The 288358-nt window shown below is 41.8% G+C and overlaps 8 protein-coding genes, 2 long non-coding RNA genes, 1 other non-coding gene and 1 pseudogene across 108 annotated transcripts in view; 7 read left to right on the top strand and 5 right to left on the bottom strand.

Annotated features, from left to right (window-relative positions):
* Cflar (CASP8 and FADD-like apoptosis regulator) overlaps positions 1 to 33068 on the bottom strand; it is a 70818-nt gene extending 37750 nt beyond the window's left edge. For 31 of the 51 annotated variants that reach the window (XR_015628384.1, XR_015628386.1, XR_015628385.1 and 28 more), the window contains exons 1-8: positions 32951 to 33050; positions 30823 to 30912; positions 14187 to 14613; positions 11843 to 11948; positions 10072 to 10207; positions 8822 to 8904; positions 5513 to 5567; positions 213 to 262 (exon numbers count right to left, since the gene is read on the bottom strand). Coding sequence is in view for 4 of the 51 variants with exons in the window: in NM_001033864.5 (NP_001029036.1) it covers positions 213 to 262; positions 5513 to 5567; positions 8822 to 8904; positions 10072 to 10207; positions 11843 to 11948; positions 14187 to 14482 (726 nt within the window). In the remaining 47 variants the exon portion in view is untranslated. 51 annotated transcript variants of the gene reach the window in all.
* Positions 20642 to 22494, top strand: LOC100909946 (uncharacterized). The gene is made up of 2 exons (XR_015629582.1): positions 20642 to 20762; positions 21835 to 22494. It is a non-coding gene; the product is annotated as an uncharacterized LOC100909946 (long non-coding RNA).
* Positions 33069 to 79957: 46889 nt separating the features above from the next.
* On the bottom strand, positions 79958 to 90308 carry Ndufb3 (NADH:ubiquinone oxidoreductase subunit B3). 2 transcript variants are annotated; one of them, NM_001106912.1, is made up of 3 exons: positions 90043 to 90308; positions 84635 to 84782; positions 79958 to 80260 (listed from the first exon to the last, which is right to left on the bottom strand). In NM_001106912.1, the coding sequence occupies exons 2-3, from the start codon at positions 84778 to 84780 to the stop codon at positions 80107 to 80109; spliced, it is 300 nt and encodes a 99-aa protein (NP_001100382.1). In that variant the 5' UTR covers positions 84781 to 84782; positions 90043 to 90308; the 3' UTR covers positions 79958 to 80106. The 2 variants fall into 2 exon arrangements, with proteins under 2 accessions (NP_001100382.1, XP_087421413.1); XM_087565287.1 differs by having other exon boundaries at positions 79991 to 80260; positions 84635 to 84901; positions 90043 to 90114.
* A 119-nt stretch (positions 90309 to 90427) lies between these two features.
* On the top strand, positions 90428 to 162665 carry Hycc2 (hyccin PI4KA lipid kinase complex subunit 2). 32 transcript variants are annotated; one of them, XR_015628661.1, is made up of 15 exons: positions 90437 to 90489; positions 115973 to 116070; positions 121857 to 121890; positions 126530 to 126610; positions 127221 to 127322; positions 132178 to 132357; positions 135952 to 136032; positions 137752 to 137867; positions 140120 to 140215; positions 144978 to 145094; positions 145574 to 145661; positions 149638 to 149797; positions 155297 to 155662; positions 158726 to 158876; positions 162326 to 162660. XR_015628661.1 is itself a non-coding variant. In XM_087566149.1 (15 exons), the coding sequence occupies exons 9-15, from the start codon at positions 137770 to 137772 to the stop codon at positions 155893 to 155895; spliced, it is 1326 nt and encodes a 441-aa protein (XP_087422275.1). In that variant the 5' UTR covers positions 90437 to 90489; positions 115973 to 116070; positions 121857 to 121890; positions 126530 to 126610; positions 127221 to 127322; positions 128032 to 128087; positions 132178 to 132357; positions 135952 to 136032; positions 137752 to 137769; the 3' UTR covers positions 155896 to 157556.
* On the bottom strand, positions 119247 to 119509 carry Banf1-ps3 (BAF nuclear assembly factor 1, pseudogene 3; annotated as a pseudogene).
* An 18708-nt stretch (positions 162666 to 181373) lies between the features above and the next one.
* Orc2 (origin recognition complex, subunit 2) lies at positions 181374 to 217661 on the top strand. 10 transcript variants are annotated; one of them, XM_087565289.1, is made up of 18 exons: positions 181374 to 181566; positions 187106 to 187148; positions 187584 to 187687; positions 188472 to 188615; positions 192084 to 192173; positions 195522 to 195611; positions 196199 to 196227; positions 201953 to 202013; positions 203726 to 203919; positions 204441 to 204539; positions 207097 to 207206; positions 208596 to 208728; positions 210497 to 210593; positions 211202 to 211348; positions 212342 to 212513; positions 214096 to 214157; positions 215224 to 215342; positions 216815 to 217661. In XM_087565289.1, exons 3-18 carry the CDS (start codon positions 187594 to 187596, stop codon positions 216902 to 216904), a joined length of 1731 nt encoding a protein of 576 aa, XP_087421415.1. In that variant the 5' UTR covers positions 181374 to 181566; positions 187106 to 187148; positions 187584 to 187593; the 3' UTR covers positions 216905 to 217661. The 10 variants fall into 10 exon arrangements, with proteins under 10 accessions (XP_087421415.1, XP_087421414.1, XP_087421416.1 ...); XM_087565288.1 differs by having other exon boundaries at positions 187100 to 187148; XM_087565290.1 differs by having other exon boundaries at positions 183624 to 187148.
* A 1746-nt stretch (positions 217662 to 219407) lies between these two features.
* Nif3l1 (NGG1 interacting factor 3 like 1) lies at positions 219408 to 239936 on the bottom strand. 2 transcript variants are annotated; one of them, NM_001024763.2, is given in 9 exon segments: positions 219408 to 219987; positions 225956 to 226039; positions 227561 to 227643; positions 228682 to 228820; positions 232207 to 232333; positions 234679 to 234841; positions 237292 to 237747; positions 238136 to 238262; positions 239883 to 239936. In NM_001024763.2, coding segments are annotated over 6 exon segments (1008 nt in total). In that variant the 5' UTR covers positions 237725 to 237747; positions 238136 to 238262; positions 239883 to 239936; the 3' UTR covers positions 219408 to 219987; positions 225956 to 225976.
* On the top strand, positions 233635 to 233822 carry LOC120094958 (U2 spliceosomal RNA). The gene has a single exon (XR_015629998.1). It is a non-coding gene; the product is annotated as a U2 spliceosomal RNA (small nuclear RNA).
* On the top strand, positions 236697 to 239371 carry LOC148003741 (uncharacterized). Its single transcript, XR_015629581.1, has 2 exons — positions 236697 to 236842; positions 236974 to 239371. It is a non-coding gene; the product is annotated as an uncharacterized LOC148003741 (long non-coding RNA).
* A 96-nt stretch (positions 239937 to 240032) lies between the features above and the next one.
* Positions 240033 to 253739, top strand: Ppil3 (peptidylprolyl isomerase like 3). 4 transcript variants are annotated; one of them, XM_087565297.1, is made up of 7 exons: positions 240033 to 240393; positions 240840 to 240890; positions 242236 to 242310; positions 243947 to 244040; positions 246299 to 246366; positions 250456 to 250574; positions 253389 to 253739. In XM_087565297.1, exons 2-7 carry the CDS (start codon positions 240888 to 240890, stop codon positions 253513 to 253515), a joined length of 486 nt encoding a protein of 161 aa, XP_087421423.1. In that variant the 5' UTR covers positions 240033 to 240393; positions 240840 to 240887; the 3' UTR covers positions 253516 to 253739. The 4 variants fall into 4 exon arrangements, with proteins under 4 accessions (XP_087421423.1, XP_087421424.1, XP_087421425.1 ...); XM_087565298.1 differs by lacking the exon at positions 253389 to 253739 and adding an exon at positions 252040 to 252167 and having other exon boundaries at positions 240033 to 240326; XM_087565299.1 differs by lacking the exon at positions 253389 to 253739 and adding an exon at positions 252040 to 252167.
* A 7762-nt stretch (positions 253740 to 261501) lies between these two features.
* Positions 261502 to 272927, top strand: Clk1 (CDC-like kinase 1). 2 transcript variants are annotated; one of them, NM_001106913.2, is given in 13 exon segments: positions 261502 to 261634; positions 263503 to 263663; positions 264026 to 264251; positions 265121 to 265211; positions 265602 to 265668; positions 267389 to 267505; positions 267592 to 267758; positions 270172 to 270266; positions 270356 to 270485; positions 271508 to 271590; positions 271920 to 271999; positions 272129 to 272219; positions 272594 to 272927. In NM_001106913.2, coding segments are annotated over 12 exon segments (1452 nt in total). In that variant the 5' UTR covers positions 261502 to 261634; the 3' UTR covers positions 272738 to 272927.
* Positions 272928 to 276233: 3306 nt separating this feature from the next.
* Bzw1 (basic leucine zipper and W2 domains 1) overlaps positions 276234 to 288358 on the bottom strand; it is a 13798-nt gene continuing 1673 nt past the window's right edge. Inside the window, exons 3-11 of one of the 2 annotated variants that reach the window (XM_087566674.1) lie at positions 285332 to 285508; positions 284022 to 284116; positions 282765 to 282830; positions 282063 to 282198; positions 281501 to 281781; positions 280647 to 280793; positions 279732 to 279870; positions 279148 to 279270; positions 276234 to 278505 (exon numbers count right to left, since the gene is read on the bottom strand). In XM_087566674.1, the coding sequence (XP_087422800.1) occupies positions 278474 to 278505; positions 279148 to 279270; positions 279732 to 279870; positions 280647 to 280793; positions 281501 to 281781; positions 282063 to 282198; positions 282765 to 282830; positions 284022 to 284116; positions 285332 to 285508 (1196 nt within the window). In that variant the 3' untranslated portion in view covers positions 276234 to 278473. The remainder of the gene's footprint in view (positions 278506 to 279147; positions 279271 to 279731; positions 279871 to 280646; positions 280794 to 281500; positions 281782 to 282062; positions 282199 to 282764; positions 282831 to 284021; positions 284117 to 285331; positions 285509 to 288358) is intronic. The other variant, NM_198789.2, reaches the window with a different exon arrangement.

The raw sequence follows: 288358 nt of genomic DNA, 5'->3' as shown, positions 1-288358 counted from the left end.
CAAGCCTTCCACTTGAACATAATTGTTCTTTGCTATATTTAAGGTTCCTGTTCACTGAGTTCTCAGGAGAATTATGCACAAGCACCCAGTTGTCACAAAGAACTTTAAAGAACAGTTTTGTCTGTATTTTTGTTTGTTTGTTTGTTAAGACGTCAGTGTTCTAGTACATATACCCTTGCACGCAATACCAAGTCAGAGAATTTATTCTTTACCGGAGGCAGAAAAATTCCTGATTCCTGAATGGATGTCTTCACCGGTTTTCCTGGGGGAGAAGAGAATCGTTTACAAAGTAGAACTAAGCCTACACCCAGGCTGGCTGAATTCTTTCTATCATGACTGTTTTGTTTGTCCGTTTCTTTAACTGCCTATTCTTTCTCCAGCCCAAAGTTCCAACCTCACACGGAATGGCCTGACCCAAAGGAAAACTCAAGAGCCCTGTTATTCCAGGACTGTGTAGGAAAAACCAAGACATGCAAGTGAAAGTAGTGGGCCTCCAAGTGACCACTGGGTGGCTGGCAAGCTTTTTACCTGATAAGGAGAATTCAAAAATGTCACTTCTCTATGGCTTTCCTACATGGGCCAAAACTCTGGACAACGTCTGAAAGGAAGAGTGTTGGCGTGTGCAGGAGAGGGAAGCTTATGTATGTGTGCTCTAAACAGAACAGATGGCCAATGTTTTCATAGTTCAATGATCCTGGGAGATGATAAAGTAAAATGTCAGCAGCAAGACAGAGCTCAGTAAGCCTGAAAAGTGCAGGGCCCACAGCAAACTGCGCTCCCTCCCTGCCTTCCTGCCTCCCTCCCAACAATGACTCACTTTACTGCACAAGTGGGGGAAGCACTAGGTTCTGAAGCCACCAAACGGCTGGCTCACACCTCAGCGCTCAAGAGCTGTCATCTCATTAGCTCATTCAGTCTCTGGCCAAGACTGCTGCCAAGTGAGAAATGGTGTCTAAAGATAGAGGGGAGAGGGGTGTCTTACCAGCATCTGAAAGATTGGGGAAATGAACTGGGTTGTTTGTTTTTGTTTTGTTTGTTTTCGTCATTGTTTTCTTTTGAGTTTGGCTTTGTTTCAGACATGGGCTCTTGATATATAGCCCAGGCTGGCCTCAGACTTGTTTTCCTGCTTTGGCTAAGGAGTGCTAGGGGCCTGTGCTACCACACTCAGCTCTGAACCAATCCCTTCCCCCCACACCGCACCCCCTCCCTCGTCCTTCTCCTGGTCCCTCTGCATCTCCCTCTCTGTGCATTTGTGTATACACAGTGCTTGTATGCTGGTGCAAAGTAGCCCTGCTTTCACTTGTGGAGGCCAGAGGTTGATGTCAAACATCTTTCTTAATCGCTTTTCTTTCCTTTCCTTTTCTTTTTTTAACAGAATCTCTTACTGAACCCAAAGCTTAATTTATATAGGCTGCCAGTAAGGCCCAGGGATCCCCCTGTTTCTGTCTCCCCAGAGCTGGGATTACGGGCACACACCACCATATCTGATTTTTATGTGGGTGCCGGAGAGTGAACTCAGGTCCTTGTGCTTGTGTAGACAGCACTTCACCAACTGAGCCATTGCCTCCCTGGCCCTGAGATGAGCTTTCTAATGACAACTAGAAAATCCTTTAAGATAAATTGTGCTTTTAGAAGTTTGTCTGGGGGGTTGGGGATTTAGCTCAGTGGTAGAGCACTTGCCTAGGAAGTGCAAGGCCCTGGGTTCGGTCCCCAGCTCCGAAAAAAAGAACCAAAAAAAAAAAAAAAAAAAAAAAAGAAGTTTGTCTGGTTGATTGGTTGGTTTTGCTTTTGCTTTGGGTTTTGGGGGTTGCGTTTTGTTTTGTTTTGTCTTTCCAAGACAGGGTTTCTCTGTGTAGCCCTGACTGTTCTGGAACTCACTCTGCAAAACAGGCTGGCCTCCAACTCAGAAATCCAACTCTGCCTCCCACATGCTGGGACCACCCAGCACTTTTTAGAAGTTTTAAGGAAATAAATCATAAATTTAGAAAAATGTATTTCAAAGACATCTATTGACTAAATCCTTACACTGGCCCAGGCTAGGAAAAACCCAAAAGTCACAAACATAAAATTGATTACATCGATAATGATACATGTGATTTCATACTTTACGATGTTTAAAAGTAATTGTTATGCATTTGACACATCCATGCAACACATGTATTTTAAAGTGGATGATTAAATAACATGCACTCAATACAGAATAACATGTATAGACATTTTCTTGTCATTGTCCACTAAAGAATAAAGCATAAAAGCTATAGCATGTCCATTGTGTGAAGCCATGTACATAACCTAGAGATGGCTTAAGTGTAGGAGTGCATGTGGACAGGTTATATGCAAATGCTATACCCTGCTGTATAGGAGATCTGAGCATCTGCAAGTTGTGGTAGCCACAGGGCATCCTGGAATAAACCACCTACAGACACTAAGGGACAAATGTGTAGTGTGTATGTACACTTCGGGTTAAAGATGAAGAGGTTTAAATCAACCACTGAGGGATCAATGGGTGAGCACTTGACTAGCATACATAAGGTTCTAGGTTGAATCCCCAACAGCATAATGAAAATAAAAGCATGTAAGTCAAACTAGCTGGGCATGCTGGCCTACATTTGCAATCCCAGCCGTTTAGAAGAGGACGGTTGTTAAAGACCCACCTATGTAACAAGACCCTTTCTAATAAACATTAACAATGGGATAAAATAAGTCAAATATTAACTGTGGCTATCTCTGATGTATGAAATTAGGAGGAGGGAACTTTGCTTGATCTTTCTTCTGCTATAACAATTGATGTTTATTGTAACGGAAAAGAAAGCAGTGAGATGAATGGCAGACTGTACTCTGACTGCACAGCACAGCCTGCGGTCACACGAGTGTGAGTCACACGTATGACATGGCACCTCGGCTGAAGACTTAGAAGGAGCGTGATAACGGGGTCGTCACTACCACCACCATCATGACCTTTCAGTAGGAGCCTTTTGCAAGTCCAAACTGACCTGAATACATGGCTTGATTATCTTAAGCCTCTTAGTTTAAGGCAAACTTGAGCAAATGCATTTCCTTTTATTAGTGAGTCAAGTCCAGGTCAAAGCAGATAGATGGCTCTCTTTACAGTGTCATCAGGGGTCAGGAGCCTCAAGTACTCATCCGGACCACGTAATAGGATCGCAGTGGAAAGAACACGTTTGTTTTACATTCCTAAGCAAGCCTGCCCGGTCTTCCGGTTTTTCCACTTTAAACAGCATTCAGAGTGCTGCTAACGCTTCCACCTAAGCAGTGTTTTAAGAAACAGGCTGTCGCTTCAGAAACGAATTCTGTTCTCAACAGTTTTCTCTGGGGAGAAGAACGGTAGGTAGGGAGCGGCAGGCGTGAGCGGCACCATCTGGCTAGCCAGGGTGAAATGGTTCTCAGTTTCCAGGAGCACACGCAGCCTGCATGCTACACAAGCTTCACCCACAAGGCTTCCATCAGGGCGCCGCCCCACGCAAAATGTTCGTGATGCCCCACACTGTCCGTGCTCCTCTACTGCATACACAACACACTTAAAGGCTCTTGGGTAGCACTGCCCTCCATCGAGACATAGAGCCCTTGCTGGTTTGCAACACAAGCTACCTCACCAGTGCAAAGTTGAGTCTTGACTCTCAATTTAGAAAGGCCTCGGTACAGCAAAGAGATGCTTTTTTAAAATGATGGTCTGGGCTGGAGAGATGGCTCAGAGGTTGGGAGCACTGGTTGCTCTTCCAAAGGTCCTAAGTTCAATTCCCTGCAGCCACATGGTGGCTCCCATCTGTAATGGGATCTTCTGGTGTGTCTGAAGACAGCTACAGTATACTCATAAGTAAAATAAATAAATATTTTTTTAAAATGATGTTCTAAGCCAGGCATGGTGGGACATCACAATAGTTCAAGCCCTCAGAAGACTGAAGCAGGAAGATTGTTGTGAGTTTGAGGTTAACCTAAGCTACATCATAAATACCAGCCCAGCCAGGGCTGCATAGCAAGGTTCTATCTCCACCCCCACATGTAAAAATAAATAAATCCACAAATAATAGACTAATAAAGACTTTGAGAATGCCACGGCTAACGTGCTATAACGTTTTAAGAAGGAGCCATGTAGGTTAAAATGAACAGACTTTTAGTTGCATTTCTTTTCTTTTTATGGAAGAGACTGTCCTCTCGGGAGTTTCCAAATTAGCCTTTCTTCTTCCTGCAGCTAGATGTTTGGTTTCCTGAGTTGTGGTTTGCCCTGGAGTTATCTGTATTTTGATGCTAATTCCATTACCCCAAGGATAGCTGCCTAGTCACATACTCAGGACTCAGGTGACTTCACCAGAACCTTCTCCCCATTTAATTTGTAAAATACAGGTGAGGGCAGGTTCAGGGTAGAAGAAGGCCTGTCATTGAATGAGAAGGAAGGATGGGAGGGAGAAAAATCTGAAGGAAGAGGAGACTGGAAAGGAAAGAGGAGAGACAGGAGGGACAGACAGGGTAGTCACTGCAGAGAGAACACGGAGGCTGACATTAACATTCCACTCTGTGTATTTACAGGTTGTTATTAATGTTCTTAAGGGATGGATGTGTACTGGGCTTTGTATGTTTAGGTGGGCAATTATATCTTATCAATTGGGTCAAAGGTTATTGTGTTGTGTGTTCTTTTATGTGACGGTTTGAATGTAGGAAAGTGTGTGGTGGCAGGAGTCACTGGGCCGCTGCAGAGTTGGGATGTGTGTTTCTGGCATGGAAACCTGCCTTGGGAACTAGATAGGGAGAGAGATTGCTACCAGGCTCAAAGAAAGAGGCCTTCGGCAGTGTGATATGGGATGGAGCAAAGCGGGTGAGAGGCTTTGCTGACTGAGAATTAAGATGTCTAGCAGATATCTTGGGGCACCGTGGTGCGGACCTAGTGGGGATAAAAGATAACCCCCCTTTTTTTTATATTTTTACAACAACATTCATGAGCCTGATTATCATGGTTGGATGACTGTTTAACATGGTCTGGTTATAGCTCTACTTCAGAAGCACACATGCCATCACTCCCAGATACGGCCCAGGCGATCCACGTATCTGATGATCAGTCAGTGCTGTTAGATTCTAATGAGCTAAGTCAGAGAGTAACGGGGAGTACAAAGCAGGAGGGCGTCTCAGGAGCGCCTACTGCTCTTTCAGAGCTTAATTAGAACATGTGACTAAAAGAAGTAGCCAGCTCTAAAATGGAACTTTTCCTTCTTCCTTTTCTTTCTTTTTCTCTTTTGCAGATGCTAGGGTCTCACTATTTGGCTAAGGAGGCTGGTCTTGAACTCCTAGGCACAAGAGAAGTTTCTACTTCAACGCTAGCGGCCAGGTCAATAACCATGGACACCACACACCACGATGTGTAATTTTTTTTTGCCAGGATAAAACCCAGGGCTTCACTCATGCTAGGCAAGTGCTCTATGACTTAACTATATACCCCAGCTCCTTTTACTTAAATTATTAAGCACTTATAAAGAACAGATAAAAGAAATTGGTGGCTTACTCTGAATGCCATGGTGTTCCACAAATCTTGGCTCTTTGCTTCGCCCATTCTGGAGCTTCAAATATAAAAAAGAAGGTCACACTGTGTTAGTTTCTTCAGAGGCTCACTATATTACACCTCTTTAAATAGCTTGATATTTTTACACAGGGGAGAAAATAAAAATATCACCTTCGCGGTTACCTAAAAATGAACTGCAGGGACTGTTAATTCCATAAATTCCACACCATACTGTCAAGGATCAAATCAAGTCTCTCAATAAGAAATGAAAACATTAGGAATACATAGGATATCACTTCAAAATAGTTCTAAGCCAGCTGTTACATGTGTGTTGCAAGGTCCCACCTTAGAAGACGCTGGGACCCGAGACTACCATCTATTCCTTTAACATGGGGCAGAGCACAGCTTGACTGCAGGCATGAGTGAGTTTTAGACCCTAAACCTCTGTCTATGAATCCCAAGTCAGCCAGTTCATTCCTTTGTAGTCCTTAACCTCTCTAGCTGCCCCTTGGGTGCAAAAGTGAGGGTAAGAACAGAATGGTACCTATCATAAAGATGTGAGGTTTGTTTTAATGTAGATGAGTGGTTCTGCATGCATCTACATGCCTCTGTGTGTGCCTGGTGACCATGGAGATGGGAAGAGGCATTAGATCCTTTGGAATTAGACTTACAGACAGTTGTGAGACGTCACACATGTGGGTGCTGAGAATCAAGCCTGCGGTCTCACCAGCTTCAGCTGACAAGGGTATTGATGGTGTTTAAATATTCACAGACTCCCAGCTTAGTCTAGCATGTGTGGAAGTGCTTCATAAATGTCTGTACCCAGAGCCCTGGGCACAACTGGCAGCACCACAAACTAAATAAATAAAGTCCAATTACGGCTTTCGAAAAAGAGATTTTCCGAGCCACAAAACCAGCGATGTGTGTATGATTCATGACAGCAAGAACTGAACCACTCCTGAAAGACTGAAATAACCCTTCTCTCTTCTCAGAAGGTGGGACTTCCGTAAGATGACGTCACTTCCTGTCGCCATCTGATCAACAGCAGCTTACCTAACCAAAGAAGTGCATTATCCACTAAGCTGTGTCTGAGAGTACATCTGTGTAAACTGAAGAGAGGCATGCAAGCTATGGTTCCCCCATCCCTGGAATAATCCACGACTTAATCAGAACCTGACCATTGCCACCCCACCACGAACAGATGCACGCCGACTTTCATGTGCCATTGAAAAAGGGATCAAATCAAAGCTAGACTTTAAAAGCGTTGCAGTGCGGTCATATAACTTCTTTTGGTTTTTGCACATTCTTGTGTCAAGTAATGTTACTACTGTAATTTCTGAAGCACTTATGTAGCCTTAGATGAGTCAAAACATAACCCAGTTATATATGCAGTTCCTAAAGCTTATGAGAAAGTTACCAGATTCCTGTCCTAGAGCCTGCTTACTAAATGAGAGAGCAGGTCACTTGGTAGATTCAGCACAGGTAAAGAGAAAGGAAGCACAAAGCTGGATTCCGAGCAGGCTACACGGTGAAGACGCTGTGCTTGCAGAACAGGAGCATAATGGTGAAGACAGGAAGGATTTTAACTAAGAATGACAGCATGTGTTATAATAGTCTCCCAGGAGGTGGGAGAAAAAGCTCAGAAAATCCCAAAGTTATCAGAGGCTAGAGGACAAATTAAAGCTGTCCCTAAGCAATGGGATGACTGTAGTTGACAGATCTGGTGGGAAAGAGTAGAATAGGCACAGGGCTGGGCTGGCCTGCAGGAGGTCGGTGTGGACTGACTGTGCTTTAGCCATATGTGTCTTTATGTGGGTGAGTGAGGGGTGGGACAGTACCCTCCTTAACGGCCGGTTAGCTTTGCAAGTCTATTGCTCAGTGCTACCTACCACTGGTGTTCTCTGAGAAGCTGCTCATAAGTCAGGAGAATGTTTTCATGATACACATTTATAGAATAGGTTTATAATTCAACCAGTCTAGTCTAAGCCCACCTCAAAGTCCACATAGCTTTAAAGGGGTAAGGTTAATATTATACCACTCTTCTTCTCGCAAGAAAAGATTGACCAAGGAGCAAGCACAAGAGGAGTTGTCCTCCTCAGAACATAACTATAAACAACCATAGGACATTTATGATCATTAACCAGAAAAAGAAATCTGTTATGTCACTCAGTTAAAAAAAGAAAAGTTTGCCAAATTAAAATGACACTCAGGAAAAAGCCAAATGGAAGACTGGAGAGATGGCTCAGAGGTTAAGAGCGCTGCCTGCTCTTTCAGATGACCTGGGTTCAATTCCCAGCAACCACCTGGCGAGTCACAACCACCTAGAATTCAGTCCTAGATGATGTGGTATCTACTTCTGACCTCAATGGGCTCCTGACCACATAAGTTCACGCAGGCATGCATGCATACACATAAATTAAAATAAGTAAGTAGAATATTTTCTAAATATTCTTTTTAAAAGCAAATGCACAGAGAGAGATAAGAATCAGAAATTTTATTTAGCAGCATCGTTTCCAGGAACAAAGGAAAGGAAGCAATGTACATATCAGCAAGAAAGAACTGAATACATTTTAGTACATGCAGAAAATAGAAGCCATGAGCCCTCCTGGCAGGACATGCCTATGTCAGCACTTGGGAGGCTGAAGCAAGAGAAGACTCATTGAAATTCAAGGCTGGCCTAGGTTACATAATGGATTTTAGGCCAGGCTGGGTTACAGGTAAGTTCTTGTCACAAAAGAAAATAAAGGGGTGGGGGTGTCATTCCAAATAGTACAAATAACGATTAAATAAAAACAATCTCATATTAACCATATAGAACAATGTCTAAGACTTCTCTGTTCAGAGGAGCAGACATGATATGCTACCACGTGTACAAAAGTAGACACTTTAAGTAGGCAGGCTCTGTGCTTGGTTATCGGAGAAACTAGTCAAGGATAGTCTCCTTAATGGAAAGGAAGTGGGACATGGGTTCTACGAGGTGGGAGTGAACAACTTTAAAATCTCTTTAGGGACATTTACCTTTTTCTTTCTATATTTACATTCGGAACGAGACTGAAAGAAAGCATTCCACAGTAGTCATGCCTAGGTAATGGGTATATATATTATTTTCTTACTATGTATTTAATAACTTTCCCCAAATATATTTTTGAACATTACTAAGGTTTAATCATAAGAAGTCACACACATTCTTTACCAAACACACGCCTATCAGAATTTGTTTAGCTATAACAACATATGACATGCGGTGTATATTTTTATTACATCTCTGGAACTGGTTCATGCTGATATTCCACACACTGGCTCCAGACTCACCCTTGAGTTATATAAATGTTCCTTGATACTCAATTTTGGGAGAGAAGCCTGGAGAGCATTCATATTTGATCTTGCTTCTTGGCCTGCGAAGACAGAGAAAGGGGCTAAGTTTCATAAATTATCAAGTAAGTCTTCATTGATGCTTCTTCAGTTCCAGACAACCATCATCTTTCAAAATACCTTCAACCTGCACCTGCCTGAATTTGAAACACAATTAGACTACTCTTCTGCAGTTGGTTAGGATGACTGAAAGGGCTGGTGGGCTGACTCCAAAGGTAAAAGCACTTGCCACCAAGTCTGGTGACCTAAGTTCAAACCCCAGGATCCATATGGTGAAAGGAAAGAAACAACTCACACATGGGGCTCATGAGCAGGTTAGTGCACACACATATGCATGTGTACATGTGTGGGGTCACACACACAATATATTATATATGTATTATATTTTATACTATTTTATAAATAAGATATGTAATAGATTACATATTTTATATAATATAAATACATTATATGTGTATATATTTTTTTTAATTAAAGAGAAAACTAAGTACCATTCCTCTTTCTGATTCTTTATCAGAGGGCAGGTTGCCATGCAGATTAGCAAGTCTTCGTCATGATCTTTAGACCGTGACCCTATAGAGACAGTGACTTTCCATAGAGAAGGCAAGCTGATGCTGTTACAAGGTGGTGTAAGGGAGAAGGCTGACCCCCTTTACTAAAGAAATCAAAAGTGGGGGTTGGGGATTTAGCTCAGTGGTTAGAGCGCTTGCCTAGCGAGCGCAAGGCCCTGGGTTCGGTCCCCAGCTCCGAAAAAAAGAAAAAAAAAAGAAATCAAAAGTGACCTTTTCCATGAGGTTTAATGAAACAGCACAAATATAGGACAGTAATCAGATCCAGTGACACCACCAAGAGTTAAATGGTGGTCATCAGGTTCAACATGGAGCTGGGTAACAGGATTCACCCTACAAAGTCCTGAATGTTCACAGCCTCTCTGCCCTTTAAAAGCCGAGCTACAGACATCTTTAAAGCCCAGAATGATAAGGACTGCTTGGTGACAATTTTCAGCAGGAGATTTGCCAGCAGAGTTGGGATACTGGGAAATGAAGGCTAAAAAGGGAATGTGGTCTCTTGGCAGCCTAGAGGGGCTGGGACTCTCTCAGCCACGCATCCAACAGATCAATCTTCATAGACCACGGCTACCATGCACAGAGTAAAGTACAAAAGACCACTGAGAAGCCAAAATGTCTTACTGGACTGCGTGTACTTCTGGATTTTTGTCTTCAAGTCTATTCTGTGGATGCTCTTCAGGCATTTTTCTAATAAATTCAACTGATCGGAACCAATCAAATTCAGTTTCTCCAGTTCAATCACCAGGTCCAAGAAACTCTAAAAAAGCCAACAACAAGAAACACATGTGAGTGGAGCTGACATGTCCCCAGTGCAAACTCTAGACCATTGGGACAGAACAGGAGAAGGTGACAGGATGAGACCTTGGGGTGACTCGTTATCCCAATCTAGACAGCTCTATCCAGAACAAAGAACCCTTCTGAATCTGACTCAAAGAGATGGGGGCTGGAGCTCGAGCTCTGGTGTAGAGTGCTTGCCTAGCTCTTGTGCATGCTGCCTTCGACTTCCCCAGCACCAGACGTGGTGGAGAATGTCTGTAATCCTAGCGCTCAGGAGACAGAGGCAGGAAGACCAGACGTTTCAAGGCCATCCTCTACTACACAGTGAGGCCAGCCTGGACTACATGAGAATCTGTCTGTTTGTTATGCGAACTCCTTTGGTCATAAACATGTTCTCATGTTTGGGACAGGTAGATACAAGGGCTGTCTCACATCAACATGGAGTCAGGAACAATCAGGCCCAAGAAGGGACTTGTCCTGAGATAATATTCTTACAAAAATCCAGGCCGGCATTATAGTAAACACTACAAGGGATTCCCAGAGTGGGGTGTGTGCGTGTGTGCGTGTGTGTGTGCGTGTGTCTGAAAAGAGACTGTAGCTAAGGAAAAGACTGATAAAAGGAATCCTCATAAGGCCACTTGAGAGTTCTAAAACTATTCTCACCAATGCTCAGTGTTTCGGATCATCCTGACCCACAGGGAGGCTGTGTGAAGGAATGGGGCTCTCTCACTCACTCACTCAACTTCAACCACCAGGATCATGAAAGAACCATATTTCAAAAGCTTGGATTTTATTCTGCTCACATGATTAACATTTGGTTACTTAACTGTTCTCGTTATTTTACAAGGACAATAAGCGTAATCGATCCTATGTAAGTGGAAGGAGTTGGTCAGCAATTCCCCCCACCACCAAGATTCCTGTTTTCATTTTCTTCTTCACTCTACATTTGATGTGGGAATGCGTTGCTCTCCCATATTCCTATATCTATGAGGGAGCCTGAGGAAATTCTTAGAAGTAGGGTAGCTACCAGGAAGACCTGTTGTCACCACCAGAGATGTAGGTTTTTCTTGGCTTACCCAGAGCTTAGGCAAAAGGGTGAAGTCAGCAGCAATTGGAACAGTCTTCCAACAATCCCAACAGTTCTAATCCTACACTAGCCACTTCCCAGATAGATGAGTCAGAAGGACCTACACGCCAGCCCCTTTACACCAAACCACCTCCACAGGCTGTCCAGGGAAATAAACATTGGTGGGCAGGCATGAAGAGAGAGGATCAGCAAGTCCTCCAGATCTCTACTCCACATAAGCAGCTAGGTTGCCCAACCCAGAAGAGAGCTGTCAAATCAGAAAATTGATATAAGCCAGGTCTGTCAATTTTATAGAAATCAGGATCAAATCTAAGCATAAAAACACCCAAGACCACATGAGGAGATAATACAAACCTATTCTTAATTAAAAACCAATTCTCTTGCTACCAGTATTATGAAAAATCACTTCAGACGTCTGAATCCTGGAAGCACGGCAGCAGGCTACCCACTCCCCTGTCTTCATACCACAAGGAGCCTGCCCGACTTCTGGTGGCTTCTGAAACGGGCGCCAAGAAAAAGGCAACTCACCTTGTCCTTGGCTACCTTGCCTCGGCCTGTGTAATCCTTTGTAAGGAAAATTAAGGAGGATACATCAGATTGATTCAAATTCTCCCCAATCTCCATCAGCAGCACCCTGTAAACCACAAAAGTTTTTTTAGTAAACCTGGACAAGAATCCAAGAGCCCATACCTCACTTAAGGCAACAGTTAGACTAATACCTGCCCCATGGACTATGTTCCAAATCTATAAAACAGAAAACCTTGATATTCTCCAAGAGACTATAAGAAAATTCAAATAGAAAACTCATCTTCCTCTATCTGTTTACTTGTCTGGTTGGTTGGTTGGTTGGTTTGGTTTTTAGAAACAGGCTCTTGCTATGTGGCTCTGGCTAGCTTAGCATTCACTGTATAGACAGATGAGCCTGGAATCTGCCCAATCCACCTGCCTCTGCCTTCTAGGTGCTGGGACTACACGAGTGCGCCACCACACACGTCCCTTAGAAAGGGACACGGTACTTCCCTTTCTAACAGCTCTGAAAACTACTGGGGAAAGCAGAGGCTCCCCTAGAAAAAACCCCTAGATCCCCAGAAGTAATAGTGAAATGAAACGTATGAGTAACAAGAAAGATACAGACTACTCTCTGTCTGATGAACCGCATCTGAAGTCTGGGATCCTGAAGCAAAGAAACATCTCCAATATCTTGGCCCACATTTTAATTTAAAGAGTAAAAGACATCCACCATGGGGCTCACAACCACAAATGTTTAGTCTGAAAAGCCCCTCTTGATGCAGTCACTTCTGTTCTAGCTGGAGCAGCCATTACTTTATTGGGACGCCCAGGATACGTTGTGGTACTGTGTGGAAGGATGTTTTTCCAGGTAGACTCTACCATTCTTAGGGAAGTGAGAGTCTTCAATTCCTTTTTTTGCCCTTAGCCAGCTCCCTGGCTTGTGCTCATGGGAAGGCAGCTGAACAGATGGCTGGATAGGTCAATTGCTTCACCCCAATTGCTAGCCTCCGACAGAGGGCCTGACACCCCATTCCCACTCACTGCACCTGAACCTAGTCTCTAAGACCCAGCTAATGTCCCCCAGCTGTGTGAGGTGACATGGCTGGACATGTACCAAGAATAACAACAATCCCAGGCATCCTGCATACAAAGCCACTTGGTACACCATCCAACTGGTGTAGTTCTGTTCATGGTGCTGAGATTCGACCTAAGCCAGTGCCAACCAACCACTGAGCCCCAGCCCCAAACATCCTCCCACCCGCTCTGCCTTCTCAGAGCTTTTTTATGTTACTTGGACCCACAATCTTCCTGCCTCGGTCTCCAGAGAAGCTGGGATTGCCCATCTTTGTCACCCATTGTAGCTAGTTGAGCTGTCTACTCTTTCTTTTGTAAGGCTAGTTGACTGGCTCAGCCTGTGTAGGGTCTGGGGTTTAACACAGACATTCCAACAATAACTCTCCACACTTTCCAAAGCCCATGCTGCCTTCGCTCTCTTCAGTAGTTTGGACGACAGACGCCATCTCTAAATACGTATTACACAACCAAGTGATGAAGAGGAAGCAATTTAGAGGAACGAGGTCTCTTTGTTGCTCAGAAAACTCAGTCCTTCCTCAGACTCCTGCATCAGGGGAAAGGAGCAGCTAGGAGGCTCTTGTACTTAAGGGATTTCGATAACTGGTCCAGCTTTAACCACAAGGGGGCTAAAAGGTAGTTCATTGAAGAAATGTCCAACTTGGGCTCCTTAGAGCCAGGAAGGAACAGTACAAGAAGACCCCGCCCTGCTACACTTCCTTGGCAGGCCAGGCCAGGGTCAGAGGAAAGTTTAAAAAGACGCAGTTCTATGACAGCAGGAAGATTACTCAGATTTGGTATTTCCTTTCTCAGTACCAGAAATTTCCAAAGCATTGCAGCTCCCACACCATCAGGGGCTGGCAAGAGAGAGTGACTCTATGCTGTTTCTTCTTTCTTCCTTTCTTGTCAATCTGTCCTTCTGGCAAGCACACACCATCTGTCCTGTCCACTTCCATTTTGATCTTTTACTCAGTTGCTTACCTGTTAAACAACCATTTTGTTTTTAATTCAAACAAGCTATGATTCCACCTGAGGCAAGGAGATCGCTATGAATTGGAGGCCCAGCCTGGGCTACACAGTAAGTTCCAAGCTAGCCTGGGCTATAATAGGCTACCCCCCAAAAAACACAAAACAAACAAACCAACAGAATCCAGAAGTTCCACACTATAAAGCAGTGTCATAGGAAGTTTGATCAGAGAGAAGAGGAAACGAGAGGTCTTCTCACTGCCCTCCCACCTAGACCACCTCTCCCCCTCCCCCAGGGCGGCTCGGGTCAGAGCTGACGAGTTACCTATAATCGGAAACAAGGTGAGGGCTTCTGCACAGATGGTCCTCCACGGCTGCTTTATCTGTCTTCAAAATCCTCTTGAGCAGGTCAAACCGCCGCACCCTGTACAGCAGCTCAGCTAAGGCAGCGAAGGAGAGCTGGCCTCTCTCACTTAAACAATCCAGGAGGTCCCTGACGTTGGGTGGAGCCAGGTTCTCAGTCACATCTCTACACAAGAAGAGCATCATCTCCTTCTCATCCTCATCAAGAGACTCCTCCACCTGGTGAATGACCTCAGCAGACACAGTGCTCAGGGCCATGTTCAGAACCGCAGAAGTCAGGCTCTGGGCCAGCCTCCATCCGTTCAGCAGGGCTCCGGGAACCACGAGAAGTCAGCATCATTGCTAAGGGCTCTCTTCATCTCTTTCAGAGTTCTTGCAATAGAGACACTCTGTGGTGAGAAACAATCCTCTTATCAAAACACGTAGGCTTGAGAGTCAAAGCCCAGGCCCTCCCTTTCCGACAGGTCTCCCTAATAAGTCATCAGAGATCCTCAGTAGACAGAGTCAAAGACTGAACCAAAAGCCCAAAGACACAGAGGAAAACCCAGACACTCAAGGAAATGAAATTAAAGACGAAATTGTGTCCCAAAAATCCCACATGGTTTAATCAGAATGTAAAGTAGGGTAAGGGGAAATCACTGCTGTGGCGCTAATATGACTAAGTTGCTATGAGAGAACTCGGTGATGGGACGAGGGTGGGGGCGGGGAACGGGGGCGGGGAAAAAGTCCAATGAGTAAGCAGCTGATTTGACAGAGGTCACCGCCCACTCTCCTTAGCCCTACACAGGTATCCTGAACAAATGCAGGTTTCGCAAAGGGGACCCTGAAGGGAAGTTGTGAGTAAGAAGAGGTTTCCGCCCTCCCCTGTCTACCCTCCCCCATCCCCTTCTCCAGTTGCCTTCCCACTTCCCACTTCCCACCTCATATCTGCTACAGCCTGCCACCCTCGCCCACAACTCCATCACGAACTCCCACAGGACCTTCCAGCAGGGCTTTGTGGATTCTGATTAGGTCCTAGGACCTTGAGCTCGAGAAATGTGCCAGGTCCCCCAACCTCAGTATACCACTCCATGGCAGCAATGGCCATCAAAACTCTCTTTGGCATCAGGGGACGTGGCCAGAAGATTTGGGAGGACTGAACTTCTAGACGATGCCCAGCTGAAGGCATGGCTGAGTACTGTCAATTTCTTCTATAACAACTGAGCAGTTTTAAAATTTAGGCTATAAATAATCAGCACTGTCTATTCTTTTGGTCTTAACTTTAAAATATATTTATTCATTTACTTATTTTATTTATTATATTTGCAGGGAGGGGACTTGTGGGCATGCCACATGCAGGTGAAGGTCAAAGGACAACTTTCAGGAGTCATTTCTCTCCTTTTACATGAACTCAGGTCATCAGATTTGGCAGCAAGCACCTTTACCCACTGAGCCATCTTGCCAGCCCTTACACATGAGACCTTGTCTCTGAGAAAATGTACAAACAAACAAGCAAACCACTCTGATCTCAAAGGGAAAAAATAGAAGCATAACCCAACTGTTAGTTATAGTGGTTTCATGTATTTTGTATAACATTTAAATATGTATATTTATTGGTGTGCCTATGCCAGTCTGAACACCCACTATTCCAAATTTAAATAGGACTACTTATAACTAAAGGGATGAAATTTAATGGCATCTCCAAACACAGCAAAAGCAGTGCTCAGAATACTTTTTAAAAAAAAAGTCTCAATATTAATTTATGAGTCTCAGATGTCAATAGCCTGCATAGCGTTCCCAGAACAGTGCTTTAACCTAACCGCCAGTGTTTGCCACACTCCTTTTTTTAAACTTTATTCCTTTGAAGCTGTAATGTTCTTAGTAGATGCTATTATGCATTGATCTCTAAAAATATTCACATGTACAATGAGAAATAAATAAGGGAAAAATAAATGAGATTATTAAACGTAAGAACAAGAAAAAGTATCTGAACTCTCCAGTCATACTTGCAAAAGAACTGAGCAAAACTAGTAAAAACAAACGGCCTAGTTCTGCTCGCAAAGGCAGTCATCTAACTTGTGTGCTTCATCGCCTTTTGAGAGTTAACATGGAGCAGCTCCTGCTCAGGCTGTCTCCTCCCGTCAGACCTACTGTGCCTTCTGCCGGTCATGAAAACTCAGCAGGAGCATGGGAAGGGCATGCTCATGGGAAGGGTATTTTTGCAGCTGAATCCCAATTACTCGGGGGGAGCATCTGGTAGGGTGAGAAAATGTTGGAAGGAAAACACAGACCCCCAGACAGAGCCACGCAGCAAACCTCCCTGCCTGAAAGCTGACACGCAGCGCGGTCAGTTCTCTGTGGCTCTGCGTTCTGGGCACTTGGCAGAGAAAAGCACAGAAATAAGAGGCTTAGCTGGAATCAAAATAGTCAGTTTTGGGGCTGGGGATTTAGCTCAATGGTAGAGCGCTTACCTAGGAAGCGCAAGGCCCTGGGTTCGGTCCCTAGCTCCAAAAAAAAAGAACCAAAAAAAAAAAAATAGTCAGTTTTGTTGGATTTTCTGTTATGACCAGGCCAACAAATTGTCATAAAAACTTTCCCAAGGCTAGGGAAGTCAGCAAGACCTTCAGAAGCAAATGCAGAATCCCCCCAGAAACCTGAAACCCACTATAAAAGCTCAGGCTAGCCCCAAGCTCATGTCAGTCGTCCTCTCGGCCTCTGGAGTACTGAGAATAGATCTGTACCGTCGTATCCAGCTAGAGAAGAACTGATCTTACGCTGGACAGAAACTCATCCATCAGTTAGCCCCAGCAAAATTAAAATCACTGGGTTGCAGAGAAGGCTCCTTCTACCAGAAGCCTGTGGTTTGGCTCCCAGCACTCAACAGCCTTCCATCACTCCAGTTCCCAAGGAATCTAGTGCCCTCTGACTTCTTTGGTCACCCCATGCATGCGGTACCCATATATAATACGCAGGGCAAAACACTCGTTCACATAAATAGAAATAAACAAACCTTCTAAAATTAACATTGCCACAACAGACAAAACAAACAGAATACATTCTCGCAGCCTGCCTCTGAAGGTTTACGTGAGTGTGTTTAGAAACATAAGGAGCCTTTCTGCAGCCCATAGTTCAGATCAACAGCACGTATGCATGGCAAGTTTGCTCCCCAAGGGTCATCTGAGAGCTGGTTTTGGCCATCATCCCCTGGTGCTAGCTCTGGGATCCGGTCAGAGACTGTGGATCCTGCCTTTGCACTCTGTGGGGATGCACACTTGGAATCCCAGTGCTGAGGATACAGAGGCAGGGGCATGCCTAGGCTCACTGGACAGCCAGTCTAGCCTGTTTAGAGAGTTCCAGACCAGTGTGAAACCATCCGTGTCTCAAATAAAGTGCTGATTAATGGGAAAACAAACAAACATCTAGTTGTAGTGCACAGAGATGCAGCATAAAACACAGAAGCACCTGCTCCAATATGCAGCTGGTAAAAGAAATTAAAAGGCTATCTATCTATATCTCTATATCTATTCATATATATATACATACATATATATATATAGAGAGAGAGAGAGTCAAAAAGAAAGCAGTTTAAAACCTACTGTGCTAATCACTTAAAAGTTTACCACATATTATCACAGATAATATGTACAATGATCCAAACAAAAGCTACGCAAGACCTTAATGGAAAAAACATGAATTATTAAAAAGACATTACTAAAGGCCCAGGTAAATGGAGAGCCATACTTTATTCATAAGTAAGAAGATTCAGTATAATAAAAATATTAGGTGCTGGGGCTGGAGAGAGGGCTTGGAGGTTAAGAGCACTGTTTGCTCTGCCATGGGGCCTGAGTTGGATTCCTGGCACCCATGTGGTGGCTCATAATCCCAGGAAACTCCAATGACAGGGGATCTAAAGGATCTGATCCACAACTCTGGCCTCCTCAGGCCCTAGACTGCACACACACATATACAGGCAAAACACCCATATGCCTGAAAAAAAAAAAAAAAAAACAGTTCCCTCCAAAACACCACTGAGTAGATTAAAGTAAAACCCTCATCTTCCCAGGCAGCAATAGGATCAGATTAGGAAGGGCACCACCGCACACTGTGCTTTCTGGTGACGGGCTAGAAGCGGCCCCTTCAAATTCAGGCTCGAGCCTGAAGACAAACATTGTATTAGACAGTTTACTGAAGGGCAAAGCCAGGGCAGTGAGACCATAAGAAATAGAACATAATCAAACAAATAACTGTAATTACTCGTGGACAATAAGATTTCCCATGGAGGAAAAGCCAAGTCTCCCGACAAGCCAACCATTAGACTAAGGAGAAGGCAGTGGGCTGGGGATTTAGCTCAGTGGTAGAGCGCTTACCTAGGAAGCGCAAGGCCCTGGGTTCGGTCCCCAGCTCCGAAAAAAAGAACCAAAAAAAAAAAAAAAAAAAAAAAAAGGAGAAGGCAAAGTTTTGAAATCTGTGATAAATAAAAACTAGTCAACTGTAAGTCTATAAACTAGCAACAATCATGAAAAATGTAAATTTCAAAAAGATGCCATCTAAAATAACAACGACACTTCACTGTTAGTAATAAGACATTTAAAGGGAAATCACGAACATCACTAAAGCGTTAAGCAGATGGTTATATATATACCATGAGATAGCCGTGTGTGTGTGTGTGTGTGTGTGTGTGTGTGTGTACTGGTACACACGCATGTGTGTGTGTGCACAAGTGTGTGGAGACCAGAGAACAGCCTCAGGTGTCACCCTCAAGCATCAGCTGCCATGATTTTTTTTTTTTTTTTTGAGGCAAAGATAGTTTCTCACTGGCCTGGAATTCTCTAAACAGGCTAGGCTGGCTGTCCAGTGAGCCCAGGCCTGCCCCTGTCTCTGTCTCCCCAGCACTGGGATTCCAAGTGTGCATCCCCACAGAATGCAAAGGCAGGATCAGCATACTCCACCTCACAGTCTCTGCCCATGTGCGATTAAGTTGGAAATCACTAATGAGTCACAAAAACTCTTAGTGAGTTTGGGAAGTGGAATTTTAGTTTCTGTATCTTCTGGACAGAGCCTCTACCAGGTACAAGTGCTAAAGAAAAGAAAAACGGGTGGGGGTGGGGGTGGGGGTGGGGGTAGGGGAGAGGGAGACAGTATAAAAATTGCACACCATGGGGAAACTTTCAGAATTTCCTTTCTATTTATGTAGATGGATAAACCTTAGAAGAATAGCTAAAGACTTCCCAAAAGTACCCACAAGGACAGGTCAGATTTTACTAGCTCAAATGATAAGAGTAGGCTTTGTGGAAGCTATAGGAGTTTTTGTTTGATTTCTTTTGAAACAAGAGGCTTATGTAGCCCAGGCTGGCCTTAACATTGCATTTTTCAAATTATGTTTTTAGTCCTCCTGAGTACTGAGATTACAGGGTCATGTCACTGTACCTGGGATATGGTTTGGTTTTGTTTGTTTGCTTTGGTATTTTTCTGAGACAGGGTCTCACTTTGTGACTCTGTCCTGGCTCTCACCATGAACGCTGGCCTTGATCTCACAAAGGTCTGCTTGCCTCTGCCTCACAAGTGCTGGGGCCCAGCACCAAACCTGCTTTTGCAGTGTAGTGACTGAACTCAGGCTTGCTAGGTTAGCCCTCTCCCCAAGGATACACGGAGGGATGATCTCTTGTGCGCTGAGTGGAAGAACCAGCTGTCAGTAAGAAGCTGAGTGGCCAACGAGCTGAGGCCGGATTAAAAGGTGGGACATACACTAGAGAGATTGGGATTCTGGGGGTAAAGTCAGAGGCACAGAGATTCACCCCTAAACAATGAGGAAGATGGTCACTTGTAATGAAGGACGTTGGCATGTGTCTATTTAGAGTAAAATAAACGGGCAATTAAATTCTGAGCTAGTCAGGGAACAAGCCAAGGCTATCATTTAACTACCCCTCTGTTTCAAACAGTACTGCTTCTATAGCCAGACAGAACTGGCATCTGGCCTTTTCTAGATTCTACAGGAATTCCCCCTTTCTTCTGATGAAATTTTTTCATTGTCTCCCCTGTTTTTCCACACCCACATAGTTCCCCATTCGGTACACAGTGTCTTTAACCTTAACAACCAGAGCACTGAAAACCTAAAGCCAGTCTCAGTTTCATTTCTGGAGCAAGTCATGAGATCATCAAAGTACCTGCTTAAAATAGCAACGGTTTCAGAAAAGGAGACCGGTCTAGAGACAGAATCACTTTAGGCCTTTCGGTGGTAACACACTTGATATCTGTATTTCCAAAATGGCTGAAAGTGCTAAAGAGGCTCTAAGGTCCTGGGGCTCCACAGGTCTCCTTGCCTAGATTGCAGCAGAGGCAACTTGGTGGTCAAACACTGTTTAGACATGAGTGTGTGACTCAGAACTGGCACTAGAATGCAAAAGGGATGGATGAATAAGTTACACATAACAGTGCCAGGAAATGATCTCACCACCACCCCTCCTGGAAGACTGGGTTTCTCTTCCTGAAGCCCTGGAACTTACTCTGTAGACCATGTTGGCCTCAAACTCCGAGATCTACCTGCCTCCACCCCCTAAAGGTATGTACTGCCACCACCCGGCTTCACTTTATTTTCTCTATACTGAACCCGAAACCAAATTCTCTGGCCAGAATCTTACATTCCTTTACTTTTTTCCTCCTGACATCCACCCTTGTAACACCTCAGATAGGCAAACAAGACAAACACACCCAGAACTTTCCAGCTTTAGTATCAAAATTCTTATATCACAGGAAATATTCTGTCCTGGGCTAACTGGAATGGCTAGTCACCCTGTACCCTATTTTCAGATCCAGAGTCTCTTCCACTCACATCTAGAGTAGCAAAAATCAGGGGCTGGGGGTAACCAATACCAAGATATAGGAAGAAAACGCATGGAACCTACTATTTTGAAATCTAATTAAAATACACAATTTTTAAAGAGTTTCAACAGATCCTCAGAAGAATAATTCTTTTCTCAGATGCTGGAGGTTAATGTATATATTATAAAATATGTAAGTAACACATGAGAGGTAGGGGAGGTGGAGATGTTCAGTGGGTAAAGGTGCCTGCCACCAAGCCTGAGAACCTGAGTGCCATCCCGAAGACCCACACCCTCTGGGGACTGGGGACTGACCCCTCCAGGTTTTCCTGACCTCCATAAATGTACCTTTAATACATGTATGAGTGTATTACATGTATGTGCATGTGTGCGCACACACTCATTAAAAACGGAACAGTCGGGGTTGGGGATTTAGCTCAGCGGTAGAGCGCTTGCCTAGCGACGGCAAGGCCCTGGGTTCGGTCCCCAGCTCCGGAAAAAAAAACAAAAAACAAAAAAAAAAAACACAGAACAGTCAGAGGCTGAGGAAGGAAGACCACACCGCACAGAGGGTAGCACTACTTCCTGTGTCCTCAGCATCTGCTGGGCAGTCTGTTTGTTAGATTCTCTTTGCCTTCTTTTCCCTCCCCCAGGGGAAGGCTCCTCCGGCCTTCACAGTTCTCCCCAGTCCCACCCCAGCCTCACCTCAGACACATGGCCAAGGCCCTTCCGTCTTAAACAAGTGACTATCACAAAACCCCTGAGCCTGAGTCCCTTAAACCAACAAGCACCTCACTTTATCTCCTTCCACAGGGCTAGCACCCCATGAAGAAACGACCTGCACTCAGTGTTGAGTTCCCTTCACTCTGACCCACTCCTTGGCATGATTCCTAATGGATCCCCGTCCCCACAATGCATGCGCAAGTGCGTGCATGCGTGCGTGGACGACTGAATATTACTCGGCTTCAAGAAAGAGAAGACTCTGCCACTTGCTACATGGATAAAATGAAAGGAAATTATGTGAAATGAAAGATGAAAAATATAGGAAAATTTTTGCATGATCTCATTTATACGCAGACTTTTTTTTAAAGGTTCTATACCGAGGCAGGGAATCAACAGTGGTTTCCTGGGCCCAGGGTGAGACAGGAAATGGGCAGGTCAAAGGATATAAAGCAACAGTTAGGCTGGGTGAGTGAAAGACTAAACCACATCAGAGAACTATAGTTGGCTAATTGTTCTCCCGACTTTTTGCTCTACGTGTTTTGTGCTGGAAATTTTTGCTGAAATTGAGTTGTATTTAGGATTTCTGTTCTAAGAGTAGATTTAGAACTACTCTTGCCACAGAGGGGAAAATGGGTAGCTAAGTGGGACAACTGACCTGTTCATCTGTCCTACCGCAGAAGCAACTATCTTAACAGATTCTGTACTTTAAATATGCACCAGAACATTTAAATAAAAAGAGGTCTTTGTAAACCTGCTTTGCTCCACCAGATACTGTTAATTTCCTTAGAACCCTTCCCCTGGCTGACCTCTCTCCACCATTTCTACCCAGGCCTTCTCTGATCATCATACCCATCCTAGAACCCTCTCTGTGCTTGCTCCCTAAATGGCTTATTCAACCCCCCGGCCTCTAAGCTGCCCGAGTCTATATTCAATCAAAATGAACTTGCCCTTCAGTGACAGTCCTTCTCCCACTACAGGTCCCAAGACTGCACAAGGCCAATCATGATCTGGTCCTGCCTGCATCTCATCAATACACACACTGCACGTTTGGCTTCAATTAAACCTCAACAAGTCATTTTCCATAAGCCTCTACCTGGATTATACTGTTTCCACCCATCTGCACAGCAAAACCCTTAACTTGCAGGCCCACCTACTTTGTAAGGCTCTCCTGAAAGTGTCCACACAGGCGTGATCAGTAACTCCTTTGTATCATCCCCTCTGGCATCTAGCATTCGCTAGGATCATTAACAGTACAGTGTGGCAACTTTGGTCAGCCTTCTCAAACTGTTTCACTAAAGTCAGGTGCCTCCCAGTCACCTGACGTTCAAATTGCAAAATAATCCAGTCAGCCACACGGCAGCCAGTACAATGACTGGTTAGCTTCTTTAAGACACAGTTAATCTCAGTATTTTCAGCTTTTATATTCCACAGTACAGTCATAAAGAGCTACGTGTAACGTAACGGTTTAAGCAACTGCCCAACCGTGTCTGTGTCTGGTGACAAAGGTTTGAATTGGGTTAGAGGACTGGGTTCCAGATTTGCGTCTAGGGAGGCAGAGTGTAGTTCTCCGTGTATTTCTACCGTGCCTCGGCATTTACTTGGGTCCTGTATATGTATTTAAATGTTTGAAGTGCCTTAGACTCTTGCCATATTTTCAAAATAAAAATTTCATTAAGCTCAAAAAAAAAAAAAGACACAGTTAATCTGTTGTTTGCCTTGCTTTTCATCTGAAGCAAGGAGAGGGCATAGCAATGACAGCAACGTTACCTCCATGAAGGCAGTGTGAAAACAAATATGTTTCAGCAACCGCACAACTTGGGCAGTCACATGTTAAGTTTGTCTTGCCAGAGGCCAAATTGGAACTTCCCAGTACCCAGGAAGTGAGATAAGAACATGAGGTACTTGGCTCATCCAGAAGTTTCCAGAAGCCAGACAGAGTTGCACGATTCTGAAGAGTACAATGTGAGCATCTCACCCAGCTCTGTGCACCTACCTGGAATGTCAGAGTTCATCCTTCCCTTCCACAGGACCCAGAGACAAGCAGAACAGCTAATACAATACACTTACCTTTGCCCCCAAGCCGTGGGCATTTCTAATGTAAGGTATATACCTCGAATGCCAATTCCCACCCCCTCTCAAGTCAGTCAAAGGAGGACATGCAATAATCATCTTGTGGTTCCTGGCTTGTGGTGCTGCAGACCTGCACTAAAACATGGCCTAAGAGACCATTGGCTGGGGCAAAATAATAATTTGAAATGTTTTCAGTGCAAGCAACACATTTCACACAAATAATGTTCCCCACAGAGGATAAATGGTCCCGATTATAAATTGACACAAAAGTAGGTGCCTTTTATACAGCCCTTGCATGAAACTCCTTTTCTTTGCCTGTGTCCCTTCCAAGCTTTCCAGACTTCCAAGGGAAGAGAGCTGGTAAGTGGGGGCTTTAAAGCCAGGCTGGGCGACGCATGATCCCAGCTACGCAGGAGGTTAAGGCAGAGGAAGTGAAGGCTCCAGACCTGACTGGACTCAGTGAGTTCAAGGCCAGCCTGGGCAACTTAGTGAAACCATCTCAAAGGGTAGAAAGAGAGCTAGGGGTGTGCCCTCGGTGACGGAGAACTCGCTCAGCATGTGCAAGGCCCTAAGTTCAGTCTTAATGCATAAACAAAAAGCAGAGTGGGGGCTTTATAAAGGGACTGCCGCCAGGCATGGCAGCACAAACCTGGAGGAAGAAGTTAAACTTCTAGTTGGACCCAGAAGCATGGAGCAGAGTCACCAGGAGCAATGAAACGGAATCCAGCTGATAGAGTGGCCTGACCCACCTTGGAGTTAAACTCTTGCTGGGACAGACATTTCCTACATAGCTCAAGCACGAAGAATATCCTTCCATTTCTGTGCATTACCCATAATCCAATTCGAAATATTTCCATGTTCACCAACATAGGTTTTGTTTTTACCTCTTCACAGTTGCCTCCACTGAGAAAGCTCCCCCACCCCACTCAGCACCATGTTGAAATTCTGTATTTCAAGCTCTCTTCCACAGCTTGCCCTGGTTCCCAAACGGGCTCATCTTGCCCTCCTTCACAGCAGTTTGTACTGTCTTCAGGCATTTCTTTCATGCTGTGCCTGAGTTAGACCGTGATGAGAGACAGACTCTCCCCTTCAGTCAGCTATGTGTGGTAGGCCCTAGGTATCCTGCCAGGCTCGGGCCTCAGAGCTCTTGAACAGATGACACAGGACTACCCAGTTGCAGCAGATAGGCACATATACAATGTCCATTTGTCCCTTTGCAACCTACACTGAAGCAAGCTGGAACTGGCAGCACGAGAGGGTATCACACTTGGAGCCTGGACACGGAGCTTGACTGTTCTACACTGAATGAACTAATGACAGCACTGACTAAAGGGATTATGGTTATAAGAGGCTGGGTATTATAGGATGATGTCATATAGGTGAAGGCAGGTACAAGGCAGAATGAGGCCTGTCATTGGATGAGAAGAAAGGATGGGCAGGAGAAAAGTTTTAGAGAGAGGAGGAGACTGGAACAAGAAAGGGGGAGGAAGCATCAGAAAGAACATGGAGGCTGATGTTAAGATTCCTCTCTGCACATTTACAGGTTGTTATGAATATTCTTAAGGGATGGATGTGTACAGGGCTTTGTATGTCTAGGTGGGCAATTATATCTTATCAACTGGATCAGAGGTTATTGTGTTGTGTGTTCTTTCATGTGGTGAATTAAGTTCAAGAGAGTATGTGGTGGTGGAGACACTAGGCCACCATGGAACTGGGATGTATATTTCTGGCATAGTGGCAGCCTGCCTTGGGAACTGGATGGGTAGAGAGATAGTTGCCAAGCCCAGAGAGAAGCCATCAGCAGTGTGATATGGGATGGAGCAAAACAGGTGAGACGCTTTGCTGACTGAGGTGAAGACGTCCACCAGATATCTCGGGGCACTACGGTGCCAGACCTAGTGAGAATAAAAGATAACTTTTTTTTTAGAATTTTATAGCAACAGGTGTCCAACATGGTGGACAAAAATCCACTAGTAAGCCTAAGAGAAAATTTAAGTAAGAGGAGGCCAGTGCCATGTTGAGTCACATGATGGTCCAAGCAGGGGACCCTTAAACAAGGAAACAGCCTAGTAGATCCCCTGCTGAGATAAGTAGTGGCAGCTAGAGAGATGGAGATTAAAGCTGCATTTTAAAGAAAGTTGTCTAGAAAGTCGTTCAAGATACTCATATTCCTTCTAATGTGGGCTCCACGGGACTTTTTGGGTTAAAATCCTAGTTAGACAAGCTGCTTCTTAACGACTGGTACTATTAGAAAGTGATTAAGTTTGTTTTTAAGAAGAAGAGAGTAGAGAGATTACCCGAATCAAGTGGGGATTTTTTACCAATCGTTTGGAACGAAAGGAAAATTAGTCACTGACTCCAAGTAGAGCGATGTGATAAGTCTGTAACACCAGGCAGAGTGAATGCAGATATATATTATAGAAGTTATTAGTAAATAAAACTCTGAGGCTCTGGGTAGAGAGCTTGACAGATCGATTTTATTTTAGGTTAAAGTCCTGGTTTGGTAAGTTGCTTATTGGTAATATAATTGATAGAAGATGTTTAATTTGGTTTATGAACTACCCTGCTGGCTAGCGAGGGTTTGCGGTTATTTTTTTTTTCCTTTTTTTTTTTTTTTTCGGAGCTGGGGACCGAACCCAGGGCCTTGTGCTCGCTAGGCAAGTGCTCTAGTGGTTATTTTTTATATTTTCTACAACAGGAAGCTCAGATTCTCTTAACGTGGTCTGCACAGGAATTTTGGGTTCATTTCCTGATATGACAGATTAAAAAAGTTGGACAGGCTCATGCACTACTGTTTAGATTCCTTCCTTCTTTAAAATTGTTTAATCTTCATAATGGGTGTGACTTTGAAATTTATGGTTATATTTACTCTGGGAGAGAGTGCAAGATACAAGCTTTTCTGGTTACAGACTAAGGAACACAGAATTTTGGGAGAAAGGTTTTGGCTTTGTGTTTTTAAAAACGGTGACTAGCCTCCTGTGAGCTGATAAGAACTCATCTTAAATGGGAAGACAGTGTCTCCAGCCAAACTCTAGCCTTTCAGTAAAAGGGCCAACTAATTCTCAACACGTTTTGATAAAAACGTATCCTCTGCACTAACTCTTAATAAGCGGTCATTTCTTAAACTCTTAAGATGTATATGATAGAGCATTCGTTCACCAACCTCAAACCCAATTTTCGACATGTGTGATTGTTTCAGGACAGATTCAGAAGTGCCTAAAAAAAGGTGTTGTTGTTGTTGCTGTTGTTGTTGTTTTGAGACAGAGTCTCTCTACATAGTCCTCGCTGTCCTGGAACTCATTGTGTTAGCCAGGGTGGCCTCGAACTCTCAGAGCATCTGCCTTCTTCTGCTTCCCGAATGCTGGGATTGGAGGCATAATTCAACATGCCCAGCAAAATGTGCCTAAAACTTAAAAGTAATTTCCCCCAGACAAGACAACAGTCTAACATCCTCAGAACTACTATCTTATATGGGATGGTGTCAGTTAAAAATACAAACACGAATGAACTTTTGCAGTACTCACTCAATTTGTTCCAAAAAACCATGGGGCAAGATTTGCTGCATTCATAAATTACAGAGTTTTTATTTCCTTAGCAGAAAACAAAAACAAAAACAAAAACAACAACAAAAAAAAAAAAAAACCAGGCCAAACTGCTTGGTTTAAGTGAGACTTTAGATTTTAATGCTTTGGCAAACCCTGAGTCCAGAGATCAAACCTCTTTTCTAAGTTGTACAGTGAAGAGATGGCTGAGTCTTGTCTTTTGTTATCATTGTTCTGTAAGCATCTAAGCCATCTGATGTGGAGCGTAGGGAACTGGGGGTATATTTTCGTCTAACAGCAGTCAGGAAAACCACATTCTTTCTCAAAGTCTGGTAATATAGACATGTAAATCCAGCACTTGCAAGGCTGAGGCAGAGGAGCAAATTCAAGGCCATCTTGGGCTGGGCTATGTACTGATCCTGTCTTTGAAAAAGAAAATAAATGCCGAGAGCTGGTGGTGTGCCTTCAATTCCAGTGCGCAGAGGCAGAGGCAGGTGGGTTCTCTGAGTTTGAGGACAACCTGGTCTACAGAGTGAGTTCTAGGACAGCCAGGGCTAATAGAGAAACCCTGTCTGGAAAAGAAAGCAAAATAAATCAAAGGTGAGCCGAGAAACAACACTAAATGCCTAAGAGAACACAGCTTAGCATTTACCACATTTGAAGTTTGGCTTGGCTTGAGTTAAAATTTCAACCAGGCAAATACATTTGACCAGTTACCCAAAAGCTCAGTTCAAAAACCAAAGTTGTACATATGGCCACAAGATGAAGCTTCGAAAAATTCCTTTCGATATAGAAGTTTTTCTAATTATAAGAAGTTCTCTTTGTTTTAAGAAACTCTGGAGCAAGCTAGGAAGCAGCACTTGTCTGTGGTCCCTGCGTCAGCTCCTGCCTCAGGTTCCTGCTCTCCTTGGGTTCCTGTTCAGCCCTTGATGCTTACGATGATAAAGTTACATGGAACTGGGGTGGGGGTGTGGGTGTCAGGGGACTCAAAATGGACGAATAGAGAAAATAAAGTAAAAAGTGTCCATCTGCTTCATCTGCTCCATCACCCTTGGTAGCCCTAACTTCCCACCTATCTGTTTTTTTTTAAGATTCTTTGACATTCCCTGTAAACAATCATGCTTAACGAGACTTGTTCCACATTAAGGCTGAGTGATGGCCAGCTTGTTTATGGAGAACCTGGGCAGAGAGTAATTGCATCATTTCTCCAGGGCACAGTTTTGTGCTATATATACAACCCCCCAGATCCCACCACAACATTTAATAGGTTCCCTAGGCCTTTAAGCACAGCTCTAACTATCTGTCAGATTAAAATAGCATGGCCTTGGAGTTTAAGCAGGGCATAAGTCAGGCAAAAAAATTTTGTTCAGGTTTCAGTAGTCACCCAGACATGGTTCTGCATGTAACTTGTACAACTTTTGTGTTTCCTAATTAAAGGGGGAATGGGGTGTCAGTCAGCAGAGAAAGATGTATGCATACGCTTTCATTTCTAACAGGGGCCATGATGGACCCCCTCTGTAACACCTAGAGGTGTTTGAGCAAGAGATCTGTCAAGTGCCTACCTTTTAAAACAAAGATCTAACTTTTAAAAAATGCTTTTCAGTCAAGTATGGCAATGCACACCTGTAACTATGGCAACAGAGAGGACCAGGAGTTCAAGGAGGCCCAGGCTCCAGGAGACTCAATCTCAAACAAAACCAAAAACTAAAGCTACAAGAGAAAAAAGTATTTTTTTAAAGGATTTCAGATGCCTAAGGCAGAGGGGAGGTTAACATCTGGAACAAGTCACAGGTCCACGAAGCTCTGGTTCCCACTGGTAAAACAAGATCTTTGAAGCAAGTCACTCACTTCAAAGCACACTAAACCTTGGAAGCAGTAAAAGCAGCAGGAGTTTTCAATCACACTGAAACACTGAGGTATCAGGTAGAGGTCGAACACTGTGCTGGACCTGGGTGTGGGGGTTCACGTCAGCAATCTTAGCTGGGAAGCTGAGGAGGATCTGGAGAATTCAAGGCCAAGCTGTGCTACATGCTGAGTTTCAGTCCAGCCTGAGCTACAGTGAGACGCTGTCTCAAAAATCAAGATACTACATTCTTCCTCAACTGGAGAGCTCACTGCAGAACACAGTCTCGCATATGTTGTAAATCTGACACCAAGTTGGGAGAACTTAATTCTTTCAATGGGCTCAACCAAAGAAAACCCAGAAAGAGGAAAATAATGAAGCTAAGATTTGTTGTTATTTTCTGGTATTAAATGACCAAATAAAGAAAAAGTGTCTGAGAGTTCAGATCATGAAATGAGCATAAATATAGAATAAGGTACAAAGAGCAGGAAAAAAAGAGTTCAATTTCACCTAGAAAGACAAGATTCAAGGACACAGACAGACAGACAGACAGACACACACACACACACACACACACACACACACACACACTCACACGCACACACGGTCTTTTTCTTACAAATGTGACACAAAGAAAGAAATTATTCCCCAAAGCTAAGAATTGAAGAGGGAGGAGGGGAAAAAAATCTGAGCCAATGAAACAAATCCAAGTGGCCACTGCACAAGATGGGAAAGGGGAAACTAGGGAGGGAAATGTAGAAGTAAGAACACCATGAATATCCGTTCTGAAAGACTGTTTGGAGACATACATACAAAAATAAGTGGGGATGGTTGGGAGGGAGGGAAAATTCCCAATCTTTAAAAGGTAATCAAAAGGCTCTATTTGGGCACACCAATGTATGAAACTAGCACCAGCAACCTTCGGCTATCTCTAGGGGATGGGCTTGTGGGAGGTGGGGGCGGTGTCTGTATTTACTTTGCAGGTACTAAACCCAGGTATACTTTACTTATAACTTGCCTGAAAGGTTTTGAATACTAATATACAATGCAAAATAAGAAGTAGAATCCTTGGTAAGGAGCAGGACAGCTGCCCCAGGTGGGATGTTCCCAGAGGTGAAGGTCAGCTGGGGCATCACAGCACAGGTAGTGGTTCTTGCTTCACAGATTTAAGAAAAACAAGGCTTTGAGTACAGAAGGCCCTGGGCCAAACCTTTACTGCCCCACACTTGGTCAGCAGGCTTCTTTCCAGGGCACGCTGTCCTTGAGCTTTGTCCCGGCGGCCTCCATGCTGAGGTTATAGAAATAAATAAACAAACCAAAGACAACCAAGTACCTTGTCCAGAACTTTACTCCATCCAGAGTCACTCACTAAATTAACAAGGAGGCATTTGATTCCAGAAACGAGTTTAATTTAATAAGTCTTTGGCTCTCTTCAAGAAAGACTTGGATTTAAATGTGCCACAAGTTTGGAGGTGCTGAGAGTGGATTCCCAAAAAGCACAGAAGGAACCAAAAGTGGAAGATAGGAAACAAACACTTTCCTACATTAATCAGGAGTCAGCTCTCCAACAGCCCAAGTCCCTGTAGGAACAGCAAGAATAGGAAGGGTTCTCAGATTACTCACACCGGGCGGTCGCTGGCCCATCTCACTCAACAGTGGCTTTGTCACTTGTTTTCGCCGGGAGACCTCCAGAAAACTGGATCGAACGAGACACTGGAAAGAACACAAATAGGAGCGGTCCCTTCAGTTGGCATCCTGGAAGGTTGGCTTGTGGAACTGGCCCAAGCTGTGAACCCGGTGACGCGCCCAGCCAGCCCAACAGGTTCAGGAAGGAGGTGCTATGATACTCTCCCAACGCTAGGACCGAGTAGAACCAAAGATGCGAAGGCTCCCACTCCACCAAGACTGCTGGGTTCCAAAATCCGAAGAGATCGGAGGAAAGTTACAGGAAGTCAGAAAGGAACCAACTTCCGCCTCTATGCGGAAACCCAAACCCAAACACACACACACACACACACACACACACACACACACACACACACACACACACCCTCACCTCCGGTTTCTCGAAACTTGGTAAACTGGTTTAGGTTAGCAAGTGGTGACTTGCTTGAGAAACAAATGTCATCAAAAACAATATACAACATAAAACTCCTAGAAAAAGTCATTTAAGTTGAGTGTGGTGGTGCAGGCCCAGCACTGGGGGCAGGCGGGGGCTGGGGGTGGGTGCTGAGGAGGGAAGATCAGGAATTGCAGGTCATCCTAAGCAACATAGTAAGACCAAGGCAAAAAAGAAAGGCCCGGTTTTTTAACCAGGTCATTCAGCAGAAAGACTACAAATAAAAGAATTGTTGACCAAAATGACAGTTTCTGAAAAGAAAGCTTTGAAAATTCGCTTACAGCTAAGTGCTGGTGGTGTGACGGGGCAGGACAAGTTTATTCTAGGAACCCGAGTTCAAGATGCCCCAGGTAGCTTAGCTTCTGTTATACTGCCTTCCTGTGCAGACCTCTCCCTCCAGCAAACTGCCTATCTTAGCTGTCAAACTGCTTGCTTACCCACACCTCCCCCAACCCCCGCAGCTGCCAAGGGAGGCGCTGGGACATGGCTTCTGCTTTCAAAAACTCTGTACTCTGGACAGTGGTCACTGAATACACCCAATACCTAAGTGTCGTCACCGCTGGCTGGACTTTCAATTGGTTATAAACTGTGTCGAAGTGGCTATCTCTGGTTGGTTCCCAGGAGCAATGACTAATAGCGGCAATCCTTTAATCCTAGCCATGCAATCAGGAGGCAGGTGCAGGTGGACCTCTGCAGTCTGGGCCAGCCTGGTCCACAGAGTGAGTTCAAGGACGGCCAGGGCTACATAGAGCCCTGCCTCTGAAAACCGAAGCATAAAATAAAAAGTAATTTGCATACAAACCAAGGTTGTTTGTGATAACAGAGAGCTGAGGCTTTTTTGTTTTGTTCAGAAACTTTTTTAAACTAGGGGTAGATCTTTTATCTAAAAATCTCTTTTTAGGGAGGTTTTAGATTTTAGATCATCCCTCTTGGTCAAGGCCTGACCCATGTAACTCCCTATTGGCCCCACCCTTTTAGTGTAAGAACAAATTTCAAAAGTTACCTGAACCCGAGGGATTTATTAGATGTCTTGAATTGACTTCCAGCTTTCCAGCCACTGTGAATACCAGTGGCCTTTCCTTTGTTAATGTCCAAGTGAACTTGTCCACCCAAATAGAGAATCAACTTTTTAAAAGAAAACTGGTAATTGGACAGTTCAACTCCAGGAAATGAGTAATTCTCAAGATGTTTTGTGCATGGCTAATTGTGGCTCGGCCAGCAAAAGTTAATCTTTTTAAAGTTCCGACTGAAACACAGGAATGCTCCCCCTGGGGTTTGTGGGTGCTCCCTCCTGTCCTCAGGATGCGCTCTCTACAGCTCCGGAGTACTCAAGGGTCATTAAGAGGCACTTCTCCGGGGGTCCCATGGCCTGAATATGACAAACTGCCTTAGACTGGGGGTTGTCCCCACCTGCGGTGGCCCTACGCCCTGACCGGTGCCCAGCCTGTGGAGGAGCTACAGTCCTCCGTGCCCTCCCCGGCTCCGCCCGCCGTCCCCTGCGCGCCGGCGCAAGGCTCTCTGAGACCTCCAGGGCCTACTAGAATGCGCCAGGCACAGCAGCCCGGGACTTAGGGTCCCAGGCTCGCGCTGCGCCGCTAGTAGCGCGCGGGTTACACCGCTCAAGTCACGTACCGGTCCGGCCCTAAGTGGCTTCTTGAGAGGCTCAGGTCTCAGACTTCACTGCGTGCCTTGGGGTCCACAAAATGGAGACGCCTAGAAACCGAAAGCAGACGTGGCAGCAGGCGCGGCTTCTCTGAGCTCTGAGTTACTGGGCTGGGCTTCAGTTACTACAAAAGTCTTCCGCAAGCATATGAGCAACAGTGTACTCATATACATAAAACAAACAAAGAAACCACACAGGGAAAACTTGTCTTGAAAACATAAACAAAAAAGAACTTTTAAATAATGTAAAGAGTTTCCCACAAACTATCTAGTGACATACTGTCCCCAGATTCATTTTATGAACCCATCAAAGATTTTACCGCCTCATAGATAATCTAAGATTCAAGCATACCAGGTTGTTATAAAAACAGGTCTACTTCTACCATGGGGTCACAGACTTAGAAAGTGCTATAGAAGTGTAGCCATGTCCCCTTATTCTTTTTTTTTTCTTTAAATATTATTACACTGTAGCTTCCTCAGACACACCAGAAGAGGGCATCAGATCCCATTGCAGATGGTTGTGAGCCACCATATGGCTGCTGGGATTTGAACTCAGGATCTCTGGAAGAGCAGTCAGAGCTCTTAACCACTGAGCCAACTCTCCAGGCCCCTGTCCCCATTATTCTTAACAAAGAAATGAAGTTAGTTGTGTACTTTGAGGATATTACTGTATTTTCTGTTGCTGTATGTCTCCCCAACCCACCCCCTTCTGAGACAGAATATTACTATGTAGCCCTAGCTGGCCCAGAACTTACAGTAGTCCTCCTGCCTCTGCCTCTCCGAATGCTGGAATTAGAGTTATGCATCATGTACCACCACACCTGGCAATCTCTATATATCTCTGCCTCTATCTGTGTATGTGTGTGTACATATACATACATACATACATACATACATACATACATACATACATACATACATATTATTTTGCTGTAAATGTGTGTCTGTATATGTGCACATATGGATATCCATGAAGGCCATATAACTTCTCTTGAAACTAGAATTACACTGGTTATAAAATATCTTGGTATTGGGTTGCCTGTATTTGTTTGTAGTCCAACCACCTCTCTAAGTGCTAGCCTAGAGGTATGCACTAGCTTCATGATGGCATTAAGAGAAGGTGTCTCTGTGCATGCATAGATGCATGTGGGTACCCATGAAAGCCCCGTCAGATCCCATGGAACTCAAGATACAGCTGATTGTGAAACATCTTGTGTGGTGTGGGTGCTGGGAACCAAACTCACGTCCTCTGGAAGAACAGCCAGCAATCCTAACGTCAGAAACATCCTTCCAGTCCCCCACCTTATATTTTCTAGGATCTTGAAAATCCTTTTCATCAATTTTTTAACTCTTCAACTCGCCACAGAGATGTTGCATTCTGACTTTAGGGTTTCCTCCTAGACATTTCAAGGCGGTTGGCATAAGGTATGGGTGTCACCAGTGTGACGCTGATTCTCTGCCTACTGAAGACTAACCCCATACTAGTGACGGCACACTCAACGGGGAGGTTGTCCACAGCAGCAACCATCACAAGCCCGATCAGGAATGGATCATTAACTACGTAGGTGTGACAAATTCCATGAGCCAGTGTAAAGTCAGATCTGTCCAGGGTGGCACAAGCTTAAAAATCAGTTCCTAAAATGTTTTTCAACTTGGGTGGCCAACTTTTCTCTGCATCCCACAAATGTGCATTATCTTTATTCCGAGGGCCTTTTCCATGTGGTCAGCTCCAAAAAGGCAGCCTTCGGTAAGCACAGGAGCATGCCTGGGTCGGCCTCTGTTTCCATAGAGACCTCATCTCCTAATGCATTTTAAATCACTATTGCACTTTAAGTTGCACTTTGAATACCCAGGTCTCATCCGTTTATTCCATAACAGCCAAAAATGCTTTCAGTGATTCTGATGCTGCCAAAAACTGACTATGAATGCTTATTGGAAGCTCCACAGTGTCCAGGAAACAGACGCTGGTGCTGTGTCTTAGTTAGGGTTATTAATGGCGAAACACCATGATCAGAAGCAGCTTGGGGGTGAAAGGGTTTGTTTGGCTTATAAATCCTGAGCCACAGTCAAACTGGGTGAGAATCTGGAGGCAGGAGCTGAAGCAGAGGCCATGAGGGATGCTGCTTACTGGCTTGCTCTGTGGCATTCAGGATCATCTGCCCAAGGGATGGCACCATTCACAATGGGGTGGGGGCCCTCCCCCATCAATCACTAATTGAGAAAATGCCCTACAGGCTTGCCTAGAGGCCCAGCTTATGGAGTTGATTACTCAGCTGAAATTCCCTTCTTTCTGATGACTATAGCTTATCTCAAGTTGACCTGAAACTAGCAAGCATCTGCCGGTTCTGAGGGTATTTAAGCTTAGAGTAAGATGTTCTCCACCAGAAGTATCTTCTGGTTTGAACTCAACATCACTGAGGTAGGTATCCACCCATAGACGTTTATCCCAACCACAGCTCCTATCTCTAGAATAAACCAGTGAGGGGAAGAGGGAGTGCCTGACACTCCAAAAGCCATCTTAAACTCCACAAAACTCATTAAACCAGAGCCTCCTGAATTTTCTGTTAGGCTGTTTGGTGGGTTCCATTTAATCTTGCTCACAGATGTCGGCCACATAGCAACCCTCCGTTCTTCAGCTGTACATCTCTGGGCAACAGTATTATGAAGTGGAAACTCCTCCCTGAGCCAATGAATCTTTCATAGGCTGTTTTCTTGGAGCACCTTGATGCCCTGAGAGCCTCAAGGAGCTTTCATCAGGATCTGAGCTCGAAAACAAAGCCGTGTAGCATATGCCATCGCCCATATACATTAATATTGATTTATAAGTTCATACTTCAATTTAATGGGTAAAAATCTGTGTCAATCAGTACTTGTTTGGTATTCAACTTAGCCTTATTTGGCCTAGAAAAAACCTTTCAAATTGACTTCATGCTCCTTTGGTTCTTTGAGCACTTTCTTGATAGCTATCTCTCCATGTTTCATGTGCAACGTGTTCTTCCCATGATCCAGTTCTGGAGCCAGTTGTTTCAAGCCAGGGGTCTTGATTCCCTTTAATTAAGCATTTAGTATTCAGAAGCCAAGATTCAGATACTATGTGTGCTCATTGTTATAGGCAGGTAAGTAAACTGCTCTAAGGCCCCTCAAAGGACAGTATCAAGCTCTGTGTGTGTGTGTGTGTGTGTGTGTGTGTGTGTGTGTGTGTTTGTATGTGTGTGTGCATGTGTCTGTGTATGTTTGTGTGTGTTTGTATGTGTGTATGTTTGTGCGTGCACACACATGGTTTTGTATATCTCTGTGTGTTTGGGTGTGTGTAAATTTTCCTTATCTACTACTTCTATACGTGCCTGTGTTTCTTGAAAACTACAGGTTGCAACAAGCATTTCTCATTCAAATACAGAAGCTCAGATTTATGATGTTTCTATTTTGCATTTTTCCAATTCCCCTTTCCAGTGAAATTTCAACTTAACTGAGTTAGCCTTGTGTAGTCAGTCTCCGGATGTCCCTTCTGTGTCTCCTGCATGACTCTTTTCTCAGCCTACTCGGGCACCAATGCTCCCCACCATGCAGCCACTCTGCCTCGTGTTCCCTTTGTTCCTTAATGACCTTAAGGTTCTGTGGTTATGAATGGAAACAGGAAAGGATGTAGGGGATAAGCTTCTAAACATTGTGAATGGAGCCTGGGGCTATAGCTTAAGGATGGAGCACTTGCCTGGCATGTGAGAGAGCCCTAGTACTATTAAAAATGAAAATAAATAATAATGCATGCACAAGGAAGATGAGGGGATAGAAAGAGGTTGCAAAATTAGAGTTGGATAAGAGGAGTAAGCTCTGACATTCCATGGCATAGTAGAAACACTACAATGGACAAGATTCTATTATGTATTTCAAGTAGCCAGATGTGCTGGATAGGTTTTTTCGTCAACTTGACCCAAGTCAGGGTCATCTGGGAAGGATGAACTTCAACTGAGGCAATGTCTCCACCAGATTGGCCTGTAGACAAATCTGTGGGGTATTTTCTTAACTAATGATGGATGTGAAGGGTCCAGCTTACTGTGCAACCCATGGGGTGGTAGTCGAGTGCAAGAAGGCAGGCTGGACAAACCAATAACCAGCATTACTCCCGTTTCACTACTCTGTGATTTGTTTCTGTTCCTACCAAATTCCTTCACTAAGTTCCTGACTTCCCCAGTGATGCACTGTGACCTGGGATTTGTAAGAGGAAATAAAGCCTTTCTTCTCTCAAGTCACTTCTGGCAATAGAAAGTGAGATAGACCACCAAAAGATAAGAACTTTGGCTGGAGAGATGGCTCAGCGGTTAAGAGCACTGACTGCTCTTCCAGAGGTCCTGAGTTCGATTCCCAGAAACCGCATGGTGGTTCACAACCATCTGCAATAGGATGCCCTCTTCTGGTGTGTCTGAAGACACCTACAGTGTACCCACATATAAATAAAATAAATAAAATCTTTAAAAAAAAAAAGATAAGAACTTTTATACTCTAGTAATGTTTAACGGTATCTGTCCAGGTGCAGCGGCTCACGTCTTTGATCCCAGCACTCAGGTAGACATAATTATAATTAGCATTATAATACATAGCAACAGATCAAACAGGACCCAACTTCTACATAAAAATAAATAAATAAATATATTGATTAATTAATTAATCAATTTAAAGGTAAATTTTAAGGTGATGGATTTTCTAATTATTCTTAATTGGTCATTACACACTATGAACATGTATTTCATAAATGAGCATAATTAATAGCATATTAATTAATTATATATTAGGGATTAATGGCATGTGTCACCATGCCTGGTTGGTTGACTGATGTTGTTTCCTGGGGCACCAAAAATGTCCTTTAGCCTCCACACATAGACCCTGTGTCCTTCTCTTTCTTGGTTTATTTGTTCAGAGAGATTCAAAAGTATCCTAGCAGCTTCCTGGGAACAGTGCCTGTGTCTGCCTGTGCCTTTATTTGGGTTTTTATGTGTTTACTTCCTCGTTGTCTTATTTAGGTGGGGTTCACTATGCTGCCCAGCCTGTCCTAATGGCAAGTTACCCTCCCTTGTCCTCCAGGTCTTTGCCATTCATTCTAAGTTGGAAACTTGCCCTTCCCCCACTGTCTCTCAGCCACGCACAGGGCTGCAGTTGAGTCATCCAAAGTCACTGTGATTCCATGTGTTCTGTTTGGTCTGTATGGGCTCACGCCACTCTTTTCTGGGAGGGCAGCATCCCTTTTAGTCTTTGGTCTTCTCAAACCTTGCTATGTATTCTTTAGCTCTAGAATCTGCCATCACCGAGATGAGGCGCTCAGGGCTTAATCTGAAATATATTTTCCTTATTTTTATTTTTATTTTATTTTGGCTATTTAGTTTGTGTTTATCTTTCCCATTTTTTCCCTGCGTGTTTAAAATTTCCTTTCCCCCTGTTGGGCCAGTGGGATGGCTCAGCAGATAAAGGCACTGAACCCAATATCTTGTGTTGTCACTGTGTATCTCTGGCTGGCTTGAAACTTGCTCTCAATACATTTGCAGAAGGACAGAACAGAGACCTGTAAGTTGTCCAAAGTTTTCTTCTGATCTGTACACACACACACACACACACACACACACACACACACACACACACACATGCCTATGGCCACACAAACACATATACATACACGATAGATAAATATAATGTTTTTTCTTCTGATTTTTGAATGTTGTGTTTTCTAAATTTGATTCTCCTCCCCCTCATACACCTCCCAAACTGGTTTCCTACTGTTTTATCTTCTTATTCTAATTTCCTGGAAATTTCTTTCTTTTTCCCATCTCCTTTTTAAAAGATTTATTTTTATTTCTATTTGTGTATGGGGTGGTACATGTGTGTGTGTGTGTGTGTGTGTGTGTGTGTGTGTGTGTGTGCATGTGTGGTATGTGGTATGTGTGAATATATGCCACATGTGTGCTGCTGTTGAAGGAGACCAGAAGAGGGCATCAGGTTCCCTGGAGTTACAGGAAGCTGTTAGCTTCATGATGAGGCTGGAGACTGAAATCTGGTCCTCTGGAAACAAGCACTCTTAACTGCTGAGCCAACTCTCAAACCCCTATTTTCTGTCTTTTCAATGGAAAGAACTGATTTTCAGTCTTAGAGTTAAAAATTATACTGAATTTTAATTTTCACTTTTAAAAGCCTAACTTTTTAAATCGTGAAACATAAATAATACTTATAAAAATGCTGGCACCGGGGCTGGGGATTTAGCTCAGTGGTAGAGCGCTTGCCTAGGAAGCGCAAGGCCCTGGGTTCGGTCCCCAGCTCCAAAAAAAAGAACCAAAAAAAAAAAAAATGCTGGCAACATGCCAGAAGTTGGAAAGAGCCCAGATGTCCATCATCTGTGGAATAGATAATAAAATCTGGTACATTTATACAATGGAATATTTTTTAACTGTTAGAAGAATGTAACTATAAAATTTACAGGTAAATTAATAGAGTTAGCAACAATTACTGAATAAGGCAACTCAGATGCCCAAAGATAAATTTTGCATGTTTTCTCTTCCAAATAAATGTTAGATTTAATCTTTAAACATGTGTGTTTTAGTCCAAGTAAGCTCAGTGGTTACATAGCCAGTAAGGGACTAGGGGCGAGCAGGGGAACTTTGAAGGAAGGAGAAATAGAGTGTAGTGATGTGGAGATGAAGGAGATTAGTGATGGAGAGATGGAGTGAGTGGGGAGGAGAGAAAGGGCAGGGTAAAGGAAGGAACGTGAAGGGAAAAGTAATCATCAATATTACCTGGCTCCACACCTTTCGACCTATACCACTCTGCCAGAAGCAATCTGCTTATAAGATACACTTGTCAAAGTGCAATTGTCGTCTCTGAGGCTTACTACCTCAGTCTGCTACTTAGGCCTAGTCCTGGAAGCTTTTAGTGTCTGCTCAATCTTATCCAGGCCTAGAATGTTTTCAGCTTCTGAGACTTCCTGCTGAGTAAGCTCGCCCTTTCCAGTTCTTTCTGAACTCTGGCTGGCTGGTTCAGCTCAGCTGTTGTGGCTCCCACTGCTGTCCAAGCTGACTGATTCGATCTGGCTTCTCTCTCCCAGCCTTTCCTAAATTGCTCTGCGTGGCCTCACACTAACTCTGGTAATCTGTTCTAATCTTCCGGCTCCTTCTTCTCTGTCTTGCAGTCTTCACCTGTGTCTAGCTGGTTCTCTGTCTGTAACCTGTCTCTCTAACTGTTTGAATAAAACTGCCCCTCTCCTCTCTCTCTCTGCACTGCTCTCTTTTAAGTAGTTTCCATTTCCTCTCTTGGGCATATCCTGTTCTGTCAAATCTCTCTCTGGTTCATCACTTTTTCTGCCACTCAATTCTATATCACTTTCTTTTTTTTATTTTTATTTATTTATTGAATATAAGTACACTGTAGCTGTCTTCAGACACACCAGAAGAGGGCATCAGATCCCATTACAGATGGTTGTGAGCCACCATGTGGTTGCTGGGAATTGAACTTAGGACCTCTGGAATAGCAGTCAGTGCTCTTAACCGCTGAGCCATCTCTCCAGCCCAGAGCAGTCAGCACTCTTAACCACTGAGCCATCTCTCTAGCCCCTCTATATCACTTTCAAACATGGGTGCTTCCTTCTACTAACTAACTTTACCTTCATTATTTGGGATTAAAGGTGTGTGCTACGACTGGAGCCACACTACAACTAGTAACAAGTTTTTTTTATTCAGTGAATAACAAACACAATCTCAGGTTTTCTTCAACAAATAACACAACCTTTGGGTTCACAGTGTGATCAAATATCCTACAATATATACTGGTATAATAAATAGTGGCGCAAATGTTATAGGAATAACTAATCAGTTTCCAAAAATTGGATTTAAGGCTCACTCCATGCGATGCAACCATGTATGATGCTGATAAAGTGGCCAAGAGCCTGAAACTAGATGGGTCACAGACCCTAGGGGAAATCTGTCACTATTATTCTACTAAAGGAACATAGCCATAAAATGACCCCTAGTGACATTGTTACGCCCACAGAACAGAGCACCACTCAGTCCTCTTCAGAGACTTCTTGCTGTAGATGGTGATTAACACAGAGACCCACAACTGGATATTAAGAAGGGGAAGTGAACACAAAGTCCTGCCCCCAACCAAGAAGCTATGTGCAATTGATACCTACTGGGAAAGGGAAAATCAGTTTTCCCCAGGGGACTGTGACTGTGTATATTAACCAGGCCCCATTACCAGGAGTTGTTGGCCGGTGAAAAACAAACTCCATGGTTTTTGTGTGTCTTTTTTCCTTTGGTCTTAATTTTTTTTTAAGTTTTTTTTTTCCCCATCTTTTAAGAGAAAGTGAGAGAACATTAAGTTGGGAAGGTGGAAAGATAGAAAGGATCTAGAAGGAGTTGGGGAGATAAAAGAATATGACTAATATTGTATAAAAAAACTTTTTAGGGGTTGGGGATTTAGCTCAGTGGTAGAGCGCTTGCCTAGCAAGTGCAAAGCCCTGGGTTCGGGCCTCAGCTCCGAAAAAAAAAAAAAAAACTTTTTAGCCAGGTGGTGGTGAGGCACATCTTTAATCCCACCACTTGGGAGACAGAGGGAGGTGGATCACTGAGTTTAAGTCCATTCTGGTCTACAGAGAAAGTTCCAGGACAGGCAGGGCTACACAGAGAAAGCTTGTCTTAAAAAAACAAAACAAGCGGGGTTGGGGATTTAGCTCAGTGGTAGAGCGCTTGCCTAGGAAGCGCAAGGCCCTGGGTTCGGTCCCCAGCTCCGAAAAAAAAAAGAAAAAAAAAAAAAAAAAACAAGCAAACTAAAAGCTTTTTTTTAACTAAAAAATTATTTGTAAACTCCAAAACTCAAATGTAAATTATATTTACAAAGATATATAAACATATGTTTAAATTTTTATCTATTCTTTTTTGAGACAGGCTTCATGTAGCCTAAGTTGGGTCCAACGTACCAAGTAGTCAAGACTGATTTTGAACTCCTGACCCTCCTTCCTTCACCTCTCAGTTGTATGTGCCATTATACCAGGGTAAAAAAAATATAAACACAAACTTTAGCAAACAATTTTAAAACCTAAATTAAGGAAGTCACTCAAATAAATGGTGGACAAAATGTTTGAGCGACCACCTTAATATAGCCATATGGTGCTTCTGTTTGGTTGGTTGGTTTGGCTTTTTGAGACCTGGGTTCTCTACATAGTCCTGGCTGTCCTAAAATTCACTCTGTAGACCAGGCTGGTCTCGAACTCACAGAGATCAGCTTGCCTCTGCCTCTCGAGTGCTGGTGAAGGACCCTAGTTCTTATTGAAGCACAAGAGCTTTTAGGAGGCTTGGCCTGGTAGGAAGTAGGTAGGTTATGAGGGCCCTAAGGACCTTCCCCAGCCTTTCACCCACCGCCTCAGATCAAGATTAGGCCAAGTACCAGCTTACTACCTCAGGTCAGGGTGAAGCCAAGTTCCATTCTCCACCCACAGTTCTTGGGAGGAGCAGGGACATTCTTGAAAATCCGAGAATGTACTGACTGAAAGTCACATGACCCTCTGGTCCCAGACGGAGCTCGAAGGCATGTCATATAAGTTTAAACTGTAACCTTGCTGATGTAACCTGTACCTCGAAAAGTATAAAAACTGTTTGCTATAGCCATTCAGGGTTGCCTTCCAGTCACTCGCCAGGAGGGGCTGATTGAAGGTCGACCCCAACACGCAGGAAATTAAACCTCTTGCGTTTGCATGAAACTCACTTCGAGCCTTACACTGGGAGTGTGCCACCACTGCCTGGCTGTGTAGCACCTTTATTTATTATAAGTTCAGAACAATAAAGTGATTTTACTTTTAAAAAAATATGTTGGGCTGGAGGGATGGCTCAGCGGTTAAGAGCACTGACTGCTCTTCCAGAGATCCTGAGTTCAATTCCCAGCAACCACATGGTGGCTCACAACCATCTGTAATGGATCCAATTCTCTCTTCTGGTGTGTCTGAAGACAGTGACAGTGTACTCACATAAAATAAATAAATAAATCTTTATAAAAATACGTTGTTGTATATGTAGGTGGTTGCTGTAAAATACTCTCCACTTTGTTGCAGTATTGAATTACAAGGTCTCAAGTAATGCAGTCTGGCCTTAAACTCATTATGTAGTTAAGACTGGTCTTGAACTTCTACTGCTTCAATTTACCAAGTGTTTGGATAAGAAATGTGTTTCAATGGTTTCTTAACCACCATTCACCATGATGGGGTATTTTGCACTAGAATGTTTGAGAAGAAAACATTGAGCTACGTAAAAGAATCCAAACACAAGAAATTTCACAGTGCATGGATTATTTATACAAAATCCTAGAGTAGACAAAACAAATCTGTTAATACATTAGACATGGGTTGTTTGGTGGCAAAGGAAGTGTCAATTCCAGATGGGCAGGAGGAAACTGGGGGTGTGTGATGGAAATATCCTACATTTTCCTCTGGATAGTCAGAATATGTTTGTCAGAAGTCACTGGGCCACACACTTAAAATGAGTTTGTATAAATTATATACTGACAAAGTTGATTTTTGCAAGAGGCAGATGAAGGCAGATTGGATGTGCTGACTTCCTAAGTGTATCTGATACATTTAGGCATCTCAGTGGAAGGTCAGACAAAGCTGTACCTTGCAAAACTTCCAGTGTCAGGGTATTGAGCCTTCCTTTTAAACTGACAGATCTAATAGACCTCCTCCTCTTCGTCGTTCCTCTCCCCTCTTACCCTTCCTCCTTCCCCTTCCTCCTACTACCCCCTCCTCCAAAAGGGTCTCGTGCCCCAGACTAGCCTGGAAATAGCTATGTAGTCAAGGGTAACCTTGAACTTCTGATCCTTCTGCCTCTACCTTCCAAGTACTAGGATTCCTGAATTTGCTTTATGCTGTGCTGGAGATTAAACCCAGGGCTCTGGGCTAGCACTCTACCAACTGAGTCATATCCCTATCCCAGCAGATGCAACTCTTGTAATTTTCTGCCTGCAGAAGGAAAGTGTGCCTGCTGGAGCCTCCCAATGTGGGGAGAGAAACGATTGGTGATGCTTCCTAGCCCTACAAGCATAGCTCACGGTAGCTTCTCTTTTCTTATTGGAATCCTTGATTGCTTCCCTGACCTTACTCTCTTCAGACAGGTGCTCCCTGTCACCTGGATTTTTCTTTTGAATTTCTCTATTTGACTTTTTTTTTTTTTTTTTGGTTCTTTTTTTTTCGGAGCTGGGGACCGAACCCAGGGCCTTGCGCTTCCTAGGTAAGCGCTCTACCACTGAGCTAAATCCCCAGCCCCTCTATTTGACTTTTAAGTGCTGGTTCTGCCCTAGATAGGTCTCATTTGTCAACCAAAATGTTATTCCTTTTTAATAACTTCTTACAAAAAAATAATGTATATGAATGAGTACTCCATAGTTGTTTTCAGACACACCAGAAGAGGGCATCAGATCCCATTACAGATGGTTGTGGGCCGCCATGTGGCTGCTGGGAATTGAACTCAGGACCCCTGGAAGAGCAGTCAGTGCTCTTAACTGCTGAGCCATCTCTCCAGCCCCCTCTCTTTTTTTATTTTTAAAATAGACTTGATTTAGAACCTTGTTTTATTTAAATGTATTCTTCATGATACCGTACAACCCTTCAGAGTCAATCAAATACACGATGTTAGTGCGTTTCCTCAAAACTTTTAAAAGCTCACAGCCAGGGTTCTAAACTTCTATAAGGCAGCTTCAGTATCCAAAAGAGCACATCACAGTAACAGTGGCATTAAAAATCATTTTCATACAAGTCGAAAGGAAAGCAAACAAAGAATGTGATCAAATGTCAGTGACATCACTATTTAGTGTGTGTTTCCAACTTTCTGTACTTACTGGGGAGTTTTAAAAACTATCAAAGCCTAGACTCCACCCCAGGCCTTTTAACTTCCCCAGGAATTTTATGATGGCCAGAGTTGGAATTCATTTCTCTAACGGAGTATCTAATTAAGCAAAAACATGATTAATTTAAAAGCATGGGAAATTGCAGGCATTTGGGAATAGATTTAGAAACCAAAAGGAAACAGTCTGCTTTTGAACAAGTTTTACCTCTTCCAAGGCTCAAATTCTTTCTATGTTTCCATAGCCACACATCTTTGGCTCTGTTCTCCCAGCTTCTACCCACAAAAGCTCTGCCATTTTCTGTGTTAAGGTCTTGTCTTCAGATGAACTAAAGGAGCACGACTGTGGAATTTGACAGAAAGAGGTCGTCAAGGTCAAAAGAGAGAAAAACATCAGAGCCTGACAGCCAGCAGCTGGTTCAGCCAACGTCAGGAGCTTGGAGGGAGATGCTGACACAGAACAAGGCGAAGTCTGAGCACAGTTAGAGCGTCTTTGCCTCAGCCTGCTTCGCCAGGCTCGGAATGACCTAGTTCCATCCTGCCATTCCCCTCTACTGCAGGAGAGTCCTTTCTGAACACAAAGTAAGCGCTTAGGCACCCTGTCTCCTTTCTTTTATTTAATATATGTAAAATAAATATATATATATATATATCACAAAATGCTTGGGAAGAAAATATAATGTGAAGAAAAAAAAAAAAAAAACAAAACACTAGACACAAAGGCACTATTTCAGTGCCTAGTACTGAAGTTAAAAATAGTGCTGTTTCCTCTCCAGTGCAGGCACAAACCCCAGAGGAGCAGCTCATGAACACATCCCCTCCTGGGACCTACAAAGCTACTTTGATTATAGGACCATTTGAAGGCAAGCACATGACACAGTGTAGCTGTTGAGTCGTAGGCTTATTGATATGTGCTAAATATACAATTATTCCATGTAATCCTCACAAAGAACCATTATATCTAGTTTGCTAATAACCTGAAGGTCAGACAGACTAAATAATCAAGCTGTTATAGCTTAATGTCAGGTGGGAAATAACGAGCAGCATTGCCTTCTTAGTTGACAGACTAATAAAGGAGGGTCTTTAACTCCCTGCCCCCTGTACCTTTCATATCTGTGTCTCCAGCAGTTGTCAGACATTGACTGTGTGCCCATCTGGAGACACTCCAGTTTGTAAGTCACCCTTCATCCCCATTCTTCCAGAAACAGGGACCCCTTAAGCTTGAAATACAGTCTGTCATTGAGTTATAGACCTGGGGAAGAGGTCAACAGCTCAAGGGTCTTTGATCACATAGCTGCAGTTCTTAGGTATCTAGTTCTAGAGGAGAGCTTTTGTGTGGAATGTCCCCTGGGTCTCACAGACTCCCCTCTCCGCTCACCAACTTGGGAGAAAGATACAACCCCAGGAAAAGCTGAAGAAAGCCCATTGAAATCAGGACCTAATAGCTTCTCCAAGTTCAAGGTTCTCTTTCTCCACAGATAATAGAGATAATACACAGATAATAGTGTGTTTTCAATGACTCTAACAATCATTGACCTTGACTGCACCTGGGGAGCTTTAGAAGTCGGGTGCCATCCAAGACTAAATAAATCCTAATCTCTGCCAGGAGGGTTCAAGAATCAGTAGTGTTTTAAAGCTGCCTGGGTTCATTCATTGTACATGCACTGGTGTGGGTAATTAAAAGAAAAAAAATAATGAAGTTCATGTCTATAGATTAGTCCTGCTTTGGCAGAAGCTTCTCTTTCCTGTGGGTAACAGTTACTACAGGATTCATAACTGGTCAAAATGCCAAGGATAAAGTGACTCTTGGATGCTCTTCCCTAGGTGGAACATCTACATCACCCACTCCAAGGTTCAAGGGCCACTGTGGCAGAGGAAGTAGAAAGAACAGAACAGTAGAGGAAGACGTGGATTGTGGTGCTCTTTGCACGGCATGATGGTTGTAGTCATGAACTCACAGGAGCCATGATGACCGACACAAGATCTTATGTGTCAACATTCTATCATAGTGGGGGAGGCTCTCACCAGGCCCCTCTGCTCCCTGGAGATCTTCAGAGTTAGTGGTTGCTGGAGAGAAATGTATTCTCTGGTGGTGTAGCCACTAGTAAGTTGCCCTGGCTTGTGACAGCAGCTCTTTACCTGCGAGCGACTCTAATAAGTCTTTGAATCAAGGAGCCTTGAAAGTAAAAAAGGAGTTATTTGGGATGAACATGACTAAACTGTGTTTGCAGACATGTATGGAAATGGTGTAATGAAACCCATTATTGAATATAATTGGTATATGCTCTTGAAAACTTATGTTTTGAAGCTAAGATCCAGGTATGATGGTACACACCTTTAATCCAAGCACTTGGGAGGTAGAAGCTGTCAGGTCTTTGTGAATTTGAGGCCAGCCTGGTCTACATTTGAGTCCCTAGGCAGCCAGGACTACATGGTGAGATCCTGCCTCAAAAATAATGAAATAAAACATAAAAAAAGGAAAAAGGAAAAGGTAAGCATGGTAGTGTGGTCTTGTAATCCCAGCACTGAAGAGGAGAGGTCAGGTAGATCCCTGGAGCTAAGTGGGTAGCTAATCTAGACACTGAAGAGAGCTCCAAACCAATGAGTGAACGTACCTTAAAAAACAAGGTGGACGGACCCCAGTGAAGACTTCCTGTCTTGCTTTCTCTTCCCGATCCTTCTAGAACATTAGCCTCTTCACAAGGATAAGCTAATGCCTAATACCAGGTTTCTGTACAAGAGAGCAACTTTAGACTTGAGCCACTGGGTGACACGAGATGCCGAAATCCGCAATTAAGCCATTTCCAGTGATTCACCCCAGCTTAGCTTGCATCGAGAGCTGTTTGAAATAGCTCTGGAACCAGGCCTTACTTTGGACCCAACTTTGTTCTTTTCTGGCTGTGTGACTCGAGTGAGTCTTGCCTTGTGATTTAGCTTTATCGTCTTTAAATAGGTAATGATAATAACCGTTCTAATCACACAGAGTTACTACAAGTATTAAACGGACCTTCAGAATGTATCAGGTACATAAAATTATCCTGTGTGGGCTAGCTTGATATCAACTTGATAAAAGCTGTTAGTCTCAACCTCAAAGTTGAGAAAAATGCCTCTGTAAGATTGGGCTGAGGTAAGCCTGTGGGGCATTTTCTTATTAGTGATTGGTTGAGGAGGAGTCCATTGTGGGTGGGGCCTTCCCTGGTCTGATGGTCTTGGATGCTATACTAAGGCGGCCATGAGGAGCACCCAGTAAGTAGCATGACTCCACCGCTCCTGCATCAGCTCCTCCCTCCAGGTTCCTGCCCTGTCCTGACTTTTTCATGATTAAAAGTGATCAAGAAGCATACGCCAAACAAACCCTTTGCTCCCTGAGGAAAGTGTTTTACCGTAGCAACAATAGCCCTAAGAAAGTGCCAAATAAATTAACTAGAAAACACCGTGTGCCTAGCAGTGATCTAGGCTCTCAAAAAATAGCGAGGAAAAGACAAATTGCCGAGAAAGCTGTACTAACCCTTTTCATTTCACCGCTACTCAAACTACCATAATTCAGTGCAAAATCATAGCCAAGCATAGTGGTGCACACCTGTAATCCCCGCGCTTCAGAGGCTGAGACAGGAGGACAAGAGATCTGGGCCAAGTAACCTTGCAGTGAGATACCACTCAAGAGCCAATAACAACAGAAAATACATAAAGAAAAGGGGACATATATGCACACTGAATTTTTAAAAGATTTGTTTTTATTTATTTATTTTTTCTCTTTTTTTATTAACTTGAGTATTTCTTATATACATTTCGAGTGTTATTCCCTTTCCCGGTATCCGGGCAAACATCCCCCTCCCCTCTCCCCTTCCTTATGGGTGTTCCCCTCCCAGTCCTCCCCCCATTGCCACCCTCCCCCCAACAGTCTAGTTCACTGGGGGTTCAGTCTTAGCAGGACCCAGGGCTTCCCCTTCCACTGGTGCTCTTACTAGGATATTCATTGCTACCTATGAGGTCAGAGTCCAGGGTCAGTCCATGTATAGTCTTTAGGTAGTGGCTTAGTCCCTGGAAGCTCTGGTTGCTTGGCATTGTTGTTCATAAGGGGTCTCGAGCCCCTTCAAGCTCTTCCAGTTCTTTCTCTGATTCCTTCAACGGGGGTCCTATTCTCGGTTCAGTGGTTTGCTGCTGGCATTCGCCTCTGTGTTTGCTGTATTCTGGCTGTGTCTCTCAGGAGCGATCTACATCCGGCTCCTGTCGGTCTGCACTTCTTTGCTTCATCCATCTTGTCTAATTGGGTGGCTGTATATGTATGGGCTACATGTGGGGCAGGCTCTGAATGGGTGTTCCTTCAGTCTCTGTTTTAATCTTTGCCTCTCTCTTCCCTGCCAAGAGTATTCTTGTTCCCCTTTTAAAGAAGGAGTGAAGCATTCACATTTTGATCATCCGTCTTGAGTTTCATTTGTTCTAGGCATCTAGGGTAATTCAAGCATTTGGGCTAATAGCCACTTATCAATGAGTGCATACCATGTATGTCTTTCTGTGATTGGGTTAGCTCACTCAGAATGATATTTTCCAGTTCCAACCATTTGCCTACGAATTTCATAAAGTCGTTGTTTTTGATAGCTGAGTAATATTCCATTGTGTAGATGTACCACATTTTCTGTATCCATTCTTCTGTTGAAGGGCATCTGGGTTCTTTCCAGCTTCTGGCTATTATAAATAAGGCTGCAATGAACATAGTGGAGCACGTGTCTTTTTTATATGTTGAGGCATCCTTTGGGTATATGCCCAAGAGAGGTATAGCTGGATCCTCAGGCAGTTCAATGTCCAATTTTCTGAGGATCCTCCAGACTGATTTCCAGAATGGTTGTACCAGTTTGCAATCCCACCAACAATGGAGGAGTGTTCCTCTTTCTCCACATCCTCGCCAGCATCTGTTGTCACCTGAGTTTTTGATCTTAGCCATTCTCACTGGTGTGAGGTGAAATCTCAGGGTTGTTTTGATTTGCATTTCCCTTATGACTAAAGATGTTGAACATTTCTTTAGGTGTTTCTCAGCCATTTGGCATTCCTCAGCTGTGAATTCTTTGTTTAGCTCTGAACCCCATTTTTTAATAGGGTTATTTGTCTCCCTGCGGTCTAACTTCTTGAGTTCTTTGTATATTTTGGATATAAGGCCTCTATCTGTTGTAGGATTGGTAAAGATCTTTTTTTTTTTTTTTTTTTTTTTTTTGGTTCTTTTTTTCGGAGCTGGGGACCGAACCCAGGGCCTTGCGCTTCCTAGGTAAGCGCTCTACCACTGAGCTAAATCCCCAGCCCCGGTAAAGATCTTTTCCCAATCTGTTGGTTGCCATTTTGTCCTAACCACAGTGTCCTTTGCCTTACAGAAGCTTTGCAGTTTTATGAGATCCCATTTGTCAATTCTTGATCTTAGAGCATAAGCCATTGGTGTTTTGTTTAGGAAATTTTTTCCAGTGCCCATGTGTTCCAGATGCTTCCCTAGTTTTTCTTCTATTAGTTTGAGTGTGTCTGGTTTGATGTGGAGGTCCTTGATCCACTTGGACTTAAGCTTTGTACAGGGTGATAAGCATGGATCGATCTGCATTCTTCTACATGTTGACCTCCAGTTGAACCAGCACCATTTGCTGAAAATGCTATCTTTTTTCCATTTGATGGTTTTGGCTCCTTTGTCAAAAATCAAGTGACCATAGGTGTGTGGGTTCATTATTTGTTTTTATTTTATGTTTATAACTTTTTCCTGCATGTGTGCACCTATACACTGCGTGTGCAGTGCTGGAGGAGACCAAAAGAGGGCACTGGATACCTGGAACTGGAGTAATACATACCTTGCAAGCCATCATGTGAGTGCTGGGAACTGAACCAGGGTCCTCCGAGAAGAGTGACAGGACTCAACCTCAGAGCCATCTCTCCAGTGCACACGATAGAAAGGGTTTGTGTGTTTGTTTTTTGGCCATTAATAATATTTGCAGGAAAACAAATGTAACCTGAAATAGTTAATTAAGCAAATGAAGACAATCTTTAAAAGACAAATATTATATGCCTTCTCTCGTATGTGGTTCCTATATTGTATACAAATGCATGAAAGTAGAAGCCACATTGTTCACAGAGGGAAAAAAGGGATAATGGCAGGCTGGGTGGGGGAGAAAAGAAGAGACAGAGAGATATAGGAAGAAAACTATTTTTCTCATAAGAAAGTGTCTTTATGTAACAGCATCATGCACATATACAATGAAAACATTTTTAAGAAAAAATAAAATCTAATCTAAAACTGTAAAAAGGGGGGAAAAAAAGAAATAACTAGAAAGAACCTTGAAAAATGTTTAGGCCACACCCACATTTTACCACCAAACACCAGAAGAGCACCATGGTCAGATAATCATCTGTGGCAACTCTCTTTCAGTTCTGCTTCCACTTTTTATAAATATTCAGCTTCCGGCTTCACTGTCACATTTCCTCACTGTCTGAAACCCTCCTTTTGAAGCTTAGAATTCAGGACCAACTTTTTTTTAAAAAAGATTTATTTATTTATTATACATAAGCACACTGTAGCTGTCTTCAGACACACCAGAAGAGGGCATCAGATCCCATTACAGATGGTTGTGAGCCACCATGTGGTTACTGGGAATTGAACTCAGGACCTCTGGAATAGCAGTCAGTGCTCTTAACCACTGAGCCATCTCTCCAGCCCCAGGATCACCTTTCTAATTATCCTTTTCACTGCCCTCAATCCTGTTCCATGTATCCCGCTGGGAAAACTGCAAACTCAAAAGAACCTAGTCATCTGCCATCTCCCACTGAGGCACACAATAAAGTCACTCAAGAGCATGGAGGTGGACGCCTAGCTCATTACACTTTTACTGTGGTCAGAGATTTCTATTCTCTTAATCAGCCAGACTGTCCTTCTACTGATAGCCTTGGACTTCTTATACGCCCAGGAGTCTTTGCCTTACTCCCCTTACCTTGTTAGAAAATACCCTAGCCTTCTGCATTACAGAAAAGGTAAAAGCCATCTGTGATGACTGTCCTGATAACAGGGCTTAGAACCACCAGGGAGACATGTGAGAGTGTTTGGGGAGTTTGTGAGAGTGTTTCCAGAGGTTTTAACTGAGGAAGAAAGACCCATCAAGGATGTGGGTGGTAACATCACTCCGTGGGCTGGGGCTCTGGACTGGATGCAAAGGAGAAATTTTTAAAATAAATAATAAATACATATGGAGAAGCAAATGCATTTTAAGAACTTGCTACTGTGCCAGGAACCTATACTATAAGACCTGTTAACTCGTTGAAAAAAACGTTGTTGAGCTCTCACTATATTTCAGGTTCTGTGTAAAGAAGCAATTCCGTCCTCAATGAATTCCTAAGGAAAACAAGTAGACATAAAATGTATTGACTGACGCATTATGCATGTGTCTGTATCCACTTATGCATAATGCATATTATTTTACTGACAATGCATGTGGGCTATAAATAGAACGCAATACCTTGTCAAGAAGTTATTTTTAGCAAACAGAAACAGGAAGAAAAAAGAGGCAGTGAAGTGTGCAAAAAAGGTACCATTACATTAATTCAGCTTATTTTTAAGATCCTTGGGGTCTAGTTATTTTTATCACAAATGCTAACAAGTTCTTTGGCTGATTTCCTAGATTATTAGGAGCTGTGAATTAAGGGGGTTGGGGGAGAGCTTCCGGAGCTGGATCAGGAGCAAGAGAGGCAGCTGGTTGCAGATGAGGCAAAAGAATATATGATGAATATGACAGAAAAAGCATCTGGAGTCATCTAGTATCCCGGCATCTCTGTGGCGTGGACCACTACAATAACAGATGCTTTCAGTCACCGCCTGAGTCAGACAAAGGTTAAAGAATGTTCTGTGTGTGCTATTTCAGGAGGGAGAGAAATGGTGAATACATTTCAAAAGGCTTTTTGTGCAAAATAATTCAAATGCGAAAGCAAGCTTAAGCTTTATGGAGTTGAGATATTTGGGGAATTCACTTAAACTGTGACATCAAACAACTGAAAAAAATATCACTTTTGCTTATTACCAACACATAATAACGCTAAATTCTTCAGCAAAAAAATAATATATAATAAAAAGTCTATTTATAAAGTAAAGGCAAGAACAAAAGAGGAAGTCAAGCTATAGTAACTGTAGGAGGAGGCTTGGGAACTTCTTGGGCAAAATCCTGGTTATGAGACTGTGAGGGGATGGTCTCAGTAAGTCAATTATTATTCCTGGCTGAAATGCAGCAGAGGGGCTGAGAAGATGGCTCAGGTGGCAAAGCGCATAGCACGGGAGCAATGAGGACCTGAACTTGGACCCCCTAGCACCCGTGTGAGAGTTGTGCGTGGTCGCATACATGTACAACTCAAGCACTGTGAGCAGCAGAGAAAGGCAGATCCTTGGACCACCCTAGCCAGTCAGTCCAGCCAATCAGAATACCGAGAAGACATGAACCATAGGTATTTGGAAAGGTATAACTCTGTGTTTCTGTTTCTTTTATTGTTTACTTTGTATCTTTATTGATTAATCTTTAATATTGGAAGGGCAGGGCTGTGGTATACCTCAGGGCTGGAGACTTGTCTAGCATGCATGTAAGGCCCTGGGTTTAATCCGGAGCAAGATTCACGGGCACAGAGACTAGGTCTCATGATCACTTCAGCACCTAGGACAGTGTCTGTCCTACAGAAGTTCTCTCTCTCTCTTTTTTTTCTTTATTTTTTTATTTATTTATTTATTTTTTTTTTTTTGGTTCTTTTTTTCGGAGCTGGGGACCGAACCCAGGGCTTTGCGCTTCCTAGGTAAGCGCTCTACCACTGAGCTAAATCCCCAGCCCCTCTTTTTTTTTTTTTCCTTTCTTTTTTTTTTTTTTTCTTTTCTTTTTTTTTTTTCAGAGCTGGGGACCGAACCCAGGGCCTTGCACTTGCCAGGCAAGCGCTCTACCACTGAGCTAAATCCCCAACCCCTCAGAAGTTCTCTTTTGACCTTCGTGTTCAGTCAACAAATGGGAAAAGCAAGAAGGAAGTATATACCTGCTTCTTGAAAGCTGTGTCTTTAAAACAACACAGTTTACCTCCACCTGCGTTTCACTGGTGAAAACTTGCCATTTGCTCACCATGCAGTCATAGTCAGGCCGGACATGCTTTATCTCTTGCTTGGTAGCTGCTTCTCAAAAAAACATTCCAGTACAGAAAGTGGAACAGATATTAGTGGGCAGTTAACTATCTCCGCCATCGGCCTTAAACACTTACCGTATGTGGATGAATGTATAGAGAGAGTCCCCATTACTTCCTAGTTCTTTATAAATGTAACAGCATGAAAATCTCAGGGCATAGAGCTTGAACAAAGTCCGCACAATCACTGGCTCTGTTTTTATTGTATCTTATGGTGCAACAAGCTGAACAGATGTGATCTCTGACAGCTTAGCCCCCTGAGGTCAAACAATGTTTGCTAGAGTCAGAATCCTTGTGTGGCAGTCCTGAGAGGCCACTGCATGATGTTGTGAGGGTGAAGCCTTAGTTGCAATAGAGGCTCCAGGATACTAGAGAGGTAAGAATGATTGGCTGTCCACCCAAGAAAGCTGTACACATGAAGTGGAGGCAGTCTAAGAGAGAGACCATGTGTATCAAAGAGGCAGCACTGAAGTGGAAGGGTTACCCACGCCTTTTGGAACAGAGATGAATCTGCTCTGAAAGTATGAGTCTCAGATTTTGTGTCTGCCTTGTCCTTCTTTGATCTGATCTTTCCTTGCTATGCCCCCCTCTTTTTTTTTTTAATGTGAAGGTGTACCCTGTGTATGTTGGAAGCATGCAGTTTGTTTGTTTGTTTGTTTGTTTGTTTGTTTTTAATTTTACAGGGTGTCACAGTTAAGAGGTTGCCTTGAGTTTTAGAAAAGACTTTGAATTTTTAAGTTTTGAACAGTGTTTGGACTTTGGAAATTAGACAAGATGCATTTTGCAACCAGAATGGCTACAAGCCATGGGGGTAAAGGGTGGAATGTTGTAGTTTGAATTTGAAATATCTCCATAGGCTCAGATATTTGAACCCTTTAAATTCAGCAGGTACTATATTTGGAGAGGTTGTGGCACCTTGAGGAGGTGGAGTCTTGCTGTAGAAGGTGTATGACCAGAAGCAGGCTTAGAGGCTATGAGCCCAGCTCCATTTCCTGTTCACCTTGGGCTTCCTCCATGTGGATGCAATGTGCCCAAAAAGCCTCTTGCTCCTGCTCCCATTCTTTCTTTCCCTATTGCCATGTTTTCCTTACTGTGATCAACTGTACCCCCTCTGGAATTGTAGCCAAATGAACTCCTTTCATCCCTAAGGTGTTTTTGGTCAGGTCGTTTTTTTCACAGCAACAGAAAATTTCCCAAATTACCTCCCTACCTGATGTAACTAAAATGCAGATCTATAAAGTCTACTTCACATTCTTAGGACACTGGACATCAGGCAATACAGGGCAGTGATCTTATCAGAGGCCCATAATCAGCCTAGCTTGTTGTCTTGAAAGAGTTTCTAGGGCATGTCAAGAAATAAGAACTAGAGCTGATTCTGGGTGTCTTCTTCATTGGAAGAAACAGGGTTCAGGGAGGCCAAGGTGACTAGAGTTTGTAGAGCAAAATACCAAAGGAGACAGCACTGTATAAAGAAATATCAGTAGGGATCTGCCAAGTGACCCTCACGAGTTCTGCTGAGTGCTAAGCAGTACCTATGGCTAAGAGAAGAACCACCTGCTGGGAGAGAAGCGCCAATTTCCAAAACTCGTAGAGAGACAGGAAGAGTCTATGTCTGTGCTGAGCAAAATGGAAAATTCTTACATTCACCGACCTCTTAGAAGTGGAGAAAACTTAGCCCCGGATCAAAGTGGATTCTGGTCCATTACAAGTCTAAACACATGAAAAAGATTCAACTGTTTATAAGTGATTTAACTGTATTTCAGAATAAGGCTAAAATATTTATAGAAATGCAGAAATCTACAGCACATAAGATAAATTTATAATGTCAAATGTTTGATTTAAAATTATGGAAGGATAAAGAGTAAGAAAAATATGATCTTAGAGATTCCACAGACAATAAGATTATTACATAAAAATATTAAACAGATGGGAGAGGGGCTCCTTAAGAATTTGGAAGAAGACAAATACAGAAGAGGGTACAAAGAGGATAAGGAGGAAGAGCAAGGTACAAATGACCTGATAGGGAACTGGGAAAGGGGGCTCCTTAGGGAAGGGGAGGGAGGTAAGTACAGGAGAAAGAGGGAAATGGATAAAATAATAATAAGGATGTCTGAAGAGGCTTCAGAGCTCATACTATTAACTAGAGGATTGTAATGCATGCAATTCAGTATTAAATATACATTTATAGTTTTAATGAACTTTTCCATCTGAGATGGCAGGGCTCCCTCTAAGAACCAAAGACCACCTAACCCTAACCCTAATAACAAACATGAGAAACCCCCTTTGGAGTTTCTGGCCAGTACAGAAGCATAAAGTCCCCAAGAATAAAGCCTATGACTGTTGCCATTGGTTACCTCCTAGAGGTAGAAGGTCAGTCGCCATTGTCAAAGTCAACATGCACTTTGGAAACAGGGCTGAGAGAACCCTGAGCTGGATCTGACCTGAATGACTCCTCCTCGAGGACTTTTGTGATATTAGAAAGTACCATGGTGGGTGGGGGGCTGGAGAGATGGCTCAGTGATTAGGAGCACTGACTGCTCTTCCAGAGGTCCTGAGTTCAAATCCCGGCAACCACGTGGTGGCTTACAACCATCTGTAATGAGATCTGATGCCCTTTTCTGGTGTGTGTGAAGATAAGTATACTCATATAAATAAAATAAATAAAATCTTTTAGAAAGTACCATGGGTGCTTCTAAAGGGAGGAAAACAATACTTCTCTTCAGCTAATATAGCTTTGAACCGTCAATGAGCAGCATGACACAATAATCCTGTGGGTGCAGTAATGGAACACACACCTTGTGGAAAGCAACAACTTCTTACTTGGACTTAAGGCATGCTCAACAAGAGTGATGCCATGACCAGTGACAGAAGCCTTGATAACTAATCAGTGCTAACAAAGTCATGGTCACTGGAGGAGAATTGACAATCACTAATATACTAAGCCACAATAATCCCCAACAACCATCTACAAGCATTTGTCCTTACACCCACAGATAAATGTAGTCTTCGCTGCTCATCAAGAAAACTTCTCTTGCAAACAGATGGAGACCTCTGCAGAAAACCACAACCAATCAGAATTCAGGGTTGTAGAACCCAGTCCCAGTGGATACATCTACAAAATACTCCTGCACCTAAGGCTGAGGGAACATAGCAGAAGAGGGGGTGGAAAGACTGTAAGATTCAGAGGGTCAGGCGTTTGCTGTGAAATCTTGTCTTCTAGTAGCATTAGAAACCGCATACACAAATCTTTGCAACAGGACTACCCAAACATGAGCTAAACAAAGAGGACACTAATGAACAGGAAACACTGGACAGAGAAAAGCCCATGAGGCCTCAACACTACACAAAGAACTGCAGGCAAAGGAGTGAAGCTGAGAATCAGGGAGGTTGTAGGGCAGTGGCTGTGAAAAGTATCCTCCTGATTCCTGGTCAAGATAGGTTGAATCCCCAGAAGATCCTAAGGGACAGCAAGCACATTCCCAGTTTCCTAGGAGATGAGGTCCCTATCATTTAACTACAGTTCCCCGGCCCCCAACTCCCTGTAGAAAGGTTTGAGACAGTCCAGTCACATAGGGCAATGGCCCAAGCCCCTCCTCCACAGGTGAGGAAGTGAACACAGGTCACAGAGGCTCAAGACAGATCAATCCTAGAAGCAGGACCACGCCCCCAAATGTGTAGATGAGGTCTTCCCAAGCTCTCAAGCCAAACCAATAGGAAGTACCTGCTGCCAGACCCTGCTCCATCCCAAAACTGTCCTTAAGAATTCTGATCAGGGGGTTGGGGATTTAGCTCAGTGGTAGAGCGCTTGCCTAGGAAGCGCAAGGCCCTGGGTTCAGTCCCCAGCTCCAGAAAAAAAAAAAAAGAAGAGAGTAAAAGAATTCTGATCAGAAGGATTAAAGGTGTGCAGGAATTATTCCATCCTCTGAGAGCTTCTATCATAAGAACCGTAACACCACCTCTTGAGGAAGAGATCTGCTCTTCTGAATTCACTGCCAGAAGCTCCCCTGCACCCCTCGCCAGCTAGTCAGTCTCCTGCCGGCTCAGCCCAGCCAAGCAACCAAAGCAGCAGCAGCAGAAAGGAGCAGCACCAGCAGTAGGGAAGTCAGAAGGAGTGCCCCCTTCCTGCCTGAGTTCTCTCCCCTTGCCCTAATCGACAGACCTTGCCAGGCCAGATATTTCCCTAGGGAGCCCCCAGCACACATAGCACCACAGGACCTAGTTGTCCAGTGACAAAGGATCAGCCCTATAAACACACATGCCAAGATCATTAACATTGGATTTTATTTAGCCATATATATGTACATACAAATACACATATGCATGTAATAACAATCAGTGGGAAAAGGTAGCCATGAATGTGAAGGGGAGCAGGGAGGAGTGTGAGGGAGGAAGGGGAAGGGAGAAATGGAAATAAAGTATAATATTAAATAAAAAAGAATTGCCACATGCAACACAGTTAGCATATAAAAATATTAAGAGATACTATGGGGTGCTGACCTGGTCCCACAGCTCTCTGTACCCAAATCCTGTGAGGGAGAGAGCTGGACTCTCAGAAGTGGGGACAATTCTGAGAGCATAGGGGAGACCACCCCATTCCTGCCCAAGAGGAACCCACCTGGAGCCCTCAGGACACAGGAACCCAGGAGCAGTCTGGGACAAGATCGTTCTGGTTTCTGCCTGCACCCAAAGCTGACCCTGTGACACAGCTCTCTCTACCCAGATCCCGCTGGGAGAAAGCTGGTCTCTAGGAGTGCTGAAATACAGGCTTACAGGAAGGTCAAGCCAGTGTCAGAGACAGCAAGACCAGCTAACACCAGAGACAACCAGATGGTGAGAGGCAAGCACAGGAACCTAAGAAACAGAAACCAAGACTATGTGGAATCATCAGAGTCCAGTTCTCGCACCAAAGCCAACACTGGATATCCCAACACACTGGAAAAACAAGTTTGGATTTAAAATCACATCTCATGATGATGATAGAGGACTTTAAGAAGGACATAAAAAATACTGGGCAACACAGGTAAGCAAGAAGAAGACCTTAAAGAGGAAACGCAAAAATCCCTTAAATAATTACAGGAAAACACAACCAAACAGGTGAAGGACTTGGACAAAACCATCCAGGATCTAAAAATGGAAATATAAACAATAAGGAAATCACAAAGGGAGACAACCCTGGAGATAGAAAACCTAGGAAAGAGATCAGGAGTCACAGACACAATCATCACCAACAGAATATAAGAGATAGAAGAGAGAATCTCAAGGGCAGAAGATGCCATAGAAAACATTGACACCATCAAAGATAGTGTAAAATGCAAAAAGTTCCTAAGCCAAAACATCCAGGAAATCCAGGACACAATGAGAAGATCAAATCTAATGATAATAGGTATAGAAGGGTGAGAAGATTCCCAAATTAAAGGGCCAGTAAATATCTTCTACAAAATTACAAAAGAAAACTTTTCTAAGCTAAAGAAAGAGATGCCCACAAATAAATAAGAAGCCTACAGAACTCCAAATAGATTGGAACAGAAAAGAAATTCCTCCTGTCACATAAGAGTCAAAACACCAAATACACAAAACAAACAAACAAAAAAAGAATATTAAAAGCAGTAAGGGAAAAAGGTCAAGTAACATATAAAGGTAGACCCATCAGAATTGTACCAGACTTCTCACCAGAGACTATGAAAGCCAGAAGTTCCTGGTCAGATGTCATACAGACCCTAAGAGAACACAAATGCCAGCCCAGGCTACTATATCTAGTAAAACCCTCAATTAACATAGATGGAGAAACCAAGATGTTGCATGAAAAAACCAAATTTATACAATATCTTTCCACAAATCCAGCCCTACAAAGGACAATAGATGGAAAACTCCAACACAAGGAGGGAAACTACACCATAGGAAAAACAAGAGAGTAATCTTGCAACAAATCCAAAAGAAGAGAGACACACAAACATAATTCCACCTCTAACAACAACAACAACAGGAAATGCAATCATTATTCCTTAATAGCTCTTAACATCAATGGAATCAATTCCTTAATAAAAGATACTAAAAGATACAATAAAAGACTGGATATGTAAAAAGGACCCAGCATTTTGCTGCTTACAGGAAACATACCTCAGTGACATAGACAGACACTACCTCAGAGTAAAAGGCTGGTGAAATTTTTCCAAGAAAATAGTCCCAAGAAACAATCTAGAGTAGCCATTCTAATATTGAATAAAATTGACTTTCAACCAAAAGTTATCAAAAAAGATAAGGAAGGACACTTCATATTCATCAAAGGGAATCCATCAAGATGAACTCTCAAATCCTGAATATCTATGTTCCAAATGCAAGGGCACCTATATTTATAAAAGAAACCTTACTAAAGCTCAAAGCACATATTGAACCTCACACAATAATAGTGGGAGACTTCAACACCCCATTCTCAGCAATGGACAGATCATGGAAACAGAAACTAAACAGAGAAACTAACAGAAGTTATTAACCATGTGGATTTAACAGATATCTATAGGACATTTCATCTTAAAACAAAAGAATATACCTGCTTCTCAGCACCTCATGGTACCTTCTCCAAAAATGACCATAAAATCCATCACAAAACAGGCCTCAACAGATACAAGAAGATTGAAATAATCCCATGCATCCTATCAGATCACCATGGACTAAGGCTGTTCTTCAATAGCAACAAAAATGACGGAAAGCCCATATACACATGGAAGTTGAACAACGCTCTACTCAATGATAACTTGCTCAAGGGAAAATGAAAGAAAGAAATTAAAGACTTTTAGAATTTAATGAAAATGAAGACACAATATACCCAAACTTATGGGACACAATGAAAGCAGTGCTAAGAGGAAAACTCATAGCTCTGAGTGCCTGCAGAAAGAAACAGGAGAGAACATATGTCAGCAGCTTGACAGCACACCTAAAAGCTCTAGAACAAAAAGAAGCAACTACACCCAAGAGGAGTAGAAGGCAGAAAATAATCAAACTCAGAGCTGAAATCAACCAAGTAGAAACAAAAAGGACTATACAAAGGTTCAACAAAATCGGGGCTGGTTCTTTGAGAAAATCAGCAAGCTAGATAAACCCTTAGCCAGTCTAACCAGAGGGCAAAGAGACAGTGTTAAAATTAACAAAATCATAAATGAAAAGGGACACATAACAACAGAACAGAATTTTTGAGGAAATTCAAAAGATCATCAGATCCTACTACAAAAGCCTATATTCAAAAAACTGGAAAATCTGGATGAAATGGACAGATACCAGCTACTAAAGTTAAATCAGGATCAGATAGATACACCATCTAAACTGTCCCAGAACTCCTAGAGAAATAGAAGCATACAGACCCTAAGAGTCTCCCAACCAAAAAAGGCCCAGGACCAGATGGGTTTAGTGTAGAATTCTATCAGACCTTCGTAGGAGACCTAATACCAACACTGTCCAAACTATGCCACAAAATAAAAACAAAAGGATCACTACCCAATTCCTTCTATGAAGCCACAATTACACTTATACATAAACCACACAAAGACACAACAAAGAAAGAGAACTTGAGACCAATTTCCTTATGAATATTGACACAAAATACTCAATAAAATACTTGCAAGAACACATCAAATCCAAGAACACATCAAAATGATCATCCATCATGATCAAGTAGGCTTCATTCCAGGCATGCAGGGATGGTTCATATATGGAAATCCATCAATGTAATCCACTATGTAAACAAACTCAAAGAAAAAAACCACATGATCATTTCATTAGATGCTGAGAAAGCATTTGACAACATCCAACACCCCTTCATGTTAAAAGTCTTGTAAAGATCAGGAATTCAAGGCCCATACCTAAACATAGTAAAAGTTCTACAGTAAACCATAGCCACCATCAAACTAAATGGAGAGAAACTTGAAGCAATCCCACTAAAATCAGGGACTAGACAAGGCTGCCCACTCTCTCCCTATTTATTCAATATAGTACTTGAAGTCCTAGCCAAAGCAATCAGACAACAAAGGTAGATCAAAGGGATACAGATTGGAAGGGAAGAAATCAAAATATCACTATTTGCAGATGATATGATAGTGTACTTAAGTGAACCCAAAAGTTCCACCAGAGAATTACTAAGCTTGGTAAACAACTTCAGCAAAGTGGCTTGATAAAAAAAAATAATTCAAACAAATCAGTAACCTTCTTCTACTCAAAGGATAAACAGGCTGAGAAAGAAATTAGGGAAACAATAATACCCTTCACAATAGTCACAAATAATATAAAATACCTCGGTGTGATTCTAATCAAGCAAGTAAAAGATCTGTATGACAAGAACTTCAAGTCTCTGAAGAAAGAAATTGAAGAAGATCTCAGAAGATGGAAAGATCTCCCATGCTCATGGATTGGCAGGATTAATATAGTAAAAATGGCCATCTTGCCAAAAGCAATCTACAGATTCAATGCAATCACCATCAAAACTCCAACTCAATTCTCCATAGAGTTAGAAAGTGCAGTTTGTAAATTCATTTGGAATAACAAAAAACTCAGGATAGCGAAAACTATCCTCAACAATAAAAGAACTTCTGGGGGAATCACCATCCCTGACCCCTAAGCTGTATTACAGAGCACTAGTGATAAAACAAAACAAAAACAAAAACAAAAAAAAACCCCCACCACTGTGTGGCATTGGTACAGAGACAAGCAGGTAGATCAATGTAATAGAATTGTAGACCCAGAAATGAACCTGTGCACCTATGGTCACTTGATCTTTAACAAAGGAGCTAAAACCATTCAGCGGAAAAAAGATAACATTTTCAACAAATTATGCTGATTGAACTGGAGGTCAGCATGTAGAAGAATGCAAATTGATCCATTGTACAAAGCTCAAGGACCTCCACATAAAACCAGATACATTCAAACTAATAGAAGAAAAAGTGGGGAAGAACCTCGAACACATGGGCACTGGGGAAAATTCCTAGTAGAACACCAATGGCTTTTGCTCTAAGATCAAGAATCAACAAATGGGATCTCATAAAATTACAAAGTCTCTGTAAGGTAAAGGACACTGTCATTAGGACAAAATGGCAACCAACTGATTGGGAGATGATCTTTACCTATCCTACATCCAATAGAGGGCTAATATCCAATATATACAAAGAACTGAAGAAGTTAGACTCCAGAGAATCAAATAACCCTATTCAAAATGGAGTACAGAGCTAATCAAAGAATTCTCAGCTGAGGAATACTGAATGGCTGAGTACTTAAAGAAATGTTCAACATCCTTAGTCATCAGGGAAATGCAAATCAAAACAATCCTGAGGTTCTATCTCACAACAGTTAGAATGGCTAACATCAAAAACTCAGGTGACAACAGATGCTGGAGAGGATGTGGGGAAAGAACAACACTCTTCCTCCATTGTTGGTGGGATTGCAAGCTGGTACAATCCCTCTGGAAATAAGTCTGGAGGTTCCTCAGAAAATTGGACCTAGTACTACCTGAGGTCCCAGCTATACTACTCCTGGGTATGTACCCAAAAGATGCTCCAATGTATAACAAGGACACATGCTCCACTATGTTCAGAGCACACTTATTTATAATAGCCAGAAGCTGGAGAGAATACATATGTCCTTCAGCAGAGGAATGGATACAGAAAATGTGGTACATCTATACAATGGAGTACTACTTAGCTATTAAAAACAATGACTTCATGAAATTTATAGGCAAATGGATAGAACTAGAAAATATCCTGAGTAAGGTAACCAAATCACAAAAAACACGTGGTATGCACTCACTGATAAGTGTATATTAGCTCAGAAGCTCGAATTTTACCAAAGATACAATCCACAGACCACATGAAGCTCATGAAAAGGATGACCAAAGTATGGATGCATCAGTCCTGGAAAAGGGGGAACAAAAATATTCATAGGAGGAGATATGAAAACTAGATTTTGAGGAGAGACTGAAGGAGTGGCCATTCAGAGCCTGCCCCACCTTGGGATCCAGCCCATAGACATACAGCCACCAAACCCAGACAATATTTCTGATGCTAAGAAGTGCATACTGACAGTCTGATATAACTGTCTCTTGAGAGGCTCTGCCAGAGCATGACAGATACAGAGACGGATGCTCACAGTCAAACGTTGAACTGAGAATGGGATCCCCATTGGAAGAGTTAGAGAAAGGATTGAAGGAGCTGAAGGGGCTTGCAACCCCATAAGAACAGTAATGCCAACCAATCAGAGCTCCCAGGGACTAATCAAAGAGTACACGTGGACAGACCCATGGCTCCAGCTGCATATGTAGCAGAGGATGGCCTTGTTGGGCATCAATGGGAGGAGAAAACGTTGGTCCTGCAAAGGCTGGACCCCCAGTGTAGGGGAATGTAGGGGGAGGAGGGAGGCGGGAAGGGATGGGTGAATGGGGAGGGGAACACCCTCACAGAAGAAGGGCAAGAGGTGGGATAGGAGGTTTAAGATGGGAAACCGGGAAAGGGGATAACATTTGAAATGCAAATAAGTAATATCCATTAAAAACAGAGATGCTATGACCTTATTTTACATATCTAAGGATATAGGAAAGGTGGATCACCTTAAGTAAAGACCTCAAAGATATCAAAAGAACTTAAGGTCTTAGGAGTTAAAATTCTTTTTAAAAATTTTTTGGTTTTGTTTTGTTTTTTGACAGGCTCTCTTTTGTTCTGTAGCTCTGGCTGTCCCGGTACTTACTGTGCAGACCAGCCTCTGTCTCTAGAGTGCTCGGATTAAAGGCACGAGTCACCATGTTAGGCCTATGTTAAAATTCTTGGTGTGGGTTGGAGATGTGGCACAGTCAGTTAAGTGCTTGCTGTGCAAGCATCATGGGCTGAGCATGGCAGCCCAGAACCCACATCAAATGCTGGTGGGCTGGGGCTTTCCTGTCACCTGAGCACTGGGGTGGCAGAGATGGGAGGGACCTTACAACTCACTGTCCAGCTAGGTTTGCCAAATCCAAGCTCCAGAGTCACTGAGAGACCCTGGTTTTTTTTTTTTTTTTTTTTGTTGTTGTTGTTGTTGTTGTTGTTTTGTTTTGTTTTTGTTTTTGTTTTTTTTTTTTGTTTTTGTTTTTTTTTCCCTCGGAGCTGGGGACCAAACCCAGGGCCTTGCGCTTGCTAGGCAATGCTCTACCACTGAGCTAAATCCCCAACCCCGAGAGACCCTGTTTTAAAAACACAAGGTGAGATCTGTGAGAAGGCTGAGCTAGAAAGGCACTTGCCATCAAGCCTGCCAAACCTGAGTCTGACCCTCTGGGATCCACATGGTGGAAAGAGAGAACCAGTCTCTGTAAGTTGGCTTCTGACCTTCACACACATTCCATGCCACACATGGTAACCCCATGTACACACACATATGTGCATGCATGCCATGCATGCACACACACACACTGTACACACATACATACATGCATGCATACATACATACATACACACATAAATAGACATATTTAAAAAGGAAAATGACACCAAAGAAAAATAAGGCAGATGGGTTGGGGATTTAGCTCAGTGGTAGAGCACTTGCCTAGCAAGCACAAGGCCCTGGGTTCGGTCCCCAGCTCCGAAAAAAAAAAAAAAAAAAAAGAGAAAAGAAAAAATAAGGCAGAGAGCAATCAAGAAAGACTCATGACATCAACCTCTGGTCTCTATTTGTATGCACATACATGTGCATGCATGTACATGCATACATATACACACAATATGATACAATTCTAGATGCAATTACTGTGCTCAAGATGGAATGCATTGCATGAACTTGACAGCAGGTAGAAGACTGAGGAAGAAAATGTTAGTGAACTGAATAGAGACCATTTAAAATGAAACCACGGGGTTGGGGATTTAGCTCAGTGGTAGAGCGCTCGCCTAGCGAGCGCAAGGCCCTGGGTTCGGTCCCCAGCTCCGGAAAAAAAAAGAAAAGAAAAAAAAAAAAGGAGTAAAATGAAACCACGAAAGAGACAGAAAGAACAAAATAAACAACACCAGAAAAGCTGCAGTATAGCCTCAGTGGACTAATGTCTATACAATTAAAATTCCTGGAGGAGGTGAAGGGACAAAATAAATACTTGAATAAATAGTGCTTGAAAATTTATGAATCTGTTGAAAATTGTAAACCCATAGATCAAAGAAGTCCAATGAATGCCCAGTACAAAAGTCAAAAATAAAAGTACACTAAAACCACAGTAACTAATTGCTTAATGGCAGTGATGTGTTGAGCAATCAAACACATTGATAATAAACTCTGAACCACCCACTGTGGTGATTTGAATATGTTTGTTCAAGGGAGTGGCACTGTTTGGAGGTGCTGCCTGTTGGAGTAGGTGTGGCCTTGTTGGAGGAAGTGTGTCACTGTGGGGGTGGGCTTTAAGACCCTCCTCCTAACCTGGTGGGAGTTAGTCTTCTTGCGCCTTCAGATGAAGATGTAGAATTCTCAACTTCTCCTGCACCATGCCTGCTTAGATGATGCCATGTTCCCACCTTGACGATAATAGAGTGAACCTCTGAACCTGTAAGCCAGTCCCAATTAAATGTTGTCCTTATAAGGATTGCCTTGGAAATGCAAATCAAAACAACCCTGAGATTCCACCTCACACCAGTGAGAATGACTAAGATCAAAAACTCAGGTGACAGCAGATGCTGGAGAGGATGTGGAGAAAGAGGAACACTCCTCCATTGTTGGTGGGATTGCAGACTGGTACAACCATTCTGGAAATCAGTCTGGAGGTTCCTCAGAAAATTGGACATTGAACTGCCTGAGGATCCAGCTATACCTCTCTTGGGCATATACCCAAAAGATGCCCCAACATATAAAAAAGACACGAGCTCCACTATGTTCATTGCAGCCTTATTTATAATAGCCAGAAGCTGGAAAGAACCCAGATGCCCTTCAACAGAGGAATGGATACAGAAAATGTGGTACATCTACACAATGGAATATTACTCAGCTGTCCGAAACAATGCCTTTATGAAATTCATAGGCAAATGGTTGGAACTGGAAAATATCATCCTGAGTGAGGAAACCCAATCACAGAAAAACACACATGGTATGCACTCATTGATAAGTGGCTATTAGCCCAAATGCTTGAATTACCCTAGATGCCTAGAACACATGAAACTCAAGACGGATGATCAAAATGTGAATGCTTCACTCCTTCTTTAAAAGGGGAACAAGAATACCCTTGGCAGGGATTAGAGAGGCAAAGATTAAAACAGAGACAGAAGGAACACCCATTCAGAGCCTGCCCCACAGGTGGCCCATACATATACAGCCACCCAATTAGACAAGATGGATGAAGCAAAGAAGTGCAGGCCGGATGTAGATCTCTCCTGAGAGACACAGCCAGAATACAGCAAATACAGAGGCGAATGCCAGCAGCAAACCACTGAACTGAGAACAGAACCCCTGTTGAAGGAATCAGAGAAAGAACTGGAAGAGCTTGAAGGGGCTCGAGACCCCATATGTACAACAATGCTAAGCAACCAGAGCTTCCAGGGACTAAGCCACTACCTAAAGACTATACATGGACTGACCCTGGACTCTGACCTCATAGGTAGCAATGAATAGCCTAGTAAGAGCACCAGTGGAAGGGGAAGCCCTGGGTCCTGCTAAGACTGAACCCCCAGTGAACGTGATTGTTGGGGGGAGGGCGGCAATGGGGGGAGGATGGGGAGGGGAATACCCATAAGGAAGGGGAGGGGGAGGGGTTAGGGGGATGTTGGACTGGAAACCGGGAAAGGGAATAACACTCAAAATGTAAATAAGAAATACTCAAGTTAATAAAAAAAAAAAATGGATTGCCTTGATCATGGTGTCTGTTTACAGCAGTAAAACCCTAACTAAAATACCCACAATATGTCCAGGTTGCATTAAAGAAAAATCAAAGCACTTCTCCTTGGAGCCATTTAACCAAGAGGAAGCAGATACTGAATTCTCTACCTCGTTTTCCCCATGTCTTCTATTTTTTCCTGTCGGACTCCTGTATGAGTCAGAATCTGTGCCTCCCTAAATGCTTGCTGCCTTATCAATCTGTTCTAGTCCTTGTGCCTGTCTATGTGAATACATCTGTGTGTATGTCTGTCCCTCACAGAGGACTCTGCTCTCTCTTTTTTGAACAGCACACGCAGCAGGAAGGAATGAGGGAGGGATGCTTCACAGAAACCTCTAACAGAATTTTTTGTAAAGGATTTAGTTTCTGGCCCCAGCTGACTAAGATATCAAACGGTATTAGAAAACCCATTGATTATGAAGCAATATCTCTATGGAGCTTTCGTCATTTAGTGGATGTTCATTTATAAGGCCACCTTCAGCCTCTTTGCTGTTTCCAGCAAGTGACAAAAGCCAACGGAAACGCCCATGCAGGCACACAGGCGTGCCTCTTGGCTCGGAAGCAGAGAAGAGTGGAGAGGTAGGTATGCTTTATCTTAGGCTGTGAACGGTTGATTTCCTGGGAAATCCAAAGTTGACTGTTACAGTGTTCTCTTAAAAGCAGAATAAACAAACAGGCTGAGCTCACAGTAGGAGAGCAGTCTTAAGTTTTAACTGACCTCAAGGTGTATAATTAACCCAGGAAATGTCAGTTCCAGAAAATGTTCCAGTCTCTTAGAATGTAAGAGATATTTGTATCATGTATTGCCACAATATGTCCCTGGACAAGACTGACCTGTCAATCAGTCTTATAATTTTCTCTTTGGCCAGAGCCTGACTGGATCTAAGGACGGGCTGAGGCTTTCGCCACACTGGAAGTTTCATGTCAACTTACATTTCAGACTCCTTAAGGCGACCCCTTCAATACTAATCTCTGGGTTCTAGCAATACGCTGCAGCCACCAGCACCGGCTTCCTGAAGATGGCCGGCCATTGGCTGTTCGTGGTTGTTTTCTTTGCCTGCTTGGCGCTGTGGTTGATCTCTTGTATCCTAACCCAGGCTCACGTCCTTGCACAACCTGCCTTTCACAATCCATTTGAACAGGATTTTCTGGCTTTGGCTCTCGGCATTTTCTCTTGACCGGATTTGACAAGAACCCTTTGTCCCAGACCTCTGCACTCATTTCCAACAGACTTTTACTATCCAGCTTTTCTACTAGATTGACTGTGGAATTTTTCCAGAGACAACTTAAAGATTGACTGCATATCCATATTTCAAAGAATGCCAGGAGGTCATTGGCTGCTATGGTTTATAAGCTAAAAGTTGAGAATTTCAATTGTTCTTGTTTTATAAATTAGAAGCCTGAGGAATATACTCTCACATCAAATGTGACTTACAAGAACTATAAATGCTTGTTGCCCCAGTCAACACTGAGCAGGAACAAATATTAACAGGGCATTTTTGTACAGGTTGAACAAAGTATTTTGGGGAGCCTTTTGTAGTTTTTAAATTTTTTCTTATGTACTGTTAATATAAATTAATCCTTTCACACACTCTGATTTCTGACTATTTTTCTCTTCATTAAATCACCTCAGATATATGTCAGCTACACACCATGCTTACACATCTGTCAAAAGTCCCTGCATGTGGCCTCAATGCATAATCCCAAAATGAGCCATCATGTCACTGCCTTAGTGACCACAAAGGAAGCTATAGTCGAAGAAATCCTAGAACGGAATGTTACTTGAACTTTGTGAGCATCATCACCTATGGAGAGTGGGAAAGGCAGGGGAAATAAACACAACACTCACTGTCTGGCCTTTTTAGCCTCAAGAGATTCACAGTCTACAGGCGAGAGAATAGTCAAGCCCTGCAAAAAGAGGACAAACTTTTAATTAAGTCTCAGCATCTCAATAAGGGCTTGAAGAGATGGGACTTTAACATTCGTGGCAGGAATTAGGTCCCTAAAAGTGAAGAGGGGAGGGGAGATAGCCTGGGGTTTCGACCAGTCACCAGATGTTGAGCTTTGGTGTTCTGTGGCGTTGTAGTTAAATCTATGTGGCCTCAGGCTTAGCAAGCAAGTGCCTCATTATTTCTTGTGGCCAATGGAGGCCGCAGGACCTTGAGCAAGGACAATACTGCCATAAATTTTGCATGAGCAGGACATGTCCAACCCATTTCGGTCAGCCATACATGTTCTCTGCATTTCCCAACAGTCTACATATATAGCTAATTGGTGTTAATGTGTTTTAGAATTATACATCTCATTATGTTCTTTATTGTTCTGATTAATAATAAATGGTTGACCTTAAAGAACAATCGAAGGGGAGAAAGAATGATATCAAAAGGAGAGGTAACCAAAAGATAAGTTAGATGTTATCTAGTTTGATCACATGAAGATTTCTAAACTCGTTGTGATAGACCAGGCCTGCAATCTTGCCAGCTAGGAGGCCAAGGAAGGGATGCTGAGGGGCAAGTTCAAATTCAACCTTGGCTGTTTTGTGACTTGCTGTCTGAAAAAAAAAAGATTTATGTGAATGGGATGGAAAGAGTATCATTGTATTTTGAAATTCAGATCCTGTTGCTGTCTGTTTTTCTTTCTCAGACTAATACTGGACCCTCAAGTATAAGAAGAATTTGCACTCCTGTAAAGACTGATTTGAAAATTAGAACAATAAAGTCATTTCAAACATTTCCAGTTCAAATCACTAAACTTTTAGGAAGAATTTTCTTTCCACAAAGTATTGGGAAAGTATCAGTGCAGCTGCACGTCAGCTCTGTCAGTGATAATTTGTACTCAGAAAACTCAAGAGCCTGTAACCGTGGCATTGGGGGTAGAGACAGGAAAACCACCACAAGCTCCAGGTCAGCCTGAATTACATGGTAAGACTGTCTCAAACAATTTATGATTAAAGTATTCATTAAGGAGTTAAATTACATCCACATTAGAAATCTGTTGATCATCTAACATGTGCAACGTAGTATGTAGATGATTGGAGGCTAAATAAAGTGAGGTTTTCAAGATTTATAATCTAGTAAAGAAAAATAGGACATCATGAAAATAGCTGAGCTATGAGACAAGGCAAGATATGTGTTCTTAGCATCGGACAAAGTTCTGTGCAACTTGTAAGACTGGATTATAGTCAAGAAACAAACCTCATAACCTGAGCTTAGTATCGATGCCTGTGATCCCAGCTCTTGGGATGGACGCGGGAGGCTCAGGCGTTTAGGATCATTCTGGACTACATATTGACCTGGAACCAGTTGGCCGAATGAAATGCTGTCTCACTCCTCCCCCCCTCCCCCCCAAACAATCAAACCTTGAAATCCAATCTATTTCTTGTGTCCATAATCCTAGAACTTGGGCAGCTGAGACCAGAGAGCTTGGACCAGCCTGGATTCTGTTTCTTTCTCTCACAAGAAGAGGGAAAGAAAAGGGAAAGGGAAGAAAAAAGAAAAGGAAGAATGGAGGGGAACTGAGAAGCATGGTGAAAAGAGGGAGGGGGAAGGACAAAGAGAAAGAATAATCAAATTTCCCCGATTCAAACCACAATTTCCAATTTGTTCCTGGGAAAGACTGGTTGATAAAATGTAGTTTGTATGAAAACATCCCAGCTATTACTATCAGAAAAAGAATGAGAGGGAGAGAAGGGAGAGGGAGGGAGGGAGGGAGGGAGGGAGGGAGGGAGAGCGCATGCGCAAACTTGTGCTGGAATGCAACTGTCCAGTGCCTCATTCACTGACCTGTCCCTAGTGCCCAAGCGCAGTAGAGAGTGCTGGCTGACATATATGAGGTGGCCAACAAACATTTGTGAAATTAGTGAACAGAGTCCAAGGAAACTGTGTGGAAATGTTCGCTTATGTTCTAGTTGTAATTCCAGGGAGTCTCCTTGATCCTGATGTTGGCCAAAGTTGGACACATATGGCCCATTATTTGCATGTGGGTTTCTGTTTCTTACAATTTTGACAAATCAAATAACAACAGGGCTAACAAGGTAACTCGGTAGTTGAGGACACTTCCTGCAAAGCCTGACAACCTGAGTTTCCTTTTCAGGACTCATTAGAGAAATGAGCCTCCAAAGTGAACCCCACACAAGATCTGTGACACACACACACACACACACACACACACACACACACACACACACACACACACACACAGAGAGAGAGAGAGAGAGAGAGAGAGAGAGAGAGAGAGAGAGAGAGAGAGATCTATTGACTGGACTTGGCATAAACTGTTCTAGACCCATGTTGGCCAGTATCTTTAGCATTAATAAACAGTGGGGGAAGGGGAGGTTATATAACATGTATCAATGTGTAGGTTCAATTCTAATGTTCTTGCCACTGGATTTCAAAAAAAATGCAGGGTGGGGTAGCACATGCCTTTAATTCCAGCAGTCAGGAGGCAGAGGCAGGTGAACAGTTATCTCTGAGTTCAAGGTCAGCCTGGTGTACAGAGCAAGTTCCAGGACATTCAGGGCTATGCAAAGAAACCTTGTCTTGAGACAAACAATCAAAAACAAAAATGCTTCCTGCCTCTGAAATCTCTGTCCAAGTTAACACTATAGGTTCTTTGTGATCTTACGCATACTCACTAGTTCCACAAATCCCCCGTTGTTAGATATTTTTATAGAATATTATATAGTATTTTAGGTTATATTTTAGTTTCTAATTATGTCTTGTCTGATTATAATATCCAATTTTAAGCCTTTACATCCATATCAGGCCCCCGTTCTGTGGTGTTCCGTTTCTATCACAGGGAGTCTCAAGTCCAGGTGACATCACTGCCTGCAACCCTGAAGCTTCCTTAGCAAGATGGTTCCGTCTGTACTGACAAAGGACCGTTTATTTTTAGGACTGTTATTGCTATGGTTACTAGGAACCACAGAGCTGGCCTTTAGGATTGCGTCCCTGAACGGTTAGTATTTGCCATGGAAATTTTGAAACAAGATAATATATGAAATTGAATATCTATGTATATGTTTAGTACAAGAGCTGGAATCATATATTCTCTCAAATGTATGAGTCAATTAAACATATAATTAAGAGTTTTTAACCTCTTTGTTACTCTAAAGAAAAATGCCTGACCAGTACCTTTAAAAAGGAAATTTTAAAAGATGTTTGATTGATTATCAAATCAGCAGAAAGCACCAGACGGTCTTATTTCCAAATTCAGTTGCAACCAACTACTTAAATGTAAAGTAAATGACACATTCGCAGTAAACAATAAACCCTTTCTTTATATTATGTTCTAAATTAATAATTGACAAAGAGTATAATGTATAAAATATTTATACAGAATATTTCTTTTTAGATATAATTTCTTTTGAGAATCTTGGCTTGGCCTATGACTAAGAATTACTCCTGTTTTAAAGCAAAAAATGACAATACATGATCTTACAAAGCACACAGACCCAGTTTACATCCTAAGTGTGCATAATGTTCCTGTTTTGCAATGTAAATCCCCGGAAATCCCAGTCTTTAGTAACAACTAAAATTCTTTCCAGTTAGTTTTGTAATTTGTGGGATATTTCAAAAGTATTGCTTTATTTTGTTGCATTTGAGATTAAACAGAAAAAAAATACTGATCTTGAAATATGGGGATTTCTTATTTCACTACTAAGGCCCTGTTTAAACATTGCTCATACATAGCAAAGGGAATTCATTCTAGTAGAGTCTAAAGCAACATTCTTTAAACGAGTTCGCATTTCGTATGCTAACATCATCATAAATGTTCATGACAACACATAAATGTAGAAACTAAAGGGAAGCTATAGATGAATTGAGCTAAGCTGTAATGCCTTTCTAATCAAGCTGACTCTGTGATGTTGGCCAAGCGACCACATCAGCAATACTCTTGGGGCAAGGTTCCCTGTTCTGACAACTGGTCCAAGTCCATATTTCTGTCTTCTTTATACCTCGTGTGGGAGGAGACAGTTTTCCCATGATGAGATCTCACGTGCAACACTGCTGACAGAGTATGGCTGTGTTCCTTCTTTATTTGTGCCTCTTTTCATTATTGGTATTAGCTTCAGTCAGCAGTTTCTTTTTTAAAAAAATTCTTTAAGCTGCTCATGTACTTAATGAAGGATAGTTACTTAAAACTTGGGGATTATAAATTCTACAAGCCTAACATACATAAAATACAGCCTGTAGCAATTTTCTGACCAGCCTTTGTATCCTCCTTTGGAGGTTAGAACACACTTCTCCCTTGTGAGAGCTCTCCCTAAACACTATGTAATCACTCGATATCCACTTTTGTGAGTGGTGGGGAAACATCATTTTGAGGTTATTCATTAAGCCTCAAGTCTGGTGGCAGAGAGTCATCATCCAAGGTACTTGGAAGACTGAGGCAGAGAACTATAAATTCATGAGCAGCCCAGGTCACAGAAGGATTCAAGGTCAGCTGAGACAACTTGGTGAGGCTCCACTGTATAATAAAAGAGAGAATGAGGCTAAGGGCTTAATCCCCAGTACTATAAAGAAAAATCAGCCAGGTTTAATTTATCAGCAATAAACACGAAAATAAGTATAGTTAGAAGTTTAAATACGTTCTCCTTTAGTTCAGTGCATGGTCTTGCTTGTCCTGTACGTCATGATACACAATGTAACATAGTGTTTCTATGGTTACCGGCTGGTTTGTGTGTGTCAACTTGACACAGCCTAGAGTCATCACATAGATAGGAGCCTCAGTTGAGGAAATGCCTCCATGAGATCCAGCTGTAAGGCATTTACTCAATGAGTGATCAAGGAGGGCTCGCCATCCTTTGGCTGGTAGTCCTGCATTCTATAAGAAAGCAGGCTGAACAAGCCATGAGGAGCAAGCCAGTAAGCAGCTCCCCTCCATCACCTCTGCATCAGCTCCTGCCTCCAGGTTCCTTCTCTGCTCGAGTTCCTGTCCTGACTTCCTCCAAAGATGAACTATGATCTGGAAGTGTAAGCCAAATAAACCCTTTCTTCCTCAACTTGCTTATTGGCCATGGTGTTTTATCACAGCAATAGAGGCTCTAACTAAGACATATGGGCTCTCAAATCAGACCTGCATTCAAAATCTAACTTCAAACTTACTAGCCAAGTCACTTTGGGTCTTGTTACTGTGGATTTGTTCCATACACAAAGTAGCTCTATTATATATTATGATATTTCATGCCTATTTATGAGTCTAGGCTTATGTAACTAGCATTATCTGATTGTACTTTGGTCATTGTTGAAAAACAAAAGTCACATGAGGTGAATACTAGTTAAGTATTGGCAACATGGAAGACAACAGGAGTTGGTGTACTTTGTAGCTACTAGAGAGTTCAAGTCATGATCTGCAAATTCAGCAAACAGAAGAGAAATTGCATTCTTTTTTTTTTCTTTTTTTCGGAGCTGGGGACCGAACCCAGGGCCTTGCGCTTGCTAGGCAAGCGCTCTACCACTGAGCCAAATCCCCAACCCTGAAATTGCATTCTTTACTTTCAGCAGAAATTATTGTAGACAAAATGAAGCCAGAAATCAGGAGGGCAAAACTGCTGTCATTTTTACTTTCAGTGCTCTGGGCACTTCACTTCATGTTCTTCTACCTAACGCAGCAGGAGATTGATTGTACAGTTACCCCAAAATGCAAACATTTGCAATAGGAACAAAGCCATTTCAGTTATGCATGATCTTTTGCAGTTTTGTTTTTTTAAGTGATGCTGAAAATTGGTCCTAGGGTCTTGCACATGACAGACACTCAGCTACAACCCCGGCCTGGCAATCTGTCTTATGAAAGGACAATATTCCTGCACATGGTGGCATTCCCCTGTAATCCCAGGACTCAGGAGGCTGAGGCAGAAAGATGGCCAAAAGTATAAGACCTTAAATATAACAGAACAAGATGAACAAAGAAAGCAGTGTCAGTCACCCAAACTACCACATTTATTGGCTTAAAGATGTGTATAAAATGTCTTTATATTTTAACTCTTTAGGACTTCTAGCAAATTCCTCTCCTTTCTGCATCCATCCATTTGTTTTTCATTTGTACCTCCTCCTTGCCCACCCCTAAGCATCAGTCTTATCTGCAGATCTTAAATTGTTGGTATTGATGATCTTGTTTTTCTTCTTTCGTTATTTTCCATGTTCTCTAGACTTCTGAACTGGTTAGATTTGACAACCTGACATAAACTAGGGAGGGTTAAAGAGATTTATTCTTTTTTTTTTCTTTTTTCTTTTTTCTTTTTTTTTCGGAGCTGGGGACCGAACCCAGGGCCTTGCGCTTGTTAGGCAAGCGCTCTACCACTGAGCTAAATCCCCAACCCCAAGAGATTTATTCTTATCAGATTGGCCTTTAGCTGTGGACCTGTGGTACCTTTTCTTGGTTGGTGACTGATATGAGGCCAATTCACTGAGGATGGTGCCACCCTGGGCATGTGGTCCTAGAGTGCACAGCATGCAAGCTATGGAGAGCAGCAAGCCAGTAAGCCATGTTTCTTCCCTCAGTGATGGGATAAGATAAAATAAACAAGATGAAATAAACCCTTTCCTGCTCAAATTGCCTTTGCTCAGTGTCTTACCACTACAACAAAGAAGCTAACTAAAACAGCTTTTTTTTTTTTTTAGCAATTTGGCTGCCAATTTCCAAATAATGGAGAATTTTCAGAGGCCAATTCTAATTTCTATGTAGTTTGAGGATATAGTGTGTGATTTCTTTTTGAGGGTTGTGACTCCAATCATTTTAACTCTGCTGAGACCAATTTCGTGGCCCAAAATATAATGTTATGGTAATACTCCTGCTTGGAGTTTGTGCTCTGCTTTTGTTCCAGAATTCTATAAATACTGCATCAAGCTTGGTGGTAGTGCTGCTCAAGACTTCTGCAGCCTTGTTTGCTGCTTCTATCAATTACTGCAAAGGGAGTGTAACATGTCCCAGCTATGGTTCTGTTTATTTGGCTTCAGCTATTTTGAAGCTCTGTATAGGTATTTAAGATTATATAGGCACTAGTACGTTTCTCCATTTTTTCTTTCTTCCCTCTTCCTTTCTTTTTTTTTTTTTTTTTTTGGTTCTTTTTTTTTTTGGAGCTGGGGATCGAACCCAGGGCCTTGCGCTTCCTAGGCAAGCGCTCTACCACTGAGCCAAATCCCCAACCCCCCTTTCTTTTTTCTAATCTAGTATCTCAGCACGTTAGCAAGGCTGGCTTCCGGCTTGCTAGCTACCTGCTTCAGCCTCTCAGGTAGGTAGACCTATAGGCACACAGTACTGTGCTCAAAGCAACTTGTCCGTGTGTGTGTGTGTGTGTGTGTGTGTGTGTGTGTGTGTGTGTGTGTGCATGCGCACACGTCTGGGCACACAATGATGCATGCACACCATGATGCATGCACCTATGCTATGGGGAACAGATATTGTCTTCCACTGTTGCTTTACCTTATTTCTTTTTTGAGACAGCATCTTTCACTGAACCTAGTGCTTACTGTTTGGTTGTGACTGGCTAGCCAGCAAGACCCCAAAATCTATCTGTCCCCTTCTCCCTCAGGGCTGGGGTAACAATCATACACCACCATGCCTGTTTTTTCTGGTGCTGGAGATTCAAATTCAGGTTCTCAATGCTTGTGCAACAAGCACTTTAGCAACTGAATCATTGCCCCAGTTCAAAATTTATCTTAATTGGCATGTTTTAAACTTTGGACCAATTCCAGCACAGGGGAGGCAGAAGCAGGTAGATCTCTGTGAGTCTGAGATGAGGCTGGACTACATAGTGAATCCTTGTCTCAATCAACTAACTTTGAGCCACATAGTCATAATGTAAATTATTAATGAACTAATTATCTTATTTCTAAGGGGCCCCAGTGTTTTGTTTCTTTCCCTGTATTCTTGGCAGTTTTTCCCTTTAATGTAATTTTTTAAATTTATCAATTTAGACATTACACATTTTCATTCAGTAAAATAAGCTCATGACTTAACCTCGAATTGTTATATGTTCATCATGTAAAATGACTCATTCATTTAACAGATAATACAATGCAAATATAGACTGTGTTATGAGTGCCTTTTATCAGGGATACAATTAACAAAAATCAACCCTTCACAAATTATATTGATAATTAGAATATCAAGTCAATAAATGTATCTTATTAAATGTTTAAAGTAGGCCAGGGACAGACCAGATCCTGAGCCTTGCTGGCCAGTTGATCAAGACCAAACATTATAGAATCAAGGACTTGAAAGACAAAAGCTGTTTTTGTTTTTGAAATAATCATTGCTGTTAGTTATTCTAATATGCAGTGGGCTAAATGTTTGTGTCTTCCTAAAATATGGTGACACTTAATTCCACTCTGAATGTAGAGATGGTTAATCTCCTAATGGCCTGCACATGGCACACAGAACCATCATGAATGGTAGAAGTTCCAGTGACTACCCACACCCCACCCCTCAGAAAGATGACAGCCCTCACCAACAACCTGATTGTGTCATTAGAAACTGTAGCTTCTATTGATTTCATTTTACCACTTGAGTTTTATTAGACATTCTTCTGCCTTATTTAAAATTGCTCATTCTGACTTTAGCTTGGCTACTCAAGGAAAGGATATATCTTCTCAATGAACTTTAAAACTTTTTTTTAATTAAAAAAATTTTTTTATGTTTGGCTGTTTTGCTTACTTGTATGTCTGCGTACCACATGCTCACCTGGTGTTCATGGAAGCCAGAAGAGGATGTTGGACTTTCTGGAACTGGAGTTACAGAAGGTTGTTGATGACAAACATGTGGATACTGGGAATCAAACCCTGGTCCTCTGGAAGAACACCCAATGATTTTAACTGTTGAGCCATCTCTCTTGCCTCTTAATCTTAACTGGTGTCTTAAAGATTTAACATGGGGGAATGTCTGGTTCATTAAAAAGTGTCAAGGCTTTCATGTTGGCAACATGAGGGCAGAGACTACAAATGGGATTAGTTCCTTAGTAGGAAACAGCCGGAGTGAACAAGTCTCCCCACCCCTAACCCTCTGCCCAGTGAGGATTCAGAGAAGAAACAGGATAAAGAAAATGAACATGACACATTTGAGTCACAAGGAAATGGATGACAGGATCTTCCTCTAAATAACAAGACCAATTCAAAAACCTAGAGGCAGAAAAGACAGCAATGGTCTTACCCAGCACTGGGCCCTGCACTGTGGAACATGGATCTCCCAAGCAGGATGTGGCACTGCTGTAATAGAGGCAGGGCTATCCCAGGGTAAGCAACAATTTCTGTTTGGATATGAGGTCAAGTCCGTGACTCAGGAGGTCATACACCCCAGGGAGGGAACTTACTACCACTATTTTGTTAAATGGTCACAGTCACTTTGTCAAACTGCCTTTTATATATTTACACTTGTACTTGTAAATTATCATTACTCTCAACTTTTTTTTTTTTTTTGTGGCCAGGAGCAATCAATATAAAGACTGATTGGTCAAAATGCTGAGATTAAATAACTTGAGTGCTCAGCCCTGAATCAAACGCTCCATGAACAGATGACAGGTAGACACAAACAGTTCAGGGACTATCATGCATGAGGGAACAAAAAGAATGTAGGAACAGGACAAGAAAGGCGGCTACAAAATGCTGTCCTCTGGACGTGACGTGGCTGTTGCACAGTGGTTACCTGCATAAGATTTAGCCAACCAACATTCCACCACAGATAGTGTAGAGGCTTGTGAGGCTCAAAGTGTAGCCAAGAAGTATTGGCAACTGGTGTCTACTTGGGGAGGGAGTCATGTTTTCCTCTGGAGCGTGGCTGCTGGTAAGTTGTCTAAGCTCCAGTGGACAGCTTCACACCTACGCACATATTGACACTCCTAACTGGACTCGCTGGGTCTTTAAAAAAAAAAAAAAACCCTCTTAGAACACATCATTTGTGTTGTTAAATTTTGTAGCTGCCTGCTATATGCAGAACATACCACTGCTGGTACCTCTGATACCCATCATTCCAAAAAACAGTCCAATATATGTGTGTGTACACATACATTTACGGACAGTCTTACTATATAGCTTAAGTAGCCTTGAACTCATGATCCTTCCTCCTCAGCTTTCCAAGTGCTGAGGTTACGGGTACATACATTAAGTTTTTCTTTTTAATTTTATTTAATAGTTACAAAAAACCCACAGTTTTTCTTGCTTTATTAAACCATACAATATTCTTTCAAGGACAGACACACAGCCAAGGATGCTATGGTGAGAGAAATCTTATTTTCATGGAAGACGTCACAGGTGCTCTCTTCAGTGATGCTTCTTATCCTCATGGGAAGTCAGGAAATACTCGGCCCCTAAAGCTACCACAAACGCAGCAAACCCCCATTTGAATCCTTTTAACATTACGCTCGTGAAGGTGATATTGTCTGCAAAGCCGCCCATGTATCTCCAAGCCTCATTGCTAAAAGAAAAAGATAAGAAACATTATAACCACATACACATTAATTCATCCAGCCAAATACATCTGATTTTCTTCTTCCTTAAATACTTACATGTTACATTAGTGGCATTTCTTTTTTGCTTGGTTGTGATTTTTTTTTTTTTTTTGGTGGGGCTTTGTTTCCTTTTGTTTTGTTTTTTCTTTTTTCTTTTTTTTTTTTTTTTTTTTTTTTTCGGAGCTGGGGACCGAACCCAGGGCCTTCCGCTTGCTAGGCAAGCGCTCTACCACTGAGCTAAATCCCCAACCCTTGTTTTGTTTTTGAAATATCATCTTGTTATATAGCCCTGGCTGTCCTGGAACTCACAATGTAGAGCAGGCTGGCCTCACAGTGATCTTGTCTCTGTATCCCAAGTGCTGGGGTTAAACACATGAGCCACTGTGCTGGGAACACTCTTTTCTCTGTGTTGTTGAAGCAGAGTCTCACTGTTTAGGTTAGGCTAGTCTCTGAGTTGTAGCAATCCTCCTGCTTCAGCCTCCTGAACTGCAAGACTATAGGCACAAATCACTACATCTGGTTCAAAGCAACATTATTTAATAACGTAGGTTGTAGTAGAAATATTTCTTTGCATAGGATAATTAAAAATATGTGACCAAGTCTCACATACAAAATATGAAGTAGTCCTCCTGCTCTAAGTTGACTGCTATCTACCTTACACATTGTGGTAAATATTAAAATGCCCAGTGTGCTTCGGCACATAAGGGCACACAGCTGACATTACTGCTGCTCTTCAAGAGGCTCACAGCCTTCCCTTGCCTGTGCTTCACAAGATTGAGTTCCTGCTCTGGTATAGTCTTCTGTGTATGCTGAACAGAGAGAGGTGGGTGGGGGGGAAGCTGACAGCTAGAGGGAGGTGTGTATTCTTGCATATATAGTCTAAATTAGTGAGAAAAAAATTGCTTTATAGGGGACCAAAAACCTTAAAAAACAAAGCAAAACAAAAACAAAACAAAACAAAACAAAAAAACCAACCAAACGACAACACCAAGCCCGGTGTCACTAGAAAATATGGAAACAAACTAAAGTGCTTAGATGCCAAAACCACACAAAGATGTCAGGGGTAGCTCAGGTTGTGGAACTCTGGAACTCACTGAACTCCGGAGCCTGCTCTGTAGGCCAGGCTGACCTTGAACTCAGACATCCACCTATCTCTGCCTCCCAAGTGCTGGGATTAAAGGCGTGTGCCACCACACCAGACCTGTTGCATATTCCTAACAAAATTTTAGAAAATTAAAACCAGTTATGTACAAACAAAAATGACATATCACAAAGAAATGCATAAAAATCTATCAACCAACAATAATAAAAAGCCAGGTATGTTCCCGAGTCTCTCTAGTCTGCCTACTCAGGAGACTCAGGTAAGAGTGCGCTGTGCCCAGGAATTAACAAGCTGGGACAGTCTGGCAGGACGGATTTTAAAAGAAAGGACACATTGGGAGCCACAGCACACACCTACAGCCCAGTACTCAGCGCTGAAAGGCATGAGTCACTGTTTAGGGTCAGCCTGAGCCATTGAGTGAGACTCCGTTGTAACCCACCAGGGAAAAGTCAAACCTTTATAGACTGACAATGTAATGCCATCTCTGCGACAGAACAGCCATTATACAAATGGAGATTTAAGGGATATAAATAAAAACTTACTAGAGCAGTAATTTAGCTAGAATAAAAGTTTAGCTAAATAATCGATGGGATATAAAATCATTATATGAAAATTAATTGCCAATGACACAGCTGGAAAATGAGATTTAAAATACCACTTACAATAGTACCACAAATATAAATTCAGCAAAATGCTCAAGAGAAGCAAGAAAATACTGTTTAAAATTTCAAAAAGTTGTAAGTCACTTGTGTGCTAAAAAGGTCACTATGTAAAAGGGCTAAATCATCTGCAAATTCATGTGAGTTCAGTATAAGCAGGAAGAGTCACGTTACGCATTTTGTAAAATAGTGAATGAGAGCCCAGTTAAAAGCCAAGTCAGCCATTTGTAGAAACTGATGAGCACATACTGGAATTTATAGGCAAATAAAAAGTGTTCAGAAGAGCTAAACCAATGAAAGGTAACCGAAGACCTTATACCTCCCTGTTAAAGACTGTGGCACTGGACCTAAGTGTAGACATTGAACAGAGTCCAGAAACAGACCACACAGAGATGGTCTATTGATTTTTGATGTATTTACCAAAGTAATTCAGTGGGGAATAATCTTTTAATAAATGGCCCTGATGTCCACCTATAATATTTGCCTTCCTTCTTTCTTCAAAGGACACAAAGATTAACTCAAGGCACTGGAGAGATCTCAGTAGCTAAGAGCTCTAACCAGAACGCCCAGGTTAGATTCACAGCAGCCACAGGAGGGTCAACAACTGTTTGTAACTGTCTCAGAGGATCCAACACCTTCTGATCACTGCAAGCACCAGATGCACATATGTGGTGCACAAATGCACATGCAGGCAAAATACCCATATTATAAAATAAGTACTTTTTTGTAAATAGAAAAATTAACTCAAAACGAATAATCATACCTCAATTTAAGAAAACCATAAGGTAGGGGTTGGGGATTTAGCTCAGTGGTAGAGCGCTTGCCTAGCAAGCGCAAGGCCCTAGGTTCGGTCCCCAGCTCCGAAAAAAAAAGAAAAAAAAAAAAAAAGAAAACCGTAAGGTAATGGATGTCTGCAAACCTAGGACTTAGGAGGCTAAAACAGGAAGATTCTGAGTCTAGGCCTGGCTTGGGTTAGACACATAACTGTCTCAAAAAGAATAAAAAGAAAAGGCTTCTAGAAAATATAGGATAAAAATTCTAGATGAGATACAAAAGTAATAGTGACAAAAATACTTAATTGGAAATTTATTGAAATTAAAAACATTAAGAGGATGAAAAGGCAGGTTAAACACAACATGGGAAAGAACATCAACATTATATATGGTAAAGGGCTTACTTTAAAAATATATAAAGAATTATTAAAGCTCAGAACAAGAGGTCAAAAGTCCCAAGGGTACACTGCACCAAAAATAAGCCGAGCAAACAACTCACAGATGTCCACACAGGATGACTAACACAAGCACTAGTGTTCGGCAGGGGAGGGAAGCCACGCCAACGCTTGGCTGCCATATTTACTAGAAGGGCTTCATCTTCCTTAGTTTTTTGAGATTAGCTGTTATGTAGCCCGCAGTGGCCACCAGTTTGATACACAGCTGAGGATAGGCTTTGTAATTCTAATCCTCCAACTTCCACCTTTCAGTGGCTGACAGTACAGGTGTGCACAACCATGTTTGGTGTTAGAATGGCTAACGTTAAAAGACTGAAAACACTAAGTACTGATGAGACCACTAAACAACTGAAATTTCACTGCTGGTGGAAATAGGTAAAAACACTACCTCTTTAGAAATGGTTGGCATTTCTTATAAAAAGACCCACAGATTTATCATATAATGAAAAAAATCTTCCCTTTTTTTTTTTTTTGGTTCTTTTTTTTCGGAGCTGGGGACCGAACCCAGGGCCTTGCGCTTCCTAGGCAAGCGCTCTACCACTGAGCTAAATCCCCAACCCCAAATCCTCCCCTTTTAAAGACAAGGTTTCTCTGTGTAGCCCTGGCTTTCCTAGGACTCACTTTGTAGACCAGGCTGGCCTCAACTTATAGAGATTCATCTGCCTCTGCCTCCCAAGTGCTGAGACTAAAGTCATGTATCACCACTGCTTGGTCAGAAATCCCACTCTTAAGTATTTAGCCAAGAGAAATGAAAATATATATCCATAGAGACTTGTAGCAACTTTACTCATAATAAAACCCAAAAGCTGGAAATAATTTGAATGGCTACCGTGGTAAACAAAATGTAGGATTTATATCACAGATGCAATGTGTGTAAAAAGTAAAAAGGCTACAGAAGACAGGCTTTCTAGAATGGATTTCATCCCCTGGTACTTAAAAAACAAACCCAAGAAACAAGAAAACTCAGCTCCCCTTGCCTGGGCAAAACATCATCATTGAGTGAAAAGCTGGGACAAAAGACATATCCCCCAGGAGTCTAATACAGAAAGCTTTGGTAAGGAAAACACTAGGGAAACTGAGAAGCAACTTTTCACGATACAAGATCGAGAGAGCATGGATACTGACTCTCTATATTCATAAATAACTAGGTTCCGACCAGCGAGAAGACTCAGTAGGTAAAGGTACTGGCTGCCAGGTCTGGCAACAGGACCACATGATAGCCCAGGACTCCCTTGAGTCCTCTCTATCTTCACACGTGTACTCTGGCAGATACATACCTACCCTCCTGCCCCAGTACACAAATAAAAAAAAGTCATTTCAAAAGGAGAAGACATTTCTAGACTAATCTTACCGAGCCCATGGATCCCTCAGCCCTCGTGCAGCAAGCTTCTTCTGCATTGCTTCTAATGGCGTCCCTTCAATTTTCCACTGTCTGTAATCTGGAAGTTCCATTTTACCATGACCATGTCCGTGTTCGTGACCATGTCCAGCAGCCATGTCTACCGGAAGAGGGACGGAGGGAAGGAGAGACTATAGACACCCAAGAGCCAAGTTTGATGTCTATGTTTCAAGTGAAATGTTTTGAAAGAGATACATTCTTGAAAACCTGAGTAGAAAGCTTTTACAAAAAGAAAGAACTTTACAAAAAGTTTATAAAAGTAAAAGATAGGTGAAGGCAATGAGACTCCAAGCAGTAACTTCTGGAGGAAGAAGACAGTTAATGAACGGCATAATTAGTTCTTTAACCTGTGCTTTAACTTCAGAAGTCTCTCCTAACGCCTAGATAATGGTTTTCTCTCTTTAGTCTTACTGCAAGAGTATGCAGAAGAGTGCATGCTATTTTGTTATCTTTCTCTAGCTAGTTCTTCAAAAATACATATTAATCCTTTTTGATATACAAGAGTACACGAATATTTTCTATAAAGTATCAGATAATATTCTAGGTCTTGTGGAAAAAAGAGGTAAAACTGAGGATGGGAGGGATGTTTTCAGCAAGATTTTACTGATAAAAATCTAAATATACTAAATAACTAAAATAGACTCATCTTACCGAGCCTTTTAATCAATAAATTACCTTTGCAAATAGACTATGTCAGTGGTTGTTTTAAGGTTTGTTTTGCTAGTGTAAAAATAAACTTTATCTTAGTCCTCATCTAAGTTGGTATGAATTTAAAATTCAAGGGTATGAATAGTGCTGAATTATTATTCATATAAGGGTAGCAGTTGGATTTCTACAATCATTGCTCTCCAGAAATAAAATCAACCCCCCCAAAAAATTCTACCATTATATTTCCATTTAATAATAGAAGTTCAATAGTAGGACAGGATTTTTCAAAATGGGATTTTACAAAACAGAAAAAAAAAAAGATGTATTAGTATATGCTGAAAACAGTATATGAAATGTTTATTTCATTAAACAGTAATACTAGGATATGAGAAAAAATGAACACAGTAACTAATGAATTAACCAAAATTTAAAATTTATAAAAATGTTAAGAAATCAGCTGGATATAGTGGTACATGCCTTTAACTCCAGTGGTTGAGGGGCAGAGGCAGGTGAATCTGTGAGTTCTTGGCCAGCCTGGTCTACAAATAGAGTTCCAGGGCTCTGTTACAGAGAAAACCCTGTAACAAACACCGCCCTCCACTTCTCCCCCAAAAAAGGGTAATCACAGAACATTATGTTAAAGATCTCCATATTTAAAAAATTAAAATATAGCTATTATCTACAAGTTAAAACTACAATACTCACAGCTTTGAATGAAACACTTCATCCATTACTTTATTATTATTTGGTGACATCAGTAAAGTAGTTTTCTCTGTGTTGGAACTTGCAGGTCAGGCTGGCCTTGAAAGCACAGAGACCCATCTTCCTCTGCTTCCCAAGTGCTGGAATTAAAGATGTGAGCCACCAACTGCCTGGCTATGTGTATACTTCTTTCCCCAGACACTAGAGAGGCTGATGTACAAAGATATTGTTGGATTCTAAGAGCCCAAGTTGGGAACAGGCCAGGCAATACTGTCACCGTGTCTCAAAAACAAAACAAAAAGGAATAATATAAAGGGGAAAAAATCGACTGTTTCAGATTTGAGAAAGATTTTTGAGACTCATTATTACCAAATAAAGGCTACTAGCACGAATTTAGAATGTAATGCTTTCACATGGTCATGGCATGTTAAAAACGAACTTTAAAAAATGTTTTATAGAGTTTACAAAACCAACCTCTATTTAAGCAAATGTAAACGCTAGGATATTAACCCTGATTGAGCATCTATAAAACAGAGTCCCCCAGCCTCAGTAGAGGAGGCTGACCTTCAATTTGATATGCATGGAAGGTTGACCTTCAGCTTCTGAGCCTCCTGACTCCATCTCTCCACTGTTGGGGCTACAGGCATGGGCAGTTATGCCCAATGGGCCAAATTGTGATACAATAAATTGCTTTTAAAATTAAAAGTGTAACTATTACCATAGTATAAGGCTACTTTGAAGCTACAATATTACTGTCTCAAAATACTAATTTGTAATGTAAGATTTTGAAGGAAAACATGAAACTCTATACCCATTTCTCTTGCACAAATTTCTTTAATAAAGCCAATATATTTTAATCTACTTAATTATAATATTTTAGAAAAAATTCTTCTATAGGAACTTCCAAAGTTAAACAAACATATTCCTAAGGAATCTTTGTTTTCTTTTAAATATTATAATCTCAGCTGAACTATGGTACACATTCATGTAGTCACAGCCACCTGAGGGCTAAGGCAGGTAGGTTACTTCAGACCAGTTTTGAAAGAGCCAGAGTTGGGGTCAGTGGGAAAGTTCCACAGCAAACCTCCAAGCACAAAGACCATTCCCTTCTAGGGAGTAGTTAGTTCCTGGAGCAACTGAAAACCAAACTGTCAAACAAAGCCACCTGTAACTCCCAACCAACCTCCCCTTGACTCCTAACCATTCCCCCCCTGGAGAGTCCAGAATGGTCCACTGATCACGAGTCAGCTTGGAGGTCACTTTGCCCCATCAATACCTTGCCTAGTTACCAACTGTTTGAATTCTGTCCCAATTGTTTGCAAGGTATATAACGCCCTGTCAGAGTCTGCTCAGGGGCATCTCCCCTTGAAGTGGGAGGACCCCGACATGTTGGAATTAAACTCCTCTTGCTATTGCATCGATCACTGCCTCTGTGAGTCTCATTCAAGAGGTCCTGAAAGAGGTTCAATTCAGACCTCACAGTTTAAGGCTGATGATGGGCAACATCATGTGAGCCCATCTCAAAATACCAAACAAAAATTACTGTTATTTCAAAAGAGACATAAATCAAACAACAAAATCTCAACTTCTCAATGGAAGAGTTTAAATTTATCTTTTTCTAAACAACTCATAGCTATGAAATGCAAGAAAATCACTCAGTCATTCTGTACTTCTAATCTTTCACAGTAACAAGAACCAAAATATATCTTGCAAGATGGAGAAATGTAGAGATCACATTGTGGTGTGCCTTCCATTTTCAAATCCAAGTGGTGAAACCGAGCACAAGTGTACTGAAAATACTGGCATGACCTAAAAACATTCACTGGGAGTGATGGCACATGCCTTTAATCCCAGCACTGGGGAGGCAGAGGCACGTGGGCAACCTGGTCTACAGAGCAACTTCCAGGACTGTCAGAACTACAGAGAAACCCTGTCTCAAAAAATGAAAAGGGGGAGGGGGTAAGAAAGGATGTTCAAATATATATATGGCCACCAATTCCTCTTCTGGATCTGTGCTGTCTCATTTATTAGCTTCTAACACTTAAAATGTGGCTAAGGAACTGGGAATTTTAATCAATTTAAATTTCAAAATAAATTCTTAAAAAAAATTTACTTGTGGGGTGTGTGTGTGTGTGTGTGTGTGTGTGTGTGTGTGTGTGTGTATGTGTGTGTATGATGCTGCATGGGACTGTCCTTGGATGCCAAGGAAGGTATTAGATTCCTGGGAGCTAAAGTAATAAATAGTTGGCAATTGTGAGCCATTTGGTGTGGGTGCTAGGAGCCCAATTCAGGTTCTCTGGAAGAGTAACAAGTATCAAAACAGTATCTACAGTATGAAAATGCAGAGTAATCATTAGTAGTGTATATAAATACATATACTTGTTCAAGACAACGTTTCTCTGTGTAGCCCTAGCTGTTCTGGAACTTGCTCTGTAGACTAAGCTAGTGTTGAACTCAGATATTCACCTGTGTCTACACCAAGTGCTAGGACTAAAGGCCACCACACCAGGCTTCTGAGTGTATCTTTAAATAAGAATATGTTTAACATATTGGGTTAGATTTTCTTTTTACTTTTAGTGTCTACTACAAATCTTAATTTTACATATGTGGCTTCCATTGCATTTCTTTGGCCATCATCTCTTAAGAGAAATTCCTGAATGTGCATGACAAGGAATATGTCTATCAGACTTTTTTCCAAGTGAAGCACACATTATCACTGGGGTATGAGCCACCCCTGTCTTACAAGAATATTGTTTATTCTCTCGAGATAGTCTCACAAAGCTCAGTTTCATCTCAAGCTTGACATGCAGCTAGGGAAGCCTCTGGACTTAGTCCTTCTATCTCTATCTCCCAAGTGCCAGGAGTGCAGGCCTGTGAATCATGCTGGGTTCCTACTTTTAAAAAAAGTATTTATTTAGAGTCTTGTGTGTGTGTGTGTGTGTGTGTGTGTGTGTGTGTGTGTGTGACCCCCATGTGGAGGTCAGAGGACAACCTAACCAAACTGGTTCTCCCCTCACACCATGGAGTGAGTTATACTGCACTAAGGGCTCAATGACAGGCAACTATTTTACTTTTACAACTGCCCATTTAAGAACAGTAAAGAAATATTCAACCACAAATGAACATACAATTGTGGAAATTTTAAATGCTATCTGCCTGTGTCAGAAGTGAACTTATGGGCTGGAGAGATGGCTCAGCAATTAAGAGCACTGACTGCTCTTCCAGCAACCACATGGTGGCTCACAACCATCTGTAATGGGATCTGATGCCCTCTTCTGGTGTGTCTGAAAACAGCTACAGTGTACTAACATAAAATAAATAAATCTTTTTTTTTTTTAAAGTGAACTTAAAACTTCAGTGATGATCAACCTCCACTAACAATGGCTCGTTCTAGCAGTGGGGAAGTGTTAACTATCTTTCCCTAAGGAAGAAGAATGATGTTACTTCATCACATACACTTTTACAGTTTATCTGGGGCTTTCAAGTGTGTTTCTCAAATTCCCCTCATTTAAAAACTGATGGCCGTAAAAATGAGAATGTACAAATAAAATGTTATACTTTAGTATCCAATCTTTAATCCTAGGACTATGCAATAGTCTTGATTTTGTGACTTGCTTTTTTCACTTAAATACTGTACCATAAACACTTATATTAGGGAACTCGTACATAAAATACAAGCTTGTGAAACAACCGTTGCAATTATTTCTTCTAGTTTTAAGTATTTTCGGGACAGAGTTCTTCTTTACCCTATTCAAACACAACCCCAAAAGCCAGGAGGCGAGGAGTAAATTGCATCTGGCAGCGGCGTGTTAAAACATCTCTGGGATTTAACCACCACAGTAATTCTCACAGTATCCTTCATCCGCCTCCCCTCGTCCAGCTGTACTAGGCAGCAGGGCTCCCTAGCTAGGTCCCGGATCTCCTCCCGGTCTGAGCTCGTCCTCTCAACACTCTCCACTTCTGCATTTCCCAGATTTATCCAGAAGTCTCCCATCAACTCCCTAAATTACCTGACAGCAATGTGACCTCCCAGGACACTCAATATTCAACCTTCCAGCTGGAGCCAACCGGAAACGGACGTTGTTTCCTCTAGTTTCTTACGACAGGAAAGTGGAGGAGATAGTAAACGTTCCGGGACTAGCGCAAGGCTCCCAGACAAGACAGAGATGACATGAAAAAGCCTGGAAGTCGATATTGTTTTCTACTCTTTGCAGCTGGAGTTTGACTGCGGTAGGAGACACGGAGGAGGAGGACGATGAAGCCTTGTTCTCCTTGCTCCCGGACGGAATCTGTAAGAGGTGCACCGAAAGGCGGGCCAAAGCCATAGCGCAGCCAATGAGAGCGGTTGTTATTAAGCACGTGGACCCACTCAATGAGAAGGCTGGTTGTTATGCTGCAGTTGGCAGGCTGCTGCGGGAGGCGGTGGCGGTAGGAAGCCTGAGGCTGCGGGGTGACAGGTAGGCGGCGGTGCTGTCTTGGGGGGTAGGAAGGGCGACAACGCACGGTGCCCGGGGTGAAGAGGGTTTTCTTCTCCGGCTGCGGACATGGTAGCCGGGAGCTGACGAAGGTGAGGTGGGGTGGCGGCAGCAGGAATGTTGGCGGATCCGAAACCCTGCAGACCTGAGAGCAAGCTCGGGAGGGTCGTGAGAAGGCGACTGCTGAGGTGGCTTGAGGATGAGCGTTGTGGGGCAACTTGGGGTCCTAGGAAGGGCGTTAGGGTGTCGGTGGCTTAGGCTAAGGCGGGAAGGAGGCGGGAGCAAGACACATTGGTAGTGAGGGCTGAAGAAATTTCTTGCAGGAAGCCTCAGGCAAGAAAAGGACGCGGCTTTGCAGACACCTGAGTGAAATCCTAGGGGTTGTTCTTAGGGCCGTTTCCTGGGATCGGGGAGCGGTGTGAAGAAGAAAAATATTTATTTATTGGTGGTCAGATCTAGAAATTAGTGGCTGTACATTATGTAACCCCTGGCAGTTATTTTTCTAAATAACTCGACTGACCCTGGTAGAAGAAGAGCGCTTGCAACACCTTGGTTTTTCTGAACACTTTCTCCTTGTTGGTTCCAGTGTTTTCTCTACCGAGGTAGGGTCTGGAGGAGGAGGACAGCGTGAAGGCAAGAGTAGTCACGAAGCGCTTATCCCAAATATGGGCTTGAGTCGAGAGACAACACGACGTTAGCTTTAGATGAATGTTGTCAGATTCGTGTTTTGTAGTACACGAATTTGCTTTGCGGCTTTAACCTTCAGAAAAGTGGGAAACCGTTTAAATCTATAGAAGAAGGCAAATGCTGATTAGAAAATGAACAGTAAATTAGTAGACAACTCGCTCCCGATGTTTGGACTTTAAGAACTGTGAAAATAAGGTGGAAATCTTAACAGAGGAGTGTCAACTTTTAAGTGATTTCCCTTGTTAAGTCTGAGAAGCTAGTTGTGAGTTATGCCTTAGACTTAAAAAATAAGCTCACTGAGTGTCATGGGCGTTGATAAAAATTTATTTACAAGCTTAAGACTATCTTGTTTAGTCTTTTAAATCCACGGTTTGAATGGCGAAATACAGTTCTAAAACAAACTATGTCAGCACGTATTGTGGAAGGGCACTTGCTTTTATAATTCATTGGAAAAATATCTTCAAAAACTGGAAAACTAAAAAGTGGCACTATAAATTACTAACGTGTAAGCTGCCTAAGATGCCGTCAAGTTAGAAGATGAGGACAAATGTAATGTCAAGGAAATGTATTGTTTTTCTGGGCTTGTTACTTAACTCCAGTTAGAAAAACTTTCCAAGATGTAATCTTTTTCCTACTATTGATGATTTGTACATAAAAATGTATACATATATGTAACATAAACATACATATACATATAAAGTTAGACTTTTGGGGTTTTTTCTCTCAAAATATTATTTGAATAGAAATGGGGAGGGGTTGGGGATTTAGCTCAGTGGTAGAGCGCTTGCCTAGGAAGCGCAAGGCCCTGGGTTCAGTCCCCAGCTCCGAAAAAAAGAACCAAAAAAAAAAAAAGAAAGAAAGAAATGAGTCATTAGTATTTGTTTGGCGTGTCCAGTACACTGGGGTATTTGTTAGTGCTTTAAATAAATTTTAGATGATATTGGTGTTTTATTATTTGTCTTTTATCTTTTTACAAGAATAATGGTATTTTAGTCACAAAGAAAACTTACATTTTTGCTTTAAGTGAAATTCTATAGTGCTTTACATACAAAAAGTACAATGTGTACATATTGTAAATAGATATTTGCCTTTAGGTAGGTTGATTTAAGAGAGAGCGTGTGGGGGCTGGGGATTTAGCTCAGTGGTAGAGCGCTTACCTAGGAAGCGCAAGGCCCTGGGTTCGGTCCCCAGCTCCGAAAAAAAGAACCAAAAAAAAAAAAAAAAAAAGAGAGAGAGCGTGTGTGTCTCTGTGTTTCTCTTATGTAACCAGCCCACTCCAGCTGTCTTAGAGAACTAATGGCTGGTTTTCAGTGGCCAGTAGGTGTCATTGTAGAATGCCATAAACTGAACACTTGTGTAGGGAATTACCAAAGAGTTTAAAAATAGTCCCAAATTGGCTTCTAATAGTATCTGGATGATTATTTATAAATCATAAAGATTCTGTATTTTGAAAGATTTCAGTGTCAAAAATATTTGTAAATGATTTGACACACTGATTGTAAAGAAAATATTTTTGCTTGTTTCAAAATGGATCTTGTAAGTTTTGCTTGTTAATATAACCTTTAATCAATCTCTCTTCCCTCTCTCCTCCTCTCTTTCTGTCTAGACAGTCACTATGTAGTGTGGGCCGGCCTTAAACACATAGATATGCACTCACTTTTGCCTCCTGAGTACTGGGATTAAAGGCTGCACCACCACAGCCAGTCCTAAAGTCTTTAATAACTACTAGATTTAATTGGTGTTAGTATACAACTTTTACATCTTATCATAGTAAGTTCTAGAATGATTTTCAGCCTGACTGAGCTTTATTATAGAAAAAACAGTACTACATAGTAAAGTTAACTGCTTTCTGTTAATCTTTTTTTTTTAAATAAAATATGGGTAGAAACCTCAACCAAGTTGAACTGTCAACAAAAATATTTTGTTGTTCTTTTAATGCCAGAGCAACAGATTGTGTGTGTGTGTGTGTGTGTGTGTGTGTGTGTGTGTGTGTTTCACTGCTTGTTGCTTTTCCCCACCTCTGGAATATTTTCCTTTTACATTGGCAAGTTTTGTAGACTACTTTTCTCACTATAGGTACTGCATATTTCTCAATGTCTAAAATGTAATGTAGTGGATTCCAGTGAGTGTTGGCACAGAAATCTATGAAGGTGGTTTACACCTACTGTAATACAGTTCTTTGCTTCTATAGTCTTCTGATGAGCTTGTCCTTTTCCTAGGTCTGTCCCTTATGCTTGCCATAATAGAACTCTTTAAAAGGAGGGGGATTTGAGGGGTTGGGAAGATGGCTTAGCAGGTATAGCACCTGCCATGCTAGAATTTGGATTCCCCAGGACCAACATATATGCCAGATGGGCATTGATGGTCAGTCCATAATCCCAGAACTTAAAGAGGCAGAGATGGGAACCACCAGTGCAAGCTGACTAGATGGACTAGTCACATTGGCAAGCTTCGGGTTCAGCTGAACGTGTATGTATAAGGTGCAGAGTGAATGAGGAGGACACCGAATCAACCTTTGGCCTTTACATACACACATACATACATACATACATACATGCCTGCACATATGTATACCCCCACACAGCAGCCACAGCACATGCACACTACTGATGAAAGAGTTGGACCTACTTTTGAGACTCCTCTATGAAGAGAAAGAGAGAGAGAGATCTCAAAATAGTCCAGGGAGTTTTTTAAGCTCATAAAAAAGGACACACGCATATGTTTTATCTGTGCTTCCATTTAGAATCTTAAAGATAAAATATGAAGAAGTAGATACATTTGGAGGGAGGAGGAGGGGGAATCCCTGAATGATTTGCTTTGCATCTGGACTTGACTTTAAAACCTTTGATCTAATTCAGCTTCTGTCACTTGAGAGTTTGAAGCAGTAACAGCAGCTTTAGCTGAGTGAACCAGCTGCCAAATCTACCAGGATTTTATAGCTCAATAAACTGTCTCTATTTAATGTCATAGCTAGAGTAGTTTTCTAGCTGAAGTTGAAGTTGCCAAAAATAAAAATGTTCTGAATGTTTTGGTTTCAATTAGTTTCTACTTGGCACTTAACCACTTTCCATAAGTCAAGCAATTTCTTTTTACAACTTAGTTCTATACTAATTAATTTACAAAGATATTTACTCATTTTACTCATGTGTCATAAAGCTATATTGTCTTAGAATTAAATTAAAAATTAAAAATAAGAATTGCAAGTTTAACTGACTGGTGGTGGCACAAACCTTTAGTCCCAGCACTTGGAAGGCTTACGCAGGTGGATCTTTCCCAGAACAGCTGGGGCTATATGAAAAAACGCTGTCTTGAAAAAAATGTTAAAAAAAAAAAACCAAAGAATTACAAATTTATTCGATTAAACAGTTTTCAGTAGATCATAGATATAAGTATATAGATATACAGCCAATAATATGTAGTAAATTTAGAATTGTAAATCTTTTGACCTTGACATAGGCCAAGTTTAGAAACTTAAGGACTTTAAGCCTAATAATGTTTAGAGATTTGGCTGTTCTGAAACATGTATTAGAAAAACTAACAGGCTTATAAATTTAAATGAGTAATAGATAAAATGGTGTGATTTAATTATTCCTGATGATTCTTTTTTTTTTTTTTTTTTGGTTCTTTTTTTTCGGAGCTGGGGACCGAACCCAGGGCCTTGCGCTTCCTAGGCAAGCGCTCTACCACTGAGCTAAATCCCCAACTCCCTTTAATTATTTATAAAGTTAGTTTAGGTTTGAAGATTAGCTGCCAAAATAATAGTCATATATTATAGTAAAAGGCACTGATATTGAATGGTAAAGATGGGTCACCAGGTAGTCATTTTGCTGTAGAGTAACTGTAGCCATCAAGAAATTTAAGTAAGTTAATTCATTGCCCATCTGACTGATTGACTGACTTTCTTTCTTCCTTTTTCTTTTCCTTTTTGTTTTTTGAGATAAGAATCACTGTGTGGCTCTGGCTGGCTTATGAATTCATAAATATCCTGCCCTTTCCAGAGTTGGCATTACAGGTGGCACTGCCACACCTGGCTGTATTTTCTCTTTTATCATCTTGTTAATGTACTGAAGCTAGAATCCTGACGTTATTTTTCTTGTTTACTTTTGCTTTTGGGTTAGTTTGAGATGGGTTTCAATAGTAGTCCAATCTGGATTTGCCTCTGATTTCTGAATGATGGGATTACAAGTGTGCTTCTACTTAGCTTTGTAATGTTTTCTTTGACACTATTAATGGGACTGGAGATGTAGTATGGTAGTTGTCAGTGTACTAGATTCCTTTAGCCCTTCAGCTGAATTGTAACTGTGGTATGTCCTCAAAGAGTAGAGGCTCTTCAGCCAGCCTTGCTTTCTCTCTGCCCTTCCCATTACAGTAGAAATACCTGACACTTTATGTGCATTAAATTGAGGCATAACTGAAGTTGCTCAAAGTGTCTAGTACTACAGATTTATTGCTAAAGTCAACTTTCTTCCTTATTGGTTGAGTGTTGTGTTTGGCTGCAGTGATGGTGCACATCTTTAATTCCAGCACTCTGGAGGTAGAGAGGCAGGCAGACCTATGTGAGTTTGAGGCCAGCCTAGTCACAGAGTGAGTTTTAGGACAGTTAGACTATACAAAGAAACCCTGTCTCAAAAAACAAAAAAATTAAAAATAAATAATAATAAATTAAAAATAAGATACGGAACAAGTAACCTCTGCTTTAAAAATATAGTTCACATCTTCTTTGTTTAAATTTTTTAAAATCAGAAATAAAGTGTGTAGGATTGATACACTCAAGAATTGTCAGGGATCCAGGCTTCTTCTCATTCTCCTTTGTCTTGTTTACTTTGTGTCTTCCATTCTCAAGGTCACCTAGTAATACTGACAGGTGAAGAAGGCAGAAGAAAGGAACACAGAGTGGGCACGCTCATCTTTTAAGAAACATCCTTAAAAACCCTTTGCAGAACTTCTTTGACTTTATTGAGTGAAGCTTAGTCTATCATTATACATGGTTGCAAATACAGTTTAGAAATGGCTTAGTTGAGTGTATAGACTAGATCAGTGGGTTCAGTGTTGTATATAAACCAGTAGTCTTTTTCATATTTGCTTCTTTTCATCTTTATCATGTCTATTGTTGATTGCCTTTTGTTGCTAAACTGTTCATTCAATATGAATTAACTTCTGTGTACTTGATCTTATTAAGAACTAGAAATGCAAACCCAACAGAGATATACTCTCTGTTCTAGAGCAGTTGTAGTTTAATAATAAGACTTAAAAACTTCCATGCAAGTTTTTGAGGAGAAAAAGAGAATTATGTTTTTAGGTCTATTGGAAATAGCTACCACTCTGCCTTTGTTTACCATAGCAGTTTTTACAAGGGGTAAGGGGTGACCTTTTTGGAGGGGGCATTATTAAATGGAAAGGAACGAACTTTTCATGTTCCGAGGTAGAAGGAAAAGGCTGTTCCCTAATCCCAAGAAAAAGGAGTCCTAGTGGTCACTCTCTTGAATTCTGTATGCCACTAACATTTGTCCTCTGACTTGATATCTGTGTATTCACTAATCTTAGATGTTACTATTCTAAAGAATATATACTGATGTCCTACCTATTATAAGGGTTCTCTGTTCCAAAAGGTTCTAGAAATGGTTTTAGGTTATATTTCATCTTTAAGGTACATTTATCAGTGTTGTCCAGAAAAACAACCACCAATAAAGTATGTTTCTGTGTGATTCATTATGAAACTGGTTAGAAATTGACTCATATGGCTAAGTTAACCCGTCTCAAGAACTGCAAGACAAAACTGGCTGGCTGGAGACACAGAAAGGGAAAAAGTTTGACCCCAAAAACAAGAAGGTGGTAATGTCCTAGGGAAAAGACATATTCAAGTAGAAAGAACACACTTTTACCTGGGAAATGTCTAGCATGTTTTGTTCTATGTGGACCTCAGATTGTGTGAAAACCACTTACCCCAAGCAAAGGAAATGTGTTTCATTTAGTCTATAGATAGAGTAACTGCTATCCACAGGAACTTCAAAGAAACACCCAAGACAATGTTTGACTGTATATCTGGGTAAGTGAAATTGGCAGTATTTTTAGCCAAGGTGGGGGCAGAAATATATCATGAAATGGTTATGAACATAAATGATGTTTTAATGTCTCTAATAACTATTAATTTGACAGTGAAAATACCAGTAATTTCTACTAGAGTTCAAATCACAGAAATTTTTGTGTCCCCCGTGTACATAGTCTAATGAAAATATAAGTCTTATAGATTGATAAAAGAATTAAAACTTTGTTATTTCTGAAGTATTGTGAGTTCTGTTCACAGTCCTGGACTCTAGGCTAACAACTTGGGGTGGGAGAGGAAGACTGAATTGATGGAGGGAGAAGCTTTGTAAACGAAGGCGATTCTTCATTTGAGAGCAGAAAGAGGGGTACGATAGTAAGGACATGGTTAAAGGTACTCCCAAGAGGAGAGAAGCTACAGACAGTGCTTGGAGAAGTGAGATGGCCTAGTTTCTCATGGAATTGTTGATCTGCATTGATGAGGGAATGCTGAATGAGAGGGTACTCGCCTGACTCTCCAGTACTCAGGAGGCTTAGGCAGGATTACAAATTGGGTTGCTTAACAAGACTGGTGTTTTGTTTCTTTTTAAAGGATTGTTTAATTTATATCCCAGTCTTGCTAACAGGGCCATTTGTTCATAAGCCTAGTAAGGAAAGGAAATGCTAATTAAAAAAAAACCATTTAGCCAAAACTTTATATCTGTATCTCAGGTCACCTCTCTTTTCACTACTTTCCTTTTATATCTTTATGTATCATGTAAAGCTGAACCTACTGGGGTATTTCCTTTTCTTCTTCCTAGTGGGCTACTTTGTTGTAGTAATTTCAGTTTATTTTATGAAACCACACACAAACCAAAGTCATTTTTTCCCCCTTTGGGTTGTAGAGAAATTTACAAGGTCATAGAATAAGGTGGGGTGACATGTAGTAGAGGTAAAAGCCCTAGATTCTAGAACTGTTTCTTTTCTCTTGTGCTTTTGTGGCTTGCTGTAATCTTATTGTATAACTGCCGTAGTCAGGGTTAGCTGATAATGTGGTCACAGTAACAACCAATCTTCAAGTAATAGCTTGGGTTTGTTTGTTTGTTTGTTTGTTTGTTTGTTTGTTTGTTTTTAAAGAAAAGGGTATTTATTGCTTTGTGAAATCTGCTGCAGGCCTGGATGGTTCCAGGCAGCTGTCTTTACTTGGTGGGTCAGCAGTGCACCCTCTTGACTCTGTTGGTTATCAGGTTATCAGAACAGCAAGGGACTGATATGCTAGATATTGCTAGATAGTGAAGTGCCTTTATAGGAGTTGATTTCACCTTTTGATTAAAATGTCATCAATTCACATATAACTAGAAGATAGAGAAATAAAGGTTCTCTTTTGTGTACTGAAGAGGAGAAGAGAACCAATATATGTCTGTCACTTCCATTAATGAGCAAATGCTGCTGGCACAGCAGCCTTGTGGCTTGGTGGAGCAGACACTCAGTTCATGATTAGGGTGCATGGTCACATTGGGATCTTAACTTTCTTGCAGGGTCCAAAAGGAGCTGTTTCTTGAAAGGAGGATAATCATCTTCAGGAGGCATAGTTTCTTTCTATTAAAGTGGTAGTTCTCAGCCAGGGCAGTTTTGCTCCCAAGGGGATATTTGATGGTATTTGGAGATATTTTGTCAAGTTTAGAGACAATGTCCTACCTTGTATGCATAGGGCAGTCTTTCACAATGTCAGGAATGACGAAAATGCAGGCTGTGCCAAGGTGGAGTTCTTGACCTAGTAGTCTCATGTTGTGACTTTTCTATAGGGAGCTACTGGTAGTTTTATATAGCTACCTTATCATCTGTCATAGACATTTGAATACCAGTAAGTTTGCTGGATGTAAGGGCCAAATGATAACATAGTTGTACTGCCACCTTGATTTGTTGCTTGTCTTGTTGTTGGTCTTGAGCCCCCCCCCCTTTTTTTTTTGGTTCTTTTTTTCGGTGCTGGGGACCGAATCCAGGGCCTTGCGCTTCCTAGGTAAGCGCTCTACCACTGAGCTCAATCCCCAGCCCCTTGAGCCCCTTTTGAAACTGGCAGCCTTCTGGGTTATCTGGGAAATGTGGCAAAGCAACATGCTAACATGATTTATGTTATTTCTAGAATTTAAGCTGGCCTTTCAGATAACTTGTGTATGATTTTTTTCATTATTGTGACAAAACGCTTGACAAGAACAAGTGAAGCAAGGGTTTACTTTGGCTCATAGTTTAAGGCAGAGTCCATTATGGTGGGCAGATCACGGCAGCAGGAATGTAAGGCAGCTGGTCACATTTCACTCAAGCAAGTAAAGAGAAAATGGCTGGTCAGCTCATTTTCTCCTTCAGTCCAGGACCCCAACTCACCAGTTGGTACTTCCCACATTCAGGGAGTCTTCCCTTGTCAGTTAAACCTTTCTGGAAATACCCTCGTAAGACACATGCAGAGGTGTGTTTCCATAGTGATTCTAAATCCCGTCAAGTCGACAATTAATTCCCATTAACCAGAACAGCTTCTTTCTAAGTGGTAAAGACTGGCTGAGCCATTCATTTGACGGGCATATTTTGATATACTCCAACGGTATCATTCATATGGAAAGCTTCTAAATTTTCATACAGTTCTTCTAATATGTGGCATAAATGTAACTTTTACTAATACTAAAGGACCTTGCTGACCAAATGGAATAAACTGATGTTCTAAGCATAATCAACATGTGTGATATTTTGTGGATGAGATCTTCAAAGTTTGGGTAGTCTTGCCAGGTGTGGGAGTGTATGCCTGTAATTTAATCTTCTTTAAAGCAGGATAGCAAGTTTGAGGCCAGCCTAAACTAGATAGTGCATGACACTGTCTCCTGAGGAAAAACATTTCTTAGAGTCTAGTTTGACAGTTGGTTTCACTATTTACTAATTATGTGACCTGGGGAAGACGATTTAATCCCTCAGTGCTTGTTTTCTCATCTGTAAAATTGGGATAATAATAGTTATATAGGATTACTGTACATAGGTATATTATGTCAAATGTCTGAAATAGCACCAGTGTGCTGGCTAGTTTTATGTCAACTTGACATAAGCTAGAGTCAGTGGTGAGGAGTGACCCTCAATTAAGAAAATGCCTCCATAAGATTGAGCTGTAGGTAAACCTATGTGGCATTTTTTTAAATTAATTATTGATATAGGAGGACCTGGCCCATTGTGGGTGTGGCCAACGCTCAACGGGTGGTCTGGGTTTATAAGTGGGCTGGGTAGGCCATGGGGAGCGAGCCAGTAGACAGCACTGGTCCTTCTTGCATCAGCTCCTGCCTCCAGGTTCCCACCTTGTTTGAGTTCCTGTTTTGACATCTTTCAGTGATGAGCAGTGACCTGTAAGGCATAAGCCAAACAAACCCTTTCCTCCCCAACCTTTGGTCATGGTGTTTCATTATAACAATAGTAACCCTAACTAAGACATCAGTATAACACATGTTTTAAAATACTAAACTAAATATATTATATATATATATAAATGTAAATATATGCAAAAATACTAAATGTAAAAATAAGCCCTATAATAATGTGCAAATCTTTTTTTTTCTTAGTTTTTTGAGACAGGATTTTTCTGTGTAGCCCTGGCTGTCCTAGAACTGTGTATACCAGACTGGCCTCAAACTCACAGATATCCATCTGCCTTTTCTTCCAGAGTGCTGGAATTAAAGGCCACCACCACCATCAGGCTAATATACAAATCTTTAAGGAGAAATTTAGGCTGAGTGTATATAAAACCTTAGAGGCTAGCGGGATGGCTCAGGGCTAAGAGCACTGACTGCTCTTCCAGAGGACCAGGTTCAATTCCCAGCACCCACATGCTCCATTAAAGTTTCCCACTTCCTCTTTTAGAAATTGCATTATGTATAATACCAAAGTAATTAAGGACAGGATCTTAAAATATCTGTATACCCATGTTCATAGCAACATCATTCACAATACCTAAAACTTGGAAGCAAATTCAAGTACCCATTAACAGATGAATTGATTGGCAAAATCTAAAATGTCTGTACATGCACTGGAATATTACCCAGCCTTAACAAGACATTTTTTTTATTAACTTTGAGTATTTCTTATTTACATTTTGAGTGTTTTAACAAGACATTTTGCAGTATCCTATAACAGGTATGAATTTTGAAGCTTTTATACTGAGACATTAACTAGTTACATAAAATACTGGTTCTACTTGTATGAGGTACTTAGAGTGCTCAAAGTAGAGTACAGTAGAATGGTGGCTCCTAGGGAATGAGTGAGGCCAGAGACAACATGGGAGCATTGTTTAACGTTTATAGAATTGAGGTTTTACAAGATGAAGAGAACATGAGGCTAGATGGTGATGATTGTACAACCTTATCAATGCATGTTAACATCACCCAACTGTATACTTAGATAAGGTGGTAAATTTTTATATACTGCAATGAAAATGGAGTGAAAACACAAAAAGGAAAATATCAATTAGCTTATGTATTTTGCCCACAAAAAAGATTGTTTTGGACTGGAGAGATGTCTCAGTGGTTAAGAGCACTGACTTGTTCTTCCAGAGGTTCTGAGTTCAAATCCCAGCAACCACATGGTGGCTCACAACCATCTGTAATGGGATCTGATGCCCTTTTCTGGTGTGTCTAAAGGCAGCTACAGTGTACTCATATATAATAAATAAATCTTAAGAAAAAAGCTTGTTTTGAATTATGTCTGTTAACTAAGTAAAGATGAGAATTTTTATAGAGGTCTATCAAATCCAGAGACTACCTTTTTTGATTATATTCTTTGAACACCAACTTCTTTAAATGTTTGTTTATTGTTCAGAGGTTTATTCTAAAATTCAGCATATTGGCATTTATATTTTTACAATTTGATTAATTCTGTGACTATATTACTTAGACATACAGTATACTTAGCATGTTTATATAGGTCCTTCAGAATTGGATATTACCTTTTAGATTCTTGGGAATTTCTGTGGCCATCTCATCTCTAAGATTCCTCATTGTTTCATTGATTGAGTTAGGGTCTTTTATAGGTGAGAATGACCTTGAACTCTTGATTCTCCTGCCTCAATCTTCTAAACACTGGAATTGTAGGCATGGGCTACTATACTCAGCTCGTTTCCTAGATTTTCTTTTTAATCCTTTTGGTTGTCAAAAACGTTTGTTCCATTTGTTTCCCCAATACCTTAAGGAGCTGTGACATTTCTAAGGCAAAAAAAACATTTTCAACAACTGCCTCTAGGAGATGGCTTTTGACATTGGTTACACTCCAGGTCAGTGCCAGGCAGTAATAGCTTTATAGGTGGGCTCTTCCAGAAAATTGCCAGTAGGTCATATGATTACATTTTCTGGGAACGAAGCCTTGAAGACACTTTAACCCCACGTGTCTTTCAGTGACTGCCCCCTGGTTTTCTCTGTAATTGTGGGCTGTTTTGTTTTCAGAGCTCTTATGGAAGGGGTACAGTAAAACTCTACAGAGCTCTCTGGTTTTGACTAAGATTCACACCCCCGTGTGTGGGTGATATGGATATGATATATGTGTATATAATGTATATGATTTGTGAAACTTAGTCTTTAACCTCCCTTATTTGAAGCAGGGTTTCTTGCTGTTGATAGTTTCTACTCAAGCTGGCCCTTTAGTTTCCTGGGATTTTCTTGTTTCCAACACCCATCTCCCTTTAGGAATGTTGAGATTATAAACTCTGCTTAAGTTTGCAGATCCTGATTCCCAACTCTAGCGCCCTATCCACTCAGTCATCTTCACAGCTACATTTTTAGAATATATACTTTGCAGTTTACTTTAGGCCTTTGAATAATTTCCACAGTCAGGAAAAACTTTAGTCGGACAATGTTTCTAATACTTCATTGCTTTTATGGAGGCCTGGTCTTTGGAAGCATTACTCTGCTGTTCTCAATGCCATCACCCATGATTTCCTTGTATTCTAGAACAAGGAATTGGACAGGGACTTGTAGATAGTAATGAAGACAGCAGGCTAGAGTTAGAAGATTAGAAGCTCACTAATAAGACTGTGACCCTCCCTTAGCTGTCTGCATAGCACCCACTTTTCCTTGCATTTGCATTACATAGGCTTGCTTAGGTCTTAATCTGTTATGTGGCAGTCTAGGTTGGGGAGCTTTCCCATCTTCCTCTCTTGACTGCTGTCTTTGATGTACTAATCCCAGCCTTTGTATAAGGTTTTACTGGACCTTATTCTGCCCTGTTTTTTTTTTTTTTGTTTGTTTGTTTGTTTTGTTTTGTTTGTTTTTGTTTGTTTGTTCTTTTGTTTTTCTGCCTCAATGCCATTTATATAATCTTTTCTTTCCTTGTTTGTGTACGGAATGACTATTACTTTGTATAGACATTGTGAATTTAATGTGAATACTTTTCCCCCTTGTGCTTATATTCTAATGGGACAAAATAGGTAGTAATAAGTGTAAAAGTAACTTTTATTCTCCTGTCATCTTGGAGGGTTACTACCTCCATCTACTAAGCTATGAGCTAGGCCTAGTCCTGGAAGCTTCTAGCCTCTGTACAATCTTATCTAGGCCTAGAATGGTTTCAGCCTGTGAGACCTCCTGCTGAGTAAACTCACCCTTTCTAGCTTTTTCTAAACTCTTGATGGGCTGGTCAACTCGGCTGTTCTGCCTCAGAGCTCCTTTCCATGCTGACTGATTCATTCTGGTTTCTCTCATTTTTTTTTCCTCAAGGCTCTGCTTGGCTCATACTACCTTTGGCAATCTGTTCTAATCTTCTAGCTTCTTCTCATTCATTCTCTGACCCATTCTGTCTTTGCCTGTGACCAACTTGTTCTCTCTCTACTATCTGTCTCTATACTACTTACTGTCTCAGTAAAACTGCCCTTTCTCATCTCCTCTCCTCTCCATTCCTCCCCTCCTCTCCGCTCCACTCCACTGCACTGCTCTCTCTTAAATAGCCTCTTTTTTTCTCTCTGTTCTTATGAGAATTTGGGCATATCCTAGTCTGTGGAATCTTTCTCTGATTTGTCACATTGTTTGCTACTCAATTAGACATCATTTCATACTTCCTTCTACAAAGTAACTTTACCTTCATTGTTTGGGATTAAAGGTGTGTGCTAAAGGTGTCTATCCCAGCCCAAGGGGTTAAAGGTTTGTGCTAAGACTGAGCCACACCACAACTAGAAATGGGTTTTTCCAGTAAATAATACAATCTTGGGGTTCACAGTGTGATCCAATTATCCTGTAACAAATAAGTTTGGTTTAGTAGTGCTGAAGATTGAGCACAGACCTTGTATATGTTAGGCAGATAGGTGGTCACCCCTTGACTACAGCTGCTCAACATTAAGTGAGTCATAGTAACTATCATCAGGACAGTAAATAGATTTGGGAATCAAGAGCAGTGGAAACAGGTGGCGGTCTCTTCCAGGAGCTCACTTTCCGTCATGCTTTGAAAGTCAAGGCCTGAGTAAACTACAAAACACTCTAAGCAGCTGACAGCAGAAGCAGCACAGCAAAGTGAGACTCACATGTCACAGCAAGAGATGGACGTTCCGTGTCACCAAAGCAGGCAGAGACCCAAGAGTGGAAAAGACAGCTATTACTAAAATTGCATAGGACATGTTTTGAGTCGTAATAACTTTTGTCAGTCATTGTTCTCTTCAGGGGCCTGACCTTCCAGCACCATCCGGTTGCTGGGCTGATTTTTTTTTTTCTTTTTTCTTTTTTTTCCGGAGCTGGGGACCGAACCCAGGGCCTTGCACTTGCTAGGCAAGTGCTCTACCGCTGAGCTAAATCCCCAACCCCTGCTGGGCTGATTTATAATGGCGGCTTGATTCTGCATAGTTTTGAATTAAGCATTGCTTGATGGCTCCTGACATTCAGTGTGTCTCTCACAGTGTCTTAGTAATTAGCTGTTTTGGAAATTATCAAGTAGTGAAAAGTTTTTAATTGCTTTTATGAATGTTTTTTTTAGTCCTTCAGTGAGAATGCACCCTCTAAAGTTTCCATAAGCTCCCCAAATAATGCCAATTAGGGAGCATGTGTCCCAATACATGAACCTGTGGAGAAATGTCTCAAACACCCCATTTTACCCAAGGGCCCCTGTAAGCTCATGGCCATCTCATGATGCAAATGCATTTAGTCCAAATTTAGAAATCTTTGCAGTTGTTAATAGTCTCAACACTGTTCAAAGTCTCTTTCAAAACTCTTACTATGACTCCTTAAGCTGGTTGTGGTGATGCACACCTTTAATCCCAACAATCAGAAGGTAAAGGCAGTTGCTTTGTATAAGTTTAAGCTATCCTGGTCTACATAGTGAGTTTCAGGCCAGCCAAGGCAGTGTTTTATACTTTTACTTGTCACTTTAGAAGCTTTCCAGATAGTAAGTTATGGACTTTTATCCTGTTTATAGTTTGAGGAGGAAGAAATTCGAAATACTGTATAAGATAACATAAATTATAATCAGTAATGATTACAATAAAGTATGTCTGAGGTCTTTGATTTCTAGCTAGCTAGATTTCTAGAGCTCCCTATGTAACTGGAAATGACCTCAGACTTCTAATGCTCTCCCTTCCACCCCCAGTGTTAGGATTGCAGTTGTGCACTACTGCACCTGGTTTATGTGCTACCTTGTGTATGCCAGGAAGCACTGTACCGAGTGAGCTACATCTCTAGTCAAAAATGTATTTGGAAGATTACCTAGGCTTTTGTGTTACATTCTGGCTATATCCATATTGTTAGTATTGATAATACATACCTGGGTATGTGCCGAGCCCTGCATGGCCTTGGTGGGGACAGAGTGACTTGGTTCTCTTTTGCCTGTTCAGGATCTCAAACCCCCAAAGACCACCAAAGAGCCAATTCTGATACAATCACACTAGGGTCTTTTTGATTCAAGCTTGACCTCAAGCCACACGGTCATCACTGACGCAGCAGAATGGGAGGGCAAGACCCCAAGCCCAGTTTCAAGCAAGCATTAATAGAGGCAAGCAAACTGGCAAGGGGGTATTCAGCTTGGCACACATCTGATTGCGGGGGGGCTGTTATGGAATTTGTTCCCCTTTAAAATGATTGGCTGGTGCTGGGAGCCAAACCATGAACTTTCATAAGTAGATATCTTTAGGTGCAACTCTTAACTTAAGAGTGTGGATGGCTGCTGTGGGTGTAAGGCTTGTTTGTGTAATAACGTACAGATTTTCTGGACCCACAGCAGGGGAGGACTCCTTTCTGAGGAATGTCTTCCCTGTCAAGGTCCATGACTCCATGATAATTAGAAACAGCTTTAGTCCTAGAGTCAAGGGTGTGGCTATGTCTTGACGAAATGGTAAATGTCAGGACAGCCCTTAAGGTTATGGGAAAGAGCTCTAAATACATGAGTTCAAATATATATATATATATATATATATATATATATATATATATATATATACACTCAACTATGCAAAGAATAAGGATTCAATATGAATTATAAGGGGCTTCACAAATCTAAAAGAACAAAAGCAACTGTGCTGTGAACCAACTTGTTAGAAAATTACTAAGGAAGGAGATAGATTTAGCGAATGGTGATTGCAGGAGATCCCCTCCAGCCAAGGGCTTTTGTTCATGCTTACAAAGGCACATTTATTCCTGAGTTCTGGACCAGCATAGGCCAGAGCAGGGTTAAACTCAGGCATGGTGGAAATGGTAATTTCCAGGCAGGGTCACACCCAACTAGTTTATCGAATGTGCTTTAACAGAGGCAGGCAGATCTCTGCCTTTTGCAGTGTTAAGGAAAAAAATGTATGCATGTCATCTCCTAAGAATCAAATTGCTGGGGTCACAGGATGCTGATTTATAAGATAATCAAAAGGAAACCTGGAGTAAGTGACTGGATTGATATGTAAAATTAAAGACTGAACCTCTCTTCTGCAGGAGATGAGCTATCCAGAGAATTTTTAGGATAAAAAGAACTGCTTGGAGAACTGGCACACCAGCAAGCCGGATGTGGACAGAGAGATTTCTTAGAAGAGCAAGCAAGCAGAATATAGACAGACAAATATCCAGAGAGAAGCAGACTGGAAAAGCAGAACAGGTGGTCAGCATGTACCCACAGTTTGACTTCCACTCCCAGACACCCCTTTTCTCGGAACTCCTCTGCATGCTGAGGCAGCTGCTTGGCAGGTGTGCCCTGCAGCCACACTCCCTTGGTTTTCCTTGAACAGCTGGGAAAGTTTCTGGGTCACATCAGTGGATCACAAAGCAATCCGTCTGACCCTCTGTAGATGGAGCTGATGCTGATTTGTGAGGGTGGTGTGTCCTGAAGGATGCTCCTTATGTAAACCTTTTCCCTTGTTGGTCTCCTTGGCTTAATCGGATAAAACCAGGATTACCAGATATACTCACCAGTTTGCACTGGGTCCCCTCTTTGTTCAGGTTGTTTGAATTCTGCTTCTATCTTGACTAATTTTATGGTGCTCTGGCTTCAAGTGTAAGAGTTCTTGATTTGCCAAAGAATGATACCCTGGACTCAAATGTATGCAAAATCAAAGAATGTTTTATTCTGGAGAAGTCCAGCATGCTGGGATCTACCATCTTTCATGGAGGCTCCCAGTGAGCTCCCAAGCCTGATTTAAAATACATTTAAGAGAATTCCAGGGGGCAGTAGGTGATCTCTATCTTTTCTGTTGGCTCTATCTCTAGGGACATTCCAGAACCATTGCTGGGGTGTGGGAGGCTGGAAACTGCTGCTGAAACTTTGCTTCAGGTCAGGTGACTGGGCCTGGACTTGCCCTGTTCTTGGAAACAGATTTAGGCCTAGTCTCCTGAAGTGCCAATTGGAAGCCTGTCTCACAAGTACATTAATTTAGTTCTGGAAAGCCTGTCATTGTTCCAATACAATGTTTTTTTTTCCTTCTAATGTATTACAGTTTTTAACTATTCTATGATTTATTTAGTATAGGTTTTTTAAAAGATATTTAGCTTGTATGGTAGTGCATGCATTTAATCCTCATATTTGAGAGGCAGAAATAGATGAGGCAGATTTCTGTGTTCTCTGTCCTCCTTCCTACTATTTATTGCTACATACTCTGGATGGACTCTGTATTCTTTGACCAATCTTTAATCTAATTGATGGGATGGAGCACTTTTAAAGGCATTTTGTGAGTTCTGAACACTCCTATCATAGTTTCCTAACATATCCTAGGTACTAAATACAGTTTTCTTATGGCCATTAGCAATGGATCCTCTGTGTGTCTCTAGAGTGTTTTTTGTTTGTTTGTTTTGTTTTGTGTTATTGTTTTTGTTTTGGACTGCTTTCTCTGCTTTAATTCTCTTGTGTCTCAGGGATGGTACCAAGTTTGGCCTTCCTTACCTTGCAGCCTGGATACTTAAGGAAGTAAGTTGATTGTTCTTCATTGACAGTGTCCAGTATCTTGACGTAAGCTTTATATATTTTTGTCATTTAAAAAAATGTTTTAAGCCAGATGTGTTGGCACAAACCTTTGATCCTACCACCATGGAGGCAGATCTTTGTGTGAGGCCAGCCTTGGTCTACATAATGAGTTCCAGGCCAGCCAAAGTTACATAGTGAAATCTTGTCTCAAACAAAAAAGTTTCAAGGAAGAAGATAAACTTTTTTGTCTGCATGCGTTCATGTATGAGCACATTGTAGAGGTCACAGAAAAGGGTTAGGTATCTTCTTTTTTTTTTTTTTTTTTTTTCCCGGAGCTGGGGACCGAACCCAGGGCCTTGCGCTTCCTAGGCAAGCGCTCTACCACTGAGCTAAATCCCCAGCCCTCGTTAGATATCTTCTTTAGTGGCTCTCCATCTTGCAAATAAAATAAATATTCTACAATTAAAAAGAAGTAAAGTCTATACAACTCAGTGAGCTTTGATACAGTTAGAGTAGGCATTTGATGATTTGTTCATTTTATATATGTGAGTACACTGTCTTCAGACACACCAGAAGAGGGCATCGGATCCTGTTACAGATGGTTGTGAGCCACCATGTGGTTGCTGGGAATTGAACTTAGGACCTCTGGAAGAACAGTCAGTGCTCTTAACCGCTGAGCCATCTCTCCAGCCCTAGAGCAGGCATTTAAGATGGAAACTGTGGAACATCGCATTGGATTTTACAGTCAGTATTGACATCCACCATCAAAAAAAAATTTATGACAGAATTAGTAGAAAAATAATTTGCTTTGTATCCTCTTTCATAACTCCTGTCTTTCATAACTGAATATCCTGCATCCAGCCCTTTCTCTTTACCTAATATTTAGCCTTTCTTGATGTCTTTTCTTTGTTATACTATACACAACTGTACATTTGCTTGCACATATAGATTATTGATTAGTTAGGATAAGGGTCTTAAAGCCCACACCCACTGTGGCACACCTATTCCAACAAGGCTACACCTACTCCAACAGGGCCACACTTTCTAATAGTGCCACTCCCAGGCCCCCATAGACCTGTTCAAACATATGAGTCTATAGGGGCCATACCAGCTGGGCAAACTCCAAACTCTGCATCTCCATGTCTGTTGTCAAAGCAGTCTTCAGATCTCCAACTCCTTTTTCATCTTTCTTGACTGCAACAAACTTCTTTCTCCTGGACCAGTCCCTGTTAGCAACTTTCTTCAGCAGATAACTTCACTGCTCTGGCATCTGGAAAATCTTGAAGTCTCCAAGGCAACTTCAGTGTTAAAGCTTCTTGTTTCAATGTCTGGGATCCCCACACGATCTTCTGGGCACCTTCAGAGGGCTGGCATCACTTCAGCAGCTCTGCCCTCTGTAGCACTCTAAGCTCAGGTTGATCTATTCACTACTGTTGCTGTTCTTGGTGATCATCCCATGCATGGTACTGGCATCTCCAATACACTGGAGTGTTCAGCTGTAACTAGGCTTCACCAATAGGCTGTCATAGGCTTTCTTCATGGTGCCAAGCCTCAAATCCTTTGCATGACCCCTTCAGTCCTGGGCCATAAACTGCAACCAAGGCTGCACCTTCACCATTGGCCTCCATGGCCTCGCACAGTGCAAAGCTGCAGCTGCTCTTCACGACCCCTTCATGCGTTCAAAACCAGTGCCACCTGGGTGACTCTTACACATAACCAAGTACAGCTGCAGCACGAGGTACAACCTTGGCTATCTCTGGAACACAGCTTCTTTGTGCTTCAGAAAGCACTTCTCAGAAGATTTAGTGATGCTGGACTCTTCTTCTTCTTTTTTCTTTTTTTAATATAAAGCATTAGTATCTTTACTATGGCATAATGCAGTACTTTATACAGTAATTAATTTTAATGTAAAAACATTTTATGTACAATTTCAGAGAAACAGCTATATAGACAGCTAGAACATAAAAACAGGTAATTCCAAAGTCCAGAGTTACTTGATAAACTGGAGAATATTTTCTCTGTAGAAAATAGTAAAAATGATAACATTTCCCAATAAGCCCATTTAAGCCAAATAAGAGCTGAATTATACATAAATATTGTTTAGATTGTGCGATCCAAAAGAAACTTCTCTTCCTTTATTTGAAAAGCCATATTTTATTTAAATTGTGTCAATTGAAATTCTTTCCTTCTTTCCCTTCACTGTTTGGTTTTCCGCAGATCATTTTTTCTATAGGGTAACCCATTAATTCAAAATTCAAAAGGTTTTAGTTTTAGCCTCTCCTCTTGAAAGTAGAGCCAGCATGTCCTTTTACCATCTTGAAATGGCGAATTCTTATCCAATAGTGAAATGTTTCATTAAATCATGCCCATATTTATTACAAGCCAGAGAGTCATCAACAAAGAAAAGAATCCCAAAGAATCCCTAGCAGAGGATGAGCCATCTGGTCAGAGTTCAAGGGGAAAACTGAACTTAAATAGAAAAAAGGGCACTGCTTCAGTGACAGAAGCTGATTGGGTATCAGAGCCCTTTGATGCCAAGTGTTCTGGTAAGGCCAGCTGGGAGGTAAGGACTGTACTAAAGTGAAGGTCTTAGCTGACCCAAACAACTGAGTTTATAAAACAAAAACCAGAGCATGTGATTCTGACTTTGCTGGACTCTTCTTAATCACCACTAATTTCTTAGCTCCAGCTAACGGGCATCAATTGTCCCAGTAATCCCCTTCTTTTAATTGTAAAACCAGAGACAGATGGCTGAAGCTGCCAGAGTTCTGCTGCTTGCCTGAGCTGGAACATGTCCCCTTGTTTCATTGTCACTAGATTTCTGTTTTCCAACTCCTCACAGTCTAAGCTTGGTTGTCCTGGGTCTTGCTCTGTAGATTGACCTTGAACTCAGAGATTTGCATGCCTGTCTCTGGGATTAAAGGTGTGTGGCAACATTTCCTGAACTTTTCTTTTCTTCAGAACTTGTTCTGTCCCAGGCTGGTCTTGAACTCAGAGATCTGCTTGGCTTTGTCTCCTGGGATTAAAGATATGTACCACCATGCCTGGACCTAAATTTAGCTAGGTAGGATTTTGTCCCCACTCCCTTAATCTGTTATCTCCTAGAACATAGGATTCAGTTCCATTTAACTTCCTTGTGCCCCTTTAATACTTGAACCATATATTTTATATTTTTCCTTTCCAAGCTTGCTAGGCTTGTTCACAAAGGTCTTCATGAGACTTAACCAGAGAACAAAGTCTCTGCTGGACCTTTTTGAGACTTTCTTGTCACTGCAGTTAGTATAAATTTCTTTACCTTGTATTCAGGTAGACTCTTAAGGGCAAAAAGCAGCCACATTCTTCACCAAAATACTACAAAAAACAGTCTTAAGCCACATTCTGAAATTCTTCTGCACTGAAACCTCTTCGACCAGGTTTGCACAGTTCAAATCACTCTCAGCAACAACCTTCCATTTTCCTACTAGGATAGCCCATTAAGCTCAACTTAACACTCCACTGCTTTCCAAAGTCCCAAATCTACATTTCTCCAAACAAAAGCATGGTCAGACCTATCACAGTAATACCTGTCTCTGGTACTAACTTCTGTCTTAGTTAGGGTTTTACTGCTGTAAACAGACACCATGACCAAGGCAACTCTTAGAAGGACAACATTTGATTGGGGCTGGCTTACAGGTTCAGAGGTTCAGTCCATTGTCATCAAGGCAAAAACATGGCAGCATCCAGGCAGACATGATGCAGGAGGAGCTGAGAGTTCTAATCTTCACCTGAAGGCTGCTAGCAGAATACAGACTTCCAGGAATTTAGGATGGTGGTTTTAAAGCCCATATCCACAGTGACACACCTATTCCAACAGAACCACACCTTCTAATAGTGCCACTCCCTGGGGCAAGCATAAACAAACTATCACACTTTCTTTAAATATTGTAATCCTGTCCATTTTTCTTCAAATTTTTAAACTTGCATTTTGCTCTAGAGCTGAATAGTACTCATATATTTTTCCAAAATTTCCATTATTCGTTTGTTGATGGATAAATAGGTTGATTTAAATTCTTTGCTGTAGTAAATGAACCAGCAATAAACTTGGGGGTGCCAATATCTCTATGGGAGATTATGGCATTCTCTGGGTACATGCCTAGGAATGAAAGAACTGCAGGGTCATGTGTTAGTTCTATTTTCAATTTTATGAGAAATACACAAACTGATTTCCACAATGGCTGTGTTAATTTGCACCTCCACTGCAGTGAATAAGTGCTGTTAATTTCTTTGACAGTAGCCATTCTGACAGGGATGAGGGGCTATCTCAGAGTAGTTTAATTTGAGTTTCCCTGATGTCTAGGGGTATTGAATACTTTTTAAAAATTGTTGTTGGCCTTTTTAAAAAAAAACTATTCAGTTAATTTCCCCATTTGTTGACTGCCAGTTTTATTTCTGTGGTATTCAATTTCTGTAGTTCTTTGTAAGTTCTGGCTATCAGCCCTTGTCTGAAGTGTAGCTGGGGAAGGTTTCCCCCATCGAGTGGGCTGTCTGTTAACTCTGCTGATTGTGGTCTTGGCTGTAGAGGAACTTTTTATTGCTGAGCAGTCCCATCTGTTGATACTTCGGGGTCAGTTCCTGTATGGTTGGTGTTCTTATAAAAACTCCTTAGCTAACCCAGTATCTTGAAGAGTATCTCCATATTTTCTTCAAAAGTTCCAGTGTTTCTGGTCTTAAATTAAGATCTTTGACCAATTTTTATTGATTTGTGTACAAGGTGAACTATACAAATCTAATTTTATATCCTGTAGGTATAAGCCCAGTTTTATCAGCACCATTTGTTGAATGGGTTCTTTTTTCCAAAGTATAATTTTACCTTCATTGTCAAAAATTATCTGGGTTTAGCTTTGCCATTTTATTTCTAGGTCTTCTATTCTAATTCCGGTCTACTTGTCTATTCTTATGTCAGTACCAGTTTTCTTTAACATTGTAGACTACAGTATGATTTAAAGGTTGGGTTTTTTTAATACCATCAATAATGTGCTTGGTTCCACATGAATTTTTTTCTTTAAACCTATGAAATAGGACATAGAAAATTTGATAGTTATTTCATTAATTCTATAAAATAGTATAAATAGTTTCATAATATTAATTCTGCCAACTCAGGAATGTGAACTCAACAAGCTAGACCATAATCTTTTTTGCATAATATTTTTAATTCATATTACAGCCTTCGCAGCCTCCCCTCTTCTCCCCCCCAATCCCACCCTTGCAAATCCCTCCCCAAATTATCCTCTCCCCTTCTCAGAGAAGCGGAAGCCTGCTTAAGTACACCCTGGTACACCTAGTTGCAGCAGGACTAAGCACCTCCTTTCTCACTGAGGCCCAACCAGGCAGTCCAGGTAGGGGAACAGAGACAGAGAAAGCTCCCAATCCAATTATTATAGGACTCACATGGAGACCAAGCTGCACATCTGTTAGAAATGTGAGGGAGGACTAGGTCTAGCCCCTGCATGCTCCTTGGTTCGTGGTTTAGTCTCTGACAGCCCCCATGTGCTCAGACTGTCTGACTCTGTAGGTCTTTTTGTGGTGTCCTTGACCCCTCCAGCAGCACAGTTCTATGTCCCACTCTTCCACAAGACTCCCCAAGCTCCATCTAATGTTTGGTTGTGAGTCTCTGTATCCTTTTCCGTCTGCTGCTGAGTGAAGCCTCTCAGGACAGTTATTGCTAGGCTTCTGTCTGCAAGCACAACAGAGCATCATTAATAGTATTAGTAGTTGGCTCTTTCCCATGGGATGGGTCTCAGGTTGGATCAGTCATGGGCCATTCCCTCGGTCTCTGCTCCATCTTTATCCCGGTAGTTCTTGTAGGTAGGTCAGATTTTGGGTTGAAGGTTTTCTGGCTTGATCTTTTTCTTTGGTGGGGGTGGGGGGCAGATTTAAAAGAGTCCAGTTGCTATCGTCAGTGGTTTTTGTTTATTTAAAATAAGTCTCCCCAAGTTGGGCTTGATTGAGCATATCTATAATCCCAGCACTTGGGAAGTTGAGGCAAGGAAGATTGCAACTTGAAGGCCACCTCATTTACATAGTAAGACCCTGTCTTTAGAGGGGGGGGGGGGGGAGAAAAGAAGTAGATAGAATTTAAATTTGGTTATTTGCACAAATATTTTGCTGTACATGCCCCACATACTTAGATCTGTATTCTAATTGGAATTTTCTTCCTTGAAAACTCCCCCCCCACCCCCCGGAGCTGGGGACCAAACCCAGGACCTTGCGCTTGGCAAGCGCTCTACCGCTGAGCTAAATCCCCAACCCTCTTGAAAACATTTAATGGGAGGCAGGAGATATTCATGCAAACACCCATGCATGTATACGTCTGAGCATAGCTTTTGGAAGTCAGTCCTTACCCTCTGCCTTGAGGGTTCCCAGAATCAAACTCTAGTCATCAGACTTGGCAGCAAGTGCCTTAACCCGATGAACCAGCTTGCTGATCTCTAGAATTTATGTTTGTGAGCAGTGTAAGGTTAAGGATCACAGTACATTGTTTCCCATAGAGACAGCCAATTGACCTCTAACATCTTTTTATTTAAACCTCTTCCGGTTGCATTGCACTATTATCTTTGTTATAAACAAGTTAATGTGACTGTGGTCTATTTTCCATTTGTTGCTTAATTATTTAGTTTAGGAGTGGAAAATGGGTGGGTAGGTGGAAGCCTAAAGAAAACTCTTGTGAGAGAAAGAGTGCATCACTATAGTGATTATAATATGTTTCATATTGTAATATGTTTCAAAACTTAGAGTCAGTATTTTTTATATGGAAAAGACCTAACTTTATAGATTCTTTTTCAGCTGAATTGCCAGCAATTTATATAATCTACCTAGTGTCTTGAAGCTAAAATTGAGACTTTCGTCTCTAAATGTTTTTGCTTAGATATGGGAAGATAACACAAGTAACTCTAGTTATTACAGAATGTTACAGGGTCTATAATTACTCTTTAACGTTAGATGAGCTACAGTGAGTAAGTCAATGTGCTTACTGACCAAGCGTCAAGGACCTGAGTTGAATGTAAAAAGTCAGGTGTTTCTGCCTGTGTCTGTAATCCCAGTGCTTGGGCATGATACAGAGATGGGTAGATCTCTAGGGCCTGCTAGCTGCCAGCCTAACCCAAAAACGGTAGTGTTCGATATTCAGTACTATGGGACGGGGTCAGGCAGGAGTCAATAGAGGAACATGATTGTGTGCAGCGGTACACATACGTGCACATACATGCACATGCACCATCAGCACTCATACACACACACACACACACACACACACACACACACACACACACGATGAACTGTTTTATGAATTTGCCTTTTTGTGTGTCTATTCTTAAGAATATTTTCTTACTATTTTTTTTCTTTTTTATAGAGTTGGAAAATATTTAACTCTCAACAAATGAATTCCACACTTGAACTCTGCTGTATTCCTGTGCCACCTCCTCCTTTAGAGAACTGATCTTAAGACAGGTAAAATTATGACCTTAACTTAAAAAAAAGATGAATAAATATCCCATGTGATTAAACATGTTAAGATTTTTGGTAGTCTTTGGTGAGTAGCTTTATTAAACAGTTTTATCTGACATGATCACATTGTTCTGTCTTTGAATTCAGTTTTGAATTATTTTAGTAATTGCATTTAACAAATGCCTTATCTGAATTTTACTTTTATTTAGTTCATTTATTCAGCATGATTGTGATATCAGAGTACATCGATCACTGTTGTGACTGACGGCTGTGTTCTTTTTCTGTTCTGTCTGATATGGAAAAATAATCACATGTTGATTCTGAGTATTTGAAATGTGGCTAGAGGGCTGGAGAGATGGCTCAGTGGTTAGCAGCACTGACTGCTCTACCAAGAGTCCTGAGTTCAAATCCCAGCAACCACATGGTGGCTCACAACCATCTGTAATGAGATCTGATACCCTCTTCTGGTGTGTCTGAAGACAGCTACAGTGTACTTACAGATAATAAGTAAATAAGTAAACAATAAATAAATCTTTTAAAAAAAAGGGAAATGTGGCTAGAGCAAATAAACTGCTCTTTCTAATGTTCATTAATAATATACAAAATAAGGGGTTGGGGATTTAGCTCAGTGGTAGAGCACTTGAGCGCAAGGCCCTGGGTTTGGTCCCCAGCCCTGAAAAAAAAAGAAAAAAAAATGTGCAAAATATGCAAATCAAAGCCAGGTGTTGTTTTATGCCTTTAATCCTAGTACTTAGGAGGTAGAGGCAGGATGTTCAGGAGTTCAAGGTCATCCTTAACTAGACAGCAAGAAGTGACTTAGAAGAGAAAAGAGAGCCCAAATAAATGCTTATTCCCAAATCTATTTTGCTTGAACCCAAGATCTTGCACACACCCAGACAATCCCACTGTTTTCATAGAAAACGCATGCCTGGACAGGTCAAGATGAGAATGGGGAATGAGTAGAATCACTAAGTTGAATCTACCCAGGAAAACAGTTGGTTAGAATTCAGAAATGGGGGTTGGGGATTTAGCTCAGTGGTAGAGCGCTTGCCTAGCAAGCACAAGGCGCTGGGTTCGGTCCCCAGCTCCGAAAAAAAGAAAAGGGAAAAAGAAAAAGAAAAAAAGAAAAAAAAAAGAATTCAGAAATGGCTGACAGGGCCATGTTAGTGAAAGCTTTATACTGACAAGGTTCAAAATAGGGGCAAGGAAACTTGCAAAGGCAGTGCTCCTGCTACATAGAGTCTTGACAACTTGATCCAGCCAGCATCCTGACAAAAAACTGGTGTGTTTTATGAAGTCTCCAGAATGGCTGTAGGGAAGGGGCTCAACACCGTCAGCCTTATACCCATACCAGCAAAATGAGTAAATTCACCAGCGTAGAACGTACATCCACATGCTGCAGGCTTCCCAGCCTTATTGAGTGTATGCTGTTGTGTATGCATGCATTCCTTTACTATCTCCCCTCCCCGTGAGGACTGATGAACTTGGCTGGAATGGCCTCCTCAGCTAAGAGTCTGTAATTGTATGACTCCACATTAGGAGAGCAGGATAACTATCATTAGACTCTCAAACATTAGAGAAAATACTAGAGAGGAATTTGGAATACAGGACTGATTGCTTCATGAAGTGAAGTCATCAGTAAGACTTGTAAGGACAGTAATGCTACTTACCCAAGGTACATTCTGTTAGATCACAGACCCCCCCTCTGTCTCATGTCTCTCAAAAAATCAGGCCATGGCTCCTTATAGCCGACAGGCCCATGCTATGAAGTCTAGAGCACACAGGTCTTGGAAAGAAAGGGAGGAGATAAGTAAGCCCAGCCCTCCCCATCGAAGTTAGAAGGTAAATTTACCTAGTACCTGGCTCCTTGGCACATAAGCTATGCAGTTTAAATTACACTATAACTTCTGGTCATCCCCTCAAACCTATAAAAGTCAGAAAAATCCCCTTTGTGTGCAGTATTTGTTTGGAGACTGTCTTTCTCGTTCAGCTCCTCTATATACACACTGTACCCATTGCACCGCACATTTTATTTTTTTACTTTAAGCTATCTTAATGAAGCTCCTCTCTAGGTCCTTTAAAAACATGTATCGATGTATTTGCCAGCATGTTGTGAGGTGTGTGCACATATGTGCATATGTGAAAGTCACCATATATCAGGAGTCACTTCTCTTACTTCCACCACGTGGGTTTGGGGGATTGAATTCAGAGCATTGGGCTTGGCAGAAAATGTAGCTACCCAGTGAGCTATCTCTGGCCTTCCTTCTCTCCAGGTGTTTGGAAGGAAGCCTCTCTTTCCCTCCAAGCTGTCATTTATTTGTCTCCGATATGATGCTCTATCTCTCCTCATTACTCTCTCACATTAAGGCCTGATCATGAGACCCCAGTGATCACAAGTCTTTGAATAATAAACATTCTGGAAGACAATTAATCTTTACTTTCGTCATAGAATGACTGAACCTACATTTTAAAAAAGATTGATTTATGTGTGCACGTTGGTGCATGCATGCATGCCTTCATGTCTCTGTGCATTTGTGTGTGTGTGTGTGTGTGTGTGTGTGTGTGTATGTGTATGTGCTTGCACCTGTGTACTTGTGTACATGTGTGTATGCAGGTTCCCTTAGAGGCCAGAGGCATCAGATCCCTCTAGAGCTGGAGTCATAAGCTGTTATGAGCCACTTGAAGTGGATGCTAGGAACCAAACTCAAGTCTTCTGCAGGAGCAGTGTGTTCTTATAACTTCTGCGACATCTCTGTAGTCTCCTGAGCCCACATTTTATTATAATACAGAAAAGATCTAGTTTCTATCTTTTTTTGAAAGCCACTAACTTTATTAATTTAAAAATCTTTTATAAAGACAGTGACTGTTTTTGCCCAAAAAAGGAATCAAAGGTCATCTAACAGATGGTGAGGGAGAAGGAGGCAGTAATCCATTCAGGAAGGCTGGGGACTGCTGCCATGGAACTGCAGGGGGAGGGGAAGGGGAAGGCATTCGAGGGCAAGAAACCCAGAAAGGTTGATTGCTGAGGGGAGAGAACTCCCAAAAGACGCTGGAGTACATAGGAGATGAGGGTGACAACAGCAATCTTTTCCTTCGTGGAGGACAGGGAGGCGCCCTGCCCTGCTGCAGATTCTGGAGATTCTATGCTGTGGCTGGGACTGAGGGGTCCCCAGAGAACATTACAAGAAGGCAGCACACCATTCTCAAAGGCACCCAAAGCAGTCCCGGGACTGCTTGGCATTGGCACCACATGTGTCTTTCAGCCATTCTCAAAAGAGGTCTTCATGTTTCTTTAGTACCAGAAACTGGCCAGGGACCACATAACTTCTTGTCAAAGCCCCTTTCCTCCAGCTTCTTGCCCAGGGCATCACCAATCCCAGCCAGGCTCCCCACTGGCTTTTCCCCCATGGGCTCTGCCCCGGTGCTTTTGGGAGGTTGTCATCTTGATCAGGCTTAACCGGCAGCTCCAGCTCTGGTAATGGCTCCTCACGCCGCAGCCACTCCCACCGATTCCTCAAGCAGCTAGCCTCGTTTCTATCTTAAAGCAGGAAAATAAGTAAATTTTATTTGGATTAATTTAAATAGCCATTTTCAGCATAGAACATGTAACTATGTGTACTATCATATAATACAGTTTTAAATTTTGCCTTAAGGAATTTAGTCTTTTCAATAACAGTTGCCATAATCTAAGTTTTAGACATATACTTTGAAATATCTTCATAATCTTTTTCCGTGTGTGTGTGTGTGTGTGTGTGTGTGAGAGAGAGAGAGAGAGAGAGAGAGAGAGAGAGAGAGAGAGAGAGAGAGAGAGAGAGAGAGAAAGTGAGTGTGTTTGGTAGGGTTTGAGACAAGGTTTCTTTGTGTGGCCCACCTGAAACTATCTCTGTAGACCAGGCTCGCCTTGACTTCAGAGATCTGTCTCTGCCTCCCAAGTACTGGAGTTAAAGACATATGCCACCATGCCTGACATTTTTTTAATCAAATTTAAGAATTTGTACAAAGAACTCAAGAAGTTAGACCGCAGGGAAACAAATAACCCTATTAAAAAATGGGGTTCAGAGCTAAACAAAGAATTCACAGCTGAGGAATGCCGAATGGCTGAGAAACACCTAAAGAAATGTTCAACATCTTTAGTCATAAGGGAAATGCAAATCAAAACAACCCTGAGATTTCACCTCACACCAGTGAGAATGGCTAAGATCAAAAACTCAGGTGACAGCAGATGCTGGCGAGGATGTGGAGAAAGAGGAACACTCCTCCATTGTTGGTGGGATTGCAGACTGGTACAACCATTCTGGAAATCAGTCTGGAGGTTCCTCAGAAAATTGGACATTGAACTGCCTGAGGATCCAGCTATACCTCTCTTGGGCATATACCCAAAAGATGCCCCAACATACAACAAAGACACATGCTCCCCTATGTTCATTGCAGCCTTATTTATAATAGCCAGAAGCTGGAAAGAACCCAGATGCCCTTCAACAGAGGGATGGATACAGAAAATGTGGTACATCTACACAATGGAATATTATTCAGCTATCAAAAACAATGACTTTGGGGTTGGGGATTTAGCTCAGCGGTAGAGCGCTTGCCTAGCAAGTGCAAGGCCCTGGGTTCAGTCCCCAACTCTGAAAAAAAGAAAAACAAAACAAAACAAAAAAACAATGACTTTATGAAATTCATAGGCAAATGGATGGATCTGGAAAATATCATCCGAGTGAGGTAACCCAGTCACAGAAAAACACACATGGTATGCACTCATTGATAAGTGGCTATTAACCCAAATGCTTGATTTACCCTAGATGCACAGAACACATGAAACTCAAGAAAGATGACCAAAATGTGAATGCTTCACTCCTTCTTTAAAAGGGGAACAAGAAAACCCTTGGCAGGGAGTAGGGAGGCAAAGTTTAGAACAGAGGCAGAAGGAACACCCATTCAGAGCCTGCCCCACATGTCGCCCATACATATACAGCCACCAAACTAGATAAGATGGATGAAGTAAGGAAGTGCAGACTCACAGGAACCGGATATAGATCTCTCCTGAGAGACACAGCCAGAATACAGCAAATACAGAGGCGAATGCCAGCAGCAGACCACTGAACTGAGAATGGGACCCCCGTTGAAGGAATCAGAGAAAGGACTGGAAGAGCTTGAAGGGGCTCGAGACCCCATATGAACAACAATGCCAACCAACCAGAGCTTCCAGGGACTAAGCCACTACCTAAAGACTATGCATGGACTGACCCTGGACTCTGACCTCATAGGTAGCAATGAATAGCCTAATAAAAGCACCAGTGGAAGGGGAAGCCCTTGGTCCTGCCAAGACTGAACCCTCAGTGAACGTGATTGTTGGTGGGAGGGTGGTAATGGGGGGAGGATGGGAAGGGGAACACCAATATAGAAAGGGAGGGGAAGGGGCTAGGGGGATGTTGGCCCAGAAACCGGGAAGGGGAATAATAATCGAAATGTAAATAAGAAATACTCAAGTTAATAAAGATAAAAATGAAAAAAAAAAGAATTTGCAGTAACAGTTATTACTGTCTCATACATCACACTGGTAATTCGATGGCTTTGTTTATCTAATAATTTAATTTCCTTGAAACACTTGAAAGCACCTCTTTTCTTTTTACGCATCATTGCATTACCTTACCATTACCTTAGCATTCTTATTTGACAATATTTCTAACATAGATAATAATTAACAATTATTACCTCAGAATAAAAATGCTTCTTGAATTGTCAAAAACCTAAATAACTTTTTTTTTTTTTTTGGTTCTTTTTTTTCGGAGCTGGGGACCGAACCCAGGGCCTTGCGCTTCCTAGGTAAGCACTCTACCACTGAGCTAAATCCCCAGCCCCAATAATTTCATTATTATTATTGTAGTACAACTACTACTACTAACAGCTAACATGAAGGATATATGCCAATTACTATTTCAAGATTGTGTGTTATTTATTCTGTTAAAAAGATCTCAGGGTTGGGGATTTAGCTCAGTGGTAGAGCTCTTGCCTAGCAAGCACAAGGCCCTGGGCTCTGGGTTCGGTCCCCAGCTACGAAAAAAGAAAAGGAAAAAAAAAAAAAAAAGATCTCATGTCAGCTGGGCATGGTAGCACATGCCTTTCACCCTAGCACTGTAGAAGCAGAGGCAGGAGGATTGCCATGAGTTAGAGATCAGCCTGGTCTACACACTGAGTTTTAAGCCAGCAAGGGCTTCCCAGTGAGACTTTGTATCAAAAAACCAAAACAGACAAAAACTAAAAAACTTTTGTTGTAGATACTTCTATGGTCCTCATTTTTATAAACAAGGAGTTTGAGGTGACCGAGAAGCAACTCTTCCATAAGCATATGTTTTATAGGCCAAAATTCTCTTTAACCCATTAGACTGTATTGGTATTTCTATTCTCTCTGTGTACTGGGAACAAGCTAGGCAGTCGCTGTACCAGCTGAGCCGTATCCGCAGCCCTAGTTTCCTTTTTCTGAAATAGGGATTCATAGTTTTGCTTAGATCTCAGAGCAGTCTATGAATGTACACTCCCCATAGCCTACCTACAAAAATAAGTAAATGAATAAATGTAACACCCTTGTTTTGAATCTGTTATATCAAGATTCACATATTTAAATTTTAGTTTTTATTGATCATTATTGACATTTCAAGCTGTAACAAAGTAGAATAATATAATTAAGTTTGTGTACTAAGCAAAATGACTATCAACATAAGATCAGTCACATTTTATTCCCAGTGCAAGGGGCTGAAGAGATGACTCAGTGGTTAAGAGTGCTTACTGCTCTTGCAGAGGACCCCTGCAACTCCAATTCCAGGGAATCCGATGCCCTCTGTGGCCTTTGAGGGTACATATACTCACGTGCTCATCCACAAAGAGACACGGCTACACCTATTTTTAAATATTTGTATCTAATTTACTCTTTTCTTATCCTATGCCCCCATTTTTATTCTTCTCTTATACATAACATCCCCACCTCAGTTTCTCCTCTCTCCATTTTTCCCAGTCCCTCCCTCCATGTCCTCTCTCTCCCAGATCCTCTCCTCCATTTCCCTTCAAAACAAAACAAAATAACAAAAGAGTAGGCCTCCCAGGGAGAGTAGGCACAAACCCTCAGTCAAGGCTAGCCAAGGCAACCCAGTAGGAAGAAAAGTGTCCCAAGCTCAGTCAAGAGTCAGAGATAGCCCCCACTCTTGTTAGGGGTTCCACAAAAACAAGCTACACAACCATAACAAATATGCTGAGTCCCAAACTCAGAGCCACACAGGGCCTGTGTTTGTCAATTCAGTCCCTGTGAGCGCTGCTTAGTTGATTGTGTGAGGCCATGTTCTCCCGGTGTCCTTCCCCACTTTGGTTTCTGCACTCCTTCCCTCTCTTCTGAGCTTTCTGGGCCCCAGCTAGTGTTTGGCTCTGGGTCTTTGCATCTGCTCCCATCAGTTGCTAGATGATGCCTTTCTAATGATAATTTGGCTTGGTTCCAGTCTACCGGTACAGCAGAATATCATTAGGAATCATCTCATTGAGTTGTTGTTGTTGTTGTTGTTGTTGTTCTATCCTGGATCTCTGGGCTATTTCCCTCTGGAGGGCTCAAGAGGGAACCCATGAATCTCCCTGGGAACCGGAAATTGAATAGATTTTTTTGGGGGGAGACTAGGAGTGGGTGGAGATGGGAACAGGAGGGATCATGTGGGTGATGGGGAGCAGAGAGAGTACTGGAATTAGGGGTGGGATGTAGAAACCTAGTATACTTGAAACTCCCTGGAATCTGTGAGAGTGGCCCAGAAGAAGTCCCCTAGTAATAGAGTGCAAACTGGCTGTCTTCCATTACCAGACAAGGCTCCCAGCAGTCTGACTGGGGTGTCCGCCCAGCCACAAATCCTTCAATCTGCATAATCTGTCCCGCTTGTAAGATGTGCTGGGGTGATAGTGGTGCAGAACTTGTGGGTGAGTGGTCATGCAGTGACTGGTCCAGGTTGAGACCCATGTCACTGGATGGCCTCTGCCCCTCTTTTATATGTCATTATTGAAACATGACTTGAGTGAGGCTGTTCTAGTTCGTTTTGGGTTACATTAATAAACACCATGACTTGAACCAACCTGGAGAAGAAGGTCTTTCATCTTACACTTTATACAGCTCCTCCATCACTGAGGGAACCGAGGTAGGGAGGAGCTTGAAGCAGAAGCCCACGGACGACTGCTGGCTTGAAGTCTACATGTAGCTACATTTTTTTTCTTTTAAATACATCCAAAGTTCCACCCAGCAGTGAGCCGGAGTCTCCTTCATCAATTAGCAGTTAAGAAAATGCCTACAGGGGGCTGGGGATTTAGCTCAGTGGTAGAGCGCAAGGCCCTGGGTTCGGTCCCCAGCTCCGAAAAAAAGAACCAAAAAAAAAAAAAAAAGAAAAAAGAAAATGCCCACAGGCCAGTTTGTCAGAGGCTGTTCTTCAGTTAGGGTTCCTTCTGTATGAATCAAGTTGACGGTCTGAGGTATGTCATAGCCAGTGTCCTTAGCACCCAGTCAGTGACTATGAACCACTAAAGGATCCCCCTTTACTTAAGGCAAACCCCAAGCATTTCAGCACTAAATATTTCAGTATTTGTCTCTAAGGACTTTAAAAATCATTTGTGTCAATATCAAATATAAAAATAAACTTTGAGCCAGGCATGATAGCATACATCTTTAATCCTTGTACTCTGGAGGCAGAGGCAGGAGGATTTCCGAGTTCCAGGCCATCCTGGCCTACAGAGTTCCAAGACAGCCAAGTTCCAAGACACAGAGTAAAGTCTTATCTCAAAAAAAGGAAAAAAAGTCATATCCTTTGTTAAGCACAGTGACCAGCATTTATAATCCCATTTATAAGTGATTGGGAGGTAGACGCCAGGTTTCTGTGATTTGTTTGTTTGTTTTGAGCCAGGGTTTCTCTGTGTAGCCCCAGTGGTGCTGGATTTGCTTTCCAGGATCTCTATGATTTTGAGGCCAGTCTGATCTAAGTCATAAGTTCCAGGCTGCTAGCCAGAGATACACAGTGAGACCCTGTTTTAAATTTAAAAAAGAAAAGAAAAGGAGCAATACCTTTGATTTATCTGTTTTTTATTTTTTAAAAGAGGCAAATTCTTGGTATAGAGTGTTAAACTCCTGATTCTTCTGCCGCTTCCTCCTGAGTGCTAACATTGTGTGTAGGTCTCTGCCACTACAATTGACCCTTAGTCTTTTATATTAGTATCTATTTAATATCCCATAATTTGTGATTTCCCTCATCACTTTTTTGTTTTATTCTGGTGGTTGTTTTGTTTATTTGTTTGTTTCTGAGACAGGGTTTCTCTGTGTGGCCCTGGCTTTTCTGTAACTCACTGTAGATCAGGGTAGCCTCAGACTCAGAGATCCTCCTGTGTCTGCCTCCCACGTGCTGGAATTAAAGTTGCTTGCTGGCCACCACTGCCTGGCTTCCCTCATTGATCTTAATTTTGGACTTTTCTTGAGCAAATCTGTCAGTATATTTTAAGATGTAATGGCATATCTTACTCCTTTTCTTATTCTGTATTACATTAGCACTCTGTGGTACCCCTGAAGTATTGTGGGATTCTAAGTTAGAGGGTTTTTGTGGAATTTTAAATTAGAAATTTAGTTTAGGGGAGGAAGTAATAAGAGAGCGCAGCATGGGGAAATAGAATCAAGGTTCATCATATACGTATATGAAAATGTCGTAATGCAACCATTTCTACTTTTAAAATCTAGTGAGGAGTTTAACAAACATAGAAAGTGCATCCTTTTAGTAAGAGAACTTTTCAGTTAGTTAACAGACAGTCCTGCTTCTTCAGATTCTATTTTTTATTTGTCTTATTTTTTTCTTATTCTTTCCTTTTGGGGGAAAAAAAGATTGAAACACAGTGTATCTTATTTTTATCAAAAATTAATAGGTTAGACTACCATCAATGGCAAGCACTTAACAGTTAAGCATATTTTTTCCAGGCTTTTTTTTTAAGTAAGCTTTAATTGGAATTATAATTTACACTTTGATTTTGCTACTTAATCAGCTTGCCAGCTATATGACCCTTGCTTTTTCTCAGCTTCTTACTTTGTTGACCCAGGGTGCTGCTGTGTGGTCCAGGCTTGTCTTAGTGTGTACTGTGTCACCCAAGTTAGCCTTCCCTTCACAGTCCTCTTGCCTCAGCCTCCCCAGTACTGAGTCATAGATAACCAACCTAAGACATCTTCTGGGACACTCTGAAGTGGGAAAAATGTGAAAGGATGGAGACAGTGGGTTTCCACTATATCGCTCAAAAATAGAATTTATTTTTAATAGGTTTTATTTGTGTGTGAAACTGAGCATGATCCATTATCTAAAATAAAAACTACATAGCTTTCTTGGTTTAGTGAAATGTATACATTTATGTAACTTTGATAATTTCTCTGGGTAATGTTATCTTCCGGTTCATTTCTTTAAAAAATGTATTTTAGAGATAAAAGAAGACTAGAAGGTAAAGGAAGATGCTGGGATCAGAAAGAGCTGTTGTAGAAGAATGGTTATCAGAATTCAAGGTAAACCGGGTTGGAATAAGACTGTAAAGTATATGTGTCAGAAGTTCAGTGATGCTAGTATGTTCTGTAAAGAGCCCTACAAATACATTTTTAAATAGAAGTTTTGGAAAATGGAATAATGCTTCTCTGGTTGTTCTTTCAAGTAGAGCTAATATGAATAAGGGTCAAAGGAATTATGTAGAAATAAAAATAATTGTTAGGATTAAGATATATCCAGTAAAAGACTGGCATCTTCAAGTTTTAATAATAGTATTTGTTCTCTGCTTTGATTTCCCGTGGTTAACAGTCAGATAGATGGAAACTGTGACATATGAACACTTATGAGGTGTGTTGGGAAAGCCTCAGTAGAGGAACTGGATATATCCTGCTCTTTCAGGCTGGAAGGCTTTAAAGTGACCTGTTTTGGTGAAGTCAGTTATGATATATAACTTGTGATCATTTTTCATGGATAAAGAGCTAGAAAACATGTGTGTGAATTATTTAATATTAATTATGCTAATTTGTTTTAAATGTTCTTATTTGACTTTTACTCAAGTGGCACTCGATGTTAAATAAATTTGTTTCCTAATTATTAAATTCATTTTACTGTCCTTTGGTGGTTTTATCGTAGGCATTACCTGACACTCAGATTACCAGTTATGCAGCAACCTTGCACCGGAAAAAAGCCCTTGTGCCAGCTCTCTATAAAGTTATTCAAGACTCAAACAATGAGGTAGGAAAGCTTAGAAGAAAAGTAAGTCCTAAAGAAGAGATGAGACCCGTGTACTGAAATGACATACATGCAAGTTTGTAGTTTCCTGTCTGACTTGTGGAGCCAGAAAGCTTCTTTCTTCTATTTTCCATCCTGATAGTTGCTTTTGCTTCCCCACCCCCACCTTTACATTTGAAGTGTTTTGATCTTGTTTCCTGATGAAGGTGGTCTGCTTTGATTCTCAACTTCAGTCACCTTCATCTCAAAGGATTATTTGCCTAATATATATATTTTTTTTCATGTTCTCTGATGTTCCTTCTCTAGAAGCCACATTTTTTACAGTATGCTGATTCAGCCTTCTTTATTTTAATATCACGTACCATTATTTCTTAGTACTGTATGATGTTTATAAGCTCTGATCAGTTGTAAGCTAATAACACAGAATTATGCTGCTGTTTATTAAGTTTACCCAGAAATTATCAGAGGATGTGCTTTTAAAAATCTAAATAGCAAAGACCAATAAACTGAGAATAACAGTCAACTGTTCCTCAACCTGTGATAGAAGATAGAAAATGCAGCAACTGAATCTGTATGTAAACTTAACGTCAGATACACAGTATTTGTCCCTTAACACACTGGTGTGACGTACAGTTTTCTCCCACTGGATTCATGTGTGCTTTAACATGACAATGAAAGGAACACACAGGAAAGTAGCTTCTTATCTTCCCAGATACAGCCTCCGAGACTGCCTCTGCTGTGTACTGCAGTGAGCTTGAAGAAGTTCAGGTAACAGCTCCTAACCAGCAGCCTAGCTTAAAGTGCATCCTTAGCCTTGTCTTCTCACCGAAAGCTTGCTTATTGACTCCGCCTTCTGTCTCCTTCTTTTGGATTGGCTCTCAGACTTGCATCTGCTGTTATTTCTAGCAGCTATTGCAAGATTCATTTGCTGCCTTTTCTCCTGCGGTGTATTGCTGAATTTTTAAAACTTCAGACATGGGCTGTGTGTTTGTGTGTGTGAGCATGTGTAGATATCTATTTACTACATACTCACACACACACACATATCATACATATCTTTAGTCAAGAGTATTTGAAAATTTCTAAATAACAAATGTTATATACCCTACCCCTGATTTTGCACTGTCTTAACATTTAAGCTTTGCTTATTAAAAATTAATTGTTTTATGCTTTTCTCTTTAGATTGTAAGCTCTTCATGGGCAGTGGTCATATTTTTTTATGATTGTTACTTCCCCAGAATGCTATCATATATATAATGAATATTTAATAAATATGTGCTTGGAATGTGGTTGTAGGTGTAAATAAATAAGTGAATATTGATTAGAAAATAATGAAATAAAAATGATTCTAAACTCTTTAGTATGAAAAGTGACCTCACTTTTAAAAAAACTTTTAAGATAGACTTTTTTAAAAGTTATTCAGACTCCGCCAGACAGTTGTGGCACACACCTTTAATCCTAGCACTCGGGAGGCACAGGCAGGAGGATCTCTGTGAGTTTTAAGCCATCCTGATCTAGAGAGTGAGTTGCAGGACAGCCAGAGCTACACAGAGAAATCCAGTCTTAAAAGTTATTCAGACTCTTCTGTATGGTTCTGCTTCATAATACCACATGGTACCTTAGGAAATCCAGGCTCAAGACTTTAGCATTCATCATAATTTTGAAGTTGCTTTTTACTGTCAAATCAGAAGCTTCTAATCGTGCATTCAGACTTTGAAAAATCCGAGACAATAAATTCTGAAGAACCCAGAACTCTTCTGTAGTCAGAGACCAGTGCATTTTACGTCCTGACTTTGTTATATTCTGAAACAGCATGAGATGTGCTACCAAGATGTTATTTCAGAAAATGGCCATTCATTTTATTTAATATGAATTGAACCTAGGATAGATAGTATAGTCTTAAAATCAATGTTGCTTTAAAGACATAGCAGTCCTAGATAGACTTTTAAACTTTATACCAACAGTGTTGCTTTTCCCTTTTTTCATCTGTGAAGATCTTAGAACTCTAATGCTTCTTCCATATTGAGCTCTCCACTCTGTTGAGTCCCCTCTGTCCATTTTATATTTTCTTTGACTTCATCCTCTAGCCTTTGACCTTTCTCTGAGTATTCCACTGTCTCTCTTCCCGTCTGCCTGCAAGTGTGCAGGGGTTAAGATGCAGGAGTCCTGAGATCTCAGTCAGTCCTGGGATTTCAGTGCCAAGCACTTCACCCACTGACCCATGCCTGCTCACCTCCTTTCTTTAAAACAAAACAAGTTCTTCTTTGAGTTTCCCTTCTAGTATCTAGCTAATTTCTCTGTCATTATTCACACAGGGACTTATAATAATTTTATTGCTTATTATCTGTCTTATTGTCTCCATTTCTTGACCTCACATTATTTTTCCTAATCAAGTTAGATTAAGATTCCGTTATTTCACCCAAAATGCTCCCTAATGTTTTTATCAGACAGTATGTCACAGTAACTATGGTTAACACTGTATGCTTAATTTAGGAAAGGTGTCAGTTATTCCTAAACTTTTTAAGCCAAAGATGACCTTTATCACTTTAGATGCAAATGATAGTAATTATGGGGTTTGGTTTTTGTTTATGGTTTGTTTGATACAAGGTCTCTTGGAGCTATGTAGCTGAGAATACCTTTGAACTTTGTTCCTTGAGCTTCTGTCTACCAAGTGATAGGATTACAAGTGTGTGCCACCATTTTTGATTTCCATTGAGAACTTCAGAAGTAGTATGGTACAAATGCTTAGGATTAAAGCATGTCACAATGGCAGGCTTTAGTGACATGCTTTAGTGACGCCCCTCCCACCTTCAAAATAAGAATTAGGCCTTTAATTCCAGCACCAGAGGTAGAGGCAGTTGGGTCTTCTGAGTTCTGCCAGCTTGGTCTATAGACCAAGTTCCAGAACAGCCAAGGCTATACACAGATAAACAAAACAAAAACAGCAGAGCCATGATTTTGGAACATCTGTTTCATTCGTATGCTTAGAGTGGCTTGTCTGCCAGATATTTTCTACTAAAAAAAGTGAATGTTAATGTCTTCATTACAAGCTTATTGTGATTATATCACAGGCCATAAAAATTTACAGAAAGCAATCTTTGGAGAAAGAAGTATGGACTCCTATCGAGCAAATGTCTAAGTGTGTGTAGCCTAATTGCTGGGCACAGTGCTGCCATCACTTACCAGATAGCAGTGCTTCCGGTATTTGTAATGAAACATTCTTTACTATAAGAAACCTGTGAGAGTGGGAAATCCGCTTAATGTTAGAAAACCTTCATTTAAAATCTTCTTTACCACTAATTTTTATAATCTTCAACAAACTGTGTGATTGTTCATATATTTTAAGGAGATAGTTTAATTTTTTTCATTTTTAAAAATATTCTTAAAATTTGCCCTGATTTTTATTTCTCTTAGAGCATTGAGTATTTACTAGACTAGAATTTCATTTTCTAAGCTTTAAAGTTGTTCTTCAAGAACAAAAGTCAACTTTTCTAAATATTAACTGTATAGTTGGCAATAGATCTGTTGACAGCTTTACAGTTATAGAAATAGTGACCATTCAATAATACTGAATTATTAAAAACTATATTTAAGTAGATTTGAATGTAAATATGCCACTTAGAATAAGGTAATAAGCATATGAGATTACTAAGCTGTTTTTTTATTTTTGGTAATTAAATTTTATATACAGTTTGGTCTCTTATCAAACTTATGTGTAGTTGAAAGTTAGCCAGGCCTGCACAGTCTACAGTTAGTAGGAACAGACCATCTTAAGTTAGCCAGGCCTGCACAGTCTACAGTTAGTAGGAACAGACCATCTTAAGTTAGCCAGGCCTGCACAGTCTACAGTTAGTAGGAACAGACCATCTTCAGTCAGTAGTGCATATTACTGCTCCCTTTCTTCAGTTTTCAAGATCATGAGGAGAGGGCCCTCACTTCATTCATGTGGTGACTTGAGAAGAATTAGTCAGTTAAGCACTGAAAAGCATCTTTATGCCCTCGAGCATCTGCTTACCTTACCTCCCACCCCAGCCCTGCTATGCTCAACCTTTATGTGGGTGCGGAGCATCTGAACTCAGGTCCTCACACTTGTCAGCAGGAACTTTACCCACTGAGCTATCTTCCTAGCCCCTAAGTCTCTTAAATAAATACAATTTCTGAGACACTAAATCTGCTTTGACTTCTCTTGTGTGTGTTTAAAATATATGACCTAGAACTTTGGGTGCCCATATCATGTGTTTTATAAAACCTCTTCATCTAATGAGTAGCATGTAATTTGGTTAAGCCATGGCTTTACTTGAAATTTAAAGTGTTTTTAACTAAGAAGAAATTTCGTGAAATGAAAGATGGACCAGTGAGACTGCTCAGTGGATAAAGGCACTCGCTACAATCTAAGTTGAATCCGTAGAACCCATATGATTCATCGTATGAGAGAACTGGATCCCACAAAATTGTTCTTTGACTTTCATACATGTGTACATGGCATTAAAGAGACAGCACATAAGTGCATACATACATAAATGTAAAAACAAAATAAAATAGAGACTAGAAAGTTTTGGTAAGGACAGAAATCAACCTCAACAAGTATAAGTATAGTACATTGGCAGACAGACTAATTATCTAATAAAGTTAGTAGCATAGTATATCAGAACATATAGTGATTAGTATATGGTACTGAAGTACTTAGAGTTAGTGGTTTGGTCAGTTTGATATGTAGCCTATTAAAAGGCTTTGTTGAGTTAATTCATATATGGAGGAATTAATATTGAAATTTATTTTTTATAAAGGTGCATTTGCCTTTTAAGAAATACGTTACAGCCCAAGCAATGGAAATAATATTGTTCTGTTTTTCTTTTAGCTCCTGGAGCCTGTCTGCCACCAACTGTTTGAGCTCTATCGTAGCTCTGAGGTTCGACTTAAGAGGTTCACTCTGCAGTTCCTGCCTGAATTGATTTGGGTTTATTTGCGACTTACAGTTAGTAGAGACAGGCAGAGCAATGGCTGTATTGAAGCACTTCTCCTAGGAATTTATAATTTGGTGAGTGATTTATAATTTGAAAGTGATAGTTTAGAAAATTTAAAATATTTTTAAATCCTCTGAAATATTTGAAGATTGTTTAGAGAAAAACAAATTGAAATGTCTATTGAATAGCTTTTTTGATCTGAATACAATTAAGCTAGATACAAAGTAATCATATGTAAAGTTGTTGAGGAGATCAATGATAACATTGTTAGATCAGATGACTTCTTGCAGATGTTTTATTTAATCAGTGTTCATAAATGCATTTATAAGAAACAAGTTTAAAAATGAACTACAGGCTTTTAGAGCAATTTCTCTACCTCAGAAGACACATTCTTAGATGACTAATGATGCAGAGTATGAATACAAAAGGAATGAGAAATTGAAATTTGAGTCAAAGTTACTACAACTCTCCAGAAGAAATGGCTTCTGAAAAGGTATACTTTCGATTACTTGAGATTAGGAATCAGTGAGATTTTAGGAAGAAGTAATTGTCTTAGTATGTCTGTAGCTGCAGTAAAAACACCATGACCAAAAAAGCAACTTGGGAAGGCGAGGGTTTATTTCACCTTGCAGTATTGTTTCAGTCTGTCATCTAGGGAAGTCAGGTCAGAAACTCAAGGTTGGAACCTGGAGGCCGGCACTAAAGTAGAAGCGCTGCTCACTCACTGGCTGGCTCCTCAGGGCTTGCCTAGGTTGCTTTCTTACACAATTGAGGACCACTTGCCCAAGATGGCACCACCTAGGACATCAATCAAGAAAATGCTCCACAGGTTTGCCCTCGGGCCAGTCTGATGGAGACATTTTAAATTAAGGTTTCTTCTTCCCAGATGACTCTAGCTTGTGTCCAATTGGCATAAAACCAGCCAGCACAGTGTCATATGAGCAAGACAAAAGGGAAGATCAGTTCTGTCAGTACACGGGATATATATGCAAGCTAAGAGAGGTGACTCCATCCTGGTTCCATTAGTGTTAGGCTTTTGTTTTCATTCTCCCTGTGTAGTTTAGGTGGCCCTCAGACGTAGTATGTAGTGCAGGCTGGTCTTGAAATCTTCACTTGATCTTAGGCCAAAAGGCTTCATTCTTGATCTTCTTGCCTTAGCTTCAAAGGCTAAGATTGCAGACCAGTACCACTGTGCACACCTTTTCTGGTTTTGAAGTCAGGGTCTCATTATGTAGCCCTGGCTACCTTGGAACTCAGTGTGTAGGTGAGACTGGCCTTTAACTCACAAAGATGCCTCCTGAGTGCTGGCATTAAAGGTGTGAGCTACCATTCAGCAGGAAAGTCTTTAATGTGAAGAGCTCAGATTTTCTTTAATAGGCATTCCTTGGGAAAGCAAATGAGAGAGTTTTGAGAATTTTATTACGTGCTAAAAGTAATGGTGCTAATTTCATGCTTTTCATTTTCTTAACAGTTGGATAATACTGCATTAAGTAAATGTTCCAATTTTCCCTCTCCACCCCTCAGTTGACTGACATCTAGGCTGTTTCCGACTTTTGGATATTATAACTAGAGCAGTATTGAATGTGGCTGAGCAAATATCTCTGTAGTAAGATGTAGAATTTCTGCTGAAGAGGGTGTCCCTGGATCTTGTACATTTTTTAAAAATGGAACCTCATAAAACTTAAACATTTTTGTTTTGTTTTGTTTTCATTGAAAAGCTAACCTGGTCTTTAACATCATCCTTGGTTGTTTTTGAGACAGGATCTTACCATGCGTCTCTCACTGGTCTTGAACTTACTATGTAGACCAGGATGGCCTCAAATTCAGAGATCCGCCTGCCTCATTCAAGTACTAAGGTTCAAGGAGTGTGTCACCATGCCTAGGTTGTTTTTTTTTGTTGTTGTTTGGGATTTGTTTTTGTTTCTTAAACCAAATCTCAAGTATTCTAGACTGGCTAACATCGTGTCGCTGAGTCTGGCCTTCTAACTTCTAACTTTAACTTTCCCTCCCTCTACCCCCTAAGCCCAAGCTTGCAGGTTTGCAGTGTCATGTCTGGCTTTAAAACATGCAGTGGAGTTACGTCCGACTCGTTACGACAGTCTATAAGAACAGGTTTCTGTGCATGGCTTTCAAGCTAGTTCCATGATACTAAGGAAAGCAGAAGGCAGTGAGAGAAGGAGAGGCAGCAGCTTTCACTCCTTGTGCTGTTATCTAGAGGCAGGTGATTACTGATACCTGAAGATGAGAGTTGACTCACTAGAGAATGAAGGACATCAATATCTCCCCCCCCCCTTGTTTTTAAGAGAACAAACACTTTTAAAAATTTGTAACCACGTGTAGTAGCACACAGTTTGAATCCCAGCACTTGGGAGGCAGAGGCAGACAGGTCACTGAGTTCAAGGCCAGATTGATCAGAACAGACAGGGCTACATAAGGAGACCCTGTCTCAAGACACCTTTAAAATAACAAAGAATTGATATGGTGATTCATACATTTATTCTCAGCTTCAGGAGTCTGATATAAATTTTTTATTTCAGGTCAGCCTGAACTACATAATAAGTCAGGCTACAGTCATATGTAAGACCCTGTCTCAAAAAAAAAAAAAAAAAATAGAGGGAGAGAAGAAAGAGCCAGGCGTCATGTCCTACAGTTCTAATCTTACTACTCAGTGAACTGAGGTGCAGATGTGAAGCCTGCCAGGACACATAGTACATTCCAGGGCACCCAGGCCTGCCAAGTGAAACCGAGTCTTGAACAAACAAGAACACATAAGAATTTTCTCACAGTTCTTCTGAAATTACTTAAATATGCCTATTTCTTGATTACTTATACTAATACTGTCAACACGTAACTTCTTACAGTACAGCAGTTGATTGCTGAGGAATTATATATTTTTTTAATCAATCTTGGGGCTGGAGAGATGGCTCAGTGGTTTAGAGCACTGACTGCTCTTCCAGAGGTCCTGAGTTCAAATCCCAGCAACCACATGGTGGCTCACAACCATCTGTAATGGGATCTGATGCCCTCTTCTGGTGTGCATGAAGACAGCTACAGTGTACTTACATGTAATAAATAAAATAAATTTTTTAAAAGATTTATTCTTGAAATGTTCTCACTATAAAAATGTTACTTATAGTACTAGACATTTAAATAAGTTTGTTTATGGTAAGCATTTCACAAAGAAAATGTGTTAAAGCCTCACATACACTAGAAATATATATGAATTCTGTCAGTTATGGCTCAGTAAAACTGGAAAATGCTTCATTTCTATTATAATAATGTGTTTTTCTTATTTTGGTAAATGTTTGGTTTAGTTATTGGTTTTAGTTATTTTTGCTCAGCCATGTTTCTACTAAAGATCTGATCAATTTTTTTCCCTCTAAGATCTAGTTTTCTGTGTCACCTGTGCTTTGCCTCTGTCGTCATGTTGAATTTGGAGTCATATAATTGTGTTCAGTACCTATGGATAATAACCATGCCACAAATGCATACCAATTTGCTGACAGTTCAGAAGCGTATGCTAGAATAATAGTATTTTATGTACTATTGTTTCTAAAACTCCCCCTCAGTTAGTAAAGATACATTCTATAAATTAAGGAAGTAATTAGGTTATTTATTTTGCTACAGACTTAATATTACATTGGTTTTGTACATTTTTTTTACTATAGGAAATTGCTGATAAAGATGGAAACAATAAAGTGCTGTCTTTCACGATCCCTTCCTTATCTAAGCCTTCAATATACCATGAAGTAAGTAATGGTTGGAACATGGAATGTTTCAAATTATGTTGAGAAAAACATAAAAAATTATTTTTTTGCCAGAGGTAAATATTGTAAATACTTTCTTGTTTCTGTTTTTGAAGCATGTTGTTTTGTAGCCCAAGTAGCTTTCAAACTCACCAGGCAGTCAAGGAAGACCTTGCACTCCTGAACCTGCTTCTACCTTCTAAGTGAAAGGATTACCACCATGCCAGGGCCCTAATACATAATCTTCTCTTCTTGCTTGTGAGCTGAGATGGCTCAGTGGTTAAGAGCACGGACTGGGGGTTGGGGATTTAGGTCAGTGGTAGAGCGCTTGCCTAGCAAATGCAAGGCCCTGGGTTCGGTCCCCAGCTCCGAAAAAAAGAAAAAGAAAAAAAAAAAAAAGAGCACGGACTGTTCCTCCAGCGGATCCAGGTTCAATTTCTAGCACCTACATGGCAGACCATAACTACCTGTATGTCCAGTTCCAGGGGATCTGACATCCTCTTCTGACCTCCATGGGCACCAGGCATGCACCTGGTCTACATTCACACTCATACGAGAGGGAGGGAGGGAGGGAGACAGAGAGAGAGACAGAGACAGAGACAGAGAGACAGAGAGAGCTGACAACCTGAGTTTAATCCCTGGGATCCACACAGTGGAACAGAGACTACGTTGTAAATTTTTTTAGAGTAGATATTATGTATAATATCAAGGGAGTTAGTATTTAGTGGAGAAATTTCCTCTACTTCTTGTTTATTCATTTAATTTCCCTTACCAGTATCATTTTCACCTTATTGAATCAATTTTTAAACAGTTGTCTTTTTCCATATTGTATACTGCTTATCGTGTTAGACCGATTCATTTTTATTATTCTTTAGGAAAGTAACTACTCAGAAGGCTGTTAGAGCATTATGTTTCAGAATAAAGGAGTCTAATTGCACATTCTATCTTTTCACTAGTATATTTGTTTTGCTTATGTTTACTCCACTGAAGAATGTAAGACTATTCATCATATAGGTAAAAGATGCTATTGAGCTGATTTAGTAAAATCCAGTAAGAAATGTGTTAAGAGTCAAATTCACAATCTTCCGTGGCCTCTGATGTATCAGATTGTGAGCAACACACATCATCCTGTTTCCTTTGAGCTTAATGCAGCTATTAATTTTTTAAGTTAATTCCTGAGACTTTGTTTTGTGTTAGAAATAGCATGTCTCCTATTTAGCCAGGATTCATTTTAGCATAGAATATTTCTGAATAATGCATTTTAATTAAGTTATTTGTGTTGTGTTATAAAATAAAATTGATGGTAGTAACATTAATAAATGATTGTGCTAACTTGAAAAACATGAAATCAATTGTGTAAAGTTTTTTTAGTTAAAATAATCAGTCTTCAATACTGTCTGTTATATGTAATAGTTATATTCTGTGTCCTAGAACTCAAACAAATATAAATGAATCTCTTTCAAACCTTAAAGTTTTCAGCAGCTTTTAGTTTTCCTTAAATACAGAGTACTTAATATTTTTCAAAAATGAAGTGATATATTTCAAATTTTATGTATCTTCTACACATAGTTTCTAAAAGAAGGAATAAAATGTTATTGAAGAACAGAGAAAAACTTACTTCAAACTCTGTTTTATTTAAAACAAAATTAAATATGACTACATAGTACAGGTTTTTCTACTCTATTTTTGAAGACATCATATGCTGTATCTTATTTTTTGTAGCCCTCTACAATTGGATCCATGGCTTTGACAGAAGGGGCATTATGTCAGCATGACCTCATCAGGGTTGTTTACAGTGATCTTCATCCTCAGAGAGAAACATTCACTGCACAAAACCGGTAATGGTCAAAGCTACATAGCTACAAAGCTGGAGAGATGGTTCGGTGGATAACCACTGGCTGCTTTTCCAGAGGACCCAGGCTCTATTCCCAGCATCCCCGTGATGGTTGATAACAATCTGTAACTCTGGCTCCAGGTGGTAGAATAATAATACCCTCTTCTTGCCTTTAAGGGCACCAGGCATGTATGTTGTACACATACATATTTGCCAGCAAAACACTCAAATAAACCTAGCTTTTAAAGTACACAGCAACAATGGTGAATTATGCCTAATGGTTAAGTATAATTACTTCATCTCAAGCTGGATATGACTGAAGTCCAAAAGTAAAATGCATAATACTAATCAAATATACTGTAGTACAGACTGAGCATCTTTGTCTGAAAAAATCACAAATCTGAAATGTTCCAATGTTTGAAATCTGATGGGCACCAGCATGATAGTGCAAGTAGACAGTCTACACACAGTCTGTGTGACTGGGACACAGGGGAAATGCCAGTGTACTAAGATACTGCGAGGTAAAATTACCTTCTGGCTGTATGTGTGTGGTACATGTGAAACATAAGTGAGTTCCGGTATATACTCGGGTCTTACCTCCCAAGAAGCACACATTGCAGTATCTGAAATATTTCTGGTCTTTGGCATGGTAGATAAGTACTCAAAAAAATTGTTTTGAACTTTGTACAACACCACATCTGCTCCATCCTCCCCTGGACTCTTCCCGTGTCCCCCTCCCACATTAGTAATCTCTTCTTTAATTATTGTTACATGTGTATAATATGTATGTATGGATACACACACACACACACACACACACACACACACACACACACACACACACACATCTGTATATATAATCAACTGAACCTATTTGCTTGCATATACATGTGTCCAAATCTGACAACCACTGGGTCACTCACACTTCAGAGACCTCACTCTTCAGAGCCATTGACCACCTGTAGCTCTTCATCTAGGGGTGGTACAGCAGACTGGACAGCACCCTGTTGTATCACTATGTCTTGTCTATAACCAAATTCCTCCCCTCTCACTATAAATGGTGTCAGCTGCTTGGGGGAAATCTTCTGCTTATGGGGCAGTTCAACAAATTTTATTAACTATTAAACAAGGTTAATGTACCCAATCAAATATATATGTCACAGTACTGGAGAGGATACTCAGCAGTTAGAGCGCTGACTGCTCTTACAGAGGACCACGTTTCAATTCCCAGCACCCACATGGCAGCCCATAACCACCTATACCTATGCCCAGTTTCCGGGCAGCAATGCCCTCTTGTGGCCTCTGTAGGCATCAAGCATGCATGTGGTACACAAACACAACATACTAACAAAGTGCCCATAACATAATATAATAAATAATGAAAATTCCTCCTTTCCTCAGCAGCCCCGATTCCCATTTTCTGATCGTAGTGATTATGAATGATTGAACTGTGATGTGGAAGTTTTTGTAGTACAATTTTTACTGTGAAGTAGTTTACAAATATTCATAGTTTTGCCCCCAAATTAAATATGCATTACTTCCACATAGTTCATTAATGAAAACTTCTGTCTTCTGCTTCCCCTGCCTTCCATTTTCCCTTTTCAAGACTTAGCCAGTTGTTCTCAACTGGGTGTTCATTGTCTCCTACATATAGCGTTTAGCAAACAATATGGAAGATTGATTTGATTGATAAAGCTGGTGGAGAGAGCTGTTGTGCATCTGATGTGCAGGTTAGTTAGGAATGCTGCTGTTCCCGCAGGATAGTGGATGCCCTGGAACTGGAGTTGCAGGTGAGCTGTCACGTGGGTGCTGAGAAAAAAAACCCACAAGACTAGCAAATACTCTTATTTATTGAGCTGTTTCTCCAGTCCTTTGATTTGGTTGGTTTTGCAGGTTTGGTTTGCTTTGGTTGATTGGTTGGGGCTTTGTTTGGTTTTGTTTCGTTGAGACAGAGTCTCACTTTTATAGCTGTGACTGGCCTGCAACTCACTGCATAGACTGTCTCTGACCCCTGAGTGTCGAAGGTGAGCTCCACTATACCTGGCCTAATTTTTTTCCTAAAGAAGAAACTAATGCACTGGCTATGGCTCATAATAGTAAGAATTGAAACAAACTATTGAGGAGGATACTATAGTAACCTGATTAAGAAATCATGAAGATTTACATTAAGGCATTGCTGTAACTATTTAGTAAGTAAATAATTTACTGTTGTCTCTGATAGAAATAAATAATTGTCATCATGTTTTATTTTTCTAGGTTCGAAGTCCTGAGTTTTCTCATGCTGTGCTATAATTCAGCTATTGTGTATATGCCTGCATCATCTTACCAATCTCTTTGTCGAATGGGTTCAAGGTGAGAAGAGTCTTTATCATTCTGTATATTAATATAGTAACTTGAAAAGTATTATAAATGCCAGGCTATTGTAACTTCTGATATAGTAGTAAATAAAAATGATTAGTAGTAAATAAAAACTTACATTCCTATGGGAATGAAAGTTATGTTAAGGGCCTGGAGAGATGGCTGAGCGGTAAAGAGCACTGACTGCTCTTGCCCAGGGTTTCCCATCGTCTACCTGGTAGCCTACAACTCTCCCTAACTCCAGGTCCAGGTGCTCCAAGTCCTCGTCAGGCCTCTGTGAGTACTGTACTCACATAAATGTGCATGCATGCATGCAGGCAAAACACTTACACACATAAAAAGGAACAATAAAAATTATCAAAAGAAAAGTATTTTAACATTCAACAGAATATTATCTAGCTCAACGATTAGGTCAAGTCCACCAAGTTTAGGATTAATTATCGATGCATCAGATTGTTCTCTGGGTGCATTTTTTTAAAAATAAATTATCGTAAGAATTTTGAATAATGAACCTGTGTGTGTGTGAAAAACCTAAAGAATAAAAATCTTGGGACTGGAGAGATGGCTCAGCAGTTAAGAGCACTGACTGCTCTTCCAGAGGACTCAGGTTCAGTTCCCAGCAACCACTTGGCAGCTCAGAACCATCTGTGACTACAGTTCTAGCAGACCTGACACCTTCACATGGACATGTATGCAGACAAAACAGCAATGCATGTTAAAAATAAATAAAATTATTTTTAAAAAGGAATGTGTATCTTTCCCTTATATATTTTGTGTGTTTAAAACACGGCCTCACATAGTGCTGGCTGACCTTGAACAGGTCCTGACCTTCTACTGGGAGTGTAGTAGACAAGATCCTTTATCTGTTTTGTAAACTAGTATCTGTATTGTGTCATTTATACATGTGATAGCAAAGGAGCATTCTGTGTGCTAGATTATAGTCTGTAGGACCTCAGAATTTCATAAGAAGTTAGGCTTGGCTAAAACTTACATGTTACTATAGAAAAAATATATAATATAAATTGGGTTAGGGTCATGGACTTTCTGTTCTGAGCTTATGTAACCAAGTGACCTTTTGCTTCAGCCCCCAGCCCCCAGAGTTCAGTCACATACAATCCTAGCACTTGGCAAGCAGAAGCAGGTTGATTCTGACTTGAGGGTTAGTCTGGACTACAGAACAAAATCCAGGACAGCCAGGACACAGAGAGACCCTGTCTCAGGAAAAGAAAAAAATTGATATGCAGTTCCTTTCTTTTGATACATAACAAATTCTTGGACCAGCAAGATGGCCTAATAGGTAAATGAGCTGGTTAAAAAATCCTTAAAATGTGAATTCACTCTCCAAAAGTCAAATTACAAAACTGGGTGCAGTGGCTTTCCTCCAGTGCTGCTGCAGCAAAACTCATGAAGGCTCTTATGGATGAAGTGCAGGGCAGAAATGACAGCACAGTGAGAGGAAAGAACTGTTTCTCCAGACGTTAACTTATGACCTCCATGGACATACTGTGAGAGACACACTAAACAATTTTTAAAAAGAAAAACCAGTTCCACAAGTTTAGCAGCTTATAACATCACACATTTATTATTTCATAGTTTTTATGAGGCAGTAATGTAATCATGGCTTGCATCTTAGAGTTCATTTTGTTTTGTTTTTTTAAGAGAGGTCTCACTACATGGTTCTGACTGGTCTGAACCTCCCTTTGTAGACCCAACTAGTATAACTCACAAAGATCAGCCTATGTCCACCTCATGAGTGCTGGAATCAATGGCAGGTGCTACCACACCTGGCAGCTTAAACGGTCTTTTAAAGCTGTAGAAAGGCAGAGGGAATTGTAGTCTATGAAGGCTTAGCACTTTGGCCAGAATTCTGTTCCTATAGTTGTAGGATTATAGGTTTCTTTATCTAGTTGGCTGTCTGCTGGAGTCCATCCTCACATAGGTGACACATGGGCCTCTTCATACAGCTTAACACATCACAGCTTGCTTCTTCAAAGCCAGAGTAAATTGAGAGCATCTAGCATGATCTGTTTTTTTTTTTGTTTTGTTTTGTTTTGTTTTGTTTTTTTTTTGTTGTTGTTGTTTTGTTTTGTTTTTCCGGAGCTGGGGACCGAACCCAGGGCCTTGCGCTTGCTAGGCAAGCACTCTACCACTGAGCTAAATCCCCAACCCCCATGATCTGTTATTTTAAGAATAGTTGTACACATAATATACAAATAGTGTGTTGAATCCTTTCACCTTTGCCACATTGCGTTGAATAGAAGCAAGTTACATGTTCCACCCTTAGTGGATAGAGATACAACATAAATACCAGAAAGGAAGGCTCATGGGGATCAAAAATCTGTCTGAGAAACACTCAGGTTCACATTGCTGTTCTGTTACTGGGAGGAGCCCGTTCTTGGTTATAACAGAGCTCATTAGTTTGGGTAACTGGCAGAAGTCTAATCTAAGTTATCCATAACTTTGAATTTATAGATTATCTTAAAATTTAGTATATTATTGTATCCTACTTATAATTGTTAATGGTGAAGAAGGTTCTTATCTCTAAAGTAGATTCTATGTCCCCTGGATAACTTCTAAAAACTTTGTTCTTAACCTTGTCCTTGTTTTTTATTGATAGTCACGTTTTTCATCCTGAATACTTGATCGTTTCTAGTATGTGACTATTGATATGACAAAATCATTGAGTTATTTTAAACATATAAAGTGTATAAGTACCACAGTAATTTGGTATCTACTATTGTCCATTAGAAGCTTCATCTTTAACAGTCTGGTTTTTGGTTTAGTGATAGACTTCTCTATAGGTGAGGCTGGACTCACATTAGTTGTGTGGATCAGGCTGGCTTCCTTTCTGTTTCTTGAGTGCTGGGATTATAGGCATGTGCCAATTTTATCAATATAATGCTGTTTTCAATTTGTAATATTTTTATTACCTTATTATATTCTATATATGTATATAATTTTTAATTTAATGTAAGGCACTAAAATTTTTCTTCTGACTTGTTATAATTAACCTGATCTCGCTTCTTGCCCTTTTGGCTATGATCAAGTATAATTAACCTGATAAAGTTATGAACATAAGCACACTATAACTTGATACTAATGTTATAACACTGTAACTATTAAGATACAACTTCTGGAAGCATCTCAGTGAAATGAAAGGCAGTTGTTGGTGATATTTTGACTAATAGTGGCTTTAGTGATCTCTGTTGTTACTATTTCCAGAGGTGACAGCATCTCCTTTGGGCATCATGGCCACTCTTATACCTCTTGTACATCATAAGCTGTAACTGTAACTTTTGAAATGGCTGGTTCAACTCCGCTGTTTTGGCTCAAACTCCCCCCAAGCTGACTGATTCAGTCTGACTCCTCTCTGGGCCTCTGGCTGAATTGCTGATTACCTCATACCAGCTTTGGCGATCTGTTCTAATCTTCTGGCTCCTTCTCATTCACTGGCTCGTTCGGTCTTCACCTGGGTCTGACTTGTTCTCTCTGCAACTTGTCTCTGTAAAACTCTCCTAGTCAAAATGGCCTCCTTTTTTTTCCCCTCACTGCATGGCTCCCTCAAGTAGCTTCCCTTTCCTCTAGTCTCATGAGAAAGAGTTGGGCATATCCTGTTCTGTCAGATCTTTCTCTGATTTGTCAATTTGTCTACCACTCAACTAGTCATCACTTTCAAACATGGGTCCATCCTTCTACAAACTAACTTTACCTTCATTGTCTGGGGTTAATGGTGCATGTCTGTATTCCAACCAGAAGGTTTAAAGGTATGTGCGAAGGGATAAGTCACACCACAACTAGAAACAGGTTTTTTTTCAGTAAATAATACAATCTCTGGGTTTGCAGTATGATCAAATATCCTGCAACAAACAAGATTCTCAAAAGAGGGTCCAGAAGTTTATTAGCATCGGGCTAATGTGTTAAAATGGAGTATAATTTAGAAGAGCATACTGACATATACAGCAGAGAGCAGAAGAGATTCAAGAGCAAGCTTGGTTATAGGAACAATAATCCCAGTCTTTAATCCTAGCACTCAAGTGACAGAGGCATATGGAACTCTGTGGGTTCGGGGCTAGCCTGTGCTACGTAAACAGTTCCAAACCAACCCCGATTACACAATAAAACTGTCTCAAAAAGAAAGAAAACAAAGTTCATTCTGCTTAGTAGCTCCCAGAGCCCCTGTCTCCAGTATCAAGGAGCAGAGGTGACGTCCAGACAGCACATTTGTTAGAGATTGCTCACCATGTTTCCACTATGGAAGGAACAACACCCCTGTCCATGAGAGTCACCAGTCGCCGTACTGGGCTGCACAAGGAAGAAAATGAATAGGTAACATTTGTGCACATTTAATTTTGCTTAAATAAAACATCAAATAAGTAATAGTGAGCTCATGAACAACAGTATTTTGAAATGTTGTTTTAAGATTATGTACTGTCCAGGAATTCCCCAGTACAATTTAGAATAGATAAAAAGTTATATATTTATGTTTGAGAGGGGGGAAAAAGAGAGTGAGAGAAGCAGAAAAAGGATGTCTGTGAAAGAGACTGTTAGCTATTTGAGAAAACTTAGTACTTTGTATGGAGTCCACTAGAATTCATGTTTTATGAATAAAGACATGCTTAAAAAAATTAAAAACCAACATCCTCCACCTGGTCATGACACTGGCACTTAACAGGTGTCAGGAGCTGAAGGATGAGTCGTTAAATTTATGAATTTAGTCAATCAGGGAGTCAAATGTTAATTACTGTATTTTTTCTAGGGTTTGTGTGAGTGGGTTTCCACGACAACATGAGAAACAGTGGAAGGAACTTTGTGGTCGAATCGTATTAGATCCTGAATTTATGGTGCAACTTCTCACAGGAGTTTACTATGCTATGTAAGTAGGAAGAAGATGAATTCTCCTGTACATGTTCTTTATCTTCTTTATAGACTCTTGTTTCATGTAGGCCTGTTGCCTTGTTTTCTAATGTGGTTTCTATTCAGCACCACATTGGATAAATAGCCAATTAATAACATGACTAGTCATAAAATTAGAGCCATCTTAGAATTTTAGGTTTTCTATATGGGAAACTATTGTTTCTATATAGTTATCATGATTATCACGAATACTTTAAAATAGATTATTCTGAATAGCAGCACATGGTTAAAAAAAACAATTTGTATAAAGAAGCATCTGTAAGCTACTATAAACATAGAGTTGAAATCTTCATTTTTTATAACCAAAACTAGGACAATTGAGCAATTCGAAGTAAGAGTTTTGTTTTATAACGGAGGCAGTAGAACTTGGGATAGGTTTTTTTTAAGTTCTAAAGACCAGAGATATCTATTGAAAATACTAAATAATGAATCCCATAGGTATAATGGACAGTGGGACCTTGGCCAGGAAGTACTTGATGACATCATTTATAGAGCTCAGCTAGAACTCTTTTCTCAGCCACTCTTGGTAAGTGTTTGTTTGTTTTAATATATGTTAAAGCATATAGTGGTCAAAATGTTACCATGGGGTAAAGGGCAGGTGGGCATTGATGCAAATTGAAAATAAAATGTTTTAGCCAGGCAGTGGTGGAGGATGTATCTCTGAGTTCAAAGCCAGTTTGGTCTACAGAGTGAGTTCCATGACAGCCAGAGTTACACAGAGAATCCTTGTCTTGAAAAATGAAGGGGTTGGGGATGTCTTGAAATCCTTAAGAAAAGAGAAAAACAAGTACTAACCAGCATCTGGAAGCACATGGAAGCAGGCAGATTGTTGCCACATGGAGGAAGTGGTCCTCAGCTACTTGGTAAGTTCCTGGCTATTCTAAACTAGACAGTAAAGCCCAGTTAAAGAGAGGCCAGCCACAGAGGTTTGTTGTTGTCTAGTTAATCTGTTTATTTTACTTTTTCACTTTACATCCTGCTCACTGCTCTTTTCCTTGTCACCCCTTCCCACAATCCTTTCCTATCCCTTCTCCCCTTCTCCTCTGAGTGGGTCAGAGCCCCTTGGGTATCCTACCACCCTGGCACTTCAAATCTCTACAAGGGTAAGCTCTTCCTTGCTCTCCCACCGAGGCCAGACAAGGCAGGCCAGCTAGTAGAACGCATCTCACACAAACAGGCAACAGCTTTTTGGGATAGCTCCACTCCTGTTGTTTGGGACCACAGGAAGACCAAGCTGCACATCTGCTACATATGTGCAGGGATGCCTAGGTCCAGCCTGTGTGTGTTCTTTCGTTAGTGGTTCAGTCTCTGAGAGCCCCAAGGGTCCAGGTTAGTTGACTCTGCTGGTCTTCTTATGGAGTTCCTATCCTGTTTGGGGTCTGCAATCCTCCCTCCTGTTCCTCCATAAAAGTCCACAAGCTCCATCCACTGTGTGGCTGTGGGTGTCTGCATCTGTCTTGAGTCAGCTGCTGGGCGGGGCCTCTCAGAGGACAGCCTTGCTAGACTCCTATCTGCAAGGGTAACAGTATCATTAATAGTGTCATGGATTGGTGCTTGGCCATGGGGTGAGTCTCTAGTTGGGCAGGTTATTGGTTGGCCATTCCCTCAGTCTCTGCTCCATCCCCCATGCCTGCATTTCTTATAGACAGCGTGCATTTGGGGTTGAAATTTTGTGTGTGGGTTGGAGTCTCTATCGCTCCACTGGGGTTCATACCTGGCTACAGCTTCTTCAGGTTCTATATCCCCAATGTTGTGAGTCACAACTAAGGTCACCCCCATTGATTCTTAGGTGCCTCTCTTATCCCAGTTCTCTGTCTCGTCATGGAGATGCCCCCCATGTCCCTACCCCGTCAGTTGCAGATTGTCATTCTCATGGCCATCTCTCCTGTCCCTCCCATACCTGATCAGTTTCATTCAGATGTACAGAAAAGAAAGGCTGTCAAGCTTGAGTGAAATCTTCATTTTATTATTATAATCAAAACTAGGACAGTTTAGAAATGAAGTAGTCACTACAAGAGCTTATTTTTCTCCACATAAACATAAATTCTGAATCATTTCCTTTAATAAAGTAAAATTAGAGCCAGGCGATGGTGGCACATGCCTTTAATCCCATCACTCAAGGCAGAGGCAGGTAGAGTTTGAGACCCACCTGGTCTACAGAGTTCCAGGACAGCCAGGGCTACACAAACCCTGTCTCAAAAAACAAACAAAAAAAGAAAATTAATACGCAGTACACAAAAAGAAAAATATTCTCTGTAGACATAAGAAAACTGCACTTATAATCTTACTTTAAAGATTACTAGCTTACCAACATGTAGGGGACCTGTGAGATGACTCAAGATAAAGGCACTTGCTGCCAACCTGACAGCCTGAGTTCAGTCGTAGAACCCTCATGGTAGACAGAGAACTTTTCCCGAAAGCTGCCCTTTGATCTCCACACTTATGCCATGTTATTCTCTCCCACACACTATTTTTTTTAAGAATCAAATACAAATGTTGGGCCACCAATATGACCCAGTGGGATCATATTTGCCATGCAAATCAGTCACTTTGAATTCTATCCCCAGAATCTACATAAAGGTAGGAGAGAACGGACTCTATAAAATTGTTCTCTGACCTCCATATAACATAGTGACTGCCCTCCACATACATATTATACATGCATACAGATGTACAGTAATAAAGTTTGAAGGACAAATGGAAGCATACAATAGGGGAAGATGAAGCATTTGTTATGCTTTAGTGATAATATGACTCTAGCTATTCCTTTGCAGAAGTAGTTTTGTAATGAGTTCTCATTCTCTTAGATCCTGTATGCCACATGTAGAGTAGCTAGTGCCTTAAAGTGTATTATAAAGGGCTGGAGAGGTGGCTCAGTGACTAAGGACATAGGCTACTCTTCAGAGGAGTGGCTCCCAGCCATCTGTAAATCCAGTTCCAAGAGCTGTGGTGCGTTCTTCTGGCCTTTGTGAGCACCAGGCATGCACATGATAGATAGATAGATAGATAGATAGATAGATAGATAGATAGATAGATAGATAGATAGATAGATAGATAGATAGATAGATAGATCGATCGATCGATCACCAACACACAAATAAAATAAAATTAAAAGTACTAGAAGTACTTTTATTTTTTCCATTTTTGAAGTTTGAAATAGACTGTGTAGCCCTAGCTATTCAGGAATTCACTCTGTACCAAGCTGACCTTGAACTCAAGAGCCCCCTGTGGCTCTTGAGTGCTGGCGTTAAAGGCACATGCTGCTGCCACCACCTGGCCTACAGTGTTACTTTAATCACAAAGAAATAAAAGTAGTCTTTTAAGTGTTCTCATAACAAAACAATTGAAGTTTGATATTGCCTTAATGAAATTGAATATTTGAGAACTTAAAGAAAAAATAATAGCTTAGGTTAAGTGGGAAAATATATATGTATTTTAAATCTACATGTGAAAGAGATAACAAAATACTGGTAGTTCTAGGTAGTTAACTATACACGGGCCTTCTCCTGCCTTTCCTTTCTTCCTTCTTATGCTTCCTAGTCTGGCTTTGAATTTATAATTCTGTCTTGGTCTTAGAGGTGCTGTATTACGAGTGCCACCATACTTGACTTGCTTTTGTTTCTTACTAATTATTAAACTTTTCTGTGGTGGTTCTGTGATGTTTAAAATGTTTATGCATTTTCTACCTAGGATAGTTTTTTAAAGCTATTTTATTTATTTATACCATTTTTAATTTTAAGATTAAGATAAATTTACTAATGTGTAGCATGTTTTTCATATCTAGAGCTATATTCCAAACAAAATAAAGAAACAAGCATCCTCTATATTACTGACAAGACCTTGATTATATTCACCAAACCTTGGAACACCTTCCTACTCTGGGTCTGTGGGTGGATCAGACGTTCTTACCCAGGTTGCTGTATCCTACATGTGCGAAGGAAAGAAAGACATTCTTACAGCTCAAAGTCCTTGCTGGATTATTACTTACTGGTTAACAGACAAACCAGTTGGATAACAATTGTTTACCAATCGGGTTTCCCAGTCTTCTCCGTAGAGGCATGGGACACATACTGTCATCATGTATTAGGAGAAATCTCTGCTTGTGGATGCATAGGAGTGCAGGAGAGTGTTACCGTTCTAACAGATTACGTTTTCTGCTACTTACATGATAAAGCAGGCACTTATTCTAACTTGTTTTATATCTTGGTTACAAATATTTAAACATTTTTCTTTGGAATGTTCTTTCCATTTGAAACTCAACAACTTCAAGAATCCAGTAGGTTATAGAATCCTTATTTTAATTATAAATTTTTATTTGAAAAGCCTACTGAAAAATACATAATGTTAGAAATAAACATTTTGACATATTTGTCCTTTTATATCATACAATTTCATATGTTATATAAGCTGTATGTGTTCAAAAATATCAGAAATGTATCATAGTATAGGCTAAACGCTGTTTGTTGGTTATAAATTTGTATAAACTTATATTATCATTTTAGGTGGCAAATGCCATGAAAAACTCATTACCATTTGATGCACCTGATTCTTCACAAGAAGGCCAGAAAGTACTTAAAGTGGAAGTCACTCCAACAGTGCCGAGAATCTCTCGGACTGCAATTACAACAGCTTCAATTCGTCGTCATAGATGGAGAAGAGAAGGTAAGAATAAAATTCCCATAGTTTACTTATGGATTCAAGTAAACTTACACTGTTTATACAGAATGTTAAAATGCTTGATAGTAATTAATGCTGTATGTAGTAATGTAAAATATTTTCATTTAAAAATGGTAGGAGAAATGTGATAATACAGTTATTTTAATGTAAATATATATCTGTTTATAAAGTAGGAAGATGCTAGACTGTTCAATTAATGATATAATGTAAAATAAGACTTAGCCAAATTTTGTCTTTTTTTTTTTTTTTTGAAAGCTAGTGATAAAAATAAGGGGAGAAAGTTGCCGTAAGCCTATTAGCTGGATAAAAGGTACCTGTATGAGCACTGTGGGAGAAAATTATATGCCTGGTCCAACTAAAGTATAATACAAACTGTGCATAAAAGGATTGGTCCTTAGTTTTGGATTTTTGTATTTGCTTTTTTTTATTCTAAGAGCTGAACCCAGCAATATTTTACAGACATTTGGTACTTAACAGTCAAGCTGTCTTGCCTAAGAGAAAGTGTCACCTTAATGATCCTAATTTTTCTGTCCCATTCATTTGCAAACCTCACATTGTTCATCTGCTGCCTTATGTGTGTGCAGGCTGTGCACACACATGTAACTATATAGACAGTGTATGTGTTAATATCATATCCATATATACATTCTCTTATCTGCCTGGGTCAGAATGCTCAGAAAAGAATAGAGCAGCACAAAAAAAAGTACTAAAATGTTATATGTTGAATCCCAGATGGCTTTGACTTCTCAAACGAGGCTGACTCGAGTATTCCTGGCTCCCCGATCCAACACGGCTCCACTGACCTAGGGATCAAACGTGTGCAAGAGGGGGAGGTGCTGGTGCGCAGGACCCCTGAGCATGGCTCGCCGGAGCCCAACTCAGCAGCAGCCACAACAGAGGGTAGGACAGAGATGAGGAGGCAGAAGGCAGTGAGGCAGTTGCTGGAGAAGGATCCTGGCTCTCTGTCCCCAAGCAGAGCACCTTTACATTCTAGTGTGTGTCTCCACTACCCCTGGGTGTACTAGCTCCTCTTTGCAAAGCAACCCTCCTCCCCATATGCCTAGCACCAGGTTAGGTACAATCTTCAGTTGCCATTTGTGCTGGCCTGGAGTCTGCATCCCTGTGTCATCAAACAGCAGCTTGGCATGGCTACTAACAAGGCAGGGGCCTGGATGAAAAGGTCTGCAAATGCTTCAGATTTTTCATTACTGAGCATGTTTACTCTTAACATTAGAAAAAAATACACCCAATGGTCATGAGCCTTATTAGTCATTTTTAGGATTTATTCTTTAAAAGCCTGTGAAGAGAATTTTGAAATATTAGTACGTTTAAGAAATTGAAGTGGAGCTGGCATTTATCTGTTTTCCTAGGGTGTCCAATTAATAAGTATTTCCAGTTTCTGACAGAGAATGCTGGTATTTATTGGCTTCTCATCAGCTGGATTAAGTTGTGTAGTAATTACTGAAATCTTTTCTCTGTAAATGTGCTATCCTGGAGCATACTACACTTTACCTTTTATACACAAATATATATAGTGGTTATAGCTCCCAGATGGAGTGAAATGTGATATTTACAGATCAAGCACAGAGAAGATCCTGTTTCTACAATGTAATACTTTGCACATAAGAACTCTGCTCCATCTCTACCTGTAAAAAGGAGCATGTCTCTGATGGGAAGGTGTTTGCCTGCTGCTTTGGATGAAATGTCAATGAGCTAGCCTTATGGAAAAGAGAACTGCAGCCAGATGGTTTCATTATGTAGTTTATATTGCCCCTGGAGTACCACTATAAAACCTTATACTAATAAACCTGTAAGTAGCTTTAAAAGACATCAATGACTTCTGTTTATTTTAAAGACCAAATATACACATAAAATATTTGCCTTCTACTTTAAGGAAGTATCTTTCTCTTTGGTGTGTTAGAAATTTGAGCATGCTCAGTAAGAATCTAAATGTACCCTTAGTTCCTCACCTATTTGACCAAATTGACTTTACTTTATTTAACAGTATTGCATGTGCATGACCTAATGACCCCAAAGTTGGTACTGTTTTAGAGATCCTTCTTGACATGGCTGTGGAAGATGTGGCCTTCCCTTTTTGTCCTTTTGTATCTCTTTATCTTTATGCACCTAACAATTAGATGCATCTTGTTAAAATGCAAGAAGGAAAGAAGGAAGGATGGAAGAAAGGAAGGAAAGAAGGAAGGAAGGAAGAGAAAAAAAGAAAAGGAAAGGAAAGAAATTGAGAAAATGAATAGATTTGGAACCGTAGTGGACCCAAACTGAACAACAGTCTATTTCTCATTCTTTTTTTTTTTTTTCTTTTTTCCGGAGCTGGGGACCCAACCCAGGGCCTTGCGCTTCCTAGGCAAGCGCTCTACCACTGAGCTAAATCCCCAGCCCCTATTTCTCATTCTTGATAACTAAGTAAAGTGTTCAATGATTATAAGTAACAATTGTTAGTATATTGCAAGTATTTGCATGAAAAGTAATGCCATATATTAGCAGTTGATGAAACTCTTATAAGAATGACACTTGAAGCATTGCTTCTAATTCATCAGTCGTATACTTTGAAAACAGCCAAGTAGTAATTCCTTTTGGATATCTGTTTTAATTCTATTGAGACCCCATTAGAATTAAACTGTTAGTTTGGGGTAGATTTCAAGGCGAGTCAAAACATTTCTTTAGTGTGTTTGAAGCTAGGTCTGGTAGTACAAGCCTTTAATTCTATCACTCAGGAGACAAGACAGTCAATCTCTGTAAGCTTAGGGCCAGCCTGGTCAACACAGTGAGTTCCAGACTGGCCAGAGCTCCATAGTGAGACCCTGTCTCCAAAAAAAAAAAAAAAAAAAAAAAAAAAAAAAAAAAAAAGACTTATATCTTTTATCCTAAATTAATAATGGCTTTAAAAAGTATTAGTACGGGGGCTGGGGATTTAGCTCAGTGGTAGAGCGCTTACCTAGGAAGCGCAAGGTCCTGGGTTCGGTCCCCAGCTCCGAAAAAAAGAACCAAAAAAAAAAAAAAAAGTATTAGTACATGCACAATTTATAGGTAAATCAACTATTAACAACAACAACAACAAAATCAGTGAAATCCCTTTCGGTCATGTCTTTGAGTAGTGGGTGTTGTCACCTACAGAAATACTATAAAAGGAAATATATTTTGAGACTCAATTGCATTTTTACTTCCTATGTTTTTTGTTATTTTGTTTTGTTTTTGGTGGTGATGGTAGGTTTTTTGTTTTTATTTTTGTGAGATAGGGTTTCTCTGTGTAGCCATGACTGTCCTAGAACTTGCTCAGTGGACCAGACTGGCCTCAAACTCAGAGAGAGCTTCCTTCTTCTCCCTTTGTGCTAGGATTAAAAGTGTGCATCATGGGGCTGGGGATTTAGCTCAGTGGTAGAGCGCTTACCTAGGAAGCACAAGGCCCTGGGTTCGGTGCCCAGCTCCGAAAAAAAGAACCAAAAAAAAAAAAGTGTGCATCACCACACCTGGCTTGCTTTGAAGGCTTTGAAGACAGAGAAAAGGAAATTGATTAAAATGTACAAGAATTTTGGTAATTTTCTAGAATGCTGGAGCATTCTATAAAAAGATTAGTATATTTATTTTATTACACGTATATTTATTTTAAAATAAAACATATTTGTAGTAATGATGTTTTAAATAGTTTAATGATAAAAACGTATTTATTAGGGCAGGCAAAATTGTTGTTATTAAAAGTGCTTGCCATGCAAGCCTGATATTCTGAGCCCACATAAAAGTGGATGAAGAAAACCAATTCCACAAAACCGTCCTCTGCCTTCTACACACGTACACAGCAGACACCAATACACACATAATAATACTAATAAAAATTTAGATGAGCTTGTTTATTATGTGTTTAAATTAAAAGAGGACTCTAAGCTTTTGAGACAGTGCCTTTGAGTTATGTGTAATCATTGTCCATATAAAACAGCCATAGATTCTCTTGCATGGTGGCTTTTTGTGTTATCATCCTTATGGCCATACTGCTTGGGCGTCAGATATGCATGAAGCAACTCTGAAAGCTAGCACTAAGTCTCTCAGTTTCCTGTCCTAACTACTTAGATAAATGGAATTTCATATTAATATTTCTGAATATTTGGAATCTTTATATTAATTTTAAGTCAATTATTAAAAGGTAATATGAAAATTATCTAAAATGTTTATTTTCACGTCTATAATCCTCAGTTCTTTTGACAGGATTGATTGAGAGAAGTAGTGTCAGTTGCTGTTATTTTTAGTAAATGTATTTCCACATGGCTTTGCATGTTGATTAAATATTAAATTGCTGTAGATACTTATATTTATATATATGTAACAAGTTGCCTTTTGCTTTAAGAATAGCCTAATTTGATTCTTTTTTAGAAGTAAAATAACTAGTCCATGTGAAGAAATATAGCTAAGAAATATTTTTATTTTTCAGGTGCTATGTTAAGTAAAAGATTGTGTTTGAATATATACATTTTTCTTAGGTAACCTGTATCTCAAATTAGTATTTACATTGTTCTCTAACATTTTACCTTAACTATAACATTAATATCTGTTTTATAGATTCATACTTTCTTTCAGTCTGGGAAAGGTATTTTCAGTTTTTGAAAGAAGAAAACATTAATTTTGAGACTGTTTGATCACACTTTTCGTAAGAGAATTGGGCTGTCTGGAAACTGCAAGCTCATTGTATCATGTGATTCTCACCCACAAAAAATGCAAGATGAAGGTCCTTTGACTAAGTGCAGTTACTGTGTGAGATGCACTGTGGAATGCAGGGCGCTGTAGGTGGCAGCACTCCATCTCCTGCCAAGCTGTAACTGTTAGAGACGGAGCACAGACACCATTGCTGCCTCACACTCAGTCCAGGAAAACATGGAAATCGATGTGAGGGTGTGTCCATAAGACAAAATGTGATGGTGAAGTTATTACAGCAGTGAGTCAACAGATTTTGTAGATATTAAAGAGAAATGTATTAACAAAACTATGTAAATGCAGTTAGCTGTCAAATAGATAATGTTTTTAATGTTATAATTTAAAAAGGACCTGTAGGCCTAAATGGCTAGGTACAATACCGGGTAACTGAAATTAGAAGAGAATCCCTTTTGTACAGTGTTACAGTGTGTTTTGTATAGTAGGTTAAAGAGAACTGAGGAAAGAGTTTTGTTTAAAATACATAGATATGGTGACTTTCAATGGATATAGTATGGTTTTAAAGTGTTATATTTTAGTTTTCTATGCCTTAGATGTTGATAGTTTACTAGTTAATATTTGTGGACAGTTTTTACAAACCCAGGGCAAATAAAGCCAGAAGAAAGCAATGAATGCTGTGTTAGGATTCTGTGTAGAAGTTTATTCCCCTAAATTAAACTACTGAGATCATTGCAAATCTTTAACAAACGTTCATGAGATTAGGTCAGTGTATTCACAGCTGCTTTTTATTTAATTTAGCTATAATGTGTCTGATTTATCTTTTAGGTGCTGAGGGTCTAAATGGAGGAGAGGAGTCCTTAAACATGAATGATGCAGATGAAGGATTTTCATCGGGGGCTTCTCTCAGCAGCCAACCACATGGGACCAAACCATCCTCCTCTTCTCAGAGGGGAAGCTTACGGAAAGTAGCAACTGGGCGTTCCGCCAAAGACAAAGAAACAGCATCAGCCATCAAGTCCAACGAGAGCCCTCGAGATTCAGTAGTTGGGAAGCAGTTTCTACAACAAGCAGATCTCAGCATAGATTCAGTTGAGCTGACACCGATGAAGAAACACTTGAGCCTGCCTGCAGGCCAGGTGGTGCCAAAAACCAATAGTCTAAGCCTAATCCGGACAGCCAGTGCTTCCTCAAGTAAATCTTTTGACTATGTAAATGGTGGTCAAGCAAGTACCAGCATTGGGGTTGGCACTGAGGGAGTTACTAACCTAGCAGCTACAAATACTAATAGATACTCAACTATCAGTCTACAAGAAGACCGGCTAGGTCATGCTGGTGAAGGTAAAGAGCTCCTCAGCCCAGGAGCCCCCTTAACCAAGCAGTCTCGATCCCCAAGTTTCAATATGCAGCTAATATCCCAGGTGTAGTTCTGGTGTCCCCTTGTTCTGCTTCCCTTCTACACTGAACATTTCATTGTGCAAGACACGTCATCCCGCATTGTGAAAAAGATGTCACTGTCATCAGATTTGACTTAGCTTAGGTATCTCATACTGTATTTTGTATGGAAACAGCAATAAGGTTTTCCTTTCCTTTCTTTAACCTCTCACCTATTCCCTTAAATGTGTTTGTGAAGCAGTGTAAAATGTTTGCCTTTCCCTGCCTTCCTTTCTCTTGGGTGATGTGCAATCCATCGTAGGCTGATCGGTCCCATTTCAACACTGTGAGACTGAGGAGATGTTAGAGGAAATGGTGTATAGGATCCCTATGAAGTGACTCTTTGGCTTTTGTTTAAAAACAAAACGGGTTTGTTCACATAATCTATGGAACTATGAAGATAACTGGATCATATTTTTTTCTCTTAACCAGGAGTGCCTCAGAGATTCTGCTATGACTTTGGGCTTTCTCTGAGTCTGTGCAATTTTATATTCTTGGGTAGCATGGGGGAAGGCGGTAGACTACTGCAATTTTTTTTATTAAAATGAGGCTGACTGCCCCCTTATTTTATCCCAAGGACACAAATATTTAATTATTGAGGCATTTAAATCAATTTGTGACCACCTCCATTGGAGGGTGTGGCTCTAAGTTGATTCTCTAATTGATAATGCACTTTCTCAATGGCTCTATAGTCATTAACAACAGGTCTTCCCTCTTCCCACAAGGACTTAAGGACATTTCCGCCCTTAAAGTTTGAATTAACAAATCAGAGACTCAAAGGGGCATGTTCTATTTCCTAGGAATGATTGATATTATGGTGCTGGGGTTTTGTTGGGGGAAGGGTGTTTGTTTAATTTGTGTGAGATTGTATATGAGGTAAAGCTATAATTGTTTTCTTTCTTCCTTTCCTTTGTGAGTTGGTGATGACTGAAGTAGAAACTGTACATCTTCAGGTAAAGAGAGGAATTTCTCAGTCTACTCTCTGAGATATCAGACTAGAGAAACCCTTTCAGCTGCTTCCTAGATGTACCTAGATTCAGTCAGATATTGGATACAGAAACCTAAAGTCCTGAGATTATATACTCCAAGGAAATACATCAGGGACAGATAATTGGTTGAAAACACTGATGCTTCAATGTGACACATTTGTATAGAACATTTCTACCAGAGGGTACTGACTTGATTTCTCCACAAGGACCACACTGCCTTTGTGTTTATTGCAGTTTGTGTATCTTCTGATTATCTGCAAAGTTTCTCGTTTTTATAAAACTTTGAAATCATGCCAGTAAACTAGATGTTGAATGTAAATCAGTAGCATTTGGTAACTGCTAAGAGGCTACAAAAATGCATTATTAGTTTAAAGGCTCTTTGTTGTGATTTGGTTGGATAAGACTTTCTTATAATCTCTTCTGGGTCTCAGGCTTTGTTTGAAAAAGAAGGGAATATATTAGAATTTTAAAAATCAGTATTGTGACTTCAATTGCTATGAATTACCCATCTCAAAAACATCAGTTACACACACTCTCTTACATGTAGACATTTTATGGTATTGTGAATGGAAATTATACTGCCTTTATAGGAAGCAAGTGTTCTCCTAATTGACAAAGTTGTTTTATCTCTATTTACCATAAAGTTTGATAAATAACCAGGAAAACGACTCTCATTTTTTTTCACACATAAGCCACCATTTTTGGAAGAGTAGTCTGTCTGTCTATTAGTTTAGGGAGCATTGTGTTAGTATAACCTTTAATTAGATTTGATAGTTTGTAACATTTTTCAGCTCCCAGCAAATAGAAAACTAGAACCTCAGCTATTATCCATATCATTGCCAAAGTTTGGAGTAAGGCTAAAAGCTGATATGTGATCTATTGACTGATTATAATATGCATATGACATGTCTATTTATCACAGACATATTTTAGCCCTATTTCTACTAATTTAAGTAATTAAGAGATACCAAGTAAACTAAAAAAAACAGAGTTGTAAAACAGTAAAAAAAAATAGTGAAAATGTTTTTGTAACCTACTAAATGGAGAAGCTTTCTAGTGCATAAAGGAAGGTATCAGTCTTATACAGCAAAACATGCCTACTTTATGCTGGAGGTCGCTGGGCTCAAGTGCACACAGATTGACATTTAAACCAAGCGTTTTAGATAAAGCACAAAAGAATACCAAACAATTTGAAAGTATAGCATAAACTGTTGTAAGTATAAGAAAACATCCTTTGATTAGAACTGTTATAACTGAAGGGTTGGTTTTAAGATATTTTTCAGAATCAGGAATGATGGCACACACCTTTAATCCCAGCACTCCAAAGGCAGAGGCAGGTGGATCTCTGAGTTCAAGGCTGGCTTGGTCTACAGAGTGAGTTCTAAGACAGCCAGAGCTACACAGAGAAGGAAGCCCTGTCTCAGAGAAGAAAAAGAAAAAAAGTTTTTTTTTCATCTTAAAGGATATCTTTTATCGGTATTTCGTAGACTTTGTATATACATCCCAAGTAATATTTCACAACCCTGTAACATTTGCTTCCTATTCCTTGGGTTATAATTTGGTCTCAGTGAAGAAATTCTTCATATACACTTTATAACCAGGGTCTTAGAATACATTTTCTGTATAAAATAACAGTTAAAATGAAATTAATTAAAATTAAACAAACTATCCAATTTTCTAATGATATTTTCAACCATTTTGTGTTACCAGCATTGAATTTAAAATGATTTTTGTAAAGTTACTCAGCAGCTGTTAGAAATGTCATAGAAAGTCAGAAATGTCCGTACTTTATCCTTTAACAAATTCCCTTTAATATTTCTCCACTTTCATGAAGCATCATCACACTAATAGAAAAAGGACATTTTGGGGAAAATATTTGTTTTATATAATTCAAAAAATGACCGATGCCATCTGCACTGGGTTAAGGACTACAATATCTGAAGGTTTGAAGAGTTCTTCTATATGACTTTCAGTTACTTTTACTGGTAAGAAAGCTAAAATATAAAGTAAAAACTTAACTTAGAAGCTGGGGAGGGAAGAGTTGTCTTTTAAAATCTTGGTCCTTTACCAACATCCCTTTTTTCCCAGCCCACTGTTGTGTGCCCATTTATTGCAGATCAGGATTTCTGTGCTAGAAGAGACCCTAGAAATAACTTGGCTCTTCTCTCTGCCACACATGCATTCATCATCAGGGCACTGAGGCTCAGCAGAGGTTGTAGACTAAGTAAGGCCCATGGCTAAGAAGCTGGGCCATAGTCAAACCTTGTCTCTAGTCCCGTTCATGTTGATGCCTCTTTGCCTCTAGTTATCCAGACTTTGGTAAATGTGATATGAAACACTTCCATTTCTGCTGTTTCTTTGTTTCTGCCCCAGTACCTGATGAACACATTAAGAAAGATATTAATTCCAGAGGGAAAAAAAGTAAAATAATTAATACAGATGGGGATGTGTTCAAAATGCACATTATTCTTTTCTAATTTATGCCTTGTGAATTTTCTACCACATAACAGTTATATGCTGCCAGGTTATTTGTATTTCTGGGGATTTGTTTAAATGCAAAATAAACCCAATGAAATTTCCTTGATCAGTGTTTCTAACTATTTAAAAGCTATACTGCGGAGGATTGCAAAGTAAAGATAAAGCTCAGTTCCATTAATTTTTAATCTAGAGAGAGAATGTTCCTTACTGTGCTTAGAGAAGATTAAGAGCAATATTCCTCAATGTGATTGAAGAGATTTACAGTGAGTGTAAATGTATGAGTCCATGAGCAGTGGTCTCTGTCATTATAACATAAACCGTATAAAATGACTCAAGGGTGGTAGTCTTAGCCACAGAGTGCAGTGTCTCCAACCGGTAGTCTCATCCCACTTAGTAGCTTTTAAATTTGTTAGAAGAGCTCTCTCGTGCTGTGTTTGTTTGCACTGCTTCTGTGAATACGTCAATGCAGTGGTTTTCCTACCTCCCTTATGAGGTTTCTTTGGGTCCATCTTAAGTACTTCAGTTGTTGACAATCAGATGTCTCATTTAATTTACTATATATTCATTTATAAATGAAAGTACTAGTTTCTGTCTTTGTGGGTAAGGTAACGTACTGTACCAACATTGAGAAGGGAGACCACTCCATTTCTGAACTTGGATTGCATTATAAAGTATGGGTTTTTTTAATTTAACAAAAAGACTTAGTATTCTAATTATATAGTTTTTTAATTTAAAAAGACTAATATGTCATGCTAGTGATCAGAAATTCTACAGAAATCCTAGAGCAACTTTTCTGCACTGGTTATATTAAGCATTGAGACAGGAGGCTTTCCCCAAGCTGGATGACTCCTGTCACTGCTTCACCACTGAGTTGGTGAGATGCTGTAATACTTTTAATTTTCCCAAAGTGGTCTCCAAAATAAGTGATTGAAAACTAGCTATTGGTGGCACTTTAACCTCTTAAAAATATTTACCAGATTATATAAACATGGGATACAGTGTAAAAATAGCATCATGAGTCATCAGATTGGTACAGTTTTCCATGCAAAGGAGATGAGCCAAATTCTAGTATTGTTTCTATTGTGTGAACCTAGTGGGCGGTTCACACGTGTGGAACTACTGCGGAGGCACAACCCCGCCTCTTGTCCTTGAGGTAGCTGCATTCCATCTGACCCTGACAGCATCTCTTTTCCTCCAACATTTTTGTAATGTTAGCCATTTGTCCTATGAGAAATATGGTCAAGACCAAACAATTCAGGATACAGTTTCACAGAAATGTAGGGTTGTGTGGAATAACTGGCCGAAGGCCACAGAAGTAAACTTTCTATGTTTTGCTTCTGAATTTCAAAAGGATGGGTTTCTTAATGTTTACAAATTAAGGCACATTTGTATGTCTGATATTAATTAGACTACTACATTTTAATATGGTTTTACCAAAAGAAAGTAGAATTAGGTGTATTTTAAGATATAAGCCAGTCTTTTTTAAAACTTGAGCATCTGGAGGTAGGTGTTTTTATTGACAAAGAAAAATGAACTTAATTGGATAATCTCTCCCCATCTGCTACTTTGCTATATGGCTTGCTGTATTGGAGTGTAAACAGTTCAGTGTTAATCATATCAGAAGACATTTTTACATCCTCATCAATTTATAAAATTTACCAAAGAAAATGTTTCTGATAAATCCTTTTTAAAGCATTAAGGAATGTACCCCTCTTTGATGTAGTGATTGCTTTCTAACCCTGAGGGAAACAAATATTAATATATTATTTGAACTAAAAAACACATAGGGTAAATAGACAATGTCCTGTTTTTCCCTACATCAGTAAGATGTCAGTACTCCACTGAAAGTACCATTTAAAGAATAAGTCTTAATTTTATTCCTTAGGACATTTTTATTAAAATTAAGGATTTTGCGTATCAGTATTGAATATAAAGGGGGAAACTCCTGAAGATGGTATATTGTATATTATGGGTTGTCTAGGGAAAATTATTGAAAGGTACCCCTCAATGGACAGTGGCATTTATTTCTAGTATAATCGTAGCTAAATTGACATGGTTAGGTTAGTTTGCATTTATGTCTGTGTTCACTCTTGACTACTTTTTGTCTTTGCATATGATTGGGTTAAAGGAAGCCAAAATAACTGCTTCTAAAATATGTCGGCCAAAAAGATCTAAAGGGTTTAAGCTGTTTAATGATCTCTTAAATAACGAATTATAGTTGTTTTTTAACTATTTCGAACAAGTTCTTTAATTTTTTAATACCACATTATAGTTAATAAGTACTTAACTGGTGTGTGGTGGTACATGCCTGTAATCCCAGCACTTGGAGGCAGAGGTAGACTGATCTCTGAGTTCAAGGCCAGGCTGGTCTATAGAGTGAGTTCCAGGACAGCCAAGGCTACACAGTTAGACCCTGTCTCAAAACAACAGACAGACAGACAGACAGACAAACAAAAATGTATTGTTCTTGGGAAAAGAAGATTGGCCTTCAAATAATGACTGATAATGGTTTTTATTTTTAATTTTATTATCTGAATACAGTATAAAGATATGTTCTGTGTGATGTTAAAAATATTAGTATGAGGTTTATCGTGTATTTTACACTGGATCTTTTTGGTTCTTCTAAAAACTAGGCTGGCTTTACATTCAGTTTAAAACTGGTTAAATGAAAATGTTTAGCAGTGCACGGATTTTACTACCTTGGCTTTATGTAATGTGATTTCTATAATAGCAAACAGAATATCCCATTCTGATTATTTGTTTCCTAAGAAGGATATATTTGATCAGCCTGTTCTTATTGTCAGCCAATATCAATGTGTAGCTTGGGATAAATGTCCCAGGTATTGAGAGGATTCTGCTGCTGAAAATTCTGCCGGCGTGTACAAAGTATGATCTTTATTGAGAGATGTCCTTTCAACTTGGGACTAGTGAAAAATCTTTCTTTCTTTTGTTTCAGAGCTGAAGAAAAAAACCAAAATGCACATTTAAGATCATATGTACTGGTGCATGTGAGCCGTTATCTTGTCTTATTGAATGGACTAATGCTGTTGATTGTTGAAATGTGAAATGTGTCACTGTTGAACTTGTACATATCTGCCAGAGATGAAAAATATTTTAAGTTATTGTAAATAAAGATGTATAAAATTGAGTATCCGTCTGCAATGCAGAAACATAACATCTCAGATGTTAAATATGTCTCTTGAGGGATATGTCATGTCTCCCTGATGTATCTAGCTACATAAGGAATGTACATTTTCTTTTGTATAAAATACAGCTTCATTTGGCTTTTAACTGGATCTCGCTGAGTTGATTGTATCTTACCTTAGCTTTATACTTTATCATAGTCCTTTCATTGTATTTTTAAATGTGATTTTACTTATGTGTCTGATTTTATTTCATTTTGAAATAGAATCTCACTGTGTAGCCCTGGCTGGCCTAGAACTTGCCATGTAGACCAGGCTAGCATATAAGTCCTAGAGATCCAGCCATGTCTGCCTCCCCTGTGCTGGGATTACATCATCACACCTGCTTGTGTATATCTGAACTTTTAATATATATCTTAAAAAGTAAGGCAATACTTTAAATTTAGACGACACCAGAAAATAACACAAAGACAAAAATTCTGTTGTGATGGCACACACCTGTAATCCCAGCGCTCCGTGGCTAAGGCAGGAGGATTGCTGTAGTCATCCTGGACTACAGAATGCGAAAATGTGTTTCAGAGCAGGATTAGGGCCACTAAGAAGCATTATCTAGTAACAATGTCTGTCTCTAAGCCTGATGACCTGAGACTAACCATTGGGACCTACATGATGTAAGGAGAACAACTCCACAAGGTTTCCTGTGGCCTCTACACATACACACGAGTAAATTTTTTAATTATAAAAGCGTACGTGAAATTGGTCCATAAAACATATAGAACAGCTCTACATTTTGGTATGCTCATTGTAGGGACACAGATTTAACACTAAAGCAGCCAAATCCTTGTTTACAGAGGAGCCAGCTTTATTAATGAGGAAGCTCAGAGTTGCCCTTTGCCCCTCTCCTGTACTCCCTCCAACACTGCTGACTTTTCTTTTTAATGCATCTGGGGGTGGCAGGGTTCACGTGTGTGTGTGTGTGTGTGTGTGTGTGTGTGTGTGTGTGTGTGTGTGTGTGTGCAGAGGCCAGAAGAAAACCTGGGATTCCATCCTCAAGAATAACAGCCTCTTTGAGACAGTGTCAGTGGCCTGGTGCTCAGCAGTGAAAACGAGGCTGGCTGGCCAGAAGTCCCAGGAATCCTGTCTCTGCCTCCACAATTTTGGAACAAAGTGTGTATAAGAAGATCATGATTTAAGTTTGAAGCCAGCCTGGGCTCCTAAGAATAAAGCCATAATTGGCCATTTTTATGTGTGTTCTGGGTCTTTATGCTTATACAGCAAACATGACTCCTAGGCAGCTATTAACTGGTAATAAAATGATGAGGGGAGGTTGGGGACCTATGAACCTCTTCCCTTGCAACCACTAGTTGCCTGTATGTAGATGTCCAGGGAGGGAAGGAGCCTGATGAGTCCCTCATCCCTTCACTATAGAATGTTGACTAGCCCAGTCTTGTATTATACATGTTATGTCTAGGTCACAGCTCTGAGTTCAAGAGTATAATGGCCATGCCATGCCGAGAAGGAAGCTTTCTACAAATACTTCATCTTTCTACAAAATAGTGGGTAACTATTATCCAACTCTCAGCAGTAGCAATGACTCCCAGAGTTGTCAGTGAAACATCTTAGATCAAATGTACATAACAGATACCCAGAATATTGTGTTCAGCAGCATGGAATACTTATTCTCAGTAATCCATGAGACTTTCTCTAAAATCAATCATACTAAAATGTATGTAACTTAGTTATTTGATCAACTGACTAAAACTAGAAATGAGAATCTAGAGAAACTACAGTGAATACATACTATTGAATTATTAATGGGCATTGAATAAATATGGAAATTAAAAATAATTCACTCTTATTTTCTGCCCCCTCTTCTGAGCCTTGAAAGGGAATATATAGCTTCATGCCAATCTGCTGATATTTGGGTTTTTTTTTATATCTGAGGCCCCCAAAACAACATAGGCAATTGTTTCTGCTTTGTTAGAAGGACTAAAGGGCAAGGGCTTGCTCCTAAAAATACCATATACATATGTTGCAGGACATAGAGGATGTCAGCTATTGGAAGGTGCTATCTAATGATCATTTGTGGCTGATGATTCAGATCATTTATAGTCAGTTTGACCAGTTCTAAGTCTCTGTAGTAAGTACTGCCTACTGCAAAGGAAAGCTGCTCTGTCAAAGCACAAGAGCACCAGTCTCTGGCCTAGACAAAAATACTTAGAAGGCAATTTGACATACCATATCCATTTAGCAGAATAAAAAGATCTTACCCCACATAAACCTGCAAACCTCCAGCCACAAGCCTTTGACCAGGTTCACTGTCAGGATGTGACTTTCCTTCCACGGAACTGGCACCAAATACAATCAGGAAGTGGTTGGTTACCTCTGTAACCGTCATGCCACTGTTGCACCAGTAACCATAGCTTGTATGCCAGGTCAGGAGTGTAGCATGCTCAAGTCAACAGCTAAGTAAGACTGTTGGTAACAGTTCATCCCCTCAACCTGTGTACACCTTCCAGGCCTATAAAAGCTAGGCAGCAGAGAGGGAACTTCCAACTCAGTTTCAGATGTGTTTCTCATGTCCTGCATCCGAAATACATGCTGTTTTCAGCAACAAGGTCTTGCCCTCTAGTTCTTGTGTCAAAGCAGTGACAATTGCCTGTGTTGTTTTGAAGGTCTCAGGTTTAAAAAAATTTTTTTTTCAAAGTCCAACAGATTTCTATAAAGCTTTTCATGAAATTTATTTACAAGGACAGAAGTTGATCTTCCCAGATTTAAGTATGAGTATGAATGCATCTTGTCCATAAGATCAACTTAATACTTTGAACACGTAGATTGATAATATGACTTTTTTTTTAATCTGAGTTTATTGCATAATTTGGTGTGTAGTGTCTTCCAGGTTGCAAGTAGTATACTTGGTCCTGCTGTGTTTTTCTTTCTCAGAGCAACACTTTCTATCCAAAAGTTTGGTGGTGATATGGCTGGGAATATAACTCAGTTAATAGAATGCTTGCACAGCATGAACGAAGACTCCGGATTCAATCCCCAGTACTACATGAAGCCTGAAGAAAAACTTTTAATATTTAATCCCAATGGCATATATGGTTAGTTGCCGGTAGGAATCAAATAAAAGGCTCATTCACATATCTTCTTCCCCAGCTTGAAAAGTGAGCTCCAGTGTGATGGTAAGAGTCTACTCTGTGGTTTATCTCTACATCCCAGTATCTCAGCTAAGTAGGACAGGAGCCGCAAGGCCCACCTGTTTCACATGTCTAACCTATCTCCCAGCTCTCAAACTCGTGTTACTCTAAGGCAGTGGTTCTTAACCTGTGGGCCATGATCTCTCTAGGGTCACATATCAGATACTTACATTACAATTCATAACAGCAAAATCATGTTATGAAGTAGCAAAGAAAATTATTTTATGACTGGGGGTCACCACAACATGAGGAACTCTATTTAAAAAAAAAAAAAAGTGTTGAGCATTAGGAAAGTTGAGAACCTCACTGCTCTAGAGAATGCCGAGGCCACCTGGAGTACTGCAACAGGAATAAGGTTTTTTTTATTATTACTAGATATATTTCTTTACTTACATTTCAAATGTTATTCCCCTTCCCAGTTTCCTGTCCATAAGCCCCCATCCCTTCCCCTCCCCTCCCCCTTTCCCATACAGGTATTGCCCCCATACATCCCCCTTACTGCCCCCTATATTCCCCTGCACTGGGGATCCAACCTTGGCAGGACCAAGGGCTTCCCCTTCCACTGATGCTCCAACAAGGCTATTCTCTGCTACATATGCAGTTGGAGTCCTGGATCAGTCCATGTATATAGTCTTTCGGTAGTGGTTTAGTCCCTGGGAGCTCTGGTTTGCATTGTTGTTCTTATGGGGTTGCAAGCTCCTTCAACTCTTTTTTGTTTGTTTTTTGTTTTTTGTTTTTTGTTTTTTTCCGGAGCTGGGGACCGAACTCAGGGCCTTGTGCTTGCTAGGCAAGCGCTCTACCACTGAGCTTCCTCTAACTCCCCACAGGGGGGGTCCTGTTCTCAGTTTCACGGCTTGCTGCTAGCATTGACCTCTGTATTGGACATGCTCTGGGTGTGTCTCTCAGGAGAGATCTATATCCAGTCCCTTTCTGCATGCATTTTTTAGCTTCATCAATCTTATCTAGTTTTGGTGGCTGTATATTTACGGACCATATGTGGGGCAGGCTCTGAATGGCCATTCTTTGAGTCGCTGCTCTAAACTTTGCTTCCATATCCCCTCCTATGGATATTTTCCCCCTTTTAAGAAAGAATGGGAGCATCCACATTTTGGTCATCCTTCTTCTTGAGCTTCCTGTGGTCTGTGGATTGCATCTTGGGTAATTCAAGCTTTTGGGCTAATATCCACTGCTCTAGAGAATGCCGAGACCACCTGGAGTACTACAACAGGAATAAGTTTTGTTTTGTTTTTAATTTATATTATGTGTGCAAGTGTTTTGCCTGCATATATGTCTGTGCACCATGTGTGTGACTGGTGTGCATGGAAGTTAAAAGAAGGCATTGGGTCTCCTGGGATTGTAGTTATAGGTGGTTGTGAGCCACTATATGGGTGCTAGGAATTGAACCTACGTCTTTGGGAAGAGCAGCTAGTGTTCTTAACTGCTGAGCAACTTCTCCAGCTCTAGAAGTAAGGTTCTTCTTGGCTTTCCTTTCCACCTTCTAAAATCTTGCCATTTCACCTCCTGTTAGGTTATGTTTTGTGTTCATATACTTTTAAATGTGTGTGTGTGTGTGTGTGTGTGTGTGTGTGTGTGTGTGTGTGAGTGAGTGTTGGGGGTCCTCATAAGTACATCCTTAAGTAGGACCTGGTTCCTGTGTAGAAGTCAGAGGACAACTTTTTGGTTCTCTTCTTCTACCACATGAGTCCCGGGAATTGAACTCAGGTCACCAGGTTTGGTGGCAAGGACACTTACCTGCCAATTTGAGCCAGTTTGCCTACCCTCCTTACATACTTTCTGAGAGGTCTGGTTCTGGTAATTTAGTGACATTTCAAGAGAGGGTTCAATTTACCATTTTAAATCTGATTACATTGGAGTTTTTTTAAGACTGCTACTAAATTTTAAAATATAATTTTAAATTTTTTCTCCTTTTTCTTTTCTTTTCTTTTTTTTTTTTTTTTTTTTTTTTTTTTTTTTTTTTTTTTTTTTGGGAGCTGGGGACCGAACCCAGGGACTTGCGCTTCCTAGGCAAGCGCTCTACTGCTAAGCTAAATCCCCAACCCCAATTTTAAATTTTTATATTGTTTGTGTCTGAAATCTTTTTTTTTTTTTTTTGGTTCTTTTTTTCAGAGCTGGGGACCGAACCCAGGGCCTTGCGCTTCCTAGGTAAGCGCTCTACCACTGAGCTAAATCCCCAGCCCGTGTCTGAAATCTTTTAAGACACACATGTGTTGAGGGTGTGGGTCAGTGGTAAAACACTTGCTTAGCATACAGGAAGTCTTTGATGTGCACCACATCCAAAATGGCACTATTAATTTGATCTTCTGCTTTTTCCCCTTAGAATAATATGTCCTACCCAGAATGTCTATGAATTTCCCCAGCCCTTTTTTGCTTTTTTCTTCTTATTGTTGCATTTATATACACATATACATGTATACTTAATAAATACAGTCTACTGGATTCATTTAGTGTTGCGCATGTATATCTGACCCTATGGTATTAGAGAGGACTGAATCTCCTCCTCTCTAAGAAACCATTAAGTACCTGCACTCTCCATCCAGGGGTGGGGCCCTGTGAGACTTCCCCCATGCACGTTAGAATGTCAATTGATGATGTCATTTTTCATGTCTTGTTTATGCAACAGTATTGTTGAGATTTCCAGGTTGCAACTTATCTGCCATATATGGACTCTCTCAAAGCAGATGCTGTGGTCCTCTAGTGATTAGAATATCTCTGCCTGCTCTTCTGTGATGTTCCCTGAGCTTTAGTTATAAGGGTTGTAACACTTAAACTGGAGCTGGACAGGCATCCCATGGTCCTTTGTTTCAGCTACTGCTTCAGCACCATTCCCTGCCTGTCACCATGCTCCCCACCATGACGATTATGAACTCTAGTCCTCAGGTACCATTGTGAGCTCCACATTAAATGCTTTGTTTCATAAGTCATCTTAGCCATGATGTTTTAGTAACTAAGAAAAAAGTCTGAGAGCAGCACTCTGGGTGCATACAATTATTTATAATCAGTTGGAATTATATCGTTTAGAGAAGTGGCTGCAGGAGGTTTGTGGTTTCACCCCGGCACCAGGACAGTGGGCTAGGTTTATACCAGGGGTTGAACTTGAATGCAGAAGCAGGAGTCTTTATTCAGGCTTGCACCCGGGACCCTCAGGCCCTGCAAATGCAGTGAAGTAGCAGAGAAGGCCTTCGAGCACCTAAGCTTCAGCCTTTTTATTGTGGCTAGGGTGAGGGACTTATCAACTTGGCAGCTACATGATTGGCTAACAATGATTTCAGTTGGCTTAAGCAATCTATATCTATCTATATCCTCTGGAACCTAGGTATTTTCCTGGCCCGTGTCTAGGGTGTTTCCTTCCTGGAACAGTTTTTGGCTTTTTCAGTAATTAGAGTTTAACTTTAGGTCAAGGCCTAGTTACAATGGAGTCTGTCTTGTCAAGTTGGGGCCCTTCATTCTGCACTTCACAAGTACCTAAGGTAGGCCCAATCATGGGACTTTGGTGTCCATTATTTTTTGCTACAAGGGTTGATATTGAGACCTGAGTGCGTCAATTGATCTGCACTGATTTGTCCTCTATCAAAGTTGATTAACCCGTTTAGTACACAAGGCCCAAAGGTGAGTATTAGTAAGAATATACCTAACAAGTGGGCCATCGAAGATAGGTATTAAGGTAGTCAGCCAAGGGGACCCATTAAACATGCTTCCACACCATGCTTGATATTGTTCCCATTCTAACTTCTGTCCTCTAGGTTCCTTCTCAGTTATACCATATTTTCCCTAACTATGCCAGTATGGTCTGCATAGATTCAACACTGTTCTCCTAATACAACACATAGTCCACTTTGCTGTAAGAACAACAGTTCTAATCCTCTTCTTTTCTACAATACAACAGGGAAGAGAGTGATAAAAGGCAGACATTGACTTTTCTCGTCTCTGAACATCCTGCCAATACCCTGCCTCAGTGACCTGTAATGAGCATCTTGCAGTCCCAGAGCAGAGGTTCCAGTGCCTATGACCCCTGAAATACCTATGCCCAGGAGGGAGGACAGAACAAGGGCAGTTATGGGTATATGAAGCCCAGGAGTGGGATAATTAAGGACATCTCCTGGATGATACATTATCCTTGGAATGATTTGTACCAGGACACAGGAATTAGAGGGGGCATTTAAGACTCCAGGGTAAATGCATGGAGTTAGACCAGTAGAGCATGCCCACTATGTGTTATCAGGAAGAACCAAGGACCCTGAACCTGTCCGAGTTGCTTTGGTGGGAGTATCTCGGGGGAACAGAGTTACCTATACAGAGCCCCTGTCCCCAGAGTATTCACCTGGCATCCCCTTCGCTTTGCTGCCCTCTGCAGTGCTGAGGTTCCCGACATTGTTAGAGGAAGTGAGGGCTATCCCATCATTGAGAGGAATAAGAGAAGCTGATTCTATGACAAGCTTCAAATTGGCAGTTAAGGAGACTAGGCCTAAATCTGTTTCCAAAAATTGGACAAGTCCAGGCAAGTCAGTTACGGGAAAACAAAACAAAACAAAACAAAACAAAAAAACTACAGGCTTCAGGTAGCTAGTCAGAAGCTGCCCTGCCACCTGGCCTGAGACAAGGACAATGGGTCAGCAGTAGTTTCCAGATTTTCTCAGCAAGAGTTTCCAGCCCCGTGACCCAGGAATGGTTCTGTAATTTCCATAGAGATGAACTCAACAGATTAAGATAGAGGTCACCTACCCCCAGAATTCCCTTAATGTGCTCTAAATTGGGTCTGCGAACTCACATTGGGGTCTCTCTATCTTTTTTTTTTTTTTTGGTTCTTTTTTTCAGAGCTGGGGACCGAACCCAGGGCCTTGCGCTTCCTAGGTAAGCGCTCTACCGCTGAGCTAAATCCCCAGCCCCGAGGTCTCTCTATCTTGATAACAGAGATCCCAGCATGATGGACTTCAGAATAAAACACTCTTTGTGCTTACATACTGTTTGAGTCCAGGGTCTCATTCTTTGGTGAATCATGGACCCTTTCATCATAATATGAGAGATTGGCATTCAAGCATAGCCAACAGTCCTCAGAACTGTGAGAGACTGATTATGTACTTGGAAGGTAGCTTTAAGAAGGTGTAATGGGGGTTGGGGATTTGGCTCAGTGGTAGAGCGCTTGCCTAGCAAGCGCAAGGCCCTGGGTTCGGTCCCCAGCTCCGAAAAAAAAAAAGAAAGAAAGAAAGAAAGAAAAGGAAAAAAAGAAGGTGTAATGGGCCAGGGTCTATTAAGGTATTCTCTGTGGGCGGTTTGGATATAGGCTTGTCCATGCCTTGTGGTGGTTTTGGTGGATAGGATTGTTTGAGTGGCAGGGGGGTTGCCAGTACATTATTATGGCCTAGGCCTGTGTACACACATTTGAGATGCCGTTTTTTTTAGGAGGAAGAGAAAGGGGGAAGAAGAGGAGGAAGAAGAGGAGGAAGAAGGGGGAAGAAGAGGAGGAGGAAGAGGAGAAGGAGGAGGAAGAGGAGGAAGAAGAAGAGGAGAAGGAGGAGGAAGAGGAGGAGGAAGAGGAAGAGGAGGAAGTGGAGGAGGAGGAAGAGAAGGAGGAGGAGGAAGAGGAGGAGGAGAAAGAGGAGGAGGAAGAAGAGGAAGAGGAAGAAGTGGAGGAAGAGGAAGAGGAGGAGGAGGAAGAGGAGGAGGAGGAGGAGAAGGAAAGGGAGACCCTAGATGCAGGAGAGACTGAGCAGCTGGAAGAGGAAGCTGCTAGATCTCATAGTCAGGAGAATTCTTTGCTGCTTGCTGCCATGGCAGAACTTGAAATTCCTTCCAAGGACAAGTGAGTTACAGCGAAGATGCAATAGCTACAAACTGTTTTTACTTCACTATCTGTGCGAATACAAAAATTACAGGCTCCACAAGCTCAAGGGGAGATCTTGGGACCATCAGAGTGGATTCCTAAGCCAAGAACCAGTAAAACTCCAAGTGTCGTAGCTGGACTGGACCTTCCTCCAGGGGTGGAACCACCAGCTGTAATGAGAAAGCCATCTGGGAGACAGCCTTCCCAGAGAGAGGCTCCCAAGAGTGGAGATGACATCCAGGGATTTTATTTTACAATTCCAGTTATAGAGCAGGTCGACCCTCAAGGCAACAGAGTCAGAATTTATCAGTCTCTTCTGTTTAAACCGTTAAAGGACTTAAAACCTGCTTGTGTACAGTATGGGCCAACAGCGCCATTTACTGTAGCTGTGCTCGAGTCATTGTCCACAGAGGCCCTCGCTCCTTGGGACTGGAAACAATTGTCAAGGGCCTGAGTCTCAGGAGATTTTCATTATTATTATTATTGTGGAAGTCAGAATTTGCTGAACAGTGTCAAAGCACTGCTGAGAAGTTAGCAGGAAAGGGACAGCACCACGAGACTGCCCAACAGTTAAATTTCGATCCACCTGTTTATGTACAAGTTAGTGCTTAAGTTAAGCTAAGGAAGCCTGGTATAAACTGTCTTCTACGGGGAGGCAGGCTGGGGATTTATCTGGAATTGGGCAGGGTCCAGATGAGTTGTTCCAGGATTTTGTGGCCAGATTGCTGTAGATAGCAAGCAAATTTATGGGGATACTGAGGCAGTACTTCATAAGATGGATAAAGTTTAATTATTTTAATCAAATATTTAAATATATAATTTATTTTAAAGAAAAAGGTTTGTTTCAGCAATTATATCAAGTTTTATATCTCATTTATAACAATAATTAATGAACATTCACTTATGTTATAAACCATTTATATATTAAAACTACTAATAAAAAATAAATATTTTTAAAATAAAAATGTATTAATAAGTTAGATATATAATAATGCACTTTTAAATTCACAAGGATGGGGAATTGTGGAACAAATCCACAGAGCTCAAAGAAATCAGTTACAAAAAATAAAATTTTGCTGCTGAGCATCTATGGCCCCGCACCACTGGGCATGCGCATGCCCAGGTGAAATGGAAGCGCCCGCTCACTGGCGTATGGCATGGTCCTGATCAGGGATTAATTCGGGGAAGAGGGCATGATTGTGGCTTTCCACAGATGCTGAAAGTAACAGGTGGGTTCCGGAGCATCTGGTTCACCATGCAGAGAAAGCAATCGACCAGACACATGACACTGATGTGATGCTGCTAATGAGCCACATCCAGATGCCAACTCGAGGAAAGTCCCCAACAAACTCAGATGGCTGGCAAAAAGGACTGCGTGCAGGACTTCGCTAGATAAACTCTGGATCGCCGCAGACTTACGTCTGGAAACTTGCTGTGGCTTTGGGGGAGATTAAAGCAACTAACACAGCTAATAAACAGAGATGAATCCTGGGTTCAGACTGACATCAGTGGGAAACGTACTTGCCTGCATTCCCCCGCCATATGCATTATTGTAGGGAAACCTAACATCTTTATTTTTGGGTTTAGATTCTATGTCACTTGCTATGGCTGTACCTTGACTAATTGTGTGTTGGACATGGTACTTCATCAACCTTCATTTGTTATGAAGGCCTCCAGTCAATGTTTCAGAATCTTGCAAGTGTTATATCTAATTCAATTGCATCAAGAAATCTTGAATCTAAAAGATGCTAAACCCCTGTAATTTAATGCTACAAAAGTTGCCTCTGACTCCTTAGAGAAATTAAGAGAAAGCATGCCTTCCTGATCTTCTGTTACTCACTGGCCTTCTCAGTCCAATTCATTAGCCTTTCCCCCAAGTGTGTAAACCTAATGAGGATGGGTTTGCACTGCCCAGTGTCTGTGGTTCAGTGGCAAGAGGATTGAATGCCCATAGAGTTGATTTGGTCATCAGACTTACTCAAAGTCGATCTTGACAGGGGGATCCCACCAAATGCGTCCCTTACTCATGCAATCCCAAGAGGAGCAGAAGAAGAATTCAGCTCCCCCACATTGTCACTGCCTGGCCTTTTTGCTGTTTTTTGTACCCAGGGCAAACAGAAGTGATGTGTGTTGAGCAATCTATCAGCCCAGGAGAGTCCAAATAGATTAGTTGTGTTGAAGTAGAAGTAGAAGTCCGGGAATCAGGTGCCAAGGGGCATAGTCTTGCTCTGCTGGTGGAGAATGTCACCTGCGGATGCATCACTCAGAGTCCAGGTTAGCTTCCAAGGCTGGTGAGGGCTAGAACCAGGGAGAGAGCCAGCAACCCTGGAAGCAAGATATATTCTGACAGCCTGTGTCAATAGGCTTGGGAACGCTGGAGTTTCAGTTTTAGTGGATTTCCTTGGTCTCTGGTGACATGCCATCATGGGTACACATCCCCTGGGTCTGGATGTGGGTCTGCAAGAGGGGCATTTGTGTGATGTATCCAGGTAGCAATCTTGTCAACCTTGAGACAGGGACCTTATAAACATTTCGGGGATAGGATTGGCTCAGTCTGAGATGTTAGGTATGCTTTATTTGCGTGGAGAAGGACCCCGTGTTGTCCCTACACGACTGATTGTCATGGTTGTCCTAGTGGGGTGTTGGGGGTCACGTGTTCCAGGGCAGTCTGGCCAGGAGCTGGTTAATGTTCTTAATTATAAGATTTACCAGGGTTTTGAACCTGCTTCAACCTTACCAGTTCTTCTGTCTGGTGGTATGATCCACTTGTCCCAAAGCCCTGCATGCCGTTGTCCCTCACACACAAAGCTGCTACTGTCTTGTGAACCATGTGGCTTCTGCATTCAGCAGCCACTAGTCCATTAGATCTTGCCTGAGCCCATGCACCTGGCTTAGTATGACTACACAACCATGTGTGGGGTCTCCAAATCTGGGTCTGGTAGCAGGGGTGCTGGGTTCAAGGCAATGCTTGATAGAAAATGGATACGTGTGGAGGGAGGGTTGGGGGAGAGGAGGGAGGAGGTTGGCTAGCAGCGGGCTTTGGTGGTGAGTGCATGAATTGCTTTCATTCATTCATCTGGAGATTGTTTGAGAAATACTTCAAGGGTATGGGGAGTGGTAATGTAAAGTTCTTGTCCCAGAGTCGACTGGTCTGCATCCTTGACTATCAGGGTTGTGGCAGCAATGATTCTCAAATGGGAGACCACCTAGAGGCCACAGAGTCTAACTTCTTTGGTAGGTATACCACTGGGCAATTCCGGGGGCCTAACGTGAGTGAGGACTCCTTTAGCTGTCTATGCCTTTGTTTTCGTCTGTATATGGTTGGAAGGGTTGAATATCAGGTAGTCCCAGTGCAGGGGTCCATGAATACAGCTTGTTAGAGTCTATTGAAAGTGTAATTCTGGGCCTCCATGCCCTGGAAGGGCTCCTTTTTCCTTGGTGGCCTCATAGAGGGGCTTTGCCAATTCTGCAAAATTATGGACCCAAAGATGGCAGAACTCTGCCAACTCCAAGAATTCTCAGAACTCCTGTCTTGTGATGACCTTCAAAATGGTCTCTTTTCGGGCCTCCGATTGCTATCACTGACTACCTTTTAGGCTCCCAAGTTTACCTCTTGGCAGATTTTAGCCTACTGAGCTGATGCCTGATAGCCTAATTTCCCCGGTGTCATTAGCAGGTCCTCAGTACTCCATTGACATTCTTCCCAGGTCTCTGCTGCTGCCACCAAGAGGCCATCTACATATTGCAAGAGGGTGGTACGGGGGTATTCTCACCTGTAGTCTACCAGAACCTCATCAAAGATGGTTAGTGAGTTCTTGAATCCTTGTGGCACTCTGGTCTGTTGCGTGTAATTTTAAAAACACGCTTGTTCCTTTGCCCAGGGCTGCACTCGGACTTCTTCTGGTTTAGCTCTGAGATCCTCACTCCAATTGTCCCGTTTCTCCGGGGCTGACAACCACCACTCCAGCTGCCCTCTTTCTCCTCCTGGCAATCTTAGCCCCATGGGTGGAAAACAGTAGACAGTTTTATATTTTATTTTTTTAAATATTTATTTTATTTATATGTGTATACCGTACCTTTCTTCAGATACACCAGAAGAGGGCATCAGATCTCATTACAGATGGTTGTGAGCCACCACGTGGTTGCTCGGAATTGAATTCAGGACCTCTGGAAGAGCAGTCAGTGCTCTTAACCGCTGAGCCATCTCTCCAGCCCTATATTTTAAAACTAGACAGATAACACAATGGCTGGGCGAAGAAATCTCCTGCCCTAATTTTATCAGCTAACAGCTAGCTCCCGCCAACCTCCTCAGCCCCCGCCCAAGGTGGAGGCTGCATGCCCTAGGTACCTCATACCCGAGGTGCCTCGAGGTCTTACATGGTTGTTCATGCTTCTCCTTCCAAAGCCTACCAAAAAGACCTCCTCTCTCCCTGTGTTCCTTCTCTTCTTCCTGGGATCTGGAAGTTCCACGTCTCCCTCTTCTCAGCAACTGGCTTCCGACGTCTTTATTGAAACAATCAGGAACCAGTTAGGGAATCAGATTTTAGTATCAGCTCCTCCCCCCTATACTGGTCCATGTTAGTTGCCCATTGAATTATTTCTCAGGGTCTTGTCATCCAAAGGTAAGCAGAGGTTGGCTCTGGGGGGCCGAAGGGCAGGCTAAAGAAGGCCCCTTTGAGGCCCAATACTGTAAACCAACTCCTGGAAGATTCTAATGAACTCAGGAGGATATATGGGTTTTGTACCATGGAATGTATGTCTATAACTCTATTTACCTCTCTGAGGTCCTGGACTGGACTATAGTCATTGGAGTTCAGTTTCTCAATGGAGAGGAAGCATGTATTCCATGGGGATTAACAAAGTACTGTATGTCCAGGTCCCTGAGCCTTCTGATGTGTGACACCCACTTTGGCTTCTTGGGAGCATTGGGTACTGTCCTATTCAGGCAGGAGTTGCCTGTCCCTGGTTTCAGTTCAATCCAAATGGGTGACCTATGGCCCACCAACCCCATTCCTCTGGTTTCTGCCCAAGCCGAGAAGAATTTATTTAACCAAGTTGAGATCTCATTCCAGAGAGAGTTAGGTCTTCAGTGCAATCTGCATTTATCTTTAGAGACAGGGTGTGTATGTGAATGAGGAGCCCTCTGGGATCTGTGACAGAGGTCCCTTTTTGATCAAAGGAGATCTGAGCTCCTATCTTAGACAGCAAATCTCTCCTCAAAAGGGAGTAGGAGCAGTCTGGTATGACCATGAAGGAGTGGAATACCTGGCTCATTCAGAGATCAACTGTTCTTCTGATAGTTCATGCATCCCGATTCATACAAATGGCTCCTTGATTTCTTTGAGGACAATTTGCCAAGAGATTGGGTGAGGACTTAATGCTGTGCCCCTGTGTCTACTAAGAAATTAATAGGTTTTCCCTCCACTTTAAGGGTTATGTTGGGTTTGGGAAGGGGGTCTGAATCCTGTCGCCTCTAATCACTAAGTTCTTCCAACTTAAGGACCTGCAAGTGCTCCCAGTCTTGGTCCCTCCTTGGAGGTTTCTTGGGGACATCCTTGACCCAACATCCCATATTCTTTCAATGTGCATTTCGTTCTTTTGGAGCTTTTGGCTCCCCTCTTGTTGAGGCCACTTACGTTTTCTGACCACAAGATGGTGCAGTTGGTAGTGTTTCTGGAGAATCTGCTGATATGGCTACAAGGATCTTGGCCAAGTTGAGAGCTTGTTGCTCATTAGCAGTGGTCATAGCTCGTAAGTGTTTCTTCTCGAGTGTATCTCTGTCTTTGTACGCTTTCTCGGCTACCACCAGCAATTCCTGCAAACTCTTATTTCCTGGCCTATCTGTTCTCTGCAGTGTGTGCCTGATTTCAGGAGTGCCCTGATTTACAAAGGCCATGCATAATGACTGCTGACTTATTCTCTGGGTCTAGGGACGTGTAGGTGCAATAGCCCTCCTTAATCCTTTCTTAAAAGGCTGCAGGTGATTCTGTCTTTTCTCGCTGCACATGATGTACTTTGGCTAAATTAGTGGGTCGGTGCGCAGCTGCCCTGAGACCTCCCATTAGAGTTTGGTGGTAGACCTGAAGCCTCTCTTTACCTTCTGCCAAGTTAAAGTTCCAGTCTGGTCTGGTCAAGGGAAAGCCTGCATTGATCATAGCTTGGTTAGTAGTAGGGGGTCCCATTTGCTCCCAGAAACAATTTCTGGGCCTCATTTAAAATTCTCTCTTGGTCCTCAGCAGTGAAGAGGATCTGCAAGAGCTGTTGGCAGTCACCCCAGGTGGGCTGGTGGGTAAAAATGACAGAATCTAGTAAGTCAATTAATGCACCTGGTTTCTCTGAGAGCTCAGTGTTCTATGTTTACAGTTCCATAGATCACTAGTGGCAAAGGGATAATACTGTATCAGTTGGTTTCCCTCATTGTCTTGGGGGCCCATTGCCCTCAAGGGGAGAACATTGGCTTGGCCTTGAGCAATCGAGGCAGCTCTAGTTGGGCTTTCCCTCGGGTGTGAGGTGGGCTCACCAAGGGGAACCCTTGAGCCCCTCCTGGGACCTCAGGTTGAGGCCCTGGATTAGTAGGGGTTGGTAAGGCAGAGGTGAGAGGAGGAGGTCTTCCTCAGTGCAAGACAGGACAAAGAGGGTCAGTAGGGTTAGTTTCAGCTTTTGTTTCTCATAGTTTTCCAGGACAAGTATGGAGTGCTTGACTGGTCTGGCGGCAGCAGTCCTTGATCTATTCTGGTGGCTCCTGGACCAGATCCTGCCAGGTAGTGATGCAGGGGACTTGGTCTGGGTGTCTCAGGCATCCAAAAATAATGTCTTTGGTCCTAAAAATCATGAGTATGTGCAAGTCCCCTCTGGGGGCCAGCCAACATTGAAAATTGGTCATTTGTTCATGCAAAAGTGGTTAGTGTGTCCTTCTTAACATCTAAGCCTAGACTTCTAGTGATAATTTTATAGTCTAAGAACAAAGTTAAAGGTGTGGTCTGAGCCTGTCTCATGACATCAGTCACAAAGTCAGAAAGATAGCAAACAGAAGGATGAAAGACGATAAGGCACTCAGTCCTCCTGGTGATTGGAGGCAAAAATGAAAGTGAGGCAACACCTTACGCAGTGTTTCAGGAGCAACCCAATTTATCTGTTCAAGTCTATGAGGGGGATCTAATCCCCTACAGGGGTGTCTGGTGTATCTCCCAAGTCTCTTGGCTCCAGGGTTGTCCAGGGGGTACACCTAGACTACCTGCGGACAACTCGTATTAAGGGTGGAGTGCCAAGACATGGAGACATAGGACAAACATTCAGACACCCACCAACCAGGTTTTGACTCAACAATTCAAGGGGTTCTGGGAGAAGTGGTGCTTGAGGATCCCAGATGAGTCCCCAAATGTTATGCCCAGATCCAAGGGTCCCCAAAGACCAAAAGTAGAATTCATTCAACCTCAAGCTTGGACCCTCAAAGTCCAAGTGAGGTAGCACAGAAGGCCTCAAGCACCTAAGGTTCAACCTTTTTATTTCGGTTACAGCAGGGTGAGGGGCTTATCAACTTGGCAGTTACATGATTGGCTAACAATGATTTCCGTTGGCTTAAACAGTTTATCTATATCCATCTATATATAGATGTTAGGTATTTTCTTGCTGCTGGCCCATGTCTAGGGAGGTTCCTTCCTGAAACAGTTTTTTTTTTTTCCCACAGTAATTAGAGTTTAATCTATACACTAGGACAGGGCCTAGTGTATAAAATGGAGGCCTGGTTACAAGATGTCGTCTGTTTTGTCAAGTTGGAGCCCTTCAGCAGTACCCAGTATGCATTCCTTTCTATTGATGAAGCACAGTAAGTAATAACTCGGGTTATCTGTAGGAGAGTGGATTCTAATAGCATAGAGGGTAGGAATCTGCCCAGTTCTTGCTGTTTAAATGTTTATAAAGGTTGTGTGTGTGTTTTGTCTGGGAACTGAATGCTCAAAAGTAGGTAGTAATCTGGGTGGGGATTAAACAATTTCTCCAACAGAAGTGAAATACGGATGTATCAAAACTATCCTTACATTTCTTAACTCGAGTCTTTAAACCAGTGGTTCTCAACCTGTGGGGTGTAATCCCTTTGGCTAACCTCTCCAGAAATATTTACATTAGGATTCATAACAGTAGCAAAATTACAGTTATGAAGTAGCAACAAAAATAACTTTATAGTTGGGGGTCACAACATAAGAACTGTATTAAAGGGTTGAAGCATTAGAAGGTTAAGAACCACTGCTCTAAACAGCTTCCAAAAAGTCCTGACTCATCTCTTCCTTCCCACTATGATATTCCAGAGGTAATCTTTCGATAAGCATGTGAGCGGTGCCCTAAGTACCAGCTTGTAATTCATAATATCAGAAACTTTGACACTTTACTTTCATTCTGCCTTTCTTCCTGGAAAACTTACATCAATTCAGGCCTTAGTTTTCACATCTCTTCCTTTAAGAGTCTTCCTGATTCCTTCTGGTTTTTAAATGATATACTCCTGTGCCCTGGTGTTAGGAACATAACTTAAACATCATTCCCTGTAACTTAGAAAACAATGTGTGTGTCTTGAAATAATTCAGTGCATGTGAGATAGAAAATTTGCCACCAGGTAGCTCTGGTAAGACCTAGAAGCAAGCCACTGGCAGGCCACCTGGCAGCCCGGTTACCAACCTAGCCCAGGACAGTCCTTGATAAGCTTAAAAACAAAACAAAATAAAAAAACAAAAACCTAACACCAGGTGGTATTAAGATAGTGAACCAACCCTAAGTTGTGAGCTTCATTTTCAGAGCCCAATTAAGTAATACAAAGGGTGGAACTTTGGGATTTTTCTCTAAAATCACACTGCTGTGCTCCATAGACATATTTCTAGCCTGTGTGTTTATATCTATCGGCAAGAACATGTAAGTATTCAGCTGCCTTGTTGTAGCACTCTCCCCAATCCGATCAGTATCTTCTCGTTCAACTACCCAGAAGCTCAGTTATCCAGCGGTGCCTCTACCTGAGTATTGCATTTTTACTGTTGGTACTAAGTACGCTACGCTGTTTGGAATAAGCGAATCCAAATGACGTAGTCCTGTTAGTGAACAAATATTTTCATGTATCCCAGCTGGGTTCGTTCCATTTCCTCCTCATTTTCTCTTATATTTCATCTACTTCATTAGTTGTATGGTTCTATTTTCTCATTCACGCTCTGACTCTGCCCTCCCTCAAACCCTTGAGATCCTTTACTTCAAATGAGAACAGGTATGTGTTGTTCTTCAAACGAATCCATTTTCTTTATCTTTTTTCCTCAGAGTAGCTAGACTAACATTAAGATTGACATTAAGGGCTGGAGAGATGGCTCAGTGGTTAGGAGCACTGACTGCTTTTCCAGAGGTCCTGAGTTCAAATCCCAGCAACCACATGGTGGCTCATAACCATCCGTAATGAGATCTGATGCACTCTTCTGGTGTGTCTGAAAACAGCTACAGTGTACTTATAATAAATAAACAAACAAATAAGTCTTTAAAAAAAAAAGATTGACATTAAACACCAACCAATCATACAAACGGGAACTTTCCCCTAAACCCCCAGACCTCTAGCTCCTACTTGTACCTCTCTGGAGGAGCGATCCAGAGCGCTCCGCATCTGGTCCCTTCCCCCGGAAACGGAAACGGAAGAGAAAAGGAAAGCCCCGGAACCCACTATTGGTGGTGGTGGTGGGCGGGGGATCTGTTTTCCGACTGAGCTAAGTCCTTTTGGCCCGAGTCAACGGGCTTGGGGCGCCGTCGCTCTTGGCGACTCGGCTCCCCATTGGTCTCTTAGGGCACCGCCCACGGGCGGGCGAGGGATTCGGTGTGCTGCGCGCAGTTCCATTACCCTGCTGGGGCTCCGAGGTTCGGCTTGTGCCAGTCGATATTTTCCTGGACGCCGGCCTCCCCAGGCCGTTCTGGGGTTTCCCGCGCCGGCTGGAGTCCTGGCTGGCCGCGCGTGTGAGCCTCGCGGCCGTTCTTCCTTCCGCCGGCTCTGACTCAAGAGGTGAGTTCGGATGCACTCCTCATGCAGCCGCGGCTCCCTGCGCGCTTCTCCCGCCACCCGTGGCCTCGCAGCTCGCCCACCGTGGCGGGAAATGATGAAACCGCAGAGCGCAGGCTGTGGGGATACTGGGGAACAGCCCCTCTAGGGTGCCTCATCTGTGAGAGGCGACGTCTGCGAAAGCCGAACCTGTCCTGTGGCGCGAGGTCTCCTGAACGGACCATACTTGCTTTCCGGCTAATACGGCCCTTTATTTGGAAAGAGAATTGTAAGGAACTGTAACGAAAATGGCAGTGTTCTGCCAGAGGAGAGGGAACCCTGAGGGATGTGGCCCAAGGGATCGCGGGATAGAATGACCGCTGAAGTCTGTTCTGTTCGACCCGACCAGGAGTCCCTAACGGTCTCCTTGGGACTATACTTGGTGTTAAAATTGTGTTTACTCCCAGAGGAAAACGTGTGACTGCCAACAATTGGTGCTGCCTTGTAGTTGACTGTGAAGAGAATTGATCCTTTAACCCTGTAGATAATCACTATCCGTTATAGTTGTTCACTGTGAATATCTGTATTTCATTGGTTGATTGTGGGTGTGTGCATTCGTGTGGATGTTGGTGCATATGTGCGGATAGTGTGTGTTAATTTTAGATGTCTTTCTGGATCGCTCTTAACTGAGACTGGGTCATACTGAAACCCGGTCTTTGTTGGTTAGCCAGCTTGCCTCAGGGATCCCTATTCTCCACCTTCCCAGTTCTGAGCGCTCCTCAACTTTCGAACGGCTACAGGGATCTCAGCTCCCATTCTGACGCTTGTAGGACAAGTGCTTTTGTCCACTGAGCTGTCCAGTCAGCTTTCCTTATTGATATGTTATTGTGTGTTTGTTAGGTAGTGTTTTTCTGAGGAATTGTGGGAAAGGGGACATTCTCTTATGAGATCTTGGTAGAAATTTCAACTGGGGTGATTTTGTTTGCATTACGTAAGATATCTTTAAAATCGGGTATGTTGTATAAATGCATTTGGATACAAATAAGGCTGAGCAGGCATATCCGGCCTTTTTGACATTTCAATACAATGTTTCTGTCACCTACAAAGTTCCTGGCTGAGAACATCACAATACAGTTACAAAACACTTTTTTTTTTATTGATTTCTTTTTTTTTTTAATTTAGAGAATACTTTATTAGTTTTTGTAATCAAACCCACGTATATAAGACCTTACATATTTAATACAGTGTGTTACCCCTGTACAAATGGAAAAAACTTAAGTTCAACATTTCTGGACCAATATGGCTGTTAATTTCTGTACAGTGCCAACTCAACACAGTAAACGGGGATACTTTTTTCCAAAGTTGACAGCACAGGTAAAGTTTCAAAAAATTCAAATTATATATCTGTATATATATATTTATATTTATATAAAAAGACCAATAATAGCAGTGTTATGCATCAACAGCAGCAACAGCTTTTCCAGGTTCTGCAGTCATCTGAACAAAACTGTAGAGACATCCAGCATACTCCATTAAAAAAAAAAAAAAGTAAAAAAACAAAACCCGAGAAAACAGCACAGTTCTGTTACTCTTGTGGTACCTGGCACCATTTTTTTTTTTTAATTAGCTTCTCAATCATCATCTGGAAAGAAAACATTCTGAGCAACATCATTAAAAACAGCTCTGATAAAGCACGGTCACTACTACGTATCATAAAGCAGGTACAAGCTATTTTACATCCACAGAGGTATGATACAGTACTGTCCTACATCTATAATACTAGAGGATACAATTTAAAAGGCATTATTTGAGACTTGATTCTACTTTTCCAGCAGAGGGCCCAAAGGATGGTGTGACACAGCTTTGTAAAGAAACATACTCTAGACAGGATTTCCTTTCACTAGTGGCACAGTTCTAAGGATTCATTCTCTCCATGAATGTCAGCTAAAACCGTTATTAAAAAAATGAAATATCCCTAGAACAAAACCGTATAACCACCAGATTCACATGAAGATGACCTAGTGGAGACAAGCTGGACCTCACTTTACCAACAAGCTATCAAATCTGTTATGTTTAAACAGTGAGACCTCCAAGGAAGGAGATGCCAAGTAGTGCTTCAAAGCTTCGGACCACAATCAAACACAGCATCCTTTTCAACAGAAGCAGAAGCTCATCTGAATATGCTCATGGATGCTGACATCAACATTTAATCATCTCCTCACTCATCCAGGAAGAGGGGGAGATCAGTTACTACTGTACTTTATTGTGTTCAACCAAATCACCATGTTACAAAAATAGCAAGCTGCCATAATAAAAAATAAGGCTCCTCTATCCAGCACCAGATAGCATCATTTTACTTTCAAGCCTAGAAATTGCACACTTGTATATAAACCAATCAAAGATGAGGATTGAGAGTTCATCTTGGTGGATTTTTCCTTTGATGAATATGAAGTGTCCTTCCTTATCTTTTTTGATGACTTTTAATTGAAAATTGATTTTATTTGATATTAGAATGGCTACTCCAGCTTGCTTCTTCTGACCATTTGCTTGGAAAGTTGTTTTCCAGCCTTTCACTCTGAGGTAGTGTCTGTCTTTGTCTCTGAGGTGTGTTTCCTGTAGGCAGCAGAATGCAGGGTCCTCATTGCGTATCCAGTTTGTTAATCTATGTCTTTTTATTGGGGAGTTGAGGCCATTGATGTTGAGAGATATTAAGGAATAGTGATTATTGCTTCCTGTTACATTCATATTTGGATGTGAGGTTATGTTTGTGTGCTTTCATTCTCTTTGTTTTGTTGCCAAGACGATTAGTTTCTTGCTTCTTCTAGGGTATAGCTTGCCTCCTTATGTTGGGCTTTACCCTTTATTATCCTTTGTAGTGCTGGATTTGTAGAAAGATATTGTGCAAATTTGGTTTTGTCATGGAATATCTTGGTTTCTCCATCTATGTTAATTGAGAGTTTTGCAGGATACAGTAACCTGGGCTGGCATTTGTGTTCTCTTAGGGTCTGTATGACATCTGTCCAGGATCTTCTGGCCTTCATAGTTTCTGGTGAAAAGTCTGGTGTGATTCTGATAGGTCTGCCTTTATATGTTACTTGACCTTTTTCCCTTACTGCTTTTAATATTCTTTCTTTATTTTGTGCGTTTGGTGTTTTGACAATTATGTGACGGGAGGTGTTTCTTTTCTGGTCCAATCTATTTGGAGTTCTGTAGGCTTCTTGTATGCCTATGGGTATCTCTTTTTTTAGGTTAGGGAAGTTTTCTTCTATGATTTTGTTGAAGATATTTACTGGTCCTTTGAGCTGGGAGTCTTCACTCTCTTCTATACCTATTATCCTTAGGTTTGATCTTCTCATTGAGTCCTGGATTTCCTGTATGTTTTGGACCAGTAGCTTTTTCTGTTTTACATTATCTTTGACCGTTGTGTCAATGATTTCTATGGAATCTTCTGCTCCCGAGATTCTCTCTTCCATCTCTTGTATTCTGTTGGTGAAGCTTGTATCTACAGCTCCTTGTCTTTTCTTTTGATTTTCTATGTCCAGGGTTGTTTCCATGTGTTCTTTCTTGATTGCTTCTATTTCCATTTTTAATTCCTTCAACTGTTTGATTGTGTTTTCCTGGAATTCTTTCAGGGATTTTTGCGATTCCTCTCTGTAGGCTTCTACTTGTTCTCTAAGGGAGTTCTTTATGTCTTTCTTGAAGTCCTCCAGCATCATGATCAAATATGATTTTGAAACTAGATCTTGCTTTTCTGGTGTGTTTGGATATTCCGTGTTTGCTTTGGTGGGAGAATTGGGCTCCGATGATGCCATGTAGTCTTGGTTTCTGTTGCTTGGGTTCCTGCGCTTGCCTCTCGCCATCAGATTATCTCTAGTGTTACTTTGTTCTGCTATTTCTGACCGTGGCTAGACTGTCCTATAAGCCTGTGTGTCAGGAGTGCTGTAGACCTGTTTTCCTGTTTTCTTTTAGCCAGTTATGGGGACAGAGTGTTCTGCTTTCGGGCGTGTAGTTTTTCCTCTCTACAGGTCTTCAGCTGTTCCTGTGGGCCTGTGTCCCGAGTTCACCAGGCAGGTTTCTTGCAGGGGAAAAGTTGGTCCTACCTGTGGTTCCAAGGCTCAAGTTTGCTCGTGGGGTACTGCCTAAGTCCTCTCCGCGGCGGCAGCAACCAGGAAGATCTGCGCCGCTCTTTCTGGGAGCCTCCGTGCACCAGGGTTCCAGATGGCGTTTGGTGTTTTCCTCTGGCGTCTGGATGTGCACAGAGTGCAGTCTCTTCTGGTTTCCCAGGCGTGTCCGCCTCTCTGAAGGTTTAGCTCTCCCTCCCACGGGATTTGGGTGCAGAGAACTGTTTATCCGGTCTGTTTCCTTCAGGTTCCGACGGTGTCTCAGGCGCAGGGATCCTGCCGCTCCTGGGCCCTCCCCTACGGGAACCCAGAGGCCTTATACAGTTGCCTCTTGGGCCAGGGATGGGCAGTGTTGGTGGTCTCCTCCGCTCTGCAGCCTCAGGAGTGCCCACCTGATCAGGCGGTGAGGTCTCTCCCCCACGGGGTTTGGGAGCAGAGAGCTCTACAAAACACTCTTATGAGCACTTTTAAGAATTATGTAGCTTTTGCTAATGAAACTTAGCATTCTTCTTTGTAGTCTGTAGTCTGACCCTCCCCCACACTTTCTCTCCTCTCATTGCCTTGAAGATCAGAGTCAAATGTTTTGTTTTGTGTTGACATGTTATGAGTAGTTTTCAGAGAGGGTAAGATTTTTATCCAGTGGCAGGAAGTGCTTTACAAGGTAAATGAAAAGGAATAAGCTATATAATCATCTGACCAGGAATTTAAGAATCAGCCAAAACTGGGTCTCTAAATTGTGTGAGTTTTGGTGAATCATTCAATATTTAACCAACAAGTTTACTTATTTATAAAGTAGAATAATTGCACACATATACAAAAATGTACTTATTCATACTTAGTTTCTGGGGTACCTGAAGGTACCTGATACAGTATCTCACATAATGTATCAAACGACAAAAGCCCTTTTTATTCAAGTGTAAATTGTTAGTTTCTTCATACAGGTATCATAGAGATGCATTACATATTTTGTCTAATATACTCAGATTTTTTATAAAATGACCCAAGAAGGGCATGGTTTGCTAAATATGGTTCTGACTGTATGGATGAAATAGTTATTATTTTTCCCTTAGAGTTCCCAAGGTTACATTAGAATACTTGTAAAGAGCTAGGTTTTGTGGCACTTATAATTCCAGCACTTGAGAGGCAGAAGCAGGAGAATTTTGAGCTCAGGGCTATCCTTGGCTACATAATAACACTACAGCAGAAAACAAAATTCGTAGTGAGTGCTTAGCTTTCTTGCCTTCCCTGCCTCTGATCAGTTTAGATGTTTCTCTCAGTCTCAGGCTCTTTAGCCTGTTGCAGTTCTGGTCCCTTCTTGCCACTGTAGCCACTTTAGCTTCCTGAGAGTAATTGTCTCCAGTCCTGCTGTCAGTTAACTCTTTGCTGTGGGAGGGGGTTCTTTCCTTCACCTGCTGGCTGATCCTAATGACTTGTAGTTACAGGTGACTGGATGGTCAAGCCGCAGAATGCCTAGCACCTTACAAGGTAAAGAAAAAGCCATTGAATTATGCTGGTTATTAACAAAGATCTAGCAATATTGATCTGTGTGATAAGTAAGTTGTAAGAGATAACCATTAGTTTTTTGGTTTGTTTTTTTTGGGGGGGGGTTGTTTGTATTTGTTTGTTTTTGTTCTGTTTTTCCAGAAGGAACAGTAAAAATGGGATTTCCGAGCGCATGTCCTTGTTTGGTTTTCTGTTGCTGTGGTAAAGACTATGACCAAACCAAGCTGGGGAGGAAAGGGCTTGGCTTCCATGTGCCAATCTCAAGCCATCATTGAGAGGCACACAAATGGAATAATACATAGTATGGTTCTACCTTTAAAAATATGAAGTAAATGTGTGTTCATTTCACAGATAAGTTCAATTAACTTAACCACTGGTGTGACCCCTTCATCTCATTGACTTACCGGTTTTGTTTAGGTTGGCCACAATGAGCACACTGCGGTTAAAGGAAGCCAAGGTGCCAAGCGTTCAGTTTGTGGGAGATGACGATGTTCTTAGTCACATTCTGGATAGAGAAGGAGGTATGCATGATTTTAGGTTGAAGAGATGCGCATGGAGCACATCGTTCTTAAAAACATTGTGATACACAATATTCACCCTAGTAAGACTGCTCTGAGCTTCAGTTTGCTTCTTTTGAAATTTAACTGCGAGTCAGTATAAAACCTTAACAAATATGGAATGCTTAGTAGTGGTGGAAAATAACTACCCATTAACTCTAAATTCAAGGGGCATGTTATGTGTGTATTTAACTTAGTTACACACACTTTTCTCTTAATGTTTATATGTTTTTTGCCTGCCTGTATGTCTGTAAACTACAGAGGCCAGAACTACACATTGGAATACCCTAGGGCTAAAATTATAGGCACTTGTGAGCCACCGGGTGGGTGCTAGGAACTGCACCCAGGTCCTCTACTAGAGCAGCACTGTTTTTTTTTTGTTGTTGTTGTTTGTTTGTCCCCCAGCCCCCCAAGAGCTGGAGCATGGCGCCCGGCGTTAGGGCCGTCTGTAGAGCGGCACTGTTAAGTGCTGAGCCATCTCTCCAGCCTATGACTTTGTACGGTTAAGGAAAGAGAAAGCACTGACTCCCCCAGCTTTATGTCCTGACCACGCGTTTAGTGCAGTCTGTCTGCTGACATCCATGTAACATGCACATGGTGGTCAGAGAACCACTCTCCTTCCACTGTGCTTCCACTAGGCTGGCACGGTGCACATTTCACCCACCAAGCAGCCATCTGGATAACTCTAATGAAATACTTAGAAAGAATTCACGGCCCCTGTGTTCTAATGTTTTGTATGTTTTTGCAGGAACTAAATTAAAGAAGGAGAAAGTTCAGCTTTTGGTCAATCCCCAGAAAGTAATAAAGAAGGCAGAATGTGAATTAGAGAAAAGTGACCTGGAAGTCTTAGAGGATCAGAACTACGTGGAAGTCTTGGGAAGAAATATTCAAGGTATCAAGTCGGGGTGAAGCACACCCAGCTTTCAGCTAGTAGCATGAGCTGCTTTCAGAATGCACAAAAATAACTCAGTAGGCTAGAAAGTCATATATACCATTTGCATCCAATCTAAAGGCATTTCTTTCAAGTTGTTTGTTTTGGTGCATTTTTTTAAGGTCTGATTTTTTAGTTACGTGTGTGCAAATGTGCAGGTGCCATCGGAGGCCACGAGAGGGTGTCAGCTGAGGTTATAGGTGGTTGTGAACTTCCCAGCGTGGTTCTGGGAACTGAACCATCTGTCCAGCCCCCAACATTTTTTTTTTTTTTAAATATAAAAAAGAGAGATAACCAGTCTTTGGTCTGTGACCCTCTCCAGCCCAGCCTCCTGAGTAGTTGTGATTATAGACATATTCTATTGTGCCACAGACAGGCATATTACTGCTTTTAGAGGAGAAAAGATTTATTTTGGTTCACGGATTCAGAGGATTCAACCCGTGTTTTCTTGGGGACGTGCTATTGGGCGGGATTTAGCCTCTGGTTGCTTGGTCCCGTGCTCTTAGGTGGGACATCATGGGGGTTGGTAGCATGTGCAGAGGAGATAGGAAGGCAGAGGACAGTGACATTTGAAAATCACTTTACAAATTAGGTCATGTTGTTGTTTCCTTGGCTCTCTCTGTAGAAATAGGGAAATTCATCAAAGTAGCGTTGCTCCCACCTAGGCATACCCACAGTAGTGCGGTTGGTCTTTTATTGGGGTTGGGGTTTTTGGGTTGTTTTGGTTTGGTTTTTTGCTTCTGGCTCCCCAGTTCTGAGATTCAAAGATTGCACAACCATTCCCAGCACGAATTTCCCCTGTTATTTGCCAATGCATGTTTAGAGGTAGAGAGTGGTGGTCTAGGTAATACGTAGAAAGTACCATTTTCTGCATTTGTCTTAGTCTTTAAAAAAAAAAAAAAACCTGATCTGAGAGTGGTTTTAATTACCTTTCTTTTGTTATCTATCTTTGGTTTTGGTGTTTTGGGTTTTTTTTTTGTTTTTGTTTTTTTTGGTTTTTTTGGTTCTTTTTTTCGGAGCTGGGGACCGAACCCAGGGCCTTGCGCTTCCTAGGTAAGCGCTCTACCACTGAGCTAAATCCCCAGCCCTATTTTTGGTGTTTCTAAGGGTTTCTCTGTGTAGCTCTGGTTAGCTTGGAACTCACTTTGTGGACCAGACTGGCCTGGAACTCACAGAGATCTTTCTGCCTCTGCCCCCTAAATGCCTGGGATTAAAGGAATGTGCCACTACATCCTGGCTGGCTGACACCTTGCTTATTACATGGTTGTTATGATTTTTTTTTTTTTTTTTTTTTTTTTTTTTTTTTTTTTGGAGCTGAGGACCGAACCCAGGGCCTTGTGCTTGCTAGGCAAGCGCTCTACCACTGAGCCAAATCCACAACCCTGGTTGTTATGATTTGAATTCTGATCCTCATGATTATATAGAAAACATTCTTTTTTCTTTTTTTTAAATTTATGTATTATGTATACAATGTTTTGCTTGCATGTATGCCTGCATACCAGAAAAGGGCACGAGATCTCATTACAGATGGTTATGAGCCACCATGTGGTTGCTGGGAATTGAATTCAGGATCTCTAGAAGAGCAGTGGGGTGCTCTTAACCTCTGAGACATCTCTCCAAAACCCTAGAAAACATTCTTTTTTTTTTTTTTTTTTTTTTTTCCTTTTTTTCGGAGCTGGGGACCGAACTCAGGGCCTTGCACCAAGCGCTCTACTGCTGAGCTAAATCCCCAACCCTCCTAGAAAACATTCTTTTTTTTTTTTTTTTTTTTCTCAGAGCTGGGGACCGAACCCAGGGCCTTGCGCTTGCTAGGCAAGCGCTCTACCACTGAGCTAAATCCCCAGAAAACATTCTTAACTGTAGAACTTTTCCTCCAGTTCTCTTTTGTCATAAAAGAAAACACACTAGTGTTTTGAGTTTGGATTTTTTGGTTTAAAAAAACAAACAAACAACAGTTTAAAAGTTATATTTAATTTGTTTGATTTGTGTGTTCAGATGGGGAAGTCAGAGAGCAACTTGGGGGAGATGATTCTCTTTTTCAACATGTTTTTCCCAATGATCAGAGTCAGGTTGTCAGACTTTGTGGTGGCAGGTGCCTTTGCCACTGAGCCATCTTGCTGGCCTAAGTTTTAAAACATAGAGGGACATTTAACAAAGGATCTTTTCTTTTCCTGATTGCCATTTTGAGTCTTGGTATCATGTAGCCTAGGCTGGTTTTGAACTACTGATCATCTATCTCCTTTTCCTAAGTGCTAGAATTGCAGGCATACACCACCACATCTGCTTCTAACACAGAATTTTTAGGAAGAGTAAGGAAAAAAAGTATGTTCACTAAGAACATGTGCTGTGGTATGTCCTCAGGGTTTATGCTTTAGAAGTGTGGTAGCCAGGATGGTAATGTTGGGGACTAACAAGGTCTGATAGGAGTAAAGTCACCTGAGGCATGCACCTTGAGACTTAGACACAGCATTATAGTGGCTCTTAATAGATTAAGCAGTGCTGTACTTACCATTAGAATGAATTAAGATAGTTCTTGCAAAAGCAGGTTATAATAAAGTCTGTCCCCTAGGTGGCTTTCAAGCTTCTTGATTTTTTTATCTATGGCACAACCAAGGAAGCTTTTATCAGGAGCTCATGGTGGCTTCATGTCCAGGAAAAAAGAGCACCTTCTACTTACAAAGTTTCTCACTTCAGAGGTTTTTTCTTTTCTCCTATTCTATTTATGGATGTGCAGATGTGTCTGTGGCCTACAGAGAGCATTGGGTTGTGGGCTACCAGATGCAGGTGTTGGGAGTACAACTCAGATTCTCTAGACAAGGAGGAAGCATTTTTTTTCTTTTCTTTTTTTTTTTTTTTTTTGGAGCTGGGGACCGAACCCAGGACCTTGCACTTGCTAGGCAAGCGCTCTACCACTGAGCTAAATCCCCAACCCCGAGGAAGCATTTTTAACTACTGACCCATTTCTCCAAGTCAGATTTTGTCTTGCTAGGGTAACAGAACTAGTGAAGATAGCCTTTCTGTCCACTGTTGCTCCTTTTTTTTTTTTTTTTTTTTTTTTTTGTTCTTTTTTTTCCGGAGCTGGGGACCGAACCCAGGGCCTTGTGCTTCCTAGGCAAGCGCTCTACCACTGAGCTAAATCCCCAGCTCCCACTGTTGCTCCTTTTACAGCTCATAGTTTTACCTCAGTGATTTAGTTCTCATATTAATCTCTCCAGTCTAGAGAAAAATCTATAAGTGTTTAATGTGTTAACATTCAAATAAACAAGATCAGTGAATTTTCCTCGTGTATGTGAAGATATTGTGTATATAATTATCTGATGGTAAGCTTTAATGAAAGGGAGTAAGGTATACATTTTAGATTGTAGCTATTTAAAGCGTTATATTTTTTCTTAACCTTTTCCTCAGTTCATGTTACATCTTCTTTTTCAGAATCCTTGGGAAATGGCTCTGCTGTAGATGGTAGGAATAAAGTTTATTCTTTTCAACACAGAAAACACCCTGAAGAGATGACTAAATTGGGTATGTTACTGTCTGCCTTATGTAGTCATTGTAGACTAACACCAGTCTCCTGATCATCATCTTACTATATTCTTAAGAGAATGATGAAATCAGTGGTTCTTAGAATTTAGACAGTGAGATATTTCCGTAAAGAATAATGCCGTTCACTGGTATGATGCCATACACCTAGAATTCTGACACTCTAGACATGGAGACAGGAGTATCACAAGTTCAAAGACATCCTGAGCTGCTGTCACTTAAAAAGAAAGTCCAAGTACTATATGCCAGGGTCAATGCATTGTGTAATATATGTCTGTTTGCCTGTCTATGTAGAGGAGCCTATGGTGTGTATTAAAATTACAGACGCATTGCAGAACCAGATTTAGATTTCAAAGCTTATACATTATATTTCTATCCAACCTCCATCGTATTACTTGGAAACAACAGTGGTTGCTCAAAGTAGAAAGGCGTTCTCTGGCGTTGAATCATGGAAGGTGGTGATACCAGTCCTTGAAAATCGATAGAAATCACTTTACTTCCCACTCACTGTCTCCTTAGCACTTAATATTGGATAGAAATTGGAAGTGGTAGATGTACCTGTAATTCCAGCTACTCAGGAAGCTGAGGCAGGAAGACAGTAGTCTTGAAGGCTCACCTGAGCAGAACAGTGGGGCCTACCTTAAAACATCCATTTTTATGTCCATATGGAACCAAAAGGACTCCGGTGACTTAACTGGTAGACAGGTTTTCTTCCCCCACCCTCCATCCAGCAAATCAGAGCCTTGTAATCTAAATGTTAGGTCTTCTAGAGAGGACCATGGTCTGAGCCACGGGCACACCTAGAACACTGCAAAGGATGAGGGCTGTGAAGAAGGTGGGGCAATCACAGAGCTGCAGGCATCCGAGAAGACGGTGTTAGTGGGGTCCAAGCAGCAGAATGATTTTGAGGAAAACATTGTTTTTGAGTTTTTCTACTATCATAATGACTATACATGACAGTGGGCCTCATTATGCCATTGCATACATGTATGTTGTGTTTCACCACCTTACCCTTTTTTGTCCCTTCTCAACTCTGATGATTCCCCCCGTTTTCCCAATTAGTTTCCCTAATACTTTAGTCCTCCCTCCCTCCCTCCCTCCCTCTAAGGAGTAAGTATAATTAAGGTTATTTACATGGGTAAGGGATTATTTAGAAGACTGAGCAGCTTACCAGTGGCTACAGCGCTGAACAAAGTCTCTTCCTTCCCCAGTGGTTACCTGCAGATTCTTGGGGACATATTGGGCCTTGTGAGCTCTCCACACTAACAACTCTTTAACACCTATACACCCTCAGGAAGCATCAGGACCGTGTGAGCCCCTGACTCCTACATGACATGTATTGATGGGCTCAGCTCTGTGCTGGGTATGTGTGGTCATCCCAGCCCCTGATGCTTGTGCAGCATCCTGTCAGTGTGATGGTAGCTGCTCTCCACCCTTCCTTCCAGCTCTCGCTTTCTTTCCGAGATGGTGCCTGACCTTGGAGGGGGAGACACTTCAATGGCTGAGCATTAAATATACACTTATACACTGAATATACACTTATACATTGAATATACGCTTATACATTGGATATACACTTATACATTGAATATACACTTATACACTGGATATACACTTATACACTGAATATACACTTATACACTGAATATACACTTATACACTGGATATACACTTATACACTGAATATACACTTATACACTGAATATACACTTATTCCTAGTACTTAGCCCTTACAAATCCCTGAAGAACCACAGTCTACTACAAAAAGAAGCCTCTCTGACCAAACGCAAAGGAAGTCTTAAAAAGCAAGACCATAAAAAGCAAATAAACTATAACAATAACAACAGCTACCACCACCACCACCACCACCACTACCACCACCACCACCACCGGGAGTGACGTATAGAGCAGGAGATTAAGAAAGAGAAGTGCCATGGAGTAACTCAGCTAAATTTCAATCAGAAGATAAAGATGGTGACAGATAGAGCATAGAAGCCAGTAAGATGGCTGCAACTTAAATACAGCTATACTTTCTCCATTTAAAGAATAAAAGAAGTAGGCTGGTGAAATGGTTCAGCAGCTAAAAGTATGGACTGCCTTTGCAGAGGACCCAGGGCTGGTCCCTAGCACCCTGATCGGGCAGCTCACAAACACCCGTAACTCCAACTGTGGAGTGTCTGGTGCCCCAGCCACAGCACATACATAATTACATAGTTAGAAATAACGAAGACAGATCATAAAAAGGATAAAAGAAGTGAGATAATTTGATTAATATGTACCACTGTATGAGTCATACATCTATGGATGTAAATCTGTTCCCTCATACAGTCTCTGTGTGCTTGTCATAGTGTGAGAGTGCAAGTGTCATTAAAACAAAGATTAGACATTTAAATTATCACCTAAAAGCCAAACATTTCATCTGGTTCTTAACCAAAGAAGCAGCCATTTGTTCAACACCATATTATGTTTTATGCATCATTCATATGTACAGTTTAACACAGGAACCCACACTTCATAGAAAGTTTAAGAATTTTAAAACGTAGGGGTTGGGGATTTAGCTCAGTGGTAGAGCACTTGCCTAGTAAGCGCAAGGCCCTGGGTTCAGTCCCCAGCTCCGAAAAAAAGAAAAGAAAAAAAAAAAGAATTTTAAAACATAACTTTAACTACATACAGTTTTTGCTTGGTGTTTAGATCCCAGCTTGTTACCCTCGCATCACCTAAGGAGGTTGTGACTGTAATATATGTGATACGAAAAGGAAGGCAGGCCGGGCATGGCACAAGCCTATGATCCCAGCACTCAGGAGGCAGAGGCAGGCAGATCTCTGAGTTCGAGGCCAGCCTAGTCTGCAGAGTGAGTTCCAAGACAGCTGGGGCTACACAGAGAAACCCTGTCTCAAACAAAGAAAGAAAAGAAATCAGAGAGAAGACAATAAACATGTCAAAGGGGAAGATGAGGAGAAGGTGTATGGCTCCTGGCATGGATTCCAGTAAGCATTCCTGTTGTGCTGTTTGAGAAATTTGTGTATAGTTGGGAGATTTAGATGCTAGGAAGGAGTTAGATGGCTCAGCAGGTAACAGCATTTGCCATAAAACATGACAAACTGAATTTCATCTTCAAGACCCTCATTTTGGAAAGAGAAAACTTCTCTAACTTCACATACACAGTGTGGCATATAAAGACAATGGCTTTAGTATTCTTAATATGGACAGCTTAATACATCTTTCTGATAAAGTAATACAGGGTTTTGTTTTAAGGAATTCATGTAAGTGAAAGCTACTTCCCATTGTCTGTGAGCAACAAAGGTACTTTTTCTTTTTTCCTGATTACAGCTTTAGAACTGGCAAAAACATCAGGAAAAATTGATCCACTTGCCTCAAACGATCCTAAAATCACGAAAAACATTGCTCGAAAAAGCAAAGGTAAGACCATCAGGTGATCTGCATGTGCTGCCTTCTGTTGTTTTAAATCTAAGTGAATTTTCATGTTTTCTTCTTTTCTATTAAAATCCCACATACATACATACATACATGCATATATATATGCATATATATGTATATATATATCAAAAAAAAAGTCATCTATGCCATCCTGTATTATGAGAATTGATGAGGACACCTAAAACAGTCATCAAGTCCTGCAGTCGTTTGTCTGAGTTAGCCAATTTCTCATGCAGGGTTTGGAAGTTGAATGGCTTGATGCAAATTTCAGAGCATCTGTTTTTGAATTATCCATTCCAAATAAGAGAAAGAGTGTACTTTCTGATCCAAATGAAAAAGGCTTGGGTTTTTGTTTCCCTGTTAAAATGCTACAGAAATGCAAGAATTCTGCAAAATGCTGTCACTAGGAGTAGCCATAAAATTCTTAGTGATCATTTAGCCTGTAGTTAAATGGGAACTAGTACAATATGGTGGCATATGTGTAAAAAGTGCAGCTTTGCTGTCAACAAAAACTATGTCATGACCTAAGATGAAATCCCTATAGTAAATGTGACCATTATTCCATTTAGGGCATTCTTCAGAGAAAGCTCCGCTGGAGGTAAGTAATTGATAAAACAAGCAAGTCTTCATTTCAGTGTTAGGGTTTATGGGCATTTGCTGGTTATATACCTGTAATCTGAGGTTCAGAAGGGTCCGATGACTTACAGAGTACCTCACTCGGAATAAAACTGGAAGATGAACCCAGGTTTCCCCTTATGTAACGGTGTCTGTTCTTCCTGCTCTTCCACAACTATCCTGGGTATTTTTAACTTAGAAGACCTGGCCTAGGAATTTGATGAGTTCAGTATTGTATTTTAATGTTCACTTCTTGGAGTATTTTGTTCATTAAACCTATTTTATATTTTATAATGTTATTTTTTTTTCTTTTTTCTTTTTTTTGGAGCTGGGGACCAAACCCAGGGCCTTGCGCTTGCTAGGCAAGCGCTCTACCACTGAGCTAAATCCCCAACCCCAATGTTATATTTTTTATATTTGAAGTCTGTATTGGTTTAGTTAGGTTCTTTCCAGGGCAGCTGAAAGTAATCCACAGTTTCAGTCTCCTCTGTGGCTCAGTGATTTTGATTCGTCACTATGTCTTGTCAGGTGATGCTGAGGCGTGGGTAAGTCTCAGTAGTGCTAGAAGAATCCACCATTTGAAATGTCAGTGGAGTATGTATCTACTGGTAATGACTTAAGAATTAGGCATACCTGGCTTAGGTAAAGGGACCCTTTCTGTAAGGAGTGAATAGAGATATCCAATACCAAGGTTGTGTCCTGGAAGCCCTGTTTAAGCAAATGATTAGACAGGTCAGCCATTGACATGTCTCCTCGGTGTTGTTGTATTAAATCATTATAAAAGAAAAAACTGGGGCAGTGCGATGGTGCAGTAGAAATTATTAATTATTAATGAGTCCTGGCCCAGGCCTTCTACCCCGTTATTGAGTTTCCAGATGAAAAGCACACCCACAGCCTTTCTTTATATTTACAATATGCTTTAAGCAGCACAAGAGCTGGACAGCTGCCTAGCCTCCATGCTGTTAGAGTCTACTTTCCTATCGATAACCCCGAGTTATTACTTACTATTCACTATGGTCCATCTCTTAAACTCCAATTGGGCAGCCCTAGGACCATGGTATCGACCCTTATCCTATGCTGGCCTTTCCTTCTTCCTGCACATTCTTCTGCTTCTCCTCCCACCCCAAGCCTGGGAAACCCCAACCCTACCTATGTTTCTTTTGCCTAGCTATTGGCTGTTGGCATCTTTATTTACCAATCAGAAATAATTTGGGGCAGGGTCACAGGGGTTGTGTGCAGACTCCAGGTCTTGGGAGGTCCGCATTTAGTATTACTGACCAAGCCCACTCAGTCATTCAAGAGTGTCGAGGGAGGGAGTGAGGATTAAAGAAAAAAAAGACAATTAGACAACTTTATAGTAGGACTTCAGGAAATGCTAAAGTGGGTTTAATTTCTCCCAGTCTGCTTTTCTGGGTACAAGCAAAGAATAGGGTCGGTTCTAAAGCATAAACACATTAGTCAAAGAACGAACAAGGCATAAACAAAAGTCCCATGGTCACTGTGTCTAGGGACCTATCAAGATGATCTAGATACAAAGAGCGCATTCCTCAGCTGTACTGTCTTGAGCTTACTTCCTTGCCCTAGCCAGTGGGACAATATCCTTGCCAATTTCTTTTTTTTTTTTTTTTTATGTTTTTAAAGATTTACTTATTATATATAAATATAATAGCTGTCTTCATGCACACCAGAAGAGGGCATCGGATCCCATTACAGATGGTTGTGAGCCACCATGTGGTTGCTGGGATTTGAACTCAGGACCTCTGGAAGAGCAGTCAGTGCTCTTAACCACTGAGCCATCTTGCCAATTTCTTAGAAGCAGCACCAAAAGCTCTCCACACATTGCAATAGAAAGTAAAAGATAAAGCCTCAACAAGATGGCTCAGTAGGTAAAGGTACCTTGTGCAAAGCTGATTGATGACTTGAGTTCTGTGGTGGGAGAGCATGGGAAAGGAGTGGTAGAGGAACTTTTCAGGGCAGGTGAGATTTCGGTGGAAGAGGGGGCTATGGGGGAAGAGGTTATGGAGCTCCATGTGGAGGAGAAGGTAGTGGTTGATATCGACGATTACAAACTGCAGACATTAGAGAGCACTGCTTCTTACTAGGTACAATAGATAGTGCTCTGAGGAGCGTACTTGAACATCACTCTGAGGTGTAGATCATGTGAGTGTCTCTGAGAATGGCTGTTTTATATTACCTGGGGATCTTGCATATTCCTGTGGTGTGTTCATGTTCTCTCTCTCTCTCTCTGATATAATTGCTCTGATCACATTTTTATTAGGTTTCTGTTAAGGGATTAGAGGTAGGCAGGGGTTAGCAACCCGTTTGTCTTTTTTTTTTTTTTTTCTCTTTTCTTTTCTTTTTTTCGGAGCTGGGGACCGAATCCAGGGCCTTGTGCTTGCTAGGCAAACGCTCTACCACTGAGCTAAATCCCCAACCCCGCAACCCGTTTGTCTTATGGGAATCTTTTGTCTTCATGAAAGGATGCTTTGCTTATCTCAGTAAACTAGAAAACTTGACTTTTGCAGATACGTCCTGTAACTAACTCTGTAGACCAAAACCTCACCTGGCCTTGAACTCCGAGATTCATCTGCCTCTGCCTCCTGAGTGCTGGGATTAGAGGTGCACCATCATACCTGGCTCTCAGTTCTCAGTCTTAAAATAACTTTATTAGAATGTATCTGCACTTAAGACAATGAAACAGTTGAAATCACTTAACTGCTTTTACTGAAGATGCAAATTCGATTCCCAGCACCCAAGAGGTGGATCAAAATTACCTTGTAACTCCAGTTCCATGTTATCTGTTAGATGCCTTTTTCTGTCTTCTTCAGACTCCTGCACACATGTGGTGCATATGCATACACCCAGGCAAACATACAGATAAAATGAATGGTTTGAAAAGATGTGGAGGAGAAGGAGTGCCTGGTATTATTAGAATCTTAAAGGTGTCCTGTGTTGGGTGCCATTCACACGTTATTATGGAAGTTGGAGTCTCCTTTTTGGTTCTTAATCTTATTAATAAGAGAATTTAAGGGGCTAGAAAGTTGGCTTAGCAGTTAAGAAATTTAATGCTTTTTCTTTTCTTTTTTTTTAATAAAGATTTATTTATTTTATTTATATGAATAAGTTGTCAGTGCTCTTAACTGCTGAGCCATCTCTCCAGCCCTTAATGTTTTTTCAAAGTACTCATGTACTTTGAAAGTACTTAATGCTTTTTCAAAGTACTTATGAATGTACTCAGAGGGGAGTGCAAGAGCAGTTTTATTAGCGTTTATAAGAAAAACAACAAGAGAGTTGAATATGTTCAATATTCAAGAGCCCTGGGTGCTCTTCCAGAGGATCTGGTTTCAATTGCTAGCACCCACACATCAGCTCAACCATTTGTACCTTCATTTACAGACCAGCAGGCATCTACATCATACACAGGCATTTACCCAACAAAACACCCATACACACTAAAAAAAAAAATCCTTTTCTAGAAAAAACAGCAAGGGCTGGTGAGATGGTTCAGTGGGTAAAGGCACTTGCTGCCAAGTCTGATGATCTGAGTTCAATCCCTGGGACCCACATGGTACAAGAGAATTGATCTTGCAAGGTGCTCTTTGATCCCCATATGTACAAATGTGTTCACATACACACACTCTAAATAAATAAATGTGATAATTTTTTAAAAGTTTTTTTATTTATTATATATAAGTACACTGTTGTTGTCTTCAGACACACCAGAAGAGGGCATCAGATCCCATTACAGATGGTTGTGAGCCACCATGTGGTTGCTGGGATTTGAACTCAGGACCTCTGGGAGAGCAGTTTGTGATCTTAACCACTGAGCCATCTTTCCAGCCCCCAATAATTTTTTTTTCCCAATAATTTTTTAAGGAAAGGAAAAGCCAGGCAACTTGAAAATCTTGGCAGCTCTTGGCAAAGAGAAAAGTCAGGTAAAGAGGAAAAGAGCTTTGCTCTTTGAGTTAGATAAAAGGTTAGGTCACTTTTTAATCTTCTGGATTATTACCCTTAGGCCAGGCTCAAGTCTAGAAAAGCATCAGACTATTCTTTGCAAGTTCTGTGTGTCAAACATGATGGACAGTTACCCATTTATAGGACCAAAAAAAAAAAAAAAAAAAAAAAAGATAGTCAAAAATCTATAGGACAAAAACGTAGATTGTTCTAAGTCTTTTGGGTTTTCCCTTATGTGTTTTTTGAGACATGGTTTGTGCTGGCTGTCCTGGAACTCACTGTGTAGGGCCTGTGAACAGCATAAGCAAGGCAGTTACAGAAGAGTTAATGCAGTTACTGAAGAGTTAATGTGGCTGGTAGGTCCTGAAGGTTAGAGTCCATGATGATAGAGCCAAGGCAGCAGGCAGCAGGCATGGCTGCTGGAGCAGAAGCAGAGGGCTCACATTTTGAACCACAAGCAGAAAGCAGAGAATTTGAGTCTTTAAACTCTCAGACCTTCCCAGAGTGGCACTCGTCCTCCAGCAAGGACACGCCTCCTGAATCTACCTAAATGGTGCCACCAGCTGGGATCACATAGTCAAATGCACAAGATGGTGGGGAACAACTCACTCAAACCACCAAGTTGATCAGTGCTACATCTCTAACTCTGTGATAGGCAAGCAGTGACAGCACTCAGGGCGAATTCCTATTTAAGAGGGCTGCCTGTAATCAGGGGAGCTTTGTAATTTACCACATGTAACTTGAATGCAAGTCCCTGTAATCTAGAGAATGCAGAACACAGAAAAGAAAATATTAAACCACTTAAGAGAACTTGAAAAGTGTCTTAGGGGACTGGAGAGATGGCTCAGAGGTTAAGAGCACTGTCTGCTCTTCCAGAGGTCCTGAGTTCAATTCCCAGCAACCACATGGTGGCTCACAACCATCTATAATCAGGTCTGGTGCCCTCTTCTGGCCTGCAGGCATACATGCAGGCAGAAAGCTATATGATGTATACATACATACATACATACATACATACATGTTTAAAAAGAAAAGAAAAGTGTCTTAGTCACTGTTCTATTACTGTGGACAGACGCCGTGGCCAAGGCACAACTCTTATAAAGAAAGCGTTTTACTCGGGGCGTCCTTACTGTTTCAGAGGCTTAGTCCATTATCATAGCATGGAGCATGGCAGCAGGCAGGAGTGAAACTAAAGAAGTAGCTGAGCGCTACATCCTGATCTGCAAGCAGAGAGGAGAGAGGGGGACTGGGCTTGGCATGAGCTTTTGAAACCTCAAAGCCCACTTCCTCCAAAAAGTCCACACCTCCTAGTCCTGTCAGAGAGTTCCACTCACTGGTGACTAAGCATTCAAATATATGAACCTATGGGCCATTCAGACCACCATAAAAAGAGATCATATGAGAACTGATTCGTTTATTTATTTGCCTGTTTTACCTCAGCAGTGGAAAGTGAGTGCAAAGCTAGGGTCCCCATAAGGTAACAGCAGAAGCAAGTGCAGACAAAGGATGGGACAAGGAATCCGAAGGTGCTAGGGGAGCACGTTAGACAGCGAAGGCAGGCCTAGTGTCCTTGGGCAGAGAGGAGGTATTGAGACCCTCCAGAACCAGCCTCTGCAGTCTCCAGTCCCCTGTGGCTTCCTGACAATGGTAGCCTGTCCAGCCTGAGAACACATGCTTGTTTGTTTACTTCTGGGATTGTTACTATATTATTGGTTATTCATTTTACTTACTATGCTTTTTAAATTCTTAAACAGAACAATAACAAAAATGAATTTCCGTCAATACAACCTCATAATGTAAGAAAAAGATTAATAGGTATGTATTTTTATGTGAAGTTTTGTTGTTTACTTTTTTTTTGAAACAAGATCTCATGTAGCCCAGGCTAGCTTCGAATTCACTGTATAGACTTGGCTGGCCTTAAGCTCCTCATCATCCCACCTCTACTTCCAAAATGTTGAGATTACAGGCATGCCTGAAATAACAACCAGGTCGGACTTGGTGATAAAGCACGCAGGTTCTGTACATCAATTGTTTGGCCTGTCGTCCTGTGAGGGTCACTTACTGGTGCTTCTGTCTTCAGCTTCATTTGGGGATTAGTGTAATGTTGGACCCTCTTAGAACTGCATTGAGGACTAACTGAGGTAAGGGACGTCAGCCAAAGCTTAGTCAGTGTTAGTGCGGCCGTTGATATAGCAGTTCCCACTGTCCCTCCGGCTGCTTCTCGTTAGAGAAGGGATGCTCATGTTCCCAGACTGTAGGGCTGCATCTGTCCCTACAAAGCAGCATGTCGCTTTTCCCCCTTTTTATGTGCATATGTGTTGATGTGCCAATTCTGCGCAATAGGGAATCCTCCTGTTACTCAAAGTGACACACACTGACTTGGTTAACGCTATTTCACCCACATTCCGGGAGTTCAGCGTAGCCCAGTATTTATTTTGTTGAACATAAGCCAGTGCTGGCTTTATTTGGGACGTATAAAGTGGGCTCCTGTCTCTGGGAGGGTTGTGGGGGTGAGGTCGTCCTGTCAAGGCATTCTTTGTGAGTCAGCTATGGGATGCAGCCCTGTGTGCCGTAGGCCTTTCTGCACCGACGCAGACAGGCGATGCACAGGCACAGGTGTCATGGCTGACACAGCAGCTCAGCAGTGTCACTCAGGGCCGTGCTTCTTTCAAGCTTTACATCGCCACCAGCATTTTTCATCGTAAGGATTGAGTCTTCATAATCAGAATGGTCTCTGTTGCATAGGCAGGTGATTTCCTGTCCCATGGGAAGAAAACCCAGAAGCTTTCAGTAATTCACAAGTCTTGGTGACCAGAGTGTGACATGACCAACATGGTTTCAAGGGTGGGAATGAAAGCAAGAATTTGGCAGAAGGAAGAGATGATTATCACAGTTTTTTACTATATAGTGTGACACATTACCACACTGTCCAAAGAAGGGAGTTCCATTAGCAAAGAAAAGGGCAGAGAATATTAAGTATAATTGATATTTTATTACTGATGTTCTTGTCAGTTGTTTTAGTAGATACAGTTCAGGGGAGAGCGCCCGCCAGACAAAGCACTTCCTTTACATGCATTTGAATAAGAATTTTAATTCCCAGGGCCCATAAAAAAAAAAAAATGGGTGGATGTGTGACCTATCTGTCATACCAGTATGCTTGGTGGACAAGTTCCAGGCTCAGCAGGAAACCCTGCCCCAGGATGTACCGTGGGAAGTGATGAAAACACCTAAATCAGCCGAGAACCTGGATCTGTACGTGCATAGGAGGGCAACTATATGACACATGCCAGCCCACACATCCACACAGGAGCATTAAGACACACATAATCCATGCCAATATAATTTCCCAGTATGTCAGTCAGGTCTGCCAATGCCTTAGAAAATGCACATAGTTAGCTGTGAAATCATAAGGAAGCAGCGACAGTCGTAATTAAATCCTCTTACCTTAGAGCCCACATTCTGGATTTCCCCATATAACTTTGCTTACAGCCTGTCAAATTTTCCCAACTGCTTTTATCCTGCTACAGCATCAAGGTCTCATTGTGACAGTGAAAGTGAATATTCTGCTTCCAGCTCAGAAGATGATGAAGAGGTTGCAAAAGACGATGAAGAAGACACTAATGTGGTCAGGTGCTCGAAAAAGAGTCAAGGTCAGAATAGACTACTTCCAGCTCCTGTTTCCAAAGAGATACTGCCCAAGAAAAGGAAGAGAGACAAAGCAGTGAGTGCAGCGGAGCCTTGGCCTTAAAGGAGAGTTGTGTGCAGTCCCCTTGTGGACGGCTGCCTGACTCAGTCTCTTGCTTTACACGTGATTCCCACACACCCGTGTTTCTGCCCTTGAACTGTCCTTTCCTTTTGGGTGCATATTCATGGTCAATGCTGTGCTGTGTAGAGGGTCTCATTATGTGGCCCTGGCTGTCCTGGCACTCACTCTGTAGACCAGGCTGGCCTTGAACTCACAGAGATCCTCCTGCCTCTGTTAATAACTTTATGAGAGTTATTAACATTTATTGGTAGAATTAAATCATCTTTGGTCCTTGAAAAGTATACTATTTCTTTTAAAATACTGTCATTAAGGTATTTAAGTTAGGCATGTTGACACACACATGTATTTTCCAGCTGTCTGGGAAGCTAAGGCAGGAGAATTTCTTGAGCCCAATGTTAACTAATATTAATACATAGATTTTATGTAGTACAAATATCTGAAATTACTTAGACCTCACTTTTCTTTGTTCATTTCAGGGTGACTTGGTAGAAGAATATTTTGAAGCCCACAGTAGTTCAAAAGTCTTAACGTCTGATAGAACGCTGCAGAAGCTGAGGAGAGCGAGAGTGGACCAGGTGTGCTGCGAGGGTGTGGCCAGCATTCTGTTTATTGTAACCTGAAAATACAGCAGTAGCACATTTGGAGAGAAGTGAGCAGGAGCGGAATTATTTCCCTGATAAAGTAGAACACATGCTAATATGCTATCATCATTAAATGATTGCTGCGTGAATTATAGATAATACACTGATTAGAATTCTGTTTGACATAATTATCCTTTTTCTTTCATTTCTTTTTAGATTTAGATTTAGATTAAGGATTTAGAATAACTATCAAGGTCATAACGTTCTGATAACCATGAACTGCTGCTCTGTTCCTCGCTGTAATCCTATATTGACCTTTACATAGCAAAACCTGCAGCCCAACTGCTCACTTACTGGCTTTGCAAAAGCTGTCGAGGATATCTCCCTTGCTTTTTTGGAAAAGTTGTATGGCGAAGTAAAGTAGCAAGGGTGACCGTGCTGGATTTTCCCATGACCTCATTTGACAAAAAGTCTACTATGTCTGTCTCTGTTGGAATTTTGACTGACAGACACCTCTAACATAGGACACAACTGCTGAGTGGTGATGTCTTTCAAAGTTCAAGACCCAGTACCCTCTCCTAGCTTCCATGGGCGACTTACTTGCATATACCTCCCTCTACAATTAAAGAAAAAACAAAATTCTAAAAGGCCAGTTGGGTTTATAATTTGAAGGCAAGAAGAGAGTGTTATTAGCTGACATGACAGCTCAACAGTAAACCTGCTTACTGTACAAGGCGTGCCTCAGTTTCCAGCACCTACTCAGCTGTCTCACAACCACCTCTGGGCGCCATGAACACATTGGGTGCATAAACATATATACATATACATAAAAAAACCCATTAAAATAAAAAAGATTGAGAGTGTTTGAGGAAGATGCCCAACTTCTGGATTCCACATACTTGGGAAACATATCCCACTGTTAACAAACACATGAACACACACATGGACACACACACCTGATATAAATAAATAAATAAATAAATAAATAAGGAAGGAAGGAAGGAAGGAAGGAAGGAAAGAAGAAAAGGTTTTCCAAGAAAGCACTGGCACTAATAGTCTACTGTTTATCTTTTATAAGCCACATGAGAGAAACCTAAGTGTATCCAAGGGCAAAATGAGCCCTCAGAGCCTGATGATGATAGGGAAGGAGGGGTTACAGACGTAGCATGACCGTTTGCTTCTGCTGCTGTGGGTTAGTGGGAGGTTAGCAGGTCTAGACTATGCCCGTGTCTGCATGACTTGTTGGACCAGTCAGGTGGCTGAGGCATATTCGTATGATGATGGTAGAGACTTAAGGAGGAAAGCAGATAGCCTCTACAGCCTTGGGTAAACACCGGCAATCTTGTGCCTTGTTCTAGTGGCGGACCAGATGACGTGGCTGAACATAAGTCAGGAGTCAGGAAGCTATAATCCACTCAGAAGGGAAGGGCAGCAAATCAGAGGGTATGGACAGTGCAGTATGGTTCGCCTGAAAATTGACGACTCAGGTACAAGTGTGTAGATGAAAACAACAGCGCCAAGCTCATGCTCGGGTAAACATCCTCAGCCTAGTATAAGTGACTGAGGATGATGGTGGTGCCTTCTGTGCTCTGCTCTGACGTCCAAAGACATGAGCGCTTAAGATGAGTCTTATTTCTCCTAACTGTGAGTAAAGCTGTAGGAGCTGATATCCGGATTTTGATTGTAACCCTCAGTGTTGAAAGTGTGTGAGTCAGCAAGGTGGCCCAGCAGGTAAGGACACTGAGCACGAAGTCTGCCGCCACCTTCAGTTCTCAAGCTGCTCTGTGATATCCATACATGTGTATGTGGCCCATGTGTGCTGGTGCGTACAAGTGAAACAATGTGTTTGTTAAACCACAACAAGGCAGCACTAGAGTAAAGATGCGAATGGCTTTCTCTGGGATCTTCAGATTATAGTTGATTCCCCAGACTGAAATTTGGGAGTGTTTTCTATTACTACTGTCTTTACAGATTTTTACCTTACAGTGCAGTTTGTATCACTGTGACTAATAACCGGGACAGCAGCCTAAGAGGGGGAGGACTTAACTAGCTCCCAGTGGTAGTTGTAGATCCTTGTATTGTATACCCATCCCACAGCACCACAACACAACGCCAAAGACACAGCACTTGTGAAAGGTGGCTTTTGAAAGGGAGCAAATACAGGTTTATTATTGACGGTAAATTATAAAGGAACCTTAATGTTTTCTGAAAATTAATATTGAATCACTCTTTTTAAAGTTTTTCAAATCTACAGACTTGGTTTTCTTTGAATGTTGTTGTTTATAATGTTGATACTATTATGCAGACTTTAGCTCAGAGCTCACACTTGCTAGAAAGCACTCCAGCAGTGAGCTGCAGCCCCAGACTCCTAGGCTTGGAGACGTATTACTATTTTTTAAAGATAGCTTGTAATTAAACAAGTATTTAAGCCATCTATGACTTTTTTTTTAACATTCAATTGGTACCTGATTTAAGTCATTAACATTCAATGTTCGTACCTGATTTAAGTCATTATTTTCACTAAGAACTTCTGTCTCTCTTTTCTTTAAAGAAAACTCTGCGTAACTTACTGAGCAAATTTGTGCCTTCCTTTTCTACTGAAATTGGACAGTTGAATCAACAGCATGAGAGATTGTTTGATAAGTGGATACTACAGTTACGGTAAATTATTGGGACCCTGCACAGGGAGCAGTAAGTGTGTCTGTGTTAGAGCATGATTTGCCCGCTGTGATGGCAAATCCCAGCTCTTGGGGAGCAGAAGCAGGTGACCTCTGTGAGTTCAAGGCCAGCCTGGTCTTGATAGTGAGTTCCAGGACAGCCTGCACTACATAGAGAGACCCTGTCTCAAAACCCAAAACCAGTGCCAGGATGGTGGTGGCACATGCCTTTAATTCCAGTCCTCGGGAGGCAGAGGCAGATGGATCTCTGAATTTGAGGTCTCAAAAAAAACCCAAAAAACAAAAAGACAACCTTAACCAAACAAAAAACATAGTTACTGTATTTGATTTCAGGTTGGGGTATAGCTCAGTGGTAGAGCATTTGTACAGCATATTTGAGGGCTTAGGTCTCCTTTTGTCATTTATTTTTTTCATCTATTAGTGTATGTATGAGTGTGAACATGTGTGTGCTGCAGTGCCTGTGGGAGGTTGTAGGTGGAGGTTCGTTCCAAGGATAACACCTAAGGTCAGGCATGTGTGCCCAGTGCCCTACCCACTCCACTCCACTGCACACCACTCCACACTCCCAGTCCCACTCACACTGTGGTGGTGGTGGTTTGCTTTTCTGTTGCTGTGATCAAACACTGTGACCAAAAGCAGCCAGGGCAGGGGAGAGTTTATCTCATCATGTTATAGTATGGTTGTAGATATAAAATGATGATTTCGGGGGACAAAGGCAGGAAGGAACTCAGGTGGTTTTGTTCCTCTTCCCTAGAAATAGCGTAGTCTTTCTAGAAGGATGCGCTACTTCCTGTGGTAAAACCTTCCAGCCAACACTGTTACGCTCAGGTGTGCATTATGGTAATGGAGTACAATTAACAGTGTACTGTGACTCACTGTTGCACGTTAGTCTGTCCATCTCATCTCTTCTGTAGCCTGTTTTAAATGCTGCAGGATGGGCCAGGGTTTGTCTTATCTTCAGGCCTGCAGAGAAAGCTGACAGACAGTTGGGACTGTGAGCTCTGAGATAGGAAGGGTGAACACAGCGGCTTAACCATGTAGGTGTAGCCGTGTAGCCCGTCCGGCCTGCACTTTTAATTTTATTCATTTATTTGTACACTCAGGAGGCAGAGTCTCACCAGGTAGCCCTGGCTAGCCTGGATTTGCTTCGTAAACTGTGCTGGCTCCAAGATTACAGCAGTCCTGTGTTGTGTCTGCCTGCCGAGTGCTGGGATTAGGGGTGTGTGCCACATATCTGGCCTTTGTTTTTACCCGTTATCCTTTGATGCTTTCTTTTCTGCAATCCTTATGAACTTCAAAGAAACTGGCTGGTAAAAAAGCTGGCAGACAGGAGTCTTAAGGTTTAATTTTACGGTCGTTGTCTTCCTTACAGCCTTGGGTTCAACATTGTGCTTTATGGTTTGGGGTCTAAGAGAGATTTACTAGAAAAGTTTCGAACTACCATGCTTCAAGATTCCATTCATGTTGTCATCAACGGCTTCTTTCCTGGCATCAGTGTAAAATCAGTAAGTTTACTATTAAAAGGAGTAACATGATGTCCCCTGCCACATCATGGCCCCGCAGTAGTGAGGGTGCAATTTCTGCTTTTGAACACTAAATATAAGGGATTTTGCTTTAGGCTTTATATCAGTTAGATCATGTGTTTGTATTCAGAGCAAATGGTCTTTAATGTTCATCCTTGAATTTCTCACTATGAACTGACATGGGGCAGGGGAAGTGGCTCGTTCTGTAAAGATCTCAGCTTAGTCTCCCAAACTCTTTCCTTTTTTAAAGAACTGTGCTTGTAACCCCAGGGCTAGGGAAATGGGAGAGGGGCTGATCTTCGGGCTCACCGGGCAGCCAGCCTACCCTACTGCTGAGCTCCATGCGGGTGTGAGACCCGGTCTGTCTCAGGATAAATGAATACGCTGGGAGGGTCTGAGTGGTCAGGAGCGCCTGCTGTTCTTGCACAAGCTCCAGGTTCTACTTCTAGAACCCACATGGCAGCCACATGGCAGTCCAGTCCAGTCCCAAAAGATCTGATCCTCCCTTCTGGCCTTCTAGGGCACTGCATGAACATGTTGCCCATACATACATGCAGGCAAAACACTCATACATATTAAAATGAAAAAACAAAACAAAACTTTTAAGGAGTAATTAAACACCATAACTAAAACTCAAGTTGGAAGCAAATGGGGAGGAAAGAGTTTATTTGGCTTACACTTCTGTGTCATAGTCCCTCATTAAGTCAGGGCAAGAATGCAGGAGCTGATGCCGAGGCCATGGAGGGTGCTGCTTACTGACTTGCTCCTCATGGCTTGCACAGCCTGCTTTCTTATAGAACCCAGGACCAGCACCCCAGGGGTGGCTCCACCCACAGTGGGCTGAGCCTTCCCATCAATCAGTAATTAAGAAAATGCCTTACAGGCTTGACTATAACTGGGTCTTAAGGAGGCATTTTGTTAATTATGGGTCCCTTCTCTTTTTCGCTATGTCAGGTGGACATAAAACTAGCCAACATACTCAAAAAGAAATTGACTCATCTGAAACCTTAGGGAAATACTGCCTTCATTTACTACACCAAGTTATTAGTGGAACAGCTAAGAACAGGCTTATAGAATCTGATTTTATTATAGCTCTGTATCCTAAATAATAAAAGTATAATAATAGTATATAGTTTTATAGTACATTATCATAAACCATTTTTACTTCAAATGATTATCATCTTAGAATTATATCAAGGTTTTGGATATTGGATGTTATCCAATGTAATATTCCCTTTCTAGTATCCCTAGTGCTCTCTTTGTTTCTTTTGACACATTCATAGTTGGTCCCCCACCACCGTAGTCACCACCACCACCGCCCACCCACACACCATTTTTTCTTTGGTTGTTTTGAACAATTTTCCTTTTACCCTGAAGTATTTAAAAACTCTAACCAAAAATGGATTAGATATACTTAAACACCCAGTGGAAATTTTTTTAATTGTCTTTTTTTAAAGATTTATTTATTTTATGTACATAAGTGTTCAATCTGCATATGCACCTGCAAGCCAGAAGAGGGCATCAGATCCCATTACAGATGGTTGTGAGCCACATGTGGGTGCTGGGAATTGAACTCAGGACCTCTGGAAGAACAGTCAGTGCTGTTAACCACTGAGCTATCTCTCCAGCCCACCAGTAGAATTTAAGTGCTTTTTAAATTTTGTAAGAACCTCAAAATCATTTTTAATTTATGAAGAAAGATGAATTTGCCAGTTGTGTTTTATAGTACTTCTGCACTTGTGTGATGTAGATCCTGAACTCTATAACTGAAGATGTCCTCAGTCACATGGGTACTTTCCAAAGTGTTCTGGATCAGCGAGACTGGATAATGAACAGATTTAAAGAAGGTAACACAAAGCTCTGCCTCTCTGTGTTTAAGTGTTAGACAGAAAGAGAAAGGTTATTTTAATATGGATTCTCTAGTCACTACCAACTTAGGGGTTTTAAAGATAATCTGTCTTCCCTATTACAGTAATATGTTGTATGAATTTCACCTAGTTTAAAGGAGTCACACCTAATTGTCCTAACTCTGTATGGCCTTTTTACTTCAAAATAGTCTTACTTTTTGTTTTCCTCAGTGGTGTGAATTGTCTGTAACAGATTTGCATATCTTTGTGGCACATCTTTGTGTGATATTTTTATGTTGTTTAATATGTATATGTATATATGCATGGGGGCACTGTGAGTACACTGTAGCTGTCTTCAGACACACCAAAAGAATTCATCAGATCCCATTACAGATGGTTGTGAGCCACCATGTGGGTGCTGGGAATTGAACTCAGGACCTCTGGAAGAGCAGTCAGTGTTCCTAACCGCTGAGCCATCTCTCCAGCCCTTGTTGCTCATTTACAACGTACTTGGTTAGCACCTTACTATGACATGACCTATAATACTTATGTGCTAAAGATGTCACAAGCCTCACCGAAAATAATAACTGAATTCCTTTTTCTTCTAGATTCTTCTTTAGAACTCTTTCTTCTTATCCACAATTTGGATAGCCAGATGTTAAGAGGAGACAATAGCCAGCAAATTCTTGGACAGTTGTCATCCTTACGTAATGTGTATCTCATAGCATCTATCGACCACCTCAATGCTCCTCTCAGTAAGTTTCTCTGTCTGTCCTCTTTGAGAGACTTCCTTCCTTAAGTCTTACAGGGTTTCCTACTGTTTTTCAGAAAACTTTCAGTTTGCCAAAAAGGTGGTCTCAATTTAATTTAAAAAATAAGTATTGGAAATAAGAGGGCATCCTGTTTGCCTTTGCGTCACATGAGGAAGTGTTGGCCTGTGATTCTGGCTCCATACTACTATTCCTGCCGTCCCAATGATCATTTTATATATTTAAAGATGTTGTAATAATGATAAAACAGGAGCTTAAATTATTGAGTTTTAAAGATTCATTTGTTTATTTTATTTATATGTATTTTGCTTGTATGAGTTTATGTACACCAGAGGCCCGTGGGTATCAGATCCCTAGGAACTAAGATTATAGGTGGTTGTGAGCTCTCACATGTGCTGGGAAGTGAGCATGGGTCCTCTGCGAGGAGAAGCACTCACCCGAGCCATCTCTTTAGCCTCTTTACTTTACTAAGCTTTACTTCATATAAAGTGTGTAGACCAGGCCAGCCTTGAACTCATGCGTGCCACTTAAAAGAATTACTGATGGTGCTGTATTTAAGGCACAATTAAAGCTTCAGATGTTACCCAAGGTAGCTCATGCTTGTAACCCTGGTACTTGTAAGGCTGAGGCAAAAGGACCGTGGATATGAAGTTAACCTGGGCTACATAATGAGACCTTGTTGCAAAACCAAAAAAAGATTAAGATACTGATTGACAGAGGAAGCAGATTGTGAGTTACAGGTTTATGTAAGGAAGTGACAAAATGAAATGTTTGATGTTTTTTTTTTTTCTTTTAATGCATGTAAGGTGTAAACCCAGAACTTTGTTTACTTGAAACATGTTCTTTGCCCCTGAGCTACATTTCCAGCCTTCGGGCACCTTCCCTTTAATGTTTCTTCATGCTTTGCTGTAGTGACATCTAATGTAACGTGACTGCATGACAATAATTTGTATTTCTTTGCTCTGATCATGTCTGTAGTGTGGGATCATGCAAAGCAGAGTCTGTACAATTGGCTGTGGTATGAAACCACTACATACAGTCCTTACACCGAAGAAACCTCCTATGAGAACTCCCTTTTGGTTAAACAGTCTGGATCTCTACCACTGAGTTCTCTGATTCATGTCTTACGAAGCCTTACACCCAATGCAAGGTAAGAATGAAAACTATAAGTAAAATAGTATATATAAAGAAATATATACCTATATACATATACACACTTAGGGTGCAGATGTAGCTCAGTGGTCAGGTGCTTTACTAGCATACTAAATGCTCTGAATTCAGTTCCCAGAACCACCACGAAAATAAGTAGTATGTATATTTAAGGACTGGGAGTGGAGACCAGTGGTAGAGCACTTGCTTCGAATGCATAAGGTCCTCAATTCAAGCCTAGCTCTTCAAAATACAAAACAAATGAGTTGAGGATAAACTGCTGAATTTATCAGTGGTACTGCTTTAGTTTTATCCTGTTGCTGTGATAAATACCACTTGGGGAAGAAAAGGATTTATTTGGCTTATACTTCCAGGCCACAGTCCACCATTGAGAGAAGTCAGGGAAAGAACTCAAGCAGGAACCCCAGGCAGGAATCATGGAGGTTGCTGCTTGCTGGCTTGCTCAGGCTCGTGCTTAGGCATCTCGTAGCCCAGCTCCACCTGCCTAAGGTTGGTGGCGCCCACAGTGGGCTTAGCCGTCCTCCATCAATTAACAAAGGCAGTTGCTCCCACAGATGTACCTGCAGAGCAGTGTGATCTGAGCGTTCCCTCAATTAGGAGTCCCTTCTCGGGTAACTCTGGGCCTTGTCCTCCAGCTGATACCAAACCTAAGTGGGACAGAAACAAAACTACCTGCTTTGCTGTAAAGGGTTTAAGAGAGATAATAAATACTGGTATACCAATACTGGATTATACAGTAGGCAAGGTATTCTGTATTAGCCTATGAAATTGACCAGTAAACTTAGGATGGTTTTTTTCTTATTAAATTGTTAGGGACTAGGAAGGCGGATCAGAGTTTTAAGTAGACCGTTGTTGGTCTTCAGTTCCCAGCACCCATATGGTGGCTCCCAGCCATTAGTAACCTCAGTTCCAGGGAAATCCAGCAGGCACACACATGCCTTTCTTGTTTGCATGCATGCAGGCAACCTTTATGTTTCTGAACAGAATGTCTGTTGTGAAGATAAGAAAACACAGAGCTTTTGTTGTATTTGAGTGAGTGCTCGGTGTTGGGCGCTTGCTGGACTACTCAGCAAGAAAACTCTTGCGTGGGTGGTGTGGTCAGACGCTCTGAGACACGGTCTCCAACTGTGTACTCTTCGCTGCCCTGCAGCCCATGTGTTGACCTGGCTTCCTGGAACAACCCAGATATTGCCTGCTTATGCTTGCTGAGTGCTGAGACTAAAGGCCTGTGCCGCCACACCCAGCACAGGACACAAGTCTAACTGTTCTCCAGCAGCCTGAGACCACACCGGTGTCACCAGACCTGCCTCGGATTTATGAGAGAGAGAGAGAGAGAGAGAGAGAGAGAGAGAGAGAGAGAGAGAGAGAGAGAGTGAGTGTGTGTGTGCGCGCGCGCGCGCGTATGTGTGTTGGTTCCTAGATAGAAAAGCTTTTTCAGTGAGGGTGTGGTTTTCTTAGAGAAAGGAACAAAAGGCAGTGACGCTGAGCTGAATGTTTGATGTTCTTAAATTTACTACACAGAATATTTATTGAGTCTGATTTGATTTTTTCTTTTTTGGTAGGGGGATTTTCAGGCTACTTATGAAGTACCAACTGGATAACCAGGACTGCCCTTCCTACATTGGTATCAACATGTGTGATATTTAATGTGACTTTCTGTCCCCCTGTGTTCCCTGGTGTAGAGTACCTTAGGAGCCTTGCATTTCTCACAGCAGAGATGGGTGGCTGCTTTGGGGAGGGGGAGGGGGGTCTGTCCAAACCTATAGCCAGCCTCCATCATCTCAGCACCTCTATAGATGCTGCTCCACAGATGATGTGCTAATGGGAATTGGAGCACAGACTCACGTTTGGAATGCCATACACTACTAGAACTATGCGTGTGTATCTGGCAATTTCATAGTTTCCATATATGAGGCAACTTATTTGTTACCCCCTTGGCAAAAATGTGTTAATGTGTACGAAATATTAGGATCTCATTTTTTAAGTTACCTTCCTTAAAAGTCAATTTGTATGGACCTCATGTGGGTTCTGAACAACTAGAGCAGGGGCTGTCCCAAAAGCTGTTGCCTGTACGTGGGGGTATGTTCTTGTAGCTGGGCTGCCATGTCTATCCTCGTGGGAGAGGAAGCACCTAGTTTCACAAGAACTTGAAGTTCCAGGGTTGGGAGGTACCCAGGGGGGCCCCCACCAGCTCAGAGGAGAAGGGGAGAGGGAATGGTGGAAAGATTGTGGGAGGGGGTGACCAGGAAGGGGGCAGTGATATAAAGTAAGTAAGTGAAAAAAAAGTAAAATGAAAAAAGAGAATCAATTTGTACTGCTTAAAACTGCGCACAAGGCTGCATGATATTTAGTTCAAGGCCAGGCTGGCCTTCAGAGCAAGTTCTAGGACAGCCGAGGTTACACAGAGAGACCCTGTCTTGAAAAACTAAAGGGGGAAAAATACTGATTTTGTTTGTCATAGTGGTCCAGACCTTTTGTCTCAGCCCTCAGGAAACAGAGGCAGGTGGATCTCTGTGAGTTCCAGGCCAGCCTGGTCTACATGATGAGTGTCAGTCTGGACGAGCTACATAGTGAGACCCTGTCTAAAAAAATAAAACAGGGAAGGAAAAAAAAGAAAGAAAAGAAAATGGGAAAAAGCAAAACTCAAGCAAACATAATACTGATTAACGTGTATCTTTTTATCTGTCCAGGACTTTCTTTTCAAGATTTTTACCAGCAGTGTCGGGAAGCATTCCTTGTTAACAGTGATCTCACACTCCGAGCCCAGTTAACTGAATTTAGGGACCACAAACTTATAAGAACGAAGAAGGTAAGACTGCTCTTGGGGCCTTGGGTCTGAGGGTTAGTGTTTCTTGTGTACTAAAGACAAGGGCAAGTGAAACAGCCAGAAAAGAAAGAAACAACAATGTCGCCGAAACCAAGGGATGAGAGGATGATGGTACTTTGTGGTGTTGGCCAGGAAGCCTTAGACTGAAGGCATCTGCCGTTTGAATATGGGATGAGGTGGCAGTGAGCACGTGGCCTGTTGTGCAGTAGATGGCCTGCTTGGATAAAAAGGGGAGACATATTAGGGACAACTAGAAGGATGAGGTGGAACGGGAATGATTCTAATAAATTATTTCTAACTATCTTATGTGCATGCATGTTTTATATGTATCTGCACCATGTACATATGTATGTATGCCTAGTGCCTGTAGAAACTAGAAGTTGGATCCCCTGGAGCTGGAGTTAGAGATGGTTGTGAGCTGCCGTGTGGGTGCTGGGAATCAAACGCAGAGCCTCTGGGAGAGCGATCATACTGCTGAGCCGTCTCTCCACGCTTTGAAGCTACGAGGATGCCACATGGGGTGGAAGCTGGGTATGGTGTGGCACATTTTAATCCCTGCAGTAGGGAGGAAGAGGCAGGCAGATCCTCATGAGTTCCAGGCCAGCTAAGGCTACATATTGAGACCCTGTCTCAAAACACAACAAAAGCCAGTCAGATAAAACTTGTAATGGGGGAAGTTGAACAGAAAATCCCCTGTCAGGCTGGGAAAGGAAAGGGATGAAGGATCTAGCAGCTGCGTCCAGCTACATGTAGCCTGGAGATAATGATGAATCTGGTCCAAGCTGTAAATTTACTGAACGAGGAAATTTTGAGAGGCTTTCATGACTTTTGTTTGTAACTCAGTTGCATGGTTCTCAAGTGTGAACTCTATAGATGACAATGTTGGGTTAGCTATGCTTGAAAGAGAGCACAGTGAAGAAAACCATCACCTCCTGCCCTGCAGACTTTCCTGTTATAAAGTGCTCGGCAGATCTCAGTGTTTAAAGTCGACGTGTCATGTCCCCTTTGCCTTAATTTTCTACTTGGGTATCTGAATGCTTGTTTAAATATTAAAAATATTACGTAAAAGTAAAATCCAGCTGGGCAGTGGTGCCACATGCCTTTGATCCCAGCACTCGGGAAGCAAGAGGTGAAGATAGCCAGGGATACACAGAGAAAGCCTGTCCATAAAAACAAAATAAAATAAAATTTGTGTCACAGTGGTGGTATATGCCTTTAATCTCAGCCCTTGGGAGGCAGAGGCAAGTGATCATTGAATTTGAGGCCAGCCTGGATTACAGTGAGTTCTAGGACAGCCAGGGCCACACAGAGAAACCCTGTTTTGAAAAATCAAAATAAATGAATAAATATAAATTTAAAATCCCAGGATTTTTTTGTTTGTTTAACCTGCAATAGGAGATCCAGATGGCTCCCTTACAAGGGGTTAACAGATGGAGTGTTCTTTTATCTTGTAGGGAACTGATGGTGTGGAGTATTTATTAATTCCTGTTGACAGCGGAACATTGGCCGATTTCTTGGAGAAGGAGGAGGAGGAGGAGTCGTAGACTGTCTCTTACCCTTGAACCTTATGTGGAAGCCTCGGTGTGCCCCAGCTGCTGCTCCTCTAGTAAGAATGCTGGTTTACATCCAACATTAGGTCATTCTCTCCAGCATACAAGATGTCCTGTGGAAGAGGCATATCATCAATTTGAACTTTGATTAGCCTGGCTGGTGTACAGTCTCGAATACTATGCAGTGGTTGTTGAGTTGGGAAAAAAAAATGTGCCTTTAATTTATTACCTCTCGGGAGACGTCTTGCTGGTTGAACAGTGCTCAGGGATCATTTGGAACTGGTTGTTTTGGATTATTTTATACTGGATGCTATCCCTGTTTTTGAGGGCAACACTCCAGAGCTGAATTGCTACAAGTGCACTTGCTTCAGATCGTCAGAGCACAGAGGTCAGAGTGCAGGGATCTCGCAGAACTGATAAGGAAGGAGGTGTTCCTTCTGTTCTTGCTGAAGCGATGATGAAAAGCATCGGTGGACTAGGATGACCCAGCTTTCTCCTGTGGACTTGGGCTACACCTCCTGAAGACCGTTGACACTATTCAGCTGAGTTTATGGGAGAAGTGTAAGGGATATATGTGTGTGTAGAGCATGTGTCCGATCTAGAAAGCATATTTAAAATAGTTGGTGTCTGTACCAGGACCTTGATTTTTATGAAACAAATGAGAAGCCAGGCTAAGAAATAAAATCCTAGCTTACATTTTCTCAATTGTTTTCAGGACAATAAAGAATAAAAACATTTCATCATCCTTGTACATTGACACTTTTGATTTTCTTAAATAGCTTGCAGGAATAGGTAGGTAGCACACACCTTTAATCCTAGCGCTCCGGAGTCAGAGGCAGGCAGATTGCTTCTCTCCTTTTAAAACAAAACATGAGCTCACATTTGTAATCTCAACATCAAGAGGTAGAGGCAGGAGGAAAACATGAGTTCAAGACCTGGACTAGTTAGTGAGTTCTAGACCAGCCTAAGCTGCGGTGACGTCCTGTTTCAATAAAGTAATTTAATAAATAATCACATTGGTAGCACGAGACCTGCTGGTCTGCTCGTTGCTTGTGTGGAGTGTGGTATGAGTGTGGGAGTCTGTGAAGAACGTCTTCTGCCTTCGGCCTTATTTGCTTGAGAGAACCAGAACTCCCTGTGGCCAGATGGGAGCCTCAGCCGCGCTTTCCTCCAGCAGCACTGACTACAGGCCCGTGGCCATGCGCAGCTTTGCATGAGGGCTGGGGACCAAACTCAGGTCTTCTCACCCACATCACAACACAGCTCCCCAACCCCATGCACTCGTAGTTTTGTCACCCATCTAGTGTAACTCCTACAGTATAAACATCTAGTCATATAATGTGACGTCTCAGCAGTTGCTTTTAGTTTTGTTAATAGATGTCGCTGTTAATAAATGAAAGACCAGTTTGCAGTCCCTTTGTAGTTGGCTGTTTTGAAGTGTCTGAAAAGGATTGAATGCATCATACAAATCTAATGGGTGCCTAGGCAGATCACTGTACACTCCCCGCTTCTCTGAGCAGCGCTGTCCCCTCATGCGTAGCAGTTATAACCTGACTTGAGCTATAACTGAAGCCTGATTTGTTTCAGGCTGGAGGTGTAATTTCACTGGGGGACTCTTTTGTTGTTGGTTTATTTTCAGGTTAGCATGCAACAGTAATGGGTTCCCTTATGGCATTTCCAAATAGATAGTATCATTGTACTGGTTCTCATCTGTTCCCCTCCCCAGTAGCCATGCTCCCCTCTGCTTTCTTAGCCTGTGCATCCCATCACCCTCCTTGATTCCCTTCTTCCTTAAAAATCTCTTCATCCTGTCTCATCCCTTTCTGGTTTTATGGCCTGCATGCCACCTATACACACACATACTCTAGGTTCTAAATAAGACATGCAGCGTGTGTCTGTATTTTTTTAAAGATGTATTTCATGTATATGAGTACACTGTAGCTGTGTGAGCCTGGCGTGTAGAGTGACTGCAGAAAATGCTGGGTAGTAACATAGGCATATTCTGAACACAACACCATTCATTAGGAGGAGTCTGCCCCTCAGTGGTAGAACACTTGTCTTCCTTTCACACAGCTGGAACACAGTCCAAGAATAGAGTCCTGTGGGGGGAATTCTGAGTGTGAGAAAACTAAAAAAAACAAGAGTTTCTTCAGAAACACACACTTGTTCTCGAAATGTGCTTTCCAGGTGGAGTGAGTGGATAGGAGTGAACTCACTTTGGATTACTCATCACAGCTGGCTATGCTACTGTTCACACACCTCTGTGGGAAATGTCTTTGCTACATGAGGCTTGTCCTTGTGATTATATTTTACTCAGAAGACTCTGAACCCTTAGCGTATAAAGTGTCTGATACTCTGAATAAACTTGGCTGTTGCATCAGTTCACCTCATTTTTTAGGCCCCACTCCCCAGTTCGTGCTGCCAACTAGAATGTAAACACAAGGTGTCCAGTTTGATTCCTGCACGTCCAAAAAAACAAAACAAAATTATAGGAAGATTTGTCTTTTCTCTTTTTTAAAGATTTACTTATTTATTTCATTTCATATATATATATATATATATATATATAAGCACACTGTAGCTGTCTTCAGACTCACCAGAAGAGGGCATCAGATCTCATTACAGATGGCTGTGAGCCACCATGTGATTGCTGGGACTTGAACTCAGGACCTCTGGAAGAGCAGTCAGTGCTCTTAACCACTGAGCTATCTCTCCAGCCCCAAGATTTGTCTTTAATGTACTCTTTACAGTTTTACCGTCTGAGCTATGACATTTGTTGAGCCAGATTAGCAAACTGAAATGAGAAGTTCATTACAGTTCTGCAGAAGGGTGGTGTACCAACTCCTGCACAGTCCTGTTCAGTCCAGGCTTCTGTCATAATGTCCTTGCCTTCTAAACGACACGGAGAGGGTCCCTGTCTGTCTCAGACAGGATAATATTAATCTTATTCTCCAAGTGAACACCCAGCATTTCTTGAAGATCAGAAAGGAAGCCTCTTTCGGTGTTGCTGTGTTCACAAAGGATGACATTTATCCCTTTGGAAGCAGCATCCAGAACATCATGGTGGGACATTTCACCTACGAAAAAGGAAAGAGCAACAGCTTAGCTATCAGACTCAGAGCCTGAGCACCCTGACTCCTATAGCAGAAAGGCCGTGTTCATGCTGGATGAGTGAACAAAGTTCTGTTTCACTGGGCACAGAAACAGCATGTATGGTATGGTCAGATGTAGGTTGTCTGCTTGGTGTGCAAGATCTTGCTTGCGTTTGCTGTCAAGCACAGAAAAAAAGTTCCAACTCAACTGTACATACCACTTTAGGAAGCTCTATCATGTCCTTGCACAAAAGCAAAGATACAGGAATGGTACAGAAGACAGAGAAGGCACTGTGTTGGCCCATTGCGTGCGCGTGTGCACGCGTGTGTCTTTGGTGTATGTGCAGAGGTCAAAAGTGAGTTCTCTCCTCCCTTTCTGGGATCTGTAATTGAAGTCCAGTCATCACATGCAGGGAAGCATGTTTGCCCACTGACTCCAAAAAATGAATTCCATTTTCTGTTTCATCCATACTTTAGTTTATGGCCTGGAGATCATGCCAGACAGGATTTGAATGTGCCAGCATTTCTACTATAACCTGTTATATGAGTCCACATGTAGAATTTTCCTAATGTTTGTATTACTCAGAACAGTTTTGTAACATTTTAGACATAAATAATATTTTCTTTGACTGATACAAAATGCTACCAAGGATGGCCGCATATACCTGTACTTGTAGAATTTGGGACACTAAGGCAAGAGGATCAAGAGCCCAGGGCCTGCCTCAGCTAAATAAGGGAAATGGAAGCTACCTTGGGTTATAGGAGACCCTGTCACAAATAAGCAACCAAACAGAGAAGTGCCTTGCTAGGAAGTTATTGTGTCTGGGTTGTGCACACACCTTTAACCCCAACACTCATAGGGAGAGGCAGGGGAATCCTGAGTTTGAGGCTAGACTGGTCTACAGAATGAATTCCAGAACAGCCAAGGCTACACAGGAAGACCCTGTCTCAAAAAACAAGAAAAAAAGTTAATGTGAGAAAATATAGGGAAAACTCAAATATGTTTTGGATTTTTAAAAGCACCACTTGTGAATTTGATAATTTGAGAACAAAAACACTGGGGAAGAGGAGATGGATATAATCAAAACATGAAACTCTCAAAGAACATGTCGGTGCCTGTGTGTGTGTCATGTACAATTTGGTTTGTTCATAAAAAGTTAAACTTTGACCAGTGTTACTGACATAAAGCCATTACAAATAACTTTTAAAAAATATTTGGGGGCTGGGGATTTAGCTCAGTGGTAGAGCGCTTACCTAGGAAGCGCAAGGCCCTGGGTTCGGTCCCCAGCTCCGAAAAAAAAAAAAAAAAATATTTGTTGTTGTTTTGTTTTTTCAAAACAGGGTTTCTTTGTGTAGCTCTGGCTGTCCTGAGAACCACTCTATAGAATAAGCTAACTTCAAATTCAGAGCTCCACCTGCCTCCCAAGTCATAGAATTTAAGTCGCTCACCATTTATACATTATTTTAAACTGTATAAATAGGAAAAAAAATGTGTTGGGAAAGTGAGCTATTTTCAACTCTAGACAATTGTATCAGTTCATTGTTGGGAACAGTTTGTATTCGAGCACCCTTTAAAAATACCTTAACAGGCTGGAGAGATGGCTCAGAGGTTAAGAGCACTGACTGTTCTTTCAGAGGTCCCAAGTTCAAATCCCAGCAACCACATGGTGGCTCACAACCGTCTGTAATGGGATCTGATGCCCTCTTGTGGTGTGTACAGCTACAGTGTACTTAAATATAATAAATAAATCTTAAAATGTAACGCTTTGCAATTGCTTGAATTTACCTTCTGCACATATTATAGCTTTTCAGAACTAGTTTGTTCATAACTGTATGTGTCTGTAAGTTTGAGAGTGCACACCATGAGTGTATGAGTGCCCACAGAGGGCAGAAGAGGGTTGGACAACTCTAATGAAGCTCACAGATCATCAGGACGAGAAGAAGAGAGGAACTGGTAGGGAGGGAAAGGAGAGGATCCACTGAGAGTGACAGGGTGGCCATGCCCATACATACATGGAAGGGTCAGAGAAACCTAAAATAAGACAGTGCTAGAAAATAAAACAGATCCAAGAGAAGCAGTGAGGGAAACAGGGTTGACTCTCCACCCCAGCCTGCTCCTCCAGGTCCCTCCCTCCCTCTGTGCTACCCTAAGCAGCAGAGGTGGACAAGCAGGTGCACCTCAAATTTTTGGCCCTATCTCTGAACAGTAACCAGGTCAAATGCTGTCTGTCCCTATGCACTTAAGGGGTTTCCCATGGGATTGCTTCACTACCCATGATGCTTACTCTGGCTGTGCTGTCTGTGAGCCACCCAACACTTCTTTAGTTAAACTTCCTCTTTGTCTGCTTGGTTTAAGGATATAGTCATGACAAATCCAAAGCCTTCTATATGTATGAAAAGGACTATGTACATACACACAGGCATGCATTTATTCTGGAACCATTTGGCCATAAGTGCTGCTGACGGCTGACACGTCCCTCAGTGGCTCTTTGTATAAAATAACTCAGAACTACGACAGTCCCTCATGCCAACACAGGAAATCAGTACACTTCTAATTTTTTCTCCACCTTATTATTTTTAGACAAGGTCTTTTGTTGAACGTGGAGCTCAGCAAGTCCTCTAGACTGGGTGACAGTGAGCCCACAGCTCTCCTATTTGTTCCCTAGCACTGGGACTACAGGCATGGCCTGCTGCACATGGGCCCTGGAGCAAACTGGGGCCCTCATGCATGCATGAGCACTGCACCAACTGGGCATTCCCAAGCCTCAAAACATTTTTTCAATAAAAATTAACCAGGGCTAAGCTGGGTACACACTGGCGCAGAAGGATGACAGCTTTGAGGTTGGCCTAGCCTTCACTCTAAGACTTAATTTCAACAAACAAGAGAAAGACATGGTGGCACAAGCCTTTAATCCCAGCACTTGAGGCAAAAGCAGGTGAGTCTATTTATTTTCAGGTTAACCTGGTCTACACAAGTTCTAGTGAAAGGTAAAAGTTTTAAAGTTGCCCCCCTAGACACAAAGTTTAGAGCAGAAGAAAAGAAAACAGGTTAGGCCCCAGAATTGTATGTTCCAAGAAGCCTCTCCTAGGGCTATAGAATGGGTAATTACACTGGCCAGCTCAACAGCTTTCTCCCAGAAACTAGCTAACCTCAAATCTTAGAGAACAATCTTGAGAAGCAGGAAACAACTTCTCCTAGGAACTAGCGGACCATGAAGTTAAACAGTCTGAGAAGTAGGAGACAGCTTCTCCTCGGAAACAATCTTGGGGGACAGAGTTCTTCCTTGTGATTTTTCACTGTTATTCTATGACGCCATCCCTGCCCCCTCGGGTTGTGGTTTCTCCCTTTAAATACCTCTTCTCCCAGCCTCTCGGGGTCGAACTCCACTGCCCCTGCGTGGGATACGAGTCTCGACCCCAGTGCACTGGTTGCTATCGATAAACCTCATGTGATTACATCAAGGACGGTCTAGTGTGAGTTCTTGGGGGGTCGAGTCATCCCGAGACTTGAGTGAGGGTCTCCCCGCTCCGGGGGTCTTTCACTAGGTCAGTCAGGGCTACTTTGTGAGACCCTGTCTCAAAACACAAACTAAATAAATAAAGTTAAGCAATCAGTGTCTTTTAGATTATGTCCTCAGACAGAGTGGAAGCCTAGGGGCCAGAAATCAATCGAGGTGCGGTTCGTGCACCAGAAATGCACAGTGGAGTCAGTACAAAGAAACAGGCTCAAGAGAGTTAGAGAATAGGGTTTGGTTTTGTTTGTTTTGTTTTGAACTTATCACTGAAAGTACAAAAAGAGGCCACAACCAAAGGCACTGTAAGTGTGGAGAGCTCTCAGGCATAGGCTGCATGAGGAGTCCATGGTGAATGGCTAGTCCATCATATTGACACTGGGAACTTAAATTTGGGGTTGGCATGGTAGCACAAGTCCATCATCTTAGCCACTGGAAACAGGCAAAAGAATTACAGCTGTTGTAAGTTCAAGACCAGACTAGTTAACACACGGCTGTGTAAGGCCAGTAAGGTACACAGGCCACGTCAAGCCAGAAACAGTCAGGTATGGCGGTGCACACCTTTAGTCTCAGCACGCAGGAGCGGGAGATCTCTATGAGTTCAGGGTCAGCTTGGTCTATAAGATGAGCTCCAGGCCAGCAAAGACCACTCTGGGACCCTGCTGTTGTGGACTGCCCTGGAGCTGTTTGTGTTTTTGATGCTAATTCTGCTTCCCCAAGAAGGGCTGCCTAGTCAAGTACTCAGTACTCAGGTGACTTCATCAGAACCTCCCCATGTTAACTTGTAAAATAAAGGCGAGAGCCATCGATTGGGCAGGGGAAGGGAAGGTGGAGCTGAAGGGTGGGGGAGAGAGAAGAGAGGGGGCTGATGAGGAAGAGGAGGAGGAAGATGGAACTGAAGCACAAGGCCTGGAAAAACCACAAGTTATAGGGGATCTCCTAGCTGGGGACAGGGTAGTGCAGTGGTGCATCTGCCCAGTCGAGGTGGGCATCTTGTATTCTATTAACTGAGTTGTGTTTTGTCTGCGTGGGCTTATCTGGGTTGGAGAGGCTACTGCCACACCCTGCCTCAAAGGTTTGGTGCTGGCGAGGAGCCTCCGTGATTAAGGGTTCCTGTCCTCAAGCAGACAACACAAGACCAATCCCAGGAACCCACATGATGAGAACCAATTCCTAAAAGTTGCCTTCTGAGTTCCACATGTGTACTGTGGCACATACAATAAAAATAAACACCAAAACACAACCAGTAAAAACTAATTTGGGGATCATCAGAGGCACAATGCAGTACTTTGGGTAGAATATAAGGGAAGGTTTCAAAAAAGATTTCAGAGCTTGACCTGCCTTTTGGGCCAAAAGGGACCTCTCTCCACCCCAGACTGCAAGGGAGAAAGCAGTCCACTTGCTGACATGAAATCCGAGAAGAAAAGTGGCTAATACCCACCGAAATCAGCTTGGGGCAAACAGATTGTCAAGTGATTTCTTCCCTCTACAGACAACGCAGTTTGCCTTCGATTGGATATGATTCCTGTTCAGTTCAAGTTCAAAACATATTAGCGGCTGGTGGCATAGTTCAGGAGCACAGTGGTTTTTGGGTTTTTGTTTTTTTGCATGCAGGAGGCTCTGGGTTCAAGGCCCTGCACTGCAAACGAACAAAAGGGAGGAAGCTGTTGATTGGACTTCAGCTATGCCACACAGCCCTGAGATCTGCTAGTTCTGAATGTCTAAGTAGAGAGGGAGGTGTTGATTCCCTGATTGGTCCTTGACTGTGTCAATAAAAAAGGCGGAAGCTGGGGTTGGGGATTTAGCTCAGTGGTAGAGCGCTTGCCTAGCAAGCGCAAGGCCCTGGGTTCGGTCCCCAGCTCTGAATAAAAAGAGAAAAAAAAAGGCGGAAGCTGATTGCTGTGTGAAGGGATAAAGGTAGGACTTCCAGGTCCCAGGAGGAGGAAAAGGGATGCAGAGAACGGGGAATTCGGACCAGGCTTTGGAAGGATGAGGAAGATACAGTCATGTAGGTCTTGGGTCACCTAGAGTTTGTAGTTTGTAGCCTCCACAGCAAAGTGGGGGAAGGGGCGGCGGCAAGGAGGATAGAGGGAGCTAGCTGATAAGATTAGGGCAGGAAATTCTTCGCCCAGCCATTGAGTTATCCGGCTAGTTTTAAAATAATAAAACTGTCTAGTGTTTTCCATCCGTGGCGCTAAGGTGGGCAGAGGAGAAAGGGGGCAGCTGAGGCGGTTGTTGGTGGTTTGGCAAAGCTGAGAGTGACTGGGGAGCGATTGCAGCTCCCTGGAAAAACAGTCAGCTGGCCACTGGCAGAGCTGAGTGAGACTGGTGGCGCTGATCTTGGAGCCTAGGCAGAGCTCCCAAGAAGGCGGAAGCCTATTTATTAAAATTACACGCAACAGTAGGGTAAGGTTGAGGAAGAGATCCAGAAATAGTCCTACCTGTGAGGTAAAGGTCGGCCTCTACTCCTTGTAGAACGCTGCCCCCAGAACCAGCACACAGGGCCACAACTTTGACTGGAGACTCTTCAAGACAAAAGTACCAACAGGTGTTAAAGAGATACTACAACGCCTTTCAGTTTAACACTACGACTTGTACTACAATTCCAACTCTAAATGCAGACTGACTAGCCCAATGTAATGAATTATGCAGTCTTTGATTTTAAATTGGGTGTGGTTGGTGGCACACACCTTTGAACCCAGCAATTGGGAGGCAGAGGAATGTAGAGTTCTGTGAGTTCAAGGCAAGCCTGGTCTGCATAGTTTTGGGACAGCCAGGGCTTACACTGTGAGACCCTGTCCCAAAAAATAAATGCAAAGCAACAGCAAAGCCCAAGTCAGGTATGGCGATGGTGCCTGTAATCCCAGATCTGTAAGGATAGCCCTAAGTTCAGGGCCAGCTCTCAAGTCTTAAAATTTGAACTTGGACAGAATTAGTGATCCTTCCTGCCCCCACTCCCCAAGTGTGTGCCAGCATGCCTGGCTCCAAAAAGAATTTTAAAAAAATCTATGCAAATGACCGATGTTTGATACCAAAAGGGAACACAAGACAAGGGCAGTGTTCCTTCTAATGCAGCTGCACAAACCCATAAGCCCCCGGGTAATAGCAAAGTGGCAGCTCTGGGCTTTGCCTCAGTGCTAATAACAAACCTTGGCTGGGTCTGCAGTGACAAGGGGGCCAAGGGACTAAAAACAGCTGGAGAAAGAGCAACGCAGAGCAGGTGGATGGTCACGTTAAAAGCACTTGCTGCTGTTCCAGAGGGCTCAAGATTGGTTCCCAGCATCCGTGTCGTGGCTCACCACCCCCTATAATTCAGGGGGTCTGACAACACACACAGAGATCAACCTGCTTCAGCCAGGTGCTGTAAGTAAAAAGGTTTGCATCACCACAATCCAGCCCAGTCTAGACTTTTGACCTTGTGATTTTAAACCCTCCATTCCCTCTGCAACAATGACCAGTTTAGGATCAGCAGGCTTCCAACGCTGACTGGAGATGGAACACAGAATGGCTAAGAAAAAGAGATTTTCTCATTTAGGCTAGGGAGACGTAGTCCAGCCAACCCTGGTTGACATAGTAAACCAATTATCTCCCTGAGCTAATGAGTGTGAGATTCAAACTTGAGGACAAAGGCTGCCTTAGGCAAACACTGGGTAGAATTTAGGATAACACCCTGTTCCAGGAAATGAGCTAACTGTCCTTAGCAGGGGTCCTTCACCACCCACTACAGTGCCAAAGGTATTTCCCCACCAAGAGCCTCCAATGAATTCAAAGGACGATAGGCGGCCACCAATGAATTAAAAAAGTAATAGGCCCCACCAATGAGAAATAACCAACTCATGCTGTAACCTAAAGCCTACACCTGAAACAGTATAAAGGGTGTGGTCCTTTGTTCTTCAGGGTCACCTCTGTCCCGAGTACAGGGTCACCCCAGTGCACTGGATTATTAAACCTCTTGCTTATTGCATTGATCTCCATCTCCATGTTTTCGTGAATAGGATCTCCTGGATGTAGGGCTGATCTGGTCTTAAACGAGTTCTACCACTTACATGAATAATAGCAATATACACTTGAATCCCAGTACTTCGGAGATAGAAGCAAAAGGAACAGTTGTTTGAGGCCATCCTATGCCCTATAAGATCAGGTGTCAAAAACAAAACCAAAATTTGTTCAAAATCACAGTCCATCTGCCAGATGATGAGGTATTTACCTAAGGTCCTCCCCAGATGATGAGGTATTTACCTAAGGTCCTCCCCAGATGATGAGGTATTTACCTAAGGTCCTCCCCAGATGATGAGGTATTTACCTAAGGTCCTCCCCAGATGATGAGGTATTTACCTAAGGTCCTCCCCAGATGATGAGGTATTTACCTAAGGTCCTCCCCAGATGATGAGGTATTTACCTAAGGTCCTCCCCAGATGATGAGGTATTTACCTAAGGTCCTCCCCAGATGATGAGGTATTTACCTAATGTCCTCCCCAGATGATGAAGTATTTACCTAAGGTCCTCCCCAGATGATGAAGTATTTACCTAAGGTCCTCCCCAGATGATGAGGTACTTACCTAAGGTCCTCCCCAGATGATGAGGTATTTACCTAAGGTCCTCCCCAGATGATGAGGTATTTACCTAAGGTCCTCCCCAGATGATGAGGTATTTACCTAAGGTCCTCCCCAGATGATGAGGTATTTACCTAAGGTCCTCCCCAGATGATGAGGTATTTACCTAAGGTCCTCCCCAGATGATGAAGTATTTACCTAAGGTCCTCCCCAGATGATGAAGTATTTACCTAAGGTCCTCCCCAGATGATGAGGTATTTACCTAAGGTCCTCCCCAGATGATGAGGTATTTACCTAAGGTCCTCCCCAGATGATGAGGTATTTACCTAAGGTCCTCCCCAGATGATGAGGTATTTACCTAAGGTCCTCCCCAGATGATGAGGTATTTACCTAAGGTCCTCCCCAGATGATGAGGTATTTACCTAAGGTCCTCCCCAGATGATGAGGTATTTACCTAAGGTCCTCCCCAGATGATGAAGTATTTACCTAAGGTCCTCCCCAGATGATGAGGTATTTACCTAAGGTCCTCCCCAGATGATGAAGTATTTACCTAAGGTCCTCCCCAGATGATGAAGTATTTACCTAAGGTCCTCCCCAGATGATGAGGTATTTACCTAAGGTCCTCCCCACTCCAAGAGCTAAGCGAAGATGAGGCAGCTTTAGGTGTCTTTTGATTCGTTCTATCATTGTTGCCAGGGAGACAGACTCATCCAGTGTGCACAAGCGTCCCATTCCAGTATGCAGAAGCAAAGGCTGCAGAGAAATAAAAGTTAGAGATCCCATCTGTCCCAATTCCTAAAATGTGTAGAGCTGGAATCAGTAAGGTTTACATGTGCGCTTGCGATAGGAAGCTTCAGCTGACGCTTGGGACGCAAACCTAACAAAGCATTCTAACTTCCCGGAGCTCGCACTCTCAGACACTTAACACATAATCAAGGCAGGAATGGCACACTGGGAGCTGGAGAGAGAGCTCAGCAGTTAAGAGCACTTGCTGCTCTTGCAGAAGAGCTAAGCTTAGTTCCCAGCACCCACACGGCAGCTCACAACTACCTGTAACTCTAAGGGATCCAACATCTCTCTGGTCTCCATAGGCACAGTCTACACAAGGTGCACGCATACACATGAGCACGCGCACACACACATACACATACACATACACACACACACACACACACACTCACTAAATAAATCATTTAGGAAGGGGGCACTGACTAAATGAGCTGGGTCCGGAAGGGAGTTCTTGGTTTTACTGGGATGTAAATCTTACAGAAAACCAGAAAGAAGATAAAAGGGAGTCATATCAAGTACACTAGGAAAAGACAGGGGCAGGATGGGACACGGAAAGACATTCTAAACCAAAAGGTGAGCACAGGAGACCCAGCTCAAAAGGTTCCAGAGGGACCTATTAGCAACTAGGTTAGAGATGTTTCTTGTGATATTTTGGCAAAGAATGTGGCTGTTGTCCTAAAAGCCTGCCTGAGGTTAAATCAAAAAGTTTTCATGGAGGAAAGTCCAAGACAGCCTAATCCTGACCCTGTTGCCTGGGTACTGGTAATCACTATTAAGCACGTTTACAATGAAAAGGGATAAGCAGGGCAAAAAGAAAGAGAAAATGGAGCTTGAAGAAAAGAGTACAAAGAAATTTAATGCAGGAGCCAAAGCATGGGCTCCAGAGACAGGAGAGGCTTTGTGTGAGAGGGAGGAGGAGTGCCTCAGGGTAAGGCCCCACCCAGCTAAGCTTCTGTTCTCACTTCTGTAAATAAGGTTGGTTACCCCAACTACAGAATATGTGCCTGATCGTGCAGACATGGAAATATACAGGCAGGAAGTCAGTCAGGATGCATGCATGCCCCAAGTTGGACAACGGCAGGAAGCACAGAGCCTTGTGGGTTTGGCCTGTATAAGCCTCTAACTATCATAATTCATGGCCATTCTCTAGGCATCCCAGGTGTGGACCTGGCCAGGGTCCACTGTCCTGGAGTGTGGGCGCCATCTGTTGTAAAAATATAAAAAATAAGAAAAGTATTGTGGTCTTTTACCCTGCTAGGTCCTGCACTGAGGTGCCCCAAGATATCTGCTAGATATCTTGGCGGAAACACATCCCAACTCCTCAGTGGCCCAGTGTCTCCTGCCACCGCACACTTTGCTCCACTCAAATCGTCACATAAAAGAACACACAACATAATAATCTTTTCTTTTTTTTCTTTCTTTTTTTTCTTTCTTTTTTTTTTTTTCAGAGCTGAGGACCGAACCCAGGGCCTTGGGCTTGCTAGACAAGCGCTCTACCACTGAGCTAAATCCCCAACCCCAACATAATAATCTTTGACCCAATTGATAAGATATAATTGCCCACTTAAATATACAAAGCCCGGTACCATCCGTCCCTTAAGAACATTGATAACAACCTGTAAACACACAGAGTGAGATCTTTACGTCAGCCTCCATTGTCCTGCTACTGCTTCTCTCTCTCTCTCTCTCACTCTCTCTCTCTCCTCTCTTCCTTTCCATTCCAGTCTCCTCCCCTTCCTTCAAACTTCTCTCCCACCCATCCTTCTTTCTCCTCCAATGACAGGCCTCCTTCTATCCTGTACCTGCCTCACCTGTGACATCATCACACACTGGAGTATTTGATAAAGTTTGCTTCAAATTTGGCTCAAAAATTGTGGCTGTGGTCTTATTCTTGCCTGGTAGGATCAACAAGAGAAGAGTGTTGTAGTCAGAAAAGCCTAGAGGAAGAGCAGTCTAAGCCCCGTAACACCAGACACAGAGCTAAAGGATTTGGAGCTTCCCCGATGGGTTTCATTCTGGCTTTGGTCCAGTATTTCCTCGCTGTGCCCCCTTCCTCCTTTTAGGAATAGTAATGTATGTTCTGTGCCCTTGTGTATTGGAAATATGGAATTTACTTTGATTTCACAGGAGTTACAACTACGAGACTACCTTGAGTCTCAGAAGAGACGCTGACTGTAGGACTTTTGCAGTGCTGAGACTGGGAAAGTCTATGGGGACCTTCAGAAGTTAGACTGAATTCGTTTTTCCTGATTACACGGCCATGATCCTGGGGGAGGTGGGGAGCAACAAGTGGTGTGAGTGAATACAGTCCTGCTCATACATTTGAATACTTGGTCCCCAGCAGTGAAAATGTTTAGGAAGGATCGAGAGGTGTGGCCTGGTTAGAGGAGGTCACTGGGGGAAGGCTCTGAGGTTTCAAAAGACTCAAGCCATTCCCAGTATTCTCTCTCTGCTTCTTACTGGTGGATCAAAATGTGAACTGCAATCGCAAAAGAAACTAATACAGAAGGGTAATAAATATCCAAGTCTAAAACCAGAAAGAAGTAAGTTCCAATGATTTCTTAGTCCTAGACTGTTACAATATATACTGGCTGGCTTTATGTGTCAACCTGACATAAGTTGGAGCTATTACAGAAAAAAGGAGCCTCCCTTGAGAAAATGCCTCCATGAGACCCAGCTGTAAGGGTCTGGGTCATGTAATTTTCTCAATTAGTGATCAAGGGTGGGAGGGCCCATTGTGGGTGGTATTGTTCCTGGGCTTGTAGTCCTGGATTCTATAAGAAAACAAGCTGAGCAAGCCAGGGGAAGAGATCCAGTAAGCAGCACCCTCCATGGCCTCTACATCAGCTCCTGCCTCTAAGTTCCTGCCCTGTGTGAGTGCCAGACTTCCTTTGGTGATGAACAGCAATGTGGAAGTGTAAGCTGAATAAACCCTTTCCTCCCCAACTTGCTTCTTGGTTATGGTGTTCTGTGCTGGAATAGAAATCCTGACTAAGACACAATAGTTTCCAGGAATGTTTCCTCACCATATTGATTGTGTGTGTGTGTGTGTGTGTGTGTGTGTGTGTGTGTGTGTGTGTGTGTGTGTAAGTGCCCCCACACACCTCTGAGTTCAATGGATCAAACTCAGGTTGCCAGGCTTGTACCACAATCACCCTTACTTATGGAGACATCTTACTGGCCCTTGATGACTGTTTTACTTAACAGTTTACAAATGAATTTGCAACCCACACAATTGTAATGCAATCCACCACATTCACATATTGAACACGTGCAGTCTCTGCATACCAGTTGTTAACACAGTTGTTAAAATGCACAGCAACATGAGGGCAGTAAGAGTTCTTTTTTACCTTCTCCAAAGAAAGAATTTCAGTTTTCTGATAAAGTTGTCTGTCCTGGGAGAGAAAAGCTAGCACCTGCATCAAAGCCTTCTGAGTACAATTCAGACTGACCCGTGTTTGCTCCTCACCATCACACCTAGAAAAACAGTCAGTTCTGATTAGGATAAAAGTATAAACTGCTACAATAGATTTATAGGAAGTCAAAGATGTGGCCAGCAGACCAATACAGTGTCCTCACACTCGGCTGCTCGGAGCCCTGACATCTTAAAAATAACAATGGCTACATCCTTCAACATGTTCAGTAACACAGGACATTTTTGAACAGACCTGACAAAAACAGAATTTTTTCCATGTATGAGTATACATGCATGTGTATGTGTGTATGACGCAATATATATGTTCCACAGTGTAGCTGTCGATCAGAGTCCATTTCCTCTTTCTCCCATGAAGGCCCCAGGGATCAAAATGAAGTCCCACTAGGGGTTCTCAAAACAAAGTGGTCTCAAGATAGTATTATAGCAGGCCTGGGCCAAGCAAGTGCCTCACTCAGGCACCACTAGAGGAGGCAAAGCAAAAGGACTGTGATGACTGTAAGGCTGGATGGAGGCCACATAGCCAAACCCTTCCTCCAAACAAAAACAAAACTCATGCAATTTTATTGATCATAGAATTCTAGAAATAAAAGATACCTTAAAAGGTTATCTAGGGGATTGAGAAATGGCTCAGTGGTTAAGAGAACTGACTGCTCTTTCAGGGGTCCTGAGTTCAATTCCTAGCAACCACATGGTGGCTCACAACCATCTGTAATGGGATCTGATGCCCTCTTCTGGCAAGCAGATAGAGCACTCATATACATAAGTAAATCTAAAACATAAAAAATAAAAATACCTTAAACAATCCATACATCAAGGCAATCTCTTATTGAAGCCCTATACAGATTTCAAGTTTAGTAAAAAGTCATTTATCTTTGTTGAAAACTATTGTTAAGTCCTTCCCTTGTGTGTCTTATTGCCTATTCTTTTCTGTTTACTCATTTTAACTAAATTTTGTGTGTGTGTGTGTGTATGTGTAGGGTGGCATATGCATTTGGACTATGGCACGGGAGTTGGAGGACAGCTTGCAGGAGTCAATTCTCTGCCTCCACAGTGTGGGTCCCAAGGATGGACCTCAGGCCATCAGTCTTGGCAGCAAGTACTTTACCCAGTGAGCCACCTCACCAGCCCAGCCTTTTTTTTTTTTTTTTTTTTTTTTTGGTGCCTGGAATCACAGGGCCCCACAGGTCCCCACAGGTCATGGGCATGTGCTCTACCTGATGCTTCCGTAGTATGAGAATAAATTAGTAGGAAGAGCATCTCCTACCCTACCTCTAAATGACTAAGTAATGGGCCTCACTGGGGGCCTTCTCACTTGTTCCTCATTTCATTTCAAGTGCTTGCAATGGCTTCTTGGCCTTTTGGCTAAGATCAAGTATAGTATCTGTTCTTATCAGTTTAATATCTGATACGTCCTATATCTGAGGACAATAGTAAATGGATTTTTGGAAGTAGGGGTTGGAATAGGAGCTTGCCCCGTCCACTCCACACATTGACTGGTATTGCAGTACCTCCAGGAACGGTGCACCCCATTGGGGGAATTTAAAAAAAAAAAAAAAAAAAAGTGCTTGGGCTGGAGAGATGGCTCAGCGGTTAAGAGCACTGACTGTTCTTCCAGAGGTCCTGAGTTCAAATCCCAGCAACCACATGGTGGCTCACAACCGTCTGTAAAGAGATCCGATGCCCTCTTCTGGTGTGTCTGAAGACAGCTACAGTGTACTTATATATAATAAATAAATCTTTAAAAAAAAAAAAAAGTGCTTGGGAATCATTGCTTTACTGGAAATTGATAACGTTTATATTAATACATCACTAGGGCCTGTCTGCATCCCTTAAAGTAAAAACAATTATCGTTCAGCATTACCAGGAGGGTTAAAGATGCTTTGCATAGAGCTGCAGGGGTAGCTCAGCACTGACAGCACTGGCTGCTCAGTAGAGCACCCACGACCGTATCTCCAGCTTCAGGGATCCATTATCCTCCTGTGACCTCCTCAGGCACCGGACACACGTGTGGTACAGACAGATGTAAGTGCAGACAAAATCCCCATATACACACAAACAAATCAAATTTAAAAAGAAATAGAGCTAGGAGTAGTAGCTCACGTTTGTTACCAACATCTAGAGGAAAGGGCAGGAGTCTGCAGCCAGCCGGGCATCATGAGACCCTGTGTCAAAGAAACAGTAAAGCACACAGCAGATGAGCAGAGAAGAGGCAAGGAAACAGGTCAGGGAGTAAAGGCACGTCCTGCTAAGCCTGCATGACGTCAGCCTTCAGAACCCATGCTGTCTTCTGACCTCCCAGCATGCACTATGGTATGTACTTGTCCATACAATACACACACCAAAGAAATAGTAAAACACAGGTTTGTAAACAGAACATAGCATGTACCTGGCAGGAAAAGAGGTGACAGAGACACCTCCAACCCCTTTCACAGCAGACATGACTTTGTCCAGGTCTTGGCTGTGGTTCGCACTGAATTCTAGTCGGTGAGTTCCCTCTGTGGGGTAGTTCGGAGCTTTGGAAGGGTGGATGGGCCTGGTAGTGCAAGTTCCTAAAGAAAGAATTGTGTGGAAATCAAGGCCTTTGTTGTGCTTTAGAATTAGAAATCAGCTACTCTAAGTAAAATGGATATTAAATGTCTCAGAACTCATTTTCATGCTTATACATGCAAACACACATACATAGCCCTTCGATGCTCATTACCAGTCACCATAATCTAGATTTGGTCTGGGCATACAAAATAAATTCTATTTTCACATTTACTTTCCAAAATGTATTTACTTTCCAAAATGTATATCTTAGGAAAATTGGACAAAAACTGAATCACTGTTTTGTGTTTTAATTATCCACTGTCAATCTACTCATCTAAAACAAAGTATATCACAAATACTTATATGTTGAACACATTTATAACAAAAGTTTCAGTCCAGGGCCAGGTGTGGTGGTGCATCCTTTAATCCCAGAACTAAGAAAGCAGAGGCAGGTAGATCTCTTTGAGTTTAAGGTCAGCTGGTCTACATGTAAGTTCCGAGTCAGCCAAAGCTACATAGTGAGACTACAAAAAACAAAAGAACAACAACAAAAACAATTGCTATAGCCCAAAATGAGTACCAAATTAAGCTAATGAATTAATGCTGAATTCACTCACTGTGCTAGACGGAGCCATTCTGGGAGAGCCTGAGGCTGGCTGTGTATGGTTGGCATGCCTCTAATTCTAGCTCTGGGAAACAGGAGGCTCTCAAGCTTGAGACCAGACAAAGTAAGGCCCTCCTCGAGGTAAGGTGGGGAGGGCAGCGAGAGGGCTCACTGGATAAAGGTACTTATCACACAGGCCTACTGAGTTCTGTTCCAGAAGCCCATGGTGTGGAGAGGAAAATCGACTCCTGAACGTTGTCCTCTGTGCTCTACCACATCCACACAATAATAACAGAAATAAATAAAGACAAGGCAACAGCAAACCAGACAGAAAGCTGGCTGTCTACGTAACTAACCTAACAAGCACATCCTGAGGACTCCAGCAGCTGTGAGGCCTGGGATGCTGACTCATCGTTGTTAATAACTGATCTATGAAGCCCACCCAGCAATGAAGACGCATGCTCTGCTTTCTCGCTGACTAACACTTTATTCTCCTGCTCTGGTTAGTTTTTGTCAGCTCCACACAAGCCAGGGTCATCTGGGAAAAGGAAATCTCAATTGAAACAAAAATGCCTCTGCCTCATTGCCTGCAGGCAAGTCAGTGGGGCATCTTGATTAAGGACCCTGAATAGGCAGGTGGTCCTGGGCTGTATAAGAAAGCAAGCTGAGGGGGCTGGAGAGGTGGCTCAGCGGTTAAGAGCACTGACTGCTCTTCCAGAGGTCCTGAGTTCAAATCCCAACAACCACATGGCGGCTCACAACCATCTGTAATGAGATCCGATGCCCTCTTCTGGTGTATCTGAAGACAGCTACAGTGTACTTATATATAATAAATGAATAAATAAATCTTAAAAAAAAAAAAAAAAAAAAAGCAAGCAAGCTGAGCAAGTCATGAGAGGCAAACCACTAAGCAGTCTTCCTCTATGGCTTGGACTTCAGCTCTTGGCCTGACTTTGCTTCATGATGGACCATAAGCCAGAAGATGAAATAAACGCTTTTCTTCTCAAGGTGTTTTGGGTACTGGTGTTTATCATACCAACAGAGAGCAAATTAGGACGAGCCTCTACATAGAGCTTAAGGCCAGCCTGAGCTACATGAGATCCTTCTGTTTATGTTTTGGTGGGATGCTATAGTGTCTGGCTATGGATATAGCTCAGGCTGGCCTTAAATTCAAGCTCTTCCTGATGTGACTTCCTGGACGCTTACAGTATTAAGCCTATACTACACCGAGCCTCATTCCCAATGTTTCATTTCTTTCTTTTTTTTTTCTTAAAAGATTTTGTTTTAGACTTCACTATTGCTATGTATGGGTGTTTTGCCTCCAGGTATGTATCTATAGGGGTTAGAAGAGGGCACTGGTTCACTAGGATTGGAGTTAAAATGGTTGGAAGCCTCCTTGTGCATGCTGGAAACCCAGGTCCTCTGTTAGAGCTGAGCCAAGTCTCCGCCCCCAACAAGTTTTCATTTTTCAAATGAAACTTGGGCTGGAGAGCTGGTTCGTCATAGAGAGCACCAGCTGCTCCTTCAGAAGACCTGGATTCAGCTCAGCACCCTGGTGGCTCTTCACACGGTCTGTATTTCCAGCACTAGTGGATCTGACGCTCTCTTCTGGCCTGTGTGGGCCCTGCACACATGTGGTGCACTTATCCACAAGCAGGCAAAACATTCGACAGATATAAACATAAAGCGCATCTTCAAGTGAAACTTAATTACCAAATTTAAGCAACACATTATTTTTAATATTACATAAAAATGGAAAAACCTGTTGCCCCTAAAAACAATTAAAACTTTATTAGGAAGACATTCTAAAATTTCAAAGTATTTGTAAGGAAATCATTAAACATGAAAGGTCAAGAGTTTTCTCACCGAGCCCTTTGGCCAACCAGCTGTTGACTCCCTGGGGTGCGGCGTCATAGGCCGTGTGGGGAGAGTAGATGGCGACTCTGTTCTCCAGAGCCCGGATCACAAGGCGCTCCTTCCAGGTCTTCCAAGTTATGTGCTTCATGGGCCGGAAGATAGGTGGATGGTAGGAGAGAATGAGATCTGCCTTCTTTTGCAGAGCCTCCTCCATGACCTCCTCCGTCAGGTCATTGGTCAGGAAGAGTGTATTTACAGTATGGGGCGGGCTTGGCTCCACCAGCAACCCCACATTGTCCCAGCTCTCAGCAAATGAGAGGGAGGCAAAGTCATTCAAGGAAAAGAGAAGAGCCTTCAGATCCATGAAGGAACGGGAAGAGCTGCAGATCCACGATGGGGCACGTCGCACACTTGTAGGGACCACGTGTGCAGATGACAGCATACGGAAACCAGGTAGAAGGTTGCCTGGAATCACAGTAAGGAAATGGTATTTATGTACCATTCACTTCTGCACTTTGAGGCATAAAGCATGGGAGTCAAACAGCTCTCGCCACTGACCCAGATTTAAATAGCTGCTCTGCCCGCCCTGCAGCACGATGGGCACGGCCAAGTCACCTGACCTCTCCATTTCCTTCAAAAGCATTATTATGTCACTTAGCAGAGTATGATGAAATATAAATGCTCATCCCCTCTGATACCCCCCTGCTCCCCCAGCACAGCTTCAACCTTAGACCCTGCATCTCTGCTGCACACGCGCACACACACACAAAGATACGTACTAGACATAATTAGAACTAACTGACATATCAAGGGCTGAAGATGTAGCAGCTCAGTTGGCTGAGTGCTTACCTACCATGCACAAGGGTTTAGTCCCCAGCACCACAGAAACTGGCACTTGTCTGTGATCCAGTAGAGGACGAGGTGCAAGGGCAGTGTCAGCTATGCTGTCAGTTCAAGGCCAGCCTGGGGTACATAAGACCCTGTCACAAACATCATTTAAAATGTTGAGTACACGAGCAAGAACTGAGGCAGATAGGTCACTCTACAAATGAACAGAGCCAAGCAAGAAAAGGCCAGAGCTGTCGCTCTGAACATACAGAGCTGCTGCCCTGAACACACGACAACTGCTACACAGAGAAACAGAGAGGAAAAGCACAGGGCCCCTACCCACATCTTCCATGGTCATCAACTGAATGGTGGGAGGGCAGTGCCAGCAAAGAACCAAAACAATTGAAACCAGAGAGATATATTTACAGTGTGATGTGTGATCTGAGAGTTAATAGTAGATTTGAATAAAGGAACATGTTTGCCTCAAACAGGTATTGTAAAAGTATCTTTTATTCACCTGGTGTAATTGTCGTCTCCCATCTGTCGGCTACCCTGGGCCCAGTCCTGGAAACTTCTAGCCTCTGTACAATCTTATCTAAGCCTAGAATGGTTTCAGCCCCTAGGAATTACTGCTAAATAAGCTCACCCTTTCTAAGCTCCGGCTGGCTGGTTCAACTCAGCTGTTCTGGCTTGAAACTCTTCTCCAAGCTGACTGATTCAATCTGGCTTCTCTCTCAGCCTCTGACTGAATTGCTCTGCTTGGCCTCAAACTAATCCTGGCAATCTGTTCTAATCTTTTGGCCGTTTCTTGTTCTCTGACTCATTCTGTCTTTACCTGTGTCTAGCTTGTTTTCTCTTCGACCTGTCTCTACAAAACTCTCCTGGTAAAACTGCCCCCGTCTCCCTCTCTGTGCTGTTCTCTCTTCAGTCACCTCTCTATTCTCTCTGTTCTGGCGGGAGTTGGGCATATCCTATTCTGTCAACGCTTTCTCTAATTCATCACTTTGTTTGTCACTCAATTAGACATCACTTTCAAACATGGGTGCCTCCTTCCACAAACTAACCTTCATTGTTTGGGAATAAAGGTGTGTGCTAAGGGCGGAGCCACCCTACAACTGAGAAAGGTTCCCCCCCCCCCCCCAGTAAGTAACACAATCTCAGGGGTTCACAGTGATCAAATATCCTGTAACAAGCTACCAACAAAACTAATGTAACTGGTAGTTTTATTGTTATTCAATAAACTTCTATTGTGAGAGGACAAGAATGTGTCCCGGTCTGTTTCTGACACAATGTGCTCACACTACAGACACATTTAAAGCATTATTTGAAATATGGGGCCTTCTGAAAGCACTTAAGATTGGAGAGGACTTCACTCCAATACCACACCCTCGCATACGCACTAGCTTGAAAGAAAAACCGCACTAGTGGGTGTGAATGAGAACTCCGGGAAGGGCGAGTGAATCGGGGCTGCAGTACATGGCAGAGATAGAACTATCCACTGCCAATCTACATTATCTTTAGCCCTCTGAACAGCCATTTGCTATTTTTCAATTACACGAGCGCTCTCTTTACACTCACGTACGGTTCTTCCTACTTTCACTTAAGCATGGCTCAAGGCCTTTTCCAGAATAATCAAGGGCCGCGTGGCACAGCCTTTACTCCTGGAGTCAGGACCCTCGCCCCTCCTGCAGCAAGGCAGTTCTCCTCCGCAATGTTCCTATGTTCATGTTCCCCGGCACCCTACAGTCACCACAGCCGGCCCCGATGTGCACCTCCAGCGTGAAGAACAGACAGCCCCGCGAGCTTTTCTCTCCTCCACAACCCACGAGTCGCAGAAACTCTTTTGGTGTGTCACTTCCGCTCTGCCCTGAAGCTCCTGGCAATGTAGGAAGAAGATGGGCGGAAGTGGTCCGGTGCGCTTTGCTTCCGACTCCAGACGACTGTATGAGGTATCTGGGCGCTGTAAGGTTGTCCGTAGAACCCTCTCGCGGTCAGAGGGGGCCGAGGAGTGAGGTGCATGCCCCACCTCCCCATTCCACCCCTCCCCAGGAGCCCTAGTCCGTGTGCTGAGGAGAGACTGGCGGGAGAGTAGGGCGTTCTCTGCGGAGAGCCCCGCGCCTCACTTCCGGTGGTGCATTGACACTCTTGGAACCCGCAGGCATGCCGGCACCTGTGAATGAGACATTTTTGTTACCGCAGCAGCGGTGCTGAGCGAGGTGTGTAAGTGCGGAGTAACGGCTTTTATCCTTTTATTCCTCCACTCAAACGCCTGCTGCGCCTCACGTTAGTGCAACTTTATTTCTTGGGATACTCGTGGGCTGGAGGTGGTGTTTCTAGCACTTCTAAATACGATTGTGAAGTTAGCAAGACTTGGCATCTGTAAAAAAACTGTGAAGTATGGAAGTTTGTTGTACTTACTGTCTTAAGTAAAGTAGGTGTCCGGGATAAAGGGAGCTCCGGTGCCTATCTAGAGCACTAGACCGGGAGGTAGGAATGTGCCTCCCCTGCAGGAAAAAAAAAAAAAAAAAAAAAAAAAAAACTTTAAGAAAATGGGTAAAGTAAGTAGAGCGCTGCGGTGGTTTGTTGCGTGGGTAGGATCTCAACACATCTATGGTCGGACTTTTATTTAGAGGATGCTATTCTACACTTTTCGTTGTAAATCTACTATAAGGATGAACAAGTATGGTGAGAAAGATAGGGTAAAGTGAACTAATTCCTCTCTCTTTTAGGAGCTTTGAAAAATTAAATAGTGCTCCCTAGAAGCATCAAGAAGGAGAATGGTGAGTATTGTAGAATTATTCTGAGTGGATGATTGGCTGTTTGTTTTTATCCCCTTTGGATTCCCTGGAGCTGGACACAAGCAGATGTGGGTGCTGGGAACTGAACAGGTCCTCCTGCAAAAGCAACAAATCCTGGTAACTGCTAAACCCTCTCAGCAGCCCAGGCTTGGTTTTAAATTATGATTTTTTTTTTTTTTGTAGGCGGTCAGACAGGATACCGAGTATGTAGCTAGCTCAGTGGCAGAGTGCATTCCTAGGGTGAGGGAGGAGAGGGGAGGGGGAGGGGCGGGAAGACTGAGAGACACTGTATGTCCCACTGAGAGAGTACAGAGTAGAGTGAACGCGTGGGCATGATCATTACAATGATATCTCGATGCTGTGATGGCACAGGTCTACTGTCCCAGCATTCAGGAAGCCAACTCGCACCCAGTCTCGTCTATAGGAGCTCCAATCCAGGCCATCCATGTCTACATAGATCCAGAATCAAAAAACACAAAAAGGAATAAACAGGTGTTTAGTGTGCCCTTCCCTGCAGGTGTGAGCAGCACAGGTAGAACCTGAGGTAGAATAGCAGCGAGTGTAGCTCCCGTGTCTCCACTGAAGCACCCCCACTCACCTCCAACATGGCACACTCACTGCGGGTTACCAGGTTAAGAAGAGAGGCTCGGGAGGCTGGGGCAGGCAGATTGCTGCCACCGTGAGACCAACCCTGGCTTCTAGCAAGATTTGACTCAAAAAAAAGGGAAGCCTCCAAATAGTTTTCTTCATCTCTGAAATAAGATATGGATAAAAGTAAAGGTCCCAAGCATCAGATACCACAAGAAATGAAGAGGCCATCAAGAAAGCATTGTGGCCTGGGAATGCCAACAACCTTTGGTTTGCTGTCTTTAGTAAATGATGTAAATGCTTTTTTTAACCCTGTTTCTTAAAATCAAGATACCCAAAGGAAATAGTCGAAACTGTTCTGAAAAAAAAAATCAACTTATTAACATTCTTTTCAGTTAAGTATTAGTAATGTTGAGACATAAAAATCAGTAATTAGATGTAACCATTGTTTTTAATTCATGGAAAAAATCTAAATAAAATTAATCATTTCTACTACAGTGTTTGCATGTAAAATTTAACCTCTTTTCATCTATATAAGTCTTCAAGAGATGTTTTTCCTGCTATCGAAATTAATTTGGAGAAATAAGTGTGACTTATCTATCAGAGCTGCTTTGTGTGAATGAGTCATCTTTAATGTCTTGAGTCAGATTGCCAACTTGAATATCCAGTCAAAGAAATAATACAGAACCTATAGTTACTGGAGGAAATATGATTCCTTTTCACATTCTCCGTCTTTCAGTCTGTGACACTGCATACAGATGTGGGAGATATCAAGATAGAAGTCTTCTGTGAGAGAACACCCAAAACCTGTGAGGTGAGTGTCACTGCACATCAAAATTCAACTAATGAGGGAATGCACACTTTAATGCCAGCACGCAGGGAGCAGAGTCCAGTGCATCTCTGAGTTTGAGGTCTGTATAGTGAGTTCTAGGCCAGGCAGAGCTACAGAGTGTCCTTAAAACAAACAGAAACAACATAAACACCCTAATATAACAGGATGTTAGGGCACTTTTTAAAGTGACAGTTCTTTCTTTATCCCAACTATTTCCCAAATAAATGAGGCAGAAAAGATTTATTTAACCAAGCTTTATGGCACAATAGCTGAGCAGTATTAATCTATTTTAATCCTAATCTGGCTACCTCCTAGCCAAAATCCCCAATACACTTTTATCCTAGTAGTGGTCTGGATCTCTGCTCCAGGTGTGTTCTCATGGTGTCTTCTCAACTCTTTTCTCATACTGAATCCTCTCTTCTCTGTCTCTCCCGCTCCCCTGGGTGGGATCAAAAGTCCAACCCTATTCTCTCCTCTGCTCAGCCATTGGCTCACCAGCTTTTATTGACAAAGTAGAGAGCAAATGGGGATCAGTGTTTATACACCATTGAGACCAGAGAGTCTTGGAATAAGCATTACAATGCCTTATCAAGATTGTAACCAGATATAGGGGCAGAGAAACCAGCATTGCAATAACAACAAGGATAATCTTTACACAAGCACAATAATATTTTGCCTACAACAGGATAACCACTTTGAAACTGAATTATCGAGCCTAAAAAAAATAAGAAAACTTTCTGTGAACCACTATCAGGGAAAGCTTATCATAATTTCAGGTCTAACTCCTACTTTTCCTGATGTCAGAGTTAAATAAGAGAAAGGAGGATGGGACTGGGGAGACAACTCAGCAGAGGAGAGTGCTTGCTGTGTGAGCATAAAGACCAGACCCCGTAGAGAATGCTGGGTGTGGTCACACTGGCGTGTAAACCCGTGCAGGGGGTGGGGCAAAGACTAAAGGACTACAGGGGCTTCCTGGACAGTAGCCAGTTCCAGGTTCAGTGAGAGACCCTGTCTCAGAGGGAAAAGGCTGAGGGCAGTAGCTTAGGATTTGCAACCTTCCCCAGCTTCTGCTTCTGCACCAAGCTCATGTCCCTGCACACATACAAAGTGGATGTAAATAAGTAGGTGCTTTTCCCGTAACCGTCAAGCGTCCAGTATCTTTTTTCTTCTTTTGCCTCATTTGTTTTCAGGAAATTAAGATATAAGAGAATTGTTTTGTGACTGCTTACTCTGTTGAAATGATAAGGATAAAAGGAAGATAAGTCAACTTTTTCATTCATGCAATTATTGGTTAAAAGACTGTCCAGCCATGTCTAGGGAACAGTGATGGGCAAGGGACAGTCAGTGCCCTCCCTCCTCCACTCCAGCTGGGAGTGAAGACAAGAGCAGCAAGTGACTGCAAAAGAGTGCCACGCCCTAAGCTGCAGGGTGCCGGGTAGAGTACACAGGGCTCCTGGGACCTGCAGAGACGGAATATCTTATTCCAAGAGCTGATGTCTAGAAGTCATGGTTAAATACGCTACAATAGTGTCTTCAGTGACCACGACTGGAGCTTTATCTCAAGTAGGTTTCTCAATCACCCAAACTGTTTCTCAATCACCATTTTTATTCTCTTCAGAATTTCTTGGCTCTGTGTGCCAGTAATTACTACAATGGCTGTGTGTTCCATAGAAATATCAAGGGCTTCATGGTTCAAACAGGAGATCCAACAGGTAAGTTTTCCCACTAACTGAAAATTGGCTGTATCACATGAAAATGATGTGTAAAATAATTGAAAAATAAAATGCTTTATAACAGGGGTACTTTGGCAATAGCAGAAAAGTTTAGAGTTTTGTTTCTTTAAAGATCTATTTACTTTGGGGTGTTTTGCCTGCCTGTGTGCAAGGGCCCTGCATGCATACCTGGTGACTCCTGAGCCAACATTTGCATTCTGGGATTGAACTGAACCCAGGTCCTTGTAAAAGCAAAGTGTTCTCTTTTTATTACAGCATTTCTCCTTCCTTTCCATCCCTCCAAACCCTCCTGTGTACCCACCTGTCTGTGATCTCCCTCAAACTCATGGGGTCTTTTTGCATGGATATATGTATTTGTACATATTGTCCATGCTAGTTTTATGTCAACTTGACACGACCTAGAGCAGTGGGTCTTAACCTGTGGGTCGCACTCCTTTTCTAGTTGAATGAAGTTTTCACAGGGGTTGCTAAATACTGTTGGAAAACACAGATACCTACATTAAGATTTATAACAGTAGCAAAATTACAGTTATGAAGTAGCAAGGAAAATAATTTGTGGTTAGAGGTCACCACAGCCTGAGGGACTGTATTAAAGGGTCAACATTAGGTAGGCTGAGAACCACTGAGCTAGAGTCATCAGAGAGAAGGGAGCCTCACTTGAGAAAATGCCTGCATAAGATTGGGCTGTAGGCAAGACTGTAGGGTATTTTCTTAATTAGTGATTGATGTGGGAGGGTCAAGCCTACCATGGGTGGGGCCACCCTAGAACTGGTGGTCTTGGGTTCTATAAGAAAGCAGGCTGAGCAAGGCAGTAAGCAGCACCCATCCATGGCCTCTGCATCAGCTCCTGCCTCCAGCTTTCTTCAATTCTTACCACACTGCCTTGCCTTTCCTTTTCTTCCTTCTTTCTTTCTTCCTTCCTTCCTTCCTTCCTTCCTTCCTTCCTTCCTTTTTTTCTTTCATTTGTTTGTGTGTTTTTTTCAAGACAGGGTTTCTCTGTACAGCCCTGGCTGTCATGGAACTTGGTCTGTACACCAGGCTGGCCTCAAACTCAGAGAGATCTGTCTGCCTCTGCTTCCTGAGTGTTGGGACTAAAGATGTGTGTCACCACCCCACCCCTCCAACTCCTCCTCAGCACCCTGCTACCCACACTGCCTATGACGATGAACTGTCCTATGGAACTGTGAATGAAGTAGACGTTTCCTCCTCCCCACGTTGGTCATGGTGTTTTATCACAGCAATAGTAAGCCGTTAAGACACATATATTCCCAGACATGACCTGTCGCGTCTGAAAGGCATTATTGTATATCTGTCTTCAAAGCTAAGCGTTTGGCAGTGCATAACCAGTTGATGTGTTCTCCCCAGGAGACACCTCCTGGCCTCGGCAGGACTCAGTTGCCTGTAGTTCTTGGTGTAGGGTTGAGTCCTCAAAGACATTTCCCCATGCAGTTTGGCCTGGTGGCTTCCTTGTTCAGCTCATCAAGTGTTTGGTTTTTGCTTTGGGGATTTGTTGTTGTTCGTTTGTTTGTTTGAGACAGGGTTTCTCTCTGTGTGGCCCTAGCTGTCCTGGAACTTGTTCTGTAGACCAGACTAGCCTCAAGCTCAGAGATCTGCCTGCTCCTGCATTCTGGGAATCAGCAAGTGTTTTTAACAGCTGAGCCATGAGGCAGGGTTTCTTCACTTAACTCACCCAAATTAGCCTCAGACTCAACAATCCTGCCTCTTTCTACCTTATGGGTGCTGGGAATGCAGTCATGCATGCACCATAATACATTAAGAAACTAATGTACTTGCTTTTGGTCCAGCCAGCAGCAAGATACGTTTTTAGAAGGAGGAGGTATTAACCCATGGCTATAAAATATGAGCAGTATTAATGAGGAGGGGTTTCTCCCTGTCGGGAGGATGCTAGAAGCCAGCTGGTGTACAGCGTTGTCCTTGGAAGACCGAGACACAACTCACTGGTAGACACTTGAATAGCATACATCAAGTTTTGTGTTCAAACTTCTAAACAAGTTCTCTCTTTCCTAGACACACACACACACGTAAAGAGTTCAGCTAGGGCTGGAAATTAACTCTGTGGTAGTGCACTTTCCTAGCATGTGTACTGCCCTGGCTTGGATCCCCACCACCATATAAATAAATATATACTATGCTATAAAGCACTCCTCCTGTTTTAGAAATGGAGTCCCCATTGAAATCTAGTTAGACGCCTCTGATTTGTTTGTCTTGTTATATAGGTACTGGAAGAGGAGGCAGCAGTATCTGGGGCAAGAAGTTTGAGGATGAATACAGTGAATATCTGAAGGTATGGAATCTCTGTGACTCAGCTTACACTTGGAACTTTATATCTGACGGAACACATTAATGTCATTAAGAGCTGTGTGTGGTGGCACACACCTTCAATCCCAACCCGTGGGAGGCAGCAGAAGTGTTGTGGTTTGCCCTGGAGTTATCTGTATTTTGATGCTAATTCCACTGCCCCCAGGACAGCTGCCTAGTCCTGTACTCAGGACTCAGGTGACTTCACCAGAACCTTCTCCCCAGTTAAATTGTAAAATACAGGTGAGGGCAGGAACAGAATAGAAGGAGGCCTGTCATTGGATGAGAAGAAAGGATGCGTGGGAGAAGAGTCTGAAGGAAGAGGAGGAGACTGAAACGGAAAAGAGAAGAGACAGGAGGGAGAGGGAGAGAAGCCATGGCAGGTGACCCTAAGATTCCGCTCTGTGTATTTACAAGTTGTTATTAATGTTCTTAAGGGGTGGATGGTACTGGGCTTTGTATGTTTACGTGGGCAGTTCTATCTTATAAATTGGGTCAAAGGTTATTGTGTTATGTATTCTTTCATGTATAGATTTAAGTGTAATGGAGTGTGGGGCAGCTGGTTTGGGCCACCACAGAGTTGGGATGTGTGTTTCTGACATGGAAACCTGCCTCGGGAACTAGATAGGTAGATTGCTGCCAGGCTCAGAGGGAGGCCTTCGGCAGTGTGATAGGGGATGGAGCAGAGAAGGTGAGACGCTTTTGCTGACTGAGAATTAAGATATCCAGCAGATATCTTGGGGCACTGCAGTGCCGATCCTAGTGGGGATAAAAGACAGTGATGCTTTTTTTTTTATTTTTTTATATTTTACAACAACACAGATGAGTGGGTTCGAGGCCAGTTTGGTCTACTCAGTGAGTTCCAGGCCAGCCAAGGCTAGCTCAACAAACAAATGGTTATGAAATGAATATACTTTTTGTAGAGTTTGCACACTCGGTAAGTGATGTCAGAGTGGAAATAATTGGCAGTTCTAGCCTGGCATAGGCTCTGGAGTCATGCATCTCTGCACTGGGATAAAATTGGGGCCTTGGGTCCAACTTGAAGTATTTAGCAAGACATATAGGAAAGGGGCTTACCATCTAACCATAAAGTCTGAGTTACTGACCTTTTGAAGATCTATGTGGCCTTTGCTGGCCTCAAACTCATGGTGGCCTGCCTGCTTCAGCCTATGAGCGCTGAGATTAAAGGGGTGCACTAGCATGCCTGTGATAAGGGAAGAAGTGACTTCTTGGTTGATTTTTTTTGAAGGCTTATTTTTACAATTTTTAATTATCTGTAGGTGTGTGTTTCAGAGTGTGAGTATGTGTCCGTGAGTGCAGATGCCTCAGAGACATGGAGTTAAGAAGAGCTGGAGTTACAGCTAGTTGTGAGCTGTATGGTGTGGGTGCTGGGAACCTAACTTGGGTCCTGGGAGAGCATTACTGACCATGAGCCATATCCCCAGCCCAGTCTCCAACTTTTCTACTTCTCTATTAGACATTTGGATATCCTGTGTTATCTTTACTTAATACTTGTGTTAGCTTCCACTGAGAAGGACTTATAAAGAATCTGCTGGGCTGGAGAGGTGGCTCAGTGGTTAAGAGCCCTGACTGCTCTTCCAGAGGTCCTGAGTTCAATTCCCAGCAACCACATGGTGGCTCACAACCATCTGTAATGGGATCTGATGCCCTCTTCTGGTGTGTCTGAAGACAGCTACAGTGTACTCATATGCACACAATAAATAAATATATCTTTAAAAAAAAAAGAATCTGCTACTAGGGAGCTGGAGAGATGGCTCAGTGGTTAGGAGCACTGACTCCTCTTCCATAGGCCCTGAGTTCAATTCCCAGCAACCACACCATCTGTAATGGGATCCTCCTCTCTGGTGCGTCTGAAGGCAATTACAGTGTACTCACATACATGAAATAAGTAAATCTTAAAAAGGATGAGGAAGAGGAGGAAAAGAAGAAGAAAAAGGAAGAATCGGTTACTGGGGCTGGAGAGATGTCTCAGGGCTAAGGGCACTGACTGCTCTTCCAGAGGACCCAGGTTCAATTCCCAGCAACCACCTGGCTCCTCACAAACATCTGTAACTCCAGTTCCAGAGGACCCAGCTCCCTGTTTTGGCTTCTGTAGGTAGTACACACTGCTGACACACACATAACACACACAAACTGTAAAAATTAAAAGTAAAAAACATTTAAAAAAATCCATCCTTATCATTTTTATTATTGTTTTTCCAAAACAGGGTTTCTGCCCTAGAACTTGCTCTGTAGACCAGATCTCTTGAACTTAGCAATCCTCCTGCCTCTGCCTCACAAGTACTGGGATTAAAGGTGCATGCCACTAAACCTGGCTAAGTAGATACTTTGTATTAAAACAAAACAAAACAAAACAAAACAAAAACAAAAACAAAAAACAAAACCAGCACCAGTTCTGGCGACCTGTGTTGATAAGCAAATGCTGAAGAAGATAAAATAGGAGGATTACTGATTTGAGGCCAGTCTAAGCTATATCTTTTTCCTGACCTGGGAACATAGCTCGGAGGATAGAATGCTTGGCTGGCAGGTAGAAGGCTTTGGACTCAGTCCCCAGAAATACATGAACAAGACATGGTGATGACACCTATAATCTCAGCATCACAGAAGTAGAGAGAGGCTGGAAGGTCAGAGGTCTAAGGTCAGTCTCAGCTGCACAATGAATTTGAAGCTAGCCTGGGCTACATGAGGTCCTGTCAGAAAACAAACAAAAGCCATTGTCCTATACACCAGAGTTGATGGGTATTCAAGGTTCACCATCTATGCATGCCAGAGGAGCTCTTGTTCATAGAGACAGCTGCCCACTGACTATCCAGTGAAAACATTATAGCATATCAGTAGTGGAAAAGCATGCTGCGGTCTGTACTGTGTGACTCAGGTGATCTTGAACCCCTCCTATCTCAGCTCACCAGGTGCTAAGGTTCTAGGCATGAGCCACCGCACGTGAGCAGGAGTCGTCTGTCACCGAGGTAACGCTGTCTTGTTCGGATGTAGCAGCACCTCCCTAGCTTTTCTAGCTTGTGTCACCTGACCAACAGCCAATGCCATTTTAATCCGCAGTTATGTTTGCTGCTGTTGACTGGCTATGTCTCTGTGGCATAGCTTCATTTATTTCAGTGAGATGCTTTCAATTCTTATACCGGGTCTTGTAAATTAGTAGTATTGATAATATTAGAACTAGGTGAGACCTCAGGTTAACCAGTCCTGGGCTAATAAATGGATCGATAAGAGCACTGGGGGTTGGGGATTTAGGTCAGTGGTAGAGCGCTTGCCTAGCAAGTGCAAGGCCCTGGGTTCAGTCCTCAGCTCCGGAAAAAACAAAAACAAAAACAAACAAACAAAAAAAAAAAAAACCAACACTGGCTACTCTTCCAGAGGTCCTGAGTTCAATTCCCAGCAACCACATGGTAGCTCACAATCATCTGTAATGAAATCTGATGCCCTCTTCTGGTGTGTCTGAAGACAGCTACAGTGTGCTGATGTACATAAAATAAATGAATATTTGAAAAAAGCAAAAGAAAAGAAATCCTTGGGCAGGAGAGATACACTGTTGAACCTGCTAGACTCCATCTCTGCTCAGGTGCTAGTTTGCGATCTGTTCAACTCTTGTGAGCGTCTGCATCTTGAACAGACCCTGAAGTAGTCCCACCTCCCTGGTTTTACAGATCAAGAAGCGAGCCTAGTGTCCAGTGTTTGAGAAGAGATTTGGAGGATTTGGGTTTGACGCCTGGTGGATTTTCATTGTAGTGCATGTTCCTTAGTATAAATGTAAGGAATGTTTCTGCTGCACACAGTTAGAAAGAAAAGTGCTTGTGACTGCTTCTCCAATATGAAAATGAAATAGATTGGAGGATATAATAATTATATAAGCAAATTATATGCCGGGTTTTAGTGATGCAGATAATACACAACCTGCCCATTTGGATTAATATTAATACAGAAGCTAGCTAAGACATTTCTTAGTCTCCTGAATATTGAGAAAGCAGTGTTTCAGTTTGCCTTTGGAATTTGCAATTAACAGCACAGTTAAATTAATGCCTTGGTATTTCCTTTTTAGCACAATGTTCGAGGTGTTGTATCTATGGCTAATAATGGCCCAAACACCAACGGATCTCAGTTCTTCATCACCTATGGCAAGCAGCCACACTTGGACATGAAATATACAGTGTTCGGAAAGTGAGTATTGTAGTCATCTCCTTCTTTGGCATATCAGTGTACATGCATGGTGTGATCCCAGCATAGCTAATACTGGAAAGACCAGTTCCACAACTAAAAGTACCTGGACTTTAGGTCCCAGTCATCAGCTGTCAGCTCTCTGACGCAGAGGAAGTTATATACTACCTGAGCTTGCCTGCTGCCTGCCTTCCCTTCCCTTCCCTTCCCTTCCCTTCCCTTCCCTTCCCTTCCCTTCCTTTCTTTCTTTCTTTGTCTTTTCATCTCCTCCTCCTCCTCCTCCTCTTTTTTTTTTTTATCCTTTTTCTTTTTTTCAGAGCTGGGGACCGAACCCAGGGCCTTGCGTTTGCTAGGCAAGCGCTCTACCACTGAGCTAAATCCCCAACCCCCTCCTCTTCTTTTTTAAAGAGTTAAAAAGATCTAGATGTGGCCACACCTTGCCTGTCGGCAGAGTAGGTGATGTTTTTCAGCTGTGTGGGTTGTGCCTTCGGGGAAGTGTGTCTGATCTGATCCTAGGGAGCTGCTTGGTAGTTCTTGCTGAACCGTGTATTATAAACACTCAACCTTAAAGCTGCTTTTATAATTCATTAGGAGGTGAAATTTCTTCATTCAACGTGTGTCTGTCATGCTCAGTGATAAAATACATGACTCTAGCGTACCAGAACGTATTTGTTTGGTTTTAAAACAATGTAGTCTACCCAGACTTTGCTCCCACTCATGGTCCTCCTTGCTCAGCCTTCCCTGTTCTGAAATGAACAGGTAGGAGTCACCTTGCTTGGCTAGAGTTTTATTGAGTAGTTTGGCTGTTAAGTGAGGTTAAAAAATTAGAGGCTCCTCTGTTTACTTGTGTTCCAAATACCCATGTCTAGCTTAGCATATAATTAATGCAGCAACTGGGACCCCAGACTGAAGGCATCTCATCATCTCGGTGTCTGCCAATAACCTGAAACTAAGGTCAGCCTTAGGCTTGTGGATTACTTCGTTCTTAGATTTTTTTCTCTCAGTTTTATTTGTACGATGTTTGAATTTATGTTCAGCATGTGTGTGCCTGGTACCTACGGAGGTCAGAAGAAGGTTTTGGGTCTCTTAGAATTGAAGCTGTGAACTGCCATGTGGGCTGAGACCCAAACCCAGGTCCTCTGTAAGAGCAGCCAGTGCCCTTAACCAGTGAGCCTCTCTCTAGCCCAAACTACCTGAAGTTGTATTTGTACACATATTTTTTTCTGGAAAGAAGACATGTAAGTTTTCTGTTGGTTTCCTAAGGACCTCATTTTCTAGATTCCTGACCCTACAAGTCTATTTTCCAGGTTCTCTGGTTTTCATATAGACCAGAAGGTAATTTATAGGACTTAATTGTCTTGACATAGGAGTAAATTTAAAAGGTATGTTTGTTGTGGATCCCTTAGGCTTTCTTGCTTACATGCTTTTCTTGTGTTTTGTGTGTGTTTGTTTGTTTGTTTGTTTGTAGACAGGGTCTCACTATGGAGCCCCAGCTGACCTGGAACTCACAACATAAATCAGGATGGGCTTGAACTCACATATATCTGCCTGCCTTTGCCTCCTCCTCCCAAGTGCTGGGATTAAAGCCTGTGCCACTAAGACTGACTATTCATTCCTGTCCTTTTTTATCGTAGTGGAAATGCAAAATAAATGCAAATCTGTTTTTTGTTTTTAAAGTACATGCTTCATGGAGCTGGAGAGGTGGCCCATAAGCTCTTCTTCCTCGGGACCAGGGTTCAATTCCCGGAACCTACATGGTGGCTTTCAGCCTCTGTAACTCCAGTTCCTGGGAACCTAACACTCTCTTCTGGCTTCCTGGGGCACTGCATGCATGTGGTTTACAGGCATATGTGCTGGCAAAATATGCATACACATTAGATAGAAATTTAATTAAATTCATACATAAACCCTGATGCATTAAGGTGCAGTATTAAAAAAAAAAATTTCCCTCAGTAACTGCATTGGCTCAGATTCCAACCATGGTTTTTATTTTTTAAGATAAGGCTTTTTTTGACCCAAAGTTTTACAAGTTTCAGTCCATGATCATTTGTTCCAGTGCTTTGTCCAGTGCATGTCATGAAAGCATGTGGTGTACCAAAACTGTTCACTTCGAGGCCAGGAAGCAAATGAAAGGAAAAGATAAGGTCCACAAACCCACTTGACCCAAACAAAGACCTCCCTTCATGCCCCTTGTCTCCTCCGTGCTGGGGTGTGTGTGTGTGTGTGTGTGTGTGTGTGTGTGTGTGTGTGTGTGTGTATGTACCCGCGCCCACAGATGAGAATGTGAAGAGCAGAGGTTGAGACTGGGTGACCTCCTTAACCTCTCACGGATCCGGAGCTGATTCAGCTAGCCAGCAAGCCCCAGGGATCCTCCTGTCTCTACTCAGCCAGCTCTGGGATTATAGATGTGCTGGGGGTTGAACTCATAGGCGGCAATCTTCCCAAGCCCTAGACCGTATCCCTTAAAGGCTTTTGTACCTCCCAGTAGTCCCAAACTGGGGACCAAACCTCTGGCACATGGACCTCAGAGGGACAATCAAATTCCTTGAGGTCACCTAGCTGTCATGAGAAAGACCTGGGGAAATGTGGATCCTAAGCCTCTTGAATTCAGGGCCACATCACTCTCCTTGGTGACTTTTGTGCATGTGACCAACCTTTATGCTCCACTTTGCCCCTGTGTCCAGGACACACAATCCAACCAGGCCACATGATGGTAAAAGAAGGCAGAGGAGAGCACTCTCCTGAGACTGTAACTGCTGTAGGCACTTTCCATGTCCAGTGAGAGACTTTTTATATACTGTGTCGTTTCTCTTTCAGGGTAATAGATGGTCTGGAGACTTTGGATGAATTGGAGAAGTTACCAGTAAATGAGAAGACTTACAGACCTCTTAATGATGTGCACATTAAGGACATAACTATTCATGCCAACCCGTTTGCTCAGTAGCTGTAATAGGCCTGGCCACACACTGGCAAACACTTAACTGGGAAACGCCCAGTGTGGTTTATCCAGTTCTGAGTCCATCAGAGACTGGTCCTTCTGCTGGCATCTACAGTACTGGGCTCCATGCGGGAGCCCTGGGGTTCACGCCCCATCTTGAACATATTCTGTGCCACGGCTGTCGCTCAATAGGTTTACTTTAAATAGAGAGCAGTGCCTTGTTTTTATTACATGTGAGTGTCCTTCTTTAAATGCTGGTCCTCATGTGCAGGCATTTTTTGGAGCACCCAAATTACCACGCTAGTTTATATGCTGGGAATATTATTTTCCCTTCTGTCTTAGGATCTTATTGCTGTGAACAGACACCATGACCAATGTAAATTTTATAAACGACAACATTTAATTAGGGCTGGCTTCCAGGTTCAGAGGTTCAGTCCATTATCATCAAGGTAGGAGCATGGCAGCATCACAGCATCCAGGCAGTCGTGGTGCAGGAGGAGCTGAGTTCTACATCTTCACCTGAAGGAAGCCAGGAACAGACTGAGCATCCTCAGGCAGCTAGGAGGAGTGTCTCCAAGCCCACCCCACAGTGACACACTTCCTCCAACAAGGCCACGCCTTCTAATAGTGCCACCCACTGGGCCAAGCATATGCAGACCATCCCACCTTCACTATTTAGGTTCTGCAGGTAGTAAGAAGAGTGCATGGCTGGTCTGCTGAAACTCGCCTTTAATCTCAGCACCTCAGAGGTAGAGGCAGGGGAGCTCTGTGAGTTTGAGGCCATCCTGGTATACAAATTGAGTTCCAGGACAGCCAAGACAGAGTAACATCTTCTTAAACAAAACAAAACAAAAAACTAGAAGGAAAAGAAGGAAGGGGTGGAGGCAAGCCTGTTTCCTCCTCTTTAAAAAGAAAGCTGTGGTAGTGTGTTGACTCTCTGGCCACCCTACGCAGATCTGTGTCTGTGAGACCTGGGGCTTGAGGACCTGGAAGGACTGGGCAGACTACAGTCTAATGCTGCAGACAGCCTTTCTTCAGGTTCAGTGTACTTCTATACACGACTGTAACAGCAGTGATCCAAGGAAGGCTGTTAGAGTAAAGCAAAATGTAAACGAAGGTCAGTAAACACATTCTACATATTAACAGAGCAGCCCTTTCCCAGAACTTCCACAGGACAAACTAATTTAACACAATTGCCTGGCACATTCTATGTATTATGTCTGGGAAAACACCAAAGCAAGGCAAAAGGCCAGATCCAGGTCCAGGGTACAGGAGGACAGCACTCAGCATATCCTGTCTGCAGATTGGGTTCTATAGCGACGTTCTGAAATCCAACAAGAGTAAACATGTCCTATAAACGAAATGCAAGCGTCTATCACAGGAGGCATGAATCCTGTTCAAGAACAATCCGGGAAACAAAACGCACTTGAGGTCAGAGACCTGCCTTTTTCTCGAGCCGCAGTCAGAGTTCCCCCAAGGCATTGTTCACCATGCATCATTCTTTTGATCATGTTCAAACCATGGTACACCCCTTTAGCCCCAGCACTCAGGAAGGAGAGGGAAGTGGATCTCTGGGTTTGAGGCCAGCCTGGTCTGCAGAGTGAGTCCTAAAATAGCCATGGCTACATAGACCCTGTTTCAAAAGAAAACAATAGAGCTGTTTGGCCAACTGCAGTCTAAGTCTGGCTACCATGTTTTGTAAACAGTACTTTAACGCAGCCTATTTGTTATCTCCTGTCTCGCTCCTTGACTACAATAGCAATAATGATCACTGTGAAGGCTGAACATTCACAGCATGTTTTGCAGGCTAGGCATGTGTCAAGTTCAGTTCATCTTCTGGTGACAGGCTAGTCTGTGACAGCAGTAGTGGCGTAGGTCCAGGTCTCTTCAGTCTGCGTTTCCCTGTGGATACCAACTGACTATTTCTTTCTCTTGGCCTTGCCCACAGAAGCCATACTTGGCTTGCTGGTTGACTTCAATATTTCCCACCATTTTCCTGAAGGAGGAGGGACTACCAATCTTGACCTTGGGGTGTTTAGCCAGGTCACTATGACATTGTCCAGAGTCCCTGACTCTAAGGGAAAAAAAAAAAAAAACTGTGACGGCTGTGGTGGCATATGCCTTTGATTCCAGCATTGAAAACTAAGCACCAGAAGTTTCTCTGTAAGAGCTGGAGGCATGCTTCAGAGGAGAGCGTTCGCCTAAGCTCCCAGGTGATCATAGTTTTACAGAGAAGAGAACTAGATGCCTAAAGGAGAACTTTCCCTGACACCTCCCTCATCCCACACAGATTGTTTCAGTCCTGTTAGATCTTGGTTTGGCTTGGTGCTCCCCAGAAGACTTGCAGACCATTTGGTTAATGCCAGTTAGACTACTACAGTTGTTAATGGATCTCGGATCATTCAAAAATTCACCACCACTGAAAGAGTCTGACCACAAATGCATTTTAACAAAGGGGTTTATTCAGATACTGGTACCAGGGCCACACCTGGGACTCGGGATTCCCAAATGTGACTCCATGCCATATTAGGAATTAATAAAGGCAAAACAAAAAAATAACACAAAACAAAAAAACCAAACAGGAACCATAAGGCTAAACTCTGTTCAGGCACTCACCCTGCAATCAGTTTAGCAAACAGACGCCTTGCAGATGTCCTGGTTATCTCAAGCAAGTGTTGTTAACAGAGTTACACAAACAGGGCCAGACAATTATAAGAAGAGCCCAGTGTTCCAGGAAGTTACATGTGCTTGGGCAAGTGTGGCTTACAGGTTAGAGGCATGCTTGTTTTACAGGCTGCTTAAGCACAGTAATTTAAATTTAAGACGTACTAGCCATCACACAATGTGTATCTTAGTTTCACTTAGCAACAAAGAACCTCACATCCAGCCACCTCTCCCCTGCACATTGTGAAGGCAAGTATTCTCATCCAGTTGTGTTTGAATAGCTAAAACTAGTCCAAACTATGTATTGAGCGTCTTCCAAGTTTGGATTCATAGATGTATACACATACATCTATGTGTATGTGTATGTGAGCAAACAGACATACATAAATAGACAGTATAATACACAAGCCTGAAGCAGAAGCAGGAGATCTCCACGTTTGAGGACAATCCGATCTCTATAGGGAGTTCAGGTCAGTGTGGGCCACAAGAGTGAGTGAGACCTTGTGTCCATTCGAATTGTACAGATTTCAGTAATAAAGGTGATGGCGTGCACACGATATTTATAAATTACTAGGCCAAACTAAGCACAACAGTTACTTTTCTGGGTGTTGTGACAAAATCCCTGACAAGCAGCTCACAGGTTTATTTCGGCTCATTGTTCAAGAGTTCACTCTGTCAAGGCAACAGGAATCTGAGGCAGCTGCTCACTGCATCCAGTCAGAAAACATGCATCTGCAGGGTTTGCCTTGCAGTGGCATGGGTGAGGGAGAGATGTCCTCACTACCTACCTCCTTCCTCATCACCCGAGCTGTGGAAGAGCAGGCCCAAGGGGCATGAAATCAGGAGAAATGGCCCTGTCCCTTGCTGACTGCAGCACTCCGGAGAGTGGGTCCCGCACCTTGCCTGAGCAGCACAGTAGAGATGGACCTGGTGGCTAGCCATGCAAGCTGGCCCTGAGGGTGTGAGAGCAGGAATGAGAGCTAGCCCAGCCCCTCACAAGCTGCACACTCAGAACAGGCCCTTGATTGTACAGCATTGCTTTGTGGGAACAGATGAGGTAGTCCTGAGGGCATGAGATCAGAAGAGCTGGCTCTGTCCCTTGCCAGCAATGACATTGTGGGAGCTGGCTGGGACAGTACCCCAGAGCTTGCCCTGATGGTATGGGTGTGGGAGAGCTGGTGGGCTACGACCCAGGCCCAGATCCAAGGCTTTGAGTCGGCCCACCCCAACATCTGAAGTGCTGGGGCATGTGAAAGTCCTGCAGTTCTATGACACAGGGCAACAACAGGATATATGAGAGGAGTCCCAGTGAGAATCCATTCTAGATAGATTAGCAGAAACCAGCAGCCTCAAACCAGACCAATGACTCATTGCATGAACATTTGCAAGTAAAGATGTGTGGACAAAGGAGTATGCTGTGGGACACACAATGACACACTGTGAAAACTGCTAATTACGGTTGGATTGACCAGATAGCCTTCCGGAGTTGTGTGTATAATGGAGGACTCCCTCCTTAACAAGCAGAGTTTCTCCTTCTCTGACTTTGTCTAAGGAATTCTAAGCCCCCACATCTACCTGAGGCATGCTATGTAGCCTCAATTAGATTACGGGATCAATTTCCTTTCTTCTGACAGAACCTGTTCAGCCAGCACCTGAGATTCCTGAATGACTTCCCCACACCAGTGAGGAATTCCAGGTATCCTAAAACCTTTTCCCATCCTCATGTCCCTGCCCTCAGTCCCCCAAGCCTTATAAGCCTTCACTCACCATAAAGTTGATCTCCCTACTGACAAGCAGTCTTGGTGTGGTTTATTTACCATACATACTCACAGGGCTCCCCGCCCTCCACTCTCTCTGCTCCCTTTGTCCTTGTGGATCAAATCGGCTCACAATCCACAAGGGCAGTGAGACCCAGAACACACTACTGCTTCCACGACAAGATGTTTGTTATGTTGTATTTAATTTTTTTTTAGTTTTGTTTTTTATTTTCTTTTTGGAGGTAGGGTGGATACAAAGAAGAGATGAGTGCTACTGTGATACATAAAATGTTTTAGAAAAACACCAGTAAGTGCTGGTTCTTAGATAGGTACTCACCCGCAAACATATTTATTATGTGTATGGATGTTCTGCCTGCCTATATGACTGTGTACCATGTACATGCAGTGTCCACAGAAGAGGGTGCTGGACTGCAGTTACAAATACTTGTAAGCTACCATATGGGTGCTGGAAATTGAACCCAGGTCCTTTGATAGAGCAGTCAGTGCTCTTAACCACTGAGCCAACTCTTCAGCTCCTGGTTCCTGTTTTTTATTTAGTCCAAGACCCTGTCTGTAGGATTGTGCCAATCTACATTTAGGGTGGTTAGTCTAGAAATTCTCACAGACATGCTTAGAGCTTTGTTTCCATGGTGATTATAAATCTCATGAAATTGTCAACAAAATAGCTACTATTGCAGCTGCCATTCTTCTATAGCCCCAGTTGGTTGGGTGGGGGGTACAATGAACTATGGTTTCTGGGAAAGATAAGTATTTCTCCCATCTCTTTAGCATAATTTCAGGTGAATCAGATTTAAGGGATGGAGTTGGCCAAGTGATTGACAGTCTGGGGTATATATTCAGGACGACGACGACGACGACGACGATGACGATGATGATTGTCTTAGGGTTTTACTGCTGTGAACAGACACCGTGACCAAGGCAAGTCTTTTTTTTTTTTTAAACAAACTTTTTTTTTTTTAAGATTTATTTATTTATTATATGTAAGTACACTGTAGCTGTCTTCAGACACACCAGAAGAGGGCATCGGATCTCTTTACAGATGGTTGTGAGCCACCATGTGGTTGCTGGGAATTGAACTCATGACCTCTGGAAGAGCAGTCGGGTGCTCTTAACCACTGAGCCATCTCTCCAGCCCAAGGCAAGTCTTATAAAGGACAACAATTAACTGGAGCTGGCTTACAGGTTCAGAGGTTCAGTCCAGTATCATCAAGGTGGGAGCATGGCAGCATCCAGGCAGGCATGGTGCAGGAGGAGCTGAGAGTTCTACATCTTCATCTAAAGGCTGCTAGTAGAAAACTGACTTCCAGGCAGCTAGGGTAAAGGTCTTACAACCACAGTGGCATATCTAATCCAACAAGGCCACTCCCTGAGTCAACCATATATAAACCATCACATTTCACTCCCTGGCCCTCATAGGCTTGTTCAAACACATGAGTCTATGAGAGTCATATCTAGCCATAACATAATAAAAAATGCATTTAGTCCAGCTTCCAAAGCCCCACAGTCTATAGCAGTCTTGACAATGTTAAAGTCCAAAGTTCAAGGTCGTTTCTGAGATTCATCCAATCACTTAACTGTAATCCCAAAGCAAGACTGGATTTGAACTCAGAGATCTGCTTGCCTCAGTCTCCTGGGATTAAAGGCATGCACTACCTTGATCGAGTCTAAGCTTTTCATAGCCACTATGCCTCAGGATTTCCATACCAAGATTCAGGTCAGAAACTTGTATCTCCCAGCCTCAGGATCTGGATCACAGGTGAGCCCTCCAATTCTGTATTGTAGTTCATTCCAGATATAGTCAAGTTGACAACCAGGAATGGCCATTACAAATTGTTTTTTGGTTTTTGTTTTTAGGGAGCCAGAGAAATGGTTAAAAACATTTGCTCCTGCAGAGGGCCTAAGTTTCATGAGGCTTGTCTCCATCTCTAAATCCAGTTCTGAGGGATCTGACCCTCCTTTCTGGCCTCCTTAAGCAACAAGCATCCATTGGTGTGCATATATATGTTGAGGTCTGCCAACTCCACCCTGCATAGCTGTAGTCATTTTGTTCCATGCCTGCCAGCTATTTCATATTGTTGCTGTAATGTGCCTGCCAGTCACTGACACAGAAAAGAACTTGACTCAGAACAAAGTCATGCTGATTACATATCTTGTTATGTTCGGTACAAAGTTTGATAATGTTAAGAAATTCCACAAAGTTTTATGTAGTACCCATCAAATTAAATGTCAAAATGAGCTCTTAAGTCTAAAATGGTTTCTGTCAGAGCTGACCACCCGGCAGCACTTCCTGCACCTGGGAATGAACTCACTGTGCTTTTGTGTTTTTTCCTTTATAAGCTGCTCTGAGAAATGTTTGTAGTTGTAGCTCAGCCCTGGAATTCTGAGCTGCAACCTTGATTGATCAATCTTGTGTTGTGTGTGTGTGTGTGTGTGTTTTTCCAGAGCTGAGGACTGAACCCAGGGCCTTGCGTTTGCTAGGCAAGCGCTCTACCACTGAGCTAAATCCCCAACCTCTTGATTGATCAATCTTTTTTTTTTTTTTGGTTCTTTTTTTTGGAGCTGGGGACCGAACCCAGGGCCTTGCGCTTCCTAGGCAAGTGCTCTACCACTGAGCTAAATCCCCAACCCCTTGATTGATCAATCTTAAGGTGTTCATTCAATAAACCATCCCTGTCTGACTGAGATGTGTGTTTGTGTGGTTTGTGGGGCGACTCCTGAACCCCAACATATACATACATGTAGGCAAAATATTCATATACGTACATGTAAAATTTTACAAATGAATCTTTAAAAAATACTTTGTGTGTGTATGTATCGGATGATATTGCAGAAATTGGCTCTCTCTTTCACTGTGTGTGTTTCCTGAAGATTGAACTCAGGTAGGCTTGGTGGCATTGTATCTTTGCCTGTTAAGCCAACTCCAGCACCGTCTTCCCGTTTTTTTTAGTTCTGGCTGGAATTTGCTATATAGACCATACCGAACTTGGACTCAGCGATACCCTTGTCTCTGCCTCCTTAGTGCTGGGATGTGCCACCATGCCCAGGTCTGGATTAACTCTTAAGGGTGGAGGTAATGGAGGCAAAGGAGTTATTTAACTTTTTAGAGCTACCAGGGAAATAGGAGGTGGGGGGATGAGGGAGGGGTCCATCCTCAAAGCCTTCAAGACTACTTACACTACTAGGCTCCTCTTCCCCCATCTCTTTCATTTCTAACAGCTTGAAGGAATATATTTAAAACATCAGTGCATGTCATACCCAACCACTAAAAACTAGTTTAAGACAGGTCACAGAACCGTAGTCGGTAAGTTACTAGCCAGAGATATTTTGTTGGTGTAGTTTAAAAGATTGCAATTAGGAGGGAAGGAGGGAGAGAGAGAGCTTGGTGAATACTGTAACAGTTGTTACTGTAACCCGCAGTGTCTAAGAACCTTTAAGAGAAGCCACAGCAACAACAGCCAAAGCCCAGGTCTTCCCTCCCACGCCCATAGAATGGGCAGCGGGCCCGCGCCTGCGCACTTAGGGCCGGCGTAGGCCCCGCCCATCTACGTCACCAGTTTTCGGACAAGAATCTCTTGCTGGTGTTGTTCGCACCATTTTGTGCTGAGAGGTCGTTGCTGCCGCTTGCACACTTCCCTCCGTCGCCTTGAGAGCTTTGTCTTCAGGGTTGGAGTCTCTGCGGAAAGGTAAGACGCGGTTTCTGTCAGGGCCCTTCCTCCTATCCCGGCGCTGTCCCGCTGTCTCCTTGGGCCCGCTGCCTCCTCGGACCCCGCCGCAGCTCTTCCTGTCGCAGCCACGCGAAGGGGCTCTGCCTCGACTGTAGAGCTCTGGCCGCCAGCTTCTGTGTATGTGGGGACGGTGCCGGCAGGCTCCGCGTCCCAGGAGGGCGGGCCGGCTGCCAGCGCCTCAGCGACCGCGGTCAGACCTAAGATGGCGGTAGGGGGAAGGCCGCGTTCGTCCTTCCGAATGGCGGCGCCGGGCGCGGCCTTCGCTTAAACTCGATCAGTACTGGTTTTAATCTCGGTGGTGGCTCGGCGCAGTTTTTGGTGCTGATTTTCTTTATATTTGAAGCGAAAGGTCTTGTTAACCAGGCCGGACCCACACGCCGAGGTGATCTTGTTTGGGGTGGGCGCTGCGGGGTCAGCTTCACAGCAGGCTGTCACCCCAGTTCTGAGTAGAAGCCTTCGCCATGACAAAACCCGGCTTCGACGAAGAATTTCAGAAGCAGTCAGTCAACACGAAAGCAAAATCGAGCATATTGAAAATAGATGGCACACCGGGACAGGGCTTATCAGAGCGAGGAACGAGTGCTTTTTAGGAAGAGTTTAGGATTTAGTTAGGTATCTAGAGGTTGTGAAATCCTCTTTGTTTTAAACAGGGTTCAAAGGGTGTACTTTGTAACAACATTAAAATTCAAGAAGGCGGAGCTGTGGTGTCGCACACCTTTAATCCCGCACTGGGAAGACAGGCAGGCAGATCTCAGAGTTCGAGGACAGCCAGGGCTACACAGAGAAAGCCTGTCTTTTAAAAAAAAAAAAAAAAAAAAAGTTAAAGACAATTTCCTTTGTCAGCCACCTTGTGGGTGCTGGGAATTGAACTCAGGACCTCTAGAAGAGCAGTCAGTGCTCTTAACGGCCAAACCATTTCTTCAACCCCTGACAATTTCCTTTGTAAATAAAGTTGTAAAGTGGCAGTTGTTTACCTTCAGGAAACAGGAGGGGAACACCCTAAGAGTATGTCACTTCCGCACTCAGTAAGCCGCCCTATTTTCATCCTCCTGGCCTGCCCTGTGAAGTAGATTGGCTTTATTGGCGGCGGTGCCCGGATTTTGCTGACTCAGATCCGCGAGCACCCATGATGAGCTGTTTTCCTTTTCAGGCTTTCCTCCCATATTTTCATGATTTTCCTCGTCTCCCTTTGCTAGCAGTAAGGGTATCTGCAGGGACTGTGGAAATTTTCGTGAAGGAGCATTGGGAAGTCAGGTCATATGCTGACCAACTTTTTTCTTTTTTTCTTTTTTTTGAGTTGTAAACAAGCACATAACATCCAAACATTTTAAAAACTTCTTAATTAGGGTCAATTATGGTTATGTTGGGTGTAGACTTAGTTTGGGTAGAAATTGGATTTCCTGAACCTGTAATTTGAATTTCTGAAAGGGCTGTCATATGTTTTGCTTAAGTTATATAGAAACTCTTTCCACTTACGAATTTGGGCATGGTGAGAACAAGGTAAGGTAAAGTTCAGATTGCAAATTCTGAGGCATTGAAATAATATTTATGATTTTAGGCAGTTGACTACAATTTCAGAACCTTTTGTTTGATTTAAAACAAAAGGTCAGTGCTGGGGGTGACATGGATTTAATCCCAGTACTCCAGAGGCAAGAGGCAGGTAGTTCTCTGAGTTCAAAGGCAGCCTGGTCTACATAGCTAGAGCTACATATACATAGTGAGACCATCTGGGAAGGGGGAAAGATCAAAACTAGTGGGAATTTGCAGAGTTTTACTACTGCACGTCACAGAAATACAATTTAACTGGTAAAAATTGTCTTTTATAGATGAGACATTCAAAGAGAACTTACTGTCCTGACTGGGATGAAAGAGATTGGGATTATGGAACATGGAGAAGCAGCAGCAGTCATAAAAGAAGGAAGAGATCACATAGCAGTGCCCGTGATTATAAGCGATGCAAATACAATCACTCCAAAACAACGGACAGGTAAGATAGACAGTTATGGGCTGATAAGGAGTCTTAGCTGGTTCTTAAAGCTCTGGCACTACCCTTGTATCCTGTAACTCAGCTCCAGAGGACCTGATGCTCTGTTCTACCCATACAGACACACACAATTAAAAATAGTCTTTACAGGGCACATGAATTACTGCAGTATAAAATAGATTTTTAGCCTGGGAATATAGCTCAGGAACGTTTGTCTACTATGCATGAAATTCTGGGGGCCGTATCTGATATAATTGGTATTAACTGCATAATCGAAGGACTAGTTCAGTGGACATAGGCGTTGAGCTCAATTCTCTACTCTGCAATTGTTTGGTGTATAAAACAAAACTTTTTTTCTCTTCTAGCTATTATCTGGAAAGTAGATTCATACATGAGAAAGCCTATCACAGCCGACGCTATGTTGATGAATACAGGAATGACTACATGACCTACGAGCCAGGGTATCCCTATGGAGAACCTGGAAGCAGATACCAGAATCATAGTAGCAAGTCCTCTGGTAGGAGTGGAAGAAGCAGTTACAAAAGCAAACATAGGAGTCACCACCACACGTCACATCGTCGTTCACATGGGGTATGAGCACCTTTTAAACATTGAAGTTTTCATTTCCCATGGAGAACAGGAAGCAGTTTTGTGTGTGTTTGAGATAAAAGTCATCACAACTCTACCCTGCAGGAGTATTGTTCTTTTAGTATTTGTGCATTGCATAAGAAATTCATGAAAACTGCATATTTAGTTCTGAAATGATAGGAAAGATTTTCTCAATGTTATTTCAAGATAATGTTATTTTGATAAGTTGTCAGTTTATTCCAAAGAATTAGGTATTTTTTGTTAGTTTTAGTTATTTATGACTTATTAACATGTTGAGTAAGTCTTTTCTCATTAAGATACAGATTTGAAATTAGTGTCATGTATTAATTTGGAAACCTATCAGATAACATTTTAAATGCTATAGTGTTATATACAAAATTTTTTTTCCTTCCCAAATTAGGACTATTGTTTTATCTACTGTTTTAATATTTATTTTCTTGATTAGTTAGGCCAAATCTTAATTTGGCCACAAGGTAGTAAGGTAAATACTGCATCCTACAGTTTTGTAGTATTAATTTAGGACACTGTGTTTGAGTGATTGCCACAGATGAGCTTTTTGTTTTTTAAGAAGAAAAGCAAATGTGTTTATGTTTTGTTGCCTTACCACTTGAAGTATCTTATCTGAAAATCTGTTCCTTGCCATGTTTTTCTCCTGTTAACATAAACTATGTGCCCTGTGAATTTCTGGGGACTGAATTTGAAATTGCTCCTGCCAACCGTTTGTGGCCTGGCGTGTATCTGAATGCCTGAATATCTCCCCGCTGAATGAATTTCGTATTCTGCCCTGAATTCACTCGGGTATATTGATTGGCTGGATCTTGGTGCTGGTGCCGCCCACTTGACGTTTCCAGAAGAGTCACCGAAGGAAAAGATCGAGGAGTGTAGAGGATGATGAGGAGGGTCACCTGATCTGTCAGAGTGGAGACGTACTAAGTGCAAGATGTATAGAATATTTTTCAACACTTATTAACTTTTCAGATAACATAATCTATATATTTATATAGATTAAAGTTTCAGGGATTTGGAAATCTTTTTCTTTCTGTTTTTGTTTTGTTTTGTTTTGCTTTCATTTCTTTTGGTGGGAGGGGATTGTCTTTACTTTCTTTGGAGTTTTAATATTAAACAAATTCCAGAGCAGTAAATCAAGTTAATGAAATTAGTCTGAGAATGAAATTAGATCTAAGAATAGTTTGTTTTTTGGATGGTGTTGGCTGATAAGTAATTAATGATAAGGAAATTTGCAGCATCACCTAGAATAATCTGCATTGATAACGCTTGTAAGTACATTGTTCTCATTTCATGTTACTAATGATATGTATTCCTCTTTTTTAGATGAAATTGTTGATACTTTAGGTGAAGGTGCTTTTGGAAAAGTGGTGGAGTGTATCGATCATAAAGTGTAAGTTTCTATTTTTTCCCTTTTTGGTTTTTTGAAACAATTTCTCTGTGTAACAGCCCTTGGAACTCAGTTGCTAGACCAGGTTGGCATACTTACTGCTTAGATTCACCTACCTATGCTTCTGGGATGTTTCTGAGACAGGGTCTCTCACTTTGCAGGCCTGGAGCTCTCACAGAAATCCTCTTACCTCTTTCTTTGAGTGTTGGGATCAAAGGTGTGTACTATCATACCTGACCTCTTGTATTTTTTTAAACGAAACCAACTAAATAGTATGTGCAGCTTCCTGGTTGGAGAGGGACAGACATCTCTGGAGTTTAATTTCCAGCACCAAAGAGCATGGGAATACTTGATTTTCTTTAGATGAATTGGGATGACAGAGCTGGGTGTCAAAAGTGTGATTATTCAGGACTATTGAGGCCCATCATGCTTCAGTACTGCTTTTCATACTGCTCAGCCTGTGTTGATGATCATGTTGACCTAGGGATTCAACATGCTAATAACGGTGATTTTTATGTTTACTTGTGTGTGCGCTCATGCACATGAGTGCAGAGGCCAGAAGAGTGTGTCCATATAGGTGGTTGTGAGCTGGGTGGCCTGGTGCGGGTACTGGAAATTAATTCTGCACTTCTTTTTTTTTTTTTTTTTTTTAAGATTTATTCATTTATTATATATAAGTACACTGTAGCTGTCTTCAGATACACCAGAAGAGGGCATCGGATCTCTTTACAGATGGTTGTGAGCCACCATGTGGTTGCTGGGAATTGAACTCAGGACCTCTGGAAGAGTAGTCGGGTACTCTTAACCACAGAGCCATCTCTCCAGCCCTCCCAGCCCGAATTCTGCACTTCTTAAGACCAGAACACAACTGTTAAAGATTTTTTTTTCTCTGTACCTTTATTTTTTTATCCTCTGGAATAAAGGGAACTTTCTTATAGGACTTTTTGAGGACCTGCGGTGCTGTGCTAATGGTGTGAAAACATTTATCCAGCTTTAAACTTAGACCTTTAGCAGAGGCAGAGTCCCAGCTGTTCTTTAAACTTACCTCTGATTGACTGAGACCTGCCAGCCGGCTGTCTATTTACCTCCCTGCCCTGCTCCCTTCAATGTCCTCTTCAATTCTTCTGATTTTTGAATCCCACACCTCTCTTGCCTCTTTGCCTTGGTACTTCTTGCCCCAGCTATTGACCATCAGTTCTTTATTATAGTCAGTCAGCAGGGAGACAGCCAGCATGTGATTGATACATCTCTTAAATTGCTTGTAGGCAGGTGAGGAGGGACAAATGTTAAAAATAGAAAACCTAGTGATGAGCCATATTGTATTAACTTAATCTGGACTGTTCATGTATATGTTCTTTAGTTGAAAGAACAAAGGATAACTCATGATTAAAGGTCGTTACTTAGTGGTGTGTGGGGTTTTGTTTGTTTGGTGGTTTGGTTTCTTTGGGACGGTTCCTCTCTGGAACTCACTGTAGACCAGGCTGACTCTGAATTTAGGCATCCTCTTGCTTCTGCTTCCAGAGTGCTTGGGATTAAAGGCATGCCATTATTACCAGCTTGGATTATCATCTTTTTTTTTTTTTTTATTTTGTTTTATGTGCATTGGTTTTTGCCTGAATGTGTGTCTAAATGTGGGCATTAGATCCTCTGGAACTGGAGCTGCCCACAGTTGTGAACTACTAGATTATCACTTTTTTAAACTTAGGTTTATTCTCTTTAACAGGGGAGGTAGACATGTAGCGGTAAAAATAGTTAAAAATGTGGATAGATACTGTGAAGCTGCTCAATCGGAAATACAAGTTTTGGAACACTTAAATGCAACAGACCCCCATAGTACTTTGTAAGTATCAGATGAAAACTTTAAATAGTTTCAGAAAGATTTGAATTGTAAGCTCTATTGAATTATTTTTTTTTATGTGTTTATAGCCGTTGTGTCCAGATGTTGGAATGGTTTGAGCACCGAGGTCACATTTGCATTGTGTTTGAACTTCTGGGGCTTAGTACTTACGATTTCATTAAGGAAAACAGCTTTCTGCCGTTTCGAATGGATCATATCAGGAAGATGGCATATCAAATATGCAAATCTGTAAACTGTAAGTTCTTGACATTCCTTCTAAAATGTGAGTTTGAGACTAATGTCAAACTAATTTGGATCTTTAAAAGGAAGAATCTGGGGGAACTAGGAACTCTAGGTCAGTGAGAGAAATGAGGCCTTTTTCTTTGTCCCCATCACTACAGAAGACTACAAAATGAGATTTAAAGCTCTGGCCTGGCCTGAGAGTATACAGACAACTCGGGGGATTGGATGCTGATTAAAAGATAGCAACCTTATTAAGAATAGTGTAAAAGGGGCTGGAGAGATGGCTCAGTGGTTAAGAGCACTGGCTGCTCTTCCAGAGGTCCTGAGTTCAATTCCCAGCAATCACATGGTGACTCACAAACCATCTGTAATGAGATCTGATGCCCTCTTCTGGTGTGCATGAAGACAGCAACAGTGTACTCACATATAATAAGTAAATAAAAAAAAAAATGTTATAAAAGGCCAGGCAGTGGTAGGGCATATCTTTAACGCGTGGATCTCTTAAGTTCAAGGCCAGCCGGGGCTACACAAAAACCTGTTTTGAAGAAGGAAAAAAATAAAAAGATTTGAATATATATTTATCTTAATAGTTATAGTCTATTTTTTAAAGATTTATTTACCTTTCTAAAAAATGGGCTGGAGGGCTGGAGAGATGACTCAGCAGTTAAGAGCACCCGACTGCTCTTCCAGAGGTCATGAGTTCAATTCCCAGCAACCACATGGTGGCTCACAACCATCTGTAAAAGAGATCTGATGCCCTCTTCTGGTGTATCTGAAGACAGCTACAGTGTACTTATATATAATAAATGAATAAATCTTTAAAAAAAAAATGGGCTGGAGAGATGGTTCAATGGTTTAGAGCTCACACAGACTTGAAGCTGCTCTTCCAGAGGTCCTGAGTTCAAATCCCAGGAACCACATGGTGGCTCACAACCATCTGTAGTGAGCATGAGATGCCCTCTTATGGTGTGTCTGAAGACAGCAACAGTGTATTCTTCATATACATAAGATAATTCTTTAAAAGATTTATTTAATACATGAGTGTTTCCTAATATTGGTTGTGAAGCCACCATGTGGCTGCTGGGAATTGAACTCGGGACTGGAGAAGCAGGCAGTGCTCTTAACTGCTGAGCCATCTCCAGTTCCGAAAGATCAGAATTTTCAAGTATCTTTTTATCTAAATTTGAGGCCAGCTGGGCTATGTAAGACCTTATCTCAAAACAAAAGACAAAAGGTGAATGAATGCATGAGACTGATTTAGCCTAGAGTTGTAAAAAATTGAAATGCAGCAAATCTCAGTTTGATTTTGTTGTGTGTGGTTTTTTTAAAGATTCATTTTATTTATATGAATACATTGTAGCTGTCTTCAGACACACTAGAAGAGGGCATTGGATCTCATTGGATCCCTACTTACTGAGCCCTCTCTCCAGTCCTAAACCTCAGTTTAAGACAGCCCTCTATCTACCCCCTGGAACAAGATATGTTAACCAGCCTGTCTTTGAATACCCTGTTACCATTGTCCTTTTTGGCAACCCTCTGACCTTTTCTTCTAAGTACTGGGATTACTGATGGGAGCTGTCCTCAGCTTCCTTCTGTTACTGAGGAAGTCTCATTGTACAGTCCAGGGCAGCCTTGTACACTATCCTAGTTCTAAGGTTGTAATGCTACCAGTACATCCAGCATCACTAGAGTTGGCGACGATTCAGTCCCTGATGGTTTGAGACAGTCTGATCGTCTGAGGATGGCCTCAGATCTCAGTATCCTGCCCTAGTATCACCACCCAGACGTTGTGGATAGAGCATTATATGGATGGAAATCGTTTGTTATCAGGCATAGATTCCCTACACCTTCTTTAGGGAATTCTTTACTGGAGGAAGATTGCTGGTTACTTTTTACAGTGTATAGGGATATACCAGAGGGTTTTTTCCCCCCTTTGTTTAATTTTGTTATTTTCATGTGTGTACGACATAAACGTGATCATAGGCTATCAGATCCCCTGGAGTTTAGGTTTCAGGTGGTTGTGCCACTTAATATGGGTGCTGGGAATTGAACCCAGGTCTTGAAGAATAGTACATTACATTCCATGCCACTGAGCAGTCTTACCAGACCATCTTGTTTTTTATGACAATCTCAGCTAGGCTGAGTGGTAAGCATCTTTAATCACAGCATTCAAGTAACGGAGGCAGGCCAATCTCCGAGGTCAAGGCCAGACTCTTCCACATAGGAAGTATTAGGAAAGCCAGAGCTATAGAGAAGGGACCCTGTAACAAACAAAAATGGTTCATTCCTATCTAGGCTGGTTGTAGACTTAGATTTCCGTGCTTCAACTTCTTGAGTGCTATGAATATAGGCATATGTCACAATAAAGGGCTTATGATTTTGTTTTGATAGCTGAGACTATAAAGTAACTATGTACTTCTTTCCAGTTTTGCATAGTAATAAATTGACTCACACAGACTTGAAGCCTGAAAACATCTTATTTGTGAAGTCTGACTACACAGAGGCTTATAATCCCAAAATGGTGAGTACCTTATAGCGTGATCATCATAGTGCTGATGGATACTTTGTCTTAGCAGTTTGACTTTATAACTTGTCACCTGTGACTTTCAGAAACGTGATGAACGCACTATAGTAAATCCCGATATTAAAGTGGTGGACTTTGGGAGTGCAACATATGATGACGAACATCACAGCACATTGGTATCTACAAGACATTACAGAGCACCAGAAGTCATTCTAGGTCAGTACTTGATGTGCTGGAATGGTGTGCTGCTTTATTGAATTCAACGTAAAATTTGTAGTTTTGGGTATTATTTGTATGACTGTTTTGTTGATTATTTTCTCATTAAATAATACTCTAGACTAAGGAATGCAGCTCAGTGGTACAGCTTTTGCCTAAGCTGCCAAGGCCTGTGACCAATACCCAGGATTATCAAAAATAATGAAAAAGAAAAATAAACAACAGTATTAGAAATTATGTTGAGAATCTTAAAATTGCTGGACACGGTGGCACATGTCTTTAATCAGAGGTTGGTAGATATCTTGAGTTAGAAGCCAGCCTAAGCCACATAGTGAGATCCTGTTCCACAAACAAACGTTGAAGTCTCCACAAACCGCCTGTGAAATTAGCAAGTGGTGCTTAGCCTTTAAAAAGGAGATTTTTTCTTTTTTTGAGAAATGTTTTATTGAGTGGGCATTTTATTGTCTGTTCAAGATTAATCTGAGCTACATATCCAGAGTCTGACTTAAAGAATGTACTTTAAAGAACAAATTGGGGGGCTGGAGAGACGGCTCAGTGGTTAAGAGCACTGACTGCTCTTCCAGAGGTCCTGAGTTCAAATCCCAGCAACCACATGGTGGCTTACAACCATGTGTAATGAGATCCGATGCCCTCTTCTGGTGTGTCTGAAGACAGCTACAGTGTACTTATATATAATAAATAAATAAATCTTTTTAAAAAAAAAACAAAAAACAAAAAAACAAATTGTATTGCCTACCATGCACCTAAGTACGTCAGAGAGACTATATGGTGCGATTCAGTGCTCCTGGAGTGTGGTAAAGAAAATGAAAATGCAAGATTAATCAAGCACCTTATACATCGAGGGCAGGGCAATTGAGAACTTTAGGGTTTTATTAGCCTAATTTGGTCTCAGAATTTCCAGTTTCTATTTCCAGAATCTTAAAATTATTTTTGAATTCTACGGCAAAATGTCTTTCAGAAACAGTGAGGATTTCTACACTGACATTGTGTTTGCTTTGCAGCCCTAGGGTGGTCACAACCATGTGATGTCTGGAGTATAGGATGTATTCTTATCGAGTATTATCTTGGATTTACAGTTTTTCCGGTAAGTGACAATGAATGATGTGCTATAGTGACTTTGCATTAAAAAGTATGTATTTGTGTAAACTACTCTTAAAAAATGTATTTACACAACACAAGAATTAAGATTGTATACTTTGTCTTGGCAGTTTTACCATTATCATAAGCAGTTGTCTCCAACCATTTAGGGAAGAACAGTGGCAAGTTTGAGGCTTATAATACTTTGTTGTCCTGCAGCTTGAGCCATATGTCATTTTGATGATTATCTTTCTTGTGACTTCTAAACAGCTAGAACTAGAGAACTAATTGTTGAATGGGGCGTGATGTATAAGTTAATAAGTGTTTTTATTTCAGACTCATGATAGCAGGGAACATTTAGCAATGATGGAAAGGATTCTTGGACCACTGCCAAAGCACATGATTGAGAAAACCAGGTATGTTTTACTTGTCATGTCGTCTGTAGTAGTGAATACCACTGGATTCGATTAGTAACTCATGCACAGATACTTTGCTGTGTCGAGCTGGGGAGGGCAGGATGGTAATTGAACATTTAACTGTTCTAGGAAACGCACATACTTCCATCACGATCGATTGGATTGGGATGAGCACAGTTCTGCTGGCAGATATGTTTCTCGGCGCTGTAAACCTCTGAAGGTAGGCCTTGGACAATCTTTAAATAACCGGGACTTGCATGCTTCCACTTTTGGGGTGGAGAGAGCCCTGGCTGTTATAGTCTGTTGGCCTTCACCCTCTGAGGGTCTCTGTTTCTGACCTGAATTTTGCTTTTTGAGATGGGGTCTTGTACAGGGACATATTAGCCAGGAGAGCCTCAGAAATTTTCATCAGCCTCCCAGTGTTGTGTGCACTATTATATCTGGCTTCTTTTCCCCTCCCTCTAACTAGAACCATTTTAATAATGGTTTAAAAGAGAGACCTGGTAACCTGGCATCCCATGAGGGTGAATGGTTCCTTCTGTTTTATGTTGGAGAAAGAAAGTACAGCAGTAAGAGTTTGTCTTTCTGTTTCAGGAGTTTATGCTGTCTCAGGATGCCGAGCATGAGCTTCTCTTTGACCTCATTGGGAAAATGTTGGAGTATGATCCAGCCAAAAGAATCACTCTCAAAGAAGCCCTAAAGCATCCTTTCTTTTACCCGCTTAAAAAGCATACATGATTTATAAATATGGTGCTCTGAAAGAAATTTTACAGACTGTATCAGTCTAGATTTTAATTTATTTGTATAGCTTTGTACACTGATGTTTTAGAGGCTTTATGAGATACATGGCCAAGCCATACAACATCTTTCAGTAATTATAGAACGATTTATTTGGAATAAACTTTGTGCTTATGAATGTATAAAGGTATACAGCTTGGTGTACTGTCTTTCTGCAGTTATTTTAAAAGTCTAGAGGTAACTTTGCCTTTTATGAATATGGGTACAGATGTATGCCTACACCACACATTGCTAAAAGTCGAACTTGGGCCCTCTAGACAACAGCAGCTAGTTCTCTTTACCACTGAACTTTCTCGCCAGACCCAACTTTGTTTATATTTTTATGAGGTTAAAAAGGTGACTATTGCAGTATCCTTCTCTAAGTTTATAAAGCCCAACTAAAGATTAGCTTAGGTTGTATTTTCCTTTATTCTTGCTCAAAGTTTAGTATTGCTGTTTCCTGGCCAGTGTGTTCTGCTTGTTAACTCTTCAGGCTAAGAAGTGAGCTCTCAGAGTCTTTGTAGCCACATTTCTGAATCAAGGCTCCTGTAGAGAGGCAGGTCTTTGTGTACACTTGTTCATTGTATGTGGAATGGTTATCTGTCTCAGTGGCCCTCTGCTTACCCATGCAGATGGGATATTTGAACCCTGTGCTTTATCAGGACTTCATACAGTGAATGCCAAGCCTTAATTCCATGGTCTTTTATTTACACGCTCAGTGCATAAACATGTTTGTTGATAGGTTGGAAGCAAACAGTGGCAGGAAAGAACTAACAGGAGAGGTTTTAAGAATTGCCAGTAATTTTACAGTCCTCCTTGTTGCCCCAAGGATTCCAACTCCAAGCCTCTGAAGGTAGAACTATTCCTTAAGTAATAAAACCCTTAACATCTTTGATATGGGGGTGAGGAAGTGCACACAAGAGAACGATATGCTCAGTGCCTGTTTAAAGCACCAAGGCCAGGTTTTGGGTGGTGCTAAAAACAAAGATCCTGTCTCAAGGCAGTAAGGTGGAGCTCTGCGGAGCAAGACACCCCACATCCTGCTCTGACCTCTGCATGGGTGGGCACGCACACAAATAGTACAACACCTAGGCCTGTTTCCTAGGCCTAGGCATTCCTATGGTTATATCAGTAAAACAGGATCATGACATGTTTAATTACATATATAGAAAACAGCTTGAACAGTGGCTTACAATCTGTATGAGAACACTTTTCAGGCCTTTAAGGTATGTTTAAATTGGTTTTGAAAAATTAGATTTAAGGGCTGGAGAGATAGCTCAGCTCTTCAGAGGTCTTGAGTTCAAATTCCAGCAACCACATGGTGGCTCACAACCATCTGTAATGGCATCTGATGCCCTCTTCTGGTGTCTGAAGGTAGTGCATAAGAACACTAGCTTCTTCAGAGGACCAGGTCTTTCATTCCAGCACTTGAGAGTCAAGGGCCTATGGATCTCATGATCAAGGCCAGCCCAATCGTCACAGAAAGTTGCAGGCCAACAAGAGTCGAATAGTGAGACTCTGTTTCAAGGAACCCAGTGAGCAGACTCAGTAAATATGCTTGCCACCAAGCCTGATGCCCCAAATTCAATCCCCAGAACCAACATGGTAGAGAACTGACATAATGTAAAAACAGCCAGAGAGCCAGCTTTGGAATTGGCATCAAGTAGGCAGATAGTCTTAAACTGGATTTTGTGGTAGTTCTAAAGTACATGGTGTTGGGATTTAATTTTCACCATTATTGTCTGTGACTTGAACTACAGGAACCCTCTGCATGCATTAAACTAGTATTGGCGTGCTAGATTAAGTGTTCTGCCACTTGAACACTCCAGACAACTTATTTTTAAATGGGTACTATCTTGGAATTCTCTGAAAGAGGACACTAATACTTGGTAATTGTAGCACCTTGAATCCACTACACAATAGTAAACATTCAAATTTCATGAGGGTCTCAAACCTTCACTTCTTTGGATAATCCACCTTCTATGTCTAGACCACAGAACTGGCCTGGGAACTAAGGGATTCTATGTGGCCAGCTGGTCTTTTTAACAATTCCACAAGTAGGGTTCACTAAATAGATAATAACCCTATCTTTGCCAGCCCAGTTAAGTGGAAGGAGAGAATTAAAGCCTTTCGGCAGTAGGAATTACACCTAAGGCCTCACACCTAACTTCTGAGCTACAGACCCCAATTAAACCCACCGAGACCAAGAGTTATTAATCCTCTATAATCCATTTTCCTCAAGAAAAAGCCAATTCTAAAATTTTTTCCAGTCAAAAGCACTTGCCAGATTTTTCCAGATTGTTTAAATCAAACCTACTGGCCAAACTCAGATCTACCTGCCACTTTCTCCTCCAAGCTGGATTAAAAGATCCATTCATGGATCTTAAGATCTCAGTATACTGGTTGAATAGAAGTATTTCAGATTGATAAATATAAACAAAGCAACTTGACTTTATTTGGCTGTTAACATTTACATCAACGAAATCACTGGGTTCTGAAAGCCCAGTACAGTTGACAAGTGTGGGTGTCTGCATGAAAATGCATCCCCTACCCCCCATAGGTGTAACTGTTTGTAGAGGACTGGAGTTGTACATCTGGTGGTAGGCTTCTGACTCTAACCATCGGGGACTGTGAGTTCCCAAATGAAATGCTTTTATAAATTGCCTTGGTCATATTTTGTCACAGCAACAACAAAAAAATAAAACAAGTAAAATTTCCGAACAGTGCTATGTCCACAACTTTGAAATAGGCCACTTGTCAGGAATCCCAATGAGTTTATTTATTTATTTATTTTTTTCGGAGCTGGGGATCGAACCCAGGGCCTTGCGCTTCGCTTCCTAGGCAAGCGCTCTACCGCTGAGCTAAATCCCCAACCCGAGTTTTATTTTTAATGTGTAAAATAAATTCATTGGAAAAGAAATCCAGATGATTCAAAGACAAACCTACAACCAAAACAAGAACCTGTCTCATGCTAGGTGTGGTAAAATGCACATTGAATCCCAGCACTGGGGAGGAAGAGACTAAGTTTTCCAGGCCAGCCAGGACCAGCTTCAAAGTTACAATCTGTTGCCTTTTTCTTCACGCATCTGCAAAGCCCTACAAAGCTCCACAAAGCTTCCAAACCAAAAGGAAATGTTTTGCCTAGTGCCTGTGGTGGCCTAAGGTACAAACTGAATGGTGATTCATAGACCACGAGTTACAGGCTTAGAACCCTAACTACACAGATGTCAAAGTTTACAGTCTGAGTGACAGGAGTTCAAAGCTGGCCTGATCTTAATGAGATCAACTCAAAACGGTTGATGGTACAAGACTGGGCTCAAGCCCCAGCATCAGAGGTGAGAGATAGGACAAACCTTTACACTATGAAAAATAAACTATTAAAACACTTTAATTGTAAGTTTACTTTTATGATATATATAAAATGCTTGTTTCATGTATAAAGCACAGACACAGTACATAGTGTTATCTATATTAAAATTTATTGGGGTGCTATTAGGGGAAAAGGTTTCTGGGGGGTTGGATAATGGAAAAAGCTTGAACACTTGGTCACATGCATTTCCCCTCACCACCAATCGTTATGCTGAGCAAAATATGTGGCATTTTGGTATCTGCAAATTTTGTAAGAGCAGAATATTTCTAGGACAATAATCCCAGAGTAAGGTGACACTTATCAATGCTAAATACACACAGTACAGTATCTAAGACACTGAAGGCCTTAGAAACTGACACCAAGTTAGGAATTCAGTCAACAGTTTCCCAATCATGATTCAGAGTACAATTTTAACATCTCTATTAGGAATTACATATTGGAGGCCATAGGTTGGCATTTAAACTTAAAATGAGAATAATTTCATAAATCTCGTTCTTTACACTGTACTAACAGGTGCCTTACCCATGTGCTATTATATTAAGTAAACACTACTGTGTATAAAGGGGGGAAAAGATCAATGATCAAAGATCATAATGTAGTTCTGGAAGACTCCACACTCTGACTATACACAGTATATAATAAAGGGTGAGTTTCAAACGGCGGTAACATGCAAGGATAAGGTTGTAGAAATGCAATGTAGTTTTAGCTACATTGGAATCTGTGAGGTGTTTAGTTTTCGAGTTCTAAGGACAAATTGTTACTAATCCTTATACAGTTGACATTTGAAAGCACAACATACAGCACACCATTAGGGACCAATGGGGTTTATGAGGGGAATAAAAAGACTGATCTATAAAACCTAAATGTAAGGATGGACTTTATTTTAAAAAAAATCTTTTTAGGACTACAAATTACAAAGGAAGCAGATCACTACACAGAATCTAATGAATACATTTGCCTGTGCATAAAACTTTATCAAAGTCATTCATTTTACAAATTCACCCCACCCACCAATGTTTTCACTATAATGCTCTTAAGGTTACTATACCTTTATTTCAAATTATATTACATGTTATTCTCAAGATAGACTTTAAATACCAAATTCTTGGCTTCTAAGAATGGCACCTTCAAAATGGGCAATTTCCACTCAAGTCTCTGGTGGCATTATTCTTACTATTTTCTTTTACCAATTAAAAAAAAGTTCAAAATGTTCACTTTCAGCCTTTGCCAAAAGGTGGCTACATCTTCCCCTACCAACTATAAATGGATAGCAAAAAGAAAAGCAACGAAGGCAGCCATTAAAATAGATTAATCAATTGAAGTATTTGGCTCACGGCAATTAAAAAAATGGCAACTAGGGTGAGTTACTAGGTGCTTGTATATAGCAGAATGAGGCCAGGCCCAGACAACTGGATGGCGGACTGCTAATGACTGTCCTTCGCCTTCACAAAAGAAAATGGAGTCATGTCCAGATCCTGTTAGAACACACTCACCCAAAACACTCCCAACAATCTCATGGGTTAGTGACAAGACATTTCCTTGACTCGCTCCTTGTGGGAACGCTTTCTAAGAGTCTAGCTGTATCCTGGGGTAGAACGTTTGTATGAGAAGTAGCTACTGTTCTACCTGGAAAGATGCAAATGAACCTAGAAGGCTCTGGAAAAAGGCTCAGCTTCCTTCTTCCTACCTCTGCCATGTGTAGTTCTCAAACTCAAGTTTGCTTGCTCTCCATGGCTTTACTAAGGATGAAACCCAGAAATCAACAACATCTGGAGTTAAAAATATAAGAAAATGCTCACAAATAACCAACGTCAGGATTCATGTTAAGGATTCAATCATCTGCAGGATTTTCACTGATGAACAGGGCTCTGGACACACTGAGTTATCACACAAATCATTGCCTTTTGAGACTTTGGATACTTTTACAGTTTAATTTGCAAACAGAATCTTTTTGTAACAAATTATTTTTAACCAAATCATATCTTGAAAACTGTTTATATAGAAACCCAGGGAATAAGGTGAAGTGCTCACTGCACTGCGGAGGGCCTTACATCACATTATTACAGTAGAAAATACAGGAGGTAGAGGGAACTGAAGACCAGTGCAGCGCCAGCTTCCGTTCCACGGCTCCTGCAGCTCCTTACACACGGTTCAGGAACCAAACCCAACCTTCCCAGTAACCAGAAAACAGTTAAAATAAAAACTGCATGAAAGCCCTTATATCATGCTTGATATAGGGAGGTAGGAAGATGTAAGAACCAGGACACATGAGACATGACATTTATCTACAACTCCTGTTTGCTTTACTGAGGATGTTGTTTCAAAATTCAGTCACCTTCTTCAGCTTCCGACTCAGATTCTAGAAAAGAGTTTGAAAATAGTCAACATCTTGCTTCAGGAAGCCATTTACCATTATTTGAAACTTTAAAATCATTTCAGAATTTGACTAATATCAACTGAGAACAAGTTATATATCTCAAAACTTCTAATTTCTCTAGTGTTTAGTGTAAGATACCATAATGAAGCCAGCATATAACCAGAGTTTGATCACTGATATAAGGAGAGTTGTTCTCCATAGTCCATGGCACTCACACCCATACACACAACACTAAATTACAATGACTGATGTCTAGCTTCCCCTCTTGTGAAAAAGAGATGACCATGGATAATATAAACAACATTTACAGGGGCTGGAGAGATGGCTCAGTGGTTAAGAGCACTGGCTGCTCTTCCAGAGGTCCTGAGTTCAATTCCCAGCAACCACATGGTGGCTTAGAGCCATCTGTAATAGGATCTGATCCTCTCTTCTGCTGTGTCTGAAGAGAACGGAGTGTAGTTACAAAATAAACACCCCCCCCCACAGTAGCAGAAGGAAGAAATGTGAAGATTAATCTGTGTCACGCTCAAACCCATTTCCAGTAATTGATCCTAGCAGTTGGGAGGCAAGCCATTCAACACAAACCACATGCCACCACCCAACTTCCATCAAAGAAAGACTTACCCTCCTCAGCATTTTTGAGCCATTCTACAAACTTCTTCATTTGCTCAAGGAAGACACTTTTCCCCTTTGCAACATGTGCGTCTTTATACCACTTCAGAATGGGCTCTTCACTCAGGACCTCAGCTACAAACAACAGTCATTTATATTAGCAAGTTTGAACATAACCAATCTACAGAACCACACACAGGTACAAATGCCTAACCTGGCACTTGGATTGTTTTTCTGTGGGGTAATGGCAGGGTAGGCAGAGATAGGGTCTCGCTTATGGAGTTAACTTGGATTTACCTCGTGAATAAGGTTCACAGATGTTCAAATAGCAATGTACCCAATTACAAACACCCAATTCTGCTGGGTGTAGGGAAGCATGCCTTTGACACTTTGGAGGTGGAGGCAGAGGCATGTAGATCTTGAGTAGCAGATCAGCCTGGCTCCAAGTTCTAGGACAGTCAACACAAGTGATAGGCAGACTCAAAAACTAACAACTGCCCCTTCAGCCACAGGACTTCACTTTGTGAATAGAGGGAGCCCTCCTTATTTATTCCCAGTATTTTACACAACTTTCACAGAACTAATGATTTACCCACCTTTATAAAAGAGCACCACTATTTTCTGGAAGGCTTTCATGAAGTGAATGTTGTCATAGCAATACTCCTGAATCTTCAGTAACAGAGTCAGCTCAGACTGACCTTGAGTAGTGAAGGCAGCAAGTAGAGGGCTGTATTGCTTTGAAAAGAAAAATGACTTATAATCACCCATTATAAATCTCCCACAATAGTAACACCTTTACCGCTGTCATCACCTCATTGGAAATTAGGAATAAAAAATGATGGAGCAGAAAAATTTAAGATCTACTTCAGTGGAATAAGTAAAGATTTATTTATTTCATGTATGTCAGTACACTGTCACTGTCTTCAGACACACCAGAAGAGGGCATCGGATCCCATTACAGATGGTTGTGAGCCACCATGTGGTTGCTGGGAGTTGAACTCAGGACCTCTGGAAGAGCAGTCAGTGCTCTTAACCACTGAGCCATCTCTCCAGCCACTCCCCCACCCCCATTTTCTAACATTCCCTCAGCAGTATCAAATCAGACTTAAATTACTTTTAAACACGTTATTAGTTCTAATTTATGACCCAAATAAGTCCAAGTAAGCCTTAAAAACATCAACATGAAGTAACAGGTAAATTGTGCCCAGCACCACAAATGTGGTAAATCCTTAGAGCAATGGTTCCTAACCTTCCTAATGCTGCAACCCTTTAATGTATGTTGTGGTGACCCCCAAATCATAGTTATTTTTGTTGCTACTTCACAACTGTAATGTTGCTGTTGTAAATCATAATGTAAGTATCTGTATTTTTTGATGATCTTAAGAGACAAATCCTGTGAGAGAGTCATTTGGCCCCAAAGGGATCACAACCCACAGGTTGAGAACCTTAGACAAATATCCTCTCAGTTCACACAGCCCACCTCGAGTGTGACAGCGTCACAGCCCCAATACCTTCAAGTGCTTGATGGCTTGTTCTGCTACAAGCTCCTCCTTCTTGTTCCACTCCACGGTGCTCATCACACTTGACCACACAATCCCAATGACCACTGGTTCTGGGATGTTGTTTTTCTTCATCTCCTCCTTGACATATAAAATTATCTGCAAAACAATCCATACTTAGTAACAAGATATTTTTAATTCTTTACACAGTAAATTTAGACATTTTACAAAAGCGAAAAATGCTTTTCCAACCAGGTGTATAAATAAGCTAATTCCAGCACTCACTCCTGAGGGAAAGGCAGGTGGTCCTGGGTTTGAGGCCAACCAGAGCTTTATAGTGAGTCCATGTCTGAAATAAGCAGGCAAGCAAACCAACTAACCAACCTTTCCTACTGGAACAAACTTCACCAGTACCACACAGAACAGAATAGCTCTGCCACAGGTCAGAGCCTTGAAATCTCAATCTATTTTATACACAAACTGGATCTGGCAGGTGAGACGGCTGAGCAAACAGAAATCTTCAAAGTTATTATCTCTGGGTACCAATAAAACTTTAAGTATATGAAGAGGGCTAAAGGAAACCCAGTTCTATAATTATTAATCCAGGCTGAGAGAATTCTGAATGAACAAAAAAACATCTATGTAAAAAAACATAGGCATATAAAGATGGCTTAAAGGGGACCAGATGGACAGCTCAGCAGTTAAGAGCACCAGCTACTCTTTCAAGACTTAATCACTTCAATTCCAAGGGTTCTTCCTCTGACCTCCTCAGACACCAGGAGCGCGCACACACGTGGTACACATTCACGTGTGCAGGAGAAACAGACATACACATTAAAGAAAGAGGTCTACACAGAGCAGCTTACGTCTTTGAAGGGGTCACCGCGGGACATCTGCTCCTGAAGCTCCTTCTGGAGCTCCTTCCGAGCCCCAATGGTCTGCTGGTTGCGGACATACTCTGAAAGCTCTTTCAAGCCTGCCTCAGTGAAATACTTAGTGAAGTGCTCAACACTCTGTTTATTGGCAGGGAACAGCTCCATCAGTCTGTTGTCCATGCTGACTTTCCGAAGACTTGCAGCAACTGCATTGATGTCTTTCTCATTTATCCATGATTTAAAGAGCTTTACAGCAAAAGCTGCTGAAACCCCTGTAAAACAGAGTTGCTTGTCTAACAGACATACATTCCTCAGTTTCTTCAAACCCACCCAAACCCCACCTTTCCTGTGTCAATGAGACCATTTCACCCCAACTCCCCTATTCTGTCACTGGCTACTGGCCTAGTAGCAGTTGAAAATTTATATGATAACCTGATATTCTGCGCCCGAAGTAGTCACCACCAAAGGAACACTCAAGTTCCTCCCCAACTCCAAGCAGGCGCTAACATCCATCCACACACCCCACAGAAACACGGAACCAAACGCTAATTACCTTCTTTAACCAAATTCTCATTATAAAGGCTGTTAAGAATGGATGCATTGAGGGTTCCATTAGCCAGAAGGACCCCAGTCAACATGGCGAGCTTGTTCCTCTCCGACTCTGAAAATCCCTTCAGGAAGAGCAGTAACTGTAAAAGTAAACAGGGTTAAAAGAGCACTTGCACTGTGTTAGGAGAAGCAGTGAAACAACATATCCAGCTAAGGCCCAATCATTAACATTTCTATCTCTATCGTAAGTCAATGATCTTGGGCCAATCTGTGTCTTGGTTTCATTACATATTACATGTGAATGATAAAACTTGCCTTTCAGTTTTTATAATACTGAAAAGCTAGAACAAAGCCTGATACTTAAATTCTGTCAGCCTTTGTGCTGCTGCATCACCCATTTATGAAATATTTGGCAGTAGGGAGTAAAATACAAGTAACCTCTTTAGCACCTTACACTCCGACCCTACATCATCCATCTTAGGAGGGTCTCTCGATCTTTAACTGCCATTTTTTTTTCAATACAACACTAAATGACAATGTGTAAAGTTTTAAATATTTCAGAAGAGTAACTGCTATACTCTCCAAATGGTATTTCAATAAGAGCCTATTTAAATGTCTAACACTATGTCCAATCTGTGGCTGCTAGAGGCTGAACGCTGGGTCTTGCGTAGGCTAAGTAAACGCCCTACCCAATGCCCCCTCATACCTTTTTAACTTCATCTTCAAAACCTTTCTCCAGGTATTTGTAGCGCCTGATTAACTTGTTAAAAACCTAGAAGAAGATTAAAGTCATTCCTAGAACCAAAAAGGACTCTATACTGTAAAATCTCATCACACCTCAAATATATAAACACTTAACAGCCACTTCTTAGTAACTTCTATCACTACAGCTAACCTAAGACTAATTAATAATTGCTCAAGTAACAGTAAGATCACAAAATAAAACTATACTTTTTTGTCTACAACTATACGTAAGACACCAAATTTCAGGGTTGGACACATTAGATTCTTTGCTTATGCTTACAAGTAGTAAGCATATAACCACAAAGCCGACTGTGGCAATAGAGCAGTCCGCACCAGGAAGGCTGAGGCACAAGGGCTTCTCAAGTTCAAGCCTAAGGTGGGCTACCAAGCAAGTTCCAGGCCAGCCTGGATCAATACATTCATCTTTTTCTTCAAAATAAAAAGAATTGCTTAATATAGCAATCACAAGAAAACTAACATTTTTTAGACATAGTCTCCCTATAAATAGATCCCTGTAAATAGTCCAAGTCTACCTCAAATCATCTAGCCTGTCTCCTGAGTATTGGAGTTCCAGGCATGAGTTACCCTGTCCAGCTGAGTATCTGTGAGGAGGTGGGATGGTGAAAACTCAAACAGGCTTTAAAGTAGTATAGGCCTGCAGTGAACACACTATATACCCTAGGATGACCTTGTGATCTTCCTGCCTCAATTTTTCAATGGGATTATAGTCATGTGCTAACCAACCTGGCTTGCTTCCTTTCTTAGAGTAATTCCAGAGAAACAAGTCTAAGAACTAAGTGTTGACTGCCCAGTAGTCAACAGGGTAGTTAACAGGAGTTTGGTTCCCAGCAGTAACAGTGGCCGGCTCACAAGTGCCTGCTACTTATGGACTCAGGGAATCTGATGCCTTTAGTCTCTTGAGGACATCTGCATTCATATGCACATACACATAATTGTAAGAAACAATGTTTTTCAGAAAGAAAGAGTAAAAGCTGCGCATGCCGAGGCAGGCAGATCTGTGTCTACAAAGTGAGTTCCAAGGCAGCCTGTTAGACAGACAAACCTTGTCTCAAAACACTAACAAACCAACCAACCAAGAAACAAAAGCCACAGCAAATTTACTCCTGAACATACCATATTTCATCAAATAGATCTTCTACCTGTAACCTTTAAAAAGTAGAGCATCCCTCAGATATAGCTATATGGCAGTTTCGCTTACCTGAGCGAATGCTTGCATGGTCTCTAGGTCTTCTTGTGCTGCAAACACACAGACATCTGTGCGCATCATGTCATCTGCCAGTGTACCACCTGGGGCTGAGAAAGACTTCGGTAAATATGCAGTAACCTTCTCCTTAAATAGGTGGTCATGTCAGCCTTATCACATATTTGTAAGGATTTCCAATATAAAATAGTATGCTAACACTCTAAAATCCAAAAATCCAAACAGTCAGATGGCTCATTATGTACAAATAAAATGAAAAAATTTACACAGCAATCAAACAAGCACCCCTCCCCAGAGAGCATACTCGTGTTTGCTGCCAAGTCTACTGCTGAGCTTTGATCACATATATTTACTACGCACGCCCACATGTACACACACGCACATACGAAATAATTATAGACATCTTTAATGAAAGGAATGCAATGACCAACCATTCAACAGTGCCTAACAGGCTAGGTGGAGACATTCACATCTGATTTTGGTTATATTTAACTTTCCACACAGAAAGTAAATTTTAAACTTCCAAGGCGGTTGCATTGTGCTATCAATTCCTATTCTTTTAAAGAAGGATCTTGGCACTTAGCCCAGGCTGGCCTGCAACTTGTGATCCTTCTGAACACAGAGATTAGAGTTATGTATATTGCCACCACAACTGACTCAAAACCCCAGTTTTCACATTATAACAATCATAACAATTGAGAAAGGCAGCTAAGACAAGAGGAATTCACAAGTCAAAGCTAGCCTGGGCTATATCCAAGTGAAACCCTATCTAAATAAATAAATAAATAAATGAATTCTTTCTGTATACTTAAAATAAAATTTCAGGGCTGGAGAGATGGCTCAGCAGTTAAAAACACTGACTGCTCTTCCAGAGGTCCGAATTCAATTCCCAGCAACCACATGGTGCCTCTTGACCATCTGTAATGGGATCCTATACCCCTTCCGGTATGTCTGAAGACAGCTACAGTTTACTCATATACATAAAATAAATCTTTAAGAAGAAAAATATATTCCTTTAGTAAAGTACTTAAAAAATTGAAGGTCTGAAGGGCTCAAGAGACTGCTGTGTGGTAAGAGCCCTGGAGTCAACGCCTAGGTAGTTCACAGCTGTCCACAATCCCAGCTCCAAGGCAGCTGAGGCTACCACAGGAACTGACACTCCAACAGAAGTGAATGCACGCAAAACAAAAATACATTTTTTAAGGCCCCATCCTCCTGTTGGGTCTGTCAAAAGCACACATTCTGGCTTCTCCATTATCTCTGTATATCACTTCCCTAAATTAGGTCCACAAAACCCAGATACTCACCCAGCATTCCGCCAGCCACCAGAATGTCAAAGAGTGTTTCTGCATAGCGGCGGTAGTCAAGTTTTGCTCCAGAAGCATCAAGAAACTTAGCTACTGCTTCCAAATCAGTACCAGTTTCAGTTAAGCCTTGAATAATACAGTCTTGAAACTGAGTAGGGTCAAACCTCTCTTTTTCATCTGAAGAGAGAGAGAAAAAAAAGTAGTTTCAAGAAGCTTATCAAAAATGGCACAAACCAGCAAATATGATAAGCTAACCAAATTACTGAGTTTCGTTTAATTCAATAGCTGGAAAAAGGCAAGTACCCAAGATTCAGAGTAAGTATGACAGGAGAAAGATTAAACACACCCAGTGTCTCCCACAGGATGACCTACCTGGTCAAGAACTATATGGCTGCTCCACTTTCCAAGCTCAATGTGCTAGGATTTCCTGCTTCTACTGCAACCAGACTGCTCTAAGGAACCTATATCAGCCATAATGGCACAAGCCTTTAACCCCAGCACTAGAAAGGCAGAGGCAGGTGGATTCTGAATTCTAGAGTCTGGTCTACAATAGTGATATCCTGTCTCAAAAGCAAATAAAGAGTATGTAACACTAACCTTTTTATACCAGGTATACTTTATTCCTCTAAAAATTTGCACACTGCCTTTCTTTTTCTGAGCATGGTCACGCAGGCACCTTCCCTGCCTTGGACTGATTTTAGAACTTAGTCTCCCATATGCTGTACAAGCTACTGAGCTAGGGGCAGGCTAGTCGGCCCTATCAGGTTGATACAATGTCTTCCTAACTTGTATCCATCTTATTAAGACAGTGTCTCACTGAGGCTAGAACTCACTTTGACTGTCTGGCCATCCAGTTCCAGAGACCCTCAGTCATTCTGGAGTCAGCCACAGGCAGCAGTCACTATGCCCGGCTTGATGTGGATACCAGGTCTCCATGCTTGTATGGCAAGCACTTCTTAGCCGTCTCTTCAGTCCCTTTGTTTTTAGACAGGGTCTCATTGGCTACAGGGTAGCCTAAAACAAACCTGCATTTTTGAACCTTCACTTCCTATATCTTAAGCTTTAGAAATGCTTTATACATGTCGAACAAGCACTCTATTGACCTATACCCCCAGCCCTGTCTTTCTTTCTTTTGGTTTATTGAGACAGGGTTCTGGAACTCACTATGTAATCAGGTCAGTCTTGAACTCAGGATCCTCTGCCTTTGCCTGCTGGGTGCTGCAATTAAAGGTGTGTGCCACCACTGCCCAGATCAACAGTTTTTGAGACAAGGTTTTGCTATGTAGCTATGTCCATACTACTCTTAAGGTTTTAGGGGATCTTTCCCTTTTTCTTTCATGCGTCCGTAACACTTTAGCTTTTCCTTTAATCCTAGCACTTGGGAGGCAGAGTTAGGAGGATCTGTGAGCCTGAGTCCAGCCTGGTCTACACATTGAGTTCCAGGACAGTCAGAGCTATGCAGACACCCTGCTTCAAAACAAACAAAACCCACCCAGCTGAAATCATCATCTCCATTATATCCTTTGTGCAACTAGCTACTTTCCTCTTTAAATAGTATACACCTACATGTGTCTGCCTGGAGCCTGGGGAAACCAGAAGAGGGCACTGTATCCCCTGGAACTGGAGTTATAAGAAGATGGGACCTGACTAATATAGGTGCTAGGAATCACCCAGATCATCCACAGGGGGAGCAAGGCTAAAACCAGTCATTTTCACTATTCCCTTTCAAAATAACACGCATCCCCAAAAGTACTAAATAATGCAAAGCAGAAAGCACTTATTATCAGCCTCTACTGAATTATCAGGCCTCTCCCATGCCCCAGGCCTTTTGTTTACTGGTGGTACGGGGGATGAACCCAGGGCATCCCACACGCTAGGCAATGCTCTGCCACTAACACGCACTCCAGCTTTTCCATGACTTAACTCGCCAATTTAGGGCAAATGATATCTGAATTTTCACGTTTGTCAGCAAAGACTATATGATTCTTTATTCCTTTTTATACACTGTAAGAGTGAAAATTATTTTTTTTCAAGATTCTCTTGGTTTTACTGAAAAGTCCTGTCTTCAAAACTCCTCAGCGGGGTTGAGGATTTAGCTCAGTGGTAGAGCGCTTGCCTAGGAAGCGCAAGGCCCTGGGTTTGGTTCCCAGCTCCAAAAAAAAGAACCAAAAAAACAAAAAAAAAACAACAAAAAAACAAAAAAAAAACCAAACAAAAACAAAACAAAACAAAAAAAACCCTCCTCAGCTCCAGGTAACTCAGAACCAGGCCACGAGTGATCCTTTTTTGTTACTGGGGGAGGCAATTAAAGACAGGGTTTTTTGTATCCTAGGCTGGTCCAGTTATTAATGGTGGCTCTTCTGTGCTGGATTACAGTAGGATGCCACACTACATGGCAGGGACCACCTTTATCTGGATTTAAGGAAGTGATAACTCCCAGATGCTAACAATAAAAGTTATACCATCAATTTTACCAAGACAATGCTAGGGAATCTACAAACTCAAAGGACACATGGTTTTCTTCATTACTGACACTGCTGTAGTTTAAGAAAATTAATGGGCTAAATCTATGCCTGCAAAGACTGGAATAAAAGTACACTTTGGGGACTGGGGATTTAGCTCAGTGGTAGAGCGCTTACCTAGGAAGCGCAAGGCCCTGGGTTCGGTCCCCAGCTCCGAAAAAAAGAACCAAAAAAAAAAAAAAAAAAGTACACTTTGGTGTCCCCAACAGGGAGACAGACCTTGGAGAACACACAAAGATGCTGTCACATATATGTCAAACTTTCTGTGAAAGGTAGGAAACAAGAATCAACCTTAAAACCCATAGTTAGCCCACTCTCCATTTCCTCAAAATCACTCAACAGGTTAACGTGCATTTTTTGGGCCTATGTAGCCCCAGCTGGTCTGGAATTCACTAAGTAGACCTCCATTTAGGGACCTCTCCACTGCGAGAATTAAAGGCATATGCTACCATGCCTGACCAATGTTGTGTTTTCAAAGAATACCATTTAAACTTTCTTTTTTTGT

The sequence above is a fragment of the Rattus norvegicus genome, chromosome 9, assembly GCF_021556685.1.
Source record: "Rattus norvegicus strain SHRSP/BbbUtx chromosome 9, alternate assembly SHRSP_T2T, whole genome shotgun sequence".
Taxonomy (NCBI): Eukaryota; Metazoa; Chordata; class Mammalia; order Rodentia; family Muridae; genus Rattus; species Rattus norvegicus.
Note: the sequence above shows the minus strand (reverse complement) of the source record. Positions and strands in the feature narration are given on the sequence as shown.

Bases quoted from the DNA above. Each gene is read 5' to 3' on its own strand.
- Orc2 (XM_087565292.1), top strand. From the start codon at position 187,594: ATGAGCACACTGCGGTTAAAGGAAGCCAAGGTGCCAAGCGTTCAGTTT. The intron at 187,688-188,471 runs GTATGCATGATT...ATGTTTTTGCAG, and splicing joins CATTCTGGATAGAGAAGGAG to GAACTAAATTAAAGAAGGAG. The intron at 208,729-210,496 runs GTAAGTTTACTA...TGTGTGATGTAG, and splicing joins CTGGCATCAGTGTAAAATCA to ATCCTGAACTCTATAACTGA.
- Hycc2 (XM_087566124.1), top strand. From the start codon at position 126,560: ATGCTGGGATCAGAAAGAGCTGTTGTAGAAGAATGGTTATCAGAATTC. The intron at 137,868-140,119 runs GTAATGGTCAAA...TTATTTTTCTAG, and splicing joins ACATTCACTGCACAAAACCG to GTTCGAAGTCCTGAGTTTTC. The intron at 145,095-145,573 runs GTAAGTAGGAAG...TGAATCCCATAG, and splicing joins ACAGGAGTTTACTATGCTAT to GTATAATGGACAGTGGGACC.
- Clk1 (XM_087565300.1), top strand. From the start codon at position 267,605: ATGTTGGAATGGTTTGAGCACCGAGGTCACATTTGCATTGTGTTTGAA. The intron at 270,267-270,355 runs GTGAGTACCTTA...TGTGACTTTCAG, and splicing joins AGGCTTATAATCCCAAAATG to AAACGTGATGAACGCACTAT. The intron at 271,591-271,919 runs GTAAGTGACAAT...TTTTTATTTCAG, and splicing joins TTGGATTTACAGTTTTTCCG to ACTCATGATAGCAGGGAACA.
- Ndufb3 (NM_001106912.1), bottom strand. From the start codon at position 84,780: ATGGCTGCTGGACATGGTCACGAACACGGACATGGTCATGGTAAAATG. The intron at 80,261-84,634 runs GTAAGATTAGTC...TTTTTCTTTTAG, and splicing joins CTGAGGGATCCATGGGCTCG to CAATGAGGCTTGGAGATACA.
- Ppil3 (XM_087565297.1), top strand. The intron at 244,041-246,298 runs GTAAGTTTTCCC...CTTGTTATATAG, and splicing joins TCAAACAGGAGATCCAACAG to GTACTGGAAGAGGAGGCAGC. The intron at 250,575-253,388 runs GTGAGTATTGTA...TTTCTCTTTCAG, and splicing joins AAATATACAGTGTTCGGAAA to GGTAATAGATGGTCTGGAGA.